The sequence below is a fragment of the Zalophus californianus genome, chromosome 3, assembly GCF_009762305.2.
Source record: "Zalophus californianus isolate mZalCal1 chromosome 3, mZalCal1.pri.v2, whole genome shotgun sequence".
In the NCBI taxonomy this organism is placed as follows: Eukaryota; Metazoa; Chordata; class Mammalia; order Carnivora; family Otariidae; genus Zalophus; species Zalophus californianus.
The window spans coordinates 124,866,715-125,155,072 of record NC_045597.1 but is presented as its reverse complement, the minus strand read 5'-3'; the positions used below and the strand labels follow the sequence as shown (position 1 = coordinate 125,155,072).

The window sequence follows — 288,358 nt, the reverse complement described above, 5'->3', positions numbered from 1 at the left end:
AGAACTTGGGACCGCCTGGACAGCATCCACCCTGCAAGCATAAGGCCCCTGTCCTCACGGGTCTATACCACCACCACTTCACCATGGATGATGATATGCTGTGCTCATGGTCAACAATAACTCCCACACGTGCAAGGCCGACCTTGCAGACCACAAAGCCCCCCAGGCCGTCTTCCCCCTATCGTGGTGCCCCTGGCCCCAGAGCGTTATGGTGGGCATGGGCCAGAAGGACTCCTACATGGGCTACGAGGCCCAGAGCATGAGGGGCAACCTGACCCCTGAAGTGCCCCATCGAGCACGACATGGAAAAGATCTGGCGCCACACCTTCTACAACAAGCTGTGTGTGGCCTCTTAAGGAGCAGCCCATGCTGCTGAGTGGCTACAGCTTCACCACCACTGCTGAGCAGGAAATTGTGTGTGACATCAAGGAGAAGCTGTGCTATGTCGCCCTAGACTTCGAGCAGGAGATGGCCACCAGAGCGTCCAGCTGTCCCCTGGAGCAAAGCCGTGATTTCCCGGATGGGGAGGCCATCAACATTGGCATCGCCATCTGTTCTGCTGCCCCGAGGAGCTCTTCCAGACTTCCTTCCTAGACACCCAATCCTGTGGCATCCTCGAAACTACCTTGAACTCCAACATGAAGTGTGACATCGACAACCAGAAGGACCTCGAGGTCAACACGGGGCTATCTGGTGGCACCACCATGGCCCCGGCATTGCTGACAAGATGCAAGCCATCACCACCCTGGCGCCCAACCTGATGAAGATAAAGATCATTGCACCACCTGAGCTCAAGTGCTCTGTGTGGATCGGCGGCTCCATCCTGGCCTTGCTGTCCACCTTCGAGCAGATGCGGATCAGCAAGCAAACAGGAGTATGACAAGTCCTGCCCCTCCATCGTCCACCACAAGTGCTTCTAGGTGGAATCACTGCATTACACCCTTTTTTGACAAAACCTAACTTGCACAGAATGCGAGATGAGATTGGAATGGCTTTATTTGTTCATTTGTTTCTTTTAATTTGTTTTGTGTTGGTTTTGGTTTTGGATTTTTTGGTGGGGGTTTTGCTTGTTTTGTTTTTTGGCACTTGACTCAGGATTTAAAAACTGGAACGGTGAAGGTGACAACAGTTGGTTGGAGCAAGTATCCCTAAAGTTCTATGATGTGGCAGAGGACTGATTGTACATTGCTCTCTTTTTTTAATAGTCATTCCAAATATCATGAGATGCATTGTTACAGGAAGTCCCTTGCCTTCCAAAAACAACCCCATTTTTCCCTGAAGAGAAGGACTACTCTTCCCCAGAGTCCACACAGGAGAGGGTGATGCCATTGCTTTTGTGTAAATTATGTAGTCCGATTTTTTTTAATCTTCACCTTAATACTTGTTCTTTTTGTTTTATTTTGAATGGTCTGCCATCATGGTTCCCCTCTTTGTTCCCCCAGCTTGAGGTGTATGAAGGTTTTTGGTCTCCCTGGGAGTGCAGTTGAGGCATGGAGGCAGCCAGGGCTTACCTGTACACGGACTTGAATCCAGTTCAGTAAAGAGCACACCTTAAAGGAAAGAAGAAAGAAAGAAAAGAAAGAAAGAAAGAAAGAAAGAAAGAAAGAAAGAAAGAAAGAAAGAAAGAAAGAAAGAAAGAAAGGAAGGAAGGAAGGAAGGAAGGAAGGAAGGAAGGAAGGAAGGAAGGAAGGAAGGAAGAAAGAAAGAAAGAAAGAAAGAAAGAAAGAAAGAAAGAAAGAAAGAAAGAAAGAAAGAAAGAAAGAAAGAAAGAAAGAAAGAAAGAAAGAAAGAAAGAAAGAAAGAAAAGAAAACCTCACAAAAAAAAAGGGAGTTCAAAAGGGGGATTCAACACAAGGGACTGGTTAAAAATGTGTTGGCAGAGTTGAAACGGCAAACAAGACAAAAAGAGGCAATCCAGGTAGTAACAAAAACAGAAAGCCACTGCTACCTTTTGAGTTGGAGGAACAATGGGAGGAAGTGGTGTCATCGAAGCCCAGGAGCCAGGGCTGTCCAGTGGGACTTGACAGGGGCTCGCCAATGGAAGTTTGGACCATGGAGAAAGGGGCTGTTTGACAGACACTGCCAAAGACACTTCCCAAAGGGCAGTAGAAATATCCTGTCTTTTCTTCTCTTCTTACCATCTTATCTCCAGTCCTTGCTCCCCATTGGCCAAAACCTAAACAGAACCTAGTCACCAGAGAGTATAGGAAACTGAGTTTGCCGGCACTGGCTCTCTGAGATACAGAAACATTCAGAGGAAGAGCAAGGAATGGAGAAAGCAAGCAGGTGACTGGTCCCAGGAGGGAATTGTCATGGAGTTTGCGACTTATTTGCAAGTAGTTCGGAGAACAAAATATATACATATAAATACAGATGAAGCTAATAAGATGAAATGTTAAATCTGTGTTGGTATGTGGATGTTCATTATAACTACTGTTTCCATTTTTCTATGTGTTTGAAATTTTTTAGGCTAAAAAGTTGAAAAATCCATTCTTTGAAAGAAAGTATAAGAACCTGATACAAGGTCATGGCCATGGGAATGGAGAGAGGAAATACTCAAAATGAATTTGACAAAGTTTCTCATTAAATCCTTGTAACCAAGATGGAAAAATGTGGACCAGAGCAACATTTATCATCTTATTTTCCACCACTACACATTTGAGAGTTGGGTTTTCTATTTGTCACTCTCCCAAGGACAGATCCTCTCTTATTCTCATGCCAGCTATGACCCCTACCTTATTTATCATACTCAAGAAAGTTTGACAAAACGGCAGTGAATGCGAGTGACTTTAATTTGGTAGTAATCTTTACCCTACTCTATTTTTTTTTTAAGAAACAAATTAGTTACAAAACACCCCACAGTTGATTACAACACACCAGTATGTTGTGACATTAAAGTTGAGAAAACTTCAGCTAGAAAAATAGTATAATTATAGGGGCTCCTGGGTGGCTCAGTTGGTTAAGCGACTGCCTTTGGCTCAGGTCATGATCGCAGGGTCCTGGGATCGAGCCCCACATCGGGCTCCCTGCTCAGCAGGGGGCCTTCTTCTCCCTCTCCCTCTGCCCCTTCCACAGCTAGTGCTCTCCTGCTCTCTCGTTCTGTCAACTAAATAAATAAAATCTTTAAAAAAAAGAAAAGAAAAGAAAAATAGTATAATTATAAAGCCACATACATGGTTGAACACTTCTATCCAAAGTTGTTGATTAATGGATAGATGTCAACCTAGACGTGGCTCTGCATGATGCACCAGAGGGTCTGTCTTAGTTTGGCCCTGTCCAGTATTACATTTTTACAAGTATCTTGGATGAGATTTAGAAAACAAGCTAATGCTGATGACTTGAACCCTACGGTGAGAGTGAATGCATCAGATGCCAGCTCAGGATCTGCAAAGATCTGGATCAGTCAGAGTGATAAGCCAATAAACACTAATAGAATGGATATATGTGACCAGGCTTTTCCTTGAGTCCCGAAAAGCCAGCTAATTATGTGATGTTTTATATCTGTAACTAAAGAGCTTGAGTTCGTTCTCTAGTTCTGCCATCAATTACCTGATAAAGTTCAGCAAGCTACTTCAACTCTTTTTTTATTATGTTACGTTAATCACCATACATTACATCATTAGTTTTTGATGTAGAGTTCCATGATTCATTGTTTGCTACTTCAACTCTTTTTCAGCTCCCTCACTTCCTGCATCAGTAAAAGGGAATAATACTAACAGCTAACTCATAGTCGCTTATGTGAGTTAATATATGTAAAGCAGTTGAACATCCCTGGCAGAGAGTAACAGAAAAAATATTACTTGTTATGAGTGTGGGGGTGTGGGGGAGTACTGGTAGGCGTGTTACCTAGTAAATAGTTATGAGAAAGATTTAGTAGTTGATATAACATTTAATAGAGTTCAGTTGTAGAACAGAGTTACCAAAGGAGTGCATGTCATTTAGGGCTTTATTTAATTAGGTTCCCTCTGCCCAAAATGAGGCTGATGAAAGTCCTGACTGGCTCTGTTCTGCTCAGGCTGCAACTGGAGCACAGGTTTGAGATTGGGCACCATGGTCACAAACTATCACAAACAAATTGGAGTCTGTTCCACAGACCTGGGATACAAGAACTGTTGACAGAATTGGAAGTGTCGTCTGTCTTTAGAAGTTTAATGATCTGTCAAATAGAATTTAGAAGTTATTCTGTGTGGCCCCCACTGATTTCTCCAGAACAATAAGTAAAAATTACCATGACATAGATTCTGAGTCCACAAAATGAAAATCTTCCTAGTGATCAGAATTAGGAAGATGTACTTTGGGGTGTGTTAGGTTACCTGTCCCCACAATGATAAGGCATTATACATCAGAGTGACCACTTGGCATGGATATAATGGGATTCAAATCCAAAATGGGTGATTGGACTAGATGTCTTGTGACATTGACCCTCAGAAACGCTGAGAGTTTATCCAACGCAATCTGAGGATTCCAGATTTGTTTTTTTTTTAATTACATACTTAACTGCTTCCCAAACTGCACCCTCTTGAGCTCTTATTGGGTTTTTTTAGGCTTTGGGCCAAAGGTCTGTACTTTTTTTTCCCCACCACCAGATAGGTTAAATACTCAGTGTGTTCATTTTTGGGGAAATGAACTTAAAATGATTTAACAGGAAATATGCACTTAGCTCCTAATGTTAGCTGCCTCAAAACAAAATCCATTCCATTTCAAATGGAATGCTATTGGAGAGCTGTTCAGAAATCTGTTGATATGAGAGAAATATTGAAGGACACATCAGGGGCAGGAAATGAGAAACTTAAAGATACCTTTAATGCTAAAAGGTATTCTGTCTTCCTGTCGTCAAAACCTTGAAGAAATCTTTAAAATGCCTCTGCTCATTTGAGGCATAAATATGTTGGGCTAAAAGCCAATGACACCTGGATAAAAAAACCAAAGTTTTCTCTGTTGGATCCTCAATCAGAATTTAGAAATTTGAATTTTGAAGATGCCCAAATTATTGACCAGAACTGACTCCATGAATACATAGTGGGAAAAGAAACACCAAAACCAAACCCAGAAAAATCCTACTAGTTCTGACACCTTTATGTGAACAACCTGGTTGCTCATCTCCCATATGGCCTCAGTTTTTTAATCAATAAGCATTCTTTTTAAGAGAAGTAGCATATTATATGGAGTAATGCCTCATTTCCTTCTCAATAACTAGCTCTGCCACTTGGCCAAGGGAACATTTTCCAACTCTGTCCATGCAATCGAGCGGTTTAACACCAAACAATAGGAGTTTTTCCAGTTGATATCATACAACTTCACCTTGGTTTGTGGGTCTTATTAAATAACCAAAAATATGTTCAGAATCACTAACCTCTAGTCAAAGATGAAGATAGCAGCATGAAATCTAAACTGCATGTATTCTATCTTTACTCTGTGTTAGGTTTTCATGCTTTGCCCACAGGAAAAAAATAAAGTCATATATATATACATACATATTTTTTTAAGGTTATGTTGAGGGGAGGGGATATTTTTTATCTTGAAGTTTAATTTGACTGTTGTTTCCAAATTTTAAAACATGGACAAATTTAACATAGCTTCCCGACACCAGTAATAAATGAAATTGACAACTAGCAAACCTTTGTCTTGTAGTAGTTTCAACTATGATGTTCTTTCATGAGAATTGGATTGTTTGTGTTCCAGGGCTCACAATTTTCACTTCTAGAACCAGAACTCTGTAGTTCACCACATTCTGGACCAAATGTCCCAGCTTCCTGTGTAGAAAGCATCTATGCCTTCAGGTCCAGGTGCTTTCATAACGAATTGAGAAATGCTTCCTCTACTATCTTATTAAGGATATGGGATGTTTTGTTTTGTTTTATTTTGTTTTACTAGGAATCCCATCAGAAGTGAGGTGTAAACAGTCAAAAACAAAAATGCACAGTATTAATAGAAATAAGCTTATATCACCAAGCAGATCTACTTTTTAGAATTTTTTCTTTCTGAATACTGTTGTATACAATCCTAAGAAGTTAGTATTGGCCAGCATCTATTATAGTGAATAATTTCTCTATGGCATTATTTTAATAGAGAAAATTTTGAAAACAGGTAAGTGAACAACAATAAAGACATTCATCTAAATTATTTTTGCCAAGTGTATATAATAACATTGGAAATTTTAAAGGCCACCTTGAAAACTCTTATTATCTCTTTGAGAGTCAGCTAAAACTTTAAGGCAATACCACTGAGAGAAAAAATGTTTTATAATTCTGAAACAGGTGGTTAACAACTTCAGCTTTTTCTTTATCTATTAGTGCATCAGCAGGTTTCTTTGACAGCAAATTACAAATGTGTGCAAAGTGGACAAAGTACAAGGCAGAATGAAGAAAAAGCTCCCCACAAAAGACATTTTTCTATCCCCAGAACACTTTGCCAGTGAAGTGCTGGCAAAAATTTTGCCTGCTCTTTATCCTAGGCCTCCCGGTCAATATCACCCAAAAAAACTTTTTTAAAAATATATTTAATGAGGGGCACCTGGGTGGCTCATCCGTTAAGTGTCCGACTCTTGATTTCAGCTCAGGTCATGATCTCAGAGTATTGAGATCAAGCTCCGTGTTGGGATATGTGCTGGGTGTGGAGCCTGCGTAAGCTTCTCTCTTTCTCTCTGCCCCTCCCCGCCTCTCTCTCTCTCTCTCTCTCTCTCTTTCTCTCTCTCTCTCTCTCTCTCTCTATATATATATATATATATATATTTAATGAAGAAAGACTTATAATTCCCAAAGGTGACTGTCGATAAAGCAACCTACTTTTCTAGAGAGAATAAGGATCTTTTATTTACCTCAGTCTTATGTGATTTGCAATGGAGTGGACAATCAATATTTGTTTATGGAATAAATCAATGAAAAAAAACCCTAAAAGAATAAAAGGATAAATGGGAGAAAAGTGGAAATACCACATTATGAGATGCTTACAAAAACTGAATTTTCAGAATGAGGGATCTTGTAGATGACTGCAATGATTCATTAAAGCAAAGAGCTATCCTAATCCCACATCATTTTATTTGGTAGCTTTCTGATTTTCTTTTAGGTATACGCCTAACAAGCAAATACTCCCCTCTGTATAGTTATTATGCAAAATCCATACTTAGAAGTTGCATGACTTTAGACAAGAAACCAACCGTCACCGAAACTCTTTTTCTTCATCTGCAAAGTGGGAATCAGTAGCGTGGCAAAGTTAAATGATTTGTATTCATAAATCAGGTAGAACTGAGTCTGGCATATGTTAAACATACAATAATTATTAGTTAAAATGGTGATTATCATCTTCATCATCTTCAGCAGATTTATTAGATGCAGAGAAAACAATAAATTATTTTTAAAAGATTTTTAACATGAGGGGCGCCTGGGTGGCTCAGTTGGTTAAGTGCCCTACTCTTGATTTCGGCTCATGTCATGATCTCCGGGATCGGGTCCTGGGATCAAGCCCTGTGTCAAGCAGGGAGCCTACTTGAGATTCTCTCTCTCCCTCTGCCTCCCACTCCCGCTCACTCACATACTCTCTCTCTCAAATAAAGAAAGAAATCTTTTTTAAAAAGGACTTTTAGGGGGCACCTGGGTGGCTCAGTTGGTTAAGCATCTGCCTTCAGCTCAGGTCGTGATCCCAGGGTCCTGGGATCGAGTCTCCCATGGGGCTCCCTGCTCCACGGGGAGCCTGCTTCTCCCTCTCCCTCTGCCTGCCGCTTCCCCGCCTGCACTCTCCTGCTCTCTCTCTGTTGAATAAATAAATAAAATCTTAAAAAAATAAAATAATAAAATTAAATTAAATTAAAAAGGATTTTTAAAATCAGATCATTTTGTAAAAATGGTTTTAATTTGTGTTAAACTCAACTACATAATAATGGGATGCAAAATTTTCCTCTCCTTAAGAACAGAGTCCACGGAGCATTTAGCTTTTACCTCCCACTGCATCTGCATAACTAACTCTCTTCCAGTCACAGGTCTGTGGCGGTCAAGATCTGTGAAATGTTATGTAAGAACCAATGCACAGTAGCACAAATTCTTTCCCTACCTGGAGTTGACCTCCCCAGAATTTTGCTCATGTGGATCTACTTTTATTACCTTTTTCAGCAAAGTTGAGAATTTCAGTTCCACAGAGGAGACTGCTGAGTCAGGCTTCACAGCGGTAATGAGAAAAGGGGAACTTGAGAGCTGGAAGTAGAAGAGGAAGCAGAACTGGAGTAGAGCGTTTTGTGCTAAAGATCTTTCGCAAAGAAGAAAAGAATTTTGAGAGAAAGTTAGACCTGATGCTTGGAGCTACACATGTCTACAAAGGCAAGCAAATGGGAAACTAGTAAAGGTGATGGCGGACATCCTGAGCTTCGGCATGAGTTCAGACTTTTGTCCACACTTACTGAGCCTTTACCATGCACCACACAGCTTGGATCATGTAATCCATCTTAATGCAATGCTATTGGAGTGGCACCGTTAACCTCATTCTAGATATGAAGATGCTGAGTCATAGAAAGTTTTAAAATGTGCTGAGGTCACACCTAGCAAATGGCAAAGACAGAATTTGAACCCAGGCAGTCTGACTCCAGGGACTGTGGGCTTAAATAGCACAACACTGTCCTTGTGACTAAATATATATGATTCTCTGTACAGGGGCAGGGTGTGAGATATATCCCATTAGCTTGGCCAAAAAGGTTAAACCAAAGCAAAGTAAAGGTTTTTGCAAGCTAAGATTTCTGGTTGTTCTTTATCTCTGGGCCCAGAATGAGGAGAAAAAATAAAACTGAGTCAAAAATTAGAAAGATGTTGATTATTTGAAAAAAAAAAAGACAAAGAACAGGAAAGAAAAGAAGGAAGGAAGGAAGGTAGGAGGGAAGGAAGGAGAAAAGGAAGGAAAGGAAGAAGGAAAAGAAAAAAAGGAAAGAAATAAAGGAAAAGAAAAGAAGAAAGAAAGAAAGAAGAAAGAAAAGAAAGAAAGAAAAGAAAGAAAGAAAGAAAGAAAGAAAGAAAGAAAGAAAGAAAGAAAGAAAGAGAAAGAAAGAAAGAAGAAAGAAGAAGAAAGAAAAGAAGAAAGAAAAGAAAGAAAGAAAGAAGAAAGAAGAAAGAAAGAAAGAAAGAAAGAAAGAAAAAGAAAGAAAGAAAGAAAGAAAGAAAGAAAGAAGAAAGAAAGAAAGAAGAAGAAAGAAAGAAAGAAGAAGAAAGAAAGAAAGAAAGAAAGAAAAGAAGAAGAAAGAAAAGAGAAGAAAGAGAAAGAAAGAAAGAGAAGAAAAAAGAAAGAGAAAGAGAAAGAAAGAGAAGAGGAAGGAAGAAAGAAAGAAAGAAAGGAAGAAAGAAAGAAAGAAAGAATGGGGGGGTGAGGAAGGAAGGAAGGAAGGAAGGGAGGGAGGAAGGAAAAACCTCTTTGTATAAAGACTATCCCCAGCAAAGGCTAACAAACTTAACAAGCATCTTACTGAAAGTTTAAAGAAGATTCTAAAGATTTTCTTAAAGTAGCTTAAGGCAGTTAAAGGAAACAAATTGTACAGTACTCAGTTTACACACTATAGCTATGGTTCATGTTTGCCCATGATCTCTATTTCTTTTTTGAAGGAGTCCCTTGATGTTTTTCACCATCTCAGAGCAAATTCCACTCACAGCCTGGACCCATGACTCAGATCTGGCCGTTAAAAGTTCTGCATCCCTCCAGTCAATGTGTATGGGGAGCCTACCAACCACAGGATTTTTACTGGGATTACTGAGAAAGAGAAGTATTCTTCCCAAGGAATCACCAAGCCAGTGTGTTCCAGGCCCGACCTTGGTGGTGACCATCTTTTTGCACTACTGGGCAAGGCCTGTCTGAAATGATGACAATGCGTGGGACATATGGGAAGGACACAGATTCCTGAAGTCCTCTTGTGTGCACCTGGATCCAACTGAGACTACCAACTTGACTTTGCAGTTATATAGGCCAACTAAAAAAAAAAAAAAAAAAAATGTTTTTAAGTCAAGTCAGCTGATTTGGCTATCTGCCACTTACAGCAGAGAGAACCCAGACTGAACTACTAATATGAGACATGTAAAACACCCAATGATAGTCTCTTTATTTAGTCAGATATCTTTATTATTTTAATTTGTCTTCACAGAAAGAAAGCATAGAAGAGTAGTTTCACATAGGACTTTAATCTTCCAACCTCTGTATCCTTTAAGTTCTAAAATTTCTTTCCTGCAAATTCTCCTTCCATGGTTTTTTAGGAGCTTATACCTCACAAATCTGGTGGACTACTATCTGGCATATTGGATATTTCCTCAAACAGCTGTTTTATTAATGTGTTATAAATAAGTACAAGAGGTCAAAGACTTTTTGTTAAGAATTTAATATTATGAAATTGCTTAAGCATTGCACTAGATTATTTAGGAGATTTCTTTTAAAAAATTAACATACACAATGGAAATCTGAAATTAATGGGTATAGGTAAGAGTGGCCCCCAGATTTTACTTTGCATAAGAATTGTGTAGGAAACTTGATGAATTGAATATTCCAGGGACCCATCCTCAAAAATACCATTAGGGAAATCAGAGCATGAAATCTAAAAGACTACATCTTCACTAAGCTCTTAAAGTGATTCTGATGTAAGTAATTTCAGACCATGAGCCTTGAGGAATTCTCGAAGTTCTCATTGAGCATCAGCGAAGATATTAGTTTGAGCTTGTAAATTATGGATCCATGTCTCCAAAAGAGTCAAGGATCATTAAGGATAAACTTGAAAATTTGCCGAATTTTACTTCCTTATAATCTGGTCAGCATTAAATGACATAATGCACATAAAGGATTTCATATAGTTAGCATGTGCTGAGAGCAATCATTTTTAACATGCTTATTATAATGGAACTAAAAGACAACAGACTTCTTCATCTTGGCATAGTTAGAGTCCAGCTCTCTTCTTTCTCTAAAAATGTTAAGGTCCAAGAAAGTTAACTACTGTGCTGATTGTTAAACTTTTGTCTTCTGGTATCAAACCTGGGAATCTCGAGTTAGAGGAAAATATATACCAAACTTGTATGTGGTTCTCTGACCCATTTACCAAATAACCTCTAAGCCTGCAAATTTTGAATGGGCTCAGAGTAAGAAAAAGCTCTGTATTAAGTCCAGTCTGCAGGGCAAGCTGCTCTGTCTCTTGAACTTTAGAAGAAAAGACTAAGAGAAATAGATTCATTTCACCCAAGACCATCAGAACAAGACCCTCCAGCTGCCAGAAATCTCTGGTTGCCTCTCACTTCTTTTCATATTTTTGGTCTTTAACTCTTGGGTTATTTTCTTCCTTCCTCGTTGGTTTAAGGTCCTAAAGAGTTCACAGGCATCCTTGGCCTTTAATCACAGTCCTCTTAAGGTCCTTACCCATGTCAGTCACTGATACGGGACTGATTATTCAGACATTGGTGAAGCGGAGTGATCCATATCCAAGTGAAGGGGAAATATCACTTGATTACAAATATCTTATGACGTGTCTTCATGGCTCAAATTTGGAAGTCTCGTATTTTGTTTTTGAGGTACCATGTTAGCTTTAATAATAATCCTTTTCTTAGTATTTGTCTGTGTTGCAGAAGCCAAACATGCAACCTCCAGAATCTTAATTGTTGCCGTACAGCTGCCGCCACGGAACATAATTCAACCAGTGATCCGCCAACAAAGAGAATAAGAAGACCTGACAGACGAAAAACAACTACCGTTCAAAACTCAATACTTAACAGTGACATCTCAAAGAACTGTGCGGATCTGGACTGATCACATCCTCAGAAGATAACAGTCCATCAGTTCATCTTTCTGAAAGGGAGTCTGATGAAGTTAAAAAAAAAAAAAAAAAAAAAAGCCCAGATGGTAGCTGTGAAGGGATATCTGAAAATTGAAGCAGAGAACACAATTTGCAAAACTGTACCGAGCCTCACAAAACAGATAAACTATCCTAAACCACAACATGCAAGACAAGTAATTTAAACTCATGCCATTTTAACAAATCTCATTTAGATCCCTGTGTTCCAAGGTAAGACCACGGTTGAAGTGATCCAATGGTGACAAATGGATTCCTGTGTAAAAGACCACTGACTGTCCCAGCAACATGACTGGTTTACAAATTCTTACTAATCCCTAACAAGACCATTCAATGGCTAACTCCAGCTTCAAATCTTAGAAAACCTCCTTGATTCACCCATTTGTAACATACCCGATGGTTCCCTTATGTGTGTATTCTCCCTTGCGGGAACAAGCTAATAAACTTAACCTTTGTGTTTCTGGTGATCTGTGGTTAGTGGGATACAACCAAGCACCCTGTCACCTAGCAATGACTGGTCTGATAGAACAGTAGCATGACTTACTGAAGATTCAGTTACAAGACCAGTTATGAGACAATATTCTGAAATATTTGGTTTCTCCCTTACAGGTTATAGTACAAGCTTTGAATCGGCGTCCAGTAAGGTGTTATTTCTCCCATAGGCAGAATAGTGAGAGTGGCTCCTTCCAGTAGTATACCCACTCAGATTATTAGATTTCTGTTCTTCCCAATTTTGAATTCTACAGGTTTGGAGGTCTTAGAAGAATGCTTCCACCAAGGGACACAACAATGATTCCCTGAATTGGAAGTTTGAGACTACTATGTGGCTATTTTGAGTTCCTTATGCTAGTGTGTCAACAGTGAAGGGGAGAGAGTTCACTGACTGACTGGAGTGATCGATCCTGATCGCCAAAGGGAGGGCCAGGTTGCTGCTACAAAATGGGGGTGGGAAGGACAATGCATGGAACCCAGGTATTCCTTCAGGTGCCTCCTAGTATTTCCACTTCCGATAGCAAAAGTTATTGGAAAATTATAATAACTACAGAAAGGCATGACCACTAAAGATTCAGACCCTTTAATAATAAAGATTTGAGTCACCCCAACAGTTAAAGGATTTAAGCAAGTTGAAGTGTTGGCTGGGGGCAAAGAAAACATGGGATGTTTAGTGGAAGAAGGAAGTTATAAATATCACTACAGCCTTCTGAAACTAGAACTGTAACAACTATGTGTATTTTCTTCCTTGCTTGTGACATAAATGTAAATAAATATATCATACATTACATGATATATTATTATAATGTTACATTACGTTATTACCTTGTATATCATATATGCTAGTATGTATTATATATTTGCACATATTGACTTCTTTTTTCCTTCCTCTTTTTCCCTTATTATTTTGAAAAGATTACTGGTAGAGATTAACTTTAAAATTTAGTCATCATATTGCAGAATATTTAGATGGGACTGGGAATAAACCCCAGGACTAATTAATATCACCTAGAGATGGATGCTATGATCTCCCTGTATCAAATATTATGTTAGGATATTACTTAGTTTGATCTTATGCCTTAAATCTCCCCTTTCTGAGGAAAAGGTGAAAACCACTTCTTTTGTAGGGGTAGTTGCATACATTTGTCATTGTTGCTGTACAGAAATTCAAATATGTTTAGAAGGGGGAACATGGACGCCAAGTCACCCCAGATTTGGACTGGGCCCATTTTTCAGCTAGCCCTCACCTCCAAACCCATCCTTGTATACTTTGCTTTGGAATCCTGTCAATAAAAACTGCAAACCATACTCGTCCTTTGCCAGCCAGCTTTTGATAGGTTGTATTGATAGAGGACACTGGCGGGGGACTGGAAGGCCAGAGGAGGGAGAGGATGGATTTCCTCCTGTTTCCTTGCTGTTCTGGCCCGTGTTGCCCCAGCAACAGTCCCTCATCCTGGCAGCAGCAGTTGGTGCTGTTCTGTTTTTTCTGGCACTCCCGGAACCAACCTCATAATGCCCCCTCCAACATACCAGCTCCCGACAGGTAGTACCATCACTTTAGAGGCTTGAATTCCAACCCCCAGGGTCTCTACTCATTTTTTTTTTTAATTTCTAATAATTCCAAACTGTTCTCTCTATGCTTCCAGCCCTGGAGTAGTAGCTCTTCCTACCACTGCCACCTCTATCTAAATGTAGTGTCTCATTTTTGCTCTTTGATTCTTTAGCAACCATTTAACCAAGGTCCTTGATTAAATTCTCCCTGTTAAAATGACTGGTGTGGTTTCTTTTTCTTGACTGGACACTAAGGGATGCAACTATAAACAGCACTATTGGCCCAGTGGCATTTAGCACACAGGGTTCTCCTATTTAATTAGGCTGAGAATTCCTGTAGTAATAACATTCCACTTCAATAACACTGGTCCACAATGTCTTTATTCAAAGTTTTTGGAGCCAGAAATGTTTCAGAATTCAGAATATTTCAGATTTTAGGAAGGAAATAGTGTATATACATTAAATTGTGTAATAGCTCCAGTGGGGTATGGGACAATACCTCATCATCAAACAGTTGAGGGAATAAATATTCCTTTGAATCAGTTCAGGTCAAGTTTTGTGAACAAATGAATTAAACACACACACACAACTTGTGGTTTTCAGAGCTTTTTAATTTTGCATTGTAATAAAGCATTTTGAACTTGTATTAGAAAACACTACCAAAGGACTAATCAAAGGGCCAATTTTTTTTTAATCTAAGATTGGATTAAAGTGTTTTTAGGTAAACTCTGAGTAAATCTGAGTAGGGAAGTAATGTCTGACTTAAACATAAGCAGAAACAACAGAGAAAGCTTTGAACAGACCACTCCAGTAGTCTTCAGAAAAATTGCCCCCGTTTATTACCTGAGAGTCAGTGAATCAGTTCTCTGGCAAAAGGGAAAATCTACTCTGACAGCCAATCATAAGGAGTTTGTATATGAGACTGGGTTAATGAAGTTTCATATAAAATTCAGACAGTGGAACTCCATCAGAGGAATTGTGACAGGGATCCATGGGACATGCTCTAACATGCCAATTTGCTATTTGGGTTTTTTATGTATTGTGAAATTAACCCTAGGGAAAAAAAAACACACATATATAAATATGTTCTTGATAATTTAAATATATAAGCTAACTGCCAGAAAAACTCAAAAAAGAAACAGGTAAAAATGATTGCTCTTGAGAAACGGGACTGAGGGAAGTGGAAATGAGGAAGAGGCAGAGGGATTTTTTTTGTTTAGGCTTCTCTGTCTCATTTGATTTGTAAGTAGGCAAATTATTAATTTAATAAAGGACTTTTTAGTTACTGCCCTAAAATGTATAAACTTAAAATGGAAATGTCCCTTTGAGTTGTGAATAATAGTGCTTAATTCATAAAACATAAATATGTAGGGTTTTTAGTTTCTGAACAGCAATTTAAAGTTTGATTTAATAAAAGTGACTTAAGTCAAGCTGACTCAACCTCTAGCTCTAGATGACCTAGTAAAAACATTCCTACCACTGCTCTCCTCCCTGAAACCAACCTAGTCAACAAATCAATGATAAAAACAGGGACAAAACTTCATCTCCGATGAAGCTGGAAAATAATCACAACCTCAAACCACAAACTATGAAAACCAGCTGCCAAAAGACAGTAGATTCTGGATCAAAATGAAAGAAAGAGGCTGGAAGGAAAGACACCAAACTGGCAGATCTTTTACAGTAGGCCAAATTCCCCCAAAGCAGCATGTAGCCCCGAAGGGCTCAATCAGTGATCCCTAGGTTAGAAGAGCCAGTTCTTGGAGTGTGCCCAGGAATATTCCTGAAGCCTTCTCTAACCTGCGAACAGTACGAGATGTGGAGCCGAGTGAGGAACATTGAGACATGATACTTAGACAAGAGGTCTGCTCATGTGGTCACATGGAGAATACACGATAATAAGCAAGTGGATTTCGTAGCAGACCTGTTTATTTATACAAACACTTAGTTCTTACACTTTGCCAAGAACCGCTCAAGGGATCTCACAAATTTTAACCCACTTAATCCCGATGGCTCTGTGAGGTAGGTACTATTACCATCACTATCCCTCTCTTATAAGCGAAGACACTGAGGCACTGTGAGGTGAAGTGTCTTGCCCAGGGCTGCAGCTTGTGAGCAACAGAGCCTGAATTCGAACCTAAGCAGAACACGTCCAGGGTTCATGCTCGTAACCACCAAATTAGAGCACCTCTTCGAAGGGAAATAGGAATGAGTGAAAAGATGATGGAAGGAAACAGCATCACACGCAAAAACTTTGTCGTGATTAAAAAGAAAGCCAACCTGCTCACCCAAGAAGGGTACTGAGGATACTAAAAACACTGGGGACAGACATGCCCACTGGCAGAGCCCGAACAGAGTGTGCTAGAAAATGCTCTGAGACTTTCACAGGTTCCATAAACTATGATTTCTCACATTGCTCTTAGCTCAGCTTGGTCTGCTAAAGTGAAGCTGCCCGCTGCTTCAGCTCACCCTCTGGGTCCCTTTCCTCCAAATTATTGAGCTCATAGCTAGTTGTGACCAAACTACCTGCCTTCAAAGATGAGTAATAATCAGAAATGGGACTGTGCAGCCAATGAGGAGGGAAGGAACAAAATAAAGGCAATTAGCTTGCAGAAAGACATGTAGATGAGCAGCTGAAAGAAAATAAAACCAGGACAGAAAACAAACAGGAAAAATAAAAGTAGACTTAGTGCTTAAAATAGAGTCAAAGATATGGAGGAAAAGGACAGGAGTCCATCAAGGTCCTTGAGGAGAACGCAGGCAGCACCCTCTTCGACCTCAGCTGCAGCAACTTCCTCCTAGAAACATCGCCAAAGGCACAGGAAGCCAGGGAAAAAATGAACTATCGGGACTTCATCAAGATAAAAAGCTTTTGCACAGCAAAGGAGACAGTCCACAAAACCAAAAGACAACCGACAGAATGGGAGAAGATATTTGCAAATGACATATCAGATAAAGGGCTAGTATCCAAAATCTATAAAGAACTTATCAAACTCAACACCCAAAGAACAAATAAGCCAATCAAGAAATGGGCAGAAGACATGAACAGACATTTCTGTAAAGAAGACATCCAAATGGCCAACAGACACATGAAAAGGTGCTCAACATCGCTCGGCATCAGGAAAATCCAAATCAAAACCTCAATGAGATATCACCCCACACCCGTCAGAATGGCTAAAATTAACAAGTCAGGAAACGACAGATGTTGGCGAGGATGCGGAGAAAGGGGAACCCTCCTACACTGTTGGTGGGAATGCAAGCTGGTGCAACCACTCTGGAAAACAGTATGGAGGTTCCTCAAACGGTTGAAAATAGAGCTACCATACGACCCAGCAATTGCACTACTGGGTATTTACCCCAAAGATACAAATGTAGGGATCCGAAGGGGTACGTGCACCCCGATGTTTATAGCGGCAATGTCCACAATAGCCAAACTGTGGAAAGAGCCAAGATGTCCATCGACAGATGAATGGATAAAGAAGATGTGGCATATATATATATACCATGGAATACTATGCAGCCATCAAAAGGAATGAACTCTTGCCATTTGCAACAATGTGTACGGAACTGGAGTGTATTAAGCTGAGCGAAATAAGTCATTCAGAGAGAGACAAGCATCATATGATCTCCCTGATATGAGGAATTTGAGAAACAAGACAGAGGGTCATAGGGGAAGGGAGGAAAAAATGAAACAAGATGAAACCAGAGAGAGAAACAAGCCATAAGAGACTCTTAATCTCAGGAAACAAACTGAGGGTTGCTGGAGTGGAGGGGGGTGGGAGGGATGGGGTGGCTGGGTGATAGACACTGGGGAGGGTATGTGCTATGGTGAGCGCTGTGAATTATGTAAGACTGATGAATCACAGACCTGTACCTCTGAAACAAATAACACATTACATGTTAAATAAAAAAGGGAAGAAGAAGAAGAAGATAGTAGGAAAGGAAAAATGAATGGGGGGAAATCGGAGGGGGAGATGAACCATGAGAAACTATGCACTCTGAGAAACAAACTGAGGGTTTTAGAGGGGAAAGAGGTGGGGGATGGGTTAGCCCAGTGATGGGTATTAAGGAGGGCACGTATTGCATGGAGCACTGGGTGTTATACACAAACAATGGATCATGGAACACTACATCAAAAACTAATGACGTGGGGCACCTGGGTGGCTCAGTCGTTAAGCGTCTACCTTCGGCTCAGGTCATGATCCCAGGGTCTTGGGATCGAGCCCCGCATCAGGCTCCCTGCTCCACGGGAAGCCTGCTTCTCCCTCTGCCCCTCCCCTCTGCTTGTGTTCCCTCTCTCACTATGTCTCTCTCCGTCAAATAAATAAAATCTTAAAAGAAAAAAAAACTAATGATGTAATGTATGGTGACTAACATAACCTAATAAAATAAAATTTAAAAAAAGATATGGAGGAAAAGGAAATCCAAATCATACACATACACACACGCCCATGCACACACATATCCTACACCATACAGGACGTACAGGACTTCACTGTGAGCCATGGAGAAATCACACTACCCCAGAGACAATTAATGGCCATTGGCCAGTGTGCTAAGAAAAAAGTTTCCAAAAATTCTAAGATTTCTCAAATTACTGCTACCTCAGCTTAGTCCCCTGGGTCTTCTTTCTTCGCGTTTCTCTCCAAAATAGTTTATTCAGGAAGAATACCCCATATTTAGAAATGAGTAATTTTCAAAAACAAAATCAACTTAGAATCTATACAAAAATAATTCAAGTAAAAGAGCTAACAAAAAACAGATGAAGAACACACACATGAATTTTTGCCATAAAATAAGCCGAAGAGTTCTCCATTAAATAAGAGAACTTAGAAGAAAACAATGGTCTTTATGCAATAAGAGTCAAAGCAGAGAACTAACATTTACTAAGTAATTAAGTTCCCGGGCACTAAATGAACTATTTAAACATAAATAATTAAAAATATATTTCTGTGAGAGTCCAAGCAATATAATAATAAAATCACCTAAAAGGATTAAAAACAATATTTTTCTCCAAATTTTTATTTAAATTCCAGTTAGTTAACATACAGTGTAATATTAGTTTCAGGTATAGAATTTAGCGATTCATCACTTACATACATTACCCAGTGCTCATCACAACAAGTGCCCTCCTCAATATCCATCACCTATTTTACCCAACCCAAGGCACCCCCCCGCCACCTGACCTCCAGTAAGGAAGGATAGCTTTGGATTTCTCCAATATGGTACTCAACTCTAGAGAACATCAGGAGAATGTCTGCAAAGATCATAGGGAAAAAAGCCAATCAAACATTCACTCAAGTATAAGAACAACAGCTACTTTCAAACATGAATGAATTTAGGAATATAGTTAATCTGAATCTTCTTAAATAAATTTGAAGAAGAACTTCACTAACCAAGAGACAAATAGAGAAAATGTGACTGAAGTACTGGCCGCACTCTTTAAATTAACTTTGATGTAGAACTCAGACTAAACAATGGGGTTACAAAATAAAACGTAAACGTCGTGAATGAAGGCAATGTAGAAATAATAATATTACTCAGAAAATCTACAAGTTGGTGGGTAGAGATGGAATCAGTTTTTGTGAAAAGGGGGCATGGTCAATTATACTGTTTAAAAACCAATGAAGAAGAAAATAAAACAAGAAAAAATAAAATAAAATAATAAAAACCAGTGAAGTTTACCCCTAATATTGTGCTTAGTGATGAAAGATTGAATGCTTTCCCCCTAAGATTGTGAATAAGACAAAGAGTTCCACTTTCACCACTCCTGTGCAATATTCTGTTAAGGGCTCTAGTCAAAGCAATAAAGTAAGGGAAAGAATTATAAGACATACAGATTGGAAAGGAAGAAGTAGAACTATTTTTATTCCCTGATTCCCTGATTATACCCCCTATAATCAGCAAATAAACTAAAAACTATTAAACATTGATGAGAGAAATCAAAGACATAATAAATGGTTAGATATTCTATCTTAATGGATTGGCTGATTCAGTATCATTATGATGTCAAGTCTACTGAAATTCACCCGCAGATTCAATGCAACTCCCAATCAAAATGTCAGAAGACATTTTTGTAGAAAACAACAAGTTGATTCTAAAATTTATATGAAAAAAACTGAAAGGTTTTAGAATAACCAAAATCATTCTGAAAAAGAAAAAGTCACAGGATTCATACTTCCTGATTCTAAGGCTTATTATAAGGCCATTATCCCGAAAGCTTTATATTGGCAAAAGGATAGACATATAGGTAATAGAACAGGACAGAAAGTTCAGAAATAGACCCATGTATCTATCATCAAATTTTGACAAAGTCATTCAATGGACAAAAGATAGTCTTTTCAACAGATGGTGTTAGAACAACTGGGCGCCTATATGTTAAAAAAAAAAATGACCCTTGATCCACATCTCCAATCATTTACAGAAATTAATTCAAAATCAATCATGGATCTAAATGAGAAGCTTAAAACTATAAAACTTCTGGAAAAAAATATAAATCTTTGGAAACTTGGGCTAACAAATAGTTCTAGATAGCATACAAAAAATACAAACTATAAAAGAAAAAAGTTGGTAAGTTGCATCCATATCTCACATCATATACAAAAATTAACTTGAATCTTTAACCTAAATGTAAATTAAAATTATTGACAAAGAGTCTTTGCTTGACCAAACTTTAGTCAGGCACCTTCCCCTAGCCCACCTGTGTGCTTCTTTATAAAATCCAGTTTTAGCAAGAATCCCACTAAGTCAGTCTAACCAGAACATCCCACCCTCTGTACCTGATCACTCTTGATGTCTGATCAAATTCCCCATCCTCCAACATCTCCCGGGTGTTGTGATCATGCTGATTTGTCTTCAGAAAGAATTCTGTTAAATGAGTTTAGCCAGAATCCCCCTCACCTCTAATATTTCTTCTTAGTAATTTTCCATCCACTGAATACCACCTTGCTCCTTGACTATGAATCCTCACTTGCCCATATATTCAGAATTGAGCCCTGTTCTATACTGAAGACTATTGCAATTGTCCAGAATAAAATCTGTTTTTACCACTTTAACTACCGTCCAGCTAGGTTTTTTATCTGATGCTAAAGAACTTTTGAGGAAAAAAAAAAGGAAAAGAAAATCTTTATGACATTGGGTTACCAAAAATATCTTAAAAGACACAAAAAGTACAAACCATAAATAAAAAATGATAAATTGGACTAGTAGCCAGAATATATAAAGATTCCCAAAACACAGTAATAAGAAAACAAAGAATCCAATCTTTTTAAAATTGAGTACAAGATTTGAACAGACACTTTGCGAAAGTAAAGATTCAAATGCCAAACAAATCATGAACATATGTTCAACGTATTAGTCATTAGGGAAATTCAAATTAAAGCCTCAGTGATATACTATCAAACACCTACTAGGATGGCTAAAATTTTTAAAGGTGACAATACCAGGAATTGACAATGAATCAAAGCAACAGAATCTCCTGTATGTTTCTGCTGGATATGTAAAGTAATATGGCTACTTTGGAAAACAGTTTGACAGTTTCTTATAAGGTTAAACAAACTCAGCAATCCCCTACTAGGTATTTATCCAAGAGAAATGAAAACATATGTCCACACAAACACCTCTACACAAATGTTTAAAGCAGCTTTATTCATAATCCCTAAAATCTGGAAATGTCCCACATGTCTGTTGACCGGAATGGATAAACAACTGTGACATATCCATATTTAGCAATAAGAGAAAAACTCCTGACACATTCAACAACAGAGATGAACCTCAAAATCATTGTACTAAGTGAAAGAAGGCAGACACTAATGATTACATAACGAAATTACTCAATTTATATGACATTTCTGAAAAGCAAAACAGTAGGGATAAAAATCAGTGGTTGCCAGAGGTCGGGAGTGGGCTACGAGGTTGATTACAATGGCCTACAGGGAGGCTTTCTGGTGTGAAGGAAATATTTTACCATATGTTAATGATGGTAGTGTTTATACTGCTGTATATATGTGTCAAAGTTCATAGAACTATACACCTTAAAAGGGCGAATTTTGCTATATACCCAAAAGGGCAAATTATACCTCCATAAATCTGATGTTCAAAAAGACACTAATTTATAAATCATGTAAATTATAGTTACAAAGAAGAATTGAAGAAAATATAATTAATTAAAATTAGGACTTGGCAAACAGGTGTATGGAAATAGATGTTAATTAGTTTTTTTTACTTATAATAGGGAAGCAATAAGTAGCATCAAAAGTCAAAAAATAAAAAAAAATACAAGCTTAGGTAATCACCAAAGGGTTTAAAAACACATTACAAATCTTCTGAACTATCAGAAGGAAAACACACATACACATTTGATTTTAGAAGTATAGATAATATAGCAAAATAAAAATAAAGCAGTAACAGTAGAAATCATAAAAAATGAAAGAGAACTAACACCTAACCATGTCTGCATAACAATATATGTAAATGGGATGCAGCCACATATTAAAAGAAAAATATTTTCAGATAGATTTAGAAAATCAAACTCAACAATTTTTTGCATACGAGAGATACATTTAAAGCAAGGTTAAATATTGGGCCTATATATGAGGCAATTTATTTAAAAAACTAATAGAAAGATTACGTTATTAAGATCAAACAAAATTGAATTCACGCAAGCATGAAATAAGACAAATAAGTTCACGGGGCATCTGAGTGGCTCAGTCGTTAAGCGTCTGCCTTCAGCTCAGGTCATGATCCTGGAGTCCTGGGATCGAGTCCCACCACATCGGGCTCCCTGCTGAGCAGGGAGTCTGCTTCTGCCTCCGACCCTCCTCCCTCTCACGTTCTGTCTCTCATTCTCTTTCTCACAAATAAATAAAATCTTTAAAAAAAAAGACAAATAAGTTCATTTTATAATGATGAAAGAGTCAATCATAATGAAGGTCTGTCACGGATCATTAATGCCAAAATCTTAGCTTGAAAATTCCTAAGTAGATGCTATGTAAGATACAAAGAGAAATAGAGAAAAATACAGAAGTAATGGGGAAAGTTCACGCATTCTCTTGACCCATGACAGATCAAGAAAACAGTATAAAAGTAAAGCTATCCTACAATTCATAAAGTCTCTCTAAAATCTTAATCTCTTGGGGCGCCTGGGTGGCTCAGTCATTGGGCATCTGCCTTCTGCTCCGGTCATGATTCCAGGGTCCTGGGATCAAGCCCCGCCTTGAGCTCCCTGCTCCGCGGAGAGCCTGCTTCTCCCTCTCCCTCTGCCTGCCGCTGTGTCTACTTGTGCTCTCTCTCTATCTCTCTGTCAAATAAATAAATAAAATCTTTAAAAAATAAAAAATAAAATCAGGCTATTTATTCCTTTGCTGCCACTTAAATCTTTAAAAAAATAATAAAATAAAATAAATTTTAATCTCTCTAATATGTATCACACCCTTCACCCTGAAAACAAATAATACTCTATCTTTAAATACCCAAAAAATATTCACAAAAAAAAATTTGGTTTATGTAGGACCACAAAATAGTCCCAATATATTACAATAAACAAAAATAATACAGATCATATTGTCAAATTTTAATACAAAGTAGAATTGATTTTTTGATGGAAAACAAAATTCCCAACTGCCTAAAAATTAAGACTATTTAAAAAGTTGACTTAAAGGCAATAGAAAATGAAATTGAAAGATATTTTAAAAATAATATTAATGAAAATGCTAAGCATCAAAACCCATGTGTTATGGATAAAAGAAACACTTTGAAGCACAATTCAGAGCCTTACCCAAGTTATCAAACACGAAAAAAGAAAATAAGTGAGTTCATATTTAAAGCAAGAGGTAAGAAAAAGAATAAGAAAATAAATCTAAGGAAAGCAAAAAAAGAAATTAAAGACAAAATGATATATTAATGATTTTGAAACAAAAAATATAAATGAAATAAATATAACTGGTTGCTTGAAAAAATCAACAAAATGAACAAAATGGTACCTTGCCTCTCTTTTTTAAAGGATGTGTAAAAGAATCATAAACACACAAAACTGGCATTTAGATGGGTTAAAAGGAAACCAAAATAATCACAAGAAAATACTTTGAATGAAATTATGCAAATACTCTTGAAAATCTAGATAAATCAGTTTCCGAGGAAATATAAATTACCAAAACTGACCCTAGAGAAGATTTTTTTAAGACAAGCAAACCAGTTATCAGTAAAGAAATTGAGAAGGTATCAAAGATGAACCCTTTACAAAAGCACCAGGCTCTGTCAGTCTCACTAATGACTTCATTCAAAACATCTAGGAACAGGGTGCCTGGGTGGCTCAGTTGGTTAAGTGACTGCCTTCGGCTCAGGTCATGATCCTGGAGTCCCGGAATCGAGTCCCACATCGGGCTTCCTGCTCAGCAGGGAGTCTGCTTCTCCCTCTGACCCTCTTCCCTCTCGTGCTTTCTATCTCTCACTCTCTCTCTCTCTCAAATAAATAAATAAAATCTTTAAAAAAAAATGTAGGAACATATTATTTCAATCCTAAGTGGTCCCTAAGCATGGAGACAGAAAGGAAAAAATGAGACTGACATTGAATCTGACAATAAAGTACAAGAAGGGAAACTATATACCAATATGTAATTAATAACAATACAGGAATTCCATAAAATATAAGCAAATAAACAGATTAATGCATGATGAGGTTCATTGTTGGGATGCAAGGAATGGTTCAAAATGAGAACATCTGCTAATTTATTATTATCACATTAATAAGCTAAAGGAGAAATCCTATTTAATCACTTCAATAAAAAATAAAAGGTATTTTGCAAAGTTGAATGTCCTTCCCTGGCTTAAAAGTCATAGATATATTCACATATATGTATATATGAGTTCATACATGTGTGTATATATATGTATATGTATTGTACATGAGTACATATACGTATATTACATACATATATACATGACTCAAATCTGGCATCATACACAATGAAGAACGATTAGAATTATTTCCATTACCATAAGAAACAAAATGGAAAATGACAGCCTGCATGAGAAGTATTGGAGTGAGCTGTCAGGGGAAGCCCAGTGGCAGCTGGTAGTAATACGAACAGCATCAGAATGGGAAGGGGGGTATTGCCGTGCCAGCCAGTACCTGTGTCCCACACAAGGACAGTGTCGTGATGGGTGGAAGAAACAGCTTGGCAGGATCAGGCAATTAGCTACATACAGGTGACAAGACAAATAATTAAATATTTTAAGGATGATGGGAGACAGGGCTCTCACTGATGGAAGGGGGAATACAAATACGGGAAAAAAGAAAATAGAATGAATCCTACCCTACCAAATTGGAATCGAAGCTATGTGAACTCAATGAGATAGAGATGTAGAAAGACTTGTCTGTACATCTCCTGCTGCTCCCAGTCAGAAGGTCTGGCAGTAGCAACACAGTTCTCACCCCGTTTCCAAACCACACTCTCCACTAAAAAGAACGAGGACTTAGAGAGAAATCGCTAATTTCAGGAGTGAGCAGGCAAGGTACAAGATGCCAGAAAGTAAGAGAATGCTCAAAGAGTGAAAGGACATGTCAAAAGAACACAGAAAGCAGCTTGAGGGAGCTTCTAATATCCAAATCTGGAACTAGAGCATTAAAATAAAGATAGTGATGAATTACAAGCAACTGAATAAAACAGGAAGCCCTGAGTCTACACTGACAAAAATAAGTAAACAAATAAATAGGGAGGAAAGAAAGAGCTTTCTTACCATAAAGAGAGCCAGAAAATAAATGTAGAAGAAATGATGGAATTAGAAAATCATTTGACAATCATCAGTAATAATTCACATAAGAAATATGAATGGGTGCCAAAACTAGTGGGTGAAAGTAGAATAAGAAATGGTTTATTTACATACTCTCAAAAGCATCTGCTAAGAGGGCGCCTGGGTGGCTCAGGCAGCTAAGCGTCTGCCTTTGGCTCAGTGTCATGATCCCAGGGTCCTGGAATCGAGTCCCACATCTGGCTCCGTGCTCAGCGGGGAGCCTGTTTCTCCCTCTCCCTCTGCCCCTCCCTCCTGCTTGTGGCTCTCTCTCTCCGTCTCAAATAAATAAATAAAATCTTAAAAAAAAGTATCTGCTCAGAAAAGACTAATTACAAAGGGAAATAAAGGAAACTTAATGGTAGAGTTATTTAGCAGACACCTCTTAATTAAGTACTCAAAGTTAAGATCATGAGTAATGGTATAAATGGGCTTTGTGTAACACCAGATAGCACGAAGTGAGCAAAACACATTATCACTTCTGCAAAAGATGCATAACCTGAGTTTTATCCCCCCAAAACACTGGACAGACCCAAATTGAGGCACATTCTAAAAAAAAGGATGCCCTGTAATAAAAAATGTCAATAACATGGAACTCAAGGATAGACAGAGAACAAGTTCCAGATTCATCTATCTAAAAGCAGTTTTATTTTTCCCTTAGCGATTAACAATAAGGGAATATTAAGCATCATGAGTTAGTCCTTCTCTACAACTACCATTCACCTAATGGATCATCCCGGCAAATATCAATTATTTCATTGGGAATTGCAAAATGACAATTTTCTAATTCTCTCATTTCCTCTACATTTCATTAGCTGACATCCTTCTATAAAGAAGAGCTTTCCCTTATCTTCTAAAACGACATGGTAAATGATTATTCTTCCCTTTTAATTACAGATACTCAGAGTGAGGATTTGATGTAAAAGTCGCCTTCAGCGTGACAGATGAGGCATGCATTCTCTTTCCTTCTCTCTCTCACTATGGATTTATGAATTATAATCAGTTACACCTGATACTCTTCTTAATGCTAAAATGGTCCCAAATTTGGCCAATGGAGCCTTTTCAATCTGATTCTAATATACTTTTGTCACATGCCCACTGGTTTTTGAGCACCTCCTTGCTTTCTATGACAACAAGACAAACCAGGCTCACTTGGTACTTTTCCTGTCACATGCCTGAGAATCAAGCACTTCTCCGAGAAGATGATTCCTTTCAGGTCCAACCAAGATGAGGATGTTAAGTATAAGTGTTGTTATTGGAGTGTCAATGATTCTAGACAATTTCAAGTTTAATATAAGGGGTTTTATACTGATGTTTTCAATTCAGATTTATAGATCAGAGGTTTGTTTCCCTTAACTACTTTAATTTTCTATTTTTATCTCCTATTGCTTAAATAAAAATCTGATTTCCTAATAACATTAACAAATTGTCTTTTTTGTTTTACTCTACTATGTATAAAAGTTTCAAAATTATAATAATAATATTGTCACTATTAACAGAAAACTACTAAATTAAATTTAATTTTCTTTGCAGTTCTATTTGTCTTTAGAATATCACATGGAGAATGTCATCAGAGAAATGCAAACCAAAGCTACCAGGTGTCATTTCATACCCACTTGAATGGCTATAAACCAAAAAGACAGATAATGCAAGTGTTGACAAGGATATGGAGAAACTGGAATCCTCAAACACTGCTTGTAAAAATTTAAAATATTTCAGCCTCTTTGGAAAACAGTCTCATAGTTCTTCAGATGTTTAACACAGATTTACCATATGACGTAGCAATTCTACTCCTAGGTATATACCCAAGAGGAACATACATATGCGTTCATAGCTGTATTGCTCCAAATAGCCAAAAAGTGGAAACAATCCACCGATGAGTGAAAAATGCACCATAAGGGATTATCATCATCATCATCACCATCATCATTTTTAAGCAATAAAAAGGAGTGAAGTATTGTTACATGCTACAATTTAGACGTACCTTGAAAACATTATGCTAAGTGAAAGAAATCAATCACAAAGACCACATATATTGCATGATTCTATTTATGTAAAATGTCCAGAATAGGCAAATTTATAGAAATAGAAAGTAAGTTAGTGTTTGCCATTGGGAGGGGTGGGGAGAATGGGCAGAGACTGCTAATATGTACAAGATTTCTTTTCTCGGTAATGAAAATGTTCTATATTTAAATTGTGGTGATGGTTGTACAACTCTGTGATATGGTATATGCGTTATATCTTAATAAATATTTTTTAAATAAAAGAGAACTTCCTCAACCTGATAAAAGATATCATGTAAGAACCTCAGATATCATCATATTTAATAGTAAAAGACTGTTTTCTCCTTATGATTAGAACAAAAAAAGAATGTCTGCTCAAACCACTTCTTTTCAACATCAAACAGGAGGTCCTAGCCAGTGCCATAGGCCAAGAAACAAATGAATAAATAAATGCATACATACATAAAGATGTAAAGGAAAGAAGTAAAATAACATGATCCCAAAAATCCTACAAAGGAGCTACTAGAACCAATAAGTGAATTTAGCAAGGTTGCTAAATACAAAGAGAATATGTAAAAATCAAGTGCATTGCAATATATAATCAATAAGCAATCGGAAGATAAAATGCCATTCACATTAGCATCCCAAAATATGAAACACTTAGAGTTACATTTCATAAAATCATGTGTAATATCTTTGCACTGAAAAATGCAAAAAAAAAAAAATCAGTATCTAAATAAATGGAGAAATATGCCAGGCTTTTGGATTGAAAGACTCAAATATGGTTAGGATGTCATTTCTACTCAAGTTGATCTACAGATTCAGTTCAATCCCAATCAAAATACCAGGAGGCTTTTGTGTAGAAATTGCAAAGATCTAAAATACACAAAACAATTTTGAAAAAGAAGAATGAAGTTGAAGAACTTGTATATCTGACCTCAAGACATTATAAAACTAAAGTAATTAAGATGTACAACAAATCAAAAGACAGTGTGATATTGGCATAAGGAGAAACATGTAAATAAATGGAATAGAATAGAGAGTCTAGAAGTAGACCCACATATATATGGCAAAACAATTTTTGACAAAAGTGCCAAGGTAACTCAATGTGAAAAACAGTCTTCTCAACAAATGGTACTGGAACAGACGGCTATTCATATAAAGAAAAACCAATCTTGATATTTCCTTCACTCTATACACACATGCAAACAAACAAACAAAAACTCTAAATAGATCATAGACCTACGTAAAAACTGAAATTATAAAACTTTTAGATAAAAACATAAGAGAAAATCTTTGCAACCTTATAGTATGCAAAGATTTCTTGGCTAGGACACAAAAATCATAAAACATAAAAAGAAAGACTTGATAAACTGAACCTCATCAAAATTAAAAATTTCACTCTTCAAAAGATACCATTAAGAAATAAAAGGGCTAGTCTCAAAAGGGAAAAAAAAATATTTCTTGAATCTAAAATATATAAAGAAATCTTACTGCTCAATAGCGATTTAAAAAGTAATCCAAAGGAAATGCAAATTAGAATCACAATGAGATGCGATGACACATTAAGATTAAAATAGTTAAAATTAAAGACAGAAAAAACTGTTAGTTAGCATGCGATCCCCATACTTTGCTGGGATTCCATACTATGGCTACTTTGCAAACACTTTGTCAGTTTCTTATAGAGTTAAACACACACTTACCATATGACCCAATAATTGCACTCTAGATATTTACTGAAGAGAACTGAAAACATAGGAACATACATAAATGCTCCTAGCACCTGGTTATATCCACTTAGGTGGAAGAAGCGGCCCAAGGGCAAACTATATATGATTCAGAAGCAACAGCAAATGGTCTAGCTTTTTGACCAGAAACAAAAACTGGTCAAATGTTTTGAGGTCTGGAAAACAAAAAATTGGAAGACTAAGTACAATGAGGTCTAAGGTAGAGGCATGTGGATAGACATATGGGAGTGGGCACTAAGTATGAAGATCTGTGTATCATATGTCAGCATCCACCAGAGAGCATCCAGATAAAAGAAACACCAGCCAAGCAAGTAGACAAAATGCCGTGGACAAGTCGCATCAGCAACCTCACTCTGTGACTACATGGACCCTTCCATCCTAGAAGGGCCTGAGATTTGCCCAACCAGGAGTAGACCCACACTCTAGGTATAGGTCTGACTTTCCCGCCAGCAGGACGCCAGCCATACCACTATTGGAGGGCTAACAGGGTTTGGTCCATGAGCATAGGATCCCGCAAAGACCAGAGGATCCCCTTCACAGGAGAGAAGTTGCCAGAGTCTTCTAAGTCTATAGGATCCACTGATTTTAGCATATTCTGCATCACCTACAAGCAGCTGGTTTACTTGGAGGGTTTTTTGCACAGTAGTCTTTCAACTTTTCTCCGAAGTTCTTCGTTTGTATCCACCAATCAGGCAGATCCTCCCATAAATCAAGTTTAGGTTATTTCCTCTTCCATCAGCTGTTTATAATGAATTCCAATGTAGTCATGGGTGTCCGCTAAGATGCTTCTCCAGGCACAGGGTCCGGGCCTTCTGCTCGCACAGCTTGCTCTGCCCTCTGGTCCTGCTTGTGTTCAACCCCAGATGTATCACTCCCACCTCATGTGGGAGGGCCACTGTGCCTGCCTGACCTTATACTTGGTGGGACTGACCAAAATCAGATCCTGAGGGGCAGTTCCAAATGCATGGTCTCTTGGTCAGGCACTCTATCTATCCCTACTAGAGCTCAGTTTTCCCTTATTAAGATGATATTTTTAATCATCTCTATTTTTTCACAAAGCAGTTTTACTTTGCAGTCTCCAATTACTGATTCTGTACATTTCTGAAACAACATTCACCAAAGTTGAAAAGTGGAAGTCAAACAATAAATTTCTATTTTTTAAAGGGTGCTAGTTCTCAGAAATCAAAAAATATAAAAATCCTAACCTCACTTTACATTTGAATCATAATCTTGTTCTTTGTTCTTATTAATTTTGGTCTTGAAATTGAAAATAAAGTTTAAGTTCAAATATGACTAAGATTTCCATTTTTTGGCATGCTTTGTGGTTTGCATCTCTGTCCCTATTTTATAATCATATGAAAGGTCCTATGACTAATATTAAGACTTCTACTTTTCATTAACATTGGGACAAAAATAAAAATAAAATAGTTAACTAATGGCCCAATTCAACTAACTGACAAAAATTTCAATGCTGCCAAAACTGAACTACTGATTAGTGCCCAGCATTCCCACAAAAAAAAGCTTAATATTTATTTATCAGCAAATGCCCAAACATCTGAATGTAATATAAAGAAGAGTTTCAGGCACTTAAACTTGTATATATAAATAAAGGTTATCCAAAAAGTCAAACACAAAAATCTAACACCACCTATATCAATTTGGACTTAAAATTTAAATTGAATTACTGCCTTAATAAAAATGGTATCGGCCAAGGTTTGAAGCCTACACACGAAAAGCCTTTCTGGTGGAAAGTGGCTAAGAGTGATTTCTTACATACAGGTACTGAGTGCAGTGAATGCCCCACCCAGATCTCTCAGGTCTAACCACTTAGCTGAGCTACAGCACATTTAACTGCTGGTTCAACACCATCTCTTCGCCTGAGGGTGCAAACACTGATGTATGGAAGAATGAACACCATTCCTCCACTTCCCTCCCAGCAGCTCTCAACCACTGACTAATGGGAGTTGGTATATAAATACCCCTCTCCCTTGCACTTCATTGGGTTAGCCCTGGGGCGTATGTTTATACCTGGATTTCCCTGTGGGATTAAAGTCCTGGTCACCCACAGTACCTGATAATGCCCCCTTTCTCAGCTGCCTTTCCTTCCTTGTCTTGTTTCCCTACTCCCCAATTAGTGTTTCCTGCCCTCCCCACATAAACTGTGTGCATTGGAATCCTCAAATGTGTTTTGCACCATTTGACCCCGCAAGCACAGCCACAGTAATTGGAACGGTACTTGGCTGGCCAGTGACCTCAGAAGTGACCTGTTTTGAGAAGGGCACTGAATACTGAATAGACTGAAGAACCCAACCAACCCTCTCTTGAGAAATTCAGACGTGAAATACTTGGGAACAGAGTTGATCACGGCAGCAGAAACTCAGAGACATACAGCTGGGTAGCAAGATAAGAGGCAATGGCACAAAATATCTTCAACTCTTATGGGAATGAAGTTTTTTACATTCAAGTTTTCATTTAATCATAAATGAACCTAGAATTAAAACAAATATCTTCCTCCTTTAGCGTCTTAACTCAATTATCTACATTTTCTTTACTGTAAGTCAATAATATCTTCTGTAAATTTTAAATATATTATACAAGTATCATCATATCCCTAAAAATTTTATTCTCTGACCTTCTAAAGATGCAATAAAGTAGGTATTTTGTCAATTACCCCAAAAGGTCCTAAGCCAATTTTTTAAATATATATTTCAGGACTTAAATAATTTCCCCCTTCCTCTTATAGTTTGCTTCTTTCCACATTTCTGGGAGTATCAGTAAAAAAGTTCTTCAATATAAAACAAAACAACCCACACCAAACTCATAGAAAAAGAGGTCAGATTTGTGGTTACCAGATGTGGAGGGAGGGACGATGGGAAGAAGGTGGCCAAAAGGTACAAACTTCCAGTTGTAAGATAAATAAGTCTGGGGGTGTAATGTATCACATGATAACTATAGTTGACATTCTGTATGACACATAGAAAAATTATTAACAGAGCAGACTCTAGGAGTTCTCATCACAAGTAGAATTTTCTTTTCTTTTTATTATATCTACATGAGATGATGGATGTTAACTAAACCTGTTGTGGTCATCATTTCCCAATATATGTAAAGCAAACCATCATACTGTACACCTTAAACTTACACAGTGATGTATGTCAGTTATTTCTCATTAAGACTGGAAGGTAAAAAGTTCTTCAAAATATCCACATTTTGCTTCTGATGGGAAGAGGTATAACTTCCATCTTCCTCTGAAGTCACAGCCCAAGATGCAGCTAAAAGCACAGTTCTGCAATTTGGTGCTGAAAGGAGATTTTCAGGACTGTACACATTTTAATGATGCCTCCTGAAGCTATTTAAAAGGAAATGGATGCCTCTTGGCAGTCTTTTTGAGCTTACTATAGATAACAAGGATGCATTCGAATTTTTAGGAATATTTACAGCCAGTATCTGTGCTCTCCATGCAAGAATGCGTGAGATAAGGAGGGCAGGTGTTACTACCTTACCACTGAAGGATGAAGAAACAGAAATCATAAATATTTAGTGAATTTCAACAAGGTTCAAATGAACTGTTGGAAAGGCCGGGACCTCATCTTCCTGGCCCGGTTCCCTTTGTCCTCCACCACTGAGGCTGGGCTAGCTGTAGTCTATGATGTCTGAATTGTGAGTCTGTCAGGGCAGGGGTTACGTCTTCCAGTTTAATGACTCAGAACAATGTGATACACATGGAATGCCCCAAATAGACGTTAATTTATAATCATTTAAAAGATTTCTAATAGGCCCAAAATATGTAAAAACATCTTCGAACAAGAAATAATCCTTGAAACTCACATTGGTTTTGAAAGAGAATGGACTTTGATTTTTTTTTTTTTTTTTTTTAATTAGAAATACTGCCGGGAGCCTGGGGGGCTCAGTCAGTTAAGCATCTGCCTTCGGCTCGGGTCACGATCCCAGGGTCCTGGGATCAAGTCCCGCATCAGGCTCTTTGCTCAGCAGGGAGCCTGCTTCTGCCTCTTGCTGTCGCTACCCCTGCTTGTGAGCTCTCTCTCTCTCTGTCAAATAAATAAATAAAATCTTTAAAAAAATAAAAAGAAAGAAATTCCCAAGATCAGTCTCTCTTATGTTCCATCTAATGCTTTCTTTTTAAAACCTAAGAAAGTAATCTTTCAAATTTTTTCATTTTTAATTCTAGCATAGTTAACATAACAGTGTTATATTAGTTTTAAATGTACAAATTAATGATTCAACACTTCTGCACATCACCTGGTGCTCATCACAAGTGCCCTCCTTAACCCCATCACCAATTACACCCACCCACCACCACCACCTCCCCTCTGGGAATCATCAGTTTTTTCTTTATAGTTAAGAGTAATTCTTGGTGGGCGCCTGGGTGGCTCAGTTGGTTAAGCGACTGCCTTCGACTCAGGTCATGATCCTGGAGTCCTGGGATTGAGTCCCGCATCGGGCTCCCTGCTCAGCGGGGAGTCTGCTTCTCCCTCTGACCCTCTTCCCTCTCGTGCTCTCTATCTCTCATTCTCTGTCTCTCAAACAAATAAATAAAATCTTTAAAGAAAAAAGAGTGTTTCTTGGCTTCTCTCTCTCTCTTCCCTCACTCTTTCTCTCTCTTTTCCTTTGTTTGTTTGTTTTGTTTCTTCAATTTCACATATGAATAAAATCACATGGTACTTGTCTTTCTCTGACTGACTTATTTCACTTAGCATTATACTCTCTAGCTCCATCCATGTCCATGTTGTTGAAAACAATCTTTCATTTTGAAATGAAGCAAGGCTTTTAAAAATTCTAATTCGGTAGTGTTGTGTCCCATTGTATCTCATAATAACACTAGACTACTGAAGGTAATCATGAATAGAAAGTATTATTTTTTGAAGTTTCATTTAAAAAGGTGCATCACAGTTTACTATGCCTTTACAGTGTAGAGCCTATGTGCTCTACTCTGAGCATATTTGAAGGTGGTTGTTTTTTGTACATTTAAATCCAGCATTTGATTCCTATATTTATTTATTAAACAATAGAGAAGAAGTAGAATGATTTCTGTCAATGCTTCCTTTTAAGCATTTGTGAATTGAAGCACAAGGCCTTCCCTATTCCTGTTCCTTCATACTTAGGACAGCGATTTCTAGATGAACTGTAAGTGAGATGACCTTTATTTCTAGCTAAAAGTGGCATGGGAGTTTAGGAATCTTATAATTATTCCCTATGGACCAACTCGAGAACCAGCTTCCAAGAAGGCTGTTGGAGAGTCATTTCCATGACAGTCTGTGACTTGCGGGCAATGGGAGCCAATGCTCTCTGTTACAATAGGTGAATCTTTTCATTGCTGTTGAAGGGTGATTGGCAGGTGCCACCAACTGATTTCTAGCCTCCAGATTCTGATACTCATTGCTGAGAAGCCAGCATTTCAAACTATATTTCCAAAGGCCCAAGCACTCAACTGGTAGAATTCGAAATTGTTTTCATTTTAAATTTAGTCTGTGTATCTTTCGAGGCAATGTTTCTTACCCTATCTTCACTGGATGACGATTGCTTTCCCTTCCTCACCAAGGTCACATTTAAAGCCCCTGTGAAAATTCTTGAATGTGTTTTGGGTTTGGGCTGTCAAAGCATATTCCTCAGATCAAAAATCATTCCTTTTTCCTTTTCCTGCACAATTCCTAGAGCTCAGAACAAGCTGCATGGTTAGCCGAGAATTCTTGAATTAACATTGATTTTCAATATGGGCTTAGTGTCCTGATAACGGAGAACAAATTCATTTGTGAGGGTTATCAGCAACCGCTGACAATATTGTTTCTTGGAAAAGGCTGATGAGAGCATATTTAAATGTGAATCTGATTCATAAAATTCTGAACTTCTTGCCATGTGTATATTTGCTTTACTTGAACATTAGTATACTCCTAGGTTGACAGAAATGAAATCTAAGGAGCACATCTTGGATAACTTGACCAAGGGCTCTTGTTTAATTGTAGACACACAAGAGAGATCAATAAATGAATGAGCAAATAATTACATAATTAAGCAAGTCACTTAACCCCACCACCCTGTAAGTTCATAATGTATTATAATAAGCATTTATATAATAGTATGTGTTGAACTTTAAGATGGCATTGAAGATAGTATGTACAGTGGACATTGGTCATCTCTGTTTGGTATCCACCTCCCTTATCTGTCTAATTTTCCTATGGACACCTCATATTTTGGAAGCCAAATGATCTAGACTCCTTCTCCTCCTCCCCATCACAGCCAGGAGATGTTTATATGACTGACTTCTTGAACTTCAAATGCTGAGTCAAGAATATAATTATTTTGAGAGGGTTCAAGATTATTTCAAGAGCAGAAGCATATGAGCCAGATCATTCTCGGTGTGACCATTGTGGCTTTTGTTGCTGAGGGTGGGGGGAGGGAGGAAGGAAGGAAGGAGGGAAGGAGGAGGGAAGGAAGGAAGGAAGGGAGGGAGGGAGGGAGGGAGGGAGGGAGGGAGGAAGGAAGGAAGGAAGGAAGGAAGGAAAGAAAGAATCATCTACAAAAGAATGATTGTCAGATTAGTATCAGAATTCTCTTTAGCAACGAAAATGAAGACATTGGAAGATGTCTTCAATATTTTAAGAGAATCTTTTCTTCTCATATATATGAGAGAGAGGTTTATTTGAAGAAACTGGCACTTGTAATTATAAGGTGGCAAGTCTGAAATTTGTAGGGCAGGACAGCAGGCTGTAAAATCAGGCAGAAGTTGACACTGCAGTCTTGAAGCAGAATTTCTTTTTTTGCTCTTAAGGCCATTCAACTGATTGAATGAAAACCATCCACATTATCAAGGGTAATCTTAAAGTTAACCAAATGTAGATGTTAAGGACGACTGAATTTTGTGTGTTGATCTTGTATCCTGCAACTTTGTTGAATTCATTTATTAGTACTAGTAGTTTGAAGAATGCTTTGGGATTTTCTATATATAAGAACATGTCATCTGTGAATAGATAGTTTTACTTCTTCCTTTGCTATCTGGATACTTTTTATTTCATCTTCTTGTCTAATTGATCTAGCTAAAATTTCCAGTACAAAGTTGAATAAAAGTGGTGAAAACAGACGACCTTCTCTTATTCCGTCTTAGAGAGAAAGCTTTCGGTCTTTTACCATTGAGTATGATATTAATTGTGGGTTTTTCACAAATTCCTTTTGTCATATTGAGAAGTTCTAAGAGAATGCTTTTTGCAACCTAGAATTCTACACTGAAACTCTCGCTCAAGGGTAAGAGCAGATAAAAGACATTTTCAAATTGGTTAAAGTCTCAAGACATTTGCATCTCATTCAGCTTTTCGTGGGCAATTGCTTGAAAATGTACTACAACCAAAACAAAGTACAAAGTAATCAGAAGGAATATATAAGATCCAAAAACATAGTATATCCAACCAATCAAAGAGCACAATAAAAGGAAGCTCTAGGATGACATCAAGTCTAGAAAGCAACCTATCCAAATTTTGATACTATTAAGATGAAAGGACCTCAAGAAAAAGTTCTATGGTAAGAGTTAGGAATGAGGGTAAGTATGAAATTATTAGCCAACAAATAAAGAAATTCATCAAGTTAAAACAGAAAGTCAGGAACCTTAAGGAAGAATGAAATGGATTTCAAGTAATAGAGAGTAAGAAAGGGACTATTAAGTGGTGAAGGCACCATGACAAGTGTTTAAACTAGACATTATGAAACCAAACTGTGGAATGATTTTAAGCAATAGGTGGTATAAGAAAAGCCCCTTCATTTGAATTTAACACAAGCAACTGTCTTTGGAATGGCACCAAAGTCATGAAATGGTACCATCCTGAAGCTTCTCAGCGACCAGTATTTGCATATTCGTGATAATGGTTAAATCTGTTTATTGGCTGTCAGTGTTCTTAAAGGAAATCAAAGGAAGGTTTAATTATGGTTATAGAAGAGAATAAAAATATAACCAACAGTTTAATGAAAAAACAAAAGAAATGTTTTGGATTATCCCTTGTTCAAGAATTTTTCCCAACTCTCTCTAAGTCAGGTTGGGGTTCTTTGTGGTAATGGACTCTACCAACAGGTCCTTCCAGATCTATGGGAAGAAATGGCAAGTTTACAAGGCAATGTGAAGATGGGTGGCATGAAGTCCTAAAAAGGATACAGAAGGAAACTTTTCAAAAGTTTTAAAAGGTTTTAAAAAGGAGGATATTCTGTCATCCTTTAGGGAAGAAAGATAGGACTGATCATAATTAATATATTTGAGGTAGAAGGAAAGAAATTTCCAGGAGAATTTGCCAGATTAACTAGTTTCTAACTTTTGCCTGAAAACTGAGAATGATATATCACATCCAATTCATTTTAAGCATAAATTTGAATCCATGAATAAAGTTTTTCATTTTTGCAGACACCACACCCTTTTCCCCGTCCTCTAGTTCTTTTCAATTTTGTTCCATCAGACAATTGTGCCATTATGCTCCATGGAAACCATTCCATGCATTCTTGGCATTAGTTTTTGGTCCTCTTGGTATCTATAACTCCTTCCAAATGAATGGGCATGACATCAGTATCAAAGGGTCATTTAGTGTGGCATACAACATGCGAAATGCTCATAATGAATTATTTTCTGCATATGTAATATATACAATTCAGGGCTTACCCAGAATATAAATAGTTCTTGAATGTATTCTGTCCTTTTTGAAAAGCAATGCTGTATTTATATGCATAAATCCCATGATTCCGTCTAGCCATTTTGGAGATATTATATGTGACTTCACCAGAAAGGGGAAATGGAAAGTTAAGCAATTATCCAATGAATGTATTTAATGGAGACAGTCAGTCTGGACCACATAAGCAGTAAAACATTTTCTCAGAATCACTTTTGGAAATTTGAATTATCAATACAGGCTCCTCAACCCCTCAGTTATTTGTGCACATGCGGCCAAGTACTTGGAATAGGCATGTTAAATGGCAATCTTTTGCCTATTTCACAGACAAAGAAGAAGTTGACCCTGTTTAAATAAACAGGTAGACATTGGCAAGTTTAATTTTTTTCAGTGTGGTAAATGATGTCTCACAAGCTTTAGGTGACTTGTAAAATTTGTTTCTCTTCCTGTGGATGCCTCCAAATACAACTCTACCTAGTAGCACACTGGAAGTGGAAGAAGAAAGAGAATAGACTCCCCTACAGACTTCAGTGATTCACCTCAAATTGTCTCTCACATGCTTGTGTGCTTGTAGGTAAGAATCCTGGAGCTCAGAGTGCAAATGTGTCAAATATGTAAATTAGCACCATCAGTCAAGGGCCAAGGTATGTTTTTTAACTAGCACTGAAATATGGATAAACTCTCCCTCCCACACTTCTGCCCCCTTAGGATGGCCCCACGAGAAGAAGAAGGGAAGAGTGCTTTGTTTTCCACTCTCTCCAGCCCCCCAGTTCTGTCCCAGGCAAAAGCAGCTCACTAGAGTTATCCCGGGCAGGCTCGTTACTCCTGAGAGTGAGGAGGAAGCAGCTGAGACCTGGGCTTTGACAGCTTCTGTTTTCTGGAGAAGGGCTTGGGTGTGCTATGAGTACTGAGATGACATCAGTTATAAAAGATAACAGAGAGGGGCGCCTGGGTGGCTCCAGTCATTAAGCGTTTGCCTTCGGCTCAGGTCATGATCCCAGGGTCCTGGGATTGAGTCCTGCATCAGGCTTCCTGCTCAGTGGGGAGCCTGCTTCTCCCTGTCCCTCTGCCTGCTGCTCCCCCTGCTTGTGCGTGCACACTCTGTCTCTCTCTGTCAAATAAATAAATAAAATCTAAAAAAAAAAAGATAATAGAGAGACTTACACTATACTGGGTACAAGACAAATCCAAACAAACACTCAGCTGGACACAGATCTACCACCTGTTATTGGAATTGAATGGCAAATAAGGTAGTTGAGAAATCTCTACAATAACTTCCTGATCTCCAAAGCACTCTTCCTTGCTTCCTGGGGACTTCAGTTTTCCTCGGTGTGGGTGAGCGCCCTTCACATACCACCCACAGCATTACCTTTCCTAATACTGACCCTGCAGTCTCTTAACCAATGAATTTGCTATTTCTCCCATCCCCACTCTAGCTCTGACACTCGTGAGATCATGTCCCTCAACCTCCAAAGTTTTCTACCTTGGAAATCTCCTCTCTAAAATTCCCCATGACAAAAGAGCCCCCAATTGACATCTCTCCATCCCTCAATTCAACTCCATCTGCAGCTGGTTATCACTAAATCTGAAATACGTGAGCCAACACATTTTCAGGTTTTCTCTCCATCTTACACTGTCTGGTCCATCTGGGAAGCCATTTAAAGTTAGTTACTTTCAAAAATTATCCTTTCTTTTTTCTACTTACAGAAATAAAATACACTCATGAACACCTCATTCTTTAGCTGCACACTATTCCATAGTGTAGATATATCTCTAAGATACTTGACCATTTCAACCATGTGTTCATCTGGAAGCCCTTAAATACTTGCTATTTTGTCAACCACTATCTTCTCTCAGTAGGTTGTATTCTGTTTTCCCTTTCCTGCTTCCAGACTGATAAAATATTGTTTGAGCAAGTCACAAGGACTGTTGATAAAATTCATTTCTAGGGGCACCTGGGTGGCTCAGTTGGTTAAGCATCTTTCTTCAGCTCAGGTCATGATCCCAGGATCCGGGGATCAAGTCCTGTATCCAGCTCCCTGCTCAGCGGGGAGTTTGCTTCTCCTGCTGCCCCTCCTCCCACTTGTTCTCTCTCTCTCTCAAATAAATAAATAAAAATCTTTTTTAAAAATCCATTTTTTTAATTTTATTTTATTATGTTATGTTAGTCACCATACATTACATCATTAGTTTTTGATGTAGTGTTCCATGATTCGTTGTTTGCATACAACACCCAGTGCTCCATGCAAAACGGCCCTCCTTTATACCCATCACCAGGCTAACCCATCCTCCCTAACCCCCTCCCCTCTAGAACCCTCAGTTTGTTTCTCAGAGTCCATAGTCTCTCATGGTTTGTCTCCCCCTCCGATTCCCCCCCACTTCATTTTTCCCTTCCTGCTATCTTCTCTTTAAAATATCCATTCCTAATTCATGTTCTCCCAAGTTCACATGGATCCTTCTTGATTTTTGGCAATCTTTTATTGCTTTTCTTTTTTTCAAAATCACTATTTGAATCTCAACAACTACTGTTTCCTCACCTTCTTCACTTTCCATAATTCCCAACTGTGCCTTTGATTTGCCTTTCTCTGGGAAGATGATTTAACATCATACTTTACTGAAAAAATAAAGGTAATCTGATTTGACGTCTCCCTCATAACTCCTTGTGGCCTGTTGTCCCATTATCCTTTAGTAAATGCAAATCTGAGCTTTTTTCCCAGGCTCATCATTCCTCATAACTGCCCTTGGGACCTTGCCCTCCTCACTTAACTGCTCTTCCACCGAGAGGTTAAATAACATGCCCACGGTCACATAGCTTGTAAGCAGCAGAGCTGGGCTTCAGACCCAAGCAACCTGGCTGCAAACTTCTGTACTTAACCTTCTGTGTTTCTCCTTGACACTACTGCCTTCTCTCTCCTTCCTTCATCTGCTAATTTTCCAAAAAAGAATAATCTTCGCCCTTGATTAAATCCTTACCATTTACTCTTTGATCCTGTGTAATTTCCTTTATGACCCCACTAGTGTCCTGAAAAATATTTTTTCCAAGATGACCTCATCAAAAGACTTTTCTTGTTTGCCTCTTTCTCAGCTTTTCTACAGCATTTGAATCTATTGATAGGGTAAAGGATATGGGAAGAGAACCGACATCTATTGCGGTTATTAGGTATCAGAAGCTTTGACTATTATCTAGTCTAATTTAATTCTTACTACAGCTCTGTGGTAAAAGTAATATTATTTCTTTTTCATAGCTGAGAAAAAAACATTACAAAATACATTAAAGGATTTGTCTAAACCAGAGCAGACCTTATTTTAAAACAAAAAGAACCTCTTAGGACTCAGTGAGACCAAAAAAAAAAATTTTTTTTAAGATTTTATTTATTTATTTGACAGAGAGAGACACAGCGAGAGAGGAAACACAAGCAGGGGGAGTGGGAGAGGGAGAAGCAGGCTTCCCACGGAGGAGGGAGCCCAATGCGGGGCTCGATCCCAGGATCCTGGGAATATGACCTGAGCTGAAGGCAGACGCTTAATGACTGAGCCCCCAGGCACCCAAAAAAAAAAATTTTAATGAGCACAAGATTTAAACAGACACTTCACCAAAAAGTGCTAAATGAATATCCAAGATATTTAATATTATTAATCATTAGGAAACTGCAAATTAAAAAGATACCACACTTGAACAGCCAAAATTAAGACAACTGACAATACTAAGTGTTCACAAAGATGTGAAATAATAGTATGCATGGCTGATGGGAATGTAAAGTGGTACTTTTGAAATGGTTTGGCAGTTTCCTATGAAGTTAAACATATATATACCATACAACCCACCAATCCCACTATGAGGTATTTACCCAAGGAAAATGAAGACATGTTCACACGGAGGCTTGTACGTTATGCGTATGACAATTGTATTCATAATTGCCCAAAGCTGAAAACAGTTCAAAGTCCTTTCAACTGGTAAACAGATAGATAAATTGTGGTATATTAAAAAGTTGGATAACTACTCAATAATAAACAGGGATGAGCTATGATACCTGCAACAACATGGATGAATTTGAATGCATTCTGCTAAGTGAAAGAAGCCAGGCACAAAGACTATACCTGTGAAATTCTAGAAAATTCTAGAAAAGCCACGATTATATTGATAAGAAGCAGGTCAGTTGCTGCTGGAGACCAGCAATGGGAGGAGGGGACTGAGTGTAAAAGGGTATGAGGGAATTCTGGGTGGTGATGAAAATGTTCTATATCGTGATTGTGGTTATTTCACAGCTGTTAACATTTATCAAAAATCAACAACAATTCATATAAAGCTGATGAATTTATAATACATATATTATAATAAAATACATTGTTTATATTATAGTAAAAAAATAATAAAATAAGTAAAAATAAAATAATAAAACTTTAAAATATATTTTAAATTATACCTCAAAAAAACAAATAAAAATATAAAAGCAAGGAGGAGATAGTTTGAAAATAATTGGCAATTAGGAAAGCTACATTGCCCTTAACTATGTGCCTTCTTCTCCTCTTTATTATTTCTTTCCTTCTGGTAGCTCTATATATTCTTTTATAGTCTTTTTCCCATCTCTCAAATTTTTATTTCCACAATAAGTGATTAGTTGTATAAATTATCTAGTAATTGTTAATCATAGAAAGTGACTGTTACATGAACAGAAGGAGACAGATTTTTATGGAATCATGTGTTGCAGAATTTCTCATGACTAAATAAGCAAAACTCGGGGCGCCTGCGTGGCTCAGTCATTAAGCGTCTGCCTTCGGCTCAGGTCATGATCCCGGGGTCCTGGGATCGAGTCCCGCATGGGGCTCCCTGCTCAGCGGGAAGCCTGCTTCTCCCTCTCCTGCTCCCCCTGCTTGTGTTCCTGCTCTCGCTGTCTCTTTCTCTGTCAAATAAATGAATAAAATCTTTAAAAAATAAAAATAAAAAAATAAATAAGCAAAACTCTGTTAGAGTGGGAGGTGGGCATAGCTGTGTTATCCTAATGATGGCTATCAGAAAGGCAGGGCCAAGTGAGATGCTCAATCACAGCACCCCTATTAGCCCTTAAGATTGACACATTTGCTTTCTCCTCCTTTCCATTATCCTGACTTTTGTATTTCAATTTCATCATCTTAACAATATATCTCTTCTTCATGAGCCATCTAAATTATTTTTGAGAAAAGAAAAGGAATACAAATAAGGGGAGTAAAATTACAATAATGATGATAATGCTTATGATAATGGGATTATTTCTATATATGGAAAGGACTGTGGTGGTTTGTACTCTGTTTATAGTTCTCTTCCCAAAACACAGAGGTAATTAGTATTTCCCAGTCCCAGTGTGATGGTCTGAAATTACAGGAAAAAAAAGTGAAATATGTTCTCATTTGTTTTTTACATATAGAAAAAATTAAATGTACTGCCACACTTGTGAAAGTACCTTCATTTGAACCTCTAACGTGAGAACTTTTCTATTCCCTCTCAGGAGTGGTAATGTCCAGATGTTTTCTGTTTGCCTCTCCAGGTTCACTCTCCACTCTTCCCTCTTTTTTTTTTTTTAAGATTTTATTCATTTATTTGAAAGAGAGAGAAAGAGCACACATGAGAGGGGTGAAGGGCAGAGGGAGAAGCAGACTCCCCACTGAGCAGGGAGCCCCATGCAGGGCTCGATTCCAGGACTCCAGGATCATGACCTGAGCCAAAGGCTGATGCCCAACCAACTGAGCCACCCGAGTGCCCCTCCACTCTTCTCTTCTAGGGACTGCATCATTGGGCATCTTTTTCTCTGACATCCATTTTGATTTTGCCAATGAGAGGAAACAATAGGAAGGTGGGAAGAGAAGAAAGTTGGGTTTTTCTTCTCCCAGCCTTCTTTATGTCGGTCCACCCATTAAGTAAAATTTTCTTTCAAAAGCCACGCAGTTGTCAGGTGCCTCCTTCTCATCCTACAGTTATAGCTACTGGCTCTGGACTTCCCTGAGTGCCTCCTCCCTTTTTTCCTGCCACCTTCGTAAAGACAAATCCTATAGGACTTCATTTCCCTTGTTGGTTTCTCCCAATTTTGCCGTAGTGGGTTGAATGGCGGCAGCCAAAAAGATATGACCACATCTTAATCCTTTATTTGAAAAACTGATCTTTGCAGATGTAATCAAGCTGAGGATCTTGAGATGGGGAGATGATCCTGGACTATTTGGGTGGGCTCTAAATCCAATGACAAGTATCCTTATAAAAGAAAGGCAAAACAGACAGAGAAGCAGAAGGCAATGTGAAGCGAAGAAGAAGAGAAGGTGATATAAAGGAAGGCAGAGATTGGAGTGATGTGGACAAAGTCAAGGAAGCCAGGGAATGCCAACAGTTACCAGAAGCTGAAAGAGGTACGGAAAGATTCTCCCCTAGAGCCTCCAGAGGGAGTGCAGCCCTGCTAACACCTTGATTTTGGACTTCTGCCCTCCAAAATTGTGAAAGAATAAATTTCTGTTGTTTTAAGCCACCAAATTTGTAGAAATTTGTTATGGCAGCCCTAGGAAACCAATGCACCTGCCCATATCTTCGTAAACAGACCCTCTTAAAACTCTTGCCAATTACACAGTTTGTGTGTGCCACTTGTCTTCTGCCAAGATCTGCTAGGTACATCTGACAAAGAGTTCAGGCCTCATTATTATAACTCTGAACTCTAAGAGTGTTCTGGTGACATAAATACAACATTGGTACTTATCCTTATTCAATAGCATTTAAGTTTGTATGCACTGATAACTTTCTATTCAGCATGAGAGAGGTCTAGATACATAAGGTACATTACAAAGTCCCCAAATGACCTTATTGTGGGGTTGTTTCTCTTGTAAGCTAGTTCCGCAGAAAGGATTCTAGTGTTTAAAATGTTCTATGAAACATCCTGAGCAGTGGGAGTTGATATCTGGAAGAAGAGACTGTAACTTAGTTTTATGAATAAGAATTTTCATATCTATTTCCAAAACTGTGATCAAACCAAGAATAGAGTCACCAGGTGGCCTACTAAAAAACAATTCCTGTGGGAGAGACCAGGCCAACAGAGAGTTGTGTGAACATTGTTTATTGAGAAGTAAAGCCATGACACTGTGCTGGGAAAATTAATGAGAGAAGAACCCTGGAGCAGCTCTTTGGGGAGCACCTATATTTAAGGTGCAAAAGGTTGAAGAAGAGGCAGAAGAGTAGTTAGAAGCACAGGAGGAGATCCAGGAGAATGAGGAGTTTCAAGGTACCTGAAAACGTGGGATATTTCTTTCTTTATTTTTTTTTAAGATTTTATTTATTTATTTGACAGAGAGAGACAGTGAGAGCAGGAACACAAGCAGGGGGGGTGGGAGAGGGAGAAGCAGGCTTCCCGCTGAGCAGGGAGTCCAATGTGAGACTCGATCCCAGGACCCTGGGATCATGACCTGAGCCAAAGGCAGACGCCCAATGACTGAGCCACCCAGGCGCCCAACGTGGGATATTTCTAAATCTGAACCTCAAAGGTTCAGAGGAATGAGTACTGATCAAAGGCCATTAATTTGGGGAGTTGAAAGAGAGTGCCTGGGATAAAAGCCAGATCGCAAGAGAAGGGTCTGCTGATCACTGATAAGGGTCTACTGTGTTCAGGCCACTTTTAAATACACAAACAACTATTTCAAAACTGTGGCTCTCCACATTGTCCATTCTAATCCCTGGGGAGCTTTTAAACAATACCAACACTGGGGGCCCCTCCAGTCCCATCAAATCAGAATTTGGGGGAGGGAAAGCCAGGTAATACCACAGTTTAGAAGCTCCTGGGTCCTTTTAATGAGCGTTCAAGATGGAAAATTACTGCTGTGGAGGGGTCCACAAACTACAGCCCAGGTCCAAATCCAGCAGGCTGACTATTTTTATAAATAAAGTTTATTGGAAAATAGCTGTATCCATAGTCAGCTGGGATATTGTCAGTGGCTGCTTTCATGTTACAATGGCAGAGTTGAGTAGTTGGGATGGAGATCACACGGCCCACAAAGGAGAAAATATGAACTATTTGGTCCTTATAGAAAAAGTTTGCAGACCCTCAGTACAAAGGATGGCTTTTTTCCACTATCTGCCAGTAGCGCCTCCTCCCAACCCCGATCCTCCACCCAATCATGACCATCAAAATGCTTCCACCATTACTAAATGTCCCAGGGGTGCAAAACCATGATGGTTGAGAACCACTGCTCTAGAGTATCAGAGACTATACGGCTTATTCTTATTATCCACAGTAGTTAGGCTCTATAAAGTCACTGGAAACACTGAATTGGTGAATATTGAGCCATTGCTTCTAGGGGGAAATCCAAGGTTAGGTTCCTGTAAGCTTCTGGTCATGATAAGATCAATACATAATCTTTTTTTTGTATGTTTCTGTTTAAAAATAGCATATTTAGAATATATTTCTCACAAATAATTGTATGCAGTATTTCTTCATAATAAAACAGTAGTCAAGAGGGCTTTAACATTTTCCTGACCCTGAGTAATGTGACTATAAACTTCTTTGGTTTTCAGCCTCACAACCATTCATCATCTCATGAATCCAGCAATTCAGCCACTTTTTCATCTTTCTCATAGTTTCGTCATGCACTGTGGGTGGTAAGGTAGCCCTTTCTGGAACAGTCTCAGGTACTGATTGGTGAATTCCCTCTTCTTTCTTCTGGACATACAATATTGTCGATTCACTGAACACTGAGCTCATAGCCAACAGCACTACAACTCATGCCCAAACGAAGCTTATCTAATACATGTGTTTTCTCCATAAGGCACAATACATTTTTGTGCTTAGGAACACTGGACAGCATTTCAACATTACACCTGGAGACATTTTACACAGCAAAATCACCAACAAAAAGCCCAAAAATGCAGAAAATGTGGCAACAAATAGACCACAAAAAGGACACTGTTTACAGTATGAGAGCCAAAACAAGAAGGTAGAGCATCTGGCTCCAATAGAAGTGTGTGTGACAGGGACTCAAATTTTTTGCCTCTCTGCACATGTCCACAAATGATCCCAAAAGCACCACAAGTATTAATTGTGAAATTACAAATAAATTTTAGTAAGTAGACTAAATAATAATGAGGATCAACTATATGAGAGATCAACACTAAACTACCAGAGTGTAAATCCAATATGGACGAGGATCATGGTTTATTTATCCTTATATGTCAAGTGCTTAACACACACTAATGTTCAATACATCTTCATCTACTGAATTAATGAATACTAGAAACAAAAAGCATTCTAACCTGCTTGTAGGGTTTTTTTTTTTAATCAAGCAATTCTTACATATAACGTGAAGAATAGGGAGAACTTACAAACGATCTAGTGATTTTTACTGACTGTTCCAATGCCATCTGAAGAAGTTTGAAACTTGACAACTGATTACCCATATGTGGAGGACACTGATGAAACTTGGAGAACGCACCATGGGTTAAGTGGAGAGGCTGACAACTATGAAGTTAAGGCAGTTGTCAGGTCCCCTTAAACTAAAGGAAGTTTGGAACATGGATCCCCATCCATCCTGACTTCTATTTTTTTTTTTTTAAGTAGTCTCCGCGTCCAGTGTGGAGCTCAATATGGGGCTTGAACTCACCACCCTGAGATCAAGACCTGAGCTGAGATCAAGAGTCAGACACTTCCTTCACTGACTGAGCCACCCAGGTGGCCCCATCCTGACTTCTCTTACCTAGATCAGGTCACGCCAGTTCAGGACATCTCAAGGAAGTCATAGTTGCCTCCGTGACTCTTCATGACAGTTAACAACTGAACTTTAAGATTTGTTTGGTAAAGAGTAAATTCTTTTCCTCATGTTTGCGTGGAGTTCCTGTGTTGTCTGGAATTTCTATGAAGAATTCCTGCTCTCTTGGCAATCATTTCCAAATGCCACAATTTTTACTAATAATGTCCAAGATCAGTACAATCTAAGATCTCAGCAATGAGATCTTAGATTTTAAAATTAGCACAATAGCTAACGTATATAGTGCTTATTATTTATCAGGTACAATTCTCAGTGATACATACATATATGAGTAATATCATAATATTTATAATTCATAATATTCATATACTGTGAATAAACATGTACTTATTCACCATAAATTTAAGTCACAAGAATTTAGGATTAAGAATGATTATTACCTTCTCCATGTTATAAGGAGGAAACAGAGGTAAACAGAGGATAAGTAACTTGCCCAGGATCAAACAACAATTAAGTGAGAAAGCAAAGTTTCAAATCTAAGTTTATCTTCTGACTCCCACCCACCAAGCCATCCGCATATGTAAAGAGACTGCACTGTAGTTGGATATGATCTATGGCTACATCTTCTGAGTCTGCAGAGCTATTAGTCACTTAGTAATATTTGTTGAACATGCATCTACTGAACAGTAGTAAAATACAAAATTTCATTGCACTTGAGGAGTTTGTATGTTTTCACTGGAGCTTAATAAGAAAGATACCTTGTTTTCTGCTTTGTTTTCATTTTCTTTTGTTCTCTGATTCAGACTGTTGTCTTCCTTTTCTCCTTTTTACTAATGTAACTTGCCTCAAAGTCAGTCATAATATAAAAAATAAAATCATGTCTTTGTCATGGGGATTTTGTAATTCATGGAGGAAGATCAAGACAACCTGTCAAAGTGATGTTAACCATTTTCAGAGGTATGAAAACATGAGCTTAGAAAGTCCAGGAGAGACTGTAGCATGAATGCAAGAAAACAATTGTTTCAACTAAGACATGCCTCTATTTCACTACACACAATCTAAGATGATTTAAAGGCAAGAGTAGCTTTATACAGTGACTGCCAGAGCAACCTTGAAAACATACTCTGTTATGCCCATAGCAAAATTAATCATGTGCAGAACGGCTGAATCTGATAGGGATTTCTTATCTAGCACCTGTGGCTGCATTATCAGCGTCAGAGCCAAAAAAAAGACAGAAAGAACACTGGATCAGGGAGGAGTAAGGCACTATTGTTTACACTCTTCAGTATAGAAATCTTCTCAGAAGAAAGTGAGGGAACCAGGCCTGTCAGAATGTTGGTATCAGAGGAAAACAATCGATCTATTTTTATAGAATACCTATGAAAGAAACTAGCCAAAACTATAGCGGTAACGCATGATGCTTTAGGAGAGCATGTCCTTTACCTCAGCAAGATTCCCACGCAACGCCGAACAGGCAGCATGGGCTATGTGGAAAACATAAAAGCGGAGAGCTTGATCCGGTACAACGTAAGGTAGCCACTTCTATCCTTGATTCATCTTTGTCCTTTTAGGTCTCCTCAAAATTTCCAGCTTCTTAATATTTAAAAGAACTAAATAATAAAAGCTGATGGGAGGCAATTAGCAAAACACGGGCAGAATGGTAAATAGAGACTTTTTCCCCCAAACCAATCTAACTCATTGAACAAAAATAAAACCGTATTTTGTGAGTGGAAAGAGGTAGAGCGGTTTTCATTATTATGTATCTAAAATATAACCGCTCTCATATATAATCTCGTTCAAATATAATCTAATTTTACCAAGCAAGAATGAAATCTTTTTTGGAGGATGAGTGAAAGGTGTATCATTATCTTCTCTTTTAAATATAATCATATATTGCCAATCAAATGTCTTAAGATATTTAAGATATGTATTTACTCTTATAGAGTAAAATGTAGGATTTTTAGGAAATATTTGTTATCACATATCCTAATGATATCACCTTATATGACATTCTACTAGTATATCTAAAGTCACCAATGACCTAAAATACATTTTGTTTTCTATTTGGTTCATATTTATTATTTCCTTAATTTTAAATTCATGAAAAATGTTTCGTATTAGATCTAAAGTTGTAAGAAGTACGTGGCAGCTCTCCGTTAAATGTGTGAAAATTAAACTCAAAGTGTGGATAGGATTTGAAATGGAGTTATTGAGGAAATGAGGAACACTCCCTGTCCCTGGGTCTTGTTAAAAATAGGACAGAGTCTCATCCGTCTGGTTGAGTTGGGTGTGGTCCCGACTGGAGGCAGGAGGATGGACTAGAATAGATGACCGCACACTATCCCTGACGTCCTGGGGACTCTATGATTCCAGAAATGCTTAGACTTGGCACCGTAAGAGTAAATGAGTGAAAAACTCTTCTGAGTTTCTATTGACCCATGAGGGTCTGAGAAGTAAACACATCTTTCATTCCTGTAATTAACTGAAAAATGCCTAGAATATATGGCTAGCCTCCTTTTACCCAATCGATATATTAGACATGGTGGTGCTAGAAAGGATCCCAGAAATTAGCCAGCTTTAGGCAGAACTTCACGAAAGTGTGTGACTCTTAATTTAAGAAACTGAATTCCCTGGGAATCCAGGGAAGTATACTATTTAAAGGAATTCTATATTGAATCCTTTCATTAAGAAAATATTCACCCTTGGTTTTGCTTTTTTTGTTTGCCCCACAATTCTGGTTTTCCTAAAGTGAGATATACTTGTAGAGTACTGTCTTAATTTTCACCAGTATGTTAAGAATTGTTTTAAATGACTGATTATTTATTGACTGTACCGTTGTGTAGCTATTAAAATTAAAACTATAAAAAGTATACAACACAGGAAAGTGGAAATGAAATATTAAATGAGAAAGGTAGAATTTGAAATTGTGCACTTGCTGGTTACAAATATATAAAAATCTTTTTTTTTATATATAAAAATCTTAATTATACCAGAATGAAGATCAGAAGCAGCTTTTACAAGATAAGTGTGCAGAAAATTTACAGAAATGTGCCTACTGATTTCAAAATTAATTTAAATGTAATTAACTAAACCATTCATGTTTTCTGTTGGCTCTTTGCTTGAAGTGAAATAATGAGGCATACTTCACTGAGTAAGAACCCAGTTCAAATCCTGATTCCGTCAGTCTGAAGCCTTGGGCAAGATGTAACCTCACACAGCCTTTGTCTTCTCACCTGAAAACCCAAAGATAGTAACCTACAAAGCAGGGTGATTGAGAGGATTAAGTGAGATAGCATTTAGTAAGTGGTATTGTGTAAGAGCTATCAAATGTAAAAGACTCATGGAAGTCAAATGTAAGCAAGACCTCCAGCAAGCCAACTAAAAAATGGATGTTTAGCAGGCTGGATCCTGGTGGCGTAGGGGTGCCCTGACCCAGCTATACTTTGTCCATTCCCTACCAACACCAGTTGCCCTCTAGGCAATCTAGTCTCCCTGCACAGCGTTCATTAAGGGGTGGGTGTTAACTCCACCCTTTGAGCACTTAAGAGACCCATCTTTCAAAGCGTTGGAATAGCCTGATGATTCCACAGCAGTAAACACCACTGCCCTATAATCGCATTATCCAGGAATCTAACTTCCTTCTAAACCTCAGGGAACAGGTCCTGGTCTTCTGAATGGTAGATTAGATTTCCTCCTCCCTCAAGGCCAGACATTTCCCGAATACAAGGAAATCCATCTAAAGCATCTTGACAGTGCAGGATTACTCGCATTTCATTATCGTTGCTGTGTCAATCACAATATATACCAAACACAGAGAGTCCTGACAACGATTGGACAGCTTACAATCACTGCATTCTGCAATGCACATACAGGAAATGGAAATGACAGGGTTACACGTGAGTTGGAATTTAGTCCACTAGACAGATTTACTATCTTGCTTATGTTCCAAAACTCATTCAAGTGGGAAGGTTGCAAACATAAGAAGATTCAAGCAATTCTAGAAGCATAATTTGATGGACAGTAATGTCCCCCCAAAAGTGTAGGTGAACAACTTGGTGTCAATCTGATTGAAAGCTATCACACTGGGGTGAATTTTAGGCCCCTAATATTGTTCAATATTCCTTAGCAGTGACGAAACGGAATTGGGAAAATTCTCAATTCTGGTATGATGTCAAATAAGACAAGATTATTAACACTTAAAAATATACAAGAAGAAAATTGAAAGCGTTCTTCATAAATTAGAGATATGTATAAACAAAGAATTTTGATAGAAAAGTGCAAAGGCAACATTAACACATGCCCTGAAATTAAAATACTCTCTGCTAATGTAATAGGAGAAATTATTATCTAGACATAAACATCAATAAATGGTCTCAAGATTACAATGGAACACACGTTAAAGGTACTGATAAATCAATAGTGGATTTGTCTTGTTCCTTTTTATAATAATAGAACATGATACTATCTTAAAAGAAGGGTGGACTGTAAGAGCTTGGTAGAGCACATACTTCAATGAGCATGGGACAGTGCTTTATTAGACCATCCAACTGAATCATGATGTAGTAAATTATGGGAGATCTAGAAAATACATCTAAATATTAGAAAATATTTAAGAGAAGATGAAAGGCCCGAGATTATTGGTCAATAGAAAAGATGCCTGAGTTATCACAGAGCACTGACCAAACATTATCCATCTTCCACAGGGCAGGATATGATTTCTTAATGTCAAAAATTGGAATTTAAGCACCTAGAAGGAAGGAAATGATTTCTGGATAGTAAAAAATGACTGAATTCTTTTTTTTAAAGATTTTATTTATTTATTTGAAAGAGAGAGATAGAGAGAGAACAAGTGGGGAGGAGGGGCAGAGGGAGAGGGAGAAGCAGGCTGAGCAGGGAGACCGATGTGGGGCTCAATCCCAGGACCCTGGGACCATGACCTGAGCCGAAGGCAGCCGCTTAACTGACTGAGCCACACAAGTGCCCCAGAATGACTGAATCTTGAATAAGTTATTGACGGAAGTTATGTGACCCTACAAAGTCTATAGGTCAGGGGCACCTGGGATAAACACTTACAGTGTTTATCATATGAGTAAGTAAAGTAAGTAAAACAGTAAGTAATAAGAATGTGTTCATTTAAACTTTCTATATACATCATGACATATAATGTATGTGGTATGGGTAGTCACATTCCAAGATGGCCTCCAGCGATCTCCATTCCTATTATTCACATTCTTTTATAGTCGGTCCCTTGCCACATTGTAACTAATAAAATATGGCAGGATTGATAGTATGTCACTTCTGAGATTAGGTTATAAAAGACACTGTAGCTTCTGTCTTGGCTGTCTCTGGTTCAGGCGCTCTCACTTTCTCCCTCTCTCTCCTATAGAGAGGTTCACATGGAGGGAAACTGAGGATGCAGCCAATAGCCACATGAGTGAGTTTAGAAGTGGATCCTCCAGCCCCAGTCAAACCTTCAGGTGACCACAGTTTCACTTGATAGCCAGGTCTTATGGGGGACCCTGAGCCAGAATCATCCAGCTAAACCACTCCCAAATTCCCGACCCTCAGAAACCATGTGAGATAATGAATGTTTATTAAGTTGCAAATTTTGCAGTAATCTGTTAAGCAGCAATAAATAACTAGTACAATTATTAAAACTCAACAGAAACCATGGCAATTGTTTGGAACTTAGACCAATAAATGATTTTTTTTAGGGAGGAGTGTTTTATCACTAACATTATTTAGTGATAAAAGGGTGCATAGTGATAATACAAAATAAACTGACTTTAGTTAGCTTTCTTATTGCTTTGAAATTCTGCACAGATCATGCACCCCCTATTGTCTGTACCCAGAATGAAATGGTCCCACTGTTCTCATATATCCTGGCTTAGTTTAGCCATTGTCATTCCTTCCCTGAAACAGCTGGAGTTTATGATTCTAGTCTCGCCCATCCACATTGAATGTATCTACCACAGTGATAGCAATGAAATCTTTCTAATCATAAATCTGACCTTGTAACTCAGATTGCAATTCAGATTGTATAAAACCCCTTAATAACTCCCTTGTGCCTACAGAATAAAGCTCAGGTGATTTACAAAACTCTTCATTTCTGCCTTTGCAGAAAAATTTCGCTTACTGCACAGTAGTATTCTAATAAGATTGCCATGATCTGGCCCCACTTAAGCCTCTCCCGCCTCAATTCCTACTCGCCTCTGCATGTACTTGTTGTAAGCCATAATGAAAGATTTGTAGTTCACTAACTATACACATATTCTTTTGCACATACTGATCTTTTGCCTGGAATTCTCCAATTCACCTCTATCCCTACTCCATTGTAATTATGTCTCTATTTACTCAGTAAATTCATTTCTTCTGCCCGTAAACTATAGCTAAAAAATGTCTTTTCTTAGAGAGGCTTCATTGGTCTTCTTCAGAACAAATAAAGTGCTTCCTCCTTATCCTGCTCACCATATTCTATAGCAATCATGCATTTACATGTCTGTGTTCTCTACTAGACTGAGAACCACTCAAGGACAGGAACAATATTTAATTCATCCTTAGTGCCCTGTTGATTAACAGTGTCAGCCCACCCAGTATACCTGTGCTGAACAATGGAATGAATAAATATTGAAAATTAAAGCAACAACAGCAACAAAAACTATCCACTCTCACAACCTAGCTAGCATACTATTGTAAATTTTACACAAACATTTCCATATTTTTACATAAATTATCAATTTCTATTCATAGTATTAACATAATTTAGCTAGCATTCTGAATTTGTTTTTGTTTCAGAGAGCTTTTTTTACTGCTATCTGTTCAAGCTCACTAATCTTTTCTTCTTCAGTGTCTAAGTTGCTATTAATCTTTTCAAGTACACCTTTCATCTCAGGCATTGTTTTTCTATGAATAAGTAGAGATCATAGCTACAAGTTAAATGTACCTTTTCTAGTAAGGTTGTCAGCTAGAATGTGCTCCTTCAGGCTATAATACATAAATCATCTTTCCTTTCTTTCTTCCGTCCTGCCTTCTCTCTTTCCATCCTTCTTCCTTCATCATCCCCTTAAAAAGAAATTTATCGACATAAGTTTCTTTCAAATTAGAGGCAACTTAGTTCATCATGCTGGTGTTTCTGGTGGGTGGTGATGTTGGGGGCAACAGTGATGGAAGAGGTGGTGAGGGTGATGGCAGGCTCGGAGAAAGAAAAGGGAGAGGAGAGAAACAAGAGGAAGAAAAGGAAGAAAAGATGAGGGAAAGGAAGTGATGAAAGGGAGAAAGAAGAGAAAGAGGAAAGACATCTGAAAGGGAATTCAATCTAAGTGGGAGGGTAGTACTGAACAATATGAAGCAACAGGAACTTCAGCATCAAAAGTCCTGGGGTTTTGCCCTAGATTTTTAACTTACCATAGAGAACTACCTTAGTGAGGCCAATCATTGAATATCGCTGAGCCTTGGTCTTTTTCTATACATAAAATCACTCATAATAACTAATGCTTTTGTAGTGTTCAACGTATGCCAGGCACTACTCTAAGTGCCATTTGTATATGAACACACTTAAGCTTTCAACAACCTCATCTTAGCCTGTCTCAGCTAGGGAGTGGGGCAGCCAGCTTTAAACTTAGGCAGTCTTGACTCCAGAGTCTGTGCCCTTAGTAAAAATACCTACCTGGAAGGATTTCAGGGAAGGTCAAAGGAGGTAACTCATGCAAAAGGGTTCACAAACTAAAAAGTAATTATCATGTTAAAATAATTTCAAGATAATGATGATGGCAAATGATGGTGATAAAGTCCAGGTAAGACTACGGGAAATCCTGGGAATAAAAACAAAGAGTTGCTGAGAATTCAACTACAATTTAAAACTGGAAAATGTACAAGCGTTAAAGAAGCTGAGGATGATGTTTCCTTTATGCATTCTTTCCTTCTTCCCTAGCTTTCTAATCACCAACACTGGGGAGCCTGGATGGCTCAGTCATTAAGCGTCTGCCTTCGGCTCAGGTCGTGATCCCAGGGTCCTGGGATCAAGTCCTGCATCGGGCTCCCTGCTCGGCGGGAAGCCTGCTTCTCCCTCTCCCACTCCTCCTGCTTGTGTTCCTGCTCTCACTGTGTCTCTCTCTCTGTCAAATAAATAAATAAAAATCTTAAAAAAAAAAAGGAATCACCAATACCTTCCACCTTGACTTGGCTAATAATCTACATTCAAGAGAACCCATACCCTAGAAGATAAAAATTGAATTAGACTAGAATTTCTAGTCTTGGGTTTTTATTTTTATTGAATATTTCTATGTGATCTTGGAACATGTTATAATTTTTCATTTCAGGACTGCACTGAAGAGTATGTTTGTGTGTGTATACATATACATATGTACATATATCACGTATGCATGCACACTGGTTAAATCTCAGCTTTTAGGACATTCTTTGTCCTATCCCATTTTTAAATACTTAAAAAAAATATCTAACATCTAAGAATTGAAATGACTAAATAGTTGCCTTTAATCTGGGTGGGGGGTTAAATTTTATTTTTAAAGAAAGAAATGGGGAAAGGTAAAAATTCTCTTCTCTCTTTGGAGTCTTTCTTTCTTTCAGATTTATTAATTTATTTATTTGACAGAAAGGGAACACAAGCAGGAGGAGCTACAGGCGGAGGGAGAAGCAGGCTCCTTGATGAGCAGGGAGCCCAATGTGGGACTCGATCCCAGGACCCCGGGATCATGACCTAAGCTGAAAGCAGACGCTTAACTGACTGAGCCACCCAGGTACCTCTCTTTGGAGACTTTCTGTGAAAGTTCTGTTACTGGAGAGCACACTGGAAACATCCTCATTAAAAGAGCCTCAAAATTTTGGGAGCACAAGCACCTTTTCTTGACCTCTTCTATGAAGTCATAAAATCACAGCCTACCTCACACAGGCATCTAAACATACTGCTGCACAGGCAGGCTATTTTAAAAAGTGAAATTACAGTTGAAAGAAATAACCCACAGTAGACACGTTTAATAACATGATTTTGTTGGTTATCTTAAAGCATTTTTAAAAAAGTCATGCCATTAAATGATTTTTATCAAAAGCATTTTAAAAAACCTGGAAAGTAAGGGCACAACATTTTACATCTATCTCTAGGAAACATTGACCTCCACAAAATCCAAATTTCTAACCAAAAGTGGCTCAAGGACTGCTGGTCTATAGAAATCAGACAATAAGGTGAGAGAAATGTTTTCCCTTCCCATTCCACTGGCTTACTCCCTTGACTCCTGAAAATTTTAAATTAGTTGGGGATTTGAGGTCATCAAAGGTTATAATAATACTTATCAGAGAACTGTTTACAAACAGATTCTTAAGATGAGCTAATGACTGTATAGAATAAAACCATGGTTCCTTGAGGGTAGAGTCCATATCTTTACTTGCCTTTAGAGCCTATCAACAAATAGTCTCTTGCATACTGATGGTGCTTATTGCATGCTCACTGGATGAATTAATTAGTTACTAAATTATTTCATTTGTCCCTTGGTGGAGATGATCATCTGGGTTAGGTCAGTTAAAATGATAAATAGGTGAAATCTTCTTTATGGACCACCCTTTCCAAACAGAGCTGTTTCAGGGAATGTATGTCCTTGATAGTAAAGTGAGTCCTTAGTTTCACCGCGTTCTTAGATAGCAGCACCCAACTCCATGAATTACTTGCTAAATTTAGGACATAGCAGTCCATCACCATCAACGTTAATAAATATTCACTGTAATGGAGTGCCCTCAACTGTGCCCAATTTTAGCTCTCGGTAAATTTATTAAAAACAATTTTTAGTTCATGTATACTTTTTGTCTATTTCATTTCTTGGTTGGAGTTATACAACAATACGGTGGGAGTTGAAAGGAGCTGGCATGGAGGGGAGGAAAGAACCACAAGCCAAGAGGTAATGTAGAGGAAGGGGATGAATCTGGAAAAATGGGAAGGATCTGGTCAAAAAGGGGGTGGTGAGCTGTGATGAAAAGTGTGAACTAAAGAGTGCTTCCCAAACTCCAATGCAGGATAGGGGACACATTCTGAGAATTTTTAAATACGTGTTTTATTTTGATGAAAAAACCATTTTTTATTTATTTTTTATTTTTTTTAAAGATTTTTATTTATTTATTTGACACAGAGAGAGAGAGAGACAGCGAAAGAGGGAACACAAGCAGGGGGAGTGGGAGAGGGAGAAGCAGGCTTCCCACTAAGCAGGGAGCCCAATGTGGGACTTGATCCCAGGACCCCGAGATCATGACCTGAGCCGAAGGCAGACGCTTAACAACTGAGCCACCCAGGCGCCCCGAAAAAAAAACATTTTTTAAAGAATATTCCACTTATAAAGATAATATGATTTTTGTTTCTTAAGGCAGGGGTCTACAAAATAGGGCCTAAAGGTAAATATCTAAGAAATATCAAGCTAGAAGATTTATACAGAACCTTCTTGAAGACTGTAAAACAATCCCCTGTTCATGACAAAACTTTATCGTGGAGTCAAACCACTGGTTCCCTCTTATCTACATTCTTATTTGTTTAAGCCTCTCAGACTTCTAACATTTATGTCAGTCACACTTTCACCTTGCAAAACCTGACCTTTCTATTTTAAGTGTTCAGTCAATGTATTACAGACATCACCTAGTTAACTAGTGTGGAGGCAAGAGTACTCACAATCAGTAATTCTCCAAGTTCTGTGTGCGGTCTTTCTAATAAATCTAAATTCCATTTCCAGTTCACTGATGCTCTAGTACGGGGGGTGGGTTATAGCAAACTTTCTAATCTTATCCTTTAATTATTTTTTAAATTTTTTATTGTTATGTTAATCACCATACATTACATCATTAGTTCTTGAGGTAGTGTTCCATGATTCATTGTTTGTGCATAACACCCAGTGCTCCATGCAGAACGTGCCCTCTTTAATACCCATCACCAGGCTAACCCATCCCCCCACACCCCCTCCCCTCTAGAACCCTCAGTTTGTTTTTCAGAGTCCATCGTCTCTCATGGTTCGTCTCCCCCTCCGATTTACTCCCCTTCATTCTTCCCCTCCTACTACCTTCTTTTTTTTTCTTAACATATATTGCATTATTTGTTTCAGAGGTATAGATTTGTGATTCAACAGTCTTGCACAATTCACAGCACTCGCCATAGCACATACCCTCCCCAATGTCTATCACCCAGCCACCCCATCCCTCCCACACCCCCACCACTCCAGCAACCCTCAGTTTGTTTCCTGAGATTAAGAATTCCTCATATCAGTGAGGTCATATGATACATGTCTTTCTCTGATTGACTTATTTCACTCAGCATAACACCCTCCAGTTCCAACCACATCGTTGCAAATGGCAAGATCTCATTCCTTTTGATGGCTGCATAATATTCCATTGTGTATGTATGCCACATCTTCTTTATCCATTCATCTGTTGATGGACATCTTGGCTCTTTCCACAGTTTGGCTATTGTGGACATTGCTGCTATAAACATCGGGGTGCACATACCCCTTCGGATCCCTACATCTGTATCTTTGTGGTAAATAACCAGTAGTGCAATTGCTGGATCATATGGTAGCTCTATTTTCAACTGTTCGAGGAACCTCCATACTGTTTTCCAGAGGGGTTGCACCAGCTTGCATTCCCACCAACAGTGTAGGAGGGTTCCCCTTTCTCCGCATCCCCGCCAACATCTGTCGTTTCCTGACTTGTTAATTTTAGCCATTCTGACTGGTGTGAGGTGGTATCTCATTGAGGTTTTGATTTGGATTTCCCTGACGCTGAGCGATGTTGAGCACTTTTTCATGTGTCTGTTGGCCATTTGGAAGTCTTCTTTGGAAAAATGTCTGTTCATGTCATCTGCCCGTTTCTTGATTGGATTATTTGTTCTTTGGGTGCTGAGTTTGATAAGTTCTTTATAGATTTTGGATACCTGCCCTTTATCTGATATGTCATTTGCAAATATCTTCTCCCATTCTGTCGGTTGTCTTTTGGTTTTGTTGACTGTTCCTCTTGCTGTGCAAAAGCTTTTTATCTTGATAAATCCCAATAGTTCATTTTTGCCCTTGCTTCCCTTGCCTTTGGCGATGTTTCTAGGAAGAAGTTGCTGCGGCTGAGGTCGAAGAGGTTGCTGCCTATGTTCTCCTTTAGGATTTGGATGGACTCCTGTCTCACGTTTAGGTCTTTCAACCATTTGGAGTCTATTTTTGTGTGTGGTGTAAGGAAATGGTCCAGTTTCATTCTTCTGCATGTGGCTGTCCAATTTTCCCAACACCATTTGTTGAAGAGACTGTCTTTTTTCCATTGGACATTCTTTCCTGCTTTGTCGAAGAACAGTTGACCATAGAGTTGAGGGTCCATTTCTGGGCTCTCGATTCTGTTCCATTGATCTATGTGTCTGTTTTTGTGCCAGTACCATACTGTCTTGATGATGACAGCTTTGTAATAGAGCTGGAAGTCCGGAATTGTGATGCCGCCAGCTTTGCTTTTCTTTTTCAACATTCCTCTGGCTATTCGGGGTCTCTTCTGGTTCCATACAAATTTTAGGATTATTTGTTCCATTTCTTTGAAAAAAGTGGTTGGTGTTTTGATGGGGATTGCATTGAATGTGTAGATTGCTCTAGGTAGCATTGACATCTTCACAATGTTTGTTCTTCCAATCCATGAGCATGGAACGTTTTTCCAGTTCTTTGTGTCTTCCTCAATTTCTTTCATGAGTATTTTATAGTTTTCTGAGTACAGATCCTTTGCCTCTTTGGTTAAATTTATTCGTAGGTATCTTATGGTTTTGGGTGCAATTGTAAATGGGATTGACTCCTTGATTTGTCTCTCTTCTGTCTTGTTGTTGGTGTATAGGAATGCCACTGATTTCTGTGCATTGATTTTATATCCTGCCACTTTACTGAATTCCTGTATGAGTTCTAGAGTTTTGGGGTGGAGTCTTTTGGGTTTTCCACATAAAGTATCATATCATCTGCAAAGAGTGAGAGTTTGACTTCCTCTTTGCCGATGTGGATGCCTTTGATTTCTTTTTGTTGTCTGATTGCTGTGGCTAGGACTTCTAATATTATGTTGAAAAGCAGTGGTGATAGTGGATATCCCTGCCGCGTTCCTGACCTTAGGGGGAAAGCTCTCAGCTTTTCCCCATTGAGAATGATATTTGCCGTAGGTTTTTCATAGATGGCTTTTATGATATTGAGGTATGTACCCTCTATCCCTATACTCTGAAGTTTTGATCAAGAAAGGATTCTGTACTTTGTCAAATGCTTGTTCTGCATCTATTGAGAGGATCATATGATTCTTGTTCTTTCTTTTGTTTTTGTTTTTAAAGATTTTTTTATTTATTTGAGAGAAAGAATGAGAGAGAGAGAGCACATGAGAGGGGGGAGGGTCAGAAGGAGAAGCAGACTCCCTGCCAAGCAGGGAGCACGATGTGGGACTCGATCCCAGGACTCCAGGATCATGACCTGAGCCGAAGGCAGCTGCTTAACCAACTGAGCCACCCAGGCACCCTTGTTCTTTCTTTTGTTAATGTATTGTATCACATTGACTGATTTGCGGATGTTGAACCAACCTTGCAGCCCAGGGATAAATCCCACTTGGTCATGGTGAATAATCCTTTTAATGTACTGTTGGATCCTATTGGCTAGTATTTTGGTGAGAATTTTTGCATCCATGTTCATCAAGGATATTGGTCTGTAATTCTTTTTGATGGGGTCTTTGTCTGGTTTTGGGATCAAGGTCATGCTGGCCTCTCCTTTGATTATTTTAATACTCTTTGGCAGATGGCATTAGAACAAAGGCATTAATCAATGCTAATTGGTTTGGTCCATTTCTATAGTTAAAAAAAAAATGTTTACCCTTGGTTTTAAGTGCAACCAGATTGGAGATCTTGGATGGGACAATTTGTGCCTCAATGTCTTTAACTTGCTGCTGCTTCTGCATGGACACAGCTCGCTACCTTTCACCTCACACAAGCTTCTCATGGCTGACCCATTCTCTTCCAGCCTGTCTCCTCAAAGAGGTTTTCCCTGACAACTCTCCTTAAAATTTCTAACCCAACTCTCACAAAGTTGGTCTCCTCCCATCATACTGTCGCTTTCTTCATAGAGTTTACAACAATTTACTGTTGTTTTATTTCTGTCTCTCTCACTAGATGGTAAGCTCCATGCGGGCAAACACCAAGTCAACTGCATCCCCATACCTATATGTGTCCTGCTTATAGAGGATGCTTCTTAAATGTTGGCGAAGGTGTAAATTACAGCTTCTCTTGGGGAACATCACTCAGTGGCTCATGCTCTCCTAGGGGTCATCTTGGCACAAATTTCATTAAGAATCTTTCATGAGCTCCTTCTCCCAAACATGCTAAGTATGAAGAACACATTTCAAAGAATTCGTTATTTTTAAAAAAATATTTTTTTTAAGAGCAAGCCAATGTGGGTTTGTTAGAGAAATAGCTGATCCAGGTTTGGGCATGAGCTGTACAACAACCTGGGACAATTTTATCAAACGAGAAAGCAAAAAAATCTATCAGACTATTGGGATCTGGTAAAAAAAAAAAAAAAGAAGAAGACACAGGAGCCAAGTCAAAGAGTCTCCCATCGGCCAAAGATGGGACAATTTGTGCACCAGTAAGAATAATGACTGTCATGGTTTGAAACAAATAAAATATGTAAAAACCTGTAAGTTCAGAATATTATTTAAAACTGGTTAGCTTTGGAGTTTCCTATGGCATCAACTCATTATTTTGAAAATTAGTAAATAGGGAAAAATTTATCCTACTTTTCCTGTGCTAATTGTATTTCAAGTTAACCAAAGAGTTTGAAAAAAATTCTTCTCCATAGACAATTTCTAACTAATAAGTGCAAAAGAAATGATAAAATTTTAAAACCATAATTCTGTCACACCAAATGAAATAATGGGTTAAGGTAACACTCATGAATGACTATTAAAACCATGGAACTTTTTAATGGATAAATCAGACTGATAATACCAGAACTTCTGATCAATCTTAGTATCACTAAAAATGACAATCAAGCATTATGTGTCTCCTGATGTGATATGCTGCATATCACATCACCTATGTATGTTCAGCTCTATCTAGGAAGCATTCTTTGCCAAAAAAAAAATGAACCTGAATGTAATGAAACCTCTAAAACTAACCATCACTTTAAATGACACCAGGAAGTTGAAATCAGCCATGTGGGACATTTTATAAAACAAACACCCTGATTTCTTTAACAAATAAACATCAAATTAAAAAGTGAGTGGGAGCGAACTTTTATATATTAAAAGAGGCTTATGTGATACATCAACCAAATTTAAGATGTGGACATTGTTTCAATCTGATTTAAATGAACTACAAAAGTGATTTTTAGATAACCAGAGAAAAATGAACAAGAATGGGGTATGAGTTGATCTTAATAAATTATTATGAATTTTGTTAGGTGTGATCATGATATTGTGTTAAAAAAAGTTCTTATTTGTTTGAAGTAGATATTAAAATAGTTGCAGGTGAAACAACATGTTTAGGATTTGCTTCAAAATACTACAGAAAAATAAAAGCATGTTTGTGTGTGTGGGTGTGGGTGTGGGTACTGGTGTAACAAGATTGACAAATGTTTATAAGTATTGAAGTTGGCTCATTATTCTCTCTGCTTTTGTATTTGTTTGAAAGTGATCGGGATTAAAATTAAAAGCTGAGTTTTGTTTTTAAAATGTTTTAGTATAAAATATGGCAAACATACAAAAAAGTCTACGAACCACTTAAAGAAAAACATTGAAATATATTCCTATGTATCCACAACCCAATGCAAAACATGAAATGCTACCATCTCTACCAGTCCCCTTTGGTGCCTCCCTGAATATCTCACCCATCTCCCTCAGAGATATCCACCATTCTGAATTTTCTGATATCTCCTTATTTTTCTTTGTAAAATTTTTTGTTTTACTATTCATGCACCATTCTTACACAATATACTATTTAGTTATTTTTTTCTGTTTCTGAACTTGATACAAATGGAATGATGCTTTAGGTTGACTTGCTTCTTCAACATCAATTTTGGAAAAGATACATGTAGATGCTTTTAACTATAGGTTATTCATTTTCACTGCTGCAAAGTGTTCCATTGTGTGCATGTACCAGAACCTCTTTATCCATTCAACGATTGGTAGACATTTGAATTTTTAGTATATTGTGAACATTTCAGTATATTCCTCTTGGTGCATTTATAAATGCTTTCTCTGAGGTATGTACCTACATGTAGAATTACTGCGTCACAGTATACATGCAAATGAAATTGGGCAATGCCAAACTCTTTTCTAAAACGGTGGTTGTACCAATTCACTTTTTTGGAAAGCAGTTTTCAAGATTTTCCCCTCTTCCACATCTTCACCTAATGCTTAATATTTTCAGTCTTGTTTTTTGTCAATCTGGTAAGTGTGAAATGGTGTCTTATTATTACTTTAACCTGCATTTCCTTTATTATTAATGAGTGTGAGCATCTTTGCACAAGTTATAGGAACATTTGAGCTTCCTCCTCTGAAATATGCATTAGTCTTTTGCTCATGTTCTAAAAAGTTGTTTCTCTTTTTCTTATTGATTCCAAGGAGTGCTTTGTATCTTTCATATATTAACTTTTTATAGTTTTATGGATTAGACATTACTATTTTGTGGCTTGCTTTTTCGCTTTATAGGATCCTTTGATGAACCAGTGTTCTCAATTTTCATATAGTCAAACTGATCAATTTGCACTCTTGGTCACCTTATTAAAGGAATCTCTCCCTACCTCAAGGGTATAAAGATATTTCCCTACATTATCTTCTAACACCTTTATCATTTTGTTTTTTAATTTAGGTCTTTAATTCACTTGAACTTTTTTGTTTCCCTTTTGTGAGGCAGGGCTCCAATTTCATTTTTTCCATATGGATAGCCATTTGACCTAGAATCATTTATTGAAAAGCTCATTCTTTCTCCACTGCCCTGCAATACCAATCCAGTCATAAATCAAGTGTCTACATAATTGTGTGTGTGCTTCTGAGTTCTTTAACACAGGCTGAATTGTCATCATCCAGAAAAAAGTAGAACAGTCTAAGTTTGGTAATTTCCCTTACAAGTTCCTAAAACACAGGTTAGTTCATGTCAGTTCTCTGCTCAAAAACATTAAAGGGTCCTACATTGAAACAACGTAAGGAACTTTAAAGCTCCCCTCACTAGACAGTGAACCATTCTGACCTTCAGATTTACATTCACCTCAACAATGCCCACCAGATAGCAGAAGCTCAGTAAATACTAGTTTCTGTATAGGATTTTACATAGGCTGTTAATTTTTTTTTTTAAGAGAACACGATTTGTCTCCTGGCATATCCACAATGTTCTCATATGAACTTATATTTAATATGTTTTGTCAAAATGTATAACCTTAATATTTGTCTAAATCATATAAGATTATAAGGGTTTCATGTCACTGTTTCTTTGTCTTAAAGTATCTTATTAACCTGCTTTGAAATGTAATTAAAAATATGTAAATGTAATTAAAAATATAACTGTTTGAGAAAATCACACATTCCATTTCAATCTGATTTACCTTTTGTGCTGTTAGGAAAATAGACTCTCAGAAAACCAAAATGACAAAACAAAGTAATGCAGGTCTATTTAATAACTAATGAATTTGTATTACATTTTATTAGATGTGCAAGAACTCCAATTTGGAGGTGATTTCTTACTTATCCTATGATACATTTTGGTATTCTCTCTTTTGGAGCTAGAATATAAAAGTCTTCTACAGGCAGCTTCAGGGACCAATTAAGTCCATTAAATTATATCCAGTTACGTAGTGAACTGGACCACGGCTGTCTGGGGTTGTCTAGAACTGTGACAATTAGGAGATGGAGAAAGGCAGAGAGATTGATTTTATATGTCACTGAAGCACACTGCAACAATATGCCAGTGTGACTTTCAAAATGGCCTTAAAATATTCCAAACTCAGGGAGTTTCCTTGCTCCTGAGTGGGAGTTGACAGACTGTCTGGCAGCATCAGAAAGAGGCAGAGAAAAGCTGATGTCTATATTGTGTCCTCTAATAATAACATTCTGCCTTTCTGCAGCATCTCCCCTTAGAAGGGTCCGTCTGTTTGTTGGGAGGGGTGTGTGTGTGTGTGTGTGTGTGTGTGTGTCAGCTAGCTAGCCTCCCCTTGTGCAGGGGGCATGATTTCACCTCTCACATCTGGGAAACCCAAACCGAAGGACACTAACCCTCCCAAGGTCACCTAGAAAATTAGTGTTGTGGCCTGGGGGGTGGGGGGAACAGAACCCAAGTGTCCCGACTCCAGCTTTGTGGTTGGACACTAAATCATTTTCGATCTCTTGTCTAAAAAAAAAATCGTTGGGCTGGGGAAGTGAGAAATTGATCAGTTTTCCTCCGCTTTCCCCTTACTTCCCCTCCCCCTTACGAGGATAAAAACTCAGGAAAGAAAACGAGGTGTCCACTTCGCAGTTTTTAAGCTGGGTTCCCCCAAGCCACCCCCACCCCCGACACAAAGCGATCCGAGCTCCCAAGGTTTCCGCCCGTCCAACCGCGAGCCCTGGATGTGAGGAGTGGTTAAAACTCAGCCCTCACCTCCAGCGGGTCCCGGGCTCCACGGCGCCCAAGCCCCGCCCCGCGCGCCCTTCCCCCCACCGCCTCGGCGCGCCAGCCCCTCTCCCCTCTCCCAATCGGGCGCACCCACCCCAGATGCCGCCTGGCACCGAGCGTAGCCGTCGTCGCCGCCGCAGCACTTTCCACTTGTACTGATCACCTCCGAGCCCCGCTCCGCCTGCTCGCCGGAGCGGAGCGCGGCCCGCGCGCCAGCCCTTGGCAGCCTCGGAGCAGTCGGGCTCCGGGAGGCAACTCCGTGGGAGCGCCCTGTCCGGGGTGCCCTCTCCGCTCTGCAGTGTCTTTCTCTCTGCCTGGGAGGAGGAGGAGAAGAAGGAGGAGGAGGAGGAGGAGGACGACGACGACGACGACGTCTGGTCCGGGCTGGGAGGTGGAGCAGCGGCAGCCGCCGCCGCCGCCGCCGCCGCCGCCGCCGGAAAGGGAGAGGCAGGAGAGATCGAGACTTGGAAACCCCAAAGTGCCCGCGACCCTGCACGGCAGGCTCACGGCAGGCTCCCTTCCAGCTTCATGGGCAAAGTGTGGAAACAGCAGATGTACCCTCAGTACGCCACCTACTACTACCCCCAGTATCTTCAAGCGAAGGTAAAGGGGAGCCGGGGGGCGGGGGATGCCGGGGGCGCGCGCGGGCCGGGCCCGGGCAGGGGCGCGCGCGACGAGCCCCCGCCACCCCCGGCGGAGTTGATGGAGGGTTGCTAACTATAGCGCTGGCCTGGGTGGCGCGGGGCGGCGCGCGGGGCGGCGCGCGGGGCGGCGGCTGCCCGGGGAGCAGAGTGCGGGGATCGGGTTACAGAAAGCCGTGGGGGGAGAGACTAGACAGGAAAGAGCCGCCAGCCCCTTCCTGGCCCGGGAGGCCGAGAGGGTCGCCGGGCCGAGCGGCGCCCCTCGCCGAACCTTCGCGGTTCGGCTGCGGACGCTTGGGGCCCCGCGGCGGGACCCGCGGGCGGCGCGGCTTTTCGACCGCTTCTCCTGGGCCTCGCCCTGAGAGCGGTAACTCTTGCCTTCCCTCGGAGTGGTGCGCAGCCTCCGGCTCCCCCAGGGACGCCCCTCAACCTCCCGCGCGCGCGATGACTGGGGCGGTGGGGGGGTGGGTCGGGGGAAGGACGGGACATTTTCTTCCCCGCCTCCGGGCCTTGCGCGCCCGCCCCTCGCCTTGATCTTTGTGCGGTGTGGCACTTCACCTGGTTACTGATTTCTACTTTTACGCTGGTGTTTTGGGTAGAAAAGTGGCCAAAGTTCACTCAGCGTTCATTGATGTCCTTTTTAATCTTCCTTGTAGCTTTTGCAAAGGAGGGACAATGGGCAGATTTAGTGCAGAGAAAGAAGTGACTTTAGTTTAGAAGAATACTATCCTGTATGTGGACCACAGATCCATTTCCAATGGTGCTTTCTCACAAGTGGCCTTGGAGTACTCTTAGGTAACACAGCTGGTGACATATAGCCATACAAATTGCAACTGACTTTCTAGGGACCCTGGGTACCTTGTTAGTGGGCCTACCTTTTTACAGTAAGATTTAAGGCATTCCGAACGCATTAAAAAAAATACATATATGTATGTATGTATTGGGCCCATGAAGAGTGAGCATCTCACTGCTTTGGAAGCTTCTCTCATAATCTGGGAGGGTTGAAGTTGGATGCACCAGCCTTCTTCAGCGATTAGCATCTTCTATCACTACTCCGGGTGCCCTAGATCACAAAAGAATCAAGTATGATGTAGTGCTTGAATTTCCTTTGGTAGGTTGTAATCGTGTCCTCCTTGCTGGCAGAGGACGTTCCTGGCCTGGTGCAAAGAATCTCTGATTCGATCTTGATAAGCTTTCCTTTCTTACAGTGTGTGTGGTCCATGTTATGTACCTACAACATAGCTCTGTATTTGCACACATAAAAAAGGACACTTGTCAGCACTGAGACCAGAAATTTTCTAGCAATCAAGGGCCTCCTTTTTACTCCCCCCAATTCTCATCTTACTTTGGGTGGCCAGAAAGCAGCAAGGTGGTAGAAGCGAGGATACCCAGTATTCATTTCTTTGTGGTCCTCACATATTTGTATTTGTAGGTGCTCATTTTTTTGTGAGCTACATTGTAAATACAGGTTGTTCAAAGAAATCTTGAGATATAATCAATGCATTACCTTTTCGATATCATATATGTTTAATGCACTTGTTTAAATTATGCAGCATTGGGTGCCTAAAGGAAGCCTATTCAACACTTAACTGTATGAATAATAAATACGTACACTCAGGTGCCGAAGAAAAAGGGCCATTTCTACAGGCACATTCACCTTAGTAATTTTTATGTACCATTAGTAAGTTAGAAACCAAGTACATAGCATTTAATATAGCTAATGCAATGCCATTTGGCTCTTTTTGCCCTGTAAATAATTGAAGAGAGAGACAAACGGCAAGAGCCTGCTCTAGTAATTAGGGTCGGAGCCCAGAAAGCTTTAGGGCCCATTTTCTGAAAGTGTGCTTCCTGCATAAAGCATTTAATATTGATTTGTGTTACAGTAAATGACATTCTCAAAACATATCTTGCTGTTTCTACTATGAAATCTGAAATCCTATTACTCTTGAATTTCTTTGTTTCAGGAGAAAGATGCACATTACTGACTTGACCTATATAACATGGTATTCAAGTTCGACAATTAAACCTAAATTCCCTATTGTAAAGAATCTTCATTATCTCAGACAGGGGCATCTCCTAAAATGTAAAGTGACTAGGTGCAGATTTTAGGTAAGCACAGTTTGAAACACCTAGCTCTGTTTTTTCTCCCTGACATATTTGTTGCTAACATGATAGTGTGAGTCATTTAAAAAAGAGAGAGAGAGAGAGAGAGACTTCGTTTGATTTGTAGTTAGTTTAAAAACAAGTGTTGCCTAATCTACCTAAAGGGTTAATAGTCTCACTTAGAATCTATTGTCTACAGTGATGATCCTTGCCTTGGTGCGTGTGTCTTTTAACCTTCCTGAAACATGGGATAGAAAACATCAGTCTGTTTAAAGTACAGTGATGTGTTTGCTAGTCAGAGTTGTTTTGAAACTTCTGTTTGGAAGCTCTATCAAAAACTGAGGAATGGCATGGTTGTTTACAGAGTGATATCGGACTTAAACCTGCAATCGAAAGATGGATGTGATGGTTTTGAATCAAGAAAGAATACATGGATTGGATTTCTTTTCATTGGAAGGAATACATACCAATTAAAATGGCACCTGAAATGAATTTTGTTACCAGACTTAACAAAACTAACTTATGTCAAATAATTCTTCTTGAGTTACTCATCCAATCAGAGTCTGTTTTGGAAATTTTATTTAGTACTTTAACCCCATAAAAACCTGTTAGTTACTTCTATGCTTATTAACAACAACAACAACAAAAATCTATGGAGCTCTGTTACAGTGTGTGACCACATCAGTATGTTGTGTACTTTGACAGAGAAAATCATCAGAAAAATAGTACAGCTGCATTAAACATAGAGTAAATCTGAGGATGCTGTGGAAGGGCAGGACATGAGGGGAAATAAAGGAGATTGTGAAATTTTCATAATATCTTAGTGTGGAGTGACACAGATTGCAAGTAACCCGATTTTACATGCTTGTTGGGTGTTTTTGTGTTCCTCTGTCAGGGTGGTCTTATCACAGCAGGCTCCCTTTATCACCTGACACGTTCATTCTAAGAGGTAGTTTGATGTAGCTTCATAAACATAAGCACATATTGTTCTAAAGGATTTTCTGAATTATATATGACCTATGCTATATTATGAAAAATTAATTGGCATCCACTTTTCAGCTACACAGAAAAAAAAAGCCTGATAATTTAATGTAAAGATTTGTATGTGCATATTTTCAAACATTGGCTGTCTTAATTTCACTTAGTATAAAGGCACCCTTCATGGTCTGTTTATTTCAAAGATACTACAACAGACATTACTGCCAATGCATGTATGCAAATACAGATGGGAATTGAAATACTTACTCTGTTTCTTTTGAAGAAAGGAAAGTGCAAAATGTTCTTTACATGCTTAGCTAATATTTTGTACCAACTAAATGCAATTTGACACATTTGTGATCTTTATTCATAGTTAACAAAAGATATTTCTATAAAATATACCATAGTCAAAGCTTGCTTTAAAAATTTTTATGCATAAACAGTATTGTATATGATATGTTCTGAAACAAAAGTTTCTTTTAAAGCTATTTTTATATAAGTGTATGCTAAAGAACATATTTGAACTTAAGTTTCAAAATGTGAAAAATAATGAGTGATATAATTTTGGATTGTATTAATAAAGACTACTAGGGCAAAGTAGTTTTTCTGAATTGAATTTTTGTGTGCATTAACATTTTGTGGAATTCCTTAACTTTTACTTAGTAGCCATAGGAATATTGTATCAATCTGTTTCTGTAGGAATTAAGGGTTATGATTTGATACGTAGAGCTACTGAGTATATTAAGGTGATTGGACCATACAGAGGTATGATATTAAGACTTAGGGAGCTCTGTGTCCTAAAAAGTAACCACATTTATACAGTGAATAAAGTTTGCTTAAATGTATCAATACAGCCATACAATATTTTACATCCTGAATACACCTTAGTTCCTTGGGTGAGTGGGATAGTGTGGCTATCTAAGAGTGGTGTTGGAAGACTCAAGGTCATGGGATGGTTGAAATGAAGATGCATTATAATGCAATATTGTAGCATTCTTCCCTTCAAGTAGCTTTCTTTTGGATTTCCAATAGCATCTATTATATTTTTATATGTTGGGAGTCAAAGCTTGAGCTACTAGAAAGAAACAGGAAAAGATAAGTGAAGAGAAATAGGAGAGTTTTCAATCATTTAGTATTAGTATAACTAGATATACCTTATGTGGTTGGCAATCTTGGTTTTAAATTTAAGTTCAAATATGGGCAATTTCCATGTAATACAGTTTCAAGAAAAAAATGTTAAGCTTTACTGATATATTGCTCAGACTTTGTATTTTGCTTAATGGTTTATTGGAACTTTAAAATTACCCCAGCTTGTTTAATGAGTACTGAAATTTTAAGTTATGGGTCTTAGTTAAAGACAAAGGGGTCTTTCTTCCTTTTCTTTTTATTAAATAGAGGGTTTACAGAAAATAAAATATTTTCCCCCATGTCTGCTTAACCAGTAAAAATCACATGAGGCATATATAGAATGGAAGGATAAGTGCTTAGTAAAATCATGTTGACACTTAAATATTGTTCATTCTTTTTAAGGATGAGGAATTTTTTGTCTAGTTTGTTTTTTATTGGATGCTCAGTTCACTAACGTTTATTCTCCCCAAGCATGGTCTCCAATCCCACTGTATGTCTCTTTGCAAGGGATATCAACACCTCCTTAGTTTCTTGCCTGATCCACAGAACAGTAGGTGCTAAATAAATGCTTGTTAGTGACTATTATTCAGAATAAATATATGCAAAATCTTTTTAGACCAGGAAAAAAGTTGTAGACCCAAATCAACAAACGTAATAATCCAGTCTAATTTTCTATGGAAATCTTATTATAGTTTGATTTGTGTTTTGATTTATTTTGTCCCTATCATGACAACTTTAAGCTGTTTTATGAATTGAGTAAGATCCCTAAGAGGAATCACATATTAATTGGTCAATGCTTTATTTATGGAATCAAAGTGCCTTTTTGTACACTCTTCATTGAAGCATCTAGTGCCAGAAAAAGAAATCTCCTAGTATTATACTGACAAAATGTCTCCTTAGAATCAGGTGTGTGAAACATACATACAAATTTGAGCATACACACAAATTTGATAATAGAAACTAAACATTTCTTTCTTTCTTTTAAAATATTTATTTTAGAGAGAGCACGAGCGAGCGCTTGGAGGGGGGAGGGAGGGCATGAGCACTTGAGCGGAGGGAGAGGGAGAGAGGCAGAGAAGCAGACTCTGCTGACTGCTGAGCACAGAGCTGGAGCCTGGAGCCCGATGAGGGACTCCCTCCCAGGATCTTGAGATCATGACCTGAGCTGAAACCAAGAGTCGGAGGCTTAACCGACTGAGCCACCCAGGCGCCCCTAAACATTTCTTAATATGAAGGGAAAGTGTAAAAGGGATGGTGATGGCTAAGCCAAAAATAAACTGAATATGTATCTCCCATAGCTGAATTCCTTACTTTTTCTTAATGTATTTTGTCCCCTTAACATAATTACATGAATATTTTAGTTTTTCAAATAAGCACTGGAAAGAAGTGTGTCAAAGTTGGTGAGAGAGAGACAAAAAGGAGGGGGGCAAAAATCAACACCTAGACCTCCGACCTCCTGGGAAAGAAAACATGCAGAACTGAACACTTCCCTCTCCATACACTGTCTTTTAGCTAATTCTTAAATGGATGCATTTGTCATTTTAGAGGATGGAGAACAGTTTTCTAGATGACAAATAGGAAAACCTAAGTCCTAAGAGTGAGATTAGATGTTAATATGAACAGTTAACTTGCTTATAACTCTGGTACTATAAACACAATGTCTGGCGGATGATTTCCAACGTTGGCTGTAACATCTATATTCTGGAATTAGGTTAAGTTTTTAAGCTTGTTGAAAAATTGCTGAGGTTCATGAAGGTTCACGAAGGACTGAAATACTAACTAATAGGTTGTATTTCCGGACTGATCCCAGAGCACTGTTCTCTGCACTTGAAATTGGAAAAGGTTAGGGAGTGTATATCTGGTCCTTGTTCTCCAGCATCTCACCGGCTACCAGGAAAGACAAAATGGACACAATACAAGAAAGAAGTGAAGAAAAATATTTACAAAATCATACACCCAGGAAGGGGGCATACTAAGGGTCTGAGTGACAGAGAAAGCACTGAGATATCCATCTGTGGGGTTAAAAACTCTGCCATGTGTTTTGTGAGAAAAAGTAAAGGGCAAATAAAGGCCCACAATAAACCTGGGAATTTTAGAAAGAAATTGGGGCGTTAGATTAATGAGTGAAAATTTCTTGAATTTGTAACCAGCACTGTTTTGTATTTTGTACCCTTTTTAATCCTCTTACGAGTACTTAGAATTTTACAGAATAACACTTTTTTTTGGTACTTTACCTTAACTCCTTTGCCTCAAAGTTTCATATTCAGTTACTTTATTTTACATTATTATTTTTCAAGTTTTATGCTTATAAATATGCTACTAAGCCAACCTGTTCACTTGTGACAGGCTGAGAATATAATGCTTAAATGATGACATAATGGTTATACAGAATTGTTACTCTTACTGTTTTAAACGTTTGAAATGTTTATTTCGCCTAATTTTTTAGGCTTGCTCACGGTAAACGGAGAAAATGTCTAGAGTTTTGTTATGCTGCTAATTATATCATCGTGTGCCTGCAATCTACATGTTGATAATGTATCCAACGTGAGCTGTTATTTCTTCAGAAGATAACAGATTTTTTATTATTCATGATCTTTCATGGATATAACAATTATTCTTTTTATTTGGTCATTCTCTAGTTTTAATTCTAAAAAAAGCTTTCTTATCTCTGCAAATGAAACTAAGTCCTTCAGGAGTCATATTGTCCTCTGTTTGCCTCATTGGGGAGCACGGACCCACCCTTCTGGCTGCCCATTGAACAGCAGGTGCTATTGGGCTTCATCCCAGACAAGGAGTGATTTCAGGGAAAGGTTTTGTGCAACAAAACTAAATCATTTCATAGGTATCACAAATAGTTTTTATCGATCTTGTAGGAAAAGTGCATCATACTTTCCCAGCTCTGCAAGTGTGTGGCCCCATTTTAGATGATACCAGTTTTTTTTTTTTATCAGCTGAAAAATTTACTAATTAAAATGGGCAGAATTGGATGGATACATCATGGAATACTGCTCTTAAGTTTCTTCGTGGGTGGGGGGAGATCAAAGTTGCCAAAAATGAATTTTAGATTTTAAACTTATATTTTTATTATACTTAAGCTCCTCAAATAGCACTATACTGTTTTCCCTATTTAACACTTTTTAAACATGGTGATTTTGAGAGTTGCAATTGGTAGTATATTTGTACTGGAGAACTTCTAAGCCCTTCCTTGCTTATATAGCATATGACATGTGCCCTCTGGAGCGTGGGGGTGGCAAAGGGAGAGGGAGAGACGCAGACTCCTGGCTGAGCAATCGTGATGTGGGACTTGATCTCAGGATCTTGAGTTGAAATCAAGAGTCAGTCATTTAACTGACTGAGCCACGCATGTGCCCCAATAATAACAGCTTATAAAATAAGGTCTCAGATAAAATATTTGCTTGTAAGCAAAAGTAAATTTTATTAGAAATTTGTAATACCATCAACTTTACCTTTGTCTTCTCAACAGCATTTGGATTCATCACTAAACAGACTTTTGACCAATACAGACATTGTTAAAAAAAATTGCCAGTTTTTATTTTCAGGTCATTAACTGATGTGTTCCCAAAACCTTCCTTGCCTCCTACAAAGCACAACTTTGATTAATTTCCATTGTTTTAAAGATGGAAGCCTTAAAAAAAAAAAAAAACTTCCTAATCTCAGCCTCTTCTTAGGTTTCATTCCACATGATTATTTGCACACTTGTATTTAAACAGCCCTAAAAAGAAATGGCTACCAGAAAATTTTCTATAGCAAAAATTCTATAGCTGGCAGATGATGATTTTCTAGAGTTCTATGTGATTTGTTCAGTGATTGGGAATAACTTAACTTACAAGTGAATTGTTTTCAAATTCTAAAAAGTTCACTTATCGGTTATCTAGAACTTGAAACTCATCTAATATATTTCATACATAAATTGTTATTTTTAATGATAGGGTCCCCAGCCAACCTTTAAGAGCCTGTAAAAGTATCCCACTTTATAATTCACACATGGTTGTTCCATACTAATCTCATCATAGAACCAAAGCACTGTGCTGGGCAATGTTTGAGTAGGGGGAGAGCATGAGTATTCAGAGTTGGAATTCCAGGTTCCAGGAACCCATCTTTGCCCCCTTCAGGTTGGTGGGTAGGTTTTCCTAACTCGCCTGAGGGGCAGTGGGAAGACAGGAGCTCCCTTGCAGTCCTTCAGTAGGACTTTAAGCTTCTAGAACTGGGGACTCAGTTTCCGGAAGAGATGGGAGGTGTGGCTGGTGAAGTCCTGTGAGGTGTGGACTCTGGAGCTTCCCCCTGCGGTGAGTGAGGCCCTGGGAGCCCTCCTTATTCCTCACTCCCTTGGGAGACTAGCTTCCTCTTCAGCTATTTTCCTGTGCTGGTCCCCCACCCCCAGCCAAAAATCTCACTTTAAAAAATACGGTCCAAAGCTTTCTAGTAGTGCTTTTCATCCCTTGCTCATCACTGGCTCGATTATTACAGCCTTCCAGCTTTCCTTGCTCTCCTTGAGCATCAAATCAAGCAAACAGCTTCTGAGGCTGGGAACAAAAATGAAACAAAACAACAAAGAACAAACTGTCCAGTTCCAGCGCTTCTCTTATTTTCATCTAGTCCTGGTCCAACAATGGCTCATAACTCATAACCTTGGGAATCTGATGGTGGCACATTCCCCTTCACCCCCAGTTTTTACCAAGGCAGCCTGTGGAGCACACGTTAAGAATCCTACCCTGAGAGGAAGTCAAAACAGAACAGTCAGTGCTTAAGAGGATGAATCAGACCATGGACCCCTGGTATTTTGTTTCTGGATTGTGGCGAAGAGCTAGACAAGACCCAAGGGCCTGCAAAATGAAAATGGGTGAGAATAAAGTGCGTGGGTTTGGGCAATCTCAGAGTGTGTTTTCACTCTCTTTTCTCCTTTTCCCTCCTCCCTCCTTCTTTTCCCTTCTCCTCTGTTCCTGCCCCCAACTTTTCTTCCTGCACTGGGAGAGTGGTGTCACTCTGGACTTCTGACCAGCTATGGGTGTGTGTTGTGCTCCTGGTCGATCTACTGGGGTGATTGTTGCAGGCAAGCTATTCCCACTGCAGTCGGCCCAAATCAGGGACCAAGTGTGTCTGACTTAATTTGACTAAAAAAAAAAAAAAAAAAAAAAAAAAAAATCTTTACTACCTTTTAATGCTGCGGATTATGATTAAGAATTTGCTAACTACAATTGCCTCTTTGAATCAGATTTTCTTTCTGATTCCTTATCCAATTTTATATGGAAATTTAAAATAAAATTTTATTTGGCAATGTATAAATGTAGTTACAGAAGTGCAGACATGATGTAATACTTTGAACAAAAGAGAACATAATTAGCGTAATAGAAAGTTTTGATGACAAATGCGTACTCCTAATGAGATTAGAATTTAAATATGAGGTAGTGAAACGGTAAGCCGTTTACATTTTTCTTCACCCAAACTAATATTTTAAAATCACATATAACCACCTTTTTCTATTTCTTGAATATCTCACAAAACAATTCTTTATCTAAAAATAATCCCAAGCATATTCTGTGTTGTCTCATTTGCTAAAGACTGGAAAAAAAGGTATGTTTCTTTGGTCATAGTTCCTCAGATTTTCATTTTAATAGTAGAAATCTTAAATGTTGATTTTGATTGCTTTCTTAAAGAATAGATGATCTCTTACTATATAAATAGGATTTAAAATGACAGTGGGTGATCTCTGGTGTTCTTTTCTACCCCTCTGTCTCTGTCACAAAATTCAAATTCATGTTTCAGCAGTACAGGATGTTCTTCAGTGCACATCCTTTGAGCCTTCAAAATTTGATTTGACTGTGTGGTCTGATGATAGCGTGTGCAGATAAGTACATTGTGATAGTAATCTGTGTGTCTGGGCCCTAATGAACATCTGCTTGCTAGGGCACCACATGGCAGCACCTTTCTTTGTTTTTCTTCCTTTGCCTTTTTGATTTGAATCTTGTTAAACCCTGAAAATGGGACTGGTTTTCAATATGCAAATGTTCCTATCTCCCTCTTTTGGGGGGGAAAAAAAGCCAGATATTTTAAATATGAATGCGTTGGGGATTTAAAAGGAGTCTGCCAAAAGCGCACAGCTAGAGTTCTGCTCTTGACAACTCAAACATATTGTACCCAAATCACATAGTTGGAGCTACCTGGCGAATTTAATTAAATTCAGCAAACACTGGGCAGGCATTGTATCGGGCCCTGGAAGGTGCAGATATGTAAATAAGACATGATTTGGGCCATCGTGGAGCACAGGGGGTTAACTGTTTACTTGTGTGTTTATTTAAAATTTTTATTGAGGTAGAACATGCGTATAGTACACAAATTTTAAATATAGAGATTAATGTATTCATGGGATGGCCCCCCAGGTCACTATATAACATTCTAGCGCCTGAAAAGCACCCTCACGTCCCTCTCCCCAGTTTGTACTTCCCAAAGGTAACCACTAGTCTTACCCCTGTCTCTCTGTGTTTGGTGTGGCAGCATCAAGACTGGTTTTTAGTCGTGTCCATCCCGCACACCCATGCACCACCATATGAATATCTAGTTGATCCAGCACCATTTATTAAGAAGATATTTTCATTTTCCCCTTTGAATTTCAGTGGGGCCTTTATTGTAAATCAGGTAACCATGTTTATATGTTTCTTTTTCTGGACTTTCTGTGTGATTCCATGTGGATCCTTGTGTCAATACTATAGGGTCGTAATTACTATTGCAATATATTAAGTGTATGTTCTTCAAAGCGGTCTTAATTATTCTAGATCTTTTGAATTTCTTTATAAGTTTTAGAATCAGCTTAATTTCCATAAAAAAGAAATAACAGCATTTTTATTGGAATGGGCTTAATGAAATCTGTATGGTAATTTTGGGAGAATTTGATGTCTTCCAAACTGTAAATATGGCTCTTCTTATTTATTGATGAACTTAGGACTTTTTTTTTTTTTTAAAGATTTATTTATTTGAGAGAGTGAGAATGAGAGAGAGAGAGTACATGAGAGGGGGGAGGGTGAGAGGGAGAAGCAGGCTCCCCGCCAAATGGAGCCCGATGCGGGACTCGATCCCGGGACTCCGGGATCATGACCTGAGCCGAAGGCAGTCGCTTAACCAACTGAGCCACCCAGGCGCCCGAACTTAGGACTTTTGTTTTATTTGTTTTGTTTTGTTTTGCAAACTTATGACTTTTAAGTAATTAATAAGACACAATGGAAAATATTATTGTTTTAAATGCTTGTTTCTTAAATACAACCAGTGATTTCTTCAAGATCTGTAGTATGATAGTTGGCATAGACCCTGTTAAGAAAATAGTGTTTTGAAGAGGTAGAGAGAATATTTATTATTAGAGATCAAAATTAGTTTTGAAAAACAGCTGACTAACTGAAACACACTGTTTAAGAACAGATGACATTCTTTTTGATTTTTCTTGAATGCATTTCAAAGTATCACTGTATTTCCCCTTAATACTTTTTATTCTCCTTTGTGAGACTTTATTTGATGTGCCATCCCATCATCCTGTCTTATAAACTTACAAGCCTAATGAGAAATTGAAAATTAGTTTTGTTTGGAGAATTTTCTGAGACCGTTTGTGCTTTTTCAAGATGCTCTGGAGATTGTGCAGAGATTGGGAAGTGTTGCTTAGGTATGAACTTCTAAGCAATAGAACATGTTGCTCCACGGGCGTTGGCTCCTTCAAACTTTTTCTTAGATGTTTAAAAAATCTTACACATATTTTTGTCATGCTTATTTATAGTTAAGGTTTTCAAGCTTTGATTATTGCTGTATTCAGCCAGCCAGAAACAACTGCATAGAACTTTCAGAACTTACTAGCTCTGGCTAGGTTAGTTTAGGTTGAGCCGGAGGTTGAATAGACAACTTCCGAAGTTCCTTTCAACTCTAAATTTTATGATTCTGGGAATTGGTAACATCCAGGAATCACAGAATGTTAGACCTGGGAGGAACTTTTAAGATAATCCGGTCCAAGCCCCTCATTGTGCTGGTGAGAAAAGCTACCCAAAGTGGAAAGACAGAAGCTGGGCTGGCTCTGAGGGACAGAGTGAGGGGCTCGGGGGGGGGGGGGGGGGGAGGCCCAGGCCTGATCTCACATGACTGGTCATTGCAGTGGCCTGGAGGCGAGGAAGAGAAAAGAGGGGCCACACACAGTTCTAGCAGTCATTCCAGGAGACTTATCACAGAGGTCAAGGGGTGTGAATGGGCCAGTGTCACCAGCCAGTATCTGATCAGAAGCCAGTGGTGGTCACTGTGTCTGAGGTCAGGGCTGGTGAGACTTCTGCACTCTCTTTCACTAGCCTGGTTGCTTCTCCAGAGGTGAGCGTGCTTTGTTCTCATGTTTCTAACCTTGCAGCTTAGCTGGGAAGCCCATAGCCGGGCTCTGCTCATCCTCCATGGCTTTTGGCCCATTCATGACCTTGTTCTGCTTCTGGATTCTTCCTTTACCATGTTCCTAAGGGTCTTTGTTTTTGCAGCCCGGAGTCTGGAGCCCAAACCCTCTCACTTTCTCGACATGCCTGGAGCTTTCCCACACAAGCAGGATGGAGTCCCAACTACTTCATTCTTGTTAACCTTTTTCTGTCCTGCTGTCACCACTTGCTGTAATGTGTTTGGTTGTGACAGAAAAAACCCCGGAGAGACTCTGATTAACACCTCCTTTATTTGTTGAAGGCAGCCACTCTGATGGGAACCACCTTCTTCCTAATGCCAAGCGCGTCACGCCAGTCTCTAGCATCTCTTGTTTTTTCATGAGATATTTGAACATAGTTGGAGGCCTTCAGCACTCATCATATGATCAGGCTTCAGGAACTCTGTTTTAGTCAATTATGAGGGGCACCTTGGGAAAACAAAATGCACAGTAGGTGGCATCAGCAAGCCCATTATACCACTTGGACATAGCTTTTCCCTCATGCTGTTTTATCATACACTGATTAAGTACACTAGCTGAAAATATCATGCCTGGCTTTATGCCATACATTAGGGAAATCAAGTACAGGAGAAATGAGGATATATTAAACAAACAAGAGAGAATGATTTTTCCACACTTTACTAAAAGAGTCACCGGTAAAAATGTATCCTCAGTTCAGTTACATATTTCAAAGGTTATTGTGGATCACTACGTCTTTGATGGGAAGTGTATGTAAAGTTAAAGCCATCAGGAACCGTGGCCTATTAAAGATTAACAAGATATTAAGAAAAATAGTTTGTGAAATAATTTCAGTCCTTTGGAAAGGGTGAGGATATTTTGTTGTATTTGATTTACACCCGACGTCTTAGGAATGTGTGGTTGAGTAAAGGAGGGTACAACTGTAGCTACTTTTTTTTTTTTTATCACTGTCTCAAGAATCCTCTTCACAGATTGGTTCAAACCTTTTTGTTTCTCTTCCTGTAAGTGTGTGTAACCGTAACTGGTAAACTCTGGAAGGCATGGGATGCACAAAGGGAAATGGCAGAGAGGGCTGTGAGCGATGGAAATACTGTTAGGGCCTCTGTGTTTGTACAACAGAGTTGTTTGTGGGTCATTGGTAGTTGACACGTGTCACAGCCGGGGAGGTTTCCAGGGTGGTGGTATGTTTAAGATTGGGGAGAGACATGACTTTTTAGACATTTTAGGTGTTTTTTTTGTTTGTTTTTAAGAGCAATTGACTGCTTGAGCTAGGAAGTTCTCTCAGGTGGATCAAGCACATCATCTTAAAACATGTTGATCCAGCACATTCTACTGTTAATGTTTGTGTGTAAATTGTTCTGAATCTCTATCCAAACACAAAAGTAGCCTGTACTTGGATTTCCTTTACTTATTTAATATTCAGCTATGGAAAGTGGATGGGCATACTTGACACTTTAGAAGTCCTGTGCATTATCTGGCTAGGTTAAAACATACATGTTCAATGAGAGTGACATAAAGTACAAGAAGAAAGTTAGGGTTCCAATAAGCATATGAGTAATTATTATCTCTCAGTATACAAGGAGTTTCCTGTCTGGTCCAAGTTTTCCTAAACGAAAAGTTTCTGGTTTGAGTAGCTTTCATACAACTTCCTCAACGTATGATGAAGCTTCCAAGCAATTTTTTACCCCCATTGTTAAGAATATACAGGCAAATTGAGGCAGACATATCAAATTCTATGTTGGTTATGTACTCACTCTTATGTATTCACTCTTCAGCAGTTTATAAAAATCTCGTTTTTAGGATGCTTAAAATGAGATGTGAGAGTTTACTAATTCGATTTTTCCTTTTCTTGTTATATTTTAACTCCTATCAAGTGGCATATCATTTAGATTATACTGTATAATAAATTTACATTATAATATAATTTACATGTTAGGGGAAAAGATTGAAAAAGTCAGAAGATATCAAGAAAGAAAAAGCATAGCATAAAATTATATATATATATTTAGTAACAGTTTAAAATAACTGTTCACACACAAATGTTCATATTTGTGCCTATTATATGCTTTGCACATGGTAGGTACTTAATAAATGTTGATTCAATTGAATCCTTATCTTTTGTTTACGAACATGATAAAGAGAAATATGACGCCCAGGCAGAATTCTTTAGGGATGAAATGCTTCTGCTTAAAATACACATATGATTTGGCTAAAAATGGGCTGTTAGTCTAAATTACCTAAATAATTTTCTCAGTCTCTAACTTTACTACTGGACTCCTTGTTCATGCCTAGACCCCATTTCTACTATCAAGCTGGTCTGTCATTTGTCACATAAGCACTGCATGAAGTACAGAAACAAAATACTCAATGACTGCCTTAAGTTAGATATGGCGAATATCGTGTGTGTAGAAATGGGAGGCCCGTTAAAATACAGTCTCTACTTGATCAGTGTCATTTTTTAAATAACATATGGTTGGGGCATTATTATTGAACAGCACTTTAATTTTTTAAAAGGGTTACATTTCTAAGAAATATATTTTCCTAGGATTAGCTGGAGGTCTCTAAGGGCCTAGAACTGTGTGGAAGGGTGTGTGATTATATTTATCAAGGTTCTGGCAGGAAACATACGGTATGTACTTAACATATACTTAAACTTGGTAATTAAAGGATGTTGAATCAATAAGAATATTTACAAATGTGTTGGCAGAAATTAGCGAAACCAGAAAGGGGTAATGACATATTCTGAGGTCAGCAAAAGCTGGGCACCTACCTTTGCTAAGCAGGGTCTGAAGGGCTAGGTTGGGAGCCGTTATTGGAACTTAGAGGGGTAGCCCTGCGAAGAGGACTGCCAGGGAGGAGCAGTGACCTTCAGTCGAGGACCAAGGGCAACCCATGTTAGGCAGGTATCCCTCACTCTTCCCACAGAGGGATCTCCTGCCTGTGCCTTCTTTTGGAACCAGTAGGAACCTGGAGGGAGGAGGATTCCTTTGATGCATAGGTCATTGTAGGTCAGCCTCCGAGGGCACAGAATAGGGTGGAAAAACAGAGGGTGGGGTTCCTTAAAGACTTGTTGGGTAAATGAATGGCTGCTTACTACTTTTCTTAACGGATGGTTTTGTTTCTTTTCTGTTTTTTTTTTTTAAGATTTATTTATTTATTTTTAGAGAGAGAAGGTGTGTGTGAGTTCTCAAGGGACAGAATCTCTTAAGCAGACTCGCCGCTGAGCGTGGAGCCCTAAGCACTTGACGTCACGACCCTGAGATTAGGACCTAAGCCAAAATCAAGAGGTGGTTGCCTGACTGACTGAGCCACCCAGGCGCCCCAGTTTTGTTTCTTTTAGTTAACACTGCTACTTACTTAGCCTTCTTAAAAATCTGCATTATTACTCGAATAAGATAAGTGATACTTATTATCCACATAGTAGGATATAATCCACATAGTGGATTGCATTTTGTGGAATGCGAAAAGCATTTTGCCAGGCCTGTCAGTGGTATCACATAGTATCAGATCACTGTTATCAACAGTCGATAACTTTCTAAGAAATTAGCTGCTAGTGCAGTTGTACCTTGCCTTACGTAACAGATAGATGCTGAAAGCAGTGAAACATTTGAAGTGGCATTAAAAGGTAATTCAAAATACCTCATTTCAAGTAAATTTGGGAAGCTCGCTTTTTAGAGCAATCCTGTAGGGCATCCCTGTCCGGTACAACTTTCAGAGATGGTAGAAATGTTCAGTGTCTACGCTGTGATACAGTGGCCACTGGCCCCGTGGGGGCTATTAGGCACTTGAAATATGGCTAGTGCAACGGAGCAACTGAATTTAACATTTTTAGCTACATGTGGCTAGTGGCTCTCATATTGGACTCTGCAGTTGTAACAAATTGTTAGGTAAATATGCACAACCCAATTTAATTCCTGTATGAAATCCATTTCGAAGTAAGAAGTTGGGTGTAGCATTTTCAGATTTTCAGATTACTATCCTCCATATGTAGGAACCTTATAAATACTGGTCACCGGAATGTAAAGAGAAGAAATTGAAAGCAACTAAGGTAGAGCAGGTCCTAAGGCTTTGGATAATAAAAGCAAAGCAAAAAAATACAAGAACCCTTCCTGTTACATAGGATATGCTTTACAAGTTTTGGTTATCTTTATTTAGACTGAATTCTATTCTATTTTATTTTATTTTTTATTTTTTCAGATTTTATTTATTTATTTGAGAGAGCGACAATGAGAGACAGAGAGAGAGCACGTGAGACGGGGGAGGGTCAGAGGGAGAAGCAGACTCCCAAATGACTACCGTGTCCAGGTTTCTTATCATTAAGATGTCTACTTCAATTAAAAAAACAATGCATTTATTTCCATGATGAGTTATTCTGGATATTTGATCCTTAATTACCATACTAGTTGCTTCCATGCGAAGGGAATTGGTTACAAAGAAGATATTCAAAGAGTGAAGATAGGAAATTAATATGTACACAGCTAGAAGAATATATGACTGATAATATATCAAAGGCATATGTATCTTCCAGATTTTGATATGTAGTAGCTTCATTCATTTTTTTGTTTATTTTGTTGAGTTTATGGGATATATGTATGTGTGTATGTGTATGTATTACATATATGTGTGCGTGTACGTGTGTGTGTGTTCAGCTTTACGATAAAATGCCTCAGTCTGATCTGAGAGTTCTCTTGGAGTTCATCTGAAAAAAAGAATCACTTGAAGCTCATAATTATTTCATAAGGAAAAGCAGATTATCACATCATAGTATAATATATTACCTGTAATATAGCTGAAAGTGCTTCTCAGGGTATCAAATTCGTGGATATCTGTTTTCTTATTCTCATTCTACTCAAGCCTACCTTTTGCCTACCTTTTTCCACATTATACTCTCTTTGACCTGTCTTAAATAGGACATAAAGATTATATGTGAGACTGTGCCTTTTAAAAGGAACAAGTTCTAAGTTCAATATGACAGATTTTGAAAATGACTCGAGTGTTTCTGTTTTGTTTACTGTGGTAACATACACATAACATAGCATTTACTGTTTTAACTATTTTTAAGTGTACAGTTCCGTGGCATTAAGTACATTCACCTTGCTGTGCAACCATCACCACTCAAGAACATTTTTTAATCCTTAATATTGGGAGGTGATGTTTCCAGTTTCATGAAGATTTGTTTCTTTTCCAAAAAGAACAAGAAAATCATCCACAAATCCCCCTTCGTGTCTGTAAAGAAACATCTGCTAAAATCCTATCTAATGGCATTTTAAAGTGATATTAAATTAGCAAAGCTCTGGTAAGCTTGTTTGTTAACACACAGAAAGAACTTGTTGAAATAACTTTTAAAATGAAAATGGCACTTTAAATAGGAAGAAGCAGTTGATTTTGCTTCTTTCCATATCACTTTTGAAGTCATTTCGTCAGAAGCCCAGCTAACACTCTGGAACACAGTGTGCTAGAGAAAGGTTGTGATTGTAAGGTATGGGGTCTGTCACATTTTGTGACTCGCCTTTCTTTATTCATAAGTTTGTATAATAATATTCAGACTTAAGCTTCCCTCTTTTTGTTCATTTAGTGGATTTCTTGACATGATACTAACACAACAATGAAATTTTTACTCATTTTTATGTGTGATAAAACACATAACGGGGGCGCCTGGGTGGCTCAGTCGTTAGGCGTCTGCCTTCAGCTCAGGTCATGATCCCAGGGTCCTGGGATCGAGTCCCACATCGGGCTCCCTGCTCCGCGGGAAGCCTGCTTCTTCCTCTCCCACTCCCCCTGCTTTTGTTTCCTCTCTCGCTGTGTCTCTCTCTGTCTAATAAATAAATAAAATCTTTAAAAAAAACCAAACACATAACAAACTTACAACATTCTGTGAAAATACGAAACCTAGAACCGACTTTTCTTCCACAACAGGGTTCATCCTACTTATCTGTTGCCATGGTAACCAGGTAAACACTAACAAAACTAAATGGGCGTCAAAGTTTCCCATATAATTTGTGTTGAAAATTCTTCATAGGACCTTTTAAAAAAATATGTTAGCCTGGCAGGGGAAGGAACGGTTCAAGTAGTGGAAGAGAAGAAGGCAAACTTTGTTTGAATATGGAAAGAGAGTTGAGGGAGTGGAAATCTGTGTTGCTGAGAAAAGAGTTTTCAGAGCAGACTGTTCTGGTATTTTATACCAATTATGTGCAGCTATTGCTTTGAATAAATTTTGCTGCCCTGCTGAGATTTCCTTTTTACAAATCCTGGAGCAATTATAAGATGGAAGTCTGGAATGTATAAACAATGTCCTTTGAACAGTAAATGAGCCTCATTCTTATAAAACGAAAGGGTAGAAATGTACTACCTTTTATCCTGTGGTTCTCTGCCTTTTTTTCCTCCTTAATCATCCCACCAGTGACCAGAAACTAGTGACTCCTGCAAGAGTGTACAAAAACATGAATTTTTGCCTAGAACTACAGTTAAAGTATAATTTCCATCAAATTAAAATTTCTCTGTTGCTGTAACATAATAACCAGGATACTTAATACCTGCTAAATATAGCTACTGATTACATATTTCTATTATATTCTGTTGTATTACTAACCTTAACATAACTGTGCATCAGTTTGCAATAGATTACCTTTTTCTATAGACATGGAAACAAAACACTGTACCAAGGCAGTTTCATGGAGAAAAAAATGACACCCTTAGAGCATAACATGAGTCTGAGCTTCCAAATGTCAGCTTGTTTTATGTGACAAAGCAATCTGCACTAATCATGGTAAACAATATATAAAATCCTAAGGAGAAGTCAACTGTCACTTGGAGTTAACTGTAAAAAGCCTGAACTCTCCATTATTTTCCTGAACTTACAGGCCTTATACAATGTTTACAATAAGGTTTGGAGAGTTGCCTAGCATTGGAATGTATACAATTAAACAACACAGTTGAACAGCCCTTTTATGTCAGGACTGCTAAAAGACCGCCATTATACTCACATGATAGTCATTCTTGGAACTCTTCACCTAAACAGGAATGGAGAACATTCATTTGTAATTCTATCTAAGTGCATGTGGGATTTGATTTGATTTGATTCGCACAAACCCCCATGGAAACTAAAGATAGCAATAATAAAGGGATCACTGAATGAGAATTATTTCTTTGACTGTCAAAGAATTTAATACTTTTATTTTGTTTGCAACTGAGCCTAAGCATTCAGCTCTTTGGACTTTTATGTAAGCTTATATAAACAAGGGAGATTGTGTTTAAATTTATTACAAAGTGAATTTTATTTGTTTGAAAATAACTTTACACTAGAAATTAGTACAAAATACACTTCCTGGTTCCCTTTTTCAGACATTTACTAAAAATAGCAAATGCAATGAGGCAAGAGATTATCATAGATTAAAATGAAACCAAACACAGACTAAGTGTTAAATCCCCATCGTGTTTATTAAAGTTCGATTAGGCTAATCTAGTAGTTATAGCCAATACCTGAAGGGTTTGATCCTTCAGTACTGATGGCAACAAGAGGCAAAGATACGTAACTGGAGCAATCTTTTTTTTTTTTTTTTTTGAAAGGGGAAATATTTAAGTGACTTATAGTTCTGTGCTTTAATAATATAACTGTGTATATTTAATACACATACTGGGTTTTCTCTGTAATATTTTTTTTCCTGTCAGTTTCCCAGGGATGTTTGGCTTTATAATAATGAAAATTAGTTTACATCAACATGAAAATAAAGCATAGCAAGATCACATAACTCCATACTGAGAGGAAGGCTTGAATTCAGTGTAGGCCAGTGGTTACAGCTGTTTTTACCTCCTCTTTCTAGTCTGTTGTCTAAAATTTGAGAATTTGTCAAGCACATTTCTAGAGAGGTTTGAACTGCTTGACAGAAAGTTGACCTGTTATACAGCCAAAAGATTTTTTTCAGTAAAAATTTCAGTCTTTTTTCAGAAAAACACTGTCAACCTGATCTATGAAAGGTTTGCATCATGATATTTGAATGGCTGAGTTTTAGAGCACTTCAAAAAATTAAAAGTTATCTGAAGTATGATTTTTCAATAAAAAATTAAATGGTTGCCTCCCCTTACCCCTGGCCTAAAGCTAAACTGAGTTTGGAGCTGTCAATACAGACAACTTTCTTTATAGTCCTTTACTTTCTCTTATAGTATAAATCCTTCTACTGACTTCTGAAAATAACTTGGTGAGCTTCCATTTATAATTAGAATATATGAAAGGTTATATTGAGTTAGACCAAGAATTTTCCAAACATGATTTTGACCTTCCTTTTGGGAAATAAGGGAAGAACTTTGGGGAGTATTAGTTGACAGTTGGACGAGGTCAACCAAATGCCCCAAATATCCCTTAAATAACCAATGGATCTATCATCTGTGAGTGTGGCTAGACCATTCTTGGACCTGTTTATGTGTTTGGGACACTGAAAGCAATGTGATCCACACACATTTCTGAAGTACTATCGGCATTTTTTTTTCCCCCAAGAAAATAACATTTCAAAAGTTTCCTCCACTCGTGATTTTCCATGATTTAAGGAAGAAGTTTGGTTATGAATTTATGAACTTTAAAAATATCCCCTTTAATATTTTTCCAGACTGAAGAGTCCTAATTTTAAGATTATACTTGCGTGGAAATATCTCTATTCTTTGAATCATATTAGTTGTTTTTCATTTTGTTGGAAGGGCAATAATTACAACTTCCTGTAGCATCCCAGATGCACCTGAGTTTTGTACATACTAACATTAGGTTTTCGATTTTTATTTCCAATAAATAATTCTCCATGCCCCATGTTAATTGCTCTTTTGGGTTATGGTTCATGTTGGGCATCTGCTTTTCAGGTAGTCCAAAATGACTTCCAAACATTGTTCCAGTTGTAACTCATAGTTTAGTGGGATGTCTACTTTACTTTAGTCTCATTCTTATAGGTACTGAAGATCATCTGTCACCTCTTTGACCCACTTTCCCACAGCTCATCCTCATCAGCTCAGTGTGTCAGTGTGATAAAAGAGTAGAGAGTTGTATGTAGATGTGGGTGTTTCAATATGTACTGCTTCTTTTAAATGCTATATAGGAATGTTAAGTTAAGCTAGACATTAGTCCGAGAGAGACCATTCTTAGAACTTACAGTAACTTCAAGGAACTTAGATCATGATTTTTATGTTGGTTTCTTGTTACACATCCTTCCATAATAATGTTCTTTGCACGCATATTCTTAACTAGGCATATGGAGGATTCAAAGGTCGGACATATCCCCACTCTTGGAGAGAGTGCGGCATAACTAGAGGAAATACTACATAATTAATGGCCATTAACAACCCAAGATGAGGGCCGTGATGGTATGAGGAGAATGGTCTATGGAAAACTGGAGAAAGAGAGCTCACTTCTCTCTAGGGGAGATCAAAAAGGTTCTGTGGATGGGGAAATATTTGTGCTCAGCCTTGAAAGAAATAATGATCATGACGAGTGGGGTCGGTGGCAGAAAAGCCTTGGTATGTTTGAGGTGAATGGAGGAGCAGTGTGCATTCAGTCTGGCAAACTATGTAGGAAGATGAGGCAAGTGAAAAGTTCTTACTCTTACCCTTTGGGCAATGGAAGCCATTAACGTTTTTAAGCTGAAGAATAACAACATTTTAGGGAGATTAATTTAGCAGATGCATGAAGGATGGGTTGAAGGTGAGGGTAACTCTAAGCATAATAAGGCTTTGTAAGTATTTTAAAGTTGATTCTCTGGGAATCTTGTCAAAGATTTCTTGGAAACCCCTAGCTGAGGTACCGTCTATATTCTTCAAAGAAAATTAGTGTTGAACATCTCTTTTCACTACTGATCACAAAATTATTTAAGTATAAAATCAAATGTGCCTGCAATGTGTACAAAATATATCTAGCCAAAGTGACTCTACATTTTTCCATTAATTACTTGAATTTGAAATCCACTTTATAAACTCAAGTACTGTGTAAATCCATTCTGTACGGTGTTGGAATTTCCTAGCAGGTATAAGCTATGAAATAATTAGAATTCATTATAGTAAGGTAAATTGTTTTTAACAACAAAAACAAAAATAATAATGCTAGTTATTACAGCTAACATTTATTGAATATTTGCTGTGTGTCAGGCGCTGTTCCAAGGAATTTATATGTAGATGTATGTATGCAAATCCGTATTGTTAAAATATAACATATAGTAGTTAAGTGTGAATATATCTTAACGTTAAACTATAAAAAAGGGAAGAGAACAACATATTAATGTGGTTGATGAATAGAGCAAATTTAATCTATAAATATTGTCCCTTTTCATATAATCAAGAAAATACCTATATACAAGGCACTGTAGGAAATGAATAATGATGCTGTTTTATATTGACAATTGAAAAAAATCTATAATGTAGTTAATATATGCCAGAAAGTAAAAATAAATTGGGTGTACAGAATAATATTTGGGGAGTGTGATGTGGAGCTATTCCAAGCAGAACACCAGCTTGGATTTGTTTTTGTTTTTCTTTTACATCTACACCTGCCCAGCAGCCTCATGGATTTAAAAATATATCTGCACAGTCTTACCATCTTGGTTCAAGAGCCCCACATTCAGTGAAAATCATAGTTCTCTGCATTAGGCTTCAGATGCTGCCAGTGCAGGTCGAGCATCTTCTATTAAGAATCTTCTTGGAGCACCTGGGTGGCTCAGGTGGTTAAGCATCTGATTTCAGCTGAGGTCATGAACCCAGGGTCCTGGGATCAAGCCTGGCATCGGGCTCCCTGCTCAGCGGGAAGCCTGCTTCTCCCTCTCTCCTGTTCATGTTCGCGCTCTCTCTCTCTCTCACTTAAATAAATAAAATCTTTAAAAAAGAGAGAATTTTCTTTTTCATTCCTCCTTTCAGAAATTTATAACCCCGCCCTCCTCCCTACTTTTCACTGTTTTATCTGTTCACTATGAGGTCAGCTTTTTGTTTCCTTAACTTTATTTTTTGAAATCTCTTTTTTTTTTAACTCATTTATGGAGTTACATTCCCGAATGTGTATCTCCTATAATTATATATCTTGTCTTGTGACAATTCTTTCAGTGCTTCCCCAGAATAATTTTCAAGTTGTTTGCATAAGTCTGTGGCAAAGAGAGAGATCTATAGGGATACCAGAAAGACCTGAGAGACCACCAGTCAGGATTGAAATGCTGAGATTACTGACTCCCTGAGGAAAAATGGTCTCCGGTGGGGGTGGGGGGAGGTACCAACATGGGCAACTAGAAACTTTTGGGTAGTGATTCTGGCAGAGTGTTGTCCAACTGTAAAGAAGCTAGAACCTACTAGCAGAATGACAAGTGTAGAAAACACCTGAAGCCTTCAAAACCTTGCAGCCCTGAGTTGCCGTCAGGGGCCATGGCACCTGTATGGGCAGAGTCTAAGAAGACTTGGGAGTCAGGACTGTGGTGGCAGCAAGGACCCAGGAGATGAGGACCAGACCCAGGCAAGAACTTTTGGGTCCTTCATGTCCCAGGAGGCAGACAGAGGTGTCTGTTTCAGCTAAGGTTGAGAGTGGGGTGCACTTGGAGAAGAGCGTTGAAATGATCTAGTGTGAGCTAGCCCAGGTGCAATGGGAGAGTATGTATCTAGAATGTATATAATTTGTATATAGTTTATTCTCTGAGAGTCTTCATGTTTGCCTGTGAGCAGTTACCAAGTCAGGCATTTTGTCTGGTTTAAATGATTTTTCTGAACATGCAGTGATGGGGACTCAGAGTGGGGATTGAGGGCATTATAAGAAAAGTACCAAAGCATGAAACCAAGTGACTGTCTTTGGAGGAGAAACCTGTATTCCTTCAGGCGGTGATAACCGAACATTTCCCAAGAAGTGGCATCAGATAACAGAGACCTTTTGTGTAAGGGTCCCTTGGGGCTGGGTTTTGGCATTTGTACCTGTGATAACCCCAGCACTGGTAAATACTACTCTGTCACGGGTAAGGACAGAACTAATGCTAACAGTTTTTCAGGGAGTTGTTACTAAGCTAGCCCTGCTACCTCTTTGTATGCAAGAGTTCGGATCTCTCTTGCCCATTAAATTAGACGTTCCCTTTCAAAGCTGATTAATGAATAAAAGTTGCTCTAATGATTTCTAACATTACAGTTTTAAAAAAAAAGCCTTGGAGCACCGGGTGGTTCAGTCGGTTAAGTGTCTGCCTTCTGCTCAGGTCATGATCCCAGGGTCCTGGGATTGAGTCCTGCGCCGGGCTCCTCGCTCAGCAGGGAGTCCGCTTCTCCCTCTCCCTCTGCCTGCCTCTCCCCCTGCTTGTGCTCTCTGTCTCTTGCTATCTCTCTCTTTCTCTCTCTGTGAAGTAAATAAAATTGTAAAAAAAAAAAAGCCTTGAGGATGAAGTTCCTTCAAACTTTCCTGCCCAATATAGAAGTTAATCATATTTACTTATGCTACAGATTTTAACCAAATGATCAAAATTGCATCTCCTACATGCTGGGCATAATACTGTTGTTTCAAGCGAAAGCTAACCAAAGTAATCATAAAGTACTTTGCTGTTTATCGAATTTTGCTGAAATTGGAGGAATGAAAATAAGTTTACTTCCATTAGAACTGATTTTATATAGATAGCTTTTCAATGCTAGACCATAAAAAAGCAGACCCAGGATGAGGGGGTGTGCATTTACCCCTCTAACCATTTCGTGAAAGTACTATAATCATAATAATCCAAAAGTAAATCAGATAGAAACATGAATTTCTGTTCCCAGAGAGATTGTTAGTTAGCTGCTTGTGAGCAAGGTCATGCTTCAATTGCTTTGAAATCTGTTATGTGCATAGTGGATACATACTAATAAACACCTGAGGAGTGACCCAGATCCATATATAGCATCATCTTATTCTTTTTAAGAAAATAGATACTGCATTTTAAAAATTCCAGATGCACACATTTCCCTCCCTCCCCTGCCCCCCCCCCCCATACTTTCACCTCCCTGAAATCGGAGTGCATTGTGTAGTTGATGGCATGTTTGAGGGGTTGTCAGCCTAGATTCAAGTCTAGTTCTTCCGGAGGGGATTTCTGGATTTGTGTTTACTTGTGATAGCCACATGGGGACACTCTCAATCTGAAAGCATTTGAATTTAAATTCTCTGCTTGAGGTTTTCTTGTGCCACACTGGTTGTGTGGGTGTAGTACCAGCTGATAGTTCAAACTCTCAGCAGAGATTTTTTTTTTCTTGTCTTCACCCAGTCACGAGCTTGAGACATGCACATCTCCTCCCTGTCTCTTTCAGCATGGTAGGTTGACTTCTTATTTGCCTTTCCCCAGAGAATGTGACCTTCTGGTGTCCCGGTTGTCTGTGGCGCTCTTCTATCCGATTCCTCATTTTGGAGCATCTCTTATTTCTAAGTGGTACATAAAATAATGGTGTCTTCTATTGTTGATGGTATCTTAGATGTGATGAAAGACAGTACTTTGAGGATGCAGTTATCCAGCTGATCCATGGCATTTGAAAGCCCAGACAGCTTCTGTGGATTGGGCTGCCCGTGGGGCCAAAAAGCTTATTTTGTATAGAAGATGGTTATGATGCCCTTGTGGGTCTGAAGGTGTGAGCCAATCTGGATGACAGCTGATGTCTTAGCAGTGTTAATTCTGCTAAGCCTGTTTGGGGTTTGGGAAACAAGGTCCCACTATAGTTACTTCATCATGGTTCTTTGCTCTGCCTAAGGTTCACTGGAAGATGGCACTCAGGTGATACGATCGGGAGTCCAAGTGGCATTTAGTCAGAAGTCCCGATTCTTTCCATTAGCTCTCACTGAATACCCCGTCTTTTCCTTACTGGCCACACTTCTACTTTACGAACTTGCTGGTCAGCTGCATCCCTTTGCTTTTCTCATAGCAATTAGTCCTCACCGTTTCTTTGCTCTCACATGTGCATACCAGAATGCCCTCCTGAATTACAATCTCCACTTGTCAACAGACTATTTATTTCTCTCCTTCATGAATGTTGCCAACATTCTCTTAATGCTTCTGTCCCCAGGTGATTCTCTTCTTCTTTGGGAAAAGAGGCAGGAGGAAGAGAATTAACATATATTTATTGCCTACTATCATCAGGTACTTTATGAAATTATTTTATATAATCCTCATAGTGGCAGATAATTATTATTATCCTATTTTACATAAGAGGAGACTGAGGTTCATGGAGGCCAAGCACCTGCCCAAGGCCATAAAGCAGGTAAGGAGTTGCACCAGTCTTTGACACCTGTGTCAGACTGCAAAAAGCCAGACTATTTCATTCTATCTCAGTGCTTCATCTGAGGTCTGAGCTTCACCGAGTTTTTGTTTGTTTGTTTTAGCTTCTCTTAGGCTTTCTTAAGTGATTTATCTACAATAAAGATTGAACGCACATACAGAATTGAGCTAAAACAGATGCTGCATCGGACTGCATCACAGGTATAGTTAAATGAAATTTGGGCTTCCATTTTGAGGTGTGTGTGTGTGTGTGTGTGTGTGTGTGTGTGTGTATGTGTGTGTGTTGTATACTTACTGGTTTTGGTTACTGTGTTAACAGTTGAGAAATGTGTACTTTTACCTCAGTTAAAAACAAAAGCTGAGGCCTTGCTGATCCAATTCTCAAACCTAAAAATCTTAAAATTAGCCTGGTATCTGCTTTGGTGTCTCATTTTTACATGGATGACTACTTTTGAGTTTCTTCCTCTTTAGGATTTGGTAAAGCATCAGTTGAAAGCAAACACTATTTTGTATTTACCTTTAGCTACATTCTGAGAATCTCTGGAACTTAAGATGTAATTTATTGAGTAACTTTAATGTCCTAAAAGAAAATGATTTTAGAAACTTCTTTTTTTATAGGTTTGATTGACAGACATCTAAACCACTTGGGGTGGCAATAATTGCAACAAAATTATAATAAAACACTTCGAGTATATATATACCATATGATAATAATACATGAATACACGTTAAGCTAAAAAAAAACTTTTATGATCAGTGTTACAACCCAGAGAGGGAGGTTCTATGGAAGCTAGGTGACATTCATAATTACTAGGTAAAGATTGAAATTCAGAAGTGTGTGTGTGTGTGTGTGTGTGTGTGTGTGTGTGTGTGTGTGTGTGTGTTTGTATACATACCTGTAACCCTACTAAGCCCAATTTATTTACCTGGCTTCTTGGTCCCTACTGGTTGATCAGACCCAGCCATAATAAGCTTGGGTAATCTGAACTGGCCTCCTAATCTTACAGACTATACCGTGAACTTTGATGATTGATAAGTATTCTCAGGAAAGGGCATTAGAGAGAGGAGAGAATTCTGCCCCACCGTCCTCACTCTTGGTTTCTGAGCCAAGCCTTTTTTGATGATTCCACATCGGGATTCCTTATTCCTGATATGGCTGTGATCTGGTTAGTGTCTGACTTTTTCACACCCTCAGACCTGGCCTCTCTTTGAAGTAAATAGTAGCCAGGGTAGCCTGACGGCAGGCCTGGGGGCTGACAGGTGATGACTGAGAGTGGTGCCTTTCTCATCTTTATCAAATAAAAAAGCTGAATGAAACATGTAGGATTGAGTTGGTCAGTTGCAGTAACTTTGGGAGTTAGCCAACAATATTGAGCCCTGATTTTTTCAGTATATTTGTAATGTATATTTGTTGTGCAGAAACTATATACAGCTACCTTAGAGAAAAACAGGATAGACAATATTTTTAATCTTGGATTTCTACAGAATTGAGCTATGAAATGTTGGAAGTGCTATGGTGGTGTTGTAGTGACTGCCAAATTCAGGTTTCACTCTATCACCTGCTGTTGTCATTAGTAGTGACAGGTTGGCCAGTTAATCTGTCTCTTTGGAAAACTTTCAAAGAAAGACTAACTTATTTGACTTTTTGTCATTATAATCGTCTGTTTGATAATAACTCACTTTGGAACATCTTCAAAACTCATTTGCTTTAATGCCCTTTCAAAAACTCTTGGCAAGAAGATAGTTAAAGGCAAATATTGACAATTATATTTTTGGAACTTTAGTAGTATGCTGTCCTGTAAATAAGCACACTGCACTTACTCTTGGGCAATTTCAAACCTAACGGAAGTCCTTCCTTACTTTATACAGAGAATTACATTGCAGAACGTGACAAGATTCCTAAATAGGAATTAGTCCACTCATGTGGGCCTGACAAGGGCAAGGATCTTTTCTTCATATCCCAGGGTTAATGACACATTCAGCAAATATTTGTCGAGTAAATGGGCAATTGAATGCGTTTAAGAAAATGTATGACTTTTAAATAAATTGTAATCAAAGGTAAACTATTTTAAAAAATCTATGTAACATTCAGAAAGCTGCAGGGAAATAACATAAGAACCCATATATCTACCTGAAAGTATTAATAGCCATTAAGCTTTGCCACATATGCTTTACTTCCTTTTTACTTTTTTAATAAAAGACAAAATATGCCTTCCCTACTTCCTCGCAGGTACCTCTCATTGTGAATTTTGAGACTACTGTTCATGTCTGGATACTTTTCTTACATTTATGTATATTAATAACATACAGTAGTGGATTATTTTATGTTTTTAAATTTGCATTTATGATATCATACTCTATGATAGAGTTTCATTCTACAGTTTGGTCCATGCAGACTTACATTTTTGAGGAATGTCCATGTTGTTTACATATTGTATATCTGTTATATTTGTTTTATTGCTTAGTAGTTTTCTGTCTTATGCCATAATTTATCTATTCAATTTTTGATGCATAATTAAATTGTTGCACATTTTTTTCACTGTTATGGAAGTGTGCCCTTGATTGTCCCTCTCTGGATCTCTTTGAGCGCATGTAGGGAAGCTTCTCTGAGGAGGATTCTGGAAGTGGAGTGGAAAGTCTCGGTGCGTTGTTCTGAAAGGGCCATCTTTATCCTTCCACCAGTATACAGGAAAGGACCTCTCCTCAGTAAAATGGGTTTTTTTAAAGTTCATGGTAGATGGATTAACTGCTACTTAATTTCACAAAATTCAAATTCTTTTTCATAACCATAGAGGAGAAAGGAAGACAACATAATACATAAAACACTTGTGAATGAAAAAAGGGGATAGTCATGGAACGAAATAGAAGGTATTAGGTTAAAAGCCCTTTTGTTGCCCTCCATTGGGGTTGCTTTGAACTACACTGAAGCGCATCTCATTCAGGAAGGGTGGTGGCTAAACCTCCCAGTGACATTCCCAGCTGAGAAGACGATGTAATAATCATTTTCAGCCCAAATACCCAGTCTTGTAGCAGCCTGAACTGATGCTGTTTGAGAGGCATATTAGGAAATGAAAGTAGGTATCTAATGAAAGTTTCTGGATTAAATAGCTTCAGTGGGTAAGAATCCACTTTCACAGCCATTGGATTAACCATCCTGACCACTCTGAACATCTTCATGAACCTTTTTTTTTTTCTAGAAAAGATACCTCTTTTCTGTGGAGGCTCCTATTAGCAGAAATGAAACCCTAGTTTTGTCAGAAGGAAAAAAAATAGCATTATGACTAATTTTATGTTATGTATTTTATCATGTTTTGTTTTTGTCTTTTTTTCCCCTTCTCTCTCTTCTGACAGTGGGCTCTGTTTTCCTCTCAGTTCTGCAGGAAAATTTCCTTGCAGAAATTCCTTCCTTCTCATTTCCTTGCCATGCTTTTCCTTTCATGTATAAATAGCAAGGGTTAGACTGCCTTTTTAACCCCAAATCTCTTCCATCCTTCTCAGATACTCATTCTTCAACTGAAATGTCTATCTAAATCGAGCAGATGACCATGGCTAATATGATGCTCTTTACCTTTTGTTTAAATTCTCTATTTTTCTTGCCGATGATTTTTATTGTTGAGAGTATCATTTCTAGCTACTCAGTACTAGAATCTCAGATACCACGTGGTTGTCAGGTTCCTTCTGGGTCTCCTCACTGCCCTTGTAGTCAGCCTTCCCTTTCCTGCTCTAATCTGACCAGAGGGATATGTAAATTATAGGTCAGGAGAAGGTTTCCTCGGGGATGCCCCCTTGAAACCCCTCGGAGCGAAAGGCATATATAGAAGCAAAGGGCAGGGATCCTGTCTTTGTCATTTCAGTATAGTACTTAGCACATTTGTGAGCTCAGTAAATTCTAAGCACAAACTCTTGAATGTCCGCTTGCCAGTTATTCGTGATAAATGGCACAAAGCAGATTGGTTTTCCTCAACACACAATATGCGTTCAGGCCACTTGAATACCCTCTCCCAGAGAATTTGGTGCCTGTTCAAGTTTGGGACCCTTAGGGCTAAGCGGAAGAGATTTTGGGAAGGAAATCAGTGGGGGCAGAGCATGTAAAACAACAATAGCTAAAACATAATAATAACTCGAGTTATCTGTTGTTCTGGGTCATTGGCTCTGCTCCTTGCCCTCCATTGTCACAGAAAACTTAATGCTGAAAGAAATTATAAATCAAGAAGGTGACAATGGGTGAGGCCATTCAGCTGCCTATTAGCCCGAGGAATTCTTTTAGATAAGCAGAAGGCCACATGGCTGATGCCTAAAAGAAGCAGCAGGTCCATGGGAAATTAAACTCTCTCCTTTCCCTGACTCCCTTCCCATGACATTCTACTGGAAATTTATATTTGTGAAGAATTTTTGAGTCCTTTGCTGTAGGCAAATACTCGTGTGGGCCTAAAGGGAGGCTATAACTCAGGGAGGAAGGCAGTGCATGGCAGCCATGGATGAGCTAGGGAGGAGAGTGCCTTCCTCAGTCTTGGTAGCCCTGTGTGCTCTCTCTCTGCAGCCCCTGAGCTCTCAGAGCCTGACCAGCCACGTGGTCCCTCCTGCCGGAGGGGACAATGGTCCAGGCTCTGCCCCTTCAGTGACTGACCACGGGATCGAAGTCACACCCTGCCCCTCCACTTACTTGAATTGGATTGAATTAAGTTCTAGAACTGCAGACAAGGCCATAGTCACCCTGCCTACCTCTGATGTTTGTAATGCCACCACTTACTTGCTTTCATCAGGGCACTGTCCCTGTTTTTGTTTTTTTTTTAAAGCACAGTTTCTTAAGAGGATAGCATTAAGCTTCGCTGTGCATTTCGCTCTTACTGTGGTAGGCTGGATGAAGAACAAAGACAACAAGAGGGTGCTGTATGTCTTCAGAAGAGCTCCACCAAGGTCACCAGAAAGGGAGGTGGGGGGAAGGTCATTCCTCAGGGAATTTAGGGACCGGAGAGAAAATGCACCTCCTTTCTCCCCACCTCACGTGTTTTACTCAGTGTGGTTGTTATGTTAGTGAACAGCCAAAGAGAAAAATACAAAAAAAGTAACAGGTTTTCTGTGGTTGAAAAGAGAATGAGTACTGCTGCAGCAGCAGCTTCTGGAACTTTCTTCTCCTGGTAGCTTCCAGCGGTCTGACCTGTGGCCAGACCCCAGCAGTTAATTGTACAGTAACCTTAATCGAGACTCAGTCTCTCTGAACTGCAGTGTCCGTATCAGCAAGTTGTGGTTTGTGGGACCCCAGGTTGTTGATCCCCTAACCCCGTGGTGACATGCTGAGTGATGAAGGTGCCCAGAAGTGGTCGCCACGTCCTTTCCCTTCTGCTCCTCTCGCTTGGTACCTTTCAGAGTCATTAAATGGCCTTAATTTCCTATTCCCCACAGAAAACAGATGCGTCCTGAAATTTATGACCAGAAGCGGGACATTCACCTTGATTGCCTTGCTTCAGGTGAAGATGGAACGGTTGGGGACGGGATGGGGTCATCACCTGTTTCAGGGAGACTCTACTTTCTGTGGGCCTTCTTGTTTTAACTTATCTACAAGGTTAATGGATTTAATTATGTGTTAGATTGTAATTAAGGATTCTTCCCAATTAATGACGCTGGTGTAGGAAAAGCCATAAATTCTCCCATGTCTCAGTTAGCTTAAACTTGAAATAAAATAGTGTTCAGATGAAGTTCCACTCTCCTAATATATACTTTCGTGCACATTGGGTTCAATCAATATTGACAAACTGATCTTTTAGAAAGAAGATAAGTGCATTAAACCTTATCTCCTCTGTCCAGTAAGTCAGGTGCTATGCTTCAGGTATTAGTCTCGGGAACTATTCTGAAACTTTACTTTCCAAGTAATGGAAAAGTGGAATAAATTATTTGCTGAGAACTTCGGTTATAAAATGCTCCCTGATCACCTCAGGCAATAAGATTAACTGTATAAGGGGAGATAATATGTGACTTGGTCAACAGTTAATAATGATTAATGAGTGGAAGAAAGAGGAAAATATTTTAAAATAGGTCAGAAATGTAATGTTTCTGTCGGCTTATATTTCTGTAGGAAAATTTAAAGCTAAGCATATGTATCATTTTCAGTTTTTTGAAATATGCCATTAAGAATTATGGATTTAAAGTTCCCCCAAATGCATTTAATCTTTTAAGCATTTGTGCTATTAAAAAGATCATGGAGGATCAAGTAAAAGCATTTTAAATGTAAATCTTGTAAGCAAGAAGAATGGCAGCACTCTGTGTGGTGTCCTGTTTATTTTTCTAAGATGAAACTAAATGGTGTGTACTTAGGAAGCCTACTAGAGTTTTTTGGAAGGGTGGTTAACAACTTATTAGCCCTAAACAAGAGTGGATACTTATAGGAAATAGAAATACATATGCCAGTGTTAGAAAAGAGACCAAGAAAGCTCTCGATTCTACATGAATGAAAACTATCTGAAATGCCACAGATGGTCTGTCAGTAGGATTGTTTGGAACAAAAATGCTGACCAGGTGAAGGCCAAACAATTTCCAAATGTAATTGCATCACAAGAACAATTAGCCCACACGATGGGCATTAGGTCTTGTCTCCAGCAGAGCCATAAAGGTGCTGCCTGAATTTCTGAGGAGCTATTTATGCTGATGCAATTTTTGCCAGGGTGCCTCTGATTTATGGTCTAAAAGAGTCAAAGCAGCAACTAAAGGCTGTGTGAGTCTAAAGTGGGTGAAACATAGGGACCTGCCCCATCCAAGAAGTCATTCTCCATACTTGTGTGTACATAGTATATATTATTGGCCTTTGTGTTTAACAGTTTCTCTGGAGATTTCCTTCTGAGACCCAGAACCCTGAGGCATAACCCACAGTGCTTACTACGGGTGTAAGCAACTTCTTAGGGTGTGGTTGCTGTATAACAACCTCTCTGCTCCATGTAAATAAACACTTCCGTAACTTCAAATATTAGTAAACTGGGGAGAAATGTAATTTCATGTATGAAACAACTTCTATAGCAAGTTTCTTGATTCGCTTTTAAATATTGACAACTGGAAGGATTACTGAGAATAATGAAGGTGCATGTTAATCCAGTTACAGTCACTGTACCTGAGTAAATATCCAGGGTTACACACCATAAAAAGAGTTACCGTCTGTTTGCTGTCTCATGTAGTATGCAGCACAGAGTCTCTGTAGCAGAGTATCTACTTAATAAATATCAGTTAAATAAATAAATGAATTTGGACAACCAGGCTGTAATAGAATTAGGTCTAAAGAGGAGAGGTAACTGGGTTTCTGAATAAGGTGATCAGTAAAGCCCAAGTGTGATGATATGCGAAAGTTGATGCCAGCAACATTTGGACTCTAAAAGATATTGAACACATACTAAAGAAATCTTTCTATCTTTGTATAGTTGTACTCTTATGCAATCGTCTGCCTCCAAAGTGGTGGGTTGCACCCAACAGAGCCAGGAAATCACTGAGGAAGTCACACGATACATGAAAGTGTGACATTCAGGCTGGCGCTGATTCATGCACAACTCAAATATTGTATGCTGCCTATTTAGCAAATCTCTGGTCTGTGTTTTGAATCCTGTTTTCCAGCTTCAGGGTGGGTTTGTGATATTTCAATACTTACCTTACTTGAGAGACGAAAGCAAATTGTGGCTGTGTTTTGGAGCCATTAGTACTGCAAGAAATTGTGCTGTGTTTTTTGCCCACCCCAGTTGTGGCAGCAAAGCTTAGGAATCGGACCGTGCTCAAGTGCAAATGCTGCTGTTTATTAGCTGTGAAAGCCTAATGGAGTTGTTTCACCTCTCTGAGCCTCAGTTTACCTCTCTGGAAAATGAGGACCTACTACTAATTCACAGGATCATTAGTCTTCTCAACCTCTGTTAAGCTACACAGAGTCCTTTGGAACTGGCTAGCTGAGGTTTGCTGGAAAGGAAGTGCGTATTTTCTGGGTTTGGCACAGCGACTCTACTATTACTGTTGATGAAATGGCCCACAGAGAACAAATACAGGGCAAAGTACATTTTATGAAAATGTGTCGAATTGGCCTGGTTGGAATTCCGAAGACCGTGGCTGCTGCAAGAGGAGGTTGGAGAAGCAAGAAGCAGCCGAATTGGGGGGAAGGGCTGTGCAGGGTGTGTGCCCGATGGCAGCAGGTGGGTAGAACTGATAACCTGGCAGTGCGGGGCTGGACTGGACAGTCACAGTATGAAGAACAGGAACAACTCGAAGAGCTTTGGCTCCCATTTGGTGGAGGAACAAATAGTCCCACATACCTTAGTATCTCTTGAGGTTGTTATTAGTAATAGGCAGAACATGATAGCTAATGTTTAAATTATGCTCAGTATATTGTGAAGCATTAGAAGAACTTCAAATTATGCTTGGGATATTGAGCTCCAAGAAAGCAGGAAAATCTAAAATATGACTTAGAAAGCTTGTCATGAAAAGACTTAAGGTAGAAATTTGTATTGTATTTAATTTAAGCCTTAGTTATCTAGATTAAAAACAACAACAGGGCTTAACCTGGAATTCATTTGCAAAAGCCCCGGTCAGAGGGAGCTGACTCTTGGTTTGGAGAGATTGCAGTTAGCAACAGTTTCCTCATCTTTCAAATGGAAAGAAAATTACTCCCCATTATAGAGCTAGTAAGAGTTTTAAAATAATCCCTGGAAAGCTTTAGCACCTAATAGTACCTAATAGTACCTGCCAAATAAAGGTTAGCTTTCATTATAGGTGTGTTCTTACTATGAATGTTACAACTGCTATTTTACCTTTTCCAGATTAATTTTCTGAAACCATTAAATTCCACTCCTTTTCTGTCACCTGGAGGTCCTTGTTCTGGTCTCCTTTGTTTGGTCTAGATGTCCTTTTCTTTCATTCAGTTTCCAAACATTGTTTTTATATTGGAGAAATTGCTGCACATTAAAAGCTTGGGAAAAGAGTTTATATTCCATCGTTGTGTGCTCTCTTTCTCTTCCTTCTTGGCTGGGTGTTGGATATGTCCTCACCATGTGTGTTCACAGTTTTCCTTCCCAAGCTCTAAGTCGTGCCCATGCGTCCCTGCTGCTTGCCAGCCAGAGTCCATATGCTGAAGTGTGCAAGTATGTTCCTGTTAGTCTTTGTCCAATCTGCAACTCCATTTCTCTTCTCCTTTCCTCTCCCTCTTCCTGCTTGTAATGTTTCCTTTGGTTTAACGATTTGTCGCAAAAACATTCTTGCAATGAGCCTGTGCTTCATCTCCTTTTTGTGACATAATTGTGACTTAAGTGAATTTGTTCTTAACAAAGGGGAGGATTGTGCCATTTCTACACAAACAAAAATAATAGCTTTCAGTTTCTTGTATGCCATTCATAAAGTGTCAGCTCAGGTAGAAAAGACCAAGGCTTCAACTGAAGTTAAAATGAAAAATCTGAGTTTCAGTCAATGTCAGATACTAGTCTTTATCTTGACAAGAGGACTTACACACTTTAGAAAGGTAGCTGTGATTAGATATTTGTTGGCACGTACCATGTGGCATTCTAGGAACCAGGATCTAGCCGTACTGTAACTTTGTACACTCTCCTATTCAGAGAAACAAGAGCTACAGGGGCAGGTCAGGTTTAACTTTCGAGAATGATCAGAGACAAATATTTGACTGATGAATATAATATTTGGCTGATGGATGTTCAAATAACGATTATCCTAAACATACTGAAAAATAAATAAACGGAGAAGTTTTCCATCTCATGAGTAATTCTACCTAAAAGGAATTTTAATTCCTAACTTCAGAGTGATATTTTAAAAAAATGTAAATCTGATCCTGTTGTCACTCCCACGCCCAAACAGACAACACTGCCTGAAATCTTCAGTGGCTTATGGGTACCCTGAGAAGGAAGTGCAGTCTCTTTCATAGAACCAGGATGCCTTCGAGGAACTGGCCCATTGCGCTTCTTCCGCTTCTTCACCAGCTTCCTGGCACACTGGCCATCCTTCACTTCCTCCATGTCCACCCTGCCTCAGGGCCTGCCAGGACCATTTCCCCTCTTTTGGAATGCTTTTTCTCCCCGTTCTTTACATGGTTAATTCCTCCTCAGCCTATACTTTATTGTCACAGTTACTTTCTGAGAGGGCTTCCCTCTTTCCCTGATTTAATTTGGAGCCTCAAAATTTTTCACGGTCTCCTGTTCTTTAATTGTATGACATTTACCACAATCTGTAACTGTATATTTATTTGTGTGTTTCTTTAGGATCCATCTCACAAATAGATTGTAAGCCCCATGAAGACAAGGATTCTGACTTAGTCATAAGTATACGTACGTAGTGCTGGGCACAGTGCCTGGCAGATACCAAGCACTCAATAACTCTGTGCCAAATTGGTAAATACTTGCATAAGACTGCAAGAGAAGAATACATGGTTGAGATGGTTTGCATGTGTCTTTGCTTCTTTTCTGTCTCTAGTTTGCTGTAAATATTCCACATCTCCCGATTTCGTCAACAAAAAACATTATAATAGTATTTTAGTTTGAGTAGCAACGACATTTATTGAGTTATGAGCTGGGTGGTTCTACACACAAAGGTACATTAGATGTAGCTTTCTCCCTTAATGGAACTCATAAGATAAACATTTAACTCTTTGGAAGGCAGGAGAAGGATAGTACCCAAGGGCAGGAAATGATACTGGAAGGACAGATGGACTTGGGTTCTGGATCATATGGGTGATTTTGCTTACAGGTTTGGATGCTATTTTGTAGGCCACAGAGGCCATGAAATATTTTAAGCATGTGCGTGAGAGAGCAAATCAATGTTTTAGAAACATAATGCTGGAGTTCTATCTGAAGACCTTACCAAGAGAGTTCAATTGAGTAGTGGCAATGAGTTGCTGACAGAGTGGGACAGAAGAGGGCAAGGAATAACAGCCCAACTTTGCAGAAGTCAGGTTGTTATGGGAAGAGAAATAATGATGGGATCTCTTTTTAAAATCTTTCTTTTTTAAAAAAAATTGTGACAGTAATATGTGCTTAATAGAGAGAATTTGGAAAATGTAGCAAATTATAAGAAAGAAAATAAAGATTACAATATGGTACTGGCAGGGAAATAAAGAGTCAGGAGAAAGTGCTCTTCAGATGGCCAAAGTGAGGGGGGATCTTTTGGAAAAGATCCAGAAGTATCTTTCTTTATAGAGATCCCTTTGTTTGTTTTCAGGTCCTGATTTTATCCACTTAGAGGGGCCACAGCCGCCTTGGTTCAGGGCTTTTTTTTTTTTTCCCCCTCTGTCTGGAGTAGTTCCTCTTGCTGTTCCTCCTCTCCTCCTTGTACCTGGCTAATTTTTACTCCTGCAGGCAAATAGTAGTAATAATAATAATAAGCATCATAATAATAACAGTACTTGCAGAAACATATGTTGATCACTTGCGAGTTGCTAGTCACTGTGGTTAGTGCTTCCATTTGTTATCTAGTTTAATCCTTACAAGATTTCTATAAGGTAGGTATCGGATCTCATTCTTTTTTTTCTTTTTTAAGATTTTATTTATTTATTTTGAGAGAGAGAGAGAGTGAGCACAAACAGGGGAAGGGGCAGAGGGAGAGAGAGAATTTCAGGCAGTCTCCCCACTGAGCATGGAACCCAATACGGGGCTCAATCCCACAACCCTGAGATCGTGACCTGAGCCAAAATCAAGAGTCAGATGCTCAACTGACTGAGCCACCGAGGCGCCCCATGATGATCTCATTCTATAGATGAAGGTACTAAGACACTGCCACATTAAGTGACACCTTTAGCAGGTATAAATATCGCTACTTATCATTCCCTAGGAAAGCCTTCTCTAACTGCTCACATCCCTGACCTAGTTAGGAACTATAATGTGTTCTCATAGCCCCTAAGTTCTCCTGGAAGACTTGTATCGCACTAGAACTTACTTGCTAAAGGTGGATATTCCGTGTTAGATTGTAAGCCCTGTGAGGGTATGTTCTATGTCTGTCTTGTTGTGGCTGTCCCCTCCAGTGCTTAACTTTGTGATCACATGGCACACAGGAGGGTGTTCAGTTAACCAACCAATTGACACTAAAGACTGCTGCTCTTGTGGTAAGGTTAGTCTAAGCCTGTAATGCACCAGCCTCATAAAAGCACCCACACTGGAAGAGGATCCTGTTAGCTAAGCTCCATGATAGCCCTAGGGCCTTGAGATAATGAGGGCTTTGGGATTTTCTGGGGCTTAAATGCCTCTAGATCAAACTGTATCTTCTTTTCCATCTCCTCTCAGTTTCCTCTATTCCGTGGTGCCATCTCGTAATTGATTTGAGTTTCCAGGCCTTGAACTAGTCACATCCTCATGCACGTCTAGACAACAGGGACTCCAGGCCTGCCAAGGTTGATGTTCAAATTCTCTGAGCAGCTTATTTTAAGGGTTCAAGTTTGCTTTTATTCAGTAGGTTTTATCCATCTGTTTTTCATTGAACTTTGAAGGCTTTATAATTTGAAAGAAAAAAATAAGAGATCATAGAAGATGATTTTTCAAGGTAATGCTGCATTAAAAGTTTGATTTTCATATTTTTTCTGATGGATCGGATTTAAGTAGATCTGACAATTACCAATAAATGGATTTCTTTAGTACAAAAAATAAACTCTTAATTTTTACAGTTTAGTTTAAATGTGCGTTGCACTCTACGTTTTAAAGTAAATACAGGAGTCCCTCCCCCCGCCCCCCCCCCCCCCCCCAATCTACGGTTTCACTTTCTGGGCTGTCAGTTACCCATGGTCAACCATGGTCTGGAAACTGATGATCCTCCCTCTGACATAGTGTCAGAAGGTCAGTAGTAGCCAAATGCTGTATCACCATGCCTGTAACATTCACCTCACCTCTTCTCATCACATAGGCATCTTATCATCTCATGTCATTGCAAGAAGGGTGAGTGCAGTGCAGTAAGATATCTTGAGAGAGAGCGACTATATTCACATAACTTTTATTACAGTGTATTGTTATAATTGATCTATTTTATTATTAGTTATTATTATTTATTTCTTACTATGCCTGATTTATAAATTAAACTTTTTCATAGGTATATATGTAAAAGCATAATATTTGGTTTGCTACTATCTGCAGTTTCAGGCTTCCACTGGGGGTCTTGGAACACATTCCCTGTGGGTAACAGGGGACTACTGTATATTTTTGGATTAGTTTTGGACCTGTTGCTTATCTATTCTATTTATTGAGAGATAAGAACTATGAAGGCACTGGAAGGTGAACGCTCATTTCAGTAGATTAATCTCAGGTATTTTGAGCACAACAACTAACATCCAAAGAGCAGGCATTTGAATTAATTTTGACATAAACAAATACATTTAAGGATCCTCACTATTTCTTTAAAGTTAATATGATGTGTAAAGAAAAGAAACACTCTATGAATTTTTTTTCTAGTTTAGACATTTATTGTTTTTGTTTTTTGATTGTTTTTGCTTTTGTTTTCCCCTTGAAAATTGGTCACGGTAAGTAAGTAAAGCAGTTAGGGCAGGTCAACATGAGTTTCAAAATATTGGCTTGGGAGCTACTTCAATCTTTATCTTTGTCTTCCTGTTTATTTATAGACTGGAAAAGGAAGACAGCCTTTCCTGCTTTTGCCGTTTCCTAATGATGATATCTCAGTTTGTAATGAATAAATCCAAAGGAAGAAGGCATTCTTTATACATCTGCAGAAGAAACTATTGCTCTTAAAAGCTGGGGGTCAAGGTTGTTAGGTTCAAGTGGTTAAATGATTTTCACCATTTCACTTTATTTAAAAATTAATGCAAGTTTTTCAAAAATTTCTTAGCCTTAAAATGTATTCGTGCTGTTATTATAAAAAGAATATCAGAATAGACAGTATTATAAAAGGATATAAAGATAATTGTGAGCCACAGTAAAACTAACTCTTTTGGCATTTCATGGCTGGTCCTGATAATTCTGTTACCTTTGGCGTGAAATTAAAGTTAGTAGAGCCTATGATCTGATTACCCCTATTTATAACAATATTTTGCATTCGTTCAATCAACACTTTCTAAGAGTGCTGAGTGCTAAGAATTCATAGATGAGTAAGACCTAGCCTGTGCTTTTGGAGAGTCCATAGTCTAGGGGAAAAGGAGATGACTTAATCTTCTCTGTGGTCATCAAGAGCATCATCCAGTCCACTCCAAGAGCCACTGAAGTTTCTCTTGACCCCTGTGCTCAGAGGAGCCATGTTCCAGTCTGTCTTGATTTTTGAGTCTTCAGAATTTCAGCAAGTTAGTTAGGAATATTAGAAAGAGTGGGCAAGACTCCTTCATTAATCCATTCACTCATAAGTATAAGCTGCCCTTTGTGACAGAGATGTCCTGTGCCACATACTGACAATATAAAGGTGAAAGCCCATTGATGTCTTCAAAGAGCTTACAGTTCAGTTGGGGAAAAAAAAACAAGTCAACATACATAATTTCCCCAGCCAGAGCAGTAAGTGCAATGAGATCAGTAACCATAGACTTTTGTGAAAAATGTAGTAGAATCAGCCAGAGACAGGGCTATGGATTTAGCAGCCCTGTTTCAGTTTCCTCAGGCAGCTTCATTTCCCAGCTTCTTTTGTAGTTAGGGTAGAACCCTGTGACTGGGTTGTGGTGAGTGGAATGTGGGCAGAAGTGATGTACACCACAGTTTGGACTGGATATAAAATCCTTCACTCTCCTTCTTCTCCTTCTAAGATGAACTCGGAGGCTAGATATAGAAGATGGCAGCATTATCAGATAGAAGGAACCTGGCTCCCTGAACGATTGTGTGCAGTTCACTCACCCACCTATAAACACTGAGCCTCCAAACAACATTGAATTGTAATATAAATGAGAAATAAGCTTTTATTATGTTAAGTCCTTAGACTCGAGCTTATAGCAGTTAATTGTACTGATTAATGTACTCTCTCCACTCTAAGGATATCTGCCCCTAGTAAGCATTAATTATGTAAAGAAGGAGGAGGAAGAGTATTCTGGGTGGCTAACAACATATAGGGGAGGGAGAAAGGTTGGAGCTTTCAGGAAACAGTAAGAAGTTTGGTGTGGCCAGGTGTAGTGGGAGTGAAGGGCAGTATTTAAGTGATGGGACTGGAGAGTAAAGTGAAAGGCAGATCAGGGAAAGCTTTGTGAGCCAAGCTAAGGGAAAACCACCTAGACTTGAGAGGAAAGCAGTGTAAGGGATAAAGTGTGTAATGGTGATGTTCAAACAGTAAAGAATAAGAACTAACCCAGATTTGGTGAATGGTTTAATACTGGAAACAATTTCTCATAATTGAGGTAATTTTTAGTAATGGACATGCTTTTAGTGGGTTTTCCCACATACATGGTCTTCAAAAGTTTGTGATCTTAGACCTCTCCATTGTGCTGACATGGACATGGACATTGATGGAACATGCGGGAATGTTCCACTCGAAGAGGAGGGAAATTGGAAAGACTATAATCCTTATCTTCAAGTATGGATAGCAGGTGGACGAGAATTATACTTGACTAAATGGTCCCAAAGGGCTAGTTAAACAATAAGTAGAAGGGTAGGGAGACAGATTTGCATTCAGCATAAGGAAGAACTTTCTGTCATAATTGCCTAAATAGCAATTGTTCAGTCCTAGAGAAGATGGCAATGCATTTTAAGAACAAGAAGGGTTGAAATAGACCGGCACCACAACTTGGAGATACTATGATGGAGGTGTTTCAGGGATTGGATGAGGCTGGGATTAGAAAACTTTTGATGTTTTTGCTAATAATAATCTCATATTCTTTGATAGTTAATTTAAACTATTATGAAGGCCAACTTTACTTATATTCATCCTGATTTCAAAGTCAAGGAAGTGCATAAGGTTAAAAAACTTCCAGAGAGAAAACTATGCCTGCACAGAAATGTCTTTACCCAGAGCTAACCATTTGGCACTTACTACATACTTTTTGTTGGGGCTGATGAATAGGCATATAGTCTGGTTAATATGGCTAAATGACCTTACAATGGTATCACTGAATGACATCTCCAACAGAGTGTCAAACTCCAACAAGAAGACAGTAGGGTGAATGAAAAGGCAGATACTGTCTTCCTCTGGGATATTGGGGGAAGAAACTTTCTCTTAACTCCCTTATTTATCAATGCCGGATAGCCCAACTATTCCTCTAAATTGTCAGAATTTCTCTCATCGCTGCCTCCAAACTGACAAATGGGGATTGATTGGTTGTGCTTACCAATGTGCACTGTAGCAAGACACAACTTTATTTAAAATACCATTAAGATGCAAACACATTATGGCTGCTCTGAAGGCTTTCTCTCACAACATGAATTATTTAAATAGCTTCTTAATAATTGCATTCATTTCCACAGTTAAAAGCAGTTGAGATTATGGAATCTGCTCAATACCACTTAAATGTTTATAGATGTTCAAGTCGACAAAGACCTCTTAGACACTGATAATTCCTTGCACTAGATTGGAATGCTGGAGATTTAGCATTACCAGGAGTGCTCTGTGATTATTTTTAATAAATCAGGAGCACTGTAACGGCAGCCATTTAAGGTCTTCATTCTTTTTCCATTTTATTCCCAGAGTCATTGCCCTGAAAATTTAGTTATGCTAAAAATCTGACCAAAAACTTTTACATTTATATTGATCAGAAGCTTTTATGTTTCTTTTGCAAAGATCAATACCTGTCCTAAACGTGTCCTAACCTGCGTGTATTGATGCATATATTTAAAAAAATCTATGAATATTTATAGTGATAAAATCCAATAAGATTTCAGTTTCTCAGATGCTTTTAGTACCCTAGGAAAGAGGGGCAAGTTTACTAGTATGCAAAGAAATGATAGGTGAAGCAAAAATTAGATCTTTTGTTCTCTTTGATTCTGTCCTTATTTGGAAGAGTCTGGGAAGAGTGATTTCCATAGTCTCTTAGTCTGCTCAGGTTGCCATAACAAAATACCATAAACAGGGTGGGTTAAAAACCGAAAAATGTATTTTCTCACAGTTTTTGGAGGCTGCTAGTATGAGGTCAGGGTGCCAGCATGGTCAGGTTCTAAAGAGAGCTTTTTTTTATTTTCCAGGCTTGCAGATGACTGTCTTCTCGCTGTATGCTCATAGAGTCTCTCCTTGGTGCATGCGCTTGGAGAGAATTTACCAGCCCTGCTGCATTAGGACCCCACCCTTATAACCTCATTTAACTTTAATTTCCTCCTAAAAGCCTTATCTCCCAATACGGTTACATTGGAAGTTGGGGCTTCAACATAATGAATTTTGGGGGAGATACAATATAGCCCACAGCATATACGAGTGGGTTCTGGAGTCAGACTGCTTGAGTTTGAATGTGACCTGGGGCTAGTTACTTAGCCTCTCTGTTTCTTGGTTTTGTATAAACTTAGAATGAAGATAGTAATTCTTTCATGGCTTTATCATGTTGAATAAATGAGTTAAGACATGCAATGTACTTAGTGTATGGCATCTAGTAAGTGTTCAGTAAATGTTAGTTATTACCAAATATCTGATTAGATATTTGTACCTTTAGCTAAGACTTTTGTGATTTTATATATGTGATACTCAAGTACTTCATCTTTATGGATATCAGTGAATACTGGCATTGGGAATACACAGCATGCCTTTGAAATATTCCCCCTGAATCTTGATAGATGCTTGAATATAGGAGAATAGAATATATTTTACTTTATAAAGTTCTTATAAAGAAGTTTTTCCCATCAGTGTTGATCTGGTCTCCCTACTTCTCCCCATTCTGTCCAGCACTACAGAATGCCTACTCTCCAAAAAGACTTAGGACCCTCTACTGTTTATCACTGAAAGGTTTCAGGATGACATTGTGTGCATTCTACCAAAAAGCAAGGGCAGAGTAACTGTCCTAGCAACAGAAAAAGGAATTCTTTACATTTCCTATTACTTTACTTAGCGCGCGCGCATACACACACACGCTTTCCTTCTTGTATAAGTAAAAATAAAACACATGGTTGTATAACTTATTGCTGTGGAAATCAAGGTACTTTATTTTAGAAATTCAGTAGTCTTTCAATTCTACTTATAGGGAGTTTGGGGTCAAAGATAGCCTTATTTAGTTAGTGTCTTGGAAAGTTAAGTAGAAAATAGTGGACAACTTACCAGTAGCTCTACAGGCAAGGTACAGTTGCCCAACTTATTGGCCAATATTCTATTTCCTATGTTAAACTGAACACCGACTGGAATTTGAATTGAACTAAAAAGGTGGAGAAAGTACACTTTAACTGATTCTCAAATAATTATTTTTTCAAGATTTGTAGCACATACTATCAGATGGTGTCCATTCCTTTGTGGCTCTAAGTCTAAAGGAGGCGCTGTATTTTCTATAAATATCAATCAAGGTGGTTTCTCTTTGGCAGGCAGGGTTTAAAAGGGGGGGGGTTGGGGAGAGGAGAAAAAGCAAGCTAGAAAATGCCCATGAATTCTCTTAGCCCTCTTCAGAGAAAACAGTCTTTTCCTGCCTTCTGAATTCATGTTGTATGAGTTGGGCTCATTGCTTACCTCCCTATCCCATTTTGAGTACATGAACGAATCATGGATATTTTATACTTATAAACATTTCATTTTAAATAGTTGTACCTATGAGTGAGATTGTAAGACTTTTACTAAAATTAGAAACCTAAGAGTCTTTATATCTGCGCTCCTGTTAAAAAAAAATAAAATGAAATATTTATATAGTGCAGTGTCTAGCTGCTATAGGATGTGCAATTTAAGTGATCTATCCCTGTAATACTTTTCAGTGTTGGGGATGGCCAGTTCTACTAGAATATTGAATGCAATAGAAAATAAAATCAGCATGGTATGGGCATGTACAACTTGCATGTAAACTAAAGTGTTAAGCATAAATTATATTTAAATGTACTGGGTTACAACTATTTATTGAGAAATAGTATTGAATAATGTAAATAAATATATACATACATACATACATAATAGTGTAATATTCTTATTCTGGAAAGAAAATGAACATTGACATCTATCTCCATACTAAAAAATTTTAGTATCTCCATACTAAAAAATCCCAGGTTTTGGGATGCTTGGGTGGCTCTCAGTCAGTTAAGTGTCCGACTCTTGATTTTGGCTCAGGTCATAATCACAAGGTTGTGAGATTGAGCCCCGTATCAGGCTCCATGCTCAGCATGGAGTCTGCTTAAGATTCTTTTTCCCTCTTGTCTGCCTTTCCCCCTGCTTACTCACTCCCTAAGTAAATAAATAAAATCTTTTTCAAATAAAAAAAAATTGGTTTCATTGGAATCATAGACCCAAGTATCAACTCAGAACCGTAAATCTTCTAGAAGACAAAAGAGGATGTCTTTGTGATCTCATAGTAGGCAAAGATTTCTTGGACACCACACAAAAAGACAAATTATGAACTTAAAAAAATTGTTAAATTGGACATCAATTATATTAAACATTTCTGCTCACCAAAATATACCTTTAAGAAAATGAATGGACAGATACCGACTGGGACAGTATTCACAGCATGTATTCACATGACAAAGGACTTGAATCCAGAATACATAAAGACTTGAGCAGATACTGCACAAAAGAATATCTGTGAATGGCCAATAAGCTCATAAAAGGTGCTCGACATCATTAGACATCAGGAAAATGCAAATTATAGCCACAGTGAGATATGTCATTTCACATCCACTAGAATAGCTAAAATAAAGAAGACTGCCAACACTGATTATTGGGGAGGATGTGGAGCGCCTGGAATTCTCAGTCATTGCTGGGAGTATAAAATGGTCTAATCACATTGGAGAACTGTTCCACAATTTTTTTTATAAAGATAAACATGCATCTACCATATGACCCAGCAGTTTGACTCTTAGGTATTTACCAATGAGAAATAAAAATATAGGCCCACAAAAAGGCTTGCCTAAGAATGTCTATAGCAGTCTTATTCATAGAGCCCCAAGCTGGAAACAATCCAAATGTCCATTAACAGGAGAATGAATAAGCAAATTTCTTTATAATGGAGTACTACTCAGCAGTAAAAAAGAATAAACTACTGATTGAAGCAACATTGATGAATCTCAAATACATGCTGAGTGAAAGAAGCCTGTTGCCAAAAAAAAAAAAAAAAATGGGGGCCTTATTCTATTATTTCATTTACATGAACTCCAAATACAGGCACAACTATACGGTGATGTCAGATAGTGGTTGGAGAGGGAGATTGACAGGAAAGGGGTCTTATGTAACTCTGTTAGGGACAGAAATGATCAGTGTCTTATTTTGAGTGGTTGTTACACAACTGCTTGTAATTGTCAACATTCGTGGACTAAACATTTAAGATCTGTGTGTTTTATTCTATGTTAATTATATCTCAATTAAAAAAATAAGAAGAATCTGTCTTCTTCCCTGAAAATGATTGCAGACTGATGAATAATCCAAGATGGGAGCCTAGAGAATGTGAGAAAATGTTATATGTGCGATTTCTTGGAAAAAGAAGAAATTGGCTGCCTCCAATGTGCATATGTATGTCTGTGCTCTGAGGACCCTTCAAAAGAATCTTAGAGAGGAGGACCTGTAGCCAACAACCTACTAAGGAAATGCAAATGGAAAGCACTGCTGTTATACCAGCAGATCTAGGGACATCACTGAATAAACTATTTTAGAGCAAACAGATTTTGGTGGGGGTTGGTGGGGAGCAGGAGTGGGCTTTGCCAGCAGTTAAGATGGCGACTCTCGTGCTTCACCGAGGGGAGAATGTGGTTCATGGGGATGCTTCTGAAGATACCTCTAGTGTTCCTTGGTTTGAGAGTTGACTGAACAAAAGATCAGTTAGTCAGTGTATGTTGGAGGTGGAGCTGAGGTAGAAGCATCCAGAAGTCGGATGCTGGATTGGTTTTTGGTATCAGAATTATACCTTGGACCCTGTTTCTTAGGGCCAGAAATATTGGGTTCTGCCTCAGACATGAGGCTGGATCCATGTGCTCAGCTTTCCTGATGGAGAAGGAGAATTCCTTTGTGTTCCCAGTTACCGGAAAGCATTGATCTCCAAAGATTGCCTTTCATCTGCATAAACAATGGACTTTATATAACTCGATTCCCCTATGGAGTTCCTTATAATGATCTCAAAGAGTATTCTTGACTTCTGAATGCTTTCAATGCTGCTGAGAAGCAAAAAGGACTTGATAGGAAGTCAGAGAGGGCATTGACATCAGAGTAGCTTATTCCCTTCCTGCAATGGTAGGAACAGCAGGACCCTAAGGCATTTCTTACTTCTTATCCAGGTCCTGTCAAAAATCTCAGCTGATCACAGCAGTGAAAATGGTATGAATAGGGTGATTCCCCTGCATTTTTGGAGTCAGCCTCTTGAAAACTCTGTCAGAGAAATTTACTTGTATGTCCTTAATCCCTTAAATGGGGAAGTATCTAACAGGGCTTGGTTTGGCACTTGGTTTTAGAAAAACCATGAAGTATCACTTGCATCCGTTAATAATTAGTACCTCTCATTTTTCCCCTGAATGACAGCAGTGTGTATTGCATGTGATATGGACTGCTCCTTTGTACTTGTAGCCCTCACAATTTGAACGTTTCCTATGTTATATATTATAAGATGCAAAAATGTTGTGAGACACTGTCCCCAGAACCCTTGTGAGTTTGACCCAGAGGAAGTGTCATATTCATGGGATGCCTTTGTTCATATGGTTATAGACATTTCAAGATTCATTTGTCAGCCACAAAATTGGTCATATTTCAACATCTGTTACTCTGGCACATACTGATGGAAAGATGAAGATTCTGAGCAGTGAACACTGGATTGGAGTGTTGGCATTTCTGATAGAACTGGCAATTTTTCAAATTGAGTGAGGCATTAGGTAGACTTTGCTTTATGGATTATATATCATTTTATTATGGATTATATACCATTCTTGCTAATTGTGCTAAACTTGGAGAGACTGCAAGAGAAATGAGATCAGTCTGTGCTTTGTACCTCTGCCTTCCCAGAATGCCTTTAGACGAGCTCAGGTGAGAGCCACAAACCTAGACAAAAAACTAAGGAGGTGGCTGTGGTGAAGTTAAATCATTGTCATGAAGAATAATCATAAAAATCTGGGATGATGGCCTTCAGGATAGTAGTTGCCAATTTGTTATTCTATTTTTATGTAAGTTTTTACCCCTTTAACATTCTTTCAAGGTTCAGTCTAAGTGAATTGGGAACTCTCAAGCAGGTTTTACCTTGGTGAGTATTCCTTTTAGCATTTTAGACTTCTCCAGCAATTTTTTTTTCCATATCATTCATACTTATTTTGCCTACTAGGAATATTTTCCCAGCATCATTTCATTGTAGGGAAATGTAGTCTCCTCCTCTAAAGGCAAACAAAATTAATGTGCAAACTTAGCACTTATCTACTTACATCTTTTAATGATTAAAGTTGTAATCTCGTCATTGAATTAAATATTCATGGTAAAAAAGAAAAGACAAGAAATAGAGTGGGGGAAGGGGTGAGATTCTAGGATATACTCCAGAGACAGACAGCCTGGCTGCTTGCTTTCAGTTAATCTGGCTTTTTTTGTTCATCACCCTTCACATTTCAGTTTAAAGGTCTTAGCTGAGGGTTCTTTTGCTAAATACGTTCTTTCCTAACAGTGTAAACATGTACGCTACCGTTGTCCAAGAACCCGTTATTACTCTGTTGGTTCCTTTTTAATTTTACTTTCTTTTTCCTTAGTGGTGGCAGTAACACCCTCATATCTATGCCATATTGAAGCATGGGTAAAAGCGGACAGCCAGTATTTCCAAGTTACTTCTTTTCTTTGGAATAAAAAGTAGAAGTACAAGTTTGGTACTAAAGTATGGAGTAGATAACAAATCAACCCCAAGCTTTAGAACTTAAAACAACAAGAATTTATTCTTTCTCATGATTCTGTGGCGCAGGAATTTGGACAGGGTCAGGGTTGGCCGTTCTACATGTCATCACCCAGGGTGGGGGCGCTGGGCTGTATTCAGCTGGGTTCACTCACTGAGCAGCTTTCAGCTGGTGACTTGGATGAGCTGGAAAGTTGTGACTGTTTCACTTTGAATAGCTAGTGTCTCTTGCTTTGCACTTATCCTTTCTCTCTCCATCTTGGTAGCTTGGCCTTTTCTTACAAGACCGTAGTCTCAAGACAGTTGGACTTATTTTTTTTTCTTTTTAGAGAGGGCACGCGTGTGCGTGTGTACACACACATGCATACACACACACACGGGTGCCCACGCGCGCACGAGCAGGTGTAGGGGCAGAGGGGAGGGAGAGGGAATCTTAAGCAGACTCCATGCTCAGCTGAGCCCAACACAGGGCTTGATCTCACGACCCCTGAGATCATGACCTGAGCCGAAATCAAGAGTCAGATGCTCAACCCACTGAATCACCCAGGTGCCCTGATAGTTGGACTTCTTAATGGTGGCTGGCTTCCAAGAGGAAAAGTAGAAGCTGCCAGGTACAGCATCACTTACACCATACTTTGTTGGTCAGAGCAAATTACATTCCAGCCCAGATTCAAGATGAAGCGAGATAGACTCCACCCCTTGATGCGTGGAGTGGCAGGTGACTTCAGGAAGGGAAGGAATTGGTGATGGCTGTTTTGAGAATACTCTATACTCCACCTACCTACCTCAGAGAATGTTTGTGAAATTTAGATGGATGAAAGCATTTCAGGGCCATAAATAAGAAATGATAGTAAAAAAAAGTGTTGAGATTCCAAAAAAAGTGAGGAAGAAGTCATACACACACACACACACACACACACACACACACACACACACACACACACACACGTATATGTATCCCCCCCCCCCACCAAGGGACTCATGTCTCCTTAGAATATTTCTAGTATCATATCTAGTTAAGGCATAGGGATAGTTTTAAATAACCCTAATTATTTCCAGAAAGAGTTAACAAGAACTTTTGTTTCCAGTTCTGTTTGGTTCTGCTGGTTATGTCGAAAGTTTCGGTCAGGCTGAACTGCCCTGGCCAAAATACCAGGAAATTCCCTGGAAAAGCTGGGTAACATGGCAGAACAGTAACCGCAGGACTCAGGATTGAGCTTGTCCTTTCTGCCCTGATTCTATCATTTCTGGCCTTCCTTGACAATACTTTTACTTATTTGTGGTCAAAGATCCTTTTCATGACTGAATTAATAAAGATTTTGAGAGATCATCAGTTAATCATCAGATAAAAATAATTCTAGACTCCTGCTGGCCATAAGTAATTGCCACATTTATCTGATGAATTTGCTTCTTCATTTCTCATGGATTTAGTAAATTATAGCCTGTGCTGTCTAATATGGACGCCCCTAGCTACGTGTAACATTTTAAATTTAATTAAAATATAAAATTCAGTTTCTCAGTTAACTCTAGCCATATTGCAAGGGCACACTAGCCACATGTGGCTGGTGGCCACCCTATTGGACAGTGAGCAGGTAGAACATTTTAATCATAGAAAATTTTAATGGCTAGTACTATTTTAGACTTGTCTAACTCATTTGTTGCTGGTTTTTTTTTCTCCTGCTATCTCCTTCAAAGGCTTTTCCTTTCATGCTTGGTTGTTTTGGGTAAGCAGTGGGGAAAAAGAGATCAAACTCATGTCCAATATGTCTGGTTTTCAGTAGTGTTGATGAAATGGTTGATAACTGGGTGGACTAAAGCTATTGACTAGAGTAAGATTTTTGAAGTACCTTTGAACTTAATTTATATCTAGTGCCTGAAGCAGCTGTTATAGAAGTGGCTATATATGGTTTTTAAGTGGACTAGAATCATGTGTTAGCCAAATACTTCTCGTGAGCTGGTGACAGCATTTTTCTTATTGAGTATTATTTCATTACTTCTAAAAATTTCACTTTATTGCAAACTCCTTTACTAGGTGAAAATTAGGCCGCTATGCTCATATCTAAGACATTTGAAGTAGTACGTGCCTTTTTTTCAGTTTAAACAAAATTTCTGATCTAAGATATGTTCGGATCTTGGTATATGCCAATTAAAATATTGACTTAAACAGAGGGGTCATAAAAAACGTGACATTAAAATGATTAGGAGCTGAGTCCTTATCACCTAACCCAAAGTAAACGAGGATTGCACAATTCTGTACTTAAGAAACTCAGTTCAGTTGCACAGGCATGCTCCTGGATATTCTAAACTGCTTCTAAATTATAGTGCTTCATGTTGAGAGATTGATATTGAAATATACTGGGAATTAAAATTCAGTTATGATGAATAGTTGCTAAAAAGGCTTTAAGATAGCACTGCAGGGATGTGGTGTAAAAAAGAACAGTCTTCAAAGCCAAGCCACATTTCTTCAGATTCAGAACCAGAAAAATTTGTGAAGTAGTGTAGTTTGCCAAGCAGGTCTTCCATAATGGAAGCCTGCTTTTTACATAACATTGACATAATATATGTAAAACCAGGAAACAAATTATACCTTACTGCCACTTAATATTTGCTACATGGACCAAACTTTAGGTGTCAAACTAAAAAGGAAGTTTTGTTGCTGAAAACTTGAATTCCGTGAACAGAGTTGTTTAAAGCATGTTTTCCTTTTTTTTTTTTTTAAATCAAAACCAGTGAGAATAGGTACTCACCCAGGAGATCCAGCCAGTTAGCCAGGAGCCTCGAACTTCAGAAGGGAAGAATAGCTCATAGCTTCTCTTATTAGATTTCCTACATGATGTGAATTGCTTGAGGGTTGAGCAATGAGGGTGATGTCCCAGGTCTAAATCTGCTTTTTTCTAGGTAGTTGGGCAGGCTACTTAGCATATCTGTACAGAATTCCAAACCATTAAATGCAACGCCGGTCATCAGTGTTTCCCAATAACTGTAATGCCACATCAAGGAGTCACAAAGATTTCCTTGCAGTGTTGCAGGAGGGCCTAACTTCTCCCAGAACTCTGGCTCTTTCTTGGACGCACTGCCATTAGGCTACCTGCTGTCTCCACACACCGAACGTTTTACCTCTCATATCTGGATTTAGTTAAGGACTTTTCTTGGGCAGGATTGGTTTGCAGTTCCTAACCTGAATTCCTCCACAGATGCCACAGCGTCATTGTTGCCAGGGGTTAAATCAGTCTTTACGCGTAGGTCTGGTAGGATACCATTAAAGTGACATTTCTTTGAGTTAATCATGGCATTGTTCTATGAAACCTCCATTTTATTTATTTCCTAGAGCTTAGAAGGCATTTGAGACACCAGGTGATAAGGAAAAGTGAAGAACAGAAAAGTGTTTGTGGAGAGGATACACACTTGGGAATTTTACTGTTTCTAGCAGGCCAGAAAAATGTGTGCCACTCTTACCATTCTCACAGGTCCTTTCCGAGCCTTTGCCACAGAGCTTTCCATAGTCACCGTGTGGAGTCTGTCTCCTTTTCCCTGTTCTCCTGCTGTTTGTCATTTAGATCTCTTATCGTATCACTGATCAGGTTCTGCTTTGCTACTTGGCCATCTGTGCATGTCTCTGTCTTCTGGAAACTGTCAGGTTCTTCTTTGTACCTTTAGAAACACCTATGATATAACCATATAACATAAAAATTTATACACAGACATGTATATATATATTTTTTAGTTCCTTAAATATGATGGATTCATATTCAGTAAATAGGATTGAGTACCTACTCTACATTTGTACATGATGCCGGTGAGAAAAAGCAATTAACAAAACAGATATGACTCCTTCTCTCAAGGAGCTTTCATCAGAGGGTGGATATTAAATAATAATTTAAATTGCAACTTGGAAAGGAGATGAACACTGTGCTCTATTATGTTAACAGGAGGGCCTAGCCTCTTCTGGGGGGTCGGGGAAGATGTTCTGGTAGGAGTGATTGTAAACAGATGTGAAGGATCTGTAGGAGCTAAGCAGGCAGTAGAGGATTCGATTCCATGCAGAGGGAACAGCATGTGTGAAGTATGTTGCTCGATAGGTTGCGTTACAGTTACCAAGAGCTGAAAGACCGGAACGCCTGGAACTAAGTGCATGAGGAAGAGAATGATACAAGATGGTGCTGGAGGAGTAGATAGGCATCAGATCCCACAGGGATTTGTGGACTGTGTGAGGGATTTGATTCTTTAGTGTAAGATCAAGAAACTGCCACTGAAAAGGTAGAAAGTAGAAGATGCTCAATCCACATTTATTCAGTTAAATCCTAAGAGCCTGGGGCTTCCAGCTTCTATAACTGTTACATTGTTACAGAATGTTATAGTCACTGTTCTCCTTCGCACTGACTGTTGCGGGGGGGGGGGGGGGGGGGGGGGAACGTGACTACTTACACAGGTACTTGGAATCTCTTTACTGGAAGATAATGAGATGCCTCTTTGGAAATGAAACTGACTAGTAGTTGAAGGACTACCAGTCTGGATCCAAGGCTTTCAAAATTTGAATTTTATTCTGTCTTAGACATGGACCACTCAGATTATTCTGGGGAAAAAAACAACAACAAACTGATTTCTAGAAATCATCTTCCTCTCAATTTATTCTTGGACTTTTGCCTAGGTGAACTTGGCCTTTCTTGAATTCCAAAATCATTCCCCCTGCCTCACACAACCCGCTCCCCACAACACTTAGCCATCAAAGGGCAAATTCCAGCATTTTTCTCTTGCTGGAGCTGTGTGTCCATATCAATCATGTAAGCAGTCTCCCTGGTAAGTCTGGAGGAGAGAAAGGAAGGGGCAGAGGGACCAAAATGCAAAGGACCTGTGCTTGGTGTCCAGTGATTATTTTGTTGAACTGGAACTCAAGTAGAGAGAGTTGTAAAATTTGTAAATGCAGTGAGAACAAGGAAGGCAAGAATTCTTAAAGGATCTTTTCAAATTTAAAAATCCAGTGTATAATAAATATTGCTTGGAGATATCAGTGCTTTGTACATAGCACTTTTAAATGATTAACATTTCTTAAACATGGAACCAAGGTCGAAGTGTGCATGAAGAGACACAGGTCCAGAAAGGTTTTTTCTGCTTTTTGAATCCTGAGGACTAGCAGAACTACGTACATTATTTAGGTTAGTCAGTTCTTACTAAAAAGAAATGCTGGAAAGAATAGTTTTAAGTCAGTGCTTGATTATTTGATTGTCACTATTATCCTAGATACAAAACAGAAAACTAGAGGTGTGGTCTTTTCTTATGAGAAAGATCTTTTTACTATCTCCTTCACTTGGGTGTGCCTCATGACTTCTCATATTAAATTTAGTTCAAAAATTTTTTTAATTTTATTTTTTTTGAAGTATAATTGACACAAAGTGTTCAGGAAATATCATTCTTTTTAAAATGTAAACCATATTTGCTTTCAAGCACTCTCAGCTCTTGGACATGGTATTTAATCTCTGACCCAGTCTCCTACTGGGAAACTGGGCCCCTGGTAGGGCTCATAGAGGACCATGGATTTGAAAGGGCTTTTAAAAAACTATAGAGCACCAGGGTGCCTGGGTGGCTCAGTCAGTTAAGTGTCTGCCTTTGGCTCAGGTCATGATCTCAGGGTTTTGGGATCAAGCCCTGGGTCAGGCTCAGTGGGCAGTCTGTTTCTCTGTCTCCCTCTGCTGCTCCCCCTGCTTATGCTCTCTTGCTTGTATGCTCTCTCTCTCAAATAAATAAAATCTTAAAAAAAAACTATAGAGCACCATACAAATATATTTACTAGTGTTATTGTTTCAGTTATCTGTTACCAAGGAGCAAACCATCTCAAATTTAAAATGATGAGTTATTATTTTGCATAATTCCCTGGGTCAACTGGGATCAGCTCGGTGCCTCTTCTGCTCCATATTGTTTTGGGCCACTCCAAAGCCGCAGCTGCAAGTACTTGGGAGCTTGGCTGCAGATGGAATGTCCAAGATGGCCACAGTTCTATATCTTACAGTTGTGTGCCTCCTGACGGGAGTGCCTCCATTCTCCTCTCTCGGGCTTCTCATTCTGCAGGACCTCTCTTTCCTTGTAGGCTCTCTGCCTGGATGGCAGACCAGCCTAGACTTCTTGAGCCAATGGCGATTGGCTCAAGGCCTCTTAAGGCGTAGACCTGCAAGTCACTCAGCAATACTTTTGCATTCTTCTGGCTTGGTCACAGGGCCATCCCACATTCACGGGGATTAAAAATAGGCTCCAATCTGGACCAAGGAGGGCAAATTCGTATTGGGAACGCATATGCAGAACGGAGGGAATTGTGGCAGCCATCTTTGGAACATTCTATCACAATCATTCTTGACGAAAGCTTCATAGATTAAAAGATTCCATACTCAGTGAAGCAATCAGAATGAAACTCTTGACCTATACTACTTCTGGAGAAGAACATTGCAAAGTTGTTTTTAATATAAATGTGCTATGCATAATAATCATCAAATATATCCACAGTAGTTATTCTAGTTGAAAGGGGAAAATATATCACCTAAAAACCTAATTCCTGATTTAGTCTTATTGTTTAGTAAAAAAGAAATGTACTACAATCATACTTTTTATTGTTTCAGAAGTTAAATTCACTCTAGATGTTTATTGATACAAAGGGAATTTTGAACTCCCTCTAGTGGCAAAAGATTTCATTTTTTCCCCCAAAGAGCTTGCTTGAAATAGTAAGATGGCTGACCTATATAACGGAACACAGTTTCAGAAATGACTGGTTCTTACTGAGATGTATGCTTTCTCCTGTGTGAGTTATAATAGGATTTCTTCATCCCTTATGAGAAATGTTCACTTTACTAAGAAACTCTTGTCATATTTTATGAAAAAAATGAAAGGAGACTTCCTCTTACCTTTTAAAGTTGTAAAAACTATTAAGTGCTCTCATCAATCAAAGTCTTAAGTAAAAATTATTATATTTTGACAACTAAAATATCCCGATCTCTGATTAAAAAATAGAGTTTTTAGTTTTTGTCTGAGGAATATTTTTTGAACAGATATGTGTACTTAATTGCAAAAATCTTTAGAAGGAGAGCAGTAGAGAGCTATTGAAATGGGAGGCTTGGAAAGCACTGATAACCAAATTAAAAAAAATAGAGGTGCCAAAACCTTATGTTTTCCTCTTAAAAAAGGTTCACATTTAGATTTTCATAGCCGGTTGGGAAACAGTATTCATCATAGCCATCACCATCACTCTACAAAAAGGAAGCACGTCAAAGGGTGGGAATAGAAACATAGCTACTATGGTCTTTGTACATGAAGTTTTCCTATCCCCACCCACTGCCAAAGAGAGTTAATAATGCTCATTAATTTACTCTGTTATCTGTCCATTTACAGGCAGATTTATTCCAATTTCTTTTGAAAAGGACATTTTCTGTAATGCTGTCAGCAAAGACATTCTTAGAAAATGCTGTTTTCTCAACTGTTTGCTGAGGCTGTCCAGGTTACTTGTACTGCATTGTCTTGCCTGGCAGGCAAAGACTCTTATCCCCTCTATATTCCCTGAAAGGTAGTAGGAGAGCGGGCAGGGAAGGTAGCCAAGAATCCAGAGGTTTTGGGCACCTGGCTGGCTCAGTCGGTAGATCTCGGGGTTGTGGGTTTGAGCCCCACATTGTGTGTAGAGATTACTTAAAAATAAAATCTTAAAAAAAAAAAAAACCAGAATCCATAGATTTTTTTTTTCCTTTTAAAACTCCAAGAAAGTGGAATGCGGAATTATAATAATTCCAAGAGATTTTGTTTAGTTTGGGAGTAAACAATGAATTAGTAAGATTTTATAAAAACAATTAAATCATCCAATGAAAAGTTAGACTCGTTTCTTTCCAATACCTCTTTTTTAGTTCGACATTTATAACCCAGTATGTGTCTCTTGTGGTCTCGATTACATCCGGTGTTTTTAGCTGGCAGCGTTTCCTTTGTTGAGGCCCTACTTTATTTGCCAGGCTTCACTTCTGTGAATATAAAGAGAGAAAACCAAGTTGTATTAGGAGTGAAACTTAAGAAAAAATTAAGTGCCGGTATAGCATTGATTTTTGAAACAAAAAAAATGAAGCACTAAATTTGTTGTAAACAAACTCATGGTCTGGTTATTAAAATATATAGGCTACAAAGTACATGGAAAGTTTCATAGCCATCTTCCAACCACCCTGCAGGTTTTCTTTTGAATATTTATGAAAACCTAATTTAACTAACAGAGACCAAAGATCCCCCTCCCATTTAGTTGCACAGATTTGGAATAATGAAAGTGAATTTGCAATTCTTAAAAATGGTGTTTTCTTCCAGTTCTCATAGAAATGTTTTTGGAACAGTGGTCTGTGCTAACAGCTGTATTCAATCTTGAGTAAAAGTCACTTCCTGAAGAGAATGAAATTCAACTTAACATGCGAACTTGCCTGGAACATAATCCTGTAGGGCTAGTGTACTATGTGATTATGAAACTGGACACGGGCACCCTGCTGAGGTGATTTCTTGTAAATGGTACCCAATAGAAACCATTAATCAGTGTCAGTGTTTTTAACTGAAAATTTAATAATCCAAAAGCATTGCCTATTCATATACATAACCATAATAATTTTCAAAAATTTTACCCTTTGGTATTTTGAAAATATAATTCCCTTGTGGAATATTTATATGGAATCTATGTACACACACTCTTATAGATAGATTGATATAGTTCTAAAAAAATACATATACATACATACATACATTTTTATTTAGGCTTTTTAGAATTTTTAAACTGTTATTCTTGAGTTTCAGGGAAAATTTATTTTTGATTCAGTTTAATTAATTAATTCAGTCATTCATTCATTTCATGGAGCCTAATTTAAATAGAATCTTTGTTCCTGGCTTATAAGATTGATTGATTACATATAAATATAAGAGGTACAGCTTTAGCTATTTAATATCTATTCAAAATTATCTTTTGGGTAGATATTACTGGCTTTTATTCTCTTAAGTATTGTTCTTTATTTTTTTATTTTTATTTTTATTTATTTATTTTTAAAGATTTTATTTATTTATTTATTTGACTGAGAGAGGGAACATAAGCAGGGGGAGTGGGAGAGGGAGAAGCAGGCTTCCCGCCGAGCAGGGAGCCCGATGCGGGGCCAGATCCCAGGACCCCGGGATCATGACCTGAGCCGAAGGCAGACGCTTAACGACTGAGCCACCCAGGCACCCCTATTTTTTTACTTATTTTTAAACACTACTTTTAAAAAAGAAAGTGTTGTATGACTATAACTTGGATATTGCTAACCCCTAATAAATAATGGAAAAGATTTTACTTGAATCTGTTGTTTACATTACGGATCACCCTTTTGCTGTCTAAACAGTGAACGTGTAGATTTCAATCAAGGCCATCAGATTAAAATAGAGATGAAGTCTGACACATTAAGCTAGAATTAACAAATAAACATACATAAAATTCCAGCCTTCTCAATTTGTAGGAATCAAAACCATTTCACGCTTTACTTTGGTAACAAAGAAGGAACTAAGCTTTTTTCGTTCCTTGACGGAATCACTAAGTTGCCTTGAAGACTTTGTTTATAATGTTTCCCTGCATTCTTTTCCTCTGGACACGTTACCCTCCCTCTAGTGAGATACTAATTAAAGAGAGGCCACTGTGACCCCTAGGTTGTTTAGAAGTCACCAGGGAATGAGGCGGCAGCACAAATCTGGAAAGGAAGTACTCATTCCCAAAATATAACATAACCCTTAAGACCATCTTATAAAAAATCTGTTGGCTTCTAATAGCAAAAAGATGCCTCCTTTGATTTAAAACACATACACTTAAAACCAAACTAGAATCTCTCAGACTTACTTAAATAATACATCATATATACTTTTTAGAAGAATTTGTAGCAAATAACATATCTCTTACATATCAAATGTTAGTTTATTTTAGAGACATTAAAATATATAAACATTGAAGACATATTAAGTTTGATGAAGGATAGTCTAATTTGTATGTGAGTTTTGGGGGGAGTTGGGGAGGGGAGGCTATATCTTGTCACACCTTTTACAGAATTTGAGACAGCTCAGATTATGTATGAGAAGCTTGTGTTTTTTTCTTTGCTTTTTGGACACCAGGCAACCCTTTAATTGGAATGATAAGAAAGATGAACACAATACTTGCTGAACATATAGGTACAATGAGGGCAGTTTTGTTAATAATAAATGATTTGAAAGAAAACGGAAATTATTTAGTAATTTGTCTTAATAAGTAGGTGGTACTGCCTGACATCGTATTATTTCTCTCTTGAAATAACTTGATATTGCTAAGTGCTAACTTCCAAGAAGCAATTTCTTATACAACTATGTTAGTATTTGTTCAGAAAGATGCTTTTGATTGCAAGTAATAGAGATGCACTACTGTTTGTGTTAAGTACTAAGGGTATGATAGTTCTGAGAATATATAAGAGCATCAGAATCTCAGCTATATCAGAATCTCAAGGGAACCCAGGAAAGCTGCCTTCCCAGGCCTTTAGGATGGGCAGGAACCACAGTGGTTGTGGCTTCATGGAGACCAACTGGATGACCACTCTCAATTCAAGGCATAAATTCAGAAGAGGAGGTTTGAATTTTTCCTCTTGAATTTCCACCCTGTCACCCAGTTGCTCTTTGTTTATCTGGTGTCTGTGTTTGGCTACTTTGCTTCTCACCAGCATCTCATTCCTCCACTCCTGTGAGTCTCAGTGTTGTTAAAAACCCCTGCCCTGTGAGTCAGTATTACAAGTGATGATTCCTCTGTCTCATTGTTTCTGCATCCTGCCAACTTCAGCTTAGTCACGGCCCCCAGCTCCTTCGTGGCCTCCCTAGCGAGGCCCAGCACCCAGCAATTTGACTATGGTAGGCTCCCTGTAAATACTGGTTGAATGAACGGATGAAGAACATTGTTTTCTTTGTTTTGTTTTGTTTTTTTAAAGATTTTAATTTATTTATTTGACAGAAAGAGACACAGTGAGAGAGGGAACACAAGCAGGGGGAGTGGGAGAGGGAGAAGCAGGCTTCCCGATGTGGGGCTTGATCCCAGGACCCTAGGATCATGACCTGAGCTGAAGGCTGACGCATAACAACTGAGCCACCCAGGCAGGCGCCCCGATGAAGAACATTGTTAAGGGATTTAAAGAGCAAGTTATCTTCTCTTTTCATCAAACTTTAAAGGAGCTAATAATATACAAAATAACTAAAGGGCTGCTGGGAGAGAAAAGATATTTTGAAAATTTTAAGAGACCTTTAGCTTAAAAAGAATTCACTGTAATAATAGTAAAAAAAAAAATTACTTGTTTACAGAGGCACCCAAGAATTGTATATGTTTAAACTTGAGAGTCCAGACTATCACATTAAAGGATACTTTAAATTCTCCCACTTTGTGCTACTCCATTTAGGCAGCTGTACATCCAGACTGTTAGCAATGGAGATAATTGGGGGCTTCAGATCTTAATCTTAATTATTTGTCTATGAATAGATTCTCCAATCCTGGTTGTCTTGACGCAACCATCCCTTTTATGACTGTTTTTAAACTACCATGCCTTCCTATAGCTGCTCATCTTTTAGCGTTTGGTTGCTCAGGGTATAAAGATAAACACCCAGAAGGAGTTCTCAATTCTTCACTCCTTTGCTTGCTTTTTTTCTTTTTAACTAGGAAAGAAAGGTTCTGAAGCTCATTCTGTAAAATAAAATCTTTACTAGTTTCTGCCATTTGTATAATAGTTTATAAGTAGATGGTAGATATAATTAGACCCAAATGTGTAATTTTTCTTTTCATTTAAAAGTTTTCCACTAAAAATTGGGTTCAGGACTCTGAAAAGCATTTTAAAATTCAGTTGCTCAGCTGTCCCTCCAAGAGCATGAATATCCAAAGTTGCCAGTTAATGGGGCTTCCATTCCTACTGCACTTTGGAAATGATCAGCATTCTCAAATGCATTTGAGAGTATTTTCCCTCATTAGGAAAAAAGTGCTTCTTAGATTCTGAAGATTTTATGTGTGAAAACAAAACAAAAACAAAATAGAACATAAAAGTGCTACACGAGTATGAGGAAAATATTCTCTTTAATTTTATGAAAATGGTACTTTTTTCTTGGATTCATAAGTCAATAAATGTAAAATAACTTGTTTAAAGAGTTGCAACTGTGCACAAGGCATTAAGATAGACCCCAAGCTCCTGACAAGCTTACATTCCAGGGAAACACACAGGTAGAACCAACATACGATACTAGTGGCCATAGTAGGGAGCATATTGATTTCAGTGGCGACATCAGAGGACCGCAATGAATGCCGACCAGGGGAAATAGAGGCTGAAGGAAGTCTGAACCGTGGGTCTGGATCCCTACAGAAAAGCTGAGATTGGATCTCTAGATGTGGAGTGCTAGTTTTGGGTAAACTCCTATATGGAAAAAATCTAGAGCAGGGAAGAAAAGAAGGCAAAGGAAGATGACCAAAAGAGTGGACATCTTGGCATTCCATGAAGATGCGTGACAGAACTAAATCATGTTGAATGAGAGGATGAAGAGGTGCTTGTGCGTGAGTGGTAGGGGCACAAGCCACAATACCATAGTCTGTAACTAGAATGGGAAGTGAAGACGAGCAAACATCCACTGATGAACAGTCTTCCGAGAACTCTGGCAACGAAGGCGAGAAGGAGCGAAACAGCTTAAGAAGCAACGGAAGGGGGTGCTGTTGGTGATGGCAGTGACCTGATAGAACAGAGGAATGGGAGCATAAAGACAATAAAGAGGAAGCTTAACATTTCTACATCTGGGATGGGAAGAATAATGGTGGTGTGAAGAGTAATGAAACAATACCTGTAAAATACTTGTAACAATGTCTGGCACATTATGCACTCAAAAAAATGTTATCTAATAGTATTATTTTTTATTAAGAGTGCAGAATAGATGGAAGAATGGTAAATTCGGAACTTGATTTCATGCAATGATGTTAGTCCTTGAAGTAAAGTGGATAGGCAGATTTTGTTGCAGTGGAGTTCAAGGATCTGCAAGGTTGGGGTTTTAGATGACATGATACCAACTAGGAAAAGCTCTTAGGTATGTGCTAAATTATCTGAAGGTAAGTAAATGATAAGGAATCTCTGTAATGATGTGTCTAATTGGCTTCTCCCCAAAACTGTAAGGGAGATATTGTCTCTTTTCCCTTTTTTACAACTAAACAGATTTAGGTGAATATTGCTAAACTAGCAAGTGGTAGAATTATCTTTTGAACGTGGCAATTTCTGTTGAAAACCCGTGTCTCTCCATTACTCCATATGGTGGATAGGCACGGGCTTTCAACAGAAATGGCAGTTTATAGGTCATAGACGGAGATGGAGTGTATTTCGAGGACTGTGCTGTTTTGCACTGAAGAACAAGGAGGAGGCAGATGCCTCTTGGTGTGGGGAAGACAGAAGAATCAACCACTGGAGTTTCAAGGGAAGTTGTGTCATCAGGGGAAAGTCTTTCTCAGCTGTTTTAATCATTCTAAAATACGTTTTGCTACTATCTTGGGTTTTAATAAATATATGCTCACTTGAGAAAACAATCATTCCTAAGCCTTCTTAGGTCAAGAGGCTCTAATGTTCATATACTTTATAGCAGGGTTTCTTTCTTTCTCTTTTTTATAGCAGAGCTTTATATACGTATAATACATTATAGATATATCTATTGTATTGATGTCTATGTATTATATCCATTATATGTTGTGTATATACATGCATATATGTGTGTGTGTGTATGTGTGCATGTAGGGAGGGAGGAAGGGAGAGAGACAAAGCTGGGGGAGACAGGCAGAGAGGGAGGGAGGGGAGGGAAGCGAGAGTGAGAGTGCGCGCACACGAACACAGGAGTGCCGAAGTTCAGTGCTTATCTTTTCTGGGTTCCTGTAGCCACTGTCTGTTTCGTTCTTTATAACAACACTGTTCAGATAAGGGGGGGAGTGTGTGTCCTCCTCATCTCTGACTCTGAATGGTGCAGAGTAAGACACAGTGACTGATGGAAGTATATAGCATTCTTCAGGTGTGCTGGACCTACAAAGAGGTTGAGAACAGCTGCCTTATGGAGAAGCCAGGTCCATGAGGACTTGCTGAGCTCTCCGAGGACGCCTTTCAGTGTAGTAAAGAGTGGAGAGTACTTGGCAAACCTTGGCCATAGTTTCATCAGCAGAGAAGTGTATGATGTAAAGACACTCAGTTGACCTAATTTAGGCATTAATACAGTCCTTAGAAAATATAGTGCGAGCTCTTGGAAGATAGATGAGAGCAGGGAAAACTCAGAGGGGGTGGCCCATAAGCTGTGATTTCAACAGAGTCAACAGGGAAGGATGAATGTGGTGTGGCTGATGGAAAAACAGAGGCTGTTTCCTGGCAAAACTCAGAGCCAGAACAGAGTGAGTTTGTGGGCAGCCGAAACACAAACAGTGATTGGAAGAGAGGTAAAGGGGGGAAAGAGGTGGAAGTGGAGAGCTTTACGAGTGATGTGCACAGATTTGCGTTTGATGTGGAGATTTCAGGAAGTAGAATGATAGGGACCAAAGAGGTTATAAAGAAGATGTTTGGAAGCAGCGTACATAACAATTTGGAATTAATAAGGACCTGTCAGAGGGAGAAACAGAAGACATTCCAGCAGTTGTACAACACGCTTGAGGAAACTTAGTAGATAATAGATACGGACAAAGGAGAGAGTCAGTAAGAACCAAAGAAATGCTGCTAATTTAGAAATCGTGTGTTTTCACTGTCAAGTGTAGACATGGGCCGAATCCTGTTTAATCACTTGGACTTGTGGCATTTTCTAACAGAATCACATTACCTTTTTACTATCTAGACTGTCATCTTGTATCTCAACTTTTTAAATGTTTGTTTTTTTTTTTTAAGGAGAGATTCATAGAGGAAAGGGTAAAATGGGCAGATAGTGTTGTTTATTTAAAAGAAAACTTACAATCAGCTATGTAGTCCTTTCTAGGGGTTGGAGCACCAAGAATGCATTTGTCTTGGTTTCTGGATCCTCTGAAAATTCACCTCACAAGGCTTTTAGGACACTGGTATCATCTAAAAATACTTTGGTTATGGAAATTTTCAAACATACATTAAAGTAGAAAGATGAGCTTCAGCAATTCTCAACAATTTGTTCATTCTTATTTACTGATAGAACTTTTAAAAATATTGTGTGACAGAATGAAACAAAGTACACGATTTTCCATTACAAGAGCTTGTACGCCTACTTTTAAAAAAATTTGGTAATCATGAAAAACTTAAATTATGACTTTTTTAAATAAAGAGGGCAGAGATATAGAAACAGGGGAAAAAGAGTTTCTACAGTGATTTGCAGTGTTTTGTAGCCTGATATACTTGATGTTCATGGTAAATAGCTTAAGTTAATTCTAAAACTTCTTAAAAGAGCCCCTAAAATAGGATATATTTTTAAATCACTCAAGAGATCATGAATTACAGATCCTACAATGCTCTTCTCTAACACTGAAGAAGTTTGGCTAATAAATTGGAATTTATAATTTGTCATTGAATTAACATGTCTCAAAATTATAAGCTTGTTTGACTTTTATGGAATAATAATATCTGTTCAAATGGGACTTGCCAGCATTTTGAAGACATTCATTCATTCATTCATTCATACATTCATTGAAGCAATATTTGAATGCTTAATATGTTCTGGGCCCTGAGTTAGGTGCTTGGGATATATTAGCAGTTTGATGTGTTAATAATTCCTATAAGATAATTTTCATTGTGGAATCAATTACAGTTTTCTCTTATTACAAGGGAAACATTACAGATAAATGAAATTTATAGATAATCTCCAAGCTTATGGAGACTATAAGTTGGTCCAGACTATAGGTTGGTTCAGCCTATCGTCAGTTATTGGATTGACCAGTTTGTTTCACTTGTTCATATTGGCTTTATCTTCACTCTGACAGTGAAATGACTAAAAGGAAAGCTGCATAAGGAAGAAGGAGGAAATACAAGGGGCTGGTCACTTCCTGAACAAATATGAAATATCGGATAGTAGCATCTACTAATAGTCCTTGCTCCAAGTAAACCATTTATGCTTTTTCTCTGTAATGGGGTCATTTTACCAGCTAAGTTACTGTTTTTGATTCACTTTGTAATTTCATATCAATTTTAAGGATTGTGATAACCATTTTAAATGTATGTCTTATTATATCTGACTTTCCTGATTCCTGTAAAAATTGCTTTTCCAATCTGAAGCCAGAGGAAGACTGAGAACTGGCATTCCAGGTCCTGCAAAAAGTTGGAAATCTGTGTGTGAGCCTCGTAGGTTTGAATTAATGCTGTGCGCCAAAGCGGCACTGACACCCGATCTTTGGAATGTGTGTGTATGTCTGTGCGCATGCATTTGTGTGACTAAAACCTGATTAAGAAGTAACAGTACAGGACGAATGTTCTCAAGTTCTCTTTGCAACTGACAACTTTAAAAAAGCACTAATAGCAAGAAGTGTGGAATGGAGAAGTCTGATAAATATCTGCAGATTTAAGTTCATCTCCCTTTACCCCGTCTTATTACATCAGTGCACTGTATGAAACACTATGGGTGTAATTGGATATGATTGTGAGGAGGTGGCCCAGGAGGGAAGTAGACAGTTCAGCTTGCGCCTTTGTGAGATTAGGATAAAGTTTCTCATTCTGACTTGTGGAGACTGTGCCCACTACTCGTAAGACACCCAGTCAGATCTCCTTGGAAAAAAATCAGTCTGTGAGTCATTTACTTGTAACCTCTTAGTAGCTCTGTGTTCTTAGGAAGGTTGAAAATGAGCCTTTGAAAAAACATATTTCTACAGCCTAGGCTATGAATAAAAACACTACGTGTGTGCATTTGTATGCATTGTGCTCATGCACCTGTATGCCATCTAGACAGTCCAAGACTCACCTTTTTCACATTTCAACATCTCTGAAATCAGAATCCATCTTATAATTTATGATCTCTGATAATTACTGTTGTCCATTTTTTTTCAAATGTCAATGTCTCAGTAATTGTCAAGCATCTTTTAATCAGTGGCATCTTGGATTGCATGATATATAGTTTATATCCAAATATTTATAGGACACTCATCTCAGAGAGATGAGTAGGACATTTCTCCTTTCCCCAAAAAGTAAAGCAAGAAGATTTATTCTGACAGTAACAGTTTAGGTCAAGAGAAACCATTTGATTGTGGACTTCTGTTTCCTTAATAAGTCATACACAAATGCAAAATGTGTCATTTATTACAACCCCTCTTATGATTCCAAGTGATCTAAAAATTAGGATGAAAACCCATCATGTTTACTATAAAAGCTGATTCTTTAAGATTTGATCACTCCATTTCTTAGCTCCTGCTCTTTCTAACTTCAGATAATCATGGTTTTGAAAAATGGGTGAAAATCTTCATTTCAGCTACGTGTGTGTGTGTGTGTGTGTATAAGAAGGCTGCTTGCCTCATCCATTCATGACTCTAACAAAACCTATACAGGACAGTGGGTTAAGAAACTCATCGGAGATTTACAGACTTTTTAAGCAGTCTTATAAGATTGTTAAGGCTCAAAATGAGATGACTCTTCCCTCGCTTCTATGGGTAAGGGAGTGTGGAGTACAGACAGAAAAACACTATACAATCTATAGAAGACATAGACTAGTTCTGGGGTAGGACTGTGATAACATAGGTTTAGATTTGGAGACCATTTAATATAGAACTTTGTAATAGATACGGCTAAATGTGGATAGATGGATTGAATTTATTTTTGGTCAGGATGTCCGAGGAGAGACAGTAGCATTCCTTCCATTAGTGCAGTACTTATTGGATGATTATTATATGCTAGGCACAGGGCCTGACCCTTAATAATTCTTTCCAACCCTGAGAGTCTATATTTCCGGGCTTCATGACCTTGGGCATGTTGTCTCACCTGTTCAAAAAAAAAGTGAAGAATGCCTGTCCTGCCTCCTTCCCTGAGACTTTAATACGGTTATGTACCATAAGATCTTAACAGGATTTTAACACTTAATAATCCTTTAGTTGAAACATTATCATATTTGCCATTAGATCAAGTATTAGGTAGGAAGCTGAAAGGAGGGTGGTTCTGGGAGGATCCATTTAATATATTGTCAGCATTCTGGGAGTGTTCTTTATAGTTTGGAATTAGGAATTGCTGATGTCATGATCAGTCATATTGTCCTGACAACATCAGAATTTCCTCATTTGCCTTGTCTTCGCTTGGGGACTATCCATTTGCAACAGGTTTGTCATCTGTTTGCCCCGTGTATTAAGTGTATTAGATAACCCAGAACTAGTCATTCTTAAGGTCACTTAGGGCGGGGAATTTTTATAAGCTCTGTATGTAGCCCATTCCAGAACTTTTAACTAAATATTCTGATGTTGGAAAATTTGCCATCGTACATACTCAACTGAATAGAAATTCATTTCTCATTCTTTATTCTCTTGTTTGACCCTTTACATTTATAATTCAGTGGTGAATGAAAAGCTCCTCAGCATCTCCATTTACTTAAAGGACGTTATTAATTGTCCTATCACCCTCCTGTTCAGGTGAAATAGACATCATTTAATGGTAACCGTAGCAATGGAAGAGAAAGGAAACTGTTTCATTGGGGTTTTTTTCTCCTGTGTTTTTAAATGCTTTTAAATGCTCATTTCTGCTATGGATCCCAGGTTTTGGGTTAACATTGGTTATGTCCCCCAGACATAAATGAAAGTCTTAGGATAACCTTTTGTCAGTCTGAGCTTATAGGAGGGTGTTGTGTGTCCCACGTACAGTTGTTTGCTCTGTACTCTCAAAGTTGTCATTCCAGCAGTTGATTTTTACTCATGGGAAGGAGATGGTCATTCCAGGTTTGAATTTTGTTTTTCATGATTTTGAGATTTTGGCGGGGGGGCGAGGCTGTAGTTTTCTACAAATTCTGTCGATACCCTAAGTCGTTTGTCTCTTCCCAGGTGACAAGAGACAGACGTGATGGCTCTTTCCAGCACAGTAGCCCCTCTCTTGCTTACACACAGTAGATGATTATGTTACTTCCATATCTTTAGGGAAACTGTAATTTCAAAGATCATCTCATATCTTCCATAATTTGTATATTTTACTCGAATTCATGGACAATTCATTGAATTACCTCGAAGTATTCCGAAAATAAGCACTTGTTTTCTTATAGGCTTGCTATAGGAATGGAGAATAACAGCTCCAATACTAGATTTCCACAGTCAAAGGAGATAGAGGATTGAGGCATCCATCTAGGTAATTTAGGAAAACAGTAATCCACAATAAATGAAACACGAAGCTCTTTGTCCTAGTTTTCCAAGTAGTTGACTCTCTTTGATTTTGTTAAAGAGTTTGATGTAAATTCAATGTAGTATAAAATAAAGATAAAAATCTTGTCATATAGCCTTCTCCTGTCCCAGATTTTTTTTTTTTTGAAAAGAATAAGAACCCATATAGCTATTTTTATGGAAAACTTTGGAAAAGCGATTTAACTTACAGAGAACCATGATTTCAGAAATAAGAGTAAGCTTTGAATTTTATTAACTATTCTTTTTTAATTTAAGATTTTGTTTATTTGACAGAGAGAGTGAGCACACACAAGCAGGGGGAGTGGCAGGCAGAGGGAGAGGGAGAAGCAGGCTTCCTGCTGAGCAGGGAGCCCGATGCGGGGCTCGATCCCAGGACCCTGGGACCGTGACCGGAGCCGAAGGCAGACACTTAACTGACTGGGCCATCCAGGCGCCCCTTATTAACTATTCTGTAAGAGCAGGGTGGTAACTAATTTATGAGCAGATTATATCCAGAAGTTTTGTAGAGTAAATGATTTGTTTCAGATTTGGAGGATGTTTTGCCATAGAGAGAAATGTCCTAAATAGTGATTAGGATTTTAGTTGACCTATAAACATCTATGATTCCCACAATGAAACTAATCACTAATATGGTCTACTACTTTCAAGGGAAAATATGTTTTCAGTTCCAGTGCACGTTTCTGGAAGTACCTTCCACCTAGTCACCATCCCAGCTTCTAGAAGGTAGTCCTTTCTGCATCCTCTCCCAACTCCATTCTACCACCTATCCCAGAAAATAAAACTGCTCCAAGAGAGGAGTTACATCTTAGTAACCATCAGTTAAAAGAGATTTAGGAGCCAGATTAGGTGAGAATATATATCTGTACTATTAACTGTATATTCTAATATTGGAAAGCATGCCTTCATATTCAACTGAATGAAAATACGACGTTATTCCGTATCCTTTTTTAAGTAACTTGCCTGAGGTCACATAGATGGTAACTGGGGAAGATACATACTTAGTCTTAGGCTCTTAAGTTTTCCCCTATGGGGTTTGGACTTGACCTTTAGCTAAGAGTTATAATAACCATTATTAATGTTATGGGAGGCAGGGGACTTTGGAGTCAGAGAGACCTGAGTTCAAACCCCAGTTCCATCTTGTATTGGATCTGTGGCCTTGGGAAACTACCTTAAACCTCCAAGCTTCAGTACTTCAGTTTTCTCTTCAGTAAAGTGGGATAAACGTTCTTTCCTTGTGATTGTGTGTTTGAGAGAGAGACAGGGACACGCTGAGAGAGTGCCTGGAATATAGTAGCTACTCAGTAAATGACAGCTATTATTTATTAGTCCTTGCAGAAGAAGCAGTAGTAGGGCAAAGCCTGTTCTGTGTGGCTCCCCAGAATAGATTTAAGAATCATCAGAATATTGCTTGTGGTCAGACTCCTCAGAATACGGCTTTGTTTACGTTGTTCTGTATGCATTCTAGGATTTTAGCTATAGAGCTATAGTTTTATTATAGTGGTTTCATTTTTATATACGTACGATTTTATGTGTGTCTAGGGAGGCTTTAAGTCTAGAATAAGGGTCATAGATTTTTTAAAAAAGCAAAATAGTAAATAAGAGAAAATATTGCTGCTACTTTAGAAATTGGGTACTTTATCAACTCTATTTGGTACCAGGAAAGAACAGAAATTTAAAGAATCTGCTGACCTCATATTTTTTTTTCTCTCTCTCTCTTTTGCTGGGAGCCAGAGGCTTTGTGAGCTTTTAAACATAGAGACTCTTAAATGTAAACAATTTTTTAATGTGAACTGCTTATACTAACCAATACCATGTGATTATATTTTATTCATTAAAAATTGTAATTTGAAATAATGTTGGGTGAATTTTTCCTCGAGTCCTTTCTGTTTTTAATTGTGATCCAAATAAAAAAGGTGCCTGAAATGCTTTAGCAGTGATAGAGGGATAGAACCTGCTATAGATCTGTTCTTTTGTTGATAGAGATGTTCTATTCTTTCTTATCTCATTGGACATCTTCTCTGCCCCCGATTTTTCTTCTTTCAAAGCTTAGTTTCCTCACATACTTTCTTTGTAGTAATTTCATTCAAAGGCTCCTTTCTTCTGCGGGGCTTAGTAAAGTGTGTGTTGGAATGAGGGGGCTCCCTAGCCTTTTGACTTTTTGTCATCTGCCCCCTTCTGGGAGTTCATCAATTAGCCATGATTTCAGCAGCTATCACCCCAAATCCACATGCTCTCTCATACAAGCCCTCTATCTCAAGGTCTGTTTTTCTGGTCATCTGCATAGTGCTTCTTTCTAAATGTCTCTCAAACAAAACATGTATACATCTGAGCTTCCCACACCCATGTTGTGTATCCTGTATTGATCTTTCCCTCTGGCGGACTCCCGTAGCACATACTTGTCTAGACCACTTGGCTGGGACTTATCACTTAATGCCTTGCATTATTAGTGTATAGCAACTCGGGTGCTGTAAGGGTTACGGTACTCACCTAGGAATTGGAGCATTATTTGTAAGGCTTTGTGGGGAGACAGCATTATAGAGTTAAAGGAGCACAGGATGAAGTCTTTTAACCTGGCTGGGTTTCAGTTTTAACACTGCTTGCTACTTACTAGCAATGGGTAGGTCAGTCAGTCCTACTTTTTTCCCTGTCATCCGTAAATGGAGCCTAATCACCCTACCCACTTCATAGGGTTGTTAATGATTTATATAAATGAAAGTCACATTTTCAGATTGTTTCTTGGGACAAAGGTCTCCCAAGTTCAGATTCTCAAATTCCAGGTCTACAAATGCTTGGAGGTCGCGGGTCCCCTCTCCTCTACTGAGATCGCAGGCTTCTGCCTGTACTGATTGGCTCAGTCCTTTATTAGTCTCCTTCGCAGACTCCTCCTGCCTTACAGAGTGTGATCTCTGATGCTGTCCACTGTCTTCCCATTCATACCGAAATGGTCCTGGTTCAACACATAACTTCTTTAAAGGAAATGGGACAAAAACAAATGCGGGAGAAAATCTTCAGGGCACCTAGGCTCTTGAAACAGACTTTTTGCCACACTTTTTTTTTAACCTCTGAAAGTTAAGTCTGTGGTGTACACAGACTTAGAAAGCTCTTTTTACTTGTTGTCAATTCCATCTATACCCTTGCTCCTTCCCTTGATGGTTAGCCAGACGTGCTAGGCATCAGTTATGTATACAGTACTCCCACTTAAATCTACAAACCACCTCTATAAAACCTGGAAAAACAATAATAACAGCTGCCATTTACTGAGTTGGGCACTTTTGTTGGTATACCATAGGTGTACTTGAGACAATCTGTGAGGAGTCTGGGACTCCGAGAGGTTCACTCACTTGCCCCAGGCCATGTGGCTAGTAAGAAGCTGAAATGTGGAGCCAGATTTGTTCGGCTATTTAAATTTTGTTCCTTGGATTGTGAAATCCAGATTCACTTAAGCCATCTGAAGAAGGGGGGTGTGGGGTTAAGTATACACATGGAGGGGCTATTGGAAGCCAAAGCAGCTCTAGGGACTGCTGCTCCCTTCATCATCTCACCGCCAAGTGCTCACCCGCTCCTGGCATCTGCTTTACTCTCTGCTTGCTGCCAGTCAGCTTCCTGTTTACTCATAGTTTCTGCTGCTTCATAACCTTGGCTTGCATATGGTTTTGGCTTTTTGTGGCCTCAACTCTACCCCCTGGCACTGTTGCAGTTTCAGCCTCTTTCCTAACTAGTTAAGCTCTTGGAGTTTTCTGAATCAGATTCCCAAGGGTGAGAATCTGATTGGCTCTGTTCATTTTTTCTCTCTGAACCATGTCATAGGTCACTGGCCAGTCTCTGGATTGGCTGCTCTTGGGTCAGATTCCCATAACTTTACCCACCAGCTGAGCTGGGGGTGCAGGGTGTTGTAGGACTGCCTGGACAGCAAAGTCTCAGTTTCCCTTTCAGGAGAAGGAACATGTACAGGACAGATTCCAAAGCCCTTATTCTTCCCATGATAACTTGCAGCTTCTCTGGAATGTTTCCTTGCTTTGTCTGTCTTGAAACATATTTGTTTCAAAGGTCAATAAACTTTCCCAGATGAATCTCACTAGGATCTATCCCTGTAATCATTTACAACTAAGCACTTGTGAATATCTATAACTGATTATATATACACACATGATTTCATATTTCTGTTATCTCTCTTAGGTTGGAATCATTTGGGCTTTAGTGACTTCATTACATTTTATAGTCTTTGAGGCTATCTTCTCCTTTCTTTATAATGCTTTACTTAGTTAAGAGTATAGTACCTACTTAAGCTTGAAACTTTTGAACACTGGCTGGTAGACATTGTTTTTAAAAATAAATGCCTTTTGTTTTCTCCTTGTATGTCATTCATCATTATAGGATACTGTATTTTTCTGATATTTAGGTATCTTTTTTCTTCTTTTTTTTTTTAAATATATTTATTTGACAGAGAGAGACACAGCGAGAGAGGAAACACAAGCAGGGGGAGTGGGAGAGGGAGAAGCAGGCTTCCCACGGAGCAGGGAGCCCGACGCGGGGCTCCATCTCAGGACCCCGCGATCATGACCTGAGCCGAAGGCAGACACTTAACCGACTGAGCCATTCTTTTTAATATTATTTATGTTTAATAAGAATACTAATGTATTCTTAGCATACTTAGTATAAAGTATTATTAGTATATTTTAGTATTCTAATTTAAATTTTGTTATCACTTGAAATTTTGCCTTATCCCTGTAAATTATTGCAGGGTGTCAAATCACGTCTTAGCATTCTAGAATAGCACAACATCAAAAGTATTGTAAACTTAGAGCAGAGCCATAGAAAAATTAATCTGTGCTGTTCTTTGTGGTTTAGATTGTGGTTTCCTAAGAGACCAATCATGACAACTGAGGTTGTACATGGAATATTTCCATAGATGATAGGTCTGAACTTCTGGGGTCCTGGGCATTAAGTTCTCAGGAAAAGGTGCCTATAACTTGAACAGTTCTACCTAACACCTTATATTTTATACCTGTGGTTGATAACTTGCTGTAAAGCATCCTAGTGACGGGAGATAGCAAATCGGCAGCTGAAACAATTGTAAACCCATGGAGTAGTAGGAAATAGTTCTAGCATGTATATAATATTAACACGCAACTGAATGTTTGTTGTGCTGTATTTATTTAAATCACTTTATAGGACAGATATGTTTCTGTGAATTTTATCTAGCAAGTTCTTACTTGTCCACGGTGTACCTAGTACTGTGCCTAGAATAAGTTCCTTTGTTGCTGTTTTTTGTTTTTAATGGAAAGAATTAGGAATTACATATATGTATATTTTGTGTATATGGTTTTTAATTAGGTGAGACTTGCTAGTTCTCATCACTTTGCTGGAGAATGTTGGGAGCATCTTGGAATATGGAGATGGAATATGGTGACTAAGTCACCAGCAGGTTAACTAAGATGAATATTTTCAGTTCCTTGCTGTTGGAAAAACCTTTGAATGGCCACCCCCCCTTTTTTTTTACAGTTTATCTATCTATTTATTTATTTATTTAGTAATCTCTACACCCAGCATGGGGCTCAAACTCAGAACACTGAGATCAAATAGCCACAGCTTCACTAGAAGACCCTAGGGGACACTTTGTTTTCCTTATGGCAGCCAGAAGTTGAGTGTCTTCACTTCTTAGAGGAGTTAGGATTTTTCATTATCATGGCAGATGGCTCTTTCCAAGGTGTTAGAGGCCAGAGGCCAGGGGAAAAACTTTGTAATACCGCTGTGATACTACCCTGTAATACAGCTGAACAGGCCAGCATGAGAGATGGCAAGCCTGCCAGACCCTGCCCGGGGTCTGCCTGTAGGACTTGCTGTAGAGGCCCTTCTGCGATGCACAGGTTCTAGGCTTCAAACACCAACTTGAAAAAGTGATCAAGAAAAGGGGCATCTTAAGCCGCCTTAGATAATTTCAACTGGGAAACAAAGGAAACTACCTCCTCCCTTTGTCTCCTTTTTGCAGTTTCTGAGTCCCTTCCGTAGAACACATTCGGTGGCATCTATTATTTAACGTATAGAAGGATTACACTGTTCCAGTTTAAAGGAAGGCTTACCAAACCAATGGCCTTAAGTGATTTTCGCTATTTGGTATTGTCATCTTGAAGGTAAGCTGGTAAACTCTGGCATGGGAATGAAGTACAGAACTTTACCGTGCGTACTTGCGGTGAGAGGGTGGGGAGTGTAGACCTGTTTTCCCGTGCTAAAATTTTAGCGTTGTGATTCAGGGGAACGCGGATTTGCAGAGGTTTGGTGGAAGGCTGGTTTGTTGGTTGAAGTAGGAGTGATTGCTCGCACCCTTTTGGGGAGACTGGGGGCGGGGGTCGTGGGTAGTTTGGAAGGATGAAAGAAAAGAGAGAAGACCCGGGACTGGTTCAGTTACTACCCAGGTGTCAGAGCGCTCCCCGAAGCCATACCCTTAAAAGGGGCTTCGAGTAGGGGTGCAAAGCTACCGCTAGTGCTTAGGCAAAGAGCCGAGGGGAAAAAAAGAAAAGAGGAGGGGGGTGGCTACTCCAAGGAATGTGCGGCACGCGGGGAGTCAGACCCAACCATTGCATTGCACGGAGCGGGGGCGCCGGCGGCTCCCGGGGCGGCGCGGCCCCGACCCCGGCCCCAAGCCCGGGAGGGAGCGGGCGGGGGCCGATCGGCTGGCGGGGCTGCGGGCGCGACGCCCAGAGGGCGGGCGGGGAGGCGCGGGTGGGCCTGGGCGCGGCGCGAGGCGGTGCGCTGCCGCCTCCCCGCCCCCGGCCGGCGCGCTCTCGGGGCGGTGGTTGAGGCCGCGGTAGGTGGGGACGCGGCGGCGCTGCTCCTCCGCTGCCGCCGGCAGAGTCCGCGGCGCCGCCAGCTCCGCGCGCGAACTCCCGTCCATGGCACGCAGGGCGGCGGCCGCCAGAGCTGCCCGAGTCTCGCCCGCCGCCGTCGCGCCGCACTTTTAGGCGAGTCCGGAGGTCGAGGGCGGAGGAGAAGTCAGCCCGGAGCTGCAGCCCCCGCCGGCCGCCGCCGCGCGGCGAGAGGGAGTTCCCAGAGCGCCGCGGCCCGGGCCGGCCCCTCCTGCGCCCTCCCCCTCGCGGCGAGGCTGCCCCGCGCCCGCGCCCGCCGCCCGCGCCCGCCGCGATGATCTTCCCCAGCAGCAGCGGCAACCCCGGGGGCAGCAGCAACTGCAGGACGCCCTATCGCAAGCAGGTGAGGCGGCGGCCGGGATGCCGCGCCGAGGTCGGCCGCCCAGCTTTACAAAGGGCGCCAGCGCTCGGCCGGACACCGCTCTTCTTCTTGGAGGGACCGGACTGGGCGGTGACCTTGTTTCCGAAGGAGGCGGCCCGCGGGGACGGCTCGGGCCGGTGACCTTAGCTGGGGAGATGCCCTCGTCTCCGCCGGCCGCTCCGGGTGGGATGTGGAGGAAGGGGAAGGGGCGGAGAGGCGGCGAGAGCGCAGCGCGCCGGGCCAGGGGCTTCTCCCCAGCTCTGCAACAAGTTTGGGTCCCCCCCGCGAAACCTTTGTGTGTAGAAGAGTACGATAATAAGTCTTTACGTTGGTTTGCAACAATCTTCACTCGGAACCCGAAAGAACCTGCCTGATTCATAGCAAACCCGGAAGACCAATTTGTGTGTGTGTGTGTGTGTGTGTGTGTGTGTGTGTTCGCGCGCGTCACCCCCCATATATATATTAAAAAAGAGAGAGACGAAACAGGAACTTCTGTCACTTTCTTAAGGTTTTCAGTTTTCAGAAGCACAGGGAAATCCTGTGACATCCTAGTTGCAGAGATACTTGGATAAACCTGAGTCATACACATGCCTTTTCCTATTTTAATACCGTTTCATACATTTTTTAACAGATTGAACTCCAAAGGCACTTTAGTGGTTAGATCGAAATCCCCTGCCGGGAAAAGGAGTGGAGCTGGGAGCTTATAGTTTCGGCCTTTTGTTTTGTTTTTTCATTTTTGTTTTTAAAAGAAGGTTACTGAAGCCATGTTGTGATAAATCTCACAGAGCCTTTCAGCAGCAGCAATAACAAAACCTAGCTTTAAATTATGTAAAAAATGTGCAGGTCTGTTTAGAAAAGGTTAAACTGATTTAGAGGTCAGCGGCAAGATGCTTGTTGAGAAAACAAAAACACGATTGCAGATATTTTTCTACCATAATAAATCTCTTGTCTACATCCTTAGCCACGGAGACAAATCAATTAAGTTATTATCCCAATAATGATACAAGCGAACTCTATCCTTCCATGCAGACCTTAGCTCTGTTAAGATCATGACAGATGACAAGGATGCCTGGTGGCTTTCCTAAAGACATTCACAGGATTATTGATTATACGTAGTCCTTTTTGTTCTCAAAGTCATTTGGGGGGGTATGTCTTAGCATAAGTATATCTGAAAGTAGGGCTAATTTGGTCAAAGAGTGACGGTGTCAAAAAGTATTCTTTTCTGGTCTTGGGTTCTTTTACTTGTTAGCTTTCACTTGAAAAGGTAGTAAACACCCTGGTCTGTGTGCCTTTGCTGTCCAAGTCAATGCAACTTTTACCTGGCTTAAGAAAAGCTTTTTTTTTTTCCCATGAAAAGAAAAATCTGCATTTCTGACTTGTCTGAAGTATATGCTAAAATCGTCTAGATTCAAAACCAGGCATCTCTAAACTCCGTGTGGCCTCATTTAAAATAAATGCCCTCGGATCCAGCATACTTACATCAACTTCATCAATGATGCCAATTTACAATAAATATTCTTCTCCTGAACCCTCCTCTTCCACCCACCTCTCTCTACCTGAAAAGATGGCTAATTATGTAAAGGCCTCGTGTATTCATTTATTTGTTGTCAAAACCCGGCGGGGTGTTAGCTCTGAAATGGGGAAAAGGCTCTGAGGGCGAGGCCCTTTTGCTGTGAGGGGCTGGAGGTTTTTTTGTGTGGAGGGGGACAGCCTGCTGGTCTGGAGCACGCTGATAAGATGCTCTTCTTTTCACTGGGCTCTCCTTAGATTCAGAGACTAAAAGGGCTGACTGAATCAGAAAAACAAACAGACTTTCTTTTTTCTATAGGCAAAGAAAGAAATGAATGTGTAGGCATTATACAGACACAAGACCCCGGGTACCAGTGGTATTTGAGTCAAAGGCTTCTTTTGTTAGTATTTAGCCATTCACTGGGAAAGCACACTTCCAGCGTGGGGACCTGGTTACCATGAGTGACTTTGTGATCTCATCCTGGCTTCGTCTAAACGGGAAGTCTAATTAATGCCTTTTATAAGATTTTGTGATGTTAAGCTTGCACCTTTTTTTGGTTTGTATAAATTTGTTCATTTCGATGAAAGAATAGGTAAACTTTAGGTGTACAATGTGATTTTATTTTAATCTACAAATATATAAGCAGCTCTTAGAGCTGATTTGAGATCATTTGCCTGAGGAAAAAATTGAATGTGAGGAATACCTAAAAATCACCTTTTGGAGAAAGATAGGAGGATCACAGTTTTTTAGACATATATGTTAGTAGTAGCTGACCATCACTGAGCACCTTATTGCCTGCTGCAGGTCACTGTTCTAAGTGCTTTAGGTGGATTAACTAATTTCAGTCATCTTGACAGTCCTATGAGACAAGTAATACTATCTCCCTTACAGCCGAGAAAACTGAGGCACAGATTAAGTAACTTGCCTGGTCTCTACAACCCAAAATGCCGAGCCAGGATTTGGACCCTGGCAATCAAGCTCTTAAAACCATCACATTGCAGTTGCCTGCTTACGGGCACATCTCAGTAGAAACTCGTACAGAGCTCATCCGTATCACTGCCCATTGCCTTTCTCATCTCAAAAGTCCAGTTTAGGGATTCCTCCTGCCCTTTTTTTTTTTTTTTTTTGATGGGAAGGGTGGAGGTTGTGAGGTTGAAAGTGAAGGATGAAGTAAATGGATGGTATGGATGGTGGGTTCATGACATTTGAAAGCCAAAGTATTGCTTCAGTGAATGTAGAATCTCCTTTTAAAAACTTTATATTTTACATGTATTGGAGTCAGCCAATTTCAGTTAAAGCAGAGGTAGGTGGTGCTCGCCCCCCTCCTGCCCCATGTAGTATATCGAGGGCATCAAAGAGCACTGATCTCTGGCATCATCTCGGATAAACAGGATTTTCCTGCATCACAGGCCTATGAGCACATTAGAAATACACCTGCTTGGCTCAGGTCAAAGTGAGACACTTTTGAGTGAAGTGATAACCTAGTTAGGCAGTATCTAGACGAAGATTGTTCAAGCCTCAGTGGAGAAGTGTGTACATCTTATTGTTGACTGTGACTTTCAGAAATGTGATATTCCTTAAGCATATCCAGTCTGATTGTATGAAAATGCCCTGCAACCTAAACAAAAACCATTTATCAGGACTTCTATAGTTATGAACATATTTTATTGTGTTTCAAAAGAAAAAAAATACTTTATGTTAAAGGCTTTAAATACAGAAAACAAATATTTCCGTTTTGCTTTGGCTTCTTTTACAAGCCACTTCTCTCTCCATGTTTTCTGACTTCCATTTTAGAACTGTTTTCTCTGGGTAGTTGACTCAGTTATGTCATAGAATTTGGTTTTTACAAATTGTGGCATATAGCAATTCTTTTCTTGCTATATGCCGTCGTGGTTTGCAATGGGGCCTTTGAGGAAGAGGAGTGAATGCAAGAATTTGTGTGTGTGTGTGTGTGTGTATCTTTTTCTTTACAAAAATACTGCCAGCTAATAGCTGTACTTGTTAAATGTTGCTAACTTTTGATGAGTGAAGTGCTTATCTCCCCAGTTCAAGTAGATTTACATAGTTTGCTGCTTTCTTGAAGATTAACTGGGTGTAGCTGCACGTGAAGAATCCAGCAGTGATTCAGTGTTTGGCCTTGTTGGAGGATGACATACAAAGCTGTTGATTAATCCTCTTCAAGCACTTTCTGTTCACAGCAATCGATGTGTAGTAGATTGGGGTTTTGTTAAGTTTGAAGATTAAAGTTGTGCATAGAAATATTTAAATGAACACTGTCTGAGCTATTCCCAACTTGTTTTTAGAAGAAGGTAAACATACTCAGGCCGCAGAGATTGGCAGTTGAGGGGAAGGTAGCAGAGAACTAAATTGGTACGCATAAGTAAGGTCTTACCTTATTTCACATTAGGCTATCTCAGAGGGTTGGTGATTCAGTAGTATTTATGAATCAAGGAATTGTGCTTTAAATATGTATCCATAGCCATTTGAAAAGTATAGAATTCTCTATCTGTGATTACCCCTTTTTTCTGCTGGGTACCCCTTTTGGCGGCTCACTACATTTTCTGTAGTTCACTTCAGATTTTGAACACATTCTTGATTTTGTTCTTTCTTCCATTTAGGGGCTGATGTCAACTGGGCTCACCACATATTAGCAATACTTTTCAAGCTCATTCTTGGTGGTAGGGCGTATTATGTGTGTGTGTGGTGGGGGGGGTAGTCTGTCTTGCCCAGGTTTCTGAGAATATATTTCCAAAGCACTCCCCCCAAAATAAGTATTTAAAGATATATAAGTGATATTCCTTCCCAACCTCAATTGTATTTAATCTTCACAACATCCATATAAAGGAGTGAAGCGTCAGGAATTTTGAGGCCGTGAATTTATTAAATGACCTAGTTGGCGAAAGCAAGGTCTCTGATATCAAGGGCTGGGTCTGCTACTAGGAAAAAGAGAAGGAAGCCCAGCTAAGAACAGCTGGAGCCCCACTACACTTCCCTTTCCTTGGCCTCCCAAAGACATGTGGCACACAGAGGTCCCAGATTTCAGCTTTGGGAAGTGTAGCTCTGTAATTTATTAGTGTTTTTTGTTATTTCGTAAAGCCCTTTACTCTAGGGTTGTCAGGTAATATCCAGGATGCCAAGATAAATTTGAATTTCCAATAAGCAATGAATAATTTCTTACATCCATATGTCCCAGGTATCATGTGGTACTGTGTATTTTTATTCGCCCAGTCCAGCAAGCCAGTCTCCCAAGAACCCAGTTCGCTTTTTAAAACTAGTTATAAAAAAAAACCTTATTTATAAACCATACTTTTCCTTCTTTTTCCACTAACGTTTTGCCTCTTAGCATATACCTTGAACCCTGATGATAATGTGGATTTCACACTGTTAACTTTGACCGTCGCTCAACCTAATTGAAAGACACTGGCTTAAGTTCTGGCTCTACCACTTGCATGCTTTTCATTTTCACTTAACCTGTCTAAGCCTCAGTTTCTGTTAAGGAAGGATAATAGTGCCCATTCCACAGGGCTGTTGCCATCAGTCCTTCTGAGGTACTGTTACTATTAATGTCCCCACAGAGCAAGCAACAGCGGGTGGTCCTGGGAGACTCTGTGTGATCCTGGGAGACCTTGACACAGCCTCTAAGGATGGACTATGTTTAGAAAGTGGGGGCAGCCTCCAGATGGGTAAGGACCTGGAGCATGAAGATGAGACTCTCCACCACTGGAAGGAGAGAGAGAAAGAAACCCAAAACTAGAAGAGTGCACTCCACCATGTTTTAAAACAATTGTTCCTGTATCATGCTTTTATTAACAGAAATTGCCTTCTCTCTGGGGGAAGAAAGCCTTCCAGTCCTTTCTATTTTATGCAAAGATATGGTTGGAGAAGGAAAAAAAAGAGCGTTGATGACTTCTATCAATGAGAATTTCTACCTTTTAATTTGCTTGAAAACAGATATGATTATTAGTATATGCATGATGATTTCCTGAATTCTTTGTCTTGTTTGTACATTTGGTTTTCAAAGACGCCGTCTTTGCATTACTCAGAAAAAATAAACTTTTTTTTTTTTTTTTTGGTCCTTGTACATCTGTAGGTGTTTGGTGGGTGTTTGTTTTTAATCTCGCATCTGTAGAGAATGGTTTGCTTAACACATTCTAAAAGCTTAGTAAATTTTAAAATAGGGTAGACGGGCCATGAGGAAAGGAAGCAAGCTTTTTCTGGAGTAAGGACAGGTGAAAAAATTAAATGGAACAAACTAAATTCTGTGTTCAAGAAATGAATCAATACAGCTATTGTTACTTAGCACTTACTAAGTGGCAGCAGTGACAACAAAACTTGGTGTGAGACAGAGCGCTACCCTAATAAATAGAATTGTATTTGGGTTCCACTTTGCTTATTTAAACATATGGAATTTCAAAACAATAAAATGTAAACTAGGGAAGATTATATTCGTGTTTGTTAATCGTGCATACACTGCAGTCTCAAAATGCGTTCAAAAAAAGGACTGGAGGAAAATTGCCAAAATATTAACAAATATTTTCCTCTGTTGGTGGGTAGAATCACAAGCGACTTATTTTTAGGGATTGTTTACATTTTTTTCGACCTTCCAGTCTTTCTTTCTCCAATAAATATATAGTTCTTCGGTTGTCAAGAAAAAAAGTGAACAAAAATTTAGAAAATCATATTATTTTAATGTCTAAAAATTGTGAAAATCCAAGAAATTTACGTCATTGAGAATTTCAGCCAGTTGTACTTAGGCACTCCTTGGTTCTGTTCCTGAGCTCTGAGATATCTTTTCCTATTCTTTATGAATTTCTATTCTTCTTCTTTTTTTTTGAAGATTTTATTTATTTATTTGACAGAGACCCAGTGAGAGAGGGAACACAAGTAGGGGGAGTGGGAGAGGGAGAAGCAGGCTTCCCGCTGAGCAGGGAGCCTGATGCGGGGCTTGATCCCGGGACCCTGGGATCATGACCTGAGCCAAAGGCAGACGCTTAACGACTGAGTCACCCAGGCGCCCCTCTATTCTTCTTTTTACTGCCAACTCTTGATACCATCTTTTTGGAAGTCACCTATTACTGATGGATAGTTTTCATATTTATGAACTTAGTATTTTCCTATTTTTTTTATTTTTTTAGATTTTTAAAATTTATTTATTTGACAGAGAGAGAGAGAGAGGCAGCAAGAGAGGGAACACAAGCAGGAGGAGTGGGAGAGGGAGAAGCAGGCTCCCCACTGATGCGGGACCCTGGGATCAAGACCAGAGCCAAAGGCAGACGCTTAAAGACTGAGCCCCCCAGGCGCCCGGTATTTTCCTATTTTATATAGACCAAACAGGCCTTCTGTGTTTTGATGTTTTAAAAACTGTTTTTAAGACATTTTTGGGACACCAGTTTATCTACATGAGTCAGTCAGGGGAAAATGGAGCTATATATATATGAAATTTCATATTCTAGATTGCTCTTCAAGAAAGTAGCCACCCTAAATATATCCTGAATACTGAAGAATTGGCCACTATTGTCTCTGTTTTCATTTGACTTACAGCTGCACTTAAATATAGCTGTTTTGTGGACAGATAAGTTCCCCTGCGTTTAATTTCCACATTAAATGTGAAAAATCGACACTGTTCTACTCCTTATGTCAGAATACTTTGGTTTTATTTTATTATGAATACTCATGACTCTCTTCATCACATACTTCCTTTGTAACGTTAGCTTTTTGAAAGGGCAGCGGAGCGGGAGGCGTGGCTTCTTTCTAGGCCTCTTTAATTTATAATGGAACATGAGGTTTCTGTAGGAAAGACACCGTACAGGTAATGTCAGCACCTCAGAAGCTGTTGTTGCTGTGTAACCCACGGGGATTTTCAGTATATCAGGGGAGTTTTAGATGTGAACGGTCCAGGCTGCAAGGCTTCCAGTGAGAGGAGGAGAGAGAGCCTGAGGGAGGAAGGAAGAGGTGGGGGCTGAGAGAGAGAAAGGAAAGCAGTGTTGCCTCCTTGGGTTCTTACTGTGTTAGCTGATGCGTCACTTTACAGAATCTGTTAAAGTCTCATTGTTTCAGTGCCGTGTATGTAGGTTGGGTGCAAATATGTAGCTTCAGGTTTTGTATGATCTCAGGTTATTACACTCCATTGTTTTCTTCGTGTCATTCCCATCACCTGGAATTTCCTTTTAGCTCTGCTCTAAGACAAGATCTGTCTCTCTCCCTGCCATCAGGGAACTGCCTAAAAATGGCTCTTTTGGAAGACCATTTATGATCAAACCAGTCCTACCTCGTGAAAGATTCTAGAAATGACTTTGTCTTTACTTTCTCTCTCTCTGTTCACAGTTTTATAGGTCAAGTGCATCAGACCAATTCCAAGGGAGTGGATATGTTCTTTTGTTTAACTGAAAGTTTAACAGACTCCAAAACATTGAGTTAAATAATTACTGAGTGTGTAACATAAGTCAGTTCGGGAACAGCCATCCTTCTGTAGGAAGTAAGCTGGTGGCATGCAGGGGATACACTGTTGCTCATCAGGGGAGAGGCTGGGCAGGGAAATCAGTTAGCTAGCTGTTAAGGCAGCTGTCAGATAGTGAGGACCCAAAAGAAGGCAGTTAAAGTGTGGACAAGAGGAACGACCAAATTTTTAGACATTTGAGTACATAAAGCCCCTAAAATGATATGTAAAATGTTGCACGTATTAGCTCTTTCCTGGGGAGAGGTTCCTAGCTTTCATCAGTGTGCCAAAGGGATCTGTGTCCTCCAAAAGATTTTATGACCACATGTGGAAGGAGTTGGAGAACTTAAAGATGATGCCAAATTTCTAACTCAGGAGATGGGATCGTTGGTTATATCATGGAAGGTGACATTTCAGGTGGAAGGGACATGACAGCAAAGATTTGAAGATAGAAAGCATGGGCTTAATATATTAGGTGAAGAGTGAGTAATTCAGGTTAGCCAGACTGGGGGATAGAGGTTGGAAGGTGGGGCGGGGTGGGGAGGGGTAATATGGTCTAGCTTGCTAGAATGGCTGGATGAGAGAGCCTGAGTTTAGAAGGTGGTGCCCAGTTGAAAGAAAGCTGTAAAAAGGAGTAGTGGCAGTGTGGAGGTATTGGATGAGATGGATTTAAGATTGTACACAAAGAATTGACAAGATTTGGCTGGTGACTCGATGGTGGGGTGTGGCTTAGTAAACGAGGGTCCTGGATTTCTAGTTTTAGATGATTAGGAAAATAAAAAGTTAGTACAGCCTTCCTTGTTCCCGGCTCGCATAAGAAAGAACCCAGCCATTCTGATGCAGGGATTTTTCTGCATTTTTTAATGTGTTAAATTGGAGTGGGGGAAGTGCTAGATTCTGATACTCAATGTTCTGACACCAGGGACGCGGAAGGCCTTTCCATGTGCAATTCGGTCTCATTAAGGAAGAATTGTCCAGCCTAAAGGGCTGGTAGCGCCCACAGTATGAACCAACAGAAGATGGTTATAAACATTTTTTTTACTGTTCCCCTGGGATTGTCCTAAAGTCAGTATAGAGGCTGTGTCACGTGGGTGCATGGATTTTCATGTTTGGCCTGGATGCCCACATTCTTTGGAGTGGAGCACTCATACAGCAGCTCTTTCTCTTGATGGTACATGTAGTCATCTGTACATCTATAGTGTAACAAGTGCATTCGTTTTGTTAAAAGGTCTCGCACTTCAACAGGAGTATGGAAGATGGGTGGAGTGCGTGCTTAAGGGGTTAGAGTATTCATCCTACCACCCTAAAAATTTCTGAGGAAAGGCAGTGAGCTTGGTTTGGCCACTTTAATTTGGCTACATGAATCACACATCACTACCCTTCCCAGGCAGAGCTGGAGCTGTGGCTGCCAAGCTCAGAGCCTCCTGAAACTTACGAGGTGGAGCATTGCGAATAGGTTAAAGCACTCCAGGGGGAGAATGTGTCCAGAAGAGGCTAGACAGACCTAGGGAAACACAGATTTTGTAGTGGGAAGGAGGAAGATGAGCCTTTGGTAAAGGGAAGGGGAAAGGGCAAAATGTTGGGGGAATCCAGTGTCACAGAAGCCCGAGAAGAACAAAGCTTCAAGAAAAGATGGTCAGCTCTGTGACATGTTTCCTGGAGATCAGGGAAGACAAAGGCTGAGTAAAAGGCTATTGGAAATACCGTTGGGAGGTCTTTGAAAGCCTTTCAAACAGGAGTTTCAATAGAGTCGTATGTGTGTGGTGGGGCCGGGGCCTGGAAGGGCAGGTGGGCATGAGGGTTGTAGAAAGCACATTCCAGAGGATTTAAGGAGTGAATGAGTGAGGAAGGGTGTGTCTTTAGAGAAATCAGGTGTCCAGAGGAAAGAGTCTCTTCAGACAGCCTTGATGAAAGATTTGGAATAATTGCTTTTGGGAATTTGGTGAGTATTCAGATTGAGATGAGTAAAAAGACTGAGCTATGGTGAGGGCCCCTGGGAGTTCAATGGTCTCAGTTGGCAGGACATTTTGACCCTTTTCCAGCAACAAATGGAGGGAGAGTATCTGGGTAAAGAGGGTTTGGCATTGCTGAGGTGAATAGGTATAAAAATTGAGAGGCTTGTTCTGACGATTAAGGAGCCAGGTGAAATGAAAAGAGATAATGAACTGTGAGAATGGGGAGGGGCATGCAGGTTGTGATAAGATAGAGAGAGGTCTCTGGGAGTGAGGGAAGGAGAAATGTGAGAGGAAATTCTGGGTTCAGGGTCTTGAAAGTGGAGTATTTCCGGAATGTTACCTTGTGGGGCTGCTGGGAGGACTGAGGGAGATTGTGCGGGTGTGTCTGGCCTGCGGGAAATGCTCAGGTGCTTATACTTACGAAGACGTGGCTCTCGTAGAATTTATACCTCCCTGTCTCTACTGTTAAAATATTTTTGTAAATCAAATCATATTTCAAACAGACTTCAATGAACCATGAACCACAAACCAAAATAAAACACTAGTTTTTTTAACTGAACCACAATCCCAACTTAAGGTTTTTTTTAAGATTTTATTTATTTATTTAATTGACAGAGAGAGAGAGAGAGAGAGAGAGACAGCGAGAGAGGGAACACAAGCAGAGGGAGTGGGAGAGGGAGAAGCAGGCTTCCCGCGGAGCAGGGAGCCCGATGCGGGGCTCGATCCCAGGACCCTGAGATCATGAGCTGAGCTGAAGGCAGTCGCTTAACCAACTGAGCCACCCAGGCGCCCCCCAACTTAAGTTTTAAAATACACTGTCAAACTATTTCAAAACATCTTAAGTTGCTTTTAAAGAAAAAAAAGGTGGAAATTTGTGTGGATCCCAACTCCATCACTCCTTCTTTCCTCCCTCCCTCCCTCCCTCCCTTCCTTCCACCCTTCCTTCCTTCCTTCCTTCCTTTTGTTTTCTTCTGCTCCTTAGGAAGTACTAGTGCCCAAACAGATTCTTCCTCCACCTCAGAGCAGAATATGGGATGGGTATCTGGCTTTATCAGCACTATCTTCCTCGTCACCACCACTTTGTTAAGACCCCTCCTCCAGGAGCCTTTGCACACTGTTCCAGAGACACCTGTTTGTCTCTCTCTGCCTTTGGTTCTATTTAGTACCTTAGCATCTGAACTATCTTTTCTAGTTACTTCTCCTCACCAAATGTGTAGCTCTCTGAAGGGAAGGGGCTGCCGTTTGCTGAGCACTCTGTATGCCCTGGGCATAAGGCTGGATCCTTTTACATTTCCTTATCATTCTTCTGCAGCACCTCTGTGAGATATTTCCTCTTATCCTTCTTTCACAGATTTGGACAGTATAACTTGTTCACCCCAAATCCCAGAGAGAATAGATATAGAGCCCGGATTTTTACCCAGTTTCCAGGGCTTCTCCAGCAGGAAGGAGCTCGTATATTGCTTTTACAGAAAGAAAAGGTGGACATGGGTATGGATCCCAACTTCATCATTCTTTAGTTCACAGTAACAGTGAATGCAGTTCTTAAACACTCTTGGTCTTAATTTCCCCAGTGGCAAAACTAGGTGTAATAGTTACCCATGTTATTGAGATGATCAGGTGAAGTCACACATTTGACAGCACAGTATTGGGCCCAGGGGCTCTGTCTGCCTCCCTTCTTCCTTGGAGTGTCCCCTAAGTCCGTTTGCACAAGAGGATCTTAGAAGATGGCTCAAGCAAAGCCTGAAATGATAACAGTGGTGGAAGATTGACCATTCTGTTCATTAGCAGAAAACAGTTTGTGATGAGAAAGATCTAGAAGTGAAACTCCATTCTCATTGGTAAAATGGAAATGATGCTTATTTCCGTCCCTGACTTCTAGAGCGAAGGGTCAATGAGTTAATGTAAGATAAAGTGTTTTGTGACATGTCGACACTGCAGAGATGTTATTACAGTTTCTGAAATGGATGCTCTAAACTATGATGTGATCATTTTGCTTCTTTCAGCATCTGATTTTAAATTCATGAAGTTTATTGTTTAAAGCTGCTTTCCCCAAATTGTGTTTGCTGAGATATTCGGATTCTATTAGATGTTGAAAGTGTTCCAGGAATTAAAATATTCAGTGTTCAAAGAAACTTGGGAAACACTACATACTATGTAGTATTGTCTTGGAGAGTAACAGTATAAATTAGCATGAAAAGTCTGAGAAGGCCTGCAGTAGACATTTGTCCAACTTTGTGCATTTCATTGTTTCCTAGAATTATTTGATCATAGAACTACTTAGTCCTAGAATATTTATCATCATCTGTGTTCTCTGGGGATGTTTGGGAGACAACTTATTTAAGGAGTCATTTGCATTTGGAGTAGGAAAGGATCTTAGACATTATCTAGTACTGCCTATTTAATTGACCCACAAGGAAATTAAAATCCAGAGACACTGAGTGATTTGTCTAAAGTCTCATAGCTTGAAGAGCCTCAGTCTTCTGACTCTTAGTTCTCCATCACCTCACCTTAAAAGTCTTGGCTTTTCCAGGTGTGGTACATCCTCGCACCAGTTTTCAGATGACTTTTTTTTTTTTTTAATCATTTTCTGAATAGGCTCTTGGGGATGGTATGTTGCATGTTATTTTCAGACAAATGGGTATCTGCCAACTATCATCTCTTTTGTTTTTAATTTCTTCTCTCTTAAGGTTAATTTTTCCACCTCTTTTATTGCTTCTTAAAGCATTTCTGAAATCATGATTACTGACTTGGGAATCAATCTTGTTTAAAATACCAGTGATCTAGAAAACCCACACATTCTAATTATTAATGCCCTCTTTTGTCCTCTAAATCTGTTTTGTCCTTTTTTTTTTTTTTGTATAATTGCCTGTGGGTAGACAAATTTACATACTTTTGGCCCCTTCCTGCCTGACTTATTACAGCATGCAAAATTTGCTCTGTGGTTTCTAGGTTAAGTTCCCATATAGAAGAAACCACAGTGAAGGCTTTACAACCATGCTGTGCTGAAGGCCCCACTAGCACATGGTGCTCTGTGTTCTTCAAAATTCTGAATGACCAGTTTATTGCCATTTTTTATAATTAAGATATTTCAGGCACAAGAGTTCACATGGAGCATTTCTCTTTTTCTGTATTTTAAGGTTCTTGGTTGCCTAAAGGAAAGTAGGCAGGTATCTGTCAGAGACCCTCACTGATTCTTTCTGGTGTGTGCAACATGAGAATTAACCCTAAATGCATCCAGTGATGTGTCATATTGTCTATTATATCATGTGTATCACAAAAGAAGCATAGACTGTTAGTCCGGAAGAATCTTAAGAGATCAGCTTTTCTAAGTCCTTATTTTAGAGATCAGGATGTTTCAATATCACACAGCTTATTTGTAACAAAACCAGGGCGAGAACCCAAATATCCTGATGGTGCAGTTTGGACCTTTTCAAACAAATCTGGTTTGGATCATCAGTCATTCATTTAATGTTTTAGAGCCCATTCTGAGCCAACCACCTATGTTAGGCCCTGAAAAGAACAAATTGATGATCCTATTCTCAACCTTACAATCTAACAGGGGCTATGGAACAGGTATATAAATATCCATGTAAGTAGAAATTAATGCTATCAAGAAGGGCAGTTATTTAAGAAATTCATGGGAAGAACATGTCTAACCTACAGCCATCATGCTCCAACTGACCTGAATTTAGACTATTTGACTTCCAGGTGCATTTGATTTGAGTCCAAGATAGAAACAAGATTCTCAGTTGGCTGATCGATTTTGATCGTTGTGTTGGTTGTCACCTTAGAATTACTCTATGCTTTAACGGGCTATATTGAGCTGCTTACTGGGGTACTAAAGCAGAGTAGAAGAAAAGGAAGAAGGTCGTCCACTTTCGTGGTATCAATCCATTGTCAGATTTGGTTTTAGTTGTTTAAAAGGGATGTGGGAAACTGGAGAGCATTTAGAGAAATTCAAGCAAAAAAGATGCTATTTCAACTTCTCAGAGGCTCTTCTTTTCATTGTTCTCTAGTTGAATATGTGAAATAGGATTGAAAAATTGTACTTGTGGAATTGGGATAGTTGACAATCAAGGTAAACAATCAATGAAGTTTTGCAGAGGAATTGCTCATACATTTCATACACTGTCGATAGCTGGGCTTGGCAGATGTTTTTTCTGTGACCAGCCAGATCGTAAATATTTTAGTCTTTGCAGTCCATAAGTTCTCTCTTAGAATTACTCAGCACTGCTTTTGTAGCTCAGAAGCAGCCGTGAATAATGCACAAATGAATGGGCATGGCTGTGTTCCAATAAACTTTATTTATTAAAGCAAGTGGCAGGCAGGATTTGGCCTGTGGACAGTAGTTGCAGACCCCTGATCTGTAGAATCCTTCATTGGCTCTTTTACCAAAAGGTGCACAGAAGGAATTGCAAGAAAATGAAATTCAAACCAGATAATGATGATACTTATTAGCATTGGCACCATTAAAACAGGTTAGACACAGAGTACAACCAAGTGAATGTAGGTCTGATTCATTGCTTTGACCCAAAGGTTTTGTATTAAAGGCTCAGTCTTGACTAGGTAGTTTATTTGGTTCTATATGGGGAGGTGTCCTTCATGTATCTATGTGATTAGTACTACCTTAGCCATTTTTTTGTATTTTGAATCCCTAAGACTTGGCCATAATTCTGAAGTGGTGAGACAGAGAGCCATGGTAAAACAGAAATAGCATCCTGGGAGTAAAATGTCAATTTTTTAATTTAAAAATATTTTTTGGCTAAATTTGTATTTTACTAGTTATTATCAGAACATCTTGGTCCAAGCAAACTACTGATGCACCTTGTAATTAGTTTGCTAGGGGTACCATAACAAAATTTCATAAACTGAGTTCTTAAACAACAGAAACTTATTTCTCACAGGTCTGGAAGAGAAGTCCAAGATCAAGGTGTTGGCAGAGCCATGCTCCCTCTGGAGGTGCTGGGAAAGAATCTGTTCCAGACCTCTCTCCTAACCCCAATCTTTACATGACATTCTCCTGTGTATGTGTCTGTCTCTATGCCCAGATTTTCCCATTTAAGGACTCTAGTCTTACTGGATTAAGGCCTACCTTAATAATCTCATCCTAACTTGATTATCTCTGTAAGGACCCTATCTCCAAATAAGGCCGTATTCTAAGATACTATGGCTTAGGACTCCAGTGTATCTTTTTTGGGTGGGCACAATTCAACTCGTAACAATCTGGTACCAGACATTCATTCATCTTAGTCAAAACTCCTCAGTTGGGCAACATGGTTGGCCCAAAATAAAGCCAAAATGCTTCATGACTCACTTATGATCACATTAGCTTTCAAATAGAAGTATTATACTGGTGGCCCTGCTGTACACAACATATAAGGAAATGTTATGTTTTGTGGTGGTGGTGTGTTTAACCTACAAGATAAAAGATACTTCTTTACAGAAATAGCTTAACCCTGTAAAATGGCTCTGGAAGTGTCTATTACCAACCATAGGCTTCAAGGATGTTGAGTAACTGACTGCCCCTTCCTCTGATCAGCTTTGCCCAAGTCCATACCTATTATGCCAGCCAAAAGTTACTTCCTTGCTTCCTGAGGTCCGTTTTTCCTTCCTCTCCTCCAAGCTTTTGTTAAGCTGTCACAAATGGCCACAGAAGTCTATTCTCTCATCTTCAAGTTCACATTCCTCTCTTCTTTAAATTGAAATTTAAGGTCTACCTCTTCCAGGAAGATGATCATTGTGCTCTCCCTTTTTTCAGTTCCTGCTATTACACTAAAAGAGAATTCTGATACGGTTTTCCATCAACCACATCTCAGTTGGGGTTTGTGTGTAGGTGGAGTGGAGAAGCAATAATCCCCTTTCTATTGAGGAGAGACTGAGTTGCAGCACTACCCATTAAGGCATCAGGTTACCTCTAGGGACTTGGAATAGGAGGGTTACTGTAGTTATGAGGTAAGTCCTCCATAACAACGAGGTTCTGGTCATTTGAAAGTATTGTTTTGAAAGCCGTTATAGAGCTGTAGTTCTGTAGGAATGTGAAGTGGTATTAAAGCCTCTTGAGTCTTACAAAAAATTTTAAAGATGTTCATCTCTTCCATTAGAGGTACCTCACTTCTTTTATTCTCAACCTTCTGTTTTCTCCCGCTCCTCTCCTTCCCTCTCCTTTCGAGACCTAGGACACATCTTGGTTGGCAGCAGTTTTTTAAACAATAAATTAGTTATTTCTCTTTACAAAAGAATTCCTCACTATATATAAATTTTGATTAATCATTATGAGTTGTTCTTTTGTTTGGGCATGTTTCTCATAACCAAGTAGATTGTGTCATGTTTTTGAGCACTGGAACCTGCATTTCTTTCTGGCATTTGATTTATGTAGGATAGTGTTTTACACATATATTTGGGGCACAGTAGTTGCTGGTTTTATTCTCAGGTTTTCTTTAAAAGTCCTGTTTCCTTGCTGCATTTAAAGCATGGAATTGCTCATGTAGGATTTTTCAGAAACACATCCAGTGTGTGTGGTTGAGCACACTTATTCAGCCAGAATTTATCAGTGACTACAGAGCTGTGTGTCAGGGATTATACCTTTCTGCTCAAAATGAGGTGGTTGAGTTTACAAGAACAGCCACTTTCTGAAGTGTTGTTTTTTGTTTTGTTTTGTTTTGTTTTTTGCCACAAATAGTCACAAACACTAAAGTAAGGATTGAGATAGTTGGTAAAATGAACACGTGTGGAATTGACTCCATGACTCAATAGGAAGGTCTTGTCATGTTGTGTAGGAGAGGCACTGTGGAAGGCCTCTTCGGGGGAATCATCCAAGGAGAGGATTTGTATTTGTTTGTACCCAGTGAAGTATGTAGAGTTGTTAACCTAGAACTGGACACTGAACTCTCTACATCTCGATTAGTGAGGAACCAGGAAACCCTCTGCCTTCGGAGGGAGAGTTGGTAAGAACTGTCAGATCAGGGAACCGGAAATTGCTCAGATCAGCTGATGCAAAAGAGGATCTATAGGGTGTGGCCAGAGGGTGTGCAGTTTTAGAACTAGGAGATGTCGTTTCCTGTTGGCAAGTGAAGGGATCAAGTGTCATTTAGATGAGTTTAAAGAGACCCTATGGAGAAGAGAGCAAGGGACAAGGTGGTGGCTGCTCTGGGAGTGGCACAGTTGCAGAGTCAGGGTGCTGGGGCAGAAGAGAGTAGGGGAGCCTCAGTGCCCTGACGATTCAGATCAGCTCTAGAGACCACAGAGTAGACTTTCCTGAGTAGGAAGAACACCAGGACTCTGAATTTCAAAGACACACTGTCTTGGTTCTGCCCTTTTCAGAGGTTCTAGGGCTACCTGCGTCAGAAACTCCTGGGGTGCTCATTAAAAATATAAATTTTGGGGTCCCGCTGCCTCAGGCATACTCAAGCACTGTGGGGCCATTTTAAGGTCTCCAGGTGATTTAGAAGCTCACTGAAGTCTAAGAACCATTGGGTGAAATATTCCTCAGATTTTTTTGAATTTTTCAGTGATGAAGAATGAGCTGTCTTACAGAGCAGTGATCTTTTAAGTCCAGGGATGATGCAGGCAGGAAATGCAAATGGGCACCAAGTAGAGAATGACAAATTTATGAGTAACCAAGTCAAAATTGGGTCCAGAGAAAAATTAGGATCTATCTCTTAAGACTGACGTCAGAAACGCTAACCACGCATGTCCCTTGGAGACTTGGTTGGCCAGAGTACTGGACTAGCTGGGCTGATGCATTTGAGCCATTCTGGATTTCTGTAAGAAACTGGAAATGGTTTTGGAGGCGTCTGTTACTGTGCTGAGCCAACTAAGTTTCCAGGGCCAGCCATAAATCTTAAAGACCAGATAAAAATCTTTGAAATCCAGGATACAGAAAAGGTGGTTTTTTTTTTTTTTTTTTTGCTCCTGTCGAGTTTTTGCCATGGATTTTTTTTGAAGTAACTCCCTATGGTATGTATGTGTGTTGGGGGTTTGGGGGAGGTAGATCCTTGACTGGCTGTATGTTATCTTGTTTTGGGGGAGGACATGGCAGAAAGATTTTGGACATCTCAGAGCCCAAAATACAGTGAGTGATGAAGAGTCCATTTCCATTTTCTGTCTTTCATTGACCCTTTCCCTCACCTTCTTTGCTGTATACCCAGAGTGGGCAAGACTGCCATTCACAGCAGAGACAGGAAAGGTCCAGAGCTCAACACCACTGCAGAGACCACCCCCTCCCCCCTGCCCCCCACCCCCACCCCAGAGGCAGGTAAAGGACGACTGTCCCATCAGATAGTGGCACCCTGCTCCTTGTACTTTCAAGTACACTTCCTCTGCTTGCTCAGCCACAGTCCACAGAACTTACCAGTTACTGTTAATTTTAGGAAATAGCATTTACTAATGAAAAGCTCTTGCTAAAATTTGAGGTTTACTCAATTCTTACATATCACTCCTGAGGGAAGAATACAGAAAGAAGCTGTCTGGTAAAAAGGATGGTTGCTGTGATGCAGTGTCACGTGCCCCAGCCTTTTCTCCATCCTCACCACCTCCCCAGCCTCACTCACTGCAGCAAGTGACAGGATCGTGAAAATAGGAACTTCTGTATGGACCGCCGTATAGAGGTTTATTGAGTAGCTAGAAAGGAAAAGCAGCCAGGAAAATCAAGAGATGAGCGCAGCCTCAGGATTTGATAAACTAGACAGTGAATATCCTGTAATAAAATTTGGTGACCTGTGTTGAGGAACAATTAGCCGAGATACCAGCATGCTGGAAGATGGGCCCAAGCTAACAAAAGGAGGGTTAGTAGGAGCAAGTGATCAGAGTCTTGCAGTTCAGGGAAAAATAGGGAAATGGAGTATAACTAAAGTGTGCAAAAAGGCCTGTGTGGTTGGTTTGACCATAAATGAGTATTAGCCAATAAATTGACTTAACTGCTTAGACCATTAACATAGCTTTACCTACATTAATAAAATTACAATATTTCAATAAAGAAATGAGATCATCCTACTGCATAGACATTAAAAGTTCTAATACTAAAGTGCATCTCTACATTGTTTTTTTTTTTTTTTTTAATTAGGACACTTTTTTCACAGCAACATTGCATTTGGTAGTGTAGTTCTCAGGTTTTCCTAACTGAAATGTTATTATAATAGTAGTTAGAACCCCAGGTTAGCCTCACAGCCAATAGTCTTCTTTTTTCCTTTTTTGCTTTTTTTAAAAGAGAGAGAGAGCACACAAGCAGGGGGAGGGGCAGAGGGAGAAGCCAGACTCCCCGCTGAGCAGGGAGCCGGATGCGGGACTCCCATCCCAGGACCCTGGGATCATGACCTGAGCTGAAGGCAGACACTTAACCGACTGAGCCACCCAGACACCCGCACGGTCTTCTAATGGAATTTCGGGACTGCTAGTAGCAGCTCCAGATCTGAGTCCCCTGTGAGCAAAGGTTTGTCACACGGTACATTAGGTAGAGGGAAAAAACCGCTTTCTCACTTCTAATGATCATACTGAGAGATGTAAATTGGATGGCCTTTTGCACTCTTCCTCTTCTCTCTCTGAAGATTGAGAATAACAAACGTGAGGCAACCTCCAGTGGAACATAGGTCCATCTTTAAATTTTCTTGCTGATGCTCTCCTCAACTGTCTTACATGATGACTGTTTCCCCATATCAGAATTGGAAGTTTTGGGATTTCAGAGAGGGCCCCTAACCAAAAGGCATCTCTAGTTAGAATTTCAAGTGATAAAACTAACCCAAGTGAAAAAGTCCAGGGAATGTGAGGACTGATCAGGTTTGATCAGGCCAGCTTTTCCAGGGAGCCTTTCCTGGGAAATCCCCCCCTTACCCCTAGATCTCTCCACCCCCATTTTACCTGCCTTATGCACCAACTTCTACTTTGAATCCACAGGGTCATTTTTGTTTGTTTTCCATTTCCTCCCATTTTTTCCCTTATTGTGGTTGTGCAAAAGAGCCTCAGAGTAGCAGGAGAGGATTGAGAAAGTACTGAGAAGTCAGTTTTAAGATTTGGTCTGGTGGTGCCTGCCCTGGGCAGAGAGCCCTCAGGACCATCTGGATGCCACGTTTAGGGGCGGACATTGAGAAAGATGAACTCAAGTGCAGCCGACAGTTACTGAGCACTTCTCACTGGCTGGGCATTTTACTGTGATGAGCTTGTGCAATCTTCAAAACCATCTGGCGAGCTAGAATAGATGGTATCGTCCTCACTTAAGAGAGGAAGAGATGAAACGTGGGGATGTGAAATAATTTGCCCAAAGTCACAGTGTGTGAATGGCAGTGGTCTGATATCAGAATCCATCCTTTCAACCCTAATTGCTGTACTTCCTCCTTAGAAGTTGTCTTGGCCAAAGAAGTTGTTGGTTATTGTTGGTTGTCTAGAGCCTTAAAGGAATACCACTGGAGGGATAGTAGCTATCATTACAGATTCGAATAAAAGAAGAGGAGACAAGACTTACATGTGGTAGAAATGAGAAATGTCCCATTGGGGCATCTGCTGGTCTGTACTGATCCCCCACCTTCATCCCCAATTTCTGTGCTGTAGAGAAATATCTTACTTTGGATATGAGGGTGGACAAGATGACACAGAAGTTTCTTTCTGGATCTAATTATGGTTAAAGAATTCATTGGTAATATAACTTAGTGGGTGCTTATGTAAAATAATTCTCTATACTTTTCTTTTAAGTTTTATTTATTTAGGTAATCTCTGTACCCAACATGAGGCTTGAACTCACGACCCCGAGATCAAAGAGTTGCATGCTCTCCCAGCTAAGCCAGCCAGGCGCCCCACTCTATACATGTTTTGATTACTTATCTCAGGTTTTTAAAAGTCAGAATCGACCTTTAGATAAAGCTACTGTAGTAGTAGATTGAATAGTATCTCCAAAAATTCCTATCTAACAAGAACTTCAGAATGTGAATTCTTTTGGAAATAGGATCTTTGCAGATGTCATTTGTTAAGGATCTTGATATGAAATCAAGGTGGATTTAAGGTCGGCCCTAAATCCAGTGACTAGTGACCTTATAAAAAGAGGATAGGACACAGAGAGACACAAAAGAGATGGCCATGTGAAGCAGAGGCAGAGTTTGGGGTTATGCCACCAAGAGGCAAAGAACAGGGGGAGTTGCCAGAAGCCAGAGAAGGCAAAGAAGGATTCTCCCCTAGAGCTCTCAGAGGGAGCATTGACACCTTGATTTGCAGACTTCTGGCTCCCTAAACTGTGAGAGAATAAGTATCTGCTGTTGTAAGCCACACCAGCCCTTGAAAACTAATGCAGCCATTTTCATTTTCTCTCCATTTATATTTTATCCTTAACTTTTGAAGAGCTTAATGCACATATCTAACGTTGTAGTTACTGTACAAACTGTGAGTTTTAAATTCCTGACAGAAATGAATTACATTAAATGGTATTAGCATGGCTATGCTTACACTGAATTAACTTTCTAAAGAGGTGAGGTGCATCTCAAGGAGTAGCTTTTCTCTCCCCCCCCCTTTTTTTAAGTCCTGCTGGGGGGGAGAGAAGGGGTGTCATTCATCCGTTCAGCCGAAGGAATTTTATCGCACCACTCAGATGACTCCATTAAAAAGTTAGTCTTCTAAATAACTCTCTCTCTTACACTTCTCTAAGGTTAAAAATCAATTAAAAGGATTGGAGTGAAGGTGTCATTTTTCAATTGAGAGTCTAATAAAGCGAATCCTGGCAAGAATGAGTAACAACTGCCTGACCAGATGTGGCCATTACCAAAGGCAGTAGGATCCCAACGTGATTACATCTTCTTGAAGGTTTAGAGTAATTCTGATTAATCTGTTTTGAAAAGACAGATTCCCACATATCTCCTGTATCCAGAGGCAATAAGATTAAGATTATTAGGACTCATATTTTTCCCTGAATTATAATTCTCACTATCAATCATAATTTGTCTAGTGTCCCTGGTGTTTTGAAGTCTAAACTAGGAATTTTTAAAGTCCACCTGTCATAGAGTTGGGACATTGTTCCAGAGATGCTTCACCCTTGAGAGGAAATAGAACAGATTTCCAGTGGAAGTAGAGCTCTTGTTTCAGCTAAGAAGGTGATATGATTGATGTATTTCTCCCTAGATGTCAAACTCCTTTCTAAGATACTTCACCACCATCTAACGCTTGCTGACTTCTCTTCCCTCCTGGTACCTCAGAGCTGTTCAACATACAGTATTTTAATCACTGCAACAGCGACATGCTTTCTTTCTAACGCCAATCTGTATTTCCTCGCCAAACACACAAAGCTCTGGGTCCACGGGCAGAGTGGGATTAACAGACAGGATGTGAACACATGTCCTCTAGGGGCTTACAGGCTAGTGGGGGAGATTTGTTCTTTAGTTCACATGTAGCAATATCATATTAGAAAGTGTTAAACTTTTGTTGAGATTGCATGTCGTATATTGAGAAGATTTAAAGGAGAGCAAGTTGCTTTAGTGTTCCTTAGTAATATTCCTTCACAGTAATGTTGTACTGTTGGTTTGGGAGTAAGGAAGTAATATGTCACTGAGTTTCGCTGTTTGGCAACCAGTTTCTTGAGCCAAACTTTTGGTTTTGTTTTATTGATGGGTATCAGGAAGATTTTTAGTAACCATGGCAGTAACCATGAGTAAAAACCTTAATTAGAGCAATTGTGCATCAACAAGGCGGCCGAAACAGAGAAACTTACCAGCATACCCTCTCCGCCACCCTTACTCCCATTTTCTCTTCTGCTTAGCTCCTAAACAGCCTGTCAGACTGACCTTATTTCACCACCAGGCTGCTACCTCCTCGGTGATTTTGGGAAAATCCTTTATCTTCTCTTTTCTTAACTGCATAATGGTTATAATCATACCTCCTTGTTTTGGTTAAATGAAAGAATACATACAAAGCACTTAGCTTGGTACCAGAAACATTTAAATGCTCAACAATGTTCATGATTAGTGCTATGAATAACACTCAGTTCTAGTTCTCTAGGGGGAAGAAATGTTTTCAGTAAGTTGTCTTGGCTTAAAATGTTTTTCCCTCCCCCTTTGGTTTTTGCTTGTCTAGCTATGTTTAAAGACTACCTAGATTACTTTGAGAGTAAGAAAAAGATAAAATATTATAGCTCCATCTAAAATGAGTAAACAAATGGCCAAAACCTACCCCCTTCAGTTAAGGGGAAAACATCGGTCTTGGCTTTTTATCTACTTCTGGAAAGAGCTGTGCTATCAAGGATTTGCACATCCACTAGGATTGCAAGGTAAGAATAGGATTTTGCAGTAAGGGAGAATGGAGATGAACTTAGAGTCTGTCATGCAGGCTAAGTATTTCCGGGGACAGCAGAGTGAGCTTACCCGTCCAAGGTTTTATGGACCCAATATTTACAACTTACACAGTGCCTTTTAAAAAATATATCCAGGCAGGATTAAACTATCCTTTAGATTGTATCTCCTCTGTTTGCTTGGTGATGGAGGTTCTTCTAAAACTACTTTGAGCAGTTCTTACGTAACTGGGAGCAACTACCGGGTTGCAGGGAGGAGCCGGAAGTAGCTGCTGCTGTGAGGTGCGGACTTAAGCTTCCCTACTGCTTCCGCTTCCCAGCCACAGTGTAGAAAAGGCCTCTTGCCTGTTTGTTCCTAACATTTTTTTTCCATGTTAGAAGTTATAGTGCCTGATGCAGATCTTTAAAATAAAATCCACCATTCATAGTTCATTCTTTTGCTCTACACTCTGATTTTTATTTTTATTTATTTATTTTTTAAATTTTATTTTATTATGTTAATCACCATACATTACATCATTAGTTTTTGATGTAGTGTTCCATGATTCATTGTTTGCGTATAACACCCAGTGCTCCACTCAGTACGTGCCCTCCTTAATACCCATCACCGGGCTAACCCATCCCCCCACCCCCTCCCCTCTAGAACCCTCAGTTTGTTTCTCAGAGTCCATAGTCTCTCCTGGTTCGGCTCCCCCTCCGATTTCCCCCCTTCATTTTTTCCTTCTGATTTTTTAAAAAAATTTATTTGAGAGAGAGAGTGAGAGAGAGCAAGCAAGCACACAAGCCGGGGGGGGGGGGGGTGTAGGCAGAGGGAGAAGCAGACTCCCCCGCTGAGCAGGGAACCCAATACGGGCTGGATCTCAGGACCCTGAGATCATGACCCAAGCTGAAGGTAGATGCTTAACTGACTGAGCCACCCAGGCACCCCTCTATACTCTGATTTTTAGGTTGGGCAGAGAGTACTGTTTTGAGATTAAATCTAGTCCAAAATGTAAAAAAAAAAAATCAGAGAACTTGAATTTTAGGATCCATGATGTTGTCTGGATAGAGAACCAGAAATTTAAAAATTGTGTTCCCCTCCTGCATTTTTTTCTTTTTTTGCACAATGATTTGATAACATAGAAGTGCTGTGAAGTTTTGATTCCAGTGCTTTGTAGTTCACTAACTCAGAGATCTGGCATAGCTGCAGGCCACACCTGGATCTTTGTTCCTATCTGCTCTGTCTGGGCAGGGGGCCCCAGCAGTTTTTGGGCTCTGGCCTGTTTTTCTCTTTCCTGTGCTGGAAATGCTCGAGGGCTGCTTTGGATTAGGTGGGGGGTGGGGGGGTGGGGGGGTGAGGAGAGCTGGTCTGTCACTGGTCATTGTGTGTAGAGTCTCTTAAGCCAGTTTCCACATAGACACGATTTTCTTCATAAATGTTTCTTTGCGGTCTGTGGGAAGGGATGGTGGTGTTTTCTTGTTTTGTGCATTTATTTAGAAGGGCAGAGATTTTATGAAACCCAATTTGGATACTTGTCACTAATAAATTAGGTTAATCTGGGATTGTGATTGAGAGTGAAAGATCGCATGTTTAATTATGTGCAACAAAGGTAAAGGATGTTTTATTTGACATTATAATGAAACTAAACATAATGAGAAGAAAAAGGGATTGTAAAACTCAGGTGGAGTCCCCACGTGCCGTGCTGCTGTGGGGCGTGGGATCCTCACATCTGACCCCACATACTCGGAGGGTCTGGTTCTCCATTCTAGAGCGCCAGAACTTTATTGCCCAAGGTTCCCTGGAAAGGAAACTCCCTCTGAAACTTTAGTAACTAGTAATGTGTACATTTAGCTCATTTTGGTAAAGGTGATGCAGCTGATGCATTGTGGTTAACTTGAGCAAGAGAAAATAAGAAGGGGTTCGGGAAGATTAATAGCTTCACTCTTTCTCTTCTTGAGCAATAACTCCCTACTCTAAACAAGGAGTATTGTGAAATAATTTTAAGACTAAAAAAAAAAATTGCATCTGGTTTACGTAAATACTGGAACCATTTCCTAGATTCTACTTACCGCAGAATGCAGTTCTACTTCACTTCATCTGCTTGAGGAAAGATGAAGAGAGGGATGAACCTTGTCAGCATTTGAATTGTTTAGATTCTAAGGCATCTTCGTACCCCAAGGTTGATAGCATCACTCCCGAAATGATGAGACAGTGGTGCATGGGCTGGCTCCATGAAGGAAGGGCAAGTCTCAAGCTATTTAGTAGCAATAGATATTCAGTCCAAATACGTAGTATTGATAAAGGGAGATCTGACATGTCAGAAAGCATGTACCTGCAAAAATGGGGAAATGTTTAGTCAGATCAAGAGAGTAAGTTTTCTAGAGTATACCGGTGAGCTACCGGGAGCAAGGTTTGCATACGTTTTTGGACTTTTTGGAGGAAAATCAGCTCATCTTAGAGAATTAATATGAGCATAATCATTGTGAAGCTTTTGGGATAAAAGCCAACGCTGGAATACACAAAAGGAAAAGTTGTACACATCTCTTTTTTTCTTGGTATGGAAATTGAGAGGTTGAAGTTACTTGTTTAAGTGTATGAATTTGTGACATATATAGGGAAATCAGACAGCAGGTGAACAATTCTGGTGATTCTTCAAAGGTTTCTAATCTCAGCCTGTTAAATTGCCAGTTGACCCTGAATGTACTTCTCTGACAGGAAGGCAACAAACTGCTGTGATTAATCTGTTTGATTTTTGTATCTTCTTGTAGATAGATGGTGCACATAATGATTGTGCATGCTATTCACAAATTTTTAATATATATATATATACAGAGATAGAAATGGTGCCATTCTTAATAATTTTGTTTTGAATTATAAATTTAATAGATGGTGTGAGGTTGTTTTTTTTAAGCAAGAAACTGGATGTCTTGCAGACATGGCCATCCAAGTGAGTCATCTAGAAGTTGACAGTAGATGAAATATGAGGTATAGAAGAGGCTATACAATATATGCATTTTTCCTGTGATGCCTTAACAGGACTAGCATATCAATTTTCCTTTCTAAAACTCATTAAGAAAACTTGGCATGTACCATCACTTTTGCTACAATCCTTATAGCAAACAAGGGCTGGTGCCTTTTGACAGCAGTGGTGGGAAATGGAGACCTAGTTCTGCCTTGAATTAGCTGTATGACCTTGGATATACTCTTTGACTTCCTTGGGTTGAGGGGTTAGATTAGGTCATTGTTTCTCAATATTATTAAAGCCACACTCCCTGTGATAAAAATTAAAATGCTGCAACCTCCCCGTCTCCCCCCGCCACAACCATCTATCGAGATTCTGTTATACTTCCAGTTGAGAATTATTAGATTGCATTATCTCTGATGTCTTCTCTCATTGTTAACATTTTGTGATTCTGAGCAGATACTGGACTGGAAATCAGATGAACAAAGGTTTTTATCTCATTTTGTGAATAGCTGCAGCTTGTTCCTTCCTAAAACGTGAAGGGAACCTTTCTAAAATTCATCCTCACACACCAAGAGCACTGCCTTGAGTCCTGCCCTTATGCATGGGCATCACCCAGAAGCTTGGTAGAAATGCACAATCCTTGCGCCACCCAAAATGACTGAGGAGTGGTCCATATGTATATCAGAGTTTGAGAAATGCAGCAGACCATTGGTTTTTAATCTGCAAGTGGCAATATTTGTGTCACTTTAATCAATTTAATAGGTCACTACCAGCATTTCTTTTTTAGGGAAATAGAGGAGAAAAGATAACATTATGGTCTATTGAATATGATAAAGGAAAGTAATTGTTTCACAAAACTTTTGTTTCAGTTTTATAGAGTTTTGCCTGTAAGTGTATACAGGGTTGTGAGCTCAGGCAGAAACTTAATTTTTGAGGTGGGTTTCAGGGAAAAAGAAATTTAAAATAAAAATCCACTGTGCTTTGTATCAGAGACAGTATATCTCAGACACAGTGAGACAATGTATCTCAGATACATCAGAGACAATGTATCTTAGAGACAACCATCTCCTCCCTTCTGTTTATCCCAACACAGTGTCTCTCTCTTTCTCTCATACACACACACAGACACACATTTACGTAGAGATACACAGAGAAACATAATAAAGAGCTGTTCTATACTAATTATCCACCATGTATCAGATGTAAGCGGCTGGATTTTTATCAGAAAAAAATGAACGTATTCATTAATTTTTTTGAGTTGTATTAACTCAGAAAATTTTCCTTTGATGATGTTTTACTTTGGCTATGTGTAAATCACAACAGTGTCAGATAAGATTTCATTTTTAAAATTCTTTTGGGGAGATTTTAAATACTTTATTTAGTTTCCTTAAAGTACAGATAATGCTTTTTTCTCTAGGGGTTAGTTTATGAAATCCATGATACTACAGGCTCATTGATATGGGTATTTACATCTTTTAAAAAAATGAATAAATTCATTTGGGGTTTTGGGGGTTAGCTGACTTGTATAATTTTTCTCCGTTTAATGGTTAGCTAACCACTTTACTTTCAATAAGTATTGTTTAGGTGAAGAAAAAATATTTTAAAATAGGTAATTTCCACCCTGAGGACTTTGCAATTTCAGCAGTAATTCTTCACTTACAAGCAATACAAACTGTACTGTACATAGACGTTTAAAAACAGCCGGAAGGAGGTTGTCAGCGCTGGAATCCTAACTGCATTGGGGTGAGGCAGGAAATCAGAACATTGCAGAGGTGTGCTGAACTGTCATGATACTGCACTTCCCTCAGGAAGTTTTCTTTTTTCAAGTTATTTTGAGTAAAAAGGCAAAGAAGAGTTTGTTCTCTTCTTTGCTCTGTGTTGAGGAAGAAAACCGGTGTAGATCTGAAAATCCCTGATTGGGGGTTCAGGAGGAGGAAAAAAAAAAAAACCACACTCCGCCCACCTGCATTCAGAACCCAGAAGAGTAATTAATGTCACACCTGAAGTTGGGCAGTATTTTGTGTTTACCGAGTTCTAATCGCTGGTGGTTTGGGGTGTACTTTGCTTACTGTTTTGAATTTTCTTTTAAGATGATCTTGGAGCTATTACATGGTTCTTTTCTAGATAAGAGATTAAATAGAATGTGAAATGCAACTTTTTGTACAGATTACATGTTGAAACAAAAAGATGCTGGCCTGTTAACCAACATGAAGTCTTGACGGATCTGTTATTCAAGTGATTTCAGCTCTAATACTTTTGCCTTAAGAATATTCTGGTTTGAGGAACTCTGAATATTATGTAATTAAAACAGTTTGTTCCTTCGAGCTTTAGTTGTAATTTTAGTATAGCTTATATATTTATAATATTTTCTCATAATCATCTGTGACTAAAGAGGGAATCCGTGCTTGGCCTCAGTGGGGTAGGGAAACGTGACAGCAGTGTGATCACCGCGTCTTCCAGCTGCGCGATGCAAAGTGCAAGTCTTCTTTCTTGGGGCTGCCAGTTTAACCTCCTACTTCATTTCCCTGGCTGTTTGGCAGACAGATAAGAGGACCCAAGGGCCTGGCTGGGTTCTGTTTTGATATGTCTTAGCTGGAGAAACACTGTCCAGCCTTAGAATTTGAAGGCTGGAAGGGAACATAGAAATCACGTAGTCTTAACCTGCTCGTCTCCCAGATGAGGAATTGAGCTGTCCGCCAATGATGTTCCAGTTACTGGCCAAGGCAGGATTTGAATCCAGATATTCAGATTATTCCATGCACTAATTTTTCTTTTCTATATACGTTTTCACAGAGAGGAGGGGGAAGAATTTCCCTCATTTTACTTCCCCACAAATTATCCTCTCCCATTTACCATCTTTAAATTTTCTTTTCTCCTGGGGAGACCTCTGTATAATAGTCTGTGATACCATGTCCATATGCTCTCCTGATTTCTAGGTTATCCTCCTACCTTTCAGCTCCCGGCCTCCTGGCCCTTCCCTTCCTCGAACATCAGCTTGTCCTAGCTGACCAGCATTGGTCTTTTTCCTGACTTTCATGAGCAATGATCCTTCCTGTCTGTGTCTTTGTTGGCTCTTGTCCTCTCTCCCTGCATACCCACCCCTTTCAAGATTGCCATTTATCTAACGCTTAAGGACTTGGCACCAATATTCAGCTCACTCAGCCATATATACTCCTCTGGGAAGCCTTCCTCAGCCTTTCTGTCTGAGGCCCTTTCATCCCTGATCTTCCCTTTGTTGAACTCTACTTTTTTTTAGAAATTGTGCCATACCACACAATTATATGTGATGCAGGATATAAGGCCAGGAGTTCACTGTTAAAGGTATTTCCTTCCTCGACACACAAAAAGATGCTCAGCATCACTAATCATCAGAGAAATACAAATCAAAACCACAAGAGAGCACCTTGGATCAGTCAGAACGACCTACTACCAAAAAGACAAGAAGCAACAAGTGTTGTCCAGGATGTGGAGAAGAGGGAACCCTCGTGCACTATTGGTGGGGACATAAACTGGTGCAGCCGCTGTGGACAACAGTATGGAGGTTTCTCAAAATGCTAAAGATAGAACTACCATAGGATCCAGTAATTCTAGTTCTGGATATTTACCTGAGGAAAACAAAACCGCTTACTTGAGAAGATATATGCATGTTTATGGTTATTGCTGCATTATTTACAGTAGCCAAGATATGGAAGTGACCTAAGTGTCCATCGATAAATCAATGGAAGAAGATGTGATACACATGCACGATGGACTATTACTCAGCCATAAAAAAGAACAAAATTTTGGCATTTGTGACAATATTGATGGACCTAGAGGGTATTATGCTAAGTGAAATAAGTCAGAGAGACAAATACCATATGATTTCACTTATATGTGGAATCTAAAAAACAAAACAGGTGAACAGACAGACAAAAAACAGAAGGAGGCTCATAAATACAGAAAACAAAATGGTGGTTGTCAAAGCAAAGGCAGGTGGGGGATGGGTGAAACAGGTGAAGGGGATTTAAGAGGTGCCAACTTCCCATTATAAAATAAATATATCACGGTGATGACAAATACAGCATAGGGAATATAGCCAGTAATATTGTAATAACATTATAGGGTGATACATAGTAACTACACTTGTCATGGTGAGCATTGCCTAGGGTATAGAATTGTCAAATCACTATGTGGTATACCTGAGACTAATGTTGTATGTCAACTATATTTCAATAATAAAATTAAAAAATATATATTATAAAAAAATGTTCTCCCTAATGAATGTACTTTCTGGTGTAAGAAAGTTTTGAGCCCATTGCATTAAGCTCCTCCCTTACTTTCTTGGCCCTACAGTTTTCTGGTGAATAAATTGTAGCTAATGCCTCCAGTCTATCCTTATATCATTTTTTCTCTCTTTTTTTAAGACTTTATTTGAGAGAGAGAGAGCAGGAAAAAGAGAAAGAGACTCCCCACTGAGCAGGGAGCCCGATGGGGGGCTCAATACTAGGATCCCAGGATCATGACCTGAGCCAAAGGCAGACACTTAACTGACCGAGCCACCTGGGCACCCCTCTTTATGTCATTTTTTTAAGACTATTTTTTAGAGCAGTTTTAGGTTTACAGTGAAATTGAGAGAGAGGTACACAGCTTTCCCACATACTCTTGCCCCCACACATGGATAGCCTCTCCTATTGTCACCATCACTCACCAGAATGGCACATTTTTCCCCCCAAGGCTGAATCTACATAGACATATCAAAATCACCTAGAGTGTTCGAAGTGTACCTTAGTGTTGTACATACTGTGGGTTTAGACTAAATGTATAATGAATAATATGTATCCACTATTATGGTAGCATGTAGAATCATTACATCAACCAAAAAATCATCTCTGCCTGTTTATCCCTCCTTCTTCCCCCAGCCCCTGGCAACCAACCACTGGTCTTTCTACGGTCTCCATAGTTTGGTCTTTTCCAGAATGTCATGTAAATGGGAACCACCTAAAATGCAGCCTTTCAAATTGGCTTCTTTCATATTGCTTTGTAATATGCATTTAAGGTTCCTCCATGTCATGGATTGGTAACTCATGTCTTTTTAGTGCTGAATAATATTGCATTGCCTGGGTGTACCACAGGTTATTGATCCTTTCATTTACTAAAGGGCATCTTTGTTGCTTCCAAGTTTTGACAGTTATGAATAAGACTGCTGTATTTGGTGCAGGTTTTTGTGGGGTCATAGGTTTTCAACTCCTTTAGGTAAATAGCAAAGAGCACAATTGCTAGATGGTATAATGAGAGTATTTTCAGTCTTGTAAGAAACGGTCAGTCTGTCTCCAAAGTGATTCTACCATTTTGCACTCCTTCCAGCAGTGTGCAAGAATTCCTGTTGCTCCATGTGCTCCCCAGCATTTGCTATTGTCAGTGTTCCAGATTTTGCCATCCTCCAGATTTTTGCCATCCAATTACAATATATTGTAAATTAGCTACATACTTCATCTAAGGGGACAAGGAATGGGAACGAGACAGGAGTCCTTTTCAAACTCCAGGCAAGCTTTAGGGGTTTTGAGAGGCAATATATAAAAAGGACAACCAGTGATGAAAATGGAGTTTGGTAAAATATTATCTGTTGGTAAGCTTTCTTTTTTAATTTTTTAAAGTTTACCCTTTGTGCTGTTGAGCACAGAGCTACAGAGTGTTATTGTTTTGAACTGGTCAGAGCTGTGAAGTTGGAGTTCCATCCTCATAGGCGTATAATTGTATCTTTATATTATTTTAATTTGCAGTTCCCTGTTGACCTGTGATGTGGAGCATCTTTTCATATGCTTATTTTCCATTTGTATAACTTCTTTGGAAAGGTTTCTGTTAAGGTCTTCAGCCCATTTTTAAATTGGGTTGTTTGTTTTCTTATTGTTGAATTTTAAGAGTTCTTTGTATATTTTGGATAACAGTCCTTTATCAGATCCAGCTTTTTCAGATATTTTCTCTCATTCTGTGGCTTATCTTCTCATTCTCTTGAATTTTTCTTTTGTAGCAGAGAAGTTTTTAATTTTAATGAAGTCCACCCTATCAGTTACTTATGGAATATGTCTTTGGTATTGTACCTGCAAAGTCATCAGTTTACTTGAGGTCATCTGAGTTTTCTCCTGTGTTATTTTCTAGGAGTTTTACAGGGGTGCATCTTAAATTTAGGTCTAAGGTTCTCTTTGAATTAATTTTGGTGAAGGGTGTAAGGTCTGTGTCTAGACTCAGACACATGCTGTGTTTGTGCATGCCGATGTCTAGTTGTTCCAGCACCATTTCTTGAAGAGACTATCCTCGCCCCATTGTTTTTTTTTTTTAAAGATTTTATTTATTTGAGAGAGAGAATGAGAGAGAGAGCATGAGAGGGGGGAGGGTCAGAGGGAGAAGCAGACTCCCCGCTGAGCAGGGAGCCCGATGCGGGACTCGATCCCAGGACTCCAGGATCATGACCTGAGCCGAAGGCAGTCGCTCAACCGACTGAGCCACCCAGGCGCCCCCGATCCTTGCCCCATTGTATTGCTTTGGCACCTTTGTCAAAGCGGAGTTGACTGTATTTATGGGGTTTTCATGTTGGTTTTTAGCTTTCTCCCCCTTTATAAACACTGTTACAAACACTAGAAGGAACAAATAGTGCAAGATCTCTGGTGTGTTCCTTGGCCCAGAGTTCTTAGCAGGCAACTTGGGGCATCTGTGGTATTCTTGGCGGAACCTTTGGCGAGAACCAAACAATGGAGCTGATTTGCATGCTGGAGCACAAACCAGATCTTTAAGAGATATTTGGATGATAAGGCATTTCCTTCTTTTATGGGGCCTTGAAAGAGAATTTGACCTCAGAAATCACATATTGTGTCTAAGGTATGTTTTCTCCTATGGATTTTCCAACACTGGCTTGCCCTTTCTTTTTACCTCCTTTGCAACCACTCCATCCACCCCAAAAAGCTTTTCTGAGCTGTTTTCATTTCTAAGGACTTTTCCCTGTTGTTTATCTTCACTTCTGCAACATGGTCTCTGTCCAGTCATTCAGTCATGTTGTATACAACAGATACTTATCTTATTCAATGCAAGTTTTAAATTTGTTTCTTTTATCTGAAGCCTAAGAAAATGATGCTTTATTCATGGACTTAGGTAAAGAGGTTTCTAAGTAGGGATTATAGCTTTACATGCAAGGATCAGCTTGATAAGTATCTTAGAGAATATTAGTTGTGAAGTACATTGGAGATTTTTATTCTTAGTTTTATTTTAATAGCTAACATAACAACATGGCCCTCTCCTTTGATAAACATAATCCAAGAAAAAATATTGAATAATCTATTGCTCAAGTTTCATAGTCTTAGAGGCTACAACACTTGTTTTCAAAGAAGAGATAGTGGCTCTATGAGAACCAGTTTCATGAACTAATTAGCCATGTGATTTTAAGCCCTGATATCCTAGCATCCAATGGGTCTAATTGATATTTGCCCTTTGGCCCTCTCTCCCACATGGTGGATAAGTAAGAGTCTGCATGTGTAAAGGGGCACTATTGTTCTTCATTAATAGAAGTGATCTCTCACATCCTGGCCTACCCGGAAGAGCATCTGCTTCCTGGCCAGTTTCTCATCTCTCACTAATTCACCTCCCACTTCTCAGCTGTGCGTACTTTCCCAGCTCCCTGTGCCAGGAACTTTATCTTTCAGAGGCACTATTCCTGGCCGTCTTTGAGCCACTCAGATGTCTGAAAGAAAACAAAGAAAATACCCTAACTGTGGTGAAACTGGCCCATTTGGATGCTCTCCCTCCCCGTTCGATAATTCCCTTAAATTGTTAAATTCCTCTTACATCTTGAAAGCTTTATGGAGAGGAACCAGTGTGTGGAATTAGTGTGGTATAGTATCTTTACACAGTGCTCAGTTCATGTCAGGTTTGATAATGTACCATTTCCTGGTGAAAGATGATAATGTTCCATAACTTCTAGTCTATGCTCAGGGCAACTATAGTGGTTATTTTGCTTTCTGGATTAAGGAAATAGTTGGTATGTTAAACTCCCTCGTTTGGGGTGGGGGTGGGGCGGTGGCAGTGGTGTGTGTGTGTGTGTGTGTGTGTACACGCACATGCGGCAAGGTGGAGATGGAGATTATGGATTTTGGATCATAACCTTCCTAAACTATAAGGTTGACAGCCTTAAAGACTTGAGGGCAATTGAAAGGCAGATTCTAGGTTTCCCTTCAAAATGTGTTAGAGTCCCCAGGGATGTTAGTGACTGAGGGGGAAGGGAGGAGAGCTGCAGCGCTGAGATTGGTTGGAGCACAGTTCTTGTTGCCTATTAGTACGAGGGAGGAAATGAGACAATAGAATTTGTAATGTCAGATTTTCATTTTTATTCATTGTGTTTGCTGAACAGAAGTCTACAACAATGCATGATTACTAATATATTTTAGTTCACCGATGGTTAGTTTTGCCTTTTTTGTAAACAACCTTTAGACTTGTATTTATATACAAGAGCCTACTTAGTGTGGCGTCTGAGGGGGTTTGATGTGATGGAAAGGGAAATAGGTCTGCTGCGTGTGTAGTTGCCGTGTGCCTGTTGTTGATCATCCTGTCTGAATATAGGAGGCCTGTGGGCCTTCCTGGCGGGATAGAGGCCTCAGGGCTGTCCACACAGGAAGTCCTCCCTGACTGCTGACAAGCACTCTTCCTGCTGGTGCCCACACCCACTCCTGAAGGGGGTGCAGAGAGGGTGTGCAAGTACAACTATTCCATTTATTCGCCACCAACTTTGTTTTTCTATCAGTTTCTATCAGTTTTGTGCAAATTGAGCCCAGGTAGTGTTATTTGTGAAAGCTGAAGTAGTTTGTTTTCCCTGCCCTTGGATAGAGAGCTTGATGGGTAGCTTGCTTACATGATCTGAAACGGTGAAATTAGGCCAGAGGACGCTGAGGTAGACTGCTAGGCTCTTGTAGGGTGGGTCAGCGCTCACCTGGGGTCAGCCAGTCACCGAGGTCCTTTTTTTTTTTTTTTTTTTAAGATTTTTATTTATTTGTCAGAGTGAGAGAGCTCAAGCAGGGGGAGCAGCAGACAGAGGGACAGGGAGAAGCAGACTCCCCGCTGAGCAGGGAGCCCGACGCGGGGCTCGATCCAGGACCCTGAGATCATGACCTGAGCCAAAGGCAGACGCTTAACCAGCTGAGCCACCAGGTGCCCCGCCCCCCCCACCAAGGTCCTTAATTAGGTTGAATTTGTGTGAATTAGCTACATACTTCATCTAAGGGGACAAGGAATGGGAACGAGACAGGAGTCCTTTTCAAACTCCAGGGAAGCTTTAGGGGTTTTGAGAGGCAATATATAAAAAGGACAACCAGTGATGAAAATGGAGTTTGGTAAAATATTATCTGTTGGTAAGCTTTTTTTTTTTTAATTTTTTAAAGTTTACCCTTTGTGCTGTTGAGCACAGAGCTACAGAGTGTTATTGTTTTGAACTGGTCAGAGCTGTGAAGTTGGAGTTACAGATTTGTCAGTGTTTACATTTCAATTGCATTTTAATCTGGGAATAAGATTTTAAGTGTTCACGGGTTAAGTCTTGCTGTTCTAAAATGCTGACTCTGGTATTCAGCCATAATGTGCTGTTGCTATCAAAATTTGTTTGCCGAATTCTTTTGTTAATAAAAATATAAGGTAGAATTTTAAAAACTAATCTTTTAAAAGCTGACTTTGTTAAACACACACACACACACACACACACACACAAGCTGACTGTGTGCTCACTCATTAAGTTAACTTAAGGGTACCTTTGTCTTTCTCAAAAAAAAAAAAATACACACACACACACACACACACACACAAAGCCACCAATGGTATTAAGTGTCCCATTTCAGAGAACCTTGAATTTAATATGTAGATTGCAGGAAGGATGGGCACAGCTAAATGAAGTAATACAAATAGCAGATTTAGGATATGGACGGTTCTGATGTACCATGTAGAGTACTGTTTGAGGGCTCTGACTTTGTTATCCAACAGACCTGGGTTCAGATTCCAGCCCTGCCGTCTTTAACGTGTGATCGTGTGACTGTGGCATATTACTGAACCTCTATTGAGACTCAGTTTCCTAATCTGCAAAATGGGAAAACAAAGATGTATCTGCCTCATTGGATTAGAGAAGATAATGCACATAAAGCACTTGGCCTGGTGGCATATATTAAACATGTAGTACATTAGTAATGGTACTCAATCTCAATAGTGCTCAAATTATTGTAGTTATCATCGACCCATTCTGAACATTTAGAAATAAACAGCTTAATTATGTTTGAATTTTCTTCTTTAAACATGTGTCCAATCTTTATTAGGATTTAAGTTGTTAATTTCAGTGAGTTTTACAAACCTCATCTTTGATCTAAAATTTTCTACAGCAGAAAATAGAAAATTGGCAACCTAGAATAAGCTGTCTTCAGCTAGTTCTGAGAAATAGTTAATATTAGGATAACATTTTAATTTGAACTTGTTCTGTATTGAATTCACCAGAGGCCAGTCATCCTCCACAGGGCACATTCAGAAAGCCCGGTCTCCCACCTGGGATCAGAATGTTGGGAAACTTTTTTCCACCATAGGGCAGAGTAGAGGGGAAGCAGGGGCAGGCTGTATATGCTCCATACTTACTTCCCAGAGTGAGAAATTATTACTGTAATAAATATAGAGACTTGTCAAAGATATATTAAATCAGCTATGTAAATTCTGAGATGTAAATCATGGTTCTGCTTTTGCCAAAAATAAATACATAAATAAAAACCTACTCTTTTCATGTCCAAATAATCTCTCAGTAAATCATACCCCCAAATGTTTCTTTTAATCCTGCAAGTCCACACCTGGCACCCCGGAGAAGAGGTTAGAGCTGATGCAGACTTGGAATGCAGTCTTTAAACCAACTGATGGTTCATTTGCTTCGCGTTGGTCTAATGCTACTGAGAGGTGGGGATGAAGCCGGTCCATGGCTTCTTTCAGGCTTCTCCAGGGCTTATCCCTGGAGGTGACCCCGTTCCATCCCCCAACAGCTGCACTGAACATACTGGGTCCTGCTATGAGGAACTGTGGTTTGTGACAAAGACAGGTTCTTGGACATTAGTCAAAGACGATTTAAGAAAAAATTCAGCCTTGCCTAGATATAAGTTCTTTGTGTAAAGCAAAGGCTTGGGATAGGGGGCAAGATGTGTGTGTTACTTTCCAGCACCTCGTTCTAAACTGAAATGACAAATGGGATGCCTGGCTAATTACAAGGAGCAACTAGCACAAGTTGTATTGAGTGATTCTGAATAAGGAACACAGACCTTCCTTTGTGTGGTATGGCTGGGGAATCTGAGGTGCCACCTGCGGCAAAGCAAGGAACAATGCTTACTCTTCCTTTTACTTCTAGAAAGCAGAGTCTTTATTCCCTAGAGAAAAACCAGAGATGAGACCAAAGGATATGAGTTCAACTGCTTATTAAGGGCATAACTCAAATAGATTTGATAGGATATGATCTTGGGTAAGTTTTTTCTTGGATTAAGCAATATGGATATTTCCAGCTCAATTTCAGTCTTCATTTATACATTGACTATTGTTAACCCTTCCTGCTACTCTCCTTGTAAGAGAGGATCACTTGAGATAAAATGGTGTTTGGACTCAATAATCTTAGCAAGGACCCTGGGCAGTGAGAAGAAAAAAATACATAGTAGGGGCGCCTCCGTGGCTCATTCGGTTGAGCATTCAACTCTTGGGTCTCAGCTCAGGTCTTGATCTCAGGGTTGTGAGTTTGAGCCCCACGATGGGCCCTTAAGGGCATCTGTATTTCTATTCTATGGTGGAGATCATACAGCCTGTGAACGGTGCTACCTAAAAAAAAAATATCTATCTATCTATCTATCTATCTATATATCTGTATATATAGTACAGAAAAGAAGTAATGGTTACATGTGTAGATTAGTGGGGATCCCAATGTGGTGGGGGATACTGTGGAGTTAGGATGGTCATGGCAGAACCTGGGTGCAGAGTCAGATATCCATAGTGAATAGTTGAGATTGCTGGCAAGGTAGGCAGGGTTACATTTAGTACAAGGGGTCTTCTGCTTTTTGAACTTTCCAAAGTGGAATTGAACTGTGTCTTAGATGTGTCTAATAGTTTTGTTTGTGGTTGTGAAAATCAAGCTGTATTATTTGAAAAAAAAATTATATGTCTAGGGACTAATTTTATACTTTATTTTCAAACTGTTACTTAATTTAAGTGAAATCCTTGGGTTAGTGTATTTATTATTTAGATGCGAGGTGAAAAAAATTCCTGTCCCGGTATGAAACTGCTGAGCATTTGCTTTGAGGGCACTTCAGGGTGTACTCACTTCCATCTCAGACCGAGCCATTTAACTTCCTCAAAAGTCATGTGTGTGGCATAGGGCACAGAACTGTGGTTTCTTTCGATCGGTTAACAGAGAATTATCTGGTGTGAGTACAATTTCAGACATTCTTCCTAGGTGGCTGCTGACTGCGAAACCACACTGAGCCCTAGGTTTAGGCTTTAGAAAAGTTACGTTCCTTGCTGCAAGGCCTGGGAAGGTTTCCAACTCCCACACCGTTCTCACAGGGGTTAAATTTCACAAGGTTGGCCAGCGCAAAAGGCAGCATGCCCGTGAATCTTATCCAGATGTCTCATTGGAGCCATGGGCCAGACTTAGAACTAGGTGAAGTCTGCCTTATTTGAGCATTGTGCTGGACCTCAAACTTTGTTACACTCGAAGAATCATCTTATTTTTCCCCCCAAGAGTCTCAATAAAATGATCAGCAACTTTCAGTCAAATGTTATTCAGAATTTGAAAACCTTTTCAAAAGTCTAGTGATTTCTAAATGACTGTATCATAAAATGATATCATCACTTAACTTCTTGCAAGTTAATTTTGAGTCTCAGTAGATGTGTCCTTAAAAGGTATGAATACATTAATCTCACATAAATTTAGCCCTATTTAAGGTGCACATAGAGAATACTTTACTGAATAAAATCCCATTATTAATTGCATGTTGAAGGAGAGGGCTTTTTCTGTAGAATGAGCAGGTCTTTTTTAAGGTGTAAATGAAAATGTATATATGGGACGCCTGGGTGGCTCAGTCAGTTAAGCGTCTGCCTTCAGCTCAGGTCATGATCCCAGGGTCCTGGGATCGAGCCCCACGTCGGGCTCCCTTCTCCCTTTCCCTCTGCCTGCCTCTCTGCCTACTTGTGCTCTCTCTCTCTCTCTCTCTCTCTGTCAAATAAATAAATAAAATCTTTTAAAAAAATGTATATGTGAACGTCGCTTAAGGGGATCTGTGTTTCTGTTGTGTGGTGGAGATCACACAGCCTGTGAATGGTGCTCCGCAGCCTACCGCCGGTGTTCTAATGCTCCCTGTCTTTGTCTCCCAGCAGTCTCTGGTCCCGGCCCACCCCATGGCCCCTCCCAGCCCCAGCACCACCAGCAGTAATAACAACAGCAGTAGCAGTAGCAATTCAGGATGGGACCAGCTGAGCAAAACCAACCTCTATATCCGGGGACTGCCTCCCAACACCACAGATCAGGACCTGGTGAAGCTGTGTCAGCCGTAAGTAGCTTTTCTTCTTGGTCGTTTTCAGCTGATAGATAGTTCTTTTATCCTTTATCATACTCTGAAAGGATATCAAGTGTCTTACAAGAGACGTTTAGTACAAGTTGTGAACTCTCATTACCGACACAATGACAGTTTCCAAGTTTTAAGTCCTCGGACATAGCATTAACATTAGCAGAATGCCTGTATAACAAAATAAACTGGAACATTTTCTCAGTAGAATTTGACTTTATTGGCATGAGAAGTAAAATGAGAATTTTTGCAAAGCTTATGGCTGGATCCTTTTTAGGACTGCTCTTTCTTTTTTTTTTTTTTTTTGCGGTAGCCCCTCTGGGGGGCCAGTCTATCCTATAAAAAGAGAAACTTTAGCTGTTACTGTTTTTCGGAAAGGTAGTTACCATCTAACTATATCTTAAACGTGTGTAAGACTCTTAATGTTAGCCAGGAAATAATAGTGTGTCTTCACTAGCACCTACAGCTTTGTGGTCTGGGTTATTCACCCTCCTCTGTTGGGGAATTCTTATTTCCAAAATTCCCATTTCTTTTCTCACTGCCACCCTTTCTGAGTCTTGTGAAGAAGTGTGTGCGTGTGCATAAAGTTCCAAAGTAAATATGTATTCTATGCTAATGTTGTTGAAGAACAGAATATAAATACGTTACTTTGCAAATGATGTTAACTCACTAACTAAGAAAGCACTAATTTAAATCAAGGAGCCAGAAGCACTGCACAGTGCAGGGATCGTTGTGTGAAGACTAATCACTCTGAGCTATAAAAGCCTCCACATACAACAACATCTTTTATGTATCCAAAGACAGTAATGGCCCCTTACAAAAAAAGGAGTTTTACATAACTGTGGAAGAAAATGTCCACTCAAGAATGTTTCCTAGTCCCTGAAAAATATTCCCATTTCTCAACATCTGATTAATGGCATCTCATTTCTGCTGTCATGGGTAAAAATACAGATTCATTACTTATTATTTTAAGAAGAATGTTTCAGAGCTCGGGCAGTATTTCCAAACTGGAACTAAAAGTAACATCTGGCCTTCCATAAGGAGGTGGCGGTGGTTTTGCTTTGTTTTGTTTTTAGAGAGAAGGGTGGGATGGTGGGTGGTATTCTTTAGGGTCTGGAGAGTTCTCCTAAGGCCACCGCTCTTAGCACCCTACCTGTGCCTTTCCTGGGTTCCCCTTTAGACCAGCCCTCGTAGACTTTGCCCACAGCCCTTTGCTTTCAGGGCAATCTGGTGCTAGGGACTGCGCCGAGAGCAAGTCTAGCTCTCAGGGTTTGTCATGCGAGGCCAGAGGCAGAGGGAACTTGTCCAGCTGCGCCCTGCCCTCTTGCAGCTGTTCAAGGCCGCAAATAGTTCCTCTGCTGTCTTGTCTGCTGCTGGTCTTGACCAGCGTCGTCTTATGCTTTTGCAGCATAATTACAGGTAGATAGAGCGCCGTGAAGTCTAAGAAGCTAAAAATATAACTGTAGGAAACGAAAGAATGAAGCTAACTCTCAAGTTCTTGAGGTATAAGAGAAAGGAGAGAGGATTTCAAAAAACAAATAGTTCCTCAGCTAGTTTTGAATCATGTAAGGTGAGTTTTAACATCAAGGAGACGGCACTCAGTAACCATAAAATAATAGAATAATGCCATGTTCTATGTATAGTAAATGTGTACCTGAAAAATTAAACCAGTAATTTTTTTTTATTGAGTCAAATCATATTCCAGATGCAGTAGGAGAGCATTTTATCACTTTTCCTAGAAAATTCACCCCTTTTTTTGTTCTCCAGTCTCTTTATTGTATGTGGATTATCTTAATGTGTTTCATTCTCTTTGCTGTTACCAATAGCAGCGATAAGCGTTTGGCAGCGTCACTCTTTCCTAGTATCAGTAAAACCCCAGGTTTGATATGTAACTCCAAAGATAGTGTTCCTGATCTGTGTTATGCAGAGGCAGGACACACAGCCGTATTTGCTGAAAGCTTCATTCCATTTACCACAGAGCCTCTAATAAGTACCAGTTTTGACTTGCTGACAATTTTGTATCTTAGAATGTAGAGAGAGGGGGAGAAAAAAGGGCATTCCTGTTCTGGACTTAATTGTTTCCAATAAAGACTACTAGTTGGTGACATGGATGTGACTCATCCTATGGGAAAAGTGACTCATCCTTACAGCCTAAAAAACACAGTGGACATAATTAGAAATTTTTTAGAAAAGTCGTTATCAAAACTTCTCAGAAAAGATAGGTGTAAACTCAGAAGTCTAAAAAAGAAAAAAAAAATGTTTTAGAATTACAAATTAGCAGTATAATTTCAAATCGACCCAATGGGATGAGTGGCAGGAGGGGCAGCAATTGAAACAAATAACCTTGGGTCCCCGCCCCACCCCGGGGGGCTTGGTTATTTCAGAGGGCTCGCCAACAGGAAGATGGGAAAAGATATCTAAGAATGTTTGTAGTAGTGACCTAGTTCCATACAAACAATCCATGAGTCTAAGGCAAGAATGCTATAAGGGTTGTGGAAACTGGAGAGGAAAGAAAAAATATATTTAAAAAGCTATGTTTGGAGTAGAATATTCACATAATGTGTTAGAAGAAGTGGCAATGAGTGAGAAAGCAGCCTCACCCCAAGTCAGAGAGACTCTTGACCCTGGAAGTACAGATCACTATGGTTAAGGTCACGGGACAGGGCTCCGACTGGAGGGAACCAGTTGCGTTCCTGGCTACTGAAGGAGACTGGTCAAGAACCGGGCAAAGATGTGACAGTGGCCACAGTGGTAAGCTGGAAGGGGTTGAAACATTCTCCAGGAGGATTTAATGAGAGAAGCCGACCAGCTCTAGGTAACTTCTGAATTGTGGTGGCTGTGCAGGAAATCAGCTTGGAGCCTCATGACTATTGCAGGCTGCTGCAACTTTGCTTCTGTTTCTGAAAAGTTTTCTACTCAGGAAGTACATCAGCACAGTTAACCAGCAAGTTTAGGGAATAGGTAACAGGAAGGATTAATCTGTTACCCCAGGACTTCAGACAGTCTTAATTCTCTCCCCTTTTCTAAAATCCAGCCAAATACTTTGCTTGACTTTGATACCATTTTATTTCTTTCATGCAAACTTCTCAGGCGAATTTTCTAGACAGATCAGCCGCGGGCTCTTGTTATTTCGACTTTCTTTGCCACCTTAACCCTTGGCCTTTTGCCTTCAAGTTCTCACTTGAAACTGCACTGGCGTCTTCTGTTATTTTGTTTGATACTTAACTCTGATGATAGTGTTTCTGACATGTGTTATTCAGAGGCAGGACACGCAGTGCTCTTTTCTCTGGCTCTTTCCTTTTACCCACTTCTCCTCAACTTTTTGCTCTTTGGATTTCAGTTCTTGGCTTATTCTTCTATAGCCTCATTTTCCTGTAGGACTCTTCTCCACTGCCCCCCATTTCCTACACATTTTCCACTCTCCTGTTATCACCTCAAATTCAACACTGTCTCCTTCCTCTCCAAACGATGGCATTTCTAAATTTAACTCTCCTCACCTTGAAGCTCTGGAGCGGTGGTTGACTATTTCCTGTTACCTCTCGGTCCCCAAGTCCTGCAGATTCTGTGGCTTTTCTTCTTCCTTCTCGCTGCCAGAAGAATTGAATGTTTTCTCCGTCCCTCCCTGCATTGTGACAAGGGAGAACGATTTGTTCCTGCTGCTGCCTCATGTCAGGCGCCTCCCCATTTTCCATTCTTGATTCTTCAAAGCCAAGGTCAAGCTCATTCTGCCTCCTCCGTGCTTGAACCATGCTAAATTCTCCTAATTTCCTTTTCTGTGTCACCACCTCACAGTCAGCATCTTATTTTCATACATTTCTGTTTTCCAAGTGCTTGTTCCACTGTTCAGCAACGGGCCTGTGACAGTATATAATGCTGACAGTGCATCGTCTTTTTTGTTTTAAGACTTTATTTATTTAAGTAAACTCTACACCCAATGTAGGACTCGAACTCATGACCCAGAGATCAAGAGTCGCATGCTTTACCGACTGAACCGGCCAGGCGCCCCAGTGTATCATCTTCATAGATTTCTCACCTACTTTATAAGATCATGGTGGTCAGCATGGCAAATGTTTGGGTACCCTAGAGTTACCAACCACAGTGGTGGGCAAGTACCTAATTCTCAGGAGCCTGTAAAATGGGTCAAATAAGGTTTAAATCATGAAGTTGTGATTAGGATTAAATCAAGTTATTTGAGGGATGGAGCTGGTCTGCTGCCTAGAACACAGTTGTCAATGAACAAGTATTAGTCTCCCTTGTGCCCGTGTCTTTACTCCTCAAAACCCTAACTACTAGAATAAACTTAAATTATATGTAATCCTACATTTAAAACTCAGGGGTGGGGGGTTACCAGATTCTGATTCTGAAAGCTGGGAAAGCCAGGGAAGTGGGTTATGTTAACAGAGCTGCATAACTGCCCGCCTTCTTGAGGCCTTTTTTTTTTTTTTTTTGCACTTGGAAAAGACTGGTTTTAGCTTCGTGATTTATTTCTTGTCATAATAATGACTAGCATGTAAAATTTTCCTTTTTGAAGATTAAAAACAATATTTGTATGCAAGGTTTGGTTCATCGTTCTTCCTGGTTTGCAGTGGGAGAGATGTGTGTGTCTGTTGGCTTTGGCGAGGTAGCTTAGGGGTTACTGTGGTATCGACATCTCATGAAAAAGTCTAGATAACTCAGTGTATCAACAACTTATTTTCAAGGAGAGAGAGTGTATTGATATTAAAACAAAAGGAGGTATTTCCACTCCTTTTACCTTCTATATCCTTTCTCTCATTCCCAAACCAATCTTGGTCAACCATTTTTTGTCCTTTCATTCAATAGATACCTAATTCATTTCAAAGTGCAATAAAACATGATTTCAGTGCAACTGTGAAATTAAATCTAGCTTACAACATTATAGCTTGTTACTAATTAAAAGGAAATGTTTTTTGAATGTCATCTATTTCCCTAGTTGTAATACCCAATACATTTCATTTCCTGTCCTTTGTTTTCTGTTTTCTATAAGTCTGCCTTATTCTTTTGAATATAATACAACTCTTTTATTTATTTATTTATTTGACAGAGAGGCAGTGAGAGAGGGAACACAAGCAGGGGGAGTGGGAGAGGGAGAAGCAGGCTTCCCGCGGAGCAGGGAGCCTGATGCAGGGCTCGATCCCAGGACCCTGGGATCATGACCAGAGCCGAAGGCAGACGCTTAATGACCGAGCCACCCAGGCGCCCCAATAATACAACTCTTAAAAAAAGGCGAAACAGAAAAACAAGATGGTCAACAGAGGTAGACATAAGCAACCAACCCTAATGAAGACAGAATAAAGTAAATGTTTTAATCAGTGCAGTGTTCTGTGAGAAGTCAGAGGAAGACCTTGTTAACCTTGACGCCAAGTCTTTGGGGTCGCTTTCAGTAGGAGAGGGCATCTCGACTTTGAAGGACGGGGACCATTTCTCACAGAGTGAAAATAATTGTGTCCTCCGGGCTTCAGAAAGAGCCCAAGCGGTGGGACAGTGCTTGGGTGTTAAAGCACAATGGAACAATTCTTGGTGGATAGCTGTCATTCAGCAGTTAATAGTTAGCAGGGCTTCTAGGGACCAGAGTGAAGAGTGTGGGTGTAGAGGAAAATGGGACTGGAGGTACAGGTTGGGGGCATAGTTGTTAGCACCTTGCATAATAAACTAAAAAATTTGTGGAGTTTTTTCTTCGGTTGCAGAGGAGTCGTTAGTACTTATAGTGGAAGAGAAGCATAAGCAAATTTTTTTTTCTTCCTCTCTCAGAATGATGATTCTACCCAAAGTAGGAATCAATGTTGGCTTGGAGAAGGAAACTCTCACAGGTGAGAGATGAGGCAGCCCTGGCCCAGGGCAGTGACAGGAAGTAGGAAGAGGAGAAGGTGCTGGGACTGCCTGTGGGTGTCTTGGAGATAGGAACATCGGGACTTGAGCATGATTAAAAATGACTGTAAAGTTTTAGTTCTAAATAAAGGGAAAACTTGAGTTGCATTAGCTGAGAGAGAAAGCACAGGAAAAAAAATTAGGGCAACTATCAGGAAAATGGACAACTTGAAATGATTATATTCTTTCTCTGTATATCTTTGTTTATTTCTGTAACTCTAAAATTTCTTTTACAAATCTATTTGCTAAAAGTTGTTTTTCCTCAGGCACCTGGGTGGCTCAGTCGATTAAGTGACTGCCTTCGGCTCAGGTCATGATTCCGGAGTACCTGGATCGAGTCCTGCATCAGGCTCGCCACTCAGCAGGGAGCTGCTTCTCCCTCTGACCCTCCCCCTTCTTCGTGTTCTCTCATTCTCTCTCTCAAATAAATAATAATAATAGAAAAATAAAATCTTAAAAGTTGTTTTTCCTTTACAAATGAAATAAAATGATCATCCCTGTAATCCAAAATGATTAGACTACTTTCAGGGTAAAAATGAAAAGTGAAGGCATTCTAGTAAGATGAATATTAACATTTACCCAATTATGAAGTTACCTTCAGTGTTTACTCTGAAACTAACAGTGGGCCTGCTAGATCTAATATCCTGAAATCCCAGATAAATATGAAATCTTCTGCAATTTATAATAAGTTACATGACATGGGAAGGATAAAAGTTCAAAACAGTGATCTGTGATAAAGTAGGAGAAATCATTCCACCCAAAAGAGAGCTGGTTCTCACTTCCCCATTGAAGAGAGATTGTAGAGCCAGGTAATCCAAGGTCATTCAGGTATTTCCAGATGACTCAGTCCAAGAAGCCTAAACATACCCTGAGTTATTGCATTTTTTTTTTTTTTTTTTGAGAAGAAACACACACACACACTCTGCATGGATTCTATACAGGAATATTCAGAGAGCTATACAGACATGAAAGACACAGACCAAAGGTTTTATTGTCTACATGAGGCATCATTCCAAAATCAGGAGTGTGAGTCTTACAGACCCGAAGCTCTTGATGTAGGGTTAAATTAGAAGCTGATAGAATGAGGTGATCTCTCTTGAAGGTATAATTTACTCTTTAAGTGTTGCCTTCCAAGCAAGTTGAAGTAGTGTCTTAGCGATGATGGTGATGGTGATTGTGTTTTCTTTAACTCACACACACCAAACAATGAAAGACCGACAGACCATTTTTCCTTTGGTATTGACTACCTCAGATAATTGAGATGTGGACATATTGAGCTGTATTGTGTTCCAAACCCATCTGAATTTTTAGGTTTTTTTAAATTTTTTATTTTATTTATTTTTTTATTTATTATTATTTATTATTATATATATTAATTTTATTTATATTTTATTTTATTTTATAAGACTACTGAAAATTGTATTTAGGAAATTTTTATTTCTCAGATTCCTTTGAAAACGAAAGAGAAAGAAGTCAACAGAAATATAGAGTAGTAGAAAGATAATTGTTCTCTCATTGTGTGTCTTTAAAAAAAACAAAACAAAAACAAAAAACTTTGCCCATGTACAGATTTTATTTATATTATGAATAACAGAATTTCTTTTGATAAAGTTTTAAATGTTTTTGTTCTATAAAGCACCTAATTTTTAGTCTCTCAAGAGTTCTTGATCTAGAAGATTCTTAAAATATTAATACCTATAGTTTCTGGGACTTGGCTTTTTCTGTTATTGCCATTGTAGTAGGATGCCACATAAAAAATAACTCAGTGAGGGTTTAGACTGAGGAACTTGGGCATTTTGGTGAAAAGTGTGGTCTAAGATGTGAAGTTTTCAGACTTTGTCTCATCCTTTTAAAAAGGCATCCCAATCTACTGAGTCCAAATGTTGCATTACTAATTGTAACTTAAGTCTCTCTTAATGGACAATATTCCAGTAAGATTCTGTACTCAAAGAGCAAAACATTATATATTGGAGACTAAGCCAGGTTTCATATTTGTGATTTTTGTGGTTTTTTTTCTAAAGACAGAAGTCAAAACAGATTTGAGAGTTTAAGATCAACAGTGTATTTAACTGCATCATTTTTCTTATTCCTTCATCTCTTGACTGTGCCATAAAGAACCATTTTCTTGTTCATGTTAATTGTTCCATTTCTCTTCATGGTAAGAAAGATTTCTGGCCTGCACAGTAGATCTTTGACATGCCAAGATATAGTCCAAAGACTTTTGGAAATCCCAGAATTTCATGAAAGTAATTTCAGCATCAAAAAAAAAAAAAAAAGATCTACACAAATACCTACTTTCCAGTAGAGAACCATCTCTTTCTTAGACCTCTCTCAGCTCTTCCTTCACTTTGACCATTAGAACTACCAGTTGTTTTTTATTAAGTGGTGGACAATTTTCAAAGATTAAGACAGTATTTAATCCCTTCTTGAGAGTTACTGCTACAGAATTAGAACAAAAACCTCCTGGAAATATGGACTGTGGGTGATGGGCTACATGACTCACTTCCCTCTGCCTAATCCCTCCATGATTCAAATATATGCTGCAGCCAAATTAAAACTAATTATAGGTAAGAGACTTCCAGTGTCCTTGTCATGAGTACATGAAACTGCAGATATTAATTATTGCCCAATATTTGATATTTGGGCAGAAAATCTCAGTGATGTCTGTTTTCTAATTTATCCTCAGTGTAATATTGGCTGGTAAGCATGCATATTTAGAGATTTAACCAATCTTCCTTACTGTCAGTTGACATTTTTCTTTAGGATTCCTTTTTGTTATTCCCGCACGTGATTAAGAGCCATTCTCCCCTGTCTTGCCGAAATACTGCATGAGCTCTTGGCACACCAATGCTAATACTAGCCTTAACGGAATCTAATGGGGAAGCCAGCACTGAAGATAATGGCCTCTTTTTCTCTTTGAGCAGATGAAATTTACTTTATGTTCATTCCATTTTCCTTTATAGGAACCTTAGATTTCTATAGCAGTAGGCTGGGGCTGGGGCTGTTTAACCATTATATGAGAGTGAAGGTAGTGTCATCGGGAATAAAAGCCTTTAAAATCTTGATTTGGCCTTTGTGCTTGGTTAGACTTAGAATTTCTTTATTGGGTTACCACGGACCTTAGAAATTTGAGCCTCTTTCTTTGCCTTTCCTCATCTTCATTTCATAATAAATGTATGTGAGAAAAAAAATAAGAAAACCTGTATAATGTGTAAACACCTGTATAATGCCAACAGCTAATCTTTGTCAGATGCTTACCATGTGCCGGTATCTCTGCCAAGTAGTTTTATTATTTAATTCTAAGAACAACTTTGAGCAGTAGTATTATCTGTATTTTAAAGGCGAAGTTGAGAGAGGGTTCTTTCTCTAATGACTCAGGAAAACACAGCCGAGAATGGTGGAGCCGGGACTTGTGCTTGGACCGTCTGACTCCAGAGACCATCCTCTGAACCCCTGTGTGTTCTCCCTCCCAAGTACACTCTGGATGCCAGCTCACCACCTCTACCCTCACTTCGCCAGTGTCCATGCTCCTCTCTTTACCACAGGGTATAAGAAGACTCATTTCTCCAGAACCCTAGAAGAGACACACAGCTGTGATAGTCATAATAAGATTTTGTTAGAAAAATCAGCCTTCCTTAAGTTCCCTTGAATAGCCAACAGGATCAAAGTTCAAAGTAAAGGCAGGAGGATAGAGGAGGCCCTCGGTTTTCCTTGACATCTAACAGAGTAATCTGTTTTCATGTAGCTGGCTATACAAAACTCAGCTCCTGGTTAGCTGAAGCACGTACAGCTCCCCAAGATCACACAGCACAGAGAGGAGACCTAATGTGTCATCTGCTTGGTGCCTGGGGTTAGTGCATACACAGAAAGAAACATTCTTTCAGGGATCACACACTGTCTTACAAAATCAAACAATATTGCTTTAGAAAATAATGGGCTCAACATAGCATTATAGTTTGCTGTAAGTATAAATCTCATTAAAACATAAGACCAAGCCACTTTTGAGGAGAAATTAAACAGAAGTGAGTGGGGGAATTCCATTCTTTATTAAGTACCATGCCTTTGATTTTGCTAGCTACTGCCCCAGACACATTTCCAGCCCTCAAAGAGGTTCTTGTCTTACATAGAAAATAAACTTCATACATCATAGAGGCCAGAATGTGATGTGTCATGGGAAAGATAAGGTGCTACAGAAATTACAAAATAGGGAGTGATTGCATGTGATTGGGGTTCATCAGGAAAAGCTTGGCATTTGAATAAGTCTTCAGGGTGGGATGAGCAGCTACTCCAGCTCAGTTGTAAAGACAGGACAAGCCTGGCCGCCTGCCCTGTCTTCACTATGACCATACCATGGGGGGGATTTGAATGCCAGAGGAGGGCTTGTAGTTCCCTGGGAAGGTAAATGATACATACTGCTTCAGGATTTGCCCTTGATGGAATGTGAAAAGGGGGGTGGGTCCAAAGAGGAAGATGATTCAAAGATGAGTGTAAGATTTTGAGTCTAGGAAACTGGGAGTTTGGTACCATTACAGATAAGGGGATCAGGAGGAAAAGCTTATTTTTATTCTTGCCTCGAAATTCTCATCCATTCTCAGGAAACTTTTCTTTTTTTTTCTTTAATTTTTATTGTTATGTTAATCACCATACATTACATCATTAGTTCTTGATGTAGTGTTCCACGATTCATTGTTTGTGCATAACACCCAGTGCTCCACGCAGAATGTGCCCTCTTTAATACCCATCACCAGGCTAACCCATCCCCCCACCCCCCTCCCCTCTAGAACCCTCAGTTTGTTTTTCAGAGTCCATCGTCTGTCATGGTTCGTCTCCCCCTCTGACTTACTCCCCTTCATTCTTCCCCTCCTGCTATCTTCTTCTTTTTCTTTTTTCTTAACATATGTTGCATTATTTGTTTCAGAAGTACAGATCTGTGATTCAACAGTCTTGCACAATTCACAGCGCTCACCGTAGCACATACCCTCCCCAATGTCTATCACCCAGCCACCCCCTCCCTCCCATCCCCCACCACTCCAGCAACCCTCAGTTTGTTTCCTGAGATTAAGAATTCCTCATATCAGTGAGGTCATAGGATACATGTCTTTCTCTGATTGACTTATTTCACGCAGCATAACACCCTCCAGTTCCATCCACGTCGTTGCAAATGGCAAGATCTCAGTCCTTTTTCTCAGGAAACTTTTCAAATTGAGTGCCTGTTTGCTTTATGAGTTAGTGTGCTTTTGGTGTGGTTATTAAATGGAAATAGTGCATCAATTCCAGGCTAGTGAATCTTCAGTATAGAAGAGAAACTAGTGATTAAACATGTTTATTCACCAGTGGAATCGTGTATATTAGAAACTTGCAGTCAATACAGTCCTCATGGCCAGTAATAATAAGATCTATATATTCCTCCAACATGTAATTATTTTCTTAAATTTTTATAATTCAGTATTTGGGACTTAAAACTTTTTAAAAGGCTGCTTTCTGTTTGATAAAGTGCTTTGCAGCTCCCTTGATAGGATCATGTGGTTTCATATTGGAGACTTTTGAGAAGAGATTTTGTAAGAGAGATGTGGGACTGAGTGGGAGGAAAAGAGGCTGAGTTTTCCTAAGTGGGGTATCTAGAATTAGTGAGGAAGTACACTCATAGCACAAACCTGACCAAGTTCATGGCTCTACGCGGACATGGGCTCTTTCTGGCTGTGCACTCGCTGACTTGGCTATCCCAGGTTTAAACTTGTCTAAATTGCCTCTGGGGCCAGGGTCACTTGTCTTCTTTATTTTTTCTTTGTGCCATGGCTTTTTCCTGCCTCTGTTAAGTGTCAAATGTCAGGGAGGGAACCTTTATGAAAAACCAGCCTTTTTTTGAGGATCCACACTTACGTGCGTAGTTTAAGATTTCCAACTTTGCGAAGGCCAGTTTCTGATAGCATCAGGACTGTATCTTTCTTTAACGGTGAAACAAAGACGCAGTCATTTGTGATCCTAGAAACAAATTAGGCTGCTAGCCCATTTGGACAGGAGCACGGATCCTTTCCAGGGTTTTTTCCAAAATGTTTCATGTCACCCTTAAATCTAAGCCATGAATTATGAAAATATTGTTATTGCCCCTTTATAGGCATAGCTTTTGTTCCAATACTTAATCTACTTAAATGGCCCTGTGTAGTTGTTTTACTTAGCTGGCTAAGATAACATTTTGTTTCTTCAATTTTTCCTACTATCCCTTTATTCATTATCTTTGTTTTTGTTTGTGTGGTACCATGCAGTTAGCTGTTAAAAAGCTATCTAATTTTGACTCCCAATTTTTGAGACAAAAGAATTTGAGCGTTTATTTAATTTAAAAGTTTATTGCATTTTTTTTTCATCTCCAGTCTGAATCACAGAACTTTACATCTCTTCTAGTCAAACGGCTGTTAACGAGATGTGCTCACCAGAATTAAAAAATTGCACGGCCGTCCGGGCCCTTCAGTAGATTCTGAGTCAGAAGATTTGGAGAGATAGATACTGAGAATGGCAACATTTAGTACAACATACAGTTGTACTAAAGAGCACAGGTTCCGGAGCCTTCCACCTGGCTCTGCCACTTCCTTAGGCAAATTTCTCAACCTCTCTGTGCATAGCTTCCTCACCTATAAAACCTATAAAATCAGGGTACTAAGAGTACCTGCAAGACAGGGTTCTTGGGGGGACTAAATGGGCTAATGCCTGTGGAGTGCTCAGAGCATTTCCTGGCATGTATTAATGTTACTGTGATCATTATGTGTTTTTTAAGCCCCCCAGTAGTTTCTGATGTTCAGTCCCAGTTAAGAGCTTCTGATTTACTCCCTTCATATTAAAATTGACGAAACTCAGAGAAGGCTCAGAGAAGATTAAATGACCTTCTTTGAGTCAGAATTAGGAGGTGGCAGTCCTAAGATTAAATCCCATTGTCTCCTGCAACACCCGCATCCCCACCCTGATTTGCCTCTTTTCACAGTGAATATAAACTCTACCCTCAACTGTGCCCTTCCTTACTCATGAGTAGGAAGTATCTGTACTTCAGTTTCCTGCCAAAGAAGTTTAACCTCTCCACTGCCACCTCTGGTCAAAAGCTGTTGGAAGAAATTAGGTTTATGAAGAATGGCCTGAAGGATTTGTAGTTCTTTTTTTTCATCACCGAGCTTCCCAACCTTGTCATGGCACACACAGAAGAGGGTAATGTTTGAATTTAATGAGATTAGTATTAGTTTAGATTCGTATATCATCAATTGGTGAGGCTGCTCAGTGTTGGAATGATAGGCCCCACCCAGTCTCCAGGGCTTGGTGGGTCAATATCTCCACATCTGTAACAGAACTACCCAGCAGGGAGAGTGTAGACATTGTTTTAGTAGGAAAGCCCTTAGTGAAATGAAATCTTTAACGGAATCTTTAACAGTAAAAATGTTTCAAACTGATGTGGGGTTTTTTTAGTATATATTTTATAAATACAAAGTTATCACATTTTTTTAAGATTATTTATTTATTTATTTGACAGAGAGACACAGCGAGAGAGGGAACACAAGCAGGGGGAGAGGGAGAGGGAGAAGCAGGCTTCCCGCCAAGCAGGGAGCCTGATGCGGGGCTCAATCCCAGGACCCTGGGATCATGACCTGAGCTGAAGGCAGACGCTTAATGACTGAGCCACCCAAGCGCCCAAGTTATAACATTTTAAAAATGACCAGGGAGAGGGCACCTGAGTGGCACAGTCAGTTAAGCTGCTGGCTCTTGGTTTCAGCTCAGGTCATGATCTTAGGGTCCTGGGATCGAGACCTGCATCGGGCTCTGTGCTCAGCATGGAGTCTGCTTAGGACTCAATCTCTCTCTTTCGATCTCTCTCTCTCTCTCTCTCTCTCTCTCTCTCTCTCTCTCTCTCCCCCTCTCTCCCCTTCTACCCCTCGCCCCCCGTGCATGTTCTCTCTCTCTCTCAAATAAATAAATAAATCTTAAAAAAAATAAAAAGAACAGGGAGAACAGTGAAACAGTTTTGATGAGCTCAGAAATTTGAGATCAGGATTTCTGGATGACAATTGCAGAGCAGCATCAACAACTGAACGTATCTCATTTATTTCTCCATTTTAGTTGTACGGCATTTGGGGAAATGTTTATTTATATCCCTAAGTGGTTGCAAAGGTAACAGTTTTTTAACAGTATATTTTGTCTTCCTAGTACCTTCTTGAATTACTCTGATCCAGAAGCTAGGGAGAACCCAGAGATGTTTTATTTTGATGTTGAATCCCTAATAATACAGCTATTCAGATGCCTCATGGTAGATAAAAAAGTCCAAGCAGGAGCACCTCAACCTTGCAGTCAGTACCAGTCTTAAGTTCCTCACTTTATCGTGAGTCAGCATGGTAGGCAGCTTATTATTGTACGACTGGCTGTAAGATCATGGTTGAGGGTGGATGCCAACTCGTTGTACCTGCTCTTGGTTTGTCATTTGTTTGAGCGTGATGCGTGTGTAGGTTGTTTGTACAATTTTATATGAATGGGCATGCGCAAACTTGAATCTCCAGAATGCCAACGCAGAATTATAACTTTCCTAATAGGTGACTCATTTTTAAGAAGTTGAAATGTACACAGAGAGATGGCAGGAGACACATTTGCTCAGTGTAGGCATTTGAAGTGACTTAATAGGAAGGTTGTCAGGGTGTTAATGTTGTGCTACAGGTTTGCTTGCGTTTCCTGTTGGTATTTTATTTCAAGGCTAAGAAATAAAATTCAAACAGAAAATGGTGGAACTCCTAAAGCATCTCTTCAAGAGCCTAATTTGATAACCGCTGTCCTGGGGAGTGTGGATTTTATCCCTAGATGCAGCAAAGTCATCAAGGAGTGGAGTACAGGAACCACATAGCTGTTTGCCCTGTAGAATTCCTCCCTGGGCACTGGGGAATCTTGGGCCCCAGGTGGTCATCTGACATACTGCACCTAGGGGGTGGTCCTTAGGCAGACCCCCAGGAGGAAGTTCCCTCTGGCCTTCAAGCTGGGACAAATGAACTTCTAAGCTCTGGGGTTACTTTTATTCTACTGAACATTCAGTTTCATAATTTCCTTCTTAATTTTGACGACTAGGAAGTTGTGAGCCAAGTTTGCATCCCCTGTTGGCAGTTGGCAGGAGCTCACTTTCTAATTCGCCTCTCTATGTAACACTCTGCTCCTGGGTTTATTTTCCCTTCACCTTGAACTCTCCATATCCATTTCTGCCTTGGGGTGTTGCGTATATTTTTTGCCAGCAGTCTCAAACTTTTTTGGAAAGAGGCAGAAATAAATGCTTCTCGTGCTCTCTCTTCGACTACCCCTTTTAAAATCCCAGCATGTGGAACGTTGCTTGGTCTTCTTTTGTCAGTTTATCCAGCAATCATTCTTGTCAAAGTGGCTCACTGGAGGTTGCTGGTATTTTAAAATATCTAATGGCATTTCCATTGTAATGGAAAATCTCCCTTCTCTTCATGCTCCTATAAAGACACAAGTGAACGCACAGCTGTTCCTCAACTGTCATTAAACACGAAAATCAGCAAATACGCAAAATCATGATTTCCAGCAACTCTTAGCTTGATTGACGTCTTTTGTAAAAGGAAGTTGTTTATTATTTTTTTTTAATGTGCTTTCCTTATATCAGTTCTCACTTGGAATTCACTTGAATCGATTGCCTTGAATTCATTGTCCCTCTTTTTAATGTTTGAAGACTGGAAACAGTAAGTTGCCTGGATTTGTGTTTTAGCTGTAGGAGTTTATTTCACTTGCTTTTTGGTGGCTTTATAAATCACAGTTTAAAATATTTGGTTCTAGCTTCTAAACCTCCTGTGGGCTATGCATCTGTTTTATTCTCTATCTACTATGAGTTACTGATAAGTTTCCAGATTTGAGCTTGAAGGAACGTTCTTCTTCTGGAAGTAGGTCACCATAATAGAGTTTCTGTGCATTTCCTCTCCTTCCGTCCTCTGCTTTCCTTTCTGTTTGGCTGTCTGCTCTAACAGTACCAGCCTTTCCTGAGCTTGCACAGACAGTAATACAGTTAGACCAACGTTCCCTCTGTGGGTCCAACACTCACAAATGTCCAGGAGGAAGAATTTTAATACCACATTGAAGAGAAACAAAGAGGTGACACTTTGTGAATGATCTCAGATGGCAGCAAATTAGGTAACCCTCATTCTCCCCTCGTATTGCTGTTAACTTCTAAACCTCCCCAGTAGCATGATCTTAGGAGTGTTGCTGTCCCGTGGACACAGTTGCCAGGACGTGTCACAATCTGAGCCTGTCTTTTCATGTCATGGACCAATAGGAGCCATAAAGATAAACATCTTTGAGTGTGTGCCTAAAATCTGTGTACCCTGCTGCTGCCCCCATCTGCACAAAATGTACAGGTAGGCCCTGTCTCCAAAGACAAGTAAACTCATGTGCCCTAGCTTATTGACCCCAAATGGCTTTCTTTTTTAACTTTACATCTCATTCACAAGTTTTGCGATGGCTGCAAGATCCTGTATTATCTGCGGCTGCTCCCCCTTATTTTTCTGATCTTTTCTCCCCTTACTCTCTACTTCTTCACTCCAGCCGTGGAGGACTCCTGGGTATGTCTCCAGCCCACCAGGCCCACTTTGCCTTCCGGCTCTGCATTGCTTTTTCTTCCCCTCTCTGCCCTGCTCCTCCTCCGTCCTCCTGACTCACTCCCTCACCTCCTTCAAGAGTTTGCTCAGATGTCACCTTCTCAATGAGCCGACCGTGGCTACCTTTTTAAAAACTGTAATCTCTCTCCACATGACCTTGGCATTCTTAATTTCAATCCCCTTTTTTTCCGTTTGTTATTTAATTGTCATAATACTACTCTAACATACTGTGTGATTTGCTTATTTTTGCTTTATTATAAGCAAATATCCGTAAATGAGTGAATAAGATGCTTTTTTATATGGCACAAAGGCCAGAGTATGAGCCCAAATCTCTAATTGGAGAAGCATTTTTTTCTTCATAGCCAAACTTAGGACCTATTTCTGAGGTGCATATTTCACACGCGCGCATGCGCACAAACAGACACACACTCACTGAGATGAGCAACTAATACGTTAGAGTATGTGGATTACTCAGTGTCGTGAAAGGCCGTAGTGAAAATGAAGGCTTTAGAATTTGCCATGGGGACAAACTTTATTCTCCCCCAAGATATGCATTTTTTTCTCTCTTACCCTGTTTTTCTCATCTATTTATTATCTTATGTGTATTTCTGTAACACACTAGATAGTTTTGTAATAAGGCAGGCTACAAATTAATAAATCTAAAAAGAAATGGTAAATCACCAACCCCTGTAAGCCTCCAGCTCGTCATTGGTAACATCAGCAAATTGAACTGAGATAAGGAATAAACAAGTAAGTGGCAGCGAACCGCCTCATTTCCTCTTTCCTGTCAGAATGGCTAATAAATTGATGAGAACATTCTTTCCTGCTTGGCTTGGCTGGGCCTCAGAATCCTTCCCTACACAACATAACCATCAGGGTTGGCATGTAAGATGAAGGCTATTTAAAACCCATGGCAGATTCCTTTCAGCCCTATGGTGTAAGAGAGGGAGAGTTATAGGGTTCCTTTTTGTCTTATTGGGGACCTAGAACTTTGCTTGCTTCCAATTTTTTTTCTTTTATATTTAACATCTATGCATAAAATGCATTAATAAGCCAGGGATTTGTATCTCCAAGTAATCAGTAACTGGGCTGTCTTCAGTTTAGTCAAGAAATAGGTCAATGTATCCAGTTTTCTGACTTTGGAGTTTTACCTAATATGTTTTGTATGAGTTGTCAGTCTTCAAAGCAATAGGCTACAAGGAAATACATTTTTCTGTCATGATTCAGGTTACACTTAACACTTGCATTTCAGAGTCGTCATAGGGCCGATTATCATCGAACCGTGCTCATGCTGAAGAGCTGCTTACGACAGATTTCTTGTCAATCAGGTGCTTGATCTCCAGGTCATTCACTATATTGGATCAGCACTGGTGACAGTCGTTAGAGAGGCTCTTCGGGCTCAACCACTGATGACAGGTGGGGCACTTGAAACAATTGACCTTTTCAGTAAGCCATTTCCTTCCTGCCTCACTTTCCCTTTATCCTGTCTTACTTGCCATGGATTTTTACCTTTCTTTTATCCAATAGGGTATGCCTTTGTATAGCCTACTGTAAGTCCTTTCTACAGCAGGACAGGTTGCACGTACATGCACAGACATACACATGAATGTACACACACACACACAGCTGCTCATATGTCTGAATGCATAGGTGGATGGATAAATGTCATATTTAATAAGTAAAATAATGAAAAACATCAGCTAGAAATTTTTTCATTCCTCTGGTAAGAGGATATTTTGAATGAGATACCTTTCAATATGTCTTTAGGGACCATTTGGAGTGTCAAATGCATACATTCCCCCCCTTTAAAAAAAAAACATATTCAGTATTGGTTTGGGGTGGATTTATTTAATCATTTCCTTTCACTTTGTGTTTGAAGTGCAGCAGGTAGCATTCTTTAATTGGATCACAATGAGAAAGACTTGTTTCAGGTAATAAAATTCTAGATAATGACTGTGCAGGCCACTCTTCTGTTCTAGAATGTTCGAAGTTCAGAAATATTGCCCCTGACCATTCTCCATGCAATGGACAATGTCTACTTTGTTGCCCTTTATTTTAGCCTCCTTTCTCAAGCACGAACACTAAATTAAGACTGAAATCATGGGAAAGCACTTTGTAAGTATAAACAGTCTATTCAAACAGAAAATCAGGGATATCAGAGCCTCTCTTGGTGTGCTGCTAGGCTAGACTGGATATACTACCCATGAAATGCAGCAAAGTTCCTCAGTTTAGAAATCTTACGATTCCTGTGATAATCTTACATGGTGTTAGAGATCAGTAAAACTGTAACTCTCAAAATTGCACATTTCATGGATGAAAGTGGTGGCCAGGCAGACCTTTGAGTTGGTTTCAGCCATAGTATTCAGGGTTGGTTACTTATAGCCATACTTGATGACCTCCGGTGAGGAAACTGATGAGTCTCCCTACTGCCTTGAGTTTACCACCATTCTACAACAAATAATTGTCCAGTTCTGCAGTTTTCCTTGGTTTCTTGCATCATTGAAATCCATTCCTTTGACTGTCCTCTTATATCACTGGATATTACATGGTTACTAAAGTGGGATTAAAAATGGGTAAAAAATGATGTTTAAATAAGCACAGTATGGTGTTAGAACCATTATATGAAAAATTATTGTTCACGAATGTTGTGTTTTTGTAGGGTTATGTTCACTTTGGTGGTTATATGGTTTGAAATGTCTTGTGAGCAATGTGCTTTTTTTTTTTTTATTGAAACTAAACCATTTGCATTATAGCTACAGAGGCTAGAATATTGCTTAGTATTTTAAGCATTTGCTGGCCCTTAGAAAGGAAAAGACATCCATGGTTCCACCTCTGCGTTAATACTAACAGTGATTTATGCTTTTAGCTAAAAGTCACTCATTCTTTCTCTGATAATCATTTCTTACGTGATTTAAGTTAAAGTACAAAGACTCATTCTCTGACAATGGTTTTGCACTTCTTTTTTTCCCCGGGTAATAAGAAAGGATCTCTTTTTTCATAGTACTTCTGGAAAAGCAAACTGCGAATTTTCTTTTGTAGCCATTCTTTTGCAAAGTTAGCTGTTTTTCTAAAAAGGAAATTTTGCATAATAATTACATGCAGTTTAAATAGATTAGGGAACCCAAATGAAAAATAAAAGTTCTCTATGGTGTTATTTTGGAAGCTTTAAGAAATTTTGTTCAAAATTCTGCAATGTTCAGAGGAGTTTGTTATTGGATACAAGACCACTAAGCTCTGTTCTTGGTTCTTCCATTGCATTGTATCGCCTTTGAAGTCTTAACTTTTAAGGATGGCTTAAAACAAATGAAAGGCTCAGTCATAGCCTTACTTTGAATAATTCAGAGACTTAATGTGTAGCATCTCTTGCTTGCTGGCTGTTTCACTCAAACCCCATTTCTGTGTTGGTTTATATATCTTTAGTTAGGAGTAAAGGATAGAGAATGGAAGCTCGGGCCAGTTTATGACATGGTAACTCTGCTCAAGCTCAAGTCAGACATGGTAATTCAGGTCAATCTAGGTTAAATTTAGAAATAGATATAAAGGACATTTGGATATTTTCTGTGATTTGTCTGTATTTTAAGGATATGATATGATTCTTATTTTATATAATTTTGATAAACAGAACCTGCATTTAGGAAAACAGGAAAGTGGGTTACTATTCCAAAGGAAGGAGGTTGGCTCAGGTCCCACATTCAGCACTGGGAAGGTCCCCTGGCTGCTACACATTTTGATTGGTTGGTGACTATGTCATATCAGGAGTTAAATATTTTCATTTAAATTTTATTTAAAATTTTTATTTAAACATTTTTATTCACATCTGGGCTGGCATATCTGAGTTACAAAGTACATTCTGATGGTGAATAATATTGTAGCCCATCTCTGATAAGAATTGTAAAGTCCCATACCAAAAGAGGTGAAGAGCTGAAGCTCTAATTAAATGTTTTTGTTGTTCTTAAATGGACAAGCATGGGAGATGTTCCATGGTCAAGGAAACCCTGGAGACTAGAGAAGGCTTCCCAGATTGGGAGAAAATGTGTTTCTCAACTAATTAAGCAAATATGTATTGAGAGTGCTTACTCTGCTAGGTTCTGGGAAATCCAGGGTGAAGTTAATACCACAGACCCTCACTCTGAACAATCACTATCTGCTTAGGATTCTAATTATGACACCATGCTTACCATAGCCTGGAATGCTAAAGTGATGTCCACCCTTCTGGATCTTTTACACACAGCATTATAAGGGAAGAGTATTTCTACTACTCACCATCCCCTTGTAGAGTGACAGCCAAAATATTTAACTATTAGAACAGACTCTAACCAGTCAGAACAAACACTGGCAGCCTGATTTATCCCCGTTCTGCCCACCCATTGGGCATTTCCCTAATTTTGTAGCGGGATTTCAAGGGATACCCTTTACCTGGTCTGTCTTCTCAAAGAATAAGTAAGAGAAAAAGCGTAGGATTAGGAGTTGGTTTAGAAATGGAAGACCTGATTTCAGACCCTGACCTACCAGTTACAAACAAATGTTGGTTATAAGCCCACCCTAGGAATGCACTAAATATTTAAGTTTCATTTTCTTCATCGTTAATATGGAAATTATGTTGTATGGCCTGTGACTTTCTAACCTCTGCTGCAGGCTTTCTCAGGAGCAAGCAGTTTCAGGTCTCCGTTGAGAACTTCCCCATGCCACCTTACTGTCGGCCTCTCCATAAGGCTACTCTTCCTGCTTGGAAATGGTGATAACTCACTCTTTCCTCCCTCTCCCATATTTTCAGTTGCTCTTTATAAACTGATTATTTCTCGTGTGACGGTGTCTGGTATAGTCCACTCCTGAGCAGCTTGCTGTCTGGTGTTTTTGTCTACTAGTCAATAGGACCTGAATGCCCTACAGGTTACTCACCTTAGCATTGTGGGTTTTTCAGTGGGAAGAAAAAGGATTCTACTCTATGCCATTCTTCTAAAATTTCTGTGTAATCACGGACAAATTTGCCTGAAACTTAGTCTCCTTTTTTGTAAAATAGGGGTAGAATACAAAAATCCCAAGGTTATTTTTAGGAGAGATGAAGACATAGCCTAGCTGTTGCATAAGCCACCTAACCCATGGACACTTACAGAAGGAGGTTTCTATTCATATGACTATTGTCATCATATTTTAAGTTAAGGATTAAGGATACATCACCTATCCAGTCTGGGGAATCATGGTATACTAGGTTCAGTTTATTTGAACATCTGCTGTGTGTCAGGCACTGTGCTAAATGATGGGCCACAAAATGATGCTAAGTAGAACAAGTGGACACCCCTGGAGCCCACTGTACCTAACACCTGCCTGAATTAAACGCTGGGTTTTTCTTTGTCTCCTCTCTAGTCTGGCATCTAGACTGAGTGCTAGCATATACTAAGTGCTCCGTAAGTAATTGAAATGTCATTGTTGTGAAGTTGTTTGCCATCCCCATGCCTCTTGAAAATTAAATTCTGATCTCTTCCTTTTGAATAGCATGTATTTGCATTTTCATAGAACACATTAGTGTTTCCATATACTGTTAGAGTCATCAATTAAAATGCTCATCAAGGGGCGCCTGGGTTCCTCATTCTGTTAAGGGTCTGACTCTTGATTTCGGCTGAGGGTCATGAGAGCCCCACGTTCGGCTCTCTGCTCAGGGGGGAGTCTGCTTCTCTCCCTCTTCTTCTCCCTCTGTCCCTCCCCCAGCTCACGCACACGTACTCTATACTGTCTCTCAAAATAAATAAAATCTTTTTTTTTTTTTTAAGATTTTATTTATTTGAGAGAGAGACAGCAAGAGAGGGGAACACAAGCAGGGGGAGTGGGGGAGGGAGAAGCAGGTTCCTGGACGAGCAGAGAGCCCAATGCGGGGCTCGATTCCAGGACCCTGGGATCATGACCGGAGCTGAAGTCCGACGCTTAACAGCTGAGCCACCCAGCTGCCCCTAAAAATAAATAAAATCTTAAAAATAAAATAAAATAAAATGTTCATGAAGGCAGGCAAAACATCATAGATGTGGAAAGGAGTATAAATATATATTTGCCCATGTTCTGCCTCTGAGTAGGGCTTTGAAAGTATTTCAGAAAGTTAAGTGTTTGATCATAGTTTAAAATTTGTAGAGGATGAACTGTTGCCTTTTTAGTAATACCTTCTGCCCCACCCAGTGTTACTTACTGCTTACCAGTTACCTATTTTACCTACTTTACTAGCTGTTGTGAGGACCATGTGAGTAATTAGTTATTAAGGTAACAGAAATAGGTCAATTTTATTGCTTTCCTGTTGACTTTTTAAAAATATAACATTCAGGTTAAAAAAAAGAAGAAAATGTCCATTCAAATGTCAACTTCTTAATTCCAAGTTGTTCAGAGCACTTGGCCAACAAAGGATAGGATAGGAAATAAAACGTACATTGGCAGGTCCTACAGTATTGTTTTTAACATCAGTCTAATTTCAGTCAGTAGATCCAGTTTCTTGTGTTCTTGAACTTAGAAAAGATACTATGTAAAGAATTTGTTGAATTAATGACACTCAAGAAAATTAGAATAGATACACTGTGGTCTCATCTTTAGGATGAATTATTTTTAGTTCCAGAAAGGGGGTTAGTTGTCATTATTCTCCTAATGTCAAAGCAAAACTATAAGATCGTATTTTACCATCACAGACGCTTCACAAAAAGCCCATCTTGTATCATCCTTACTCCTAATTCTCTGGTTGATTATTAAATTTTACTGCAGGTGACTCATAGCAGAGGTCACAACTTCCTATAATGGTAATAATACACATTAATGTCACTGTGTGATACCAGTAACACAGCCCTTAATTAGAACCAGTAATCTGATAGGTTTAATAATGAAACAGAAGGCCCCACAGAACTCATTCCATTTCCATGTGCAGACCTAGGACAGACCCTGCTATGATTCGGCTACAATAAGACAATGAAATGTGGCTGATGCTACAATGCTAACTAAAGTCAGTTTATTATTTTATTATGGATTTTATGTTTTGTTTTTCTTAATTTTATGACATTCAAAGAGAATTTCTGAAATGCTAAACAACTATTTTTGAAGATACGAGTAATGAACACTTTTGATTTTACTTTAAGAATATTCACTACGGGGTGCCTGGGTGGTTCAGTTGGTTGAAGCTTCTGCCTTCGGCTCAGGTCATGATTCCAGGGTCCTGGGATTGATCCTGTGTTGGGCTCCCTATTCAGCGGGCAATCTGCTTCTCCTTCTCCCTCTGCTCCTCCCCCCTGCTCATGTACGCATGCTCTCTCTTTCTCTCTCTCTCAAATAAATAATTTTTTTTAAAAAAGAGTATTCACTGGAAATCACGGGTGCACAGAAAAGGGGAATCCTAACCATATGAGAACTGTGCATGCCTTCCTTGGATATAGCATTTGACTGAAGTGAGCATTTTTAACCCAAGCAGTAGCCTTCTTCCTGATCTGCGCTATAATGACAAAGTCATGATCATAATTTGGTTTCAGCAGTAGGTTTCTATGGCGGTGTGTTCCATGCCATGATGGCTTCTTCGGTCCCTTAGGAGATAATCACTTTTTCGAATATCACTTCAATAGCCCTAGTTTGGCTTATAGTGGGGTGATGACAATGTAAAATTTTTCCTAAAAAAAAAAAATTCCCTTCTTTACTGCTAACTTGATAAATGCCTCGTAAGTTCTCTGATATGAACGCTGCAGGGTGCAAGGAGCATCTGACCCCTAAAAATATGCTCTATTTCTCACATAATGCTGACTTAAGCCTTAAGGGGAGACTTTACTGTGTGAACATTGAAATAAGTAGGCAGTTGGCACTATTAAGAAATGAATGTTGTAACGGCTTTGAAAATAATCCCTGGTTGGGTTTTCTTAACTTTTGCATTACACATTTCGCATTGTATTTACCCATTTTGCATCTTTCAGTAGCAGTAAGGGACACTAGCCATGTCTATTTAGATGTTCAAACATATCTAGGAACGTACCTCTCAGATGAGTTTTTTAACTGAGAGATAATTGACTATTCGTTTCAGGGGTACAACATAATGATGTGATATATGTATACATTGTGAAATGATCACCACAGTCAGTCTAGCTAACCTCTAACACCACACGTATTTCATGTTTTTTTCCTTGTGATGAGAATTTTTAAGATCTACCTTCGTAGCAACTTTCAAATATACGATAGTAACTAGAGTCCGCCCTCTGTACGTTGTGCTCCCAGGACTTATTTATCTTAAAACTGGAAGCTGATACCTTTCAGTCACTCTCAGAAGATGATTTTGCCTCTCGAGAAAAAAGCAAGGCATGATACCGTGCCAAACATAAGTAGAAGTCCTCTTCTTCAAGGAGAAAGGGTTAGCTATTTAAGACAAATTTCTGTAAATGACAGTAATAAAACAGCTGCTCAGAACTCAGGGCATCTTAATTAGCCCTTTGAACAACATGTTACCGTCACTTGGTTTCACAGACAATTTTACCAGGTTTTGAGATGAAACACAAGACTGTGAAATGAAACTTCTGTATCATTGGTAGGTAGAAGAAATGGTTTAAGAAAGTTCTTAACGGCTTTCCTGAACTTTTCTTTTAGAGAGTAAGTTTTTTATTGTTTTCTCAATATTATTAGGGGACATTAAGTATTTTAATTTAGTTGTAAATGTTTGAAAAGATATAACTATATCGGAGGTAAAATTTAAACTTTAGATCTTGCACGCATTCATTTATCCACTCAGATATTTATTGTGAGATTTGGAATGGAAGGGAAATTGAGGTGTGAGATAAAATTATTTGGATAATTTAATGTACTCTGCTATTCATTTTATTTTATTTTATTTTTAAAGATTTTACTTATTTATTGAGAGAGAGTGAGAGCAAGAGAGCATGAGCGGGGAGAGAGGCAGATGGAGAGGGAGAAGCAGACTCCCCACTGAGCAGGGAGCCCAACAGGTGGCTCCATCCCAGGACCCTGGGATCATGAGCCAAAGGCAGACACTTAACCGACTGAGCCACCCAGGCGCCCCTAAACATTTTTTAAGTTTAAAAAATAAAGAGAGAAAAATCCTAGAATATGTTTTTCTTTTTTTTTTTTTAAGATTTTATTTATTTATTTGACAGAGAGACACAGCGAGAGAGGGAACACAAGCAGGGGGAGTGGGAGAGGGAGAAGCAGGCTTCCCGCGGAGCAGGGAGCCCGATGCGGGGCTTGATCCCAGGACCCTGGGATCATGACCTGAGCCGAAGGCAGACGCATAACGACTGAGCCACCCAGGTGCCCCTTGCTGATTCATTTTAAAACAGATGGTACTCTAGTTCAGCTGTCCTTTCCCCTCTTCATTTAGGGATAGCCATTTGTAGGTATCCCCAAGAACAGGGAGAGTGTTCTCCAGTGTTATCTAATTAATACATCTCTCTTTGTGGCAATGTAAGTAGATTTGTGGTTTGTTTTTTTCAGTTCTGATTTCTTTCTGGACTCTTAACTCTCCCCACCTCATGGTGAACGTGGGATTCCCCTGCCCCTTTGTGCGTGTCAGAAGGGAGACTTTCTGTTCTTGACAGTGGTACTAGATTATGAGTTTCCATGTCATAGCACTATTCTCAGGGCTCAGCACTGGACAGAAGGCAGTAATCGTGGGGCTGAAGAAATCAGTAGAAGGATGTTTATCACAGTGCTATTTATAATATTGAAGAATTGGAAACAAACTAAAGTTAAGAAGTAATGAATTCAATGTGTCCATTAAAACATGTTACAATCATTACAGATCTTGTTTTTGAAAAATATTTAATGACATACGAAAAATTCTCAATAAATTAAGTGAAAAAGATTTAATACTTATACGTTCGACATGATCCCAATTTTGTTAAAAACTTTGTTATCTACTCACTCAAATACATACTCTTTTTGACTCTAAGAAAATTAATTTTCTCACTTTGTAAGAGCATCTGCCAAATTTATAATCTTTAAAAATGAACATTTCACAAACAGGGAGAAATAATAGGAAGAGAATGAGAGTGGCTGTGAAAATGTTATGTTCTTAATCAGTTGGATTAAGGGTCATGATTTGGGATTTCACACTCTATAATAGTTGGGTGTTTAAGTCAGCTTGAGGGTAATGATCCCTCCTCCAAAGACGTACACATGTTTTGGGATAGCAATTTTTTAAAAAAGATCTAAATATCCTATGTATTCACTGACATACCAATGAGTATCCCAGGTCTCTAAAAGATTAAATTGGAAGTTCTACCTCTTCCTTAAGGGATAGACACATACTACTGATTTCTGTAGCTCTGACTTTAAAGTTTGTTGTATTTTGTTTTGTTTTGCTTTCTGGTTGGCAGTGAACAGTTTCCCCATCTTTTGTAACTCATGTATCAGAAAATGCTGGTTATCTACATTTCTTCATTGTTGAATTTGCACCTGCTTTACATCTTTTCCAAGAGTTGGTTCTTCACATTCTCCAGCCCCCTGTAATTTCTCGTTGTTTCCTTTGACATTACCTTTCTTTCTTCCTTGTCCCCTAAGTGCCCTGAGGTCAGCTGCTGTGTTTCTTCTGTTACCAGATTACTCCTTGGGGACCCAGAAGCCAGTGTCCCGCCTCCCGGGAGTATGTTTTTAGAAATTCTTACTTCCACTGTGTTCCAGAGTCTCACACCCACCCTAAGGGCATAACCCCAAAGACGTCCCTTTTTTAACTTAATCAGTGGGGTCCAGCAGAAATAAAGATGTTTCCAGCCGATTGTCTCATGACTATTTTAATATTTTGGCTAATATTCTTTAATGTTGATCCATTAATAAATTATAGCAAAGGTAAAAATGGCATGTTTTAATATTTTCTCCCAAAAATAATATATGCTTGTAAAAAATGAAAAACATATACACAAGTTTGAAGAAACTAAGAATCCAAAGTAATCTCATTGCTAAAGAACCTCTCTCCACAGTTTACTGATTAATATTTAAAATACATATATTTAGTTGACCTAAACTGATTCATTAAGGTCTGCACAACAGAACACCACATTTACGTGGGGAAGGGGGGGGTGGGGGAGGGTATATGGTTGAGTCACAGGAGCCTAAGCAGTACAGGCTTCTGAAGGGCAGGGACGTGGTGCATTCTGAATATTGTGAACACTTGATGAGCACTAATCATGGTCCAAACAGCACCAAATTGAGGATAAAACCAGTGCCTTTAACAGATATTTCTGTGTAATAAGATAAAACCCATAAACTAAGAACTGGTCTTTTACTAATTATACCTTTTTACAGTTTACTGTAGTGACAAAGGCTATTTCATATACATATAGTCATTTTACTATTTTGGACACTTTACTGAGAATCTTATTTTAGGACAGTCCACAGTGTATAATAAATACATCCTTGTGTTTCAGTTCCCAGCACTGTGGAAAAAATTAATTTGTGAATGCTATTCCCAGAACTTGTCAGTCATCACAAATAATTTTAGAGCATCAACATACAACATAGCTTTGACATCTGTTTTCAGCTACATCAGAAACGGGAAAAACAACAGGTAACAAAACAATTGTTACCATGAACTTTAAGGGCTCAATGTAGGGGCGCCTGGGTGGCTCAGTCAGTTAAGCATCTGCCTTTAATCAGGTCATGATCCCAGGGTCCTTGGATCGAGTCCCGTATCAGGCTCCTTTCTCCGCAGGGACTCTGCTGCTCCCCCTGCTTGTGCCCTCTCTCTCTGTCAAATAAATAAATAAAATCTTTTTTAAAAATGTAAAGGCTCAAAGTAATTTGTTTTCCTGGAATTTTATGTTGAATATTATTAGAGTCACTTGATCATTAGTTGAGAATTTATGCTCAGATTGTAATGTTATTCATAATAGAAATAAACTTGTTTTAGTAAACAGAATGAGATATGTGAGAGGGAAAGGAAAGAGGAGAAAGATAGCTACTTGGATCACGCAGCACAGAATTTTTCTCCAGAGTCTGCACGCCTGGTGTCTTGGCTTATTCTTTCCTGGCTCCTCCCCTGGAGCTGAGGGCACAGGGGAAAGACATATGATTTGGCACAGATAGGCCTAGTTCAGTCCTGGCTCCATGTGTAATAGGTGGCTGATACTGGGCAGGTTGCTTTTCCTTTCTGGCCTCAGTGTTCTCAGCCATAAAGTGGGGGGATTGAATGAGTGACATATGTGAAGTCCCTCTGCCCGTGCTTTCCCTCACCTACCCTTTTCTCACTGTTGAGTGCTTACTGGCCACTTCTCTGTGCTCATCCTATTGCCTGTGCCTTATGGCCACTACCTTACCTTTTCACAGCTTAATGTTTTTCCCATTAATTCAACCACCGTTTATTGAGCACATGTTATGTGATAGGCATTGTGGTAGATACAGGAATGAATAAGGCACGGTTCCTGTCTTTTACAAGATTACAATACATACGAGGGGAAAAAGGTTGATCAGTAGACAGATAGACAGCAAGATGTGATGCCTGCTTTTCCAGTGTAGGGGGACTGTTTTGGGTCTGCTTGGGAGACGAGGAGTTTGGCTTGTAGTTATGGCACATTTTCATTTAAACCCTATTTAGATGGACTGTAGAATGTTCAGTAACGTTTTTTTTCTAGCACACATGTAAAATTAAATTGAATATTCTATATTCTGTTACAAATTATTATAGCAAAGAAAGACTGAGAGAGTGTGTGATCAGCAAGTTCCAGTTGTCCCAGTTATAGCATTAGATGGGCTTTTTCAGAATCATTTATTATGTACCTTATAAAGATTTATGGAAAACATTTTTATGAAGTTCATCATGTATTTATCCATACTAAGAACTCCCTTAACTTTGGAAACTAATTTCCAGTGTTTAACAGCAGTTTTACTTTTTGAAAATCTGGATTTCTGTGCATCTTCTGCCTCGCCTGTCCATAAGGAATGGTTATCACCATTTTGCGATATGTAATAAGGATGGCATTCTTGGTACTGATGTGCCTGGAGGAAATCTATAACCTATATATCGAGTTCATTGCTGTCTTCAGAGCTTGCTACCCATGTCGGCTGTTGTATGTCAGCTAGGAGATGGTTCCCAGGACCTCATGTACAGTTGGGGACATTGTCACCTATACAAGAAATGCCTGTTCTTGGGGGGTGTGGAGCTGAGCTCTGTCTCACACTCAGTCACCAAGTCCTATGCCTAAGGGACTTCTTCCTCCAAGAGAGGATGCTTTCTTTGTGATTTGCAAGGAAGGTGCTTTAGAGGCTATATCTGCCCTGGTTATTCCTCTAACATCACGTGGTAGCATAGAGTTAAAATATGATACCTGAGACAAGTACAGGTTTCGGATCTATAAGGCCAATTGGCTTCAGATTTAGTCAGTTCTTTGTTTTTAGACAGTGATTAAACATGTGGTTGCCCCCCAAATTTTTTAAATGAGGCTCCTCAAACAAAGGTATCATTCTGACATACAGTCCTGTTTCATATGTGTTATTCATTCCATTTAAAGTATATGATTAAAGCTCATCCAAAGCCCCAAGAGTTGGGGATGGTGAAGGAAGAATTATAGAATGTTCTGCCATTGTATGCCACAAGGCACAATTTATGCTGTGAGAGTAACCATAAGATCTTACCAAATAAGTTATTTTTTTAAGATTTTATTTATTTATTTCACAGAGAGAGAGAATGAGCCAGGGGGAGGGGCAGAGGGAGAGGGAGAAGCAGACTCCTCAATGAGCAGGGAGCCTGACATGGGGCTCGATCAGGAACCCTGTGATCATGACCTGAGCTGAAGGCAGAGGCTTAACCAAAGGAACCACCCAGGTGCCCCCAAAATAAGTTAAAAGAAAAATGCTGTCAGGACTTTTCAAGTATGCCTTGTTCAGACATTCTCAGAGATTAGCCCCCAAAAGTAAATGATTATTATCTTCCTTACAGCCAAGACTAGAAAAATCACTTCAAAGTACAAACGCTGGATTATTGCCCTAATTTGTGCCTACTATAAGCAACTACCATAAGCAACCTAAAGTAGTAGTTGCTAGCTGCTGTAGCCATGATTTAAACGGTGTCAGGCTGTTATTTCCCATGGCAAGGGAAATGTTGAACTGCAGAAGAGGCAACAGCCCATAAACATCTAGATCTGTGCAAACAGCAGAATCACCACCAACCACACGCGGCTATCAAGTGCTTGAAATGTGACTGGTCCAAAATTGAGATACGCACCCTGGATTTCAGACTTCGGAAGAACGTTAGATATCTCATTCTGATTTTTAATATAGATTAGTGTTGAAATAATATTTTGACTGTATTGGGTTAAATAAAATATGAATATTAATTTCATGTTTCTCTTTACTTTTTAATGTGGTTACTACAAAATTTAAAATTACATGTGTGGGTCACTTTGTGGTTTGAATTCTATTCCTGTTGGACAGAGCCAGTTTGGGTATTTCAAGAGAAAACAAGGGAGGGAGATTTGTATATGACTTCTTTATAGTCTCAATCTCACAAAATACAGTATCTTGTTGCCTTTTTGCCGGGGGCTTGGGCTGTCTCCCCGCTATTAACAGCGTTATCCAGTATCATTGATAACATGGTTTTTTCCATCCCATGGCTATTCTGCAGTTTACTTAATATTTGGATTACTTACAATATTGCTATGTAATTTCTACCACAGAATCTTCATGCACAATGTTAATCTTTTCCTTAGGAGAAACGGCTTTAAGCTTTTGCTCCAAATTACCAGCTGCCCTCTAGAGGTGTGTGCCTCTTTGGCCATTTTCTCTGCAAACGGGGATCTTCATGTTGTTGTTGTCATTGTCTTTGCCAATTTGATAGTGTGTGTGTTATCTCTATTAGAAAAGGAAAAACAACTAAATTTTATACTCTGGCTTGAGCTGCTCGGTGTAAACTAAGAGGGAAGAATGATGGACAGCTTATCTAAACCCACTGGGATAGAGGTTTGAATTAGTTGGTAGTCTATGCAGAAGTACATCAGACTCAGTGACCATTCCAAATTATATTTTTAATGAATGTCTGGTCCTCTTTGCCAGCAACAAAGACACTAAGAAGTAAATAATTTAGAATGCTTGGAATACCTGTGGGATGAGTCTTCTGGGAACCAATCCATACACGTGCCCTAGGAATGAAAAGAAGCCAAGAACAGTTAACATTACGTGTAGTTTTAGAAGTACATAATGAAGATCCTGGGGAGAAGAGTCCTTCTTGAGTGGGAAGTTTTTAATTGGCATGGCTACATGGGATGCAGTTACATCAGGATTACAAGTCCAATTAGCCAGGAGTTTATGAAAATCCCTTCTGTGCCCTCTGCAGTTGAGAACAAATGAAAAGAAACACTGAACACCCTTTCGCTTTCCTTCTCTTCGTTTAGCCAGAGTAGAAACTGGCTTATATCAAGACATTGATCATCACTGTTGTCATTAACATTTTTCACACACAGCAGTTTGAACGGTTCCATAGGAGGTTGCTGTCCTGAAAGTGTCCGTGTCTCAGGTTTGCTCTGCAGATGTAACAATAAGAGCCCATTGAGGGATTGGATGCTCCTAGGCATTGGCGCCACCTACATTCTCCCTGCTCCTCCATATTCTGAACGGAGCTTGATGGTGCTGCAAACCCTTATGCCTTTGCATGTTTTCACTTATTGATTGATTGGATAATTTAAAAAGAAAAGACAACTTAAAAATATATTTTTTCCCCAAAATCATGTCCCCTGCATTCTTTCACCCCCTTTTCAGGTGATGGCTAGGTCAGATGCCATTTCCCCAGAAACTGTTTATTTCTCTTTGCTGAGAATAAACACATACCTATAAAACATACTCCTTAGGTTCTACACATCTTTCTCGTTCTGTCTTCTGCATGGTGGATTATGATAGACTTTAATCCTCATCACTCTGCTTTTTGTTGTGTGATTAGCTAAAGGGCTTTGGCCCTTTTTTACTTTGTTCCCCCATTTCAGGATGAAGTCTTAGGTATGCAGGAGAGCTTTTTTGTTTTCCCCCAATTGTCTCCAGTGTCTACTTTTAGTAGTATAAACTTTTTTAAATTTTTTAATTTTTATTTATTTTTTAAGATTTTATTTATTTATTTGACAGAGAGAGAGACACAGCGAGAGAGGGAACACAAGCAGGGGGAGTGGGGGAGGGAGAAGCAGGCTTCCCGCGGAGCAGGGAGCCCAATATGGGGCTCGATCCCAGGACCCTGGGACCATGACCCGAGCCGAAGGCAGACGCTTAACCGACTGAGCCGCCCAGGCGCCCTTAGTAATATAAACTTAAAACTTTAAATTTAGCCTAAAATGGTGACTTTTAAAGAGATGGACTCTTGGCTTTAAGTGTTTTGATTTCGTTTTCCTAAAGAAGAGGGTTATATTGCGTTTTTTCCGTGGTCCAACACACTCTTTATGGCACAGGTCCAATCTTGGCTGTAGTAACGATCTCTTCCCGTTTAGCCAACAGTTTCCTTAAAGCACATCATCACTGGAAGTGGCTATTCAATGAGCTTCAGGAAGAACCTGATTCAGACTCATTCTTTTTATGGAGCACCTACCAAATAACCTAACTTCTTTTCCAGTCTCTGCTGCAGTGCAATGGAAAGAACGCCCCTCCCTCCCCGGTCTTAGCGCCTTTCCTCTGTGGGACAGGACTGATGTCCTTTGCCAGGTTGTCATGAGGCTTGGACAAGGCAAGTGTGTGAGAGCCCTTATAGCATATCAGATGTGACAATTCTTTACAAAGTGTATCATAGAAGTCAAACTCTGGTTCCTGCTTCTCCCCTAGTTCTTAACTGCCCACTTGTTCATCGTACACTTGATAGACAGATAGATTCCCCATTCATTAGCTCATTTGTTTACTCAGGAGTAGCTTGCCGAGGACCTAAAGGGCCTTGCCACATCTTACTCTCCTTTTCTGAGGAATCTTCCTAGGTAATTCGACGTCAGAGAGATGGAAATCTTCAGGTACTGTAGATAAATACCCTATGAGTAGTAATTCAGAGAAGTAGGTCTCATTGAAAAGGATGAAAATATTTCTAGAACTGATGCTCAGAATTCTCATCATAGCCAGAATGGATTGACAGATGTGGGTATCTCATTACACCTGGTACTGGAGTAGGTGCTGTATCATTCAAGTTCTCAGCTGTTTAAAATGAATGCACTCTGTGTCTCTGTTTTCTTGAAGGTTTGCCATTCAGGGTTCACACGCAAGAGCTGCATGGTTTCACGCATCTACGAAGGATTTATTGGTTTTAAAAGATACTGGTTCTTCTGAATTTCCATTGCAACTTTAATTCTTTTGTAATTGTGTATCTCTTGTATTGTAGGCCCAGCCACTAGAAGGAAAATGTAATTTTTCATTTACTGGGCCGAAGAGTGCGTATTTCCTTCCCACCCTCCATCCCCTACTTCACTTGCCCATCATCCCTGTCCCGTTGCTTCTGAAAATGAAGTGTATGGTCTGGGAAGGGCTTGGAGTCAGGTCTAGGAAGTGAGCTTAAGCTTAAAGCCAATTCCCTGACTTCTTCGGGAGTTAGGATGTTTGTAGTACAAACAGGGGCATGGGGCAATTAGTGTGCCTAGTGCTGGCCTGGGTTTTAAGGGGACAATTATCACCTTCCTCAGATACAGTTTAGAATGGGCACTGGCCTGGTGGGGGCTGACCCAGGAAAAAGAAAAACAAATATTTTGATAAGTGGAGCTCTGAACAGTTAGGTAGTGAGAAAGGGTACTTAACTTTTACTTACGACTTTGTATTTTATTTTACCTTGATTCTGAAAGAGATCCCATGTTCCTTACAAGAGAGTGGGAATTAGTATTATTAGGATCATCATATAGATTATACGTAATATGTATTTTTCAGATAAGCACAGGAGAGGTAATCATGTCATATCCCTACTTTTCACTTTCAACTCAAGCTCGAAAGCCCACCTATCCGACCCCACCCCCCTCGCCACCCACTAGTGCCTGGGATGGCATCTGGGAAGAATGAACTTTACATTCAACTGAAAAGAACTTTGTGTGTGTGCATATATGTATGTGGTTAGATATTATAAAACTGTGTTATGTAGTGAGACTTTCTGGTTACTTCCTTTGACACCCTGTCTTCTGTGATTTTCTAGTAGTATCCCTGGGATCTGGGCTCTCTTTTGAGGATCCTTGCAGATTCTGCAGGGCCTTTCAAAAGATAACATATGAAATACAGTTACGTTCAGGACCTGTTTTACCTTGACTGTTTAAGCATTCAAGGTTAAGTAAGCCCTGAACAAAGCCGGAAGTCAGGGGAGCAGAGGGTTGTGCTCTGCTGATTCAGCAGGATAGTTCAGGACGTACAAGGAGGCATCATTGCTGGTAATGGCACTCACTTCAGCTGAATCCTGGCGAGAACTGGAGGGAGGGAAGCTACCCACAGCCTTTCTCCCTGTTGTCTCATATTTTCCTCAGGTGTATTTTTATTCGAGGCATGGTCAGTTGAAGCAGGGGGAGGGGAGTGGCAGAGGGAGAAGGAGAAGCAGTCTCCCCGCTGAGCGAGAAGCCCCACACAGGGGCTTGATCCCCAGATCCCAGGATCATGACCTGAGCCAAAGGCGCTTAACCCAACTGAGCCACCCAGGCGCCCCTTATTGACATTAATCTTAATCATCCAGACTGGTCCCCTTTTCAAAGCAGGGATACTAACCTCCCGTTCACCAACCTACCATGTTTTAGTGGTTCCCCAGATTTGGGGGTTTTAAGAACCAGTGTACTAAACAAAAATAACTGGGGTTAGAGATCCAGTATAGAGTGAAGATTGTATTTTGTCAAAAAGGACACAAACTGAAACAACCGCCACTTTTCACGACTATTTCATAAAAAGAAAGGCCATTTTAAAACAAAAAAATGTGAGAAGTACATAATCTTAGAATAAACTTTTGCAAAAATTCACTGTACTTATTTTTCTGTTTCCTGCTGGCGACCATCTCTTCTAGGTCCATTTTTGTGAAATCCTTCTTGCAACAGCATCCCTGACCCAGGTTGTCCCCTAGCTCTGCTTAAACACTGCTAGTGGTGGCAGGCTCTCCACATCCGTTTTTAGAGAGGCCGTCTTTATATATAGTTTCCTTTTCCAGGTAAGCATCTGTAAGGCCGTCCGCTGTTCCGGCCTCGGAGGATGTGATTTCTGGGCGTTTGTCTGCAGTGTTCTCACTCTCACCTGAAAGTGCTCAGACTAGGTAAAACGAGATGTTTCCAACAAATATGTTCAGTGGAAAAAGCATTCAACAAAAGCAGGCTTCTGTTACTCATTTATTTATTCCTCTACTGCTTTCTTCTGAATTTTGACTGTTGACAGTTCTGGGGCCTGCTGGGCAAAGGAAAGCAGTCCAGAGGTGCACGTCGGATGGGGACGTGGCTGTGCGGGCAAGGCAGCAGTGGGCTGACGCAGCTCTCAACGTGGGGGGGGGGGGGGGAGGGCAGTCAGAAAGGCTTGCTGCTGCAGAGTCTTGCAGAATGACACTGAATTTCCCAAGCGAAGGACTATCTTAAAGGTCAGGAACTTACGCTGGAGCAGGGTGGGCACAGGGATAGGTAAGCTGGAGTTGAAGGAGTTGGCTTGGGCTGCTATTCCAGAGTACCACAAACCGGGTGGCTTTTTTTTTTTTTAATTTCTTTATTTGAGAGAGAGAGAGAGAGCATAAGCCCAGGAGAGGGGGGAGGGGCAGAAAGAGAGGGAGAGGGAGACTCTCAAGCAGACTCCCCGCTGAGCGCAGAGCCCACCGCAGGGGCTCAATCCCACAACCCTGAGATCATGACCCAGGCCGAAACTGAGAGCTGGATGCTCAACTGACTGAGCCACCCAGGTGCCCCCTCTCCCCCTGGGTGGCTGATAATAACAAAATTATTGTTTCACAGTTTTAGAGGCTAGAAGTCCAAAATTAAGGTGTCAGCAGAGCCATGCTCCCTCTGAAACCTGTAGGGGAGAACCCCTCCTTGCCTCTTCCCAGCTTCTGGTGGTTTGCCACCAATCCTTAGTGTTCCTGGCTTGTAGCTGTGTCCCTCATGTCATCATACAGCATTCTCTGTGTCTCTGTATCCAAATTTCCCTCTTATATAAAGACACCTATCACATTGGATGGGGGCCTGTCCTAATAATGACCTCCTCTTGACTTAATTATATCCACAAAGACCCTATTTCCAAATAAGATGACATTCACAGGTACTGGCGCTTAGGACTTTGACATCTTTTTGGGGGACACCATTCACCCTTAATGGTATGTGTTGGGGAATGGTAACCAAAGAGGCCCCAAAGCATAGTTTCTTACTATGATCAGATCATATATTTTTCTTAGTGTACCCTAGGTCTGTTTTATTCAGAGAACTTGAACTTGTTCCTAATCAAAAAACCCAGGTATTTGCATGTGAATAAGCTGAAGCTTTACCTGTATTAATACAGTTGATTTATCCCCCCCCCTTGGAATTTTTATATGACTTATTTTTCCCTGTTAAATATTACAGTGTTGGCTTTGGCCAAGAATTCATTCTAGCCTATTGAAACAATTTCATAGTATTAATTTTGACATCTTACATTCACCATCACCCCGCTCCCCCCCCCAACTCCAGCTTTGGAACATGTATATGTGTAATATGTGTGCCATCAGTCACCTGATGTATGCAGTTATTTACTGAAAAAGGGCTGCCAAGAACAGAGCTTTGTGGCACAACTGTAGAGCCTTCCCTCCATGCTGTGATCACTGACCAACAGACGTCAGCTCAGACACTTGTTTAACCAGTTACCCACTCATCCAAACTGAATTTCTCTTCCCAGATGTCCTCATCTAGTCCATGAGCAAATAATGGTTTTTATTTAGCTCAAATCAAAACATACTTTGTTCCATTCCCAAGTAGCCCTGTCTTCCTTAGTACCCCCCCAAAAGAGAAAGAACAAAGCTTGAATGTGCATGACTTACTCTTAAGGACTTTACTCTGGTACTTGTTCTTTTCACAAGTCTCTCTAAACTTCTATTTACTAATCCACTCTGGAATTTTGCTTCAGATCAGCATTAGCATTTCTTGAGTCTAGTTTTTTGTTCTTTTAGAGAATCTGAGTAAAATTTTCCCTTTCCATTAGCACCTCTCCATTGAGCAAGATTTCTCAAAGCAACCAAGACTGGAAAAATCTTACTAAGTCATGTAAACAGTCCCAGTCTTCATTTACAGCCCCCTTACTTACAAAGGAGAATGAAGAAAGAACATCTTCTGGAAAATGCAGTGAATTCCAGCGGTCTTGAGAGTGAGGTATATTACCTTTATTTGGGATGTGGTAATTCTGTGAAACTGATACTGAAGTTCTCTTTAGTTCCATTCTTTCACAGACCGAGGATTCCTCTCTGATTTTCTTAAATTTTAAGGTTATAAACTTTCAGAGCCATACTGCTCTGTCCCTGGAATGATTGCTTATCTTCAGCTGCAGAGTCTAAGGACAGTCTTGTTCAGAGGCAAACGAGTAGGAAAACCAGTGTGAGAGAAACCATTGTGCCTTTTCCATCAGATCCACTCTTAGAGCCGTGACCGTGGTCACAAGTGACCCTTGAATGAAATATCTAAGTTTAGAAACATCAACTGTGCTGGCAGGGTTTGTTAGTGTTCTCTTACTTATACGGTCCAAGTGTATTTTTTTTTTTTAACTAGTGATGCACTTTTACATTGTATCCCCAGATTTCTTAGAGCTAAAATGAGTAAAAGAGATATCATTTTCCTTTTCAGTCTGTTCTTCAGACTGGCTTTTCAAGGTCATGGGGCAGTCAGGATTTATTACTTTAGAAAAGGATGGACTGATTGCATTTGGAAATCAATAGACTGGTGCCGTGTTTTGAATCAGAGCCAGCACTGGTGTTCATTCTAGGAAATATCTAATTTGACTCTTGCCTTTTTAGCTTGTGTCAGAATCAAAAGAAATTTCTAGATAATTTGCACCCTCTGTTTTAATAGTTTCAGATAACTCTGTTTTGCTTCAGAGAGCATGTTTACTTTTACTCTCTGTCACGCTGTCCTTGTTTTGAATGAAGCGGTCGTTAATGGTTTTCAGTGTTGGTGTTTAATGTACTCAGTTTCTATAGACTGACATAGTTCTTTGGTACATTGTGTGTGTGTGTGTGTGTGTGTATGTCTTAAAGATTTCTAGTTTTGATTATTTTTTTCTAAAAGAGCAACAAATTTAGAGACACATGAAAAACAGTCTAGGAACAAAAGTTCTATTAGGTTTTTGGGTCCCCCCCCAACATTTTACAGTTTTCTTTCTGGTACTAATTTTTACTTGCATGTTAAACTGTTAAATTGCCTCAGTTCCCTCCTTGGTGTTTTTATAAGCTAAATTGGGATAAAATACAAGGCCATGTTCATTTTCCAAGGCAAAATGCAGTATTTCCCTTCTCCCTACTACTGCCAACCTTCCTCCATTCCCCACACCAAACACTTCGAGGGGAAAAAAATTCTTGTTACATGTTTATATTTCATTTATTCAGCCAGTATATATTGAGTGGTTACATCATGCAAATAACCAGGCTGAAAAGTAACCATAAAAATGGTAGGTCTACATTTTCTCAATACTTTGCAACCTTAGGACCATGTCGAAATTACGGTAAGGAGGTAGTCTCGCTTAGTGCTCTCAAATGGTAAGAATTAGAAGTGCCATTATTTGAGGGGGTTGGGAGAAAAAGGGTAACAGATATTAATTATTGTGTATCTGTTATGTGTCGAACACCGTTCCAGCCCCTTACCGGTGGTCCTGTGAGCGTAGATGCTATCATGCCACGGTATGAGGGGAGATACTGAGGCCAGACAACTACACCAGAGTTGCAAAGCTGGTCATTGGCCAAAGGAGCACTTGAGCATAGGCCTCTCTGGCTGCAAGTCTGTCTTCTTTCTAGTATAACATTGTCTTCCTTATGATACAGTAAAGTGAAGCGCTATGTAAACATGAAGGTGAGTTGTCAAAGCAAAGCAGATATATTACAGGTTTTGGTGGGAGAGGAAGAAAACTTTAAAATGCTCTCTCCTTGTCAGTTCATAAATTCAATTCAGAAATAAAGACCACTTGGTGTAATCAAGGTGCCTTTGTTTTAAAAGTTAGACATTACTCTAGTTGGAGTTGGAGACTTTTAGGGATTCTTTTTTATGACAGATAATCTACATTTTACTTGCCAAATTCTGGGTTCCATTTTCAGCGAGTATGATTTTCCTCTGACTTATTACTACTTGGGAGCACTCATTTGGGTCTGGCCATCTGTGACTGCATCCCTAAGTGCTGTGGTACAGTGACTTGTGGCAAAAATATTGTCATAAGGTAACGTAAATGACTCTTTGTGTGCTATGTGTTCTTAAAAGACCATAAAATAGTGTAAAGCTACCCTACCTTGATTGCAGATCATAATAGACTTGATACTAAGCTATAATAGCAAATCTGTGTAATAAATCAAATGCTTTGTAGTGTGCTTTTTATTTAGAAGAGAGGTATAATGTTTTCATTGAATATGGCAAAAATGCATTTTAGCCATTTCTAATGAGGTAGTTTTAATGTATTCATTCTCAGTTATTTAGTTCAAGCCATATATGCAATAAATAGCATCAATTGGTACTTTTGTAGCAATTATAATAGATTAGTTATGCCACCCAGGAATGTTGAAAAGGCAGATTAGCAGGCATGGCTCTAAATTTAGTCAGAAGAGGATACAAATCTCAAAATCTGGGTGTGAATTACCAATTTTATGTGTAGTCTGAAGGAGTGTGTTTATCTTAAAATTCCAGCATTGTGAAAAATCAGATATGTAGATGCATCTCTTTTCTCTTGAAAGATGTGATACTTTGTCCCAAAGCTTCTCTAATTTATTCTCCATCAGCTCACATGCTGTGAGAGCACCAGTCCAGTGGAGGGATAGACTCCTCGGGGATGGTTTGAGCTCCTGCTAAATCACCTGTCACCCTCAGGCCCTCGGTCTGGGACTGGGGCTGAAACTCCTTGTCCTTTCCAGGACAGTTCAAAAAAGGGAGCTGGTGTGGCTCCTTTTCTCCATCTTCTGCATTCACAGAGGTAAGCCATTGGCTTTCCATAGCACTGACACCATGGATTCTTTTTCTCAGATGTCAGGTTAAGCATTTAAGGCTAGTTCAAAGAAGTCCTCTGTTGTTTAGAACCTTTCCAGCCATCCTCTGGCTGTCCTCACCCCTCCATTTTAATTTCTGGAACTTGACTGTTACTGCTTGAGTACCAAGAGCGAAACAAATAAATGAATAAATACAGTAAAATAAAATGGAGCACCTCGCTCTCTGCTCATCCTAGCCATAAGATTTTCATTAATCTTACTACACTTTTGCTTTCATCATATTACTGTGCAGTTACAAAACCTCCAGCCACATTCCGTTCCTTGACTCCTTTTCCTGGAACTTAAGGCCTTATCGGACCTTTTCAAACTTAGCTTCCTTTACTTCCCCAACACAGGTTTCTAATTAGACAGGTTCTTCTGTTTCTTGTCCTCTGTAGCCCACCTGAATTTCTGCTTTCCCCGAAGTCTTTCCTGGTGAACTTAACCTTCATCCTGTGTTTATGCCTCCTTTATTTAGCATTCATCAGATAAGACCTCAGTTTCTTATTTTTTAATATTAAATTCCTTACATCCCTCCAAAGATTATCTCCCTCCCCCCTCCTTTGATAACAAGAATGACATCATGTGTATTTTTTGTAGGCCTTGTATGGTGAAGGGCATGCCAGAGACGTGCTGTAAATATTTGTGGATTGATTTCTTGGTCTGGTCTCTTGCTCGACTGTCCTTGTCTTTCCTGTGCCCCATTCACCTTCGGCACCAGGTTTGTTCCTAACCTTTAGGGCTATAGCAGCTTTTCCTGCCAAGCATTTTACCTCCTTCAAACCCTGGCTCCGGTTTCAGCTGCATTAGATGAAGCTTTCTGTTCTGTCGCATGTATCAGAAATCGCGTATTCACAAGGGCACCCCCAGCTGTACCGCACAAGTGGGAGGGATGGACTGCTAACGGATGCTGAGAGTTAAGCCAAAACAGCTGAAATGCAAAGCGGAATAACTTTCTATACCTTTAATATTTGTATATCTTAGAAGAGTCTTACAGAAACATTTAAAATCTTCAGTGCTAACCAAGTAAAGTCTGACAAAATTTGTTTGGTATTAATTGCCTAATTTTAAAATGTCACATGTCTTGTGTCTCATCTTCAAATGCTGACCGCTTTCTATACCAAGTAAATAAAGCAGACCAACCCAGGTGAATTATTCAGGGTAGTGAGGACTGAGAATAACGTGGACAATTGATTCCTGCTTTTTTTATTAGCAAAATGAGTGTAATTCAGTACTTTCCTTCCCCTGTTCATCCCATTGTTGGGAGAGCTAAAGCAAATTTTGGGAAAATCCTCTTTTCCTGGGAGGCCACTGAAAAAATAAAGCAGCGAGAAGAGCAAGGTGGAAAAGGCCATACACCTTTGTATCATCTCTGTGTGGTGTGTTTGTGTGCACAATTTTTTTTCTTTTCCCCCAACAAGTCCAAAATAACAAGAGGCATTTTGGCTTATAGTCTCCAAATCCATTCCCACCCAGTCATTACCTGAGTTGCTCCTTTTAAGCTTTAAAGCCAGTTGTGCCTCCTCCCCACCAATATATATATATATATATATATATGCTCTGTTGGGCACCTTATTCCAAATAGACCCGTGTTGTCTCTACCCAGAAAGTTTGGGAACTCCCTTCTGAATGTTCTCAGCCTCTGTCCTGGAAACCTTTGCAGTTGGAGTTTGCCCTCATCCCCTCACTCATTTGGAGCTGTGCAGATTCAAGATTGGAATTGCTTTGAACCTATGGAACAGTCTGTGGTTGTTGACCAGTTTCTGCAGCTGTCAGCGTGGTTGTCCAAATCAAACTTCCTGCCTCCCATTTTTGCCACTTCCTGTCTGTGCAACTTGACTAGGTCCCAAACTCCGCTCCCCAGTTTCATATCTACAGAGTGGGAATAATACCTTACCTACTCCGAAGGTGGTGGTTAAGATGAAAATAATTGACCTAAGTCACTTAAAGTAGTGCCTGGCGTAAAGTAAGAGTTGTAGAGATGTAAGCTGTTCCTTTTCTTATTCTCCTGCATTAACTCTCTTGGTCATATTGTCCAGTGTTGATGCTGAACCGATAGCCATATACTCAGAAGTCATTTCAGTTGCCTGTCCCTCCTTCTTGCTGGTGATTGTCCTCTGCCCAGGCACAGACTCTCAAAGGATGCATAAGTCCCTAGTTGTCCTTCACAGGCAGCTCAGCTATTAAAACAAACAAAACCAGTCATCCTATACGCATGAGCAATATCCCACCCTTTGTCAAATGGAAAATCTCTTTTTTTGTTTACTATAATAATAAAACTATATACTTTTTCTTATTTTTGTTTTCCACACACTCATTGCTTTTTCAGGTTTAATAACGTTCATAAAATCTTTCAAAACTAACAGCAACACTGCAAATTACCCCATGGTGCCTTAAATGAATTTATAACTAGAATGACCAATGTTAAAATAACTTACCAACCATTGTCGCCATCTGTTGGTGGTGGATGGATTGGACTTCCCTTTCCAGAGCCTGGGCTTGTAACTTGTAACTGGGAATGTTCCAAAGCTGCAGGTTCCCTAGTACAGGAGTGTGTGTGTGTGTGTGTGTGTGTGTGTGTGTGTGTGTGTGTGTATACATGTACACAGGTCGCACACACATGTGTTCCATGTGTACGTGCACATTGGACAGAATCTAAGGATAGGCACCAGTGTGTTTTAACATTCATATCTGGGACTTCTGGTGATTTTAATATTTCAACTTACTTTGGGGCGCCTGGGTGGCTCAGTCGGTTAAGCGTCTGCCTCGGCTCAGGTCATGATCCCAGGGTCCTGGGATGGAGCCGCCTGTTGGGCTCCCTGCTCTGCCGGGAGCCTGCTTCTCCCTCTGCCTCTGCCCCTCCCTACTCATACTCTTTCTTTCTCTCACTCTCTCTCAAATAAATAAATAAGAATCTTTAAAAAAAAACATTTCAACTTTTCTGTGTCTTCTAATTACAATTGTGCATTTCTTTTTGTAATTAAGGTAAATTAATAAAAAGGTAGAGTTTAGGAGGGACTACGTGAAGGGGCCAGAGAAGAAAATTAAATTTTATTTACTAAGGACAGATTAAAATTTACTTTGATTTTATATTTCAGCAGATGAAAGAAATCTAAATGGAAATGGGGGAGAAAGGACTAAAGCTGTGATATAAACAGAAGAAATTTTGGTAGATTCTAAGCAGAAGGTTTTATCAGCCAGGTTCATTTTGGCCAATAGGTTTAAATGGTGGGAGACTTGACTTGTTATCCTCTCCCTTTGAAATTCTAATGATTCTGTAGTCACATCTCTTAATTACTCTTTATCCTTCTGCTTCCTCTGAAGTGGATTATCTGCCTTTAGCAAAGAATATTATATTCTGGGTAGCCAGGGCTACAGTCAGCCTTGTTACTTTGAAGCTGGTGAAAACCCAAAGAATCTTCCTATTCAGATTTTTTCCCATAAAATTCTGTGGCTTGCTCTCTTCTCTTTGGTATTGTCAGAGTGTGAATTCAAGAGGCCTATTCAGTGAAGAGGCCTGTTTCTCCCAAACATGTACCTGTTACTTAATGATTTTTTAAAACAAACTAAGCTGAATATTGGAACGAGGGCTGGTGTATATCTGGTTGCTTTATGAATTTTTACTCAGATGTCTGTTACTCTTGTAGGCACTGTTGACCAACAATAGAATCCGACTAAATGTGAATCATCTGTAATCCCCCGCACCCCTTGCCCCACATTATTAAATCTTACTGCAAAGAGAACTAGTAGCGGGAAAGGTGCCTGCTCTGAAGCCCGCTGTGCCTTTTCCTGTTCCTTGAGGCGCCATTTGATAGACGGCTCGTGCCCATGTTCTAGATACCTTCTCACGTGATCAGAACTACTTGTTCTGTACTCCATTCCCACACATGGTGACTGCATCACCCACGGAGAAGCTACCCTAGCCAGGGCCTGAGGGACTGAAAGTGTGACATCTTCCAGTTCAGTCATCTTAATGAGAAACCTCTGGCCCTGTGGGAGGTGTCACTGAGTGGACAGCCCAAGAAAGAAGATAGTTGACGAGAGCTAAACCCTTCAGTACCCCTCAGGTAACTCCATACAAGCAGCCTCCTGAGCCACTGGCGGCCAGGGAGGCCTGTATGGAATAAGCTCCGTAGACAGTACCTTTCTGAGAAGTCACGGTCTCTCTGGCTTTACCCACACATCATGGTGAAAACCGCAATAGAAAGTAAAACTGTTAAATTTCAGAAATCTCTCTTCTCCCACCCCCCCATCCCTCTTTCAACCATGAACCACATGTTTATTTCTTGTGTTTAACACAAACAAAAGCTTTACTTTGGCTTGAAAAGTAAGTCTGCTCCCATACCTTGATAAGAAGAGGTCTCCCACTTGGTTCCTTTCCTTTCATACCCTCCGTGTATAAAGGAAACATTGTTTCTCAAGATTATTTCATGAATAAATTGCAGTGAGAATTTAAACAATTTGTTTAAGCTTTGGGGTTTTAGGAGAGACGTTAGGCTTAAAGGGTATATGAGCTTTCATTTTCCCATTTGCAAAAATGGGAATAATAGCACCTACCTCATAAGATTGTTGCAAAGTTGATTAAATAAGATCATGCCTACAGAGTCCCTGGCACAGAGCCTAGAACATAAGTAGGAACTGAGTAAATGTAATCCCTTTTTTGGTTTCTTATAAAATCACCATGGATTTGGATGAGGAGATTAGGGATGGTTTCATGGAAGAGATAATGTTTGAACAGGTTCTTCAAGTTCAAACATGGGTAGAATGGGATAATGATGGGATGAGAGACACATATTTAAAGTGATGTTTAAGGTAAATTAAAGCAGCAGACAAGGTTGGAAGCACCAGAAGCTGGAGGCAAGGCAAGAACTATTATGTATTTTTTGCTTGGGTCTAGATATAGTGAAGGGAAAGGGTGAATATTAGAAACGTCTCAGAGACAACTCAGAAGAGTTCCTGACTGCCTGGACTCAGGATGGCTGAGTCAATGGTGTCTCGAGAACTTCGAGCCTGCTGGGAGATCAGAAGAGGGACAGTGCTACTGAATGAAAAAAGACAGTGAAGATGTGTTTGGGGTTCTTTGGGGATGGGATTTAGAAAATAGTGGGCAGGAGGTGACATTGAATGAGATATTTAAGTATCTTAACATACTAAGATACTTAAGTTGAAAGAGAGACAAAAACTAAAGTTTGGGGGGGATAACAAAAAAAAACAACTCAGTTGTTTTGGGTGGCTGGGTGGCTCAGTCGGTTAAGCATCTGCCCTTGGTTCAGGTTATGATCCCAGGGTCCTGGGTTCAAGCCCTGCAGGGAGCCTGCTTCCCCCTCTCCCTCCCCCTGCTCGTTCGTGCACTCTCTCTCAAATAAATAACATCTTAAAAAAAAAAAAAAAAACGACTCAGGAAGGAGAAACAGGCACCAACAGAGAAGATGCTTTAAATAACACCGTGGCATTGGATGGATTTCCTAGGAAAAGGAAGAGTTGAGATGAGAGTACTTGGTTAAGGAGAGAGAATAGGAGGCTGAATGGGCGAAGAAGCATGGAAAGAGTGCCCAGAAAGGTAGGATGAGATGTGGGGAGCAGGGTCAGAGCCGAAGAGGTGTGGGGTACATAGATGTGGAGGTGAGGAGTAATGTCATAGTAGCAAAGAGACCAAAGAGAACACAAACCCAAAGAGAGCATGGCACGGGTTGAATGCCAGTACTACTAGGAGACTTTTTTCCTCCTTCCCACATCTCCCTTTCTCTCCCATCGTTAGTGTGTGAGCCAGACCAGAAGGATAGAAGGCCAGCCCCTGACCTTTCCTAAATTTCCTTTCTTCTGTTTGGTTTACAAAATACTCTGAACTCTGTGACCTCAAGCAAAGTCTCTTAATCTCTGTGACTCTCAATCCCCTTATCCTAAATTGAGGTCATACTAACTTTCTTCCGTACTTTTGGAAAGGTATGAGACTGGAATGCAGACTAAAAGCATTTCCAGCCAAAACTTTTGCAAAGGAGAAAGTGCTGATAAATAATCCAGCATGTAAATAACCTAGTAGAGAAATGGTTGCTAAAAAGGTGGTCTTTAAATCACTTATTTTCTCTGGTTTTCAGATTTTTTTAAAATGATTACCCTTTTTTTGGTAAGCATAGTGACCTGTGTTAATGTTGAAAATACTCAGAATCTCTACAGGGAATTGAAGGTGTTTGTGCAGCATTATGCCTCTTGGATGTAATTGTCATTTGAACCTTAAATTATCTTTACTTTCATGCCTGGTTAGTAATCATTTGATTACATGATTACACAGAGTGAAAATTAACCGGGAAAAAGAAGTGGTTCAAGCCATTTGTTTCTTCTGGATAAATATATTTCAGCTTGTTCAGTGCATAAACTAGAGAACTACAGTATTCAAAAGTGCTTTAAAGTGCTACACAGATGCTTCATTTCCTAAGCTTTTGAGACTTTTTAGTCCTCAAGATCCATCATGAGAAAGTATTATTAGAGAAAACGTGAAATTTTGAAAGTAATACACAGGAAAGTAAAGTTGGGGAATTGACCATGTATAAATGAGGATGCAGGTCGCGGATCCATTAAGAAAGTTATGTGCATTTCTCAAAGTCCCCATAATTTTTAAGCATTATTTTTCAAAGGCTTCTTTTTCCTTAGTTTGAAGACAAATGCGGACAGCAGTGCTTTACCTGTGGTGTGGTCACGATGGAAGGGTGGAGGATTACAACATGGATTTAAGCTATACCACTGCTTCATTTTCAGTAGCAGCCCACTAAAGCTTAATATTCTGGATTTTTTTCCTTCTTCCCCAACATCTATTGTACCTTAAGGAATTTGAACACATTTATACAGACCCTCATAGAATGTATGCTTAATCCCTGGTTCATATTTTATATTCTTGATTGTTCATGTCATTTCACATATATACGTGTAGCTCGTATTACTGAGTTGAAAGAGGTGTTAATATTATATTAGGTATATATTTTTATAGATTTATATAAATATAAATAGTTATCAAAGTGTTAGGTAAATTTTATAGCCTTGCATTTGGCTTTATATTCACGTAGTGTTGCTAGAAGTAACTTTTCATGGAGCTCATCTCCCCTCCCCCCCTTTTCTTGGTTCCACGATTGTCAGGTAAGTACCTGATTCCTCAAAGGTCAACATCAGACTGTAATCCAAAGATTCAAATAGGAGGCCTACCCAGTCCCCTTTTTTTTTTTAGTTTAGTTTTGAGTTTAGAATTCTCATTTTCTGTCCCCTAAGTATAGGACATTTTGTACTTTAAAGTTTGCAGATGCTTGAAAAGTATGTGTGTTCTCTGGACTTAGATGTTACTAAGGGTTCCTTGATTTTAACTTCTCCTGTTTTTTTCTTTTTATCTTTTAGATACGGGAAAATCGTCTCCACGAAGGCAATTTTGGATAAGACAACAAACAAATGCAAAGGTATATTCCCTTGGATGAAAATTTACTACATCCTAGCTTTAGGAAAATGATGGAATTGTAAACCTGATCTTTGGTTCCAAAACTGCTACCTCCATTTTACTAAAAACCAAGTCATCTGTGTCCCCTGGTTCCTGTCTTGCACAATGTCAGCATATTCCTTTCCATTTGTCCCTGGTCGAGTTTTGGCTAGAAACCCCACAGCCGCTAGCACTTGCCAGAATCGCAGATCTGACGCCAGTGGAGCTAACGTGCAGGGTACTGGTTGGCATTTAGCCCCTACTTTAAAAGGGCGGTAGAATTAGAAAACAGCTTTTCTTTCCTGAGCCTGAGGAGATTAGAGCTGCTTGCTGAAGACCACTGGACTGTACTAAAGAACTGAAAAGATTACATATTGTGCAAATTGGCTCTATTAATTAGAATAGAGTAGTTTTAAGCAGTACTTAATTACATGTTTCAATACTCCCGATTGTTCTGTGCTGAATGCCTGTTGACAATATTGGCAGTGGGGCGGAGAGAACCATTTTCACTGACCAAATTGTGATAGGGAGGGGAGGTCATACGCCCCTTTGAAATATGCTGCTGCATTAATTTGATGCACTGACCTACAGTTTTCCATGTAATTAGGATGAGCTCATCCAGCTCCATGAGCTGGAAGAGGAGGCGTCTACAGTAGGCAGCGCTGATGCTTCGTGGGTCTGACTTTTAATGATCCAGCGTCTTAACAATGGGCATGTGATCTCTAGGAAAGGGGAAGAATGGAGTCAGCTGACTTTGAGTCTAACTATTGACCCCATGAATTGAAATAAGGTTGACAGGAATAGGCAGAGAAGGCAAATCTCCTCATTAATTAAACCCCCAGTTTTTCAAGAAGGGGCTTTGGCTTTGGTTTAGCACCGTCTGAGAAAGGCAAAGAATGTAAATGAACCGTATGGTAGGGCCTGGCCTTAGAAGCCAGCCATTTCCTTTAATCTAGACTTGAAGTGGTTCATTGTATTTGTGTCTTCTTCAAAGCTCCTAAATTTAAAGGGACAATTGTGGCCAATATCTAAGCCCCTGTTTAAGCAACATGGCACATGAAGACAGTTTTGCCTTGGGACAGTGAATAAAGCAGTGCTTTATGTAGAGAGGTACTCAGTAAATGTTTTAAATGAATTAAACTAGAGTCAAACTGTAGACTGAAATGTTTATATTTAGTTGCCAAAGTTAGTGTTATTTCACATATTTGTAAATGATTTGGGAAAGCAGGGACACAGGAAAAAAAAAAATCTTTCAGTTTTATAAAGAAAAATGGACTCTTGCCGGAATAAAACAGGAAGCTGATCTCAAACACTTGTTTCAAACTGAGAGAGAAATCACTGTAGACAAGTGGTTTAATGGCTTTACCCTATCTTTCCTCCCACCCCGCCCCCAACAGAAAAGAATCCTACAGGGCAGATCAGTGTGTTAAAAATTAGCAAAGCTGCCCCAGTTAAGTGAGGGAGAGGACTCAAAGGACTCCCTAGCTGAGTTCTTCCCCACGCCCCTGCACTGAAAATCCCTACCTGTCGTACACTCTTCTCCAATGAGAGCCTGTTCCCTAGAACCAAAATTCGACAAAATGCTCAACACGATATAGAAAAGGTTTTCGTAAAATATACTCATGCAAAATTGGACATATCATAATAAATCCTTCACGGTTGGAAAGTGTTCAAAGATAAGTGGAGAGATTTGTGGGGCTTTCAAAATAACGGAAGGAATAATTCAGAGCTAATTGTCCATACAGCACATCTCCTGGAGACCTTCTCTTAAAGTGAGTCTCAGGAGATACTGCCTTATGTGAGGGCAATGCTAAGAACCTTTTAGGGCTCTTGGTCTCACACAGGCTCTCAGGAATAGACAGATGTGAGCATCTACAGTGGGTGGGTGGGTGAGTGAGTGAGGGGACCAAGGGAGCAAAATGGGTTTATAAAATCCTGGAAGCAGAATGAGAGAGCTCCTGAAAAAAGGTAATTTTAGGACAAATGAGAAGAAATAACACAATGAACCTCATAATAAAGACAACATGTTAGCCATTGATAACTTGAGGAGGTACATAGGTGAATGGATGAATTGATGGATATGTATAGATAGATAATACATAAAAGATTATAGAATATTCACATAAATGGAAAGTTCACATGTTATATACTAATTTTTTGAGGTTGACTATATCAAAGAAGTTTATACCTGAAAATTAGAGACCTTAGAGGTCACAGAACATTTTTTTGTCACAAAGCATATTTTGGAGCCTCTCTCCAAGAAAGAAAATTACACTGAAAGAAACATTGCTCTGAATAACATGTCCCTTAGTTATTAAGTTTGAAAATTTATGAGTCAGTTGCTCTTCTGCATATCAATTTTTGTCAGGTTTTAGCCAACTAAAGGTATTTAAACACTTTCCAACACTGGTATATATGGTGATTCGGGACCAAAAAAAGCTTACAAAGCATCAACTGTGACACGGATTGATTCATTTATTAATGCTTACAGGGTTACATACAAGACTAGAACACATGCACTCAAATGCCACACACACACACACACGAAGTTAAAATGGGTGAGGATAAAGCTGACTAATGGGAAGATAGGGGTAAGAGCAGGAATTCTCAGGTTACTACAAAAATGGCCTGAGTTTCCTAATGGCCAAAGCAAAAATAAAAAAAAAAACATAGCTATTCCCATGGTTTGGTCACTACAATGTGGAGGAAAATCCAACCAGCAGGAGTACCATAACTAGTCCTGGTCCTGAGACCTGAGGAGAGTCCTTCTGGGGATCCAGTGAAAGGGTGCTGTATTACTTTGTGAATCCTACCTTCAAAAATATCTTTATACCCATTTATGTAATGAAACCCATAGAACCTGTAACTCAGTTTTATATACTCTTATATTTACTTGAAAAGTAATGTAATAAAGAAAACAAAAGAGCACATGGTTGCATGCCTACCCATTATATTTGTTTCCAGCAAATATTTATTGAAATGGCTATGTGGTTAGAAAAGGCCAGAAAAGGATGTAAACAACTAAAATGCAACCATTATAGATTTTTTTCTAATAAAAAAATAACAGATAAAATAATACTAATAGTACTTGACTGGTAACAGGTTCAACCACAATTACATGAAAATTGAGATCTTCTGTTTTTTTGTAATTTATTGACAACAGCAAAATTGTGTGTGGGAGGGGGCAACCACTCTCAAATATCCATCAGTGGGAGTGACATCATTTCATTGTAGTTGGATATTCATTTATGGCCCGCTGAAGTTGTATATGATGATAAAGTATGTACGAGAGTGAGAGTGTGTGTGTGTGTGTGTGTGTGTGTGTGTGTCCCCACAGAGGGTTGCATATTAGCGTTAATGTACAGGTTTCTAAAAACACTCACACTGTGTTGACTCTAATTCCTGATGCGGCTGTTGAGCAGCATTCTCTGCTTTTACCTGAGCCAGCTTCTCTTTTTCTTTCCAACCTGGCTGTTTCTCCACTGTCAAAATCAAATTAGACTTTATTTCAGTCCAATTCCAAGTAATAGAAGGAAGCTGCTGCTTATTTCAGCTTTAACGCATCTCTGCTGAAACATCTGCTTCTATGATTGATAGTTTACTCTGTTTCATTACAACCTGTTTTGTTACCAGACAGTATTTTTGGTACTAATACTGCAAACCAACCTTTGACCCCTTGCCAAGCTCTGTGTTTGGCCTTGTTGATAGGTATGTTTGTCTGTTTGGACACTAGTACTTTTCCGTCAAAAGTACTCTATCTTTACAATATCTAGAAATCAGTGATAGGACTGGCCCCTCTGTGCAGCCTCCAAACAGTGCTTTTGTTTTTCAAAATATTCCTCTTCATTTAAAGTTTATTTTAGAGCAGTAGGGCTTGAGTTCCAATAAAATCTCCGTTGGTATTTTTGCCTGGTACGCTGATCTGTTAAACAGTGTGTTAAATATGATTTAACCTTTTCTCAGTAACTTAAGAGTGATCACAGCAAAAAATCAGTGATGGCCTATGCTCTTAGGCTGCTTAAGTCCCCTTCTTTGTATAGCTTTCCTCTTTGATTGCTTGTTGCTAGTTTTTGCTGCTAGGTACCATCCATATGCTCATTTTGTAGCAGCCTACCCTTACCCTGACACCTTTTTTCTCCTGGTTTCCTGCTTTTGACTTAGTGTGGCCAGGGATTAGCTGACCAGCTTGTTAAAAATGTTTATGAAGCTATGAATAAATAAGCTTTGAACCAGAGCCTCTTTTAGGAGATTGTTTGTTTGTTTGTATTTTGTTTTTAGCTGTTAGGGCATGAACTGCTGAAGCAGCTCTTTTGGATATCTGGAGGCATTTTACTCCTTTCTTTATTTGAAGGAGGATCATGTGTATTTTAAGTAAATAAGTAATCATATTTTTAATCGGGTACTGAAATTGCAATTATTTTATGTTTGGGGTATTTCATGGTTATACTTAATTATTTGAAAAATGAATTTTAGTCAGTGGAATAAACATAAATTTTTTTCTGTTATTTGTTAAGTTTTATATGATTGCTCCATCTTTCTCACCAAATCATTAAAAGTGCTATTTCTCTGAAGTTGATTTTTTTCCTTTTTTTTTTTGTTTTTAACTTTGGTTGGTTAACTAGGATATTATTTTCTTCAGTAAGCAAGACACCTGAGAAAAAGGGAAAACTGGGGCTTTTAGGTTTTGTTTTGTTTTTTTTTTTTTTTTTTACTTTGAAGGGAAATCTGTCTAGCTCATGAGAGACAACAGGGGCAGACAGCCTGAGAAGGAGGCTGCATTGCAGCTGGTAATACCAGACGCGTGTCAGGACGTCAGGGTTTTCGTTTCTGCTGCCCCTGCATCAGGAACCAGAGTCAATCTTTTGCTCTTTTCATTATCACAAAATAATGGCTTAATAAGTAAGTATGTTTTGCATTTCAGGTTATGGTTTTGTTGACTTCGACAGTCCTGCAGCAGCCCAGAAAGCTGTGTCTGCCCTGAAGGCTAGTGGGGTTCAAGCTCAAATGGCAAAGGTGAGTCGAGAGCCAGTAGTCACTTCTCTGGCCCCTGGCTTCGTCCTGAAGCCTGGCATGGCACTTTGCCCATCAGTGTTGGCATTCTCCCTCCATCCTGGCTAACCTTGCTTACTTCTGGACGTCTGCCCTGGGCCTACACATCCTCAGTCGTAGTTTAGGGCAGAGGGAAGCTACAGATGCTATTTCAAATCTGTACAAAAGTCAGACATGTTTAGACACTGGTTATTTATGGGATATGAATCTACTCTTTACTGGTTCTATAATGGCTTTATTCAAAGCTTTTTTCTGATGAACTTTTAGCATTCTGGAAGAGGAGTATTGTTGAAGCAGGGTTTATGCCCTTAGTCTTCCTATTGTCCAAATGTAAACTTGGGTTATGTCACACCTAGTACCCATAGTGCACTTCTAAAGATAGTCATATAATTCTGTGCATTTTTTTTTCATTTGTGGTCCTTGAAGCCTGAAACTCACCAGTTTGATATTTTGTGTATTCTTTACAAAAGATCAATAATTTTTATTCTCTGTCTTCTTGAAGCACAAAGAAAAGTAATTTTGTTACTTCTGCTGCTTCTGAATAGTAGCATGTGATCATTCCCTCAGGAGCATTCACGTTTCCATAAGGAAGGAGAATTTATGGAAGTTCAAGGACTCTGGTAAAGAGATAAGTTACCTGCTAAGACCTTGAGGCTCCTGAAGGACGCATGCATAGGAACCACACCAGAGATTTACCTTGACTCAAAGAATTTACCGTGATTAATGTGTAATACATTGTGGTTTCTTTCTTATTTGAAATCATAAATAATGATTTCAGGAATTAGTGAAAGGGATCACCTTTCTAAAGTAGTGTTTAACTATTTTTAAAGCTTTGAATTGAGTTGTACATATTTTAGATTTTCTTGAACTCCAGAGTAAGAAGTTAAATAGAAACTATAAATATTAAGCACCACGATTTTCCGATTATCTGTCCATAATATAGACTAATTCCCTGTGGCATTGTTAGAAGACCGTGATTATGAGGGTTTTAAGTATATTTAATTGTGGCTGTACAGTACTTGTGTTGTGTAATGATTTACAGCATGTTTAACCTGCCTCTGTAAACAGTGGGTCCCCATCCATTTTATAAGCAGGACTTTCAAGGCACAGTCAGACAACAGCTCTATTTTTCCCTCTACTCTGTCCATTTCCTCTGTTCTGTGAAGTTTCTGTTTCCTCCTCTCGTGGATAAAATTCAGGGCAGGTCCCATGACTTTTCTGGCCACTCTCATTATCTTAAAAAGTCCCTTCACTTCTGGTCTTTCTCATTAATTTTTTTTTTTTTTTCTTTTCAGTAGAATGCCTCTTGATTTTTCATATCCAAACTTCATGGAATGTAATTATCTTTCAACACATTTTCAGCCGTTTCTGTATGTATTTACACCAACCTCAATACAGGATTTTAAAGATGATGTTGTATAGGGAGTCTCAAGTTACATTCTAAATAAGTTTGTAAAATGTCAGAATCACATGTAGAGGTTTTGAAAAGTGCTGAGAGTCAGCAAAAGGGATATGTGTCTTGGATGTCACTGGTGCTGAAAGAAATCACAGCTTACACGGCAATTGTCTGCTAACAACCATATTGATCACTTGGTGATCAAGAGGCAATGCTTTAAAGGTTTATATCCCAATATAACAAGTCACATTTTAGGAAATTGTAGAAAAATAGGAAAATAAGTATTTAATTACATCTTAGGAAATTGGGGGTGGTGATTAATGTGTAATACATTATGGTTTCTTTCTTATTTGAAATAATGTGAAATAGGATCCTGGTTAACATTTGGATGCTGGATGTCTCTCTCTTTTTTTTTTTAAGATTTTATTTATTTATTAGAGAGAGAGAGAGAGAGCACAAGCAGGAATAGCAGCAGGTAGAGGGAGAAGCAGGCTCGCCGCTGAGCAGGGAGCCCAATGTGGGACTCGATCCCGGGACTCCGGGATCATGACCTGAGCCGAAGGCAGACGTTTAAGTGACTGAGCCACCCAGGTGCCCTGGATCTCATTTTTAAGAACACATTACTGATATTAACATATATGATGCCTGTAATTTAAATGCCCAATCCTGATAGGTTTGTTTGTTTTTGGTGAAGTTTTTTTTTAAGATTGATTTATTGATCTTGCATGGGGAGGTGGGGCAGAGGGAGTTAGAGAATCTCAAGCAGACTCCTGCTGAGTGCGGAGTCCAATGTGGGGCTCAGTTCCAGGACCCAGAGATAATGACCTGAGCTGAAAAAGAGTCAGCCGTTTAACTGACTGAGCCACCCAGGTACCCTTGTTTTGATGAAATTTTAAGTATCACATTGAAGCTTCCCCCATCTTCCAGCTCAGGTCTGCTGTCAGTCATAATAAGCCTACAGAGGAATGGGAGCTTGGTTAGTTTCTTTCCTATTTCCCAAACTTATGTTTTTCTTGCTCTTCTATCAACTTGGGTAGCTGTGATTTCTAACACTCCCCCCTTGGAACAGGGTATGGGCTGGAAAGTTTCTTGACCTGACAGTGATGTAATCTGGTGCTGATTACCCTGGCCAGAGAGGTGATGCTTTCCCTCGTGGAACGCTTTGGGCATTTTTCAGAGGTCTCTTACACCACTACCACCACCTCTAATTGATCTTTCTCCTGTGGTTCCTTGAAACTAGTGAATATATGCCTCAGCTCCTGATAATCTAAGGGTCTATCTTCAGCCCCTTTCGGCTGGACCTCCTTGCCCTCCAGGGCAGCCTTCTTGAAAGGAAGGATGTTCCATACCCTGGGCCAACTCTGCTTGCATGGCCCACCTCTGGTCTATGTTTGGCACCTGTCTGTGGGAGAAGTAGGTACTTACCACCCACACTTTTAGGCCCCTTCAGCCAGCCTTTCACCTGTTAGATTCCTCAGGCTGAAGTCAGACATCGATCTGTTGTATCTGCCAAGCTCCACGGGACACAGTGCAAGCCTCCTGAGTGGTCTGTTCAAGCCCCTGTTGCTTGCCTAGCAGTGATAGACAAGCAGCCCACATGGTGAGACTCAGAACACATCAGCGTTTCTCTCCACATACATTTTCATTCTCAGCCTCTCCGGTCTCTCATAGGCAGCCGGAGGTGGGTGGTCAGCTCAGCATCCCAAACCAGTTCTCAGCCGCCTCTCTTTAGGTGGTCTGGTTTCTCACTCTGGAATGTGGGAGTGCCAGCCATTGTTTTGTGGCTTCTGCTGAAACAAGTTTAGAAAGAGGGCTCTTTTATCGACCTGTTATAAATGCAGGGGCCTTATTTAAAGCAGCCCTAAGAACACTTACCTAGACATCGCCTCAGTGCCAGTGATAGTAAGCAGCATAGTCTATTAAATGTCCACTGTTCTGAAGAACTCTTTACACTGCATTTGGTCAGCACCGGACTGGACATAGACCGGCTCTATCTGACATGTCAGCAGTGCGCTCTGAATGCCACTTTCCTGTGGATTGATAATGAGCACCGTGCAGAGGCCTCCTTGGGAGACTTGGGACTGTAAATTGGCTAGGAAAAATGATCCCTTTCTACATTATCGGTAGGGAAGGAACGGTACACAGGTTCAGAGATGCTGGGAGTGTGCCAACAGCCTGCACTTGGTGAATTTCTTTAGGTCTCTGTAGAACGACTGAGTTTCCTGGGCCTGATTTCTTTTTTATTGTATCATTAAAGTTACAAAAGATACTTCAAATGCTAGAGGGTCCATTGTTCTATTCCATGGCACCATGGATTTGAGGATCTGGAATTGACTTAACCCCCTCATGCTATCCAGATAAAGGGGCCTCTGGCACGCAATTTCTGTGGAGACAGTTTTTAAAAGAAGTTTAGGTCTGGCTCCCATGTTGAGTGATAAGGGACCCATTGCCACCCACTTTCTGCTAGTGAATTAACCAGGATTACTACATAAAATTTTGAAAATTCACATTGCCACAGAGTAAAGGCTTGTTTTCTTATGTAATTAGAAAAAATTAAGGGGTATTTTACTAGGGAAGTCATCAGGGTGGTGGGGGGTGGATTGGGGTTTGGGTGAAGGAGAATATAATATTGTTTGACACATTGGCTATCCTGGGTTGAAAAAGGATTCCACAGATACCCAAAATTGAATTGAAAAATTGCGGGTGGAGAGCATTCAGCTGCAGTGATTGTTTCTTATTCATGTTTTAATTTTCAGTACCTCTCTTGGTACCTGGCATAGGGTAGATACTAAATCTTTGTTGATGGCCAAAGAAGCCAACTCAGTGAGAGAAAAACTTTCTTCCTAGCTTGAGCAGATATTGAGAATTAAGAATGGGACGTTCAAAAATTATATGTATTGAGCTCTGTCCATAGAGTATCCTGAGGAAACTTACCAAAAGGTTTTTCCAAAGGCTCAAGGCCATGCCTGTTGATGTTAAACTTGGCCTCCTTTCAGATGTGTTTGTTTTTAGACCAGAAGGCTCAGAATCTACAAAAAGAGCAAAACTCAGATATCCAGCTAAAACGACTTAAAACTCAAATCAGCATTGGTAATACCTGTTAATAGAATGACTTCTATAGGCCTTTCAGCAGTGCCTCTTAAGGCCTGCTGGGAGTCAGTGGATCATCGTATGTTATTTGCCTGGTGGTAAAGCTCTAGCACATTTCTTTTCAGTAAATAGGCAGGCAGACGAGCAGGAGTTTAATCCCCCTTCCACATGGAGTCCACCGCGCTTCAGGCAGTTTGCATTCACATGCCTGTGAGCAGCTATTGGCTGGTTGGTGAACCTATTCAGTACAAGAGAAAACAGATGTCTGGTCTTCCTGCCAAGTCCCTTTCTTGCGTTTTAGGAACCATTCCACATGCACAGGGAGGTTTTTGTTAATTTCTTTCAGATGATGACTGAGTGTTTTACACCACGCGGGACCTCTGAGCCCTGCTTTTCTACTCAAGTGAACATTAGTGGCCATTTATCCCTCTCACAGCCAATGTGGGAGCTAGTTTTCTACTTGTTAGAGAAGCCATTGAACCTTTTCCATGCCTAAGGATGGATATAAAGAGGCCTGTTGGCCCCATTTTATGTTTGGCCACCCATAATTTACAGAATAATTGTTTTTTGAGACATAACATTGTATGTAATAAAACAGAGTTATGGTTGTCACTGATTTTAAAGAAACTAAATTACCCTCATTCGAGAACCACCCCCCACTTACTACAAGGCTTATCTATTCCATTCACTATGAATGTATGGTAGTGAGAATGCACGGACATTTGGGGATTAGATATTTTTGTGGCCAGTGTGCCAGCTTGGAGTTTCTTCTCCTTTCTTTCTTTTTCTTTTTTTTCTTTTTTAGTTATTACAACTTTTTGCGGTCAATGTTTGCAGGATAAGTTGACCATTTGATAAGAAAAATAAATAACATTAGCTTCAAAGGTCATCCCAAATGAAAAACCCTAATTGAGTTGTTGCTGTTGAAAAAAATGCATTCAAATTACAGGAAATATTTACTCATGTTTAGTCGACTTTGGCTCACTATTTATCAAAGAATGGGTTAAGAGCTCAATTTCTTTCTGGATTCTGATTTTAGTACTTATTTTTTTCTTCATCGTAAACTTTCAAGTTGAATCAGGACTTTAAAGAATGTACTATTTTATTAATATTTTAATCATACAAGCCACTAAAACATAGATTTAGAAAGTATTTTGTACCTACATTGTTAACCCTTTTTAAAAATACTTCACATGGCAAAGTCTCCTCTGACCGTTCTTAAATATCAGTCATTTAGTGGTTATAATTGTAACTTAAAAAGAAAGCCCCACAATATTTACGGTGTATGTTTCTTACATAACATTTTTTTATGCCATATCTTTGTCCAAGGAGGGTTTTAACGCTTTTTAATTAGGGGGTTCCCAGCTTTATTCTGAATCTGACTAAGCATGATTCAGAGATTTTTCTCATAAGATAGGCTTGATGATACCATTTCCTTGCTTCCATGCCTCTGGAAGCTCCCCTCATTTGTCAGACTGTGGCTTTCTAACTACAGTTGGTGGACGACAGTTCCTCCTTCCTCCTCTCCCTACTCACCCACCAGAGTACATGAAATCACAGGATAAGCCTGGCTTCTCTCCCTGAACTTATCATTATTACTTGGAAGTATGAGGCTTCAGAAGCATCGTTCCTAAATTAAAACAAATCTGAATAGTTAAGAAGTAGATTGCAAAATTTACATGACTTTTTTTTTTTTTTTTTTTAAGATAAAGCACAAGACTTCCAAAAAAATTATACTCTGCTAAGGCTACTTTGGCCATTGCCTGCCGACTCTTCAGTGTACATAGTCCTTCTTGCTGTTGGCAATGCTGAAGTGGAAAAGTTTAGCCGCAGGAACTGGCAAAATACAATCCAACTCCTTAGATACCCTTTCACAATCTGGTTTTAGCCTCATGATTTCTGTTTGTTTCTCAAATCTCAACTTAGTGCCATGCCCTCTGAAAACTCTTCCCTGCCTTTCCCAAGACAAGCTCCCCGATCCTTCCTCCCACTGTGAGTTGCACCCGCCTCTGTCCTAAGCACTTACCACATGTGTTTCTCTCTCCCCTACTTAACTGTAAGCAGCTGGAGGACGGGACTGGAGTCAAGATTATTTTATGCGAATCTGGGATGTATGAGATGCCCTGTAAATATCATTTGACTGTATGAGGCTCCAGGGCTCATCGGCACCCACCCTCAGAGACAAAGGACTCCATGTGTACTGGCCAGTTAAGGACCAGACTAACAACAGGAACAAATAGAGTCTTCTGCACCACAGGAAATCTTCGGGGACTTGGGAGGGTAGAGCCAACATGAGGTGACTAATCAAGGAGCTGTGCGATTCATCGGGCCAATTTGGCAGAGGTAGTGAGCGGAATGGAGATAAGGAGAGATTTTACCTCTCACCCTACCTCAGAAGCACTTGAAAACTGAATACCTCAGACCATTTTGCTTTTCCTTATATTTTCAAACACGTTATCTGTTTCTTTTTTGCATTTATTAAATCACTTTCCAATTTTTGTACATTAAAGATATAAAGATAGGTTTTGTTCAGCCTAAGATAATCAGCCATCCTACATTGAACTGATCTAATTTCAGCTAAAAGCAAAGATAGTTACCATTTTGTTTAGCCTGTGAAGGGTGAATGAGGTTAAGTGTTCGGCTTACTATTGAACATTTGAAAATTTTAATTTTTTTCTCGGGTCCGTCCCCACTGCCACACCCCCGGGATACTTCAGGGACACCGGGGCCTGGAGCCTTTGCTGCACCCCTTTGGGACTGGCCTGGTTACGTGCTGTTGCCCTCTGGTCTGAAGCGGGAGGTCATGGGGACAGTACTTTTTACCCATAGTTCCTCTGGGTCTGATAACTTGAATGCTTGGGAATACCAAGGCATTTGTCATTCCTTAGGATACCAGACTGTTATTTTAAATCTTACCAGGTACGTATAGTATGAAAGGTCAATATGTGCTTTTACTTGCAGATTATATGAAAAGACAGATTTCATTTCAGGTTTAATTAACAACAGGATAAATTTGAAAGTAGAGACTTTGTACAATTAAAATATGCATATGCTCCACATATATTTTTAAAGTTCTGTGCATTTTGGAAATCTAAAATATAATGAGTGTGCTATTCTGTTGCCTAATGCTAAAACATCAGTTAATGACTTTACTAATAGGGCTTATTGAAGAAAAATCGTAAGCCTGCATAGCTCAATATGTGAAGATACAGTTGTTTAATAGGATCAAAGGAAAGCCTGATTTAAAATTAATTAAGGCTGTTCTAATCTCACCACTGCAGAAGTGAGTTTTGACTTGGTCAGAAAATATTCCAGTTGACATATAAGCTTTTTCTCTGATTTAACACCGTACTCTTACCAAATATACATAGCAATTACTGGTTTTCAGAAAATTCAGTTGCGTATCTTTGGTTTCAGCTGATTCTATCTCAGCCAAGGAAAGGTGAGTGGGGAATGATCTAATTATTGCTTCTTGAACTTTTATATGCATATGAATTACCTGGAAATCCTGTTAAAATGCAGCTTCTGCTTCTGTAGGTCTGGGAGGGGCTTGTAGGTGATCCCATCACTGCTGGCCCTGGATCATTCTTTGAGTAGCCAGGGTTTAGCAAAGCTTCCCTCCCCCACGGACTCGTTCACCTTTATGCTGATTCTAAAGTTTGCTCCGCCTAGAGTTTATCATTTTATATATGGCTTTGAGTTTACTTGTTTTTTGTTCATTTCTGGGCTCTCCTTTCCCCATGGGTGATCAGAATTCCAGAGTAAGTAGTAAGGACCCTGCTGTGGAGCAGAGGAGGGGAACTGGGACAAAGCCCCACTGGACTGGAGACGACTTGGTCCAGAATACGTTGTGTGTCTCTGGATTGAATTATTGACAGTAATAGCCTTCTGTGCAATAGTGTGCCTGAAATGGACTCCTAAAAATAGTCTCAGGGGAGAGGTTGGTTATTTTGGGAGCGCTGCAAACAGCTGAGAGTGTGGTTCCATGAGGGCACCCTCTCCAGCTCCGTGGCGCGTGCCCGCAGTTGCACTTCCAAATGGGCTGAGAACGGCTCTGCAGAATCCGATCTGACCTGCACAGATTGCCTAAGCTTCTGACACTGTTTTCAAGTGTGCAAGGTGACTTTGGTGTTCTGTAGCTCCCACGCTCGCTCTCAGTAGCACTCTAAGTTACCTGAGCCAAGAGAGTGGCTCAGTCAAAGTAGGTGTGTTGTGTTAACATCAGTATTTCAACTTCCATTGGAAATTAATGGACAATTCTCTGTTCTGTTTTAGCAACAGGAACAAGATCCTACTAACCTATATATTTCTAATTTGCCACTGTCCATGGATGAGCAAGAACTTGAAAATATGCTCAAACCATTTGGACAAGTTATTTCTACAAGGATACTACGTGATTCCAGTGGTACAAGTCGTGGTGTTGGCTTTGCTAGGTAAGCACGCTGCTCTGTCTTTACTATGTCAGTGACAATAGCTCTGCTAAGTTTCCTGCAAAATAAAAGTTGAACGAGAAGAGAGAATTTAAGCCAGGGTTATGGGAGCCCAGTTGCACCATGAATTTAAATGTGTAAATATTGGTTTGTATTTTTTTTTCCCCAGATCTTTTGGAAGTTCATTAGGATTCTTGGACCTGAAGACACTAAATATTTGGTGACTCAGGGCAAGGAACTATCCACCTGAGCAATAGTTTTGAAAATATGTGTCCTTAATATTTTGATTAATTAGATCAGGATGTCTGTAACTTCTTAAAAATAACAATCATAGGTTCCTGAATTTCATAAATAAATCAGTATGGCTTTTCTCATTTAATGGAAATTTGATTCATCATAAATAAAGTCAGTGAATTAGATTATTTCAGACATTCAGAGAGTAAGACAATAATAGGACACCTCTCTAACCACCAATTGCTACACCAATTGTAACATTTTATAATTTTGCTTCAGATTTTTTTTTGTCTTTTTTAAGAAGCAAAATGTCACAGATCTATCTAAAGTGCCCTCACTTCTTCCAACTTATTTTTATCCCTTCCTCTCCGGAAAGGATACTTTAGTGTAACGGTTAATTTTGTTTCTAAAAGAAAAATCTCAAACAGAAAGTGCTTTGAGTTTTGACATAGTTCTAATCTACAAGCCCACGTATAAAAACTGATTTCCCATTATTTAGGAACCTGTTAGTACTGTGCAGGAACAGATAATGTCTAGGTGTTGACTTTGATTTTGGAAGAAAAATTGCTCGTATTTTACTTTCATATACAACACCCTATTTGATGACAATCACATCTCCCACAGACCTGTGAAATCAACAAAGGCAGCATTGTTCACTATTTTACGTATAAGAAAATCGAGTCAAAGAAGAGCTGTTTCCCTTGTCACCAGACTGCCAAGTAATGAAGCAAAGTCTAGTACTTGGTTCTTCTGGCTTTTAGTTGATTGCTCTTTCTGTTAGGCCAGATAATTTTAAGGTAAAACTAAAATTTCTATAGGTGAAAAGTCACCAAAACTTGCATTTCCAGTGTATGCTTCGTTGTTTAAAAGGATCCCGGGGAAATAATGAAAAGCTCAGCACCAGCTAAAAAATCGTCGCCTCTGTAGGGGTGCTGAAAGAAGATCAAGTAGTTTCAGTTTTGTATCCAAAGATGGAACCCAATTAAATTCTGTTGCTTTTTAAAACTATTACTACCCATTAAAACCAAGATGTAACTCTCTGGGTAGTCCAGGAGTGTGGTGCATTTTGAATAGATTATTCAGTGTTTCTTCCATTAAAAAAAAAATAAGTCAAAATAATGTAATTCCCTTGAAATGTTTCTCAGAGGTTTTCAGCCACCTGCAGATGTAGAATAAAATTGTAAAGTTAGGCTCAATCCTTTAATTACTCCTCTGAAGCCAAGATGACAAAGACAGTACATAACCGACTTCACTAATTTAACTTTATACCCAAAGTTAATATAAAAACCGAATAAGGAGTATCCTGTGATTTTCACTCATTCTCATCATGACTTTTGAGTCTGTCCTTTTGTGAAAGGAAAGGCCATCTTTAAAATATTCTGGCAGCAGTAAATCCACTCATATTTTGAACTGGCATTTCTGTTTTAATTCCATATCATGACCAGCAGAGCTATTGTGTATTGATTGCCAGTTTTCCAACATGTAGAAAAAAATTACACGTTTGATATGCTTGATATTAAACACTCTGGATATAATTTATTTCTTACATGATTCAGAATGTACTCTGTGGATATAAGTTTTCATTTTATTATAGAAGTACACATAAAGCAGATAAAAGATAGGATAAGCCCACTTTTTCTGATTCAGATTTTTGCTAGGTTTTCATTTGTGTCCGATAAACCTATAAGAATGTATTCACATGCACAAAACAAAATCTGAAACTAAGAGATCTCTAAATATGTGTTTTATTTTGATGGATGAATAGGATGGAATCAACAGATAAGTGTGAAGCCGTTATTGGTCATTTTAATGGAAAATTCATTAAGACACCACCTGGAGTTTCTGGTATGTTGTTTGTCTAAAATCTTATCAGTAGTTTTTGATGTCATGTATGTATAATTTTAGCACTTGATGTATCGAGAACCAAAAACCCCTCATCTGGCTCTTAAAATTTATTTCTTTGGTTCTACAAATAAGACTTGAAGATGCATTTCTCCCCGACATTGAGTATTTAAATATGAGTGGGAGCCATCCCAGTGGAGGGAGAGTCTGACTTGTAAGGCATTCAGAAGCCCCTCCTTCTCAGATGCCCAGGCCTCCTCTAACCTGCCTCCCCCACCATCCACCAGCCTCAGTAAATCTGTCCTGCAGTCTTACCACTGAGGGGCATGGTACTCTGCACCACAGCTCCTGCCTCCTTGTGGAAGATCTCAGCCTGTGATACCCTGCACCCCTTACAGAGCCTGGACCTCAGTCCCTATGGCCCTTCCGTCCACCCCATGGTAGCCACTTCCTCCTGCCACTCTGCCTTGTGTTGTCATGACCAAGAACACAACACCTTGGGAGCTTTTCATTCCCAGATCACACTCATTCTTGGCTCCCACTAAACCTGATCTGAATTTCAATGGGGTCCTTCTTTACCCCTTTTCCATCCCCACCAAATCTGGTCTCCATTTTAGCAGTGTCCTCATTTGTCTTGTACCCCATCCCTCCGTCACACCTGCCTCACAGAATGCTAAACCTGGATTAATTCTACAGCAGGCCACCATCTCTGCTCCTGTTACATCCAGGAAGGTCAAGGTTGTTTCCAGCTTGACCAGACCCTCACCATCACTGGTCCTCACCAGGCAGCTTTCTCATCCTTGCCTGGCTGCAGTCTCCCCTCGAAGCCTGCCCACTTCTCCCTTAACCCCCTCTCAACTCTAAGCAGATGACTTCACTTCTCACTTGATGAATAAAATTGAGGTCGCCAGGTGGAAACACCATCAACTTCCTATTTCCTCCCAACAAGGAGAAAGACCACACCCAACCCCATTCTTGCCTCCCTCTTTCCTAAAGTCTCACGGACAAGGGGTCCCAAAGCTGGGGCCTTGATCACATCCCATCAGGCCTTGCTCTGCCAGTTATCCCCTCCCTCTCTTAGGAGTTCACATTTCTTTTGCTTTTATTCTTTTTTTTCCCCCAACAAAACCAATAACCTTTATTTTCAATAATAACAGATCTCTGGCATGACTGGTAGAGAAATGCAAGAAAATACACAAACAACATTAGGAACAAAAATTGTGACTGTAGAAAAATGCAAGAAAATACACAAAGAATACTAGGAACAAAAATTGCGACCATGACTACAATAGACATTTTTAAAATCACAGAATACAGTGAACAAAACTATGAACTACTTTATGCCAACACATTTTAAATTTCAAATAATTTACTAGAAAAATCTATCCATTTTCGAGATCATTCAGGTCTCTGTGATCTTGAAACTAAAACTAAAGCACTGTGTTCCTCTGTAGCCCCTTCTCACATAAACCTTTGAAAAGCGTAGTCCCCATTTCTGTCTTCCATTCACACCTCAGCCCTCCCCAACCTGACTTCTTCTCCTTGTGTCTCACATGGTAAACTGTCCATATTAGTCTGCTGGGCTGTTGTGACAAAGTACCCCAAACTGGGTGGCTTAGATGATAGAAATATGTTGTCTCGGTTCTGGACGCTCCAAGTCCAAGATTAAGGTGCTGGCCAGGATGGAGGGAGAATCTGTTGGAGGCCTCCCTCCATCCTTGGCTTGTAGATGAGCACCCTCTCCCTGCGTTTCTTCACTCCATCTTCCCTCTGTGCATGTCTGTCTCTATGTCCACATTTCCCCCTTTTTTTTTTTATAAGGACACCAGTCATTCAATCAGGGCCCATGCTAATGACCTCTTTTTAACCTTAAAGATGCTATTTGTAAATAAGGTCCTGTTCTGTCGTTATGAGTTACTGAGCGTTAGGACTCCGGCTCTTTTTGGGAAGGGTGCCGGGGGGCAGGGGGAGTACTGGGGACACAATTCAGCTAACACTTACCTCCTGATTATCCAATTTGGAGGCTTCCCTCTCTTTCTGATGCTGTCTGCTATACTTGATACTGCTGGTCCCTTACCCATCTCTGAAACGTGTCCTCCTTTGACTTCTGCTTCACCTGTCTCCCGGTTTTCTTTCCGTCCTGCATTAATTTCTTCTCATCCATGGGCTTGTTTCTTCTACCTACTCCTTAATTGTTGCTGTTTCCCTGAATCCTACTTCTGGCTCACAGTTCTAATAGATGTCATGCATTCTCAAGGTTTCCACTAGTGGGTACATTCATACAACTCGGAGACAGTCCTCTCCCGCCCTGGCTTTGCCCTGAGCTTCAGGCTGCCTGGTCTCAGTCACCAGACAACCATCGCCTTCAAAGTGAAACTAGCCCCCCTTCCCATCTAATCCTGCCCCTCTTCCGGTTGTCCTTTTCTCGGTTAGTGGGACCAGTATCCAGCCAGGCCCTAAAGTCAGGGCTGAATCACCCTGGGCTGCCCCTTCCCCTCCATCCATCATCTCTCCCATACAAAGCCATTCAGGTCCTTACATTTTTCCTCTTGATAATTTCTAGAATCTCCCCTCTCCCCTCCATCCCTCCTACCACAGCCTAGCTTAACCCCGAATCTCTCATCGAAGCCATTACGGCAGGCTTGTAATTGCCTGCCTGATCGCTAGCCTTTCCTCTCCGGATACCCTTCCTGACTGCGGCCAGAGAGTTCGATAAAATGTAGGCCTCTGTATCACCTTCCTGCTAAAAGTCCCCTTCCTCCCATAGCGGAAAAAACCCAGGCTCCTAGAATGACATTGAAGGCCAGAGGTGATCGAGCTCTTGCCTACTTCTTCAGTCCTGTCTCCCTCTGTTCTCTGCCTTACTGTGCATCCTCCTCCAGGACTGAGCTATGAATATATTCCAAGCACACCGTGCAGCTCCGTTCCTCTCCTGTAGTTTCCAGCCTAGTGCCCTTCAATTCCCTTTAACCCGGCTCTCCAGTCCTCGCCCTCCAAGACTCAGTTCCAGGCTTGCCTACCCCCCCGGCAGAGCCCCCTCTTGTCCAGTTGGTCTGTGCGCACAGCACCCTGAGGACACCCGCCTGTATCCCAGCACTGAACATGTTCACACATGTCGCTTTAGTAAACTGGGAGCTCCTTGAAGGCAGAAACTATTTTCTCATCTTCCTGTTTTCATCCCAACGCAGTACATCAACCATACTAAGCAACGATAAATGTTTGTGGGTTTTGTATAAACTTCACTGCACTGTTCCCCAAGACAATACTACGTGTTCACACGCTAGCATACTAGTGGCTGACCACAGACCAGAAGATGTTTCCGTTTTCCCCCGTATGCCAGGCTGTGCGTGGGTAACTGGTGTTCATTATTTATTCTGCAGTAGTTCCAGAGTTTCATCCTTAACTGGATGGCTGGTGGTTATGATTAGAGATTTACTTTCATTCTCTATACCCAGTTGAGTCTCACAGCATAGAAGAACCTATTAGTAAGTATATCCGATACCACAGTCTACACTTCTACCTTGGACTGCTAAAACTTGAGCGCGCACGATTTGCAGGGCTGCGTGTGAGCTTGAACCACCTGCAGGCACGAGTCTAGATCATCAAATAAAAGACTGGGAAGTACACTCTTCCAAGGAACCCAACCTTGTGCAAGAGCTTCCTTTTTTGTTTTTTGAATTGGTTTGTTTTCCCATCAACAACACTTGAGTTGAAGGAAGATAGAAAGCGATGTTTTTGCCCTCCAATCGAGTAAAGACAAGAGAGAAATTTAATACGTGGGAACTTTCTGTCAGACCTACCCTGTGGGGCCTTCTGCGGTTAACACATGTGCACGGCTATCTCCTGGGGTTCTCCTCACTTCCCCATGTCATCCGTGTCAGGACCCCGCGGTATTAGTCCCTCAGAAGGGCTGCTCGGCCACCCACCAGTGACACTTGACTTTCTCAGCTCATTTTTATGTACAGCAAGGAAAGTTCGAGCATGAGAAACAACACCGCACGCAGTCATTTTGATGTTGTATCAGTCGCAAATGCGGTAAGATCTACCCGTTTCCTGAATGAGGTAGATCTCAGGGTGTCACAGATCGAGGTCGAACAGGTTCCTTTTTTCTCCAAAGGACTTCATGGTTGTATCATTTAACTGTTTGCTTTGAAGTAGGTTTAAAGACTGTTGGTCATACCCGTTCAAGGGAAAAAAGACCTTGATTTCCAAACCCCATGTAAAGGATTGTAGGATTCTCTGTACCTTTGCAACTAGGAGAGAACAGTTTCTTCCAAGTCGTGCCAAGTGTCGACTGTAGGAAACAGATTCCTTCTGCCTCAAGAGAATCTCTGCTTGGGGGTATGCAGTCAGGCCATTCTCTTTGTTCTGAATCAGAACTTAATTTTATGCCATTTTCTAACATTTCATGATTTCGTCGATGTGTTAGTCCCCAGCTAGACTGCAGGTTCTTTGGCAGCAGAGGCTGTGTTTTATTTTTAATTTTGTGCTGGGCGCAGAAAGCTCATGCCTCGCCCTAGAACCAACAGAGGTTACCAAATGGTTTCCAAGAGCATTCTTCATGGAGGGCTTGTCAAAATAATCATGGCTATTTTGAGGGTTTTTCTGGATATAAGCAAGTTTGAACTGCCTTTCAGCAGGGGTTTGAAGTGTATAATGTGGGCCTCAGAAGCACGCTGTTCCAGGGAACTCAGCTTTTCCCCAAAATAAGTCCCAAGAGGATTTGGGAACCACAGCAGAATTTGAAACGGTCTTCAACTTATCTGGATTTCCCCCCCTTTTTTGTACACCTAATACGAGAATTTTCTTTAACTCCCAGTGTGCTGATTAGATGCTGCTCTCTCAAATTACCTGAAGGGCGACTCCACACCATAGGTTTCTTCATGAAATGTATATATTATTTTCGGTAGAACCAGATGAAAAACAAAAATACTGCAGGCCAGGGTAAATTGAATGAGCCTCCGCTTTAAATGATGTAGGTTCATTGCTAAGCAGACATAACATTTCATAAATATAGTCGGAGGATGGTTTCGTCAACGATGCGCGTTGTTTAGCTGGCATAAGCAGAATCATCCAGGATGGTTTCCGGCAGAGTGCTTAGATTCTTGCATGACTGGCAATTTGCCTGTGACATTGGCGCCAAGAACAGAAGAGAAACCCACATTAGATACAACTCCCCAAAAGATACTTTATGAAAATTAAACTGAACAGTGAACTCATCTTCACTGTAACAGTCTTAAGAAAGTCTCCAAATGGCTAAGCAGGAGTTGTCACTTCTCATGGACCACCTACCCTCTTGCCAACATGCTCTTTTCATACCAGAGCAAAGTGGCTGGGTTCCCCCCTGCCAGACACACCCCACCCTGTCCTGGGGAATGGTACATAATGTCGTACATGTTTGTAAAAGCTCTCTGAAAATCCACATCACAGTTTTTCATGCAATCTCTTTTCTGAAATTGCTTTTTAAAAATCTTGTGCTTTTGTGCCTGATGTTACCGTGTTTTCAAAGAGGCCTTATCTTCTAGCAGGATCTTCCTTAAATATACATAATGGTTTATGTTGGGAAAAAAATTACTCGCGAGACCATTCCTTCTCTTTTCCCATCTAATCTCTCATTTTTTCCCCCCCCTGAAAATGTGGAAGCATTGTCCTTTCTTTGGATTTATCTTGGTTTTTATCTTGCTTTTGAGTGCGAGCTGGTTTGCAGTAAATCAGATCTGCTTGGAAGGTCCCCATTCAGGGTAAAAGAACCAATGACTACTTTGTAAGACAATCTAGGTGAATTCCATAGAGGTTTAAAACAACTTAATATCTGCTTGATAAAAATTCTGTTATGGAGAAATAGTAGGGTGGTGGTTTCCCACACAGTGAATGTCAGTAACAAGGGATGGGAAGTTTTAGTTAGTTAGAACAGATGTCCAAATTAGGAGACATGCCCAAGGCAAAAACACTGTCACTCATGGTCATGATTCATGGTTTTTTCTAAGAAAATGCTCTTCCTATACCTGCCTGAAAGAGAGTACAGTCTCTGGGAAGACTAATTAATGCACATCGGCATGTTAGCTGGAACTATCCTAGAGCTGCTTGCCCTGTGCCTGCTGTTTTTCCCTACTGGTGCAGTGGGCAGGGGCCAGGCATGTGCGCACGCACGCATGCATACACACACACACACACACACACACCGTAGACAAAGTCCCCATCTGTGTTCAGTGTTACAAGAGACAGTGTGATTACCCATCTTTCTGAACTTCTCCATGACATTAATGGAGTCTGAATAGGTTCCTATGTGCTAAGGGCAGAGAACTTTTTAAAAGAAGATGTGTCTAGTCAGCAGATCTGTGAGTCGTTAGATTCTTGGTACCACGCTGGTACCATTCTGCCACAGCCCAAAGCTTCCTCTGTCATGGAGGCCCTCCAATGAAGTGCATAACTGCTAGCCACCTCTGGCCAAAGGCCTCAGCTTGTTTTACATCTGTTTTCTGTGTTATTCTGACTTTTCAGACTGGGTATATGCCCAGCAAGGCTTGAAAACTGCTCTTGCCCACATTTTATAACTCTCTGTCCATAGGTGATATTATTAGGGCACTGTCCTATGCCAGGAGGCAGAAAAGGTAATGTTTAGAGGAAAAACTGACTCTAGCAAAAAGGCTGAAAATCTTTCAAGGGTGTTTACTGTCCATTTTGTTTTTGAATGTTTGTCTTAAGCACTATTCCTCTGTTAAAAAAAAATTTGGCAGCTCTAGGATAAAAGAAACGCTTGAAGACATGTGTGATGCTCCTGGTACGTTTAAGACGATGTGATCCCACCTTTGGGATTGCAGTGGGTTCCTGTCTCCCTTCCCCAGTGTGTACATAGAACAGAATCTAAACGTGCGTCATGTGCGGATGAACGCTCCAAGAGCTGCATGCACTCTTAGGAGCAATCACTGCCGTGAAAGCAGAAGTGCTCGAACACTCCCGGGTGGCCAGTGGGGAAAGGGCTGTCCTATAGATCTCAAACTCAAACTCAGTCTCTAGCATGGAGGGTAAGTCTAGTTTTTAAAAAGTAACAAGGGAATCACAACTGGAAATGGGCCAGCATTTCAGCCTAAGATGCTTGGCGTGCCGGGCCAGCCCTGTGCCGCGCCTGCCCTTGAGCAGTTGTTACCCCGCCGATCACAGCCAGCCTACAGCACGTTCCTTACATCGGTTCGACACCTTTTCACTCTTGGATTCTGCCAGGGAGGAACAATAAATAGCAGAGTAAAATTTTATTAAAGCATGAGGACCTTGGGTGGGAGATGTCAGTGTACTAGGAAACAGTTTTCTCAAAGGCATTTACCAGCACCTTCATCCTTAACTACAACTTGAACATTTCTTCATTGTGTGTGAAGCCAAGGCGGCAACCCTAGCCAGCTTGTTAAAAATCTCACAAAATAAAATTCCATGAAAAACAGGCCAGTCTCTAAAAATGTTTATAACTTTTATAAACCAGAAGTCCCTCTCCTGAGAATTTATCTTAATAATTCAAAGAGGAAGAACCATAAATAAAAAATTTGAGTTCCTCCTGCTGTCCCAGTATAGAAACAATAGCTAATGTGCATTCAGCTGTTCTAAATACTGTATGTTAATTGTGACAACCCTCTGAAATAAGTATAGTTATTCTCCCCATCCCACAGATATGAAACCTCAGACATTGAATAATTTGCCTGGAGTCACAAAGGAATAAAGGGCAAAGCCAGATTTCAAACCAGGGAGACTAGTCCAGAGCCAGTGTTCTAATTACCATACAGTCTGACCAGCAATTTAGCAGTCGGCACTGGGATTAAAGAGATAAATAAGATACACACACCGATGTTCATACAGCGTTAGTTATAATAACAAAGAAACTATACATAATCCCATTTCAAACAGAACCTTATGTAACCACTTAAAAAAAAAAATGATTCTATAACCAGATAGGGAAAGTCCACGATGTAAAGGGTAGGAGAAAAAGACCTATGGTTGCAAATATGAAAAATAAAGACTGAGAAAAGCAGCAAATATAGAACATTAAAATATTTAAGTTGGAGTGATGGGGAAGGATTATATTTTTGTTTTTTATTTAACCTGATTTAAATCGTGATTTTACTGGGAGGGAAAGCTGAGTGGGAGATGGAACCGCTCTATAAGGATCAGGAAAGGAGGAGAGCACATGCATCTGTAGAGAGAAGCTGGAGCTCTAGCTGGTGCTTGGACAGGACAGGATTTGGCTAGAAACAAAGAGGAGACTAAAAAGGAAGTGATGTCGTGCACGCAAAAAATGGATAAAATGTATTGGATCCCTACGTTGAAATCGTTAAAGAGCCCCAGATAGCTCCTTGCATGTTGCTAGTTGAGGAATTTTGAAAGTAGGCAACATTATCAGAAAGAAAGCTAATTACAGTTGCTGAGTGGGCTGGTTTTCCACAACTGATGGAAAAGCTTCTATCGAGGGCAGTTCACGTTTTACAGAATGTTGATTAGGAGAATACTGCTTAACTAGAAAAATGGGAGTTTGGAAGTAGCAATTTCTCCAGCTGTTAGAACACACTGAGGAAAAGGTCCACTCGGTTACAAACTACAGAGAACGCTAGTCCTCTGAGCCATTGGATTAGATGGTGAGGAAGCCTTCCAAGAGGTCAAATTATGAGCTACAGTGTTTAGTCAAAGCAGGCATTCTAGAAGTGACTTTAGTGTGGGTATCAAGGGGGAAGACATTTGAGCCTTAAATAATTACAGAGTTTGAGCCTCAGAAGATAGGTAAGCAAACTTTATGGTGGAAATGTGAAGTGAATCAGCATGGGCATCACCCATATAAGCTCATAGTCCTTTACAAGGGATTGTTAATGCCACAAAACCAGGCATTTGTAAAAGATCATCCCACTCACAAAGCCCTATTGAGGGCATGTTGGAGAATCCTACAATGCCATTAATTTAGATGGCTCTCAGGAGGTGCCAGAAAATTTCACATCAGTGTTTGCATTTGTGGCGTTGTCTGCTGAAGGTTATACTATAGTAGTTAAGCTTTTTAACCAACGTTCCTGTTGCTTCTGATGAACAAGAAAGTAACTTTTCTATCTTGGGTAATGAGGAGAATTGACTTGAGACATCTCACAAGACATTTGAGGCATACCCTTTACAAACCCAAAAGATGGTGATTAAGTAAGGGGAAATTCAACTGAGAATACTCTGCATATTTGACAAAATCAATTGATTATGAGTAGTTTGATATAATTTTTATATCCCTTTAATACAGGAATATATCTCGAGTCACGAATCATTTGTTAGGACTCTTAGCAATTACTGTTTTGCACAATAAGGTAAAGAATTGCTAATTTAGAAAATTGACCATATAGAAGATAAGGGTTGGCTGTTGTATATTAATTTTTTGAAGTTAATACGCCCAAATTTACCTATTGATCATAGTCATATTACTAGTATTCATGGTGCTTCTGTTTCTGCATGTCAGTCCTCCTTAGTATCTCCCTTCTTTTAGAACAGCCAAGGAGGCCACCTGAAAGATCTGATGTGTATAACAAAATGGCATCCCATGCATCTCCCGATCTTCAACCTGGAATCTGTGTATTAGGCTTCAAAACATAAGCTCTGGAGACTTTGGTCTGGTTTGATATAAGCCACTGGATATGCTAATGAAATAAGCAGCTCTCATTTTGTAACAGTCTCCCACGTACTTAAAAATAAGTGAGCCATGACACAGATCTGGGTGTATTTGTTTTGTTTTGTTTTTTTTAAGGTTCTGTTTATTCATTTGAGAGAGAGGGAGAGCGAGAGAGAGCACGAGCAGGGGACGGGGAGCGGGAGAGGCAGGGTCCCCGCTGAGCAGGGAGCCCAACATGGGGCTCGATCCTAGGACCCTGGGATCACAACCTGAGTCGAAGGCAGACGCTTAACCAACTGAAGCCACCTAGGCGCCTCTCAATTCAGAAATCTAACTGAAATCCTCTAACCCTTGCTCAGCTTAATGGTAACATAAATATCTTAAAGAAATCTTCACGTAGTTGTTTTCCTGGAACACATGGTACAATTCATGTAGTGAATCAGATATCAAGAACTTACAGGGATGGGGCGCCTGGGTGGCTCATTTGGTTAAGCGACTGCCTTCGGCTCAGGTCATGATCCTGGAGTTCTGGGATCGAGTCCCACATCAGGCTCCCTGCTCAGCGGGGAGTCTGCTTCTCCCTTTGACCCTCCCCCCTCTCATGTGCTGTCTCTCTCTCTCTCTCTCATTCTGTCTCTCAAATAAATAAAATCTTAAAAAAAAAAAAGAACTTACAGGGATAAAGTGTTCCTCATCATGTCATCCAGGGACATGAAATACCAGATATACTGTAAAAGAAATACAGCTATTTCAGTATCAGAAGTATTTCACTTTTGGGTGGCATTTTTATTAACAACAGGCATCTCTCAAAACAGTGCTCTGTCCCATAAACGGCTAAATGGGTTTTTGTGAGATTTCATATACTCTCCTTCCCGATTAGATTGCAAAAGCTCCTATGAAATAAGACCCTATTTTATCCACAGTTATATCCCTAGTTCTTAACTATATACCTTGCGCATAGTAGGTACTCAATAAAAGTTTCAGCTGCTAAATAGACCAAAGGGAATTTTAACAGAGAAAAGAAGCTATTAGAATTTTATTTTGCCTCGCATGGAATACCGGGGCACTCCCATTTCCCTAAAACAAGGAGCCAACAACTATGTTAAAAACATCTCATTTCGGAACGCCTGGGTGGCTCAGTCGGTTAAGCGTCTGCCTTTAACTCAGGTCATGATCCCAGGGTCCTGGGATCAAGTCCCATGTCGGGCTCCTTTCTTGGCAGGGAGCCTGCTTCTCCCTCTGCCTCTGACGGTCTCCCTGCTTGTGCTCTCTCTCTCTGACAAATAAATAAAATCTTTTCTAAAAAATTTCTCATTTCAATTGGTTATAATTCCTTTTTTATTGTTTTAAGATTTATTTATTTACTTTAGAAAGAGAAAGAGTATGATTGGGAGGGGCGTAGGGAGAGAGAATCCCAAGCAGACTCCCTGCTGAGTGGCGATTCCCGACTCGGGGTTCAATCCCAGGACCGAGACCACAACCTGAGCCAAAACCAGGTCAGACGCCTAACCTACTGCATCACCCAGGTGCCCCTGGTGATAATTCTTTAAAAAAAGAAATTTGTTTCCCTAAGATATGGGATACCTGCCAATATCAAATTGTTTTAACTACCTACCGTTTTGCTTTTCGAGGGAGAAAAATATCTTAATGACAGCACAAAATCATGTATAATTTATACGAATCATGTATAATTCGTTTTTAAAGGATTCAACTACATCCTGTTCCATTTGTTTCATTTTGAATAATATATTTGCAAACATGTCATTGCTCACTTGATATTTACCTCATCAACTTTTACCTCATCATTATATGTTTTTAGCAGGCTTTATTGTTTCATGAGATTGCTGCCTTCTTTTTTTTTTTTTTTTTCCGACTGAGCATAGTCTAGAAAAATGATAATGTCGGGCAGCTGGGTGGTCCAGTCGTCGAGTGTCCGCCTTCAGTCCATGTCATGGTCTCAGGGTCCTGGGATGGAGCCCTGCATCAGGCTCCCGGCTCAGTGGGGAGTCTGCTTCTTTCTCTCCCTTTCTCCCCTCTGCTCGTGAGCGCTCTCTCTCTCTCTCTGTCATGCCCTCTCTCTCAATTAAATAAAAATAAAATCTTGTTTAAAAAGAAAAATGGCGATGTCTTGGCAGCACTTACACAGATAGGGACACGTGGCCTTTGAGCGAATATGGAGCTGCAGTGCTCCCAGGGATTGCTGCCTAAATGCCTTCCTTCACATCTCCCTGCTTCTGCAGCCTGTAGTGAACTTACAGAATGTGTCCAACCTGGTTGCCTTCTTTCTCTGGAAGAAATGATGCTAATGGAGGAAAATGGTCCTTTTGCGCTACTCATTGTGCCAAATAAACTCTTTCTTGAAAAATGTTAAATTTCATTCTATAAGCTGGTCTTTATAATGCCTCTAGATAAAACTGTCTCCTCAAAATGAAGTCCCACAAAGTGCTAGCACTGCAGAATTTACTATGTTCTCTTGCCCTACAAGATTATGGGGAGTAAAAATTATAAAACATGTCACTGGAGAAAATATTTGATACCATAAGGCCTTTTGGATCCGTGAAGAGTGAGATCTTGCTTCTCTCTGAGTTCTCTGTCCTTAGATACCAAGGTGAGACATCCTCAGGCCTGGCAGAAGGACACTCGAACCTCTCAGGCGGGTTTGCCCTTTATTCCTCCCCTCTACCTGAAAGTTGTCTCCTGGCCCTCATTCCCACCTGTTCCCAGAGGGCCCAATTGTAGAATTAAAAGCATCATCACTGGTTAGAAAGCCCTCTTGCTTCATTGCATCCATTTACTTTACCTTTGGAGATGGTTGGTGGATGCAGGAATTTTCAAAAGTTGGTACCTTTTTTTGAAAAGACAGAGTAATTCATCTTCAGTCTAGGATTTGGCCCCAGTCTATCTTCCTTCCTGCCCATTTGCCTTAAATGGAAGTTCCCTGTTCAGGAAGACCTGAGGGCTGGGGGTGGTGGGAGTCAGAAGGTAAACAGGTTGGGCCAAGGGTCCATGGTATTCTCACCAGACACCTGACATTTTTGCTCTCCTTCTGGTTCCCGTAGTGCAAGCTGCCTTTCAGAAGTGAGCTCACATTCCAGCCTGTCCTTCTGGCCTGGTTCGCACCAGGGAGAGGAGGAAGGCCTTCACAAGCAACAGCCTAGATGGCTCGCCGAGAAGGAATTACAGTTGGGTTTTTTGTTGTGTTTTGTTTTTTGGCAGAGAAGTGTTGAGAGGCACTGTTGCTTCTACCCTGTCATTAGTGGGTGGGTAATAGTGATATAAAATAAGAGATGAATTAGGATAATCAGAGGCAAAGGAGAAAGGAGTAAATTTTCCACAAGTAATATTTTTCTCTTCCTGGTTATTTAACTTTGAAACAGAACTTGAAAGTAGTAATCACAGTTATACAGTAGACAAAGGACAGAATGTGGGAACCAGACAGGAAGGTGTGATTGCCTTTATTACATTAACTGGAAACACACAGAAATATGCACCACCTTCAGGAATATACTGCTATTTCCATTATGGAAAAGCAAAGAAAATGAAAAGTCATGGGTGGACTACTGTGCCGTCACCTCCTCCCCCTCTCCCCTCACCCCCCACCTTTTTTTCTTTTTAACTAATAAGTATCTTAGTTAAAGATCTTTTGCTTTTCTGTGTAAGTTCCTTGAGTTGTTCTTCCGATCATTTTATGATGTGGATATATAGTAAAGCAACCCCAAGACGGATGATCAAAGGCACAGAAAAAACTTTAAATAGCGTGGGCAAGTGTTTTGTCTTTCTTATAACAGCTGTCTTCAAGGCTGTACCCCACAGATAAACAAATGGGGCCTATTTGTATTCCTTCATTGATTCAGCCAAGATGCAATGAGCACCTACAACATGCCGGGCACGTTGGCCCTGGGGATACAGTGACGAACAAAGCAAATGTCACTGCCCCCGTGGAGCTTACATGCCAGAGGGAAGACAGACACCAAACAAATCACCACACCTCCAAGTTGTTCTCATGGCTATGAATAAAAATACAAATAAAAATTAAAAAAAATTTTTTTAAATACAGTGTGAGCTATATAAAGGGGAATTTGTCTTCTCCTGGGGTAAGTGAAGACCTCCCTGAAGAATGATGATGGGAAGCTAAGGGAGCATTTTTAAGTTGGAGGAGGGAAGGGTGACACAATCTTATTTACATTAGGAGATTTATCAATAGAATTAAAAAAAACAAGTGTGTCTACACATAAAGAAGTACAAAAGTGAGGGTGGCTCCGTCGGTTAAGCGTCTGCCCTCGGCTGGGATCATGATCCCCGGGGTCCTGCTAATGCTCGTGCTCTTTCTCTCTCTTGAAAAAATAAGTAAATAAAATCTTTAAGAAAAGGAAGTACAAAAGTGAATCAAAAGATTCCTTTGGTTCCTCAGAATAGCTCTTGAAATGTGTTCATTGCACTCCTGTTTGAAAATACTAACTAATGTATCTTCTGTACTGTCTTCTTCACCAGTGGATAATCCTGTAAGGGTCTGAGTAAACTTGACTTTGAAGTGTTCTGTCCGTTCCCTTATAGCACCGCCACATCTCCTATTGAAAAAGAGATTCAATTACGTTTTGTCCTACATACACATATAATTCTGTTTATTATTTGTCCCCATTTATTCAGCTCCTACAGAACCTTTATTGTGTAAGTTTGCGGATGGAGGACAGAAGAAGAGGCAGAACCCAAACAAATACATCCCTAATGGAAGACCGTGGCATAGAGAAGGAGAGGTGAGACTTGTAAGTCCCTTCTTGAGACTTCTGTGTGGGTGTATGATGCTGAAAGACTATGTGAATAGTTACCCAAGCCACATCCTGGCTGCCAGGCTTCTGAAATAGGACCTTATAATCCAGATAATGTCACTTTAAAACTCTTCCTAATGGATATGGTGCTAAGAGAGCGGTGACCCTCCAGATGGACACATAGGTGGTGGGTAGAGCTATGTTTACCAGTTAGCTGCATGTAAAGTAAGAGAGCATTTTAAATTGCTGTAAGAAATGCACAACTGTTTCGTATTTTTTTTAATGTCATGGTTTCTTAGAGGCTTACGTTTATAGTTACTCAGAAATTATCCTAGGTAACATTATTAAAACAAATAGCGTATTTGCTGTTGAGTTTTTCGCCTAATTCTTTTTGAATGAGGTTCTTAAAAAAAAAAAAAGAAAAAAAAGACACCATACTGAGCATACTGGTTCAAGTATGTCTAAGGAAGTGCCATCCAGTGGAAATGTTCTAGAGTCTGCACTGTCCAATGATAACCATGAGCTGCATGTGGTTATTTGAGCACTTGAGATATAGCCAGTGTGAAGGAGGGACTCCATTTTTCCTTTAATTTTAAATACCTACACGCAGCTAATGACTACCAAATGGAACAGTGCAGACAAAGAGCTTAATTCTTATATTGAGTTTATGTTTGTCTAAAGGAAACTTCTAATTTTATCAAATGCTACTGAACTCTCTATTTTGTGTTGCCATGACTCTAAGAAATGGAATTTTTAAACCGTGCCCTTGCGGGTAAATGATTCTATTTCTTTTGCTTTCCCATAGGCTGGAATGACACTTACTTATGACCCAACCACAGCTGCTATACAGAATGGGTATGTCATTAAGATAAATGCATGATGGCTTGAGGGAAAATGTGAAGGTGGAAAATATCAGACATTTGTCCTGGGAATTATTCTTTTTTTAAAGGATGACTTAATAAAGGCTTTTGTGTTTGTTCTAGATTTTATCCTTCACCATACAGTATTGCTACAAACCGAATGATCACTCAAACTTCTCTTACACCCTATATTGCATCTCCTGTTTCTGCCTACCAGGTTTGTACCTTTAGGATTCAAGAGTGTGACAACTTGTCGGCCGTGAATTGCTGCTATGTTTTTATGTGTCTTAAAATTTTGAACATTTATAATGAAACCCAAGTCAAATATTATGCAGCTTGGATACCCACTTTAGAAGAAGCTGCTTTTTATTTGACAGAGTGATTTACTTTTATGTATAGGAGAATATAAAACAAGGGAAAACGGTTATCAGTTGTCCTTGAAATCGTAGCATTCTAGAACCGGGATGAACCCAAATGCTTCCTCCACAGCGGACTCTGCTGTTGGACATCACATGTCCCAGAAGTTGAAACTTAAAAAGAAGTGACATTAGGTAAAATACAGAAGAAGTGTGCACCGTTGCCGTTGTTTATTCATCACCAGGAACTAAGAAAAGAGCAAGTAAACGTGCTAATAAATAAAGACATGTCTCAGGTAACATTAAATGAGCAATGCAGTGAGATTTAAGGCCAAAAAAAGAGGAGGCTACTCCCTGTTTAAACAGGTAATTTTGAGGAGGCTTTATGTTCAAATAAATTCCCAACTTAGAACCAAGATCTCCTTAAGCACCTTGTTATAAGATGGATTTGGTTTTATTGCAGGGTTAGCTCCTATTCTCCACGAACCCAGTGGTGTACAATGTGTGCGCATACAACAAACCCAGTGGTATACAATGTGTGCGCGTACACATCTCTCCTCCTATGTCTGAGTACCTCTAACAGGGTTATTGCCTTGGCCCACACAGAAGCATAATAACAGAGTTCAATCACAAAAATGTGGGAATAGAGTTCTCTTTTGTTGACTGTTGAGATCCTGTGTGACTAAACTAAACTCTTGTGTATTCTTGTTTTTAAAACGATTGAATTAGATATTATTAATGCCCTGATTTCTGGGGTTAGGGGACTACAATATCTAATAACTGTTATTTTACTTCTGTAAGCCTCAGTTTCCTCATCTTTAAAATGGGGATAATAATAGTTTCTTTCTCATAGACTTGTTTTAAAAACCCTATATGAGACTATTTATGTAAAGAGCTCTCAGCACAGTCCCCGGCTTATCATTAGCGGTCAATAAATGTTAGCTGTGATCACGATCATCAGGATATGCAGGACTAGTGGGCTGATGAGAGTATATTCATTATACTTTTTTAAAATAAGGAATTGGTCAGCGTAAGCAATATCATGAAGGTGGTGCTGTCTGAAAACTTAAAAGTAGCTTCGAATAATAAATCATAAGGTAGCTTCGTGGTTAAACGCACGAAAGCTGAAGTTGTGCAGGAGCATTCACAGCTCCCTCCGCTTTCAGGTCTTTTCCCTCTCGTCCCCTGAGTTGTCCCTTATTTTCTTTTCTTTTATCTCTCTAGGCTTTTACGTTACTTGGGCTGGCGCTTCAATTTGCCGGCCACAGTATTCACTCATTTAATGCCTCTCTCATTATTTGGGGCTTAAAATTTCTTTATTTTCCCTGGTGCATTTTCCAGGGAAAAGGTAGTCTTTTTTAACTCTCTGACCTTGGAAACCTCTGCCATTATGTAGATCACTGGAAAGAGGGACACGTAAGCTTATTCTCAGGCGGATGATTGTGCAGATTAATTTGGATGTGGGCCGCTGTGGCTATTGGAGTTGTCAGTGCGTCTCCCCACCACCTCTGTTTCCCCTCTTTACTGTCAGGCAATGAGCATTTTGGCCACAGAATTGTTACATAGCCTAAGAAAAATTCAGAGGCCGGTATTCATAGTAGATTTGCAATACCTAACTGGAAACATTTAATTTCAAAGCCCTCATTTCTTCTTCTGGCATTCTGTATGTCCCTAAGATACATGTGTAATTTCATTCCATTTGCCTGACACTCGCTGTGACTGAGGTTCTTAACCCCATAAATTCAGGGCCACAGTAGGGTCAGCAGATGAGCTTGAAGTAGTCTGAGAGTCTCTTACATTGTTTGCAAAATGTTGCTTGTGTGTATGCAGTTAGCTGGGGCAGGGGGGCGGGGGGGGGGGGGTAAGTTCTATTTCTTTTATCAGGTTTCCAAAGGGATCTGTGACCCAAAGGAGGGTAGATAACCAATGGTAAAGAATTCAAAGAACATAGATTATTATTCCCATTTTATAGTTAGGGAAAATTGAGGAATAGAAATTGACAGCAGCTGATTTGCTGCTTAAGAAAAAGAATTGGATTAGATGTTCTAGCTCCCTAACCCCATAATGCAATAAGTTATTAGATTATTAAGACCACTGAAAGCATACAAAAAATGAGAGCATCTGGCCCCAGCTGGGGTCTCCAGGGAGCTGCTCTCCTCCCCATGATTTATTCAGTGAAGGCCTTGTGCTCATGTTGGAGTGGGCCTTTCTCCACTAAAGCACCATATGCTTATACAATTGGATTTGAGAAATTGGCATCTGCGAGAAACCACCAGTACCCCAATGGGGAAAGGCTGCAGTCCAGATAACTGAAATGTTAACAAGGCAGAAGCACTTAACTTTGGTCTGCCTTAGGTGGCAAAGGAAACCAGAGAAAACAAGTATCGGGGCTCTGCTATCAAGGTAAATCACAATGCATTCTTCCCCCATGACTTTTCCCCATATCCTTTCTATAGAACCTCTGAAGTTAACCGTAGGGGATAAGATACAGGAGGGTTTTGTGGTTAAAGAGTTAGAGACTGAAACTTATTTTTTAAAAATTAATGTAGTCTCAGGAGAGCTCTGGGCATCAAGAAATGGACTCATATTTTTTCTCTTGAGTGGCAGGCTGCACAGGCTTGCTTTCCTGCCTTGGAACCTGACTCTCGTGTTTTATTCCTCAATGTGGAGGGTCTTCTGTGCAGGTGCCCTTTTGACTGTACATGTCAAGATCTAGTTAAGAAAGTTTTTCATTTTCTAAATCTGATTTTCAGATTTTTATTTTCCACACTAACTAGAAATTGTTGACCGCCAGACAAGATTTCTGAAACCTAATATCCTGGTATCAAAGAAGGGTTGAATTTCGTTATTCTTTCTAAATAAGCACATACTTTAAGGATTAGTTTGTAATAAGATGTGCTGGAATTCTCATTCATCTGTATTCCTCAAGTGCCTAGTTCATACCTCAATTATCACACTTTTCACTATTTGAGTTGTTTACTTGTTTATCTCCATTCTTAGTAAATATCTTGAGGGTGGGGCCCATGTCTTATTTGCCTTTTTCTCTTTGATGCCTGGTACTCAGTAAATACTTCTTGAATGGGCAAGTGGAACTTGGTTTTAAATAATCATTTCATCCTATTCAGAGTGACCAGTTTGCCAAGAACTCTAACTGCCTTAATCTTTTTAATCATTGATAGTATTGCTTCCTTATTTTCCTTCTGTAGATTTTAACATGATTAAAAGAGCTCTGGAGAAAGAGGTAGCATTCCAATGGAAATCAATGTTTCTTTCAAAATCCTCCCTTTTCCAGGTGCAAAGTCCTTCTTGGATGCAACCTCAACCGTATATCCTACAGCACCCCGTAAGTTTTTCAACTTAATGGCTTTGTGGTTTGCAACTAGGCTGCATATACATTTGGAAGACCATTCTCTGGGTTAAAACCTTTTGCCAAAGATGGTATGGGATTTGGGAAATTTAAAGATGGAATATGAGAATGTACAAGTTCATTATAAAACTTCCTCCCACCCTTGTCTTAAATTGGTAGTTGACATTAAATCAAATTTGCAATGGTAAGAACTTAAAATACATCATATTTGAAGCAGGGTACCATTTTCTTCTTCAAACCAATTCTGTAGAAGGCCACTCAATTGAAGTTTTAAATTTTAAAGCTTTTAAATTGCTATATTTTTAACAGTAGTTGGTATGAAACAGCTCATATTTTTTAATTGTATTCCGTTTAATGCAAATATAAAGTGGTCAGAAGGAAGCTAGAGATTTTTATCAGTTTACTTAACCTCTCTGTGGAAATTATAAATCCTAAAGCAGTAACACTTTCTCTTTGGTAGATGTGATTTCTTTAGTGACTTGAGCATTTGTTGTACTTATGTACATATTATACTTTTTAATTCAGTTACACTTTGCATTAATAGATAGTGTATTTAATGTGTTTTTCAAAAATACATAAAATCCAATTTTTTAAAATTTAAAGCATGCATTTTAAAAGTTGAGAAATAAAGGTGGAGAACAAAATCACAAAAACAGTGCCCAGCACAATGACCTGCATGATTGGCACAAGAAGGCCACAAATTTGGCCCCGAGCTTTCTAGTAACTAAGGCAAAATGGGAATTCTGATAAGCAAAAACAGTTCACGGTACTTATAAGAGAAAAACAGGTCAGTTGCTTGGGAGAAGCACACCCTTGTTGGCCTCAAGATGAGAGAGGAATTTCTCTCAGGACAGCTCCTAAAGAGGGCACCATGCACTGTAAGACCATATGTATGAAACAGTACTCTAGGGACAAGTTCTGAACAGGAAGTTGCTGAGATGACTTGGAAGCAGCAGATAAAACATGTTTAGTTGATAACACAAGAGACGAGCTCTCGGATGACGTATGTGTGTGTGTCTATAAACATTCGCACATATTTGTCTCTGTACGCGCAGTCTTGGACAGTAGCTCCTACAGATGAATGAAGAAAAGAAGCAGGAAATTCCTTCAGCATATTCTGGGCTTCTGAATCATTTCCATGTTACCATACACTTTTTGATGATGCACACTAAAAATTTAAAAAGAACAAATTTTCTATGAACTGCATTAACAACACAGTTTCTGACACGCATCTCTATCCTTTTTTTGGCAACTTTTAGAGACAAAGCCTGCTCATATCCCAGTTTAACATCTTTGAGGAGACAGTGGTAGTGTGTGCAGAAGGTTCCTATCCGAGGGCTTGGTCCCTTTCCCCACCCAGTTTAGACTGCCTGCACATCAGTTTCTGACCTCAGTTGTGTTCTGATTAGCAATAAGCAACAGTGTTTGGAAGGGATAGATCAGTTGCAATAATAACAAAAACATAGCATTAATATTGATAGGATGTGTCAGAATAATTGCACTCTCAGGTAATTGGGTGATTGCAAAAATGAGAGGAAGGATATAATCCATAAGAATATTATATAGGATAAATTAGAGAAAATGCAAAAATCCAGAAATTAAATTTCAGTTTAGGCAATCAATGTACCATTATGCAGTCATTAAAAGTGATGATAATGATGGCTATGCACTAAGTGAGGTAAATATTTATAATAGAATGTTAAGTTCAAAGCAGAAACCCAGGATATGAAATTGTTTATGTACCCTAGTTGCAACTCTACAAACATGCCAAGTGGTAACAGCCATATATTAGGGAGAGGCTAGGTTGTGGGTGATTTTTTGTGTGTGTGTGCACCCCCCACCCCATTTTGTTTAATTATATTTAATTTTATTTTTAATGACCAGAATTTTTTTCAGATGAAATCAAAGAATCTGAAATCGGATTATTAATCATGTCTGAATCTCCTTCTCTCCCTTGGCACCAAACTATAGCTGAAAAGTTCTGAGAAACAGTGAATGGAGAATGTGATCTTGATCCCAACAGCCTGATCTTGAATCAAATGATTATCTGTACAGAACACTTTTAAACAAGACACCGTATTTATAAATATTCAATATGGCCTATTGTTTTGTGGCTGCATCAAACATCAACTGTCATTTATTTTTTTTAAAAACGAAGAAAGCATTTTTGTAACCCCAGCCAGCCGAAATCAGTTCGCATTTCCGACTATAGCTCCTCCTGCTGGACTAGCTTGCTTTACACTTGAGTGAAAGGAAAGGCAGGATGTTTAATGCAGCGATTTTGGTGAAACGAATGCTCTTAAAAAAGTTTTAGGAAGCATTATCCAGAAGACTTTTAGGAAATTATTTATGATACCATAAGCAAGTTTGAGAGGAGGTTATTTTTGGTTTCACATTTCTCAACAAACTAAGGCGTTTTCCTTTGCAAAAGGAATGACAGACTCTTAACTCCCTCCTTGAGTTTCTCTTACACTGTGCTTGTCTCCTGACTCCCCAGGGGGCCGTGTTAACTCCCTCGATGGAGCACACCATGTCGCTACAGCCGGCATCTATGATCAGCCCTCTGGCCCAGCAGATGAGTCATCTGTCACTAGGCAGCACCGGAACAGTAGGTGGCAAATTAATATCCTGTGTCTCAGCCAACAGAGGAGTGAATTAATGCAGCCTATGTCTTCCCTATCAATTACAGGCTCTGTGATGTTCAACAATTATATCCGACCCCCTCTCACCCCCCACATTGCCTTCCACATGATTAATTGATGAACTAAGTATCTATCCTCTGGGTGTCTCTCCTTTACCAGAATCTAGCAACCACACATGACCACATCTAGCCCTAGTAGCTAGTGCCATTCGTTCACACTGCAGACCTGGTGTCGGGAAGCAAAAGAAAAAGGTGATACATGGTGATAAAGGCAGGGAATTTTTCCTCCCTTCACTTCTTTTATGGAATGTGTGGGGGCGGGGGCATTGTATCACAGTCTTAGGATTGACTGACTTCTCCAGAGTCCAGGGGATTCCACTGGGGATTGAGGTTGAGCCTATACCAGAGGCACTTCCAGGGTTGATATCTATCAACGTAACGTTTAGATGGTACGATGGCCGAAGGCTTTTAATTCAGACCATATCGGTGGTGGCTGAAAAGAACAAAGGGAAGTATGTTTTCCTCTCTTACATTCAAAACCCCAGCAGCAGCCCCTTGTGATGGCTCAGTCAGGTCCTTGAGATCAACAAGGAAGCCCTGCTGCCTTTGGAAGGGGAAAACTGTCCTCATCAGGAAAGCAAGGGTCCATTTCCTGTTCTGCAGTCACCTGATGAAGATCCAACAAGTCATTTACTCTGTAGGTCTCCACCTATGGAAATAATTCTAGATACTAGTTCAGGGGGCTGCTGGAAAATAATGAGGTCCTTTGAGATGAGATCTCCTAAAATAGCACATCCGTGATACTGAGTGTTGAGAATGAGACGCTGTAGCGATCTTCATGCATATGTGTGTTTGTTGGGAAATCCAAAGAAAGGTGGGAGTTTTAGTTTGCCGATTCAAAAAGGAGAAACAGTCACTTCACTTTCCGTATGACATACTTATTAATTAAGCTGTGAGGTAGCTTGTTTATTTATATTTCTCCTTTGAGATTTCCAAATACTTGACATCCCAACTCAAAATTCGCCAAGCACTCAACTTTTGCATGGCTTTTCATTTCCCATCCTGACTATATTCTTCTTTTCAGTACATGCCTGCGACGTCAGCTATGCAAGGAGCTTATTTGCCGCAGTATACACATGTGCAGACCACGACGGTTCCCGTTGAGGTTGGTGCAGCCCATCCTATGGCCACTCTGGCAATGAGTAGTTTCAGAAATGGGTGAATTAGATAGGGCTCAAAGAAGAATCAATTAGAAGTCAAATGTTTGCATAAAGAATTGAGTTTAGAGGGCATATAGAGCTAGGGTTATTTTCGACTCTGAAATATAATTCTCTGCATACAGATTAGTGTAGCAGTATCCAGGCCACACCCCCCAAAACTCCCAGAACTATCTTCCAAGCTTGTAGCACATTTCATACCCTTCAAGAATCTATCTTGTCTCCTGCAAAGGGATACTTACACGCAAATTAGGATAAAGCTGGAGTTTGCAGTCCTGAGTACCCAAGATTCTGTTAATAATAATAACTGCAAGAAGAAATCAGTTGTAATTAAAATAGTTGAAGAAAACACTGATGTTTCAGAATTGTGAACAGGGATGAAAACATACCATACCTTTTTTTATAGAGGCTGTTCGGATAGCTAAATAACTCTTAGTTCTTGTTATGCAGAATGCAGATATGATGATAATGGAAGAAGACTGACACTTGAGTTAAGATTGGACAGAAAGCAGAGAGCTACAGATCCCATATGATTTCACTCATATGTGGAATTTAGGAAACAAAACAGATGAACATAGGGGAAGGGAGGGAAAAAAGAGAGGGAGACAAACCATAAGAGACTCTTAACTCTGGGAAACAAACTGAGGGTTGTTGGAGGGGAGGTGGGTGGGGGATAGGATAATTGGGTGATGGACATTAAGGAGGGCACTCGATGTAATGAGCACTGGGTGCTCTATGCAACTGATGAATCACTAAACTCTACCCCTAAAACTAATAATACACTACATGTTAACAAATTGAATTTAAATAAAAAATTTAAAAAAAAATTCCAAGGAAATTCATCATCCCAATCAATCCTATCCACTAGGCAGATCCCATAGGTTCCAAGTGCAGAAACAGCCCCAGGACTGTGGTTGGATTATTTGGGGGCATTCTTGTTGTGTTTTGTTTTCTGCTGATGGCTGTAAATTTGTGTGCTTATTGACAATCACAGTTACCAGAACCCACAATCCCTTATCTGCATTTCTGAAACACACAGTAAAATCTGAAAATAAAAATTCTCTTTATAACTGCTTTAGCAAAAACCTGACCTGTGGCAAAACACAACCGGAACTGATATAAGACAAAATCTTAGCCCCCTTACTGTGCATATTTATATCTTTCTGTGTAGACTTGCTCATGTGTTTGGTGATGAGGTGTAGCGCTAGGCCCCACTGGGTATATTCTGTGATAAAGGGCATATGCCTACCATTTTTCAGATTCTAAAATCCAAACATACTGAATTCCAAGTCACACCTGGCTCCAAGGGATCAGATATTTGTTTGAAAATTGTAGCTTGACATGAAGAGACAACTCCTAAGAGTTGGGGTGGGAGGTTCTTTGGGTCTGTAAGATATCTTAATTCCTTAGGGAAATCATTAACCTTGAAAACCCTACATAATATTAAGAAAATCACTTTTAAGGAGCGCTTGTATTTTAAGATGTGAAACTCAGATGGAAGGAACAGAGTTGGGATGTCATTGCTCACGTCTCATCTGCTCTGCTTTGTTGTAGGAAGCGAGTGGTCAGCAGCAGGTGGCCGTCGAGACGTCTAATGACCATTCACCATATACCTTTCAACCTAATAAGTAACTGTGAGGTATGAGGGAAACATCTTTGTAACTGTAGGGCTCAGTTCAAGGAAGTCTATGATTCTTTTATCATAATGGTACTTAGAATAGCTCAGATTTGGTCACACTGCCTTAATCGGGGCCCAAGAATCCAGTGTTAGTGAAATGTTAAAATCAGTATCTTGTGGATTTGCAGATTATCCAAAAAGAACAGTGCCTTGTTTTGAGGTCACATGTATAGTTACTTTCTCATCCTCCTTACCCCTCCCACCCTAAAAATCTGTAACAAATCAGGACACCAGGTATCAAATTTGTCCTACAATACATGTATCCAAATTTATATTGCTTTCATGCTCACAAGCTGAAGGAGATACAGCGTAAGATTCTGCTTCATCTGGTATGACAAGAGCAGCAGTATCTTGACTATGAATTTAATGTCAGTATCCTTCAATCCAGAGCTCTGGTTGCTCTGGTAAAAGTATGCTGCAGGTCCCAAAGTGGAGTGAAGGCATAGAAACTACCCTCAGTTCTAACTACTTTATTGGTCTACCACCAGTGATGAGTACCGTCTTGCCTTTGTCAAACATGCATACCACGGACACGAGAAGGAGGCTACAAAGTAGTGTGGTGTATTATACCAACTGTACAAAAGCATTTATCTTTTGTTTTTCTCTTCCAGATGTACAGAAGGGCGTTCTTACATGAAGAAGGGTGTGAAGGCTGAACAATCATGGATTTTTCTGATCAATTGTGCTTTAGGAAATTATTGACAGTTTTGCACAGGTTCTTGAAAACGTTATTTATAATGAAATCAACTAAAACTATTTTTGCTATAAGTTCTATAAGGTGCATAAAACCCTTAAATTCATCTAGTAGCTGTTCCCCCGAACAGGTTTATTTTAGTAAAAAAAAAACAAAAAAAAAAAACAAAAAAAAAAAACAAAAAAAAAACAAAAACAAAAGATTTTTATCAAATGTTACGATGCAAAAAAAAAAAAAAGGAAAAAAGAAAAAAGTAAGAAAAAAAGAAAACTTCAATTTTCTGGGTATGCACAAAGACCATGAAGATTTATCCAAGTGCATGACCGGATTTTTGTGGTTTTTGTCCATTTTGTGTTTAATTTGCGTTTTCTTCCGCTGTATGCAATGGGCTCTGACATTGAAGTAGTCCGACTTCCCCCTGGTGTTCCGTGCTTGCGAGTGTGAGTGTCGCTGTATTCAGTGTTGCCCTCCGCGTCTCTCTTCTTAGCTTTTCCATTTTTCTTTCAGCGTAGTGTGAAATGTCTTCTCCTTTTCTATGAATTCCAATTTGCCTTAACTCCTTTGATGCTGTAGCTGTTTCAGTACAAGTTAGTTCAAACTAATGATGTAGAATGCTTTGACCAAGTGAGCTGGTCTGTTATGCCTTGTAAAACAGCAGCATAGGGCTTTTAAAAGGTAGTCAATAAAAGTTGCTGAAATTTTGGCTTTTTTAAATATGTAGTAGGTGTTTTTAATGATTTTTCACATAATGTGTAAGGTAGTGAAATGCAAGAAGGGAAAAATGTTTTGTGTGAAACACATTTTCTGACTGGGGAACTTTTACTAGGGTAACTTGTTTGTAAGGCTGTACGCCAACAGTTTCCTCTGATAGTTTGACTGATTTAGGATATCTGCTGTATGATGCAATGTAAAGTCTTTTTTGCCTTTTTTCAGGAAAAAAAAAAACTAACTCGATGTTCTAGATTTAGTGTAGGTAGCGTTGGGGCTGGGGGTGGGGGGCGGGGGCGGGGAGTCACCGAATGTTTTGTCCTTCCTTTATACAATGATAGTGCTTTAGACTGAGAATTACGCCTGAGATCTGGCAAACCGAAAAAACGTTGCTATTGCAACTAAATGGCAAAAGCTAAAAGTATAAGGATTTTATCTTCAAACATAAGCTGAGGTAGGAATAGAAGCAAAATGATTGGCTACTAGCTCTCGCTATTACATAAATTTGAGAAATCAAAATTACTTGGCACTTTTAAAGGTAACTTCACCAAAGACCGAAGAGCCAGTAACCAGTAGCTCCAACTTCTCTCAGCATCGTATCTTCTGTGCTCTTTATTTTTGCCGGACCAGTTTGCGGTTAGGAGAATGTGCCTTTTTTGTACCTTTGCATTTAGGTTTTATAATTTTAATTGATGTATGGACACACACCAACAAACAAAAAAGCATGAATGAAGGAAGATTTGGATCCAAGCAGTGCCACACTTTACATCATCACTACAAGTGTTAAGTGTAAAGAGAAACCAATTTTGAAACTATGAAATTCCTGATTTCATAAATACACAGTTATTTCTACTTTAGTACATAGAAGATAATTCACTGTTATTAAAGCTCTTTTATTAAGACAATTGCATACGTTTGAAAAGCAATGGTAAATTAAGTTGTCTTCCAAAACTGTGTACTTGTCTGGTCAACTGTGCGTGATCAGTTATCTACCTCAGAGTCTGTTTTCTTTTGTGCTGGGACAGGTTGCTGGCCCTCCCTGTTTCCACAGACCAAATCCTCCTAGCTCAGGAGCTAGGGCTAAGCAGTTATTTCTTTCGAGTATTTTTTAGTTCTTAAATTTTATGCTTGTATTTGATTATAGATGTCAGTGACATTTCATAGTTTCAAAAGTCCTTGCTGCTCTGAGAAGTGTAGATTCTAGTGAATATTACATAGTCCTAAGAGAAATGTGTTTTGTTTTTGTTTTTGTTTCCTTTTTTAAAGTTGTGGTATTATTGGTTCTATGCTCCCTGGAATATTACTGCTTTGTGAAAGTCCAGACCAAACGCAGCGCCCTCCTTGTACCTAGTACATTTATAAACCTGGGTCTCTCACTACTTGATATTTTTGCATTAGTTAAGACAGAAATTTGATAGCTCGGTTAGAGGGGAGGGGAAATCTGCTGCTAGATATGTCTGAACTAAGTGCCATACTCGTCTGGGTAAGATTTGGGAAACATAACCTCTGTACATAAAATAAAAAAAAAAATAAAAAAAAATCAGTTAAACATCACATAGTAGACAGCCATTAAATTATAAAAAAAATTAATTTATGAAGAAAGACCTTTTGTACAGATTGAAAAAAAAGATTTTCATAGAGATATCTATATGATCAAGAGAGTTAATTTTTTATTTTTGTTTTACTAGTGCCACAAACTTGCCAGTGGTAACTTATTTGTCCGGTTCAAGATAACTCTGTAGTTTTCCTTCCTAGGACTTGTTGTTAAACGCCAAAAGACATTTTTGAACTGTACATTTGATCAGATTGTTAGCTTTTTCTGTTTTATTTCTTTTGAAAACCTTTGAATAAAAAACATCTGAAATTTTATTTTTCCTGTCAGTTTCTTTTAAGTGGGTTAAATGTATATCAGAATTTCATGCATTTCATTTCTGATCTCTCTCTTCAGCTGAGGCAGTTTGGCTTGAAAGTGAGTTGAAAATTATTTCAGATTCACTGTGTACTCAGAATACATTTCCTTGAGAAGAATTGGAAAAGCCTTTCCCCCTCCTCCTCTTTTGGTTTATTTAAATCTGTGTACGGGAACCAGAGACATCAGCCTTCAGCTGACCCCATTTCATGCGGGCCAAAGTCCACCTGTGGTCTGGTCCAAAAGGCCAGCGAGCCAGACCCCGCTCCTCCCTCCCTCCTGCTTCTCCCCTTTAACTGCGGTGCAACTTGTCCTGGACCAGCAAGAGAACAGAATAAAACCCGTCCCAGCCATGTTAAGCCCATGGGTAAGGATTTCAGGCTGATCTTATCTGTGCCTTGATGACGTGAGCCTCCTTCGGTGACCTCGTTTGGCTGTTTCCCATAGGAGGCTCTGGTTCAGCATTCCCGGGGGAGAGAGAACTCCTCTCTTTGCCACACTGATGTGCTTTACGAGAGGCACTTAGTGCAGGAAATTGAGTCCTTGACCCAAGGCGAATTAAGTGGTACAGTGTAGTCATACAGAATTCTTTTTCTCCTACCCAAGGGCTCTGTCACAGTGGTGAGAGGAGTAGGCAAGAACCCATACCCGCCCCCCCCCCGTTTCTGTACACCTCCTGGCCGTGTGGGCCATGGGGCCGTGTGAAGGACAGAAGTGGGGTTTAGAGCAGGTAACTTGGCTAGGGCCAAGAAAGCCCCGGTACTGAATGGCTCATTCAGAAACGGAAACATGGCCCTCTGATGATAACTCATGCTGGAGAGAAGGATGTCGGGGCAGGAGGGGAATGTGGCCTCACCGAGCCGCGCACAGGCTGCTGAGGATGGAAGCTGGATAGTCTCCTGTCCCAGCCTCACACTGTCCCACTGCTCCTTCATAGGACCAGTGACCAAAGGCAGGAAAGATGCGCCATCCGGGCTGCCAAGCAGCTTCAGTTTTGTTAGTCTTGCTTCTGTTGTTGTATTTTAGGAAGGCTTTCTGTTACTGGAGTCCTGGGACGTCCGGTGGCTGCCTTTACAGGCAACTGATAAACACTTTTTCAAGAGCACCTTTTCCGTGCAGGAGTGACAAGCACACCCAGGTGGTGGTGCTTCGGGGAGAGCTACACCTCACGTGTAAAGGAACTGTGGTGCCTGACGGAAGGGGTGTGCTGCTCAGGTCATCCCCGGGAGCCAGGATTTTATCTTTGTCTGAGATGGGCGGGGAACCCGCCTCTGAGGTGGAATTTTTGTGTTGGGAGGGAGGGCAGTCGCTCCCTGGCGTGCATGTATCTCCCCCTCTCTTGGCTTGGGTGAGGTTGGCCGGCGACACTAGGCAAACCCACTGGAGCCTGAATTCCACTTCTTGAATTTCCCAAACACTGGTGTGAAATTCGCTGGTGGAAAGGCAGTGCCTCCCAGCCTGCGTGGGGCTCAAACAGGGCTCAGATCTGACCGACCTCTTCATTCCACTAGAGCTAAAAGGGAAAAGATCCAGCGACCTTGGGAGTAAAGGTCACAGACCTGTCACCAGCCCCTCTCCTCCTGATACACACAGCTTCAGAAGGATGGCAAGTAGGTGAGGAGGGAGGAAACTCCGAGCTCAGGGTTTAAGAAAAGCTGGGCACTTTCTTTCCTCAAATAGCAACGTGATGAGACAACCACTCCTCCGTCCTCGCAGAACTCAGCCCCCACCCACCACGTGCCAGAGGGAGGCGGGTGCCCGCCGGTCCCAGCAGGCAGTTCTTGGCACAGCCGAGAGCCACTGCCCTGTGCCCGGCGCTCCGTGTGGAACAACCTCGGAGAAGCATCGGAATTTCAACCCTGCCAGGGAGCTCCAGAGCGTCTCACTCTGGATCTTGGTAGGGTCGGAGCGTTTTAGCTTGGGCCACTAGAGGGAGGGTTACGTTGCCCTTCACCTTGAGCGGCAAGCTCTCGGGGCAGAGACCCGGCCTGCACAGGCACAGTGTAGGGCCCTGGAGGGCGACTGCGGCTGCAGGCACATGCTGCTGGAGGTCAAGGGGTCCCGAGTTGGGGGGTGATGGTAAGAACTGATAAGTAACCACAGTTGCCTGATGCTGGCAGCCCCTCCTTCCTCATCAAGGGCATTGCTGCTCAGACTCGGGACGTAACAAATGGGACTTTTAAGGCTCAAGGAAGCTGGGGGCAGGGGACAAAGCCAGAAGCCTTGCCGGACCTCATGACTTGGAGGAGCAAGAAAACGGTAGCAGGTCTCTGGGCTGCTCAGAATTAAAAACAGAAGGCACTGGAGTCAATACAAACTTTAATGCTGCGAGGCTGAGATTTGATCTAAGTTCTTCCACTGCTCATTTGCACAAGATACGGATCATAAATGAGACTGCTGCTATCTCCTACCATCTAGTATCCCTGAATCCACTTTCTCTGCTTGAATACCTCCAGTGACGAGGCTCTTTCCACCTCACCTGGCATCCCATATCTTTTTGGAACAGCTCTCAAACTGGCTTAAACAAGTCAAATTGCATCTTTGTAATTTCTACCTATCAGCCTCAGTTCTGCCATCTGAGATGCTGCAGAATAAGTCGGTCATTCCCATTCTTAAAAACACAGAAGTATATTGACAGAACGTAAGAGCGATTACCAGGAATTAAAGAGGACAGGAAGGATGTGATTATAAAGGGACAGCACAAGGGGGTTTTTTGAGGGTGATGAAGCTCTTCTATATCCTGATTGTGGTGGTTACACAAACACATGTGGTAAAATTCATAGACCTGTACACCCCCCCAAAAATACCTTTTAATGTTTATCCACTTATAAAATAAAATATTTTTTTAAAAAGTGAGAAGTTGGTCATTCTTCAAATGTGGAAAACTGCTGCCTCCGTGATTCTGTGGGTTGAACACTCCTTGTGGCATTAACATTCAGCTCCGGCTCCACACTCAGCACCATCAGCTCACCCTCTTGGTGCATGACAGGTGCCTCGGGTCAAAGCCTAGAACCCCAGGACTAGCCCTGGCCTCACCGATCTCCCCTGCTCGGCCCTATCCCTCTATTATAGGTGAGATGGTTTCCATTTTGACTTCTCGGACACACCACAGTTCTTAAAGTTGGTAGCAAATTGAAATCCTTATGTTGTTTACTTTTTGGTCACGATAATTATAATAAAGATATGGAATGGAATGGAATATTATTTAGTCACTTTTTAAAAGAAGACATTTTGATGGCATGAAAAACATAAATGGTAAGTGTTAGGTACAGAACTGTAGATAATAGTGTGTTCATAATTAGGAAGCAATATTTAAGTATAAAAGACGAGAAGGTGTTCCAAAGTGCGTAGCTGTGGGTGGAAGGATATTGGGAAGTTTGTATTTGCTCCTTTATACTTTTCCAAATTTTTCCAGTTTTATACCATGAAAACATTTTCTAATCAGGGGGGAAAAAGCTTTAACAGAGAATGTTGTCAGGTCATCCTGAAGTCTCCATGTTTATTACATTCCAATTCAGCATGTTTAATTTTTTTTGCAAAATAAAGGAGACTGCAGCAGACATCAGAAGACACAAAAAATGACATGATGCGGTCCCGGTCCTCAAGGGACATTCTTACGGGATGCACAGGTGTATGAATGACAGTAGAGCAAAGAGAAGTAACAAAAGCATGACCTAAATAAAGAGCTTTGGGGGTTCTGTGAGGGGCCAAGACGTCCTCAACAGTCTCTCCTGCTATTCTTGTCATTTCCACATTACTAACCCGTTGGTTCTGTTTTTACTGATCAGAATTCACTCCAAAGCAGCCGTTTCCCTCACCGGTTCCTGTGCCTTCTGAAAGATGAAATTGTCAGGCAGACAAATGAAGCCTTTGGTAGCTCTGCTGTTGCCAGAGTGAGACTTGGAACAGATGTCCAAAGACTTGATGTTCCTTTGTCACTCCTGCTCTGAAAATACTGGAATGTGTAGCAAAGTATTGTTTTGGTTTGGTTTGGTTTAATCCAGCCAGGTGTAGGATACTTTTTAAATGGAGTCATTTTGACTTTGTTTACCCTCTGTCAGATGTTCTACACCTGCCAGATTGAGGATTTGCAAACCCCTGTGTCGCTTTCTGATCCCTCCCACCCCCACTAGATCTTGAAAACTCTTGTATTTATTACTTTCTTCTCAGAAGTCTAGGTGGGGATCCCATTATATATGTTTTGTTACACACTGTGCTTTGACGCGTGCCTGAGACCATGAATATTGTTCCTGGCCCTCTGGCCTCTTATTTTCTTACTTGAGAAATACTGAAGGAACTTCTTTCATTCTTGCTATATAATTTTTCCCCCAATGTTTAGTTCTGAGAATATTTTCTGTTTCCCTCAACTTTTACTTGGGACCAATGGTCCTTTGGTCTCTTTATTTGGTTTCTAAACTTTTAATTTACAAAAGTTTGAAGCAATTTATAGGAAACACAATAAAACACATTTAAAAATCAGTGCTTGGGAGGTTTAACAGTGAAGAGAGAAGGCGAGCCCAGACTATAACCCTGCAAGCCAAAAGGCCTCCACCATTCCTGTAGTCGAAGCTCAATAATTTTGAGTTTCCTAGCAGCCAAGGTGGGGAAAAAGGAGAAAGGTGCACATATCTATAACTCTTGTTATTGGGAACAAAGCCTACCAGATCCTCTGGAAAAAGATAGTGTCTAGTAGCTTTGTATAGAAACTCCTGCAGGAGGCACTGGGCAGTGTCCACCATATTCCTCTGCCAATACAGCGACATTTTCCCCAGGCTGTTTCAGGTAGGGCCTCTCCATGAAAGCCAAGGATAGCATATCGAAGCACCATTCCGTGAAAGTGACTCTGGAAGGCCATAAACTTGTAATAAACGTTCTCAGTTAAGTCTCTTCTCAAATGTTCTTAGGCACTTCATTCCTCCCACCAAGTCCACTGCTCTGATTCAGAAGTTGGGAATATCTTGTAACAGCACAAACATTCCAGATGCCCCTTTCACTTCCACATTTAGCCCCTCAGATAGAAAAAGAGACGCAAGCCACAGGTTGTCCTACCGCTTACTGATCCCCATCACACTGTCGGGTTTCTTCCCTTTCACCTGAAGCGGCCGCAGGGGGTGCCAGTCGTTGGGCTCTACTCAGTCCTCTGGCAAGTCCTGTGACTTGGGAAGGAGAATCGTGGCAGTGTCCATTAAATATTTTCGGAGGACTCTCAAAAATAATAATGCTTCTCTACTTTTCTGTCAGAAGAGCCCTGAGCGCTGAGGAGAGAACATAGGGAACGCCAGGGGTGTTGAGGCACAGCCCTGCATGACCCACCACAAACACAAAATTTTTCATATTTTCTTCTCAATTAGTGGGAGTTTTGTGTTCCCCTTATATCGTTCCCATTTTCCCCAAAATGGTTGTGCCATCTTACTCATTTGATTTTTTTTAAATTTTGAAACACGAAAGTTGCAGGCGCCTGGGTGGCTCAGTTGGTTGAGCGACTGCCTTCGGCTCAGGTCATGATCCTGGAGTCCCGGGGTCGAGTCCCGCGTCGGGCTCCCTGCTCGGCGGGGAGTCTGCTTCTCCCTCTGACCCTCCCCCCTCTCATGTGCTCTCTCTCTCTCTCATTCTCTCTCTCAAATAAATAAAATCTTTTAAAAAAAATGAAACACAAAAGTTGCAAGTACACTACAAAGAAGCTTTAGCCTGATTTGCATTTAGAGGTCCTGTCTTTAGTTTCTTTCAGTCTGAAGTAGCTCCTCAGTCTCTATTTGACTTTCATGACTTTGACACAATTGAAGGTTCTAGGCCAGTCATTTTGCAGAGTGTCCTCAGGTTGTAAACCTGTTTGAGGAGAATTCCAGGTGGTCGTGCACCTTTGGGAGGAACATCACCAAAGTAGAAGCTGTGTGCTCCTCACTGCATCCCTTTGGGAGGTGCAGGATTTCCATTTGTCTCATTATCAGTGATGTTCCCTTTGATCACTTAATTAAGGTGGTTTCTGCCTGGCATCTCCACTGTAGAGTTACTCTTTCCTACTTGGCAGTTAATAAGTATTCAGTGGGGAGATGGTTTGGAACCACGTAAATATCCTGGACTTCCTCAAACTTTGAATTTGTTCATTTACTTATTTATATGAGTATGGACTCAGGGTTTCCTACTGTGTCCAATGGGTTCTATCAGTTACAATCATTGTTTTGATGCTCAAATTGTCCCTCACTTGGTCAGTGGGAGCCCCTGCATGCCATCGTCTGTGTTTAAGACATGTCCCCATTATTTTTTAAGCATTTCCTTGCTTTCTGGTACCACCAGATATTCCAAGCTCATCTTGTACCTTCCCTGTCCCAGTTCTGGTTTCAACCATTTCTCCAAAGAGTCCTGGTTCCTTTTAGTGGAGAATCGTAATTAGCAGGTAAGATCTGGGGACTGGGTGCACTCTGTTATTGATATGCTGCTCTTTCCAAGCCCTGTCAGTGAACAGGGTTGGGGAATGTGTACGTGGGTGCAGATGCACACGTGCATACATTTACATCCGTATTTTCCACGTTATCCATAAATAGTGAAAAACATGTTTGCACGTTTATACCTCCATTTCCAATCTGACATCTCTGGGTTTATTTTCCCTTCCCATATTTGTAATTCTCTTCTCTGACAGCAGGAAAGCTGGCTCCTGGTATCTTTGATATGTTTACTCATTCAGTCAGTCCCCCTGTGTATAACGAGCCCCCCCCCCTCTGACCTCACCCCCTTGGCTGCACCAATGTCTCAGCCTTGCTCCCCCGGCTCCGGCTCTGTGTGGGAGTCTGGGGGTGGTGAGGAAGTTGGTTCTCCAACTCTGCCCAGAAGAAGATAGGAACTGCATGTCAAGGCTCGGGAGTCACCCTGCCATAATGGGGCAGCTGCTCCCCTAAAAGAAGGGGACCTTTTGTGATGCCATAAATTTGCCCCGTGAAGTCTGCTTACCTTTCACTGTCGGGATGGAAAGTGGTTTGAAACAGGGATCTGAAGTGCAGGGATGGTGTGGAAATGGAAATTCCAGAAAGAAGATATAAAGGAAAGACATGAGCGGATGTCAGGAAGAAGACAAAAAAAAAGGAGTAGGAAAGAGAGGCTTGGAAAGGGGGACTGGTGGAAAAACACAGGTATGATAGTTGGAGTGCGGAGAGAAAAGACAGTAATGGAAACCGTTGCCTGATGCCACCCTTCCAAAGCCGTCCCCCGAGGGTCTGGAAAACAGACTGGTCTCTCAGCCACCAACTCTGCTGTGCACCGAATTAAGGGAGCAGAGATGTTCCTCTGACATCAGTGAATCGCCATCTCTGAGGCCACAAATCCAACATCCTGCAGAAACTCCGGTGCGGTAGCCTCCAGATACTCGCAGGAATTTTTCCAGCCCTCCCAAGGGAATCGAGTCCAACCTCACAGAGCAGGGCAATACTTCCTTACCATTGACCCATCTCATTACCCATGAGTGAATCCTGAAGTCCGAAATAAATGCCTTTGAGTCCTGGGGACCGAAAAGAGCTACAAACTTTTATGGTCATGGAGAAATAGTGAGTTCATGCATCCAAACCTCCTCACCTGTTTTTCTTCCCATTGGCCCCGCTCTGCAGCATCGGGCAGGGCTGCCAAGCACATCTGTCTCCTTTCCCTTACCTCCCCTTACACCTCCTCCTGCTGCAATCTGGGGTGCCCATGGCCAGCTCCCCACTGCACGGTTCCCACCCCGGGGGGCTAGGGACTGCCTTTCCCAAGTCAACCTTGATCCGAAGGACCTCTCTGTTGCCTGTGGCCCTGTTGCCAGCCCTGCTCTTCTTGAAATTTCATCCCCTGCTTAAAATCCCTGCACCAGCCTGCCACGTCTGAATGCCTACCTCCCCAAGACCTCATTTCCACCTCCAGCCACACCCCATCTTGATCTTTAAAATCTCAGAAAAGTTCTGTACTCTGTACCTTTGCCTCTTCTTGTCTGACTTCTAGAATATCCTCCTCCACGGGATAACTCCTATTTATCCTCCAAGATTCAACCCAGGATCTAATCTTCCTGAGAATAATTAGGCAATAAAGAACAACTTTCTTTTTCACTTTTTCTACATTATGAAAGAAGCTTACAAAAATGCATAAAACACAAATGTACAGCTCAAAGTTTCATTGCAAAATGGGTCCCTGTGACTTCCACCCAAGTTGAGAAATAAAACACGGTCCCCCTCCTGGACACCCCCTCCACGGTGCCTCTTCACAATCACGAACCCCTCCTTCCACTCAGCAAGTAACACTACATCTGTAGTAGAGGATTTCCTGCCTTGCTTTTCTTTACGATTCTCTTACCCAAATACGCATCCCTAAAACCCACAGTTGATTTTTTTGCCTGTATTTGAACTTAATGTAAATGGCATTGTGCATTAAATATTTTGTTGTGTCTTGCTTCTTTCGCTCAATATTATATCTTTCAGATTTCATCCTGTGTTTTTGCATAGCTGTAATATGTTGGTATGGTATGGTTTTCCACTGCATAAACATACCAAAGTGTGTCCATTTTATTTCTAATAGACACGGGAGCTCTTCCCAGTTCTTCGCTAGTGCGAATGTGCTATGATGGAAATGCTCATACCTGTCACTTGGCACACCTGTGCATGTATTTCTGCAGGGTCTACACTCAGGAGTGGAACTGCTGGATCGTGGGGTATGCCTAGCTTCGGTTTTACAAGATAATGCCCAAATATTTTCAAAGTGGTAATCACAGACCCTAGGATTAGATGAAATAACAAAGAATACCTCTACTTCAGATTTCAAAAAGACAAAAACAAACAAAAACCAATGTGAAAACCAGTAGTAAGAGCCCCGAGGGTCAAAGGGTGAGTATTGGCAAGATCAGAAGTCAGGGTGAGGAACCACAGCTGAGGGGGCCAGTCTTCTTAGGCAGGGGAAGGTGCTGGGGCAAGGGTCTAACTCGTATAAATGGCTTCCCACCGTGAACACTGAAAAAGAGCTCCCCTTGTTTCTACTGAAAAGAAGGAACTGGGCTTTGCCAAGCAAGCTACAGTTTGTTGTTAGTGCTCTGGTGCCTTGAATGTTGTTCTAGTGGACACCCACTGCCCTTGTGGGGCCCACCAGGCTGCTCCTGGCCAGCATCCGCACCCCCCATCTCCCCAGTCCTACCGGCTCCCACCCCTCAGCCCCAGTAGTAGCCTCCACTCCTGGCCTGACCACAGGGATCATGGGTCTCTCACAGGCTCGGCCCCTTGAGCCCAAAGAATCCCTGCAGTAGTCAAATGTTGCCACCACCTGGGAGGGATGTGGGAGTTCTTCGGACCTTCTACTCCTCATTCACTGACAGAACTTGAGAGGGTGGGGCAGATAAGGTGGCACATTCGGACATTATTCTGATGCTGAAGCTGAAGGTGTCCCCGTATGTCCTCCTTTTCACTGTATGGAGAAGTTGGGACCGTGTCTTCATCTTCTTTGGGTCTTCCCTTTCCCCAGCCCCACTCCCAAGCCTAGTGGAGTCCCTCAACACACAGGGTACCCAACTGGCCACTTACCCAAGCAGCAACTCTATAGCCACTGGGGACAGAGGAGGTACCCTGTCTTAGAACTCAGTATGTACCGTTCTTAGGACTCTGTACTGCCACCTGCCAGAAAATTGTCAGAACAACCATATAGATCGGCAATGTCTGCGGGAATGTGATCCTCCAGAGTTGTTCTCACTGTAACCGGCAGTCTGTCTGTCTGATGGATAAGTAAAATTCAATACTTCTACTCAAATCTCATGTTGGCCAATAATCCCAAACTCTTAAAATGGGGTTACCAAGAGGTGCTAACAAAGAACAATTGTCTACAAGAACTTTAATTACTCCCTTTGGGTGGGAGATCCACCAAATAGTTCAGATCAGCCAGAAACTGCCAGCAAAAGGGGCTTAATGGATTTTCATGAAACGGCCAGTGATAGATGTGAATTTTGCCATAGCTTACTGATTTTTTTCCATGTGGAACTCGAGGGGCTGCCAGTTTGAAGACTAGAGCAGACACAAATCAATGTGTATCCTTCCAGTTGTCCGTGGTGAGGGTCTGGGAGAAGGGGACTGAGGGAGTGTTGACCATGACCCTGAGCCTGTGATAAGGGTCACTGCACAGGGTCATGCAGGGTGTGTTTGGCTGAGGAGGGCGAACGAGGAGCCCCCCAAAACTATGCATTGAAAGGACTGCTCAGTCCATGGAAGCCACCTTTCTCTCATCTGACGGCCCACAAGCGATGTCTTTTTCTAATTCTCACAAGGACAAGTGCTGTGCAAGACATTCAAACTGTTGCCACAAAGCCAAGCCTAGTATCAGTAGTTCTCTGAAACTAACAGCTCGGTGCTACCCCCAAAGCTGAACACCCTGGCTCATCTGACCATGACTTCTTTCCTTCTATGTTAAATTGTTTATAACCCTATAGGTCAAATGACATTTCTGCTTTCTAAGCTCAGCACAATGACTTCTTCATGACCTGGATATTCTCCGTTTGTTCCTCCAACTTGCTCTTTTTAACTCTCTATGTCCTCGGAGACTGACCATTGGGGGCAGCATCAAGCAGGCTCCCTGGCTTCCATCTGGGTTTGGCCAATGCCGAGTCCCTGCAGAAAGATGGTGGGTCGGAGGGAAGATCCTATGAGGCTTATTGCCCCCGCTTCCTCCCCATGAGCCACGGGTTGGCACGGTCCCTGTCATGGGTTGAATTGTGTCTCCCCTCCATCCCCCCCCATAATTCATATGTTGAATTATATGTCCCCAGTACCTCAGCATGTGGCTGTATTTGGAGACAGGGCTTTTAAAGAGGTAATTAAGTTAAAATGAGGTCATTGGGTGGGCCCTAATCCAATGCGACTGGTGTCGTCATAAGGAGAGGAAATTTGAACACAGACATATGCATAAAGGAAAACCTATGCAAAGACGCAGGAAGAAGATGCTCATTTACAAACCAAGAGAGCAGCTTCAGAAGAAACCAACCCTGCCAGCACCTTGAGCTTGGACTTTTAGCCTCTACAACTGTGAGAAAATAAATTTCTGTTGTTTCAGCCACCCAGTCCCGGTACTTTGTTAGGGCATTCTGAGCAAACTTATTACAGTCCCTCTGCCAGAGTCACAGGTGCAGACCATGCTCCCTCTCCTAGAAACACAGTTCTCTCCCTGGGCTTGGGTCACTGCTCTGTCCCAGAGCCCAGGCTGAGGGGAAGGAAGGAAGGGCTCCCTGCTCTTGCTGCCCCATCCTGGCTGGTTTCCCTTTGCTACCCACCTTCTTTAAACTCCCTTCAATTACCCCATTAGTGTGCACCAGGACTTACTCGCAGGAACTTTGACCCATCCACTTGTCTCCCTCACAGTTTGCCTGAGTTGTTGCTAACGTGTATTTCTACCTCGCTGAAACACAGCAGAGCAGTTCACAGGGTCACTGGGTGAGGGTGAGACGGCCCCTCTGCCACCGTACTTGTAAAAAAAAAAAAAAAAAAATCGAAATCTCCTATGGTGACAAGAAGCTGTTGGAATATGCAACCCAGCGGTGAGCCTTGCGAAAAAGAAAGACACCGAGTCTGTGTGCAACCGAGGTAAAGCTGACGCTTGTACCGGTGAGTAAGAAAGTGGCTGCTTTGAAAAATTCATGCTGTGGAGAGAATACTTGGCAAATGGACATTTAGAATTGTTTCCACCATTGTATAAGTTTGTTTCTGAAATCAATGTTTCCTCTGTGAAAACATTCTGGTATGTACACATTTTTAAAACTGGGAAGTGGGATTTTTCTAAATGATTTAAAAATCTTTCAAATGTATCATTTCAGAGAGCTTCAAGCGTATCTATCTAATCTATCATGTATCCATCTATAACAATGTGTATCAACTAGGTAGGCTCCCTTGCCTTCTGACTTTCTCTGGGTCTGGTCAATAAGAAGCACTTCTGATTAGAGTTTAAGAGCAGTTGATTGATGCTAAGGGAGATGGAAATTTATTAGTAAACTTTCAACAGAACCTTTGCATTAGCTGGTGTATGTGGCTGAAAACATGAGTCACGATGGAGTAATTACAGACAACAGTGTGCTTCTTGCATTATCTTTGGAGCACTGTTTTGAGCCATGGAAGTCACTAAAACCAAGTATTAAAATAAACTGCACTTAGAATCAGACTCCTGAATCCTTATCATCAGGCTTTTTGAGTGAGCATATTCAGCTCGGTCACATGTAAATATAAAATGAGCATATGACACTAATAGCATAGTAAAAGCAAAAAGTTTTTTTTTTTTTTTTATACCGGGGAGAAAATAACTTAATATTGTTTCATCTTTTAAAATTCTCTCTCTGTGTGATTTAAACTAACGTATTAGTTCAATAGTACATGTATATTTGTGAATAAATAATAAATATTGGGAATATCTGCTTAAAATCTTTTACCAATTCTGGCGAACCATCCAAAAAGCTTGGAGACCACTGAGCATTAAAGCATAAGGGGCTGGAAAAAACAAAAACAAAAAAACACACACCACCAGACCCAGAATCTTAGAACTTCAGTTTCACAATTCTATCTTGTTCGAACCATTTTTAAGAAAAGGAAGGGGGAAAACAGGAAAAATGTGTGACAGGATAGCCAGCGCCTACAGCTTTCCACATGAGCTAGGACAGTCCGCTCCTTTGGTTGAACAGCTACCTCTCAGAGAGTTTTGGAAATATTCGGAATGTGGTGGGAGGCCCAAGGGACTACCCAGCAGTAAGAACCTAAATGAAAGCCTTCCAAAAACAACCGGCAAAATGAGGGTCAGTCCCTCCCCAGCTCCACCTCCTGGCCAGGGCTGGGCGGGAGGGGTTCAGCCATCTTGTCTAACTCTGCTGGCATCTTGCGTGGATTGCTGAGGTCACAGAGGGTGTGGGCCTTGGAAATCAAGGTTGTCACAGTGTGTAATGTTTGGAGGTGACAGAAGACACTCTGGTCACTGTCAGAGAGAATAACTGTTTGACTAGACAGGGGACAATGCCTCTGGTAATCAGCTCAGCATGTCTTTTCTCCAATGCCTTCCAGCAAAACAAGAACCCAGCTCCAGGCAGAGCGCGGGATGATATGCATATTTATCGCCCGGCCTTTCAGGCAGAAGGCAATGAAAACACTTTGGTGGAGTGGAGACATCACTGTGAAATTTTGAAATCAAAGCTGCTTCCAAGCTGTTTTCTGTTATTGTTTTTCAGGCTTCCTCACTGATTAAAATTAAAATCTAGTTACAAAACAAGCGACCTGGAGAGACATTCACTTGTCTACATCTCTACAAATCCATCCTGCTGCCTCCAGCTTTTCTCCTTAAAGCAGAGGGAATCCAAATCAACTTCTCAGCACTGAAGGTGCACCAAAGCAGTTTCATCTCCCTATAGAAGCCTCTAAAGGAAATTATCTGAATGCTTGAAAAATCCAGGCTTCATTGCAATTATCTAAACGGAGTTGTTGGGTGAGGTTAACAAGACATCCTTTCTGCTATCCACGTTCAGAGTCGTGTCCGTGCGAAATAAGTACTGGGGACTTGTTGTTTTGTTCCTAATGTCCATTAAATGGTAGTCCGATCAGCAATTAACGGGATTTGTAATCTAGGTAAGGTGAGCCTATCTCTG

The 288,358-nt window shown here is 39.9% G+C and overlaps 1 protein-coding gene and 1 pseudogene across 10 annotated transcripts; both read left to right on the top strand.

The window, feature by feature from the left end:
• The first annotated feature begins 106 nt into the window (after positions 1–106).
• On the top strand, positions 107–920 carry LOC113920368 (annotated as a pseudogene).
• A 65,500-nt stretch (positions 921–66,420) lies between these two features.
• RBMS1 (RNA binding motif single stranded interacting protein 1) lies at positions 66,421–274,715 on the top strand. Of its 10 annotated transcripts, none has more exons than XM_027588517.2 (15): positions 66,423–66,947; positions 182,684–182,856; positions 230,824–230,882; positions 235,821–235,912; positions 244,710–244,867; positions 246,864–246,943; positions 261,207–261,322; positions 262,131–262,180; positions 262,309–262,402; positions 264,897–264,944; positions 265,834–265,884; positions 268,406–268,516; positions 269,634–269,714; positions 271,321–271,405; positions 272,056–274,715. In XM_027588517.2, the coding sequence occupies exons 1-14, from the start codon at positions 66,873–66,875 to the stop codon at positions 271,396–271,398; spliced, it is 1,266 nt and encodes a 421-aa protein (XP_027444318.1). In that variant the 5' UTR covers positions 66,423–66,872; the 3' UTR covers positions 271,399–271,405; positions 272,056–274,715. The 10 variants fall into 10 exon arrangements, with proteins under 10 accessions (XP_027444322.1, XP_027444318.1, XP_027444317.1 ...); XM_027588516.2 differs by having other exon boundaries at positions 182,681–182,856; XM_027588519.2 differs by having other exon boundaries at positions 66,424–66,947; positions 182,681–182,856; positions 261,207–261,313.
• The last annotated feature ends 13,643 nt before the right edge of the window (positions 274,716–288,358 follow it).

Coding starts and splice junctions, on each gene's coding strand:
- RBMS1 (XM_027588516.2), top strand. CDS start 66,873: ATGGGCAAAGTGTGGAAACAGCAGATGTACCCTCAGTACGCCACCTAC. Junction 268,517..269,633: donor CACTAGGCAGCACCGGAACA/GTAGGTGGCAAA, acceptor TCTTCTTTTCAG/TACATGCCTGCGACGTCAGC. Junction 269,715..271,320: donor CCACGACGGTTCCCGTTGAG/GTTGGTGCAGCC, acceptor GCTTTGTTGTAG/GAAGCGAGTGGTCAGCAGCA.